Source organism: Alligator mississippiensis, chromosome 13, assembly GCF_030867095.1.
Source record: "Alligator mississippiensis isolate rAllMis1 chromosome 13, rAllMis1, whole genome shotgun sequence".
Taxonomy (NCBI): Eukaryota; Metazoa; Chordata; order Crocodylia; family Alligatoridae; genus Alligator; species Alligator mississippiensis.
The window spans coordinates 54,251,320-54,518,837 of NC_081836.1; the positions used below are offsets into that span (position 1 = coordinate 54,251,320).

The 267,518-nt window shown below is 51.3% G+C and overlaps 7 protein-coding genes across 22 annotated transcripts; 3 read left to right on the top strand and 4 right to left on the bottom strand.

Annotated features, from left to right (window-relative positions):
* Positions 1-345: 345 nt before the first annotated feature.
* MPRIP (myosin phosphatase Rho interacting protein) lies at positions 346-133,136 on the top strand. Of its 7 annotated transcripts, none has more exons than XM_059716800.1 (25): positions 347-584; positions 17,360-17,437; positions 21,008-21,073; positions 64,154-64,305; positions 70,346-70,430; positions 79,748-79,958; positions 83,275-83,434; positions 92,298-92,439; positions 93,032-93,142; positions 96,515-96,571; positions 98,993-99,061; positions 99,557-99,646; positions 100,135-100,244; positions 104,166-104,757; positions 106,207-106,323; positions 109,495-113,358; positions 116,896-117,043; positions 117,729-117,846; positions 118,536-118,695; positions 118,943-119,062; positions 119,726-119,812; positions 120,541-120,703; positions 121,341-121,426; positions 122,812-122,873; positions 125,048-125,138. In XM_059716800.1, exons 1-24 carry the CDS (start codon positions 465-467, stop codon positions 122,842-122,844), a joined length of 6,939 nt encoding a protein of 2,312 aa, XP_059572783.1. In that variant the 5' UTR covers positions 347-464; the 3' UTR covers positions 122,845-122,873; positions 125,048-125,138. The 7 variants fall into 7 exon arrangements, with proteins under 7 accessions (XP_059572780.1, XP_059572783.1, XP_059572782.1 ...); XM_059716799.1 differs by having other exon boundaries at positions 122,812-122,877; positions 125,048-125,137; XM_059716797.1 differs by lacking the exon at positions 122,812-122,873 and having other exon boundaries at positions 346-584; positions 83,275-83,791; positions 125,048-133,136.
* Positions 113,356-137,776, bottom strand: PLD6 (phospholipase D family member 6). Of its 5 annotated transcripts, none has more exons than XR_009456374.1 (4): positions 137,253-137,776; positions 136,235-136,814; positions 114,764-116,204; positions 113,356-113,855 (listed from the first exon to the last, which is right to left on the bottom strand). XR_009456374.1 is itself a non-coding variant. In XM_059716805.1 (4 exons), the coding sequence occupies exons 1-4, from the start codon at positions 136,363-136,365 to the stop codon at positions 113,671-113,673; spliced, it is 630 nt and encodes a 209-aa protein (XP_059572788.1). In that variant the 5' UTR covers positions 136,366-136,571; the 3' UTR covers positions 113,356-113,670. The 5 variants fall into 5 exon arrangements, 2 of the variants coding, with proteins under 2 accessions (XP_059572788.1, XP_059572787.1); XR_009456373.1 differs by having other exon boundaries at positions 113,356-114,374; XM_059716805.1 differs by lacking the exon at positions 137,253-137,776 and having other exon boundaries at positions 114,764-114,956; positions 116,084-116,204; positions 136,235-136,571.
* A 4,033-nt stretch (positions 137,777-141,809) lies between these two features.
* On the bottom strand, positions 141,810-154,423 carry FLCN (folliculin). The gene is made up of 12 exons (XM_014604337.3): positions 154,243-154,423; positions 153,054-153,332; positions 152,211-152,357; positions 151,547-151,768; positions 150,245-150,405; positions 149,454-149,545; positions 148,527-148,717; positions 147,599-147,712; positions 146,838-146,961; positions 146,265-146,396; positions 145,049-145,154; positions 141,810-143,486 (listed from the first exon to the last, which is right to left on the bottom strand). Exons 2-12 carry the CDS (start codon positions 153,300-153,302, stop codon positions 143,285-143,287), a joined length of 1,740 nt encoding a protein of 579 aa, XP_014459823.1. The 5' UTR covers positions 153,303-153,332; positions 154,243-154,423; the 3' UTR covers positions 141,810-143,284.
* Positions 154,424-160,347: 5,924 nt separating this feature from the next.
* Positions 160,348-175,396, bottom strand: COPS3 (COP9 signalosome subunit 3). 2 transcript variants are annotated; one of them, XM_006272697.4, is made up of 12 exons: positions 175,272-175,396; positions 172,893-173,022; positions 169,799-169,911; positions 169,637-169,686; positions 168,440-168,532; positions 167,557-167,736; positions 165,164-165,304; positions 163,336-163,509; positions 162,144-162,230; positions 161,674-161,787; positions 160,937-161,017; positions 160,348-160,677 (listed from the first exon to the last, which is right to left on the bottom strand). In XM_006272697.4, the coding sequence occupies exons 1-12, from the start codon at positions 175,324-175,326 to the stop codon at positions 160,624-160,626; spliced, it is 1,272 nt and encodes a 423-aa protein (XP_006272759.1). In that variant the 5' UTR covers positions 175,327-175,396; the 3' UTR covers positions 160,348-160,623. The 2 variants fall into 2 exon arrangements, with proteins under 2 accessions (XP_006272759.1, XP_019350321.1); XM_019494776.2 differs by lacking the exons at positions 169,799-169,911; positions 172,893-173,022; positions 175,272-175,396 and having other exon boundaries at positions 168,440-168,600; positions 169,637-169,690.
* Positions 175,397-180,786: 5,390 nt separating this feature from the next.
* Positions 180,787-205,629, top strand: NT5M (5',3'-nucleotidase, mitochondrial). Of its 4 annotated transcripts, none has more exons than XR_002092579.2 (6): positions 180,787-181,547; positions 186,353-186,453; positions 187,759-187,819; positions 188,530-188,644; positions 189,467-191,401; positions 197,961-205,629. XR_002092579.2 is itself a non-coding variant. In XM_006272735.4 (5 exons), exons 1-5 carry the CDS (start codon positions 181,257-181,259, stop codon positions 189,622-189,624), a joined length of 726 nt encoding a protein of 241 aa, XP_006272797.3. In that variant the 5' UTR covers positions 180,787-181,256; the 3' UTR covers positions 189,625-196,654. The 4 variants fall into 4 exon arrangements, 1 of the variants encoding a protein (XP_006272797.3); XR_002092578.2 differs by lacking the exon at positions 197,961-205,629 and adding an exon at positions 193,232-196,654; XR_002092577.2 differs by lacking the exon at positions 197,961-205,629 and having other exon boundaries at positions 189,467-190,683; positions 190,800-196,654.
* Positions 205,630-247,487: 41,858 nt separating this feature from the next.
* Positions 247,488-252,460, top strand: MED9 (mediator complex subunit 9). The gene is made up of 2 exons (XM_059716975.1): positions 247,488-247,678; positions 251,733-252,460. The coding sequence occupies exons 1-2, from the start codon at positions 247,503-247,505 to the stop codon at positions 251,947-251,949; spliced, it is 393 nt and encodes a 130-aa protein (XP_059572958.1). The 5' UTR covers positions 247,488-247,502; the 3' UTR covers positions 251,950-252,460.
* Positions 252,461-254,737: 2,277 nt separating this feature from the next.
* On the bottom strand, positions 254,738-257,867 carry RASD1 (ras related dexamethasone induced 1). Of its 2 annotated transcripts, XM_019494802.2 has the most exons (3): positions 257,507-257,867; positions 256,029-256,621; positions 254,738-255,335 (listed from the first exon to the last, which is right to left on the bottom strand). In XM_019494802.2, the coding sequence occupies exons 1-2, from the start codon at positions 257,790-257,792 to the stop codon at positions 256,071-256,073; spliced, it is 837 nt and encodes a 278-aa protein (XP_019350347.1). In that variant the 5' UTR covers positions 257,793-257,867; the 3' UTR covers positions 254,738-255,335; positions 256,029-256,070. The 2 variants fall into 2 exon arrangements, with proteins under 2 accessions (XP_019350347.1, XP_006272761.1); XM_006272699.4 differs by lacking the exon at positions 254,738-255,335 and having other exon boundaries at positions 255,440-256,621.
* Between the last annotated feature and the right edge of the window lie 9,651 nt (positions 257,868-267,518).

Below are 267,518 nucleotides of genomic sequence, written 5' to 3' on the forward strand. Positions count from 1 at the left end.
CCCCCTAGGGCCATGCACCCTGGGCACATATCTCCCCACCCCCTCAAAGGGCACACATCTCTCCTCCACAGCCATGTCTCTATCCTGCCCCGCAAAGGGCCATGCACAAGCCTCCCCGCACAGCTCCACCAACCTTAGCGAGCCCCACTCCCCTCCTGGACACTGCCACCCTTGCTACCACTCCCCCCGCCGCTCATTGGCTAGAGGTTTCTTTTGTTAGCAGCCAAGTCGCGCTGCCATTGGCCCGGCGGGCGTGCCACTCCAACCGCCCCGTGCCCTGCCCGCCCCCGGGCCTGAGGCGCGTGCGGCGGGGGCGGGGCGAGGCCCGGCCCGGCTCGGCCCCTCCCCCCCGCCCCCCGGCCGGTCTGAGGCGGGGATGCCGCCGCCGCCGGGCGCACGGAGCCGCCGCGCTGGGGCCGCGCTGGCGGGGCGCTGAGGAGCCGCGGGAGGGGCCGGGCCGAGCCATGTCGGCCAAGGAGAACCCGTGCAGGAAGTTCCAGGCCAACATCTTCAACAAGAGCAAGTGTCAGAACTGCTTCAAACCCCGCGAGTCGCATCTGCTCAACGACGAGGACTTGAACCAGGTGAGTGTGTCGTGTCCCCCCCGGGACGCGTCCAAGATGGGGGGTCACGGCTGGGCTGGCGCTGAAATCCCTTCCCCGAATCTAGGACGTGCCTCTGCGTGCTTCGCTTCTCGTGGCGGCCCCGGGCAGGGCAGGGCAGGGGTGACCCCAAATCCCAGCCTCTCCATCCCTGACAAACCCACGCCCCGGGGGCGCACCTGGAAGTTGGACGTTGAAGCCCACTCCCCCCCCCTTTAAAAGACACCAAGATGGTCCCCGCGCTGCGGATGGGGGGAGCGGGGACGTCTCCCCTTCCCCGTGGCAGCGGTTGTGCCATCTGGGATGAGCCGTGCTGCCCCGGGACGGCGGTCGAGCGCCCCCCCGTACGAGGGAGATGCCGAATTTTTGGGAGGCTAATACGGAAAAAATGTAGCTGGGGGAAAAAAAAAAAATAGCTCTGGTGTGCGGGAAGGGGGGCGGGGAGCAAGCGGGAGAGGCTGCTTGGACAAAGGGAACAACCCCCAGTAGGTTTCCTCCTCCTCCTCCTCCTTCTTCTTTTTCTCTTTTTTTTTTTTTTTTGGTAAAGAAAATAATCATGTCCTCTGTTCCCACAGCTGGCAGGGTGACTCACGGGGGGGCTCGGTGACTCAAAGTGCCTCCTGGCTCCGCTCCGGGAAAACAGGGCCCGTTTGCAGGGTGTTTTGTTGGTTGGAGGTCGGCCTTGTGTCTCGGCTTCACCCCGGGAGGGAAAGGCTGAGGCTTTCTGCCGGGAGAGCTGGGCCGTCCCTGGCTTTGTCGGTGTCCTGCTCCCGACGCCCCCTTCCTTGTGTGAAATTCAACGTCAGTGCCAGGGGAAGGCTGCCCCGCGGCCCTGCCTCTGTGGAGGGGTGGATTTGACTTGATTTCTGTTGTAATTTCTGCATGGGGGGGGTAGGCGCGATCGGGGCGCTCCCCATAGTGTGGGGATTTGCTAGGGTCGCTTCCCCACCTCTTTTTGGAGTCGCTCTTCATAGGCTGCATGGCCGTTCTTGGCTCTTGGTTCTTGGCTCTTTGTTTCGAGCAAGGGAGAAGTAATTCTGCTTGAAAGATAAGATGGTGGTTTTGTATTGATGTCAGTGTCTTGAGGTGTACGCGCTCCTGCAAAGTATTTCATTTACTGCTGGTCGGAGTCACTTTGACCTCTTATTCTGTCCCCCAGCGCCCACGCACTGAAGAATCCCATTAAATAGAGCGGCATGGCTTGGTATAGTGGACGTTGATGTAAGGAAGTTATGTTTTCATGCATTCCAGTCATGCGTTACCCAGCTGCTAATATTACAGGGAGACTCGCCTGAGACAGGTTGCCTTTGCTCTCCGGTACGTAGCTGGGCTTCAGGTGGGATATCTGTCATTGCAAGACCTGGATATGTAGATGCCTTTTTCACAAGGTGGTTATTTTTCCATGTATTGTTGGGACATCACTGAATCCTAGACAGTAGGGCGGATGACATTGAACTGGACATCATGTCACGTCTGTGCAACAGATTGAAACCCATGCTCTAAGCATGTGGTAGAAGAGACACCTTATGCCAGGTTCATAGATACAGCTTTTGAGTTACCCAAGTCTGTTCTCTTACTACTTGCCTGGAGGGGAAGGTGTGGGTAATTGTTGTATTTTTTCCCCAGATTGCTGTATACATAACGGATTGTATCCCTTTTCCTCGCCCTCCCTACGCCATGTGTTGTCTGGGATTGTAAGCCCTTTGGGGCAGAGACTCTCTTGCTTTGCATGTGTTTGCAAATTCTTGCATCTCTTGCAAACATGCAGTAATAGTAATAGTTGCTCCCTGCTCAGGAAACTAGTAGGAAAACCCCCCTGAACACCAAGACTAATGAACTTGGATCCCTTTAATAATCATAGTACTTAGCACTTCCAACTTCAAAGCATTGCACAAACCCTAAACCTTTAATCCTCCCAGTGCTATATTTCATGAGTTGTTTTTGTGTGGGACTCAGGAGTGAGTTGTTACAACTGATGGTGGCTTTGTGTGTTTACTGTGCATGAAGAAACTCCATTCTGCCTCTCCTGGCCATGTGTGTGTACGGACCTGTATGCAGGCTTGCTACAGACCCTGCCTAATTACTTTGAAGTCATAGTGAATGAGGTTTTCGTATCTCCAGGGCTCTTTTAGGCTCCAGTCCAGCAAAGCACTTAAGCGTGCATGCAACTCTAAGCATGTGAGCAGTCCCATTGACTTCTATGACCATTTGCTCCTCCACTGAAACCCTTTAGTTAGGAATCTGTTGCAGTGCTTCGAGGCCCCCCCTGAGGTCCCCAAAGCAGGTCATGACGGAGGGGTTGTATCAAGCTATTCCTTGCTTCCCCTGGTGTGTGCTGTATCTCAGTTGGGGGTGGGAGCTAGAGGGAGCTGAGTTTTGCAAGGTTTGCTGTCTGAACTGGACTCTTGAGATGCTGATGTTCCTCTTTTTGCTGCTTTCTGCCAAGGTCTGTCTTGTGGAAGTGGAGACCACTGTCTGGGTGAAAGGGGAGCGTGGTCTGCTTCTTAAGAGGTGCTAAATGTACTTGTCTCTTCTTGGGTGGGTGTGAGGAGGAGTGCCCCCCCCCCTCCTCCTTTGGGGTCAGTGGTGCTGTATCATGTTAGCACCTGCCTAACAGGCAGGATCCAACCTTTGTGTGTTAAAGTTGGTGAGCAGTTGCTCTTGGCACAGAAGATGGCCAAGGATGTGTTATCATCAGACCATGAGAAGCTCCAGAGGGCTGTTTACATTGCTTTGCTCCAAATTTGGCTGCTGGCACAGCTTGGGCCTTGTTTGGTGGGAAAGGCACCCAGGGGCAAGTGGGCTGGGAAGTCCCTCTCCCACTCTGGGTGCAGAGGCCTTTACAGGGCAGGAAGCTGCGGCTGCCCTTGGAGCAGACAGTGTCAGGCATCTGAGGACTTGCCTGTGGGGGGGTTGTGTCGTGCTTAAAGTCACTGATGTGCTCCAGAGCTGAAAGGTTTCCTGTGAGGCTGTAATGGACTTCTTCTTCCCAGCACCTGCTCTTCATCCCTTGGTTTGGGTGAGGTCTGAGAGCAGGCCACAGATGAGTCCAAAGGAAGTGGATGGGCAGGCTTCTAGAAGGCTCTGGAGGGTGTCAGCAGACTTGTGGGGTAAAGGGGACAGGATATATTCACTCCCAGACTGCCCAGACCCATCACTGACACAGGATGGACAAGCTGCCTTGGAGATGCCAGTCTTCTCATCCCTAAACTGCCATCCGGGGCCAGAAGCAAGGCCCAGCCAGCTCAGTGTCATGTGTCTGACAGTGGTGAGCAGTCACTGCCTTACAGAAAGTGTGTAAGAAGCAGGGTATGTGCAGAGTGCTGTGCCCCAGTCACCAACCATCACATCATGGGGAGAGGGCTGCCTTGAGCTAGAGGCCGCCTCCCTGGCAGCTGGATGCAGTTGCTCTGCATGAGCCTTACCCATCCTTGCAGATTCACTTGGAGTTGGAAGCGTCATCATTTAAAATGTTCAAGGGACAGTCTCTGGTTAGATTGATCTCTGAGGTCAGAAATAAGCTTCCCTTCCCAGGACAAGTGGAAAAGAAGCCCAGGATTTCCAGTCAAAACACCTTCTTGATTCCTTAAAAAATGAAACACGATGAAACCTTCTGCTGGATCCCAGATGTTGCAGGGTCACGCGAGCAAGGACTGGTTTCTAAGCTCCCTCCTGCTCCCAGTGCCCTTGGCAGTAGAGAGAAATCTCCGTGCAGCCTCAGATGAAGCTCTCTCTCCAGTGTGCTTCGGAATTAAAAAGTTTTCCCTGGGGAAAATGAATCCTGCCCCCTGCCATTTTAAATGGACTAGAAACTCACTCGAAACTTGAGGGAGCTGAGGGAGGGATACAGTGCAAACAGGCAACATGGAAAACGGTGGGAAGTTTAAACGCATTTCTTCTGGTCAAGGGGAATCTTTGTTTTCTCGCAGTGATAAGCGGTATGGAGAAGGGATTTCTGAAGACATCTGTGTTTTGACTGACTTAGCAATGTCCCTTTTAAGATTGTGCCATGGATACCCAAAGGAATACCCAGGTTAAAAATAACGGCCTTTCTCAGCAGCCTCCTGCCCCTCAGTGCCCACCCCCCCTTCCTGCCTAGGAAGAGTAGCTTTATTTTAGTCTCTGGGTCTCTTTGGGCAGTGTTATTATCCAAAGCATTAGTCACTACATGGGCCTGTGGTCTGCCTGCCTCCCTCCAAGGAGCCCTGAGCTCATTTGGCTCCTGGAGTGGTGGGTAAAAGTACAGGTTCCTTCATACTCCGTCTTTTGCCCAGGCCACTCTTCTCTGAGCCTGCAGCTCCTTAGGTTTCAGGGGCCTTGTTTTCCTTTGCTTCATCTGCCTTGATGGCCAGCATGGGCACCTTCTTCTGGCTTTCATAGTGGTGCATGGGTAGATGAGGGTGGCACACGGTGTCTTTGAGGGGTAGTTGGTGGAGGGTGAGGGGAGGGAAGTGAGGAATCTGAAAGATCTTGAGGGGATGGCGGCAGCTCGCATCTCTGACATGATGGAGAGAGGCAGGCAGATGTAGGGAACCTGGAGTGCAGTTTTCAGAGAGGGCTGGGCACTGTTCCTGCTCCCTTTGAGTTCTTCCCTTGGTTTCTGCGGGAGCACGGTCAGGGCAGGGGGAAATATGCAGAAATCTAGCCCAGGACTGCTTGCTGATAGAGTGATGTTGAACCACACATGCAGGGCACCCATCCTCTTGAGAAGCCTCTTTGCACCAAGAAGGGCTTCAGTGAGTGCGTCTACGTAAGATGCTTAATGCACAGTAGACTAGTTCTACTGCACGTTAGGGCATCATGGGAAAAACCATGCTAATGCACAGTAGAATTAGTCTAGCGCACATTAAATGTCACAAAAAACTGTGCACACTTGCTACTGTGCACTTAGAGATACTAAATTTAATGTGCAGTAGCAAAGGCTTATCGATGCACTTGTAGATGTGCTCAGTTTTGCTTCTGTAAGCTCCATTTAAGAACCTCCTAGGCTTCACCAGCTCTGAGTTTCAGGCTCTTTGAACCCAGATTGCTTATGGTTGTCTGTGGGATCGGACTGCCTTGTGCCCTTGTTCTTCTGAGGAACTGATGGCCAAGTCCAGCCTGGCGATCTTGTAGCAAGTTTTCATGGGGCTGAGTAAACTTCCCTCCTCCCCCAACAGTACTGCCTGCAATGAAAAGAGGTGGATTGTTCAGTGCTTCCAACCCTGGAGGGTCTCAGGCACAGGCCAATGCATACAGTCAGATATCTTCACAGCTGGCCATTTGGGGTTTGCATATACATGGTGCATTTTGGTTGCTGAGGGGGAGGAGAGAGGACCTTAGCAAGCAATAGGACCTCAGCCCGCTGAGGCTGGGGTTGAAATAAGGCCTTAACTGAGACAAGTTCCCAGTCTCGTAACTCTTTAACAGTTGCTTTTGCAAGAAGCTGTTCCTGCTGCTAGGGCTAGAAGCGCTTTTCCCTGGGCCAGGGGCCTGTTTCCCTAGCTTGGCCACATCACACCCTGGAGGGCCCAGATAGGCAGGAACAAAAGCTGTTTTGTGCCCTCTTGTGTCACTGTGTGAAAATACCCAGCGAGTGGCTGCAGTGCGGCCTGGGCATTCCCCACAGCATCTGGGGTGCCTGGGGCAAGGCAACCTTCTTGCTGTCTCCGTGCTGGGGTTGGCTGTCTCCACTCCTGCCTTTGCCCCTTGTTTTCATTTATTTGGGAGAGGCAGGGGTGCAGTACGATCCAGTGTCATTTCCTTGGTTTCCCTCGGCACTGAGGGCACTCTAACCTTTCCTGAAAAGCTCCAGCCCTGGAACATAGCCCCTGCCTGCACACTCGCATTCCTTGCTTGCATCATGCTGCAAAAATCCAGCTGTAATTGCTTAATTATTAGGACCAAACAGGGGAAGATTCTCTGAAAATGTCAAACCCGCCTCTGCGAGCTGCAGCAGTGGGGAGGACTCAGAACTTGGCAGCTCCTTGGAGATGGCAACAGCCCGTCCAGCCAGGAGACGACCTTACCTGCGGCATGGGAAGGAGTTCCGGGGAAAGGATGGCATTTTCTTCCTTCTATAACTCCTTTCCTTAAAGGTGGTTTCCCTTCCCACCCTACGCAGAACGTCCCTGCAGGAGGAGCAGCTCAAACGTGTTAATGAGGTGGGGGAGGGTGCCAGAGGCATCTCTGGATGTTCAGGCATCCTGCAGACTGGAGTGAGGACAAAGTGCTTGGTTTGTTGGTGTCAGTCTGTTCTTCCCCTGTGGCTGGGCACAGGAACTCTGCTAAGGGACACAGATTTGTTCCTTGTGTGGCTGTTCTGGGGCCTGAAGTGGCTCCTGCCTTCTTGCATCAGCCTGAGGTCTTTGGAGAGCAAAGTCCTCTTTGTGTCCCAAGAACAAATGCTGTATTGGCAACAGCTGTGCAGCTTCCCTACTTCCAGCTCCAGGGCACAACCCTGACCTGTGGGGACCCTGCTAGTCGGGAAGGAGAGAGAGAGGTCAGCGTGTTTCAGCTGTCCTTGGACTTGCCTTCGAGGTCGCTGAGCTGCAGTGCCAGCCGTTTGCACACTCAGCTACCTGCCTTGTGTTTGCAAAGCAGGTGTGCTGTGAAATGGGGGGTGGAGGGGCTTTGGACATGTGCCTGGTTCTTGGAAAATCAGCCCGCTCATGTCGTTCCCAGGTTAGCTGCCCCTTTTGGGGAAGGTCAGACCTGTTAATCACCAGTGGCTATTGTCTGACCTCCAGAGAGGCAGTAGCCCCTTCTCGGGATGAGAGCTCTTGGATTCCTAGGGGAGTCCCATTGCTTGGATCACCTGGGATGAGATGGTTCAAAGCCCTCTGGTACCTTGTCCAACACAGCCTGCACCTGACCTTGTCCCAATCGCCTCATCAGACCCTCAGTGCTTCTTTGCCCTTGTTCTGCGCCAAGGAGTGAGCAGAAGGGGCCTTCCCTGGCACCTTCAGTGTCATCTACTGGTTACAGGTTGCAGTGGAAGCAGCCAAAAGCTGTTCCAGCTCTGACTGTGATCTGGGGGAGACTAGAGGAGCAAGAGGAGTTTATTCCAAATGCTGGAGCCCCTGGCAGGCACATGAAGTTGGGGGCTGGCTGGAATTGGGGAGAGGGCTTGAAGAGCAATTCAGGGAGCTTTGCAGAGGTGTTGCGTTGTGCTAGGGAGCATCTTAACTCTGCTCCCTTCTTGCTTCTGTAGTCCCCAAATCCCTCCTGCAACCAGGGCTGTCTGGGGAGGAAAATTCTTTGTTTAGCTGTAGAGAAAAAGGAAGACTTTTTGTGCTTGAGGTCACTGCTCCTCAGTCCTGCCCTACAGGAGCAGCCCCTCCTGCTGTTCCCATCCTGAGAGCACCCCACATCTATGCTTGAGCCACTCAGACTTGTTCTCTCGTTTATTTGGCTTCTCTTGTGGGACTAAGGGCCAGGGTAGGGGATTGTATTGAGGTCATATGTTTGCTGCTAAGCTGAGAATGAGCAAACTTATGGCCAAGACCTCCCTTGCAAGGGTCACTGCAAGAGAGCAGAAGAGGGGCTGGCAGGAGGGACCCCATAGCTGCGTTGCAACTGCCTTTAAAATAAGAGGTTGTGGGGTAGGATTGTGTCTAAACCAGATGGGGGCCAAGGCTTCACTTTGCTTGGCCTGTGCCTGACCCTGCAGGAGGCCGTAGTCGTCCAGGTGGGCCCAGTTCACAGAATCTGTACCACTCGGTGTTTGCGGTGGGGTCTGCACACGGGTGGAGATCAAGGCTGTGCCTGGATCTGATTAGACCTCAGGGCACAGGCTGAATGAGAGCTCTGCTTATGGCCTTGCTTTTATTAATAGCTTCCATTCTTGGTATTTCCGAGGCCGGCGGTGAGTGATGTTTAATGATCTTTTCCTGTCAGAGCTGCTCTGGCTGCTCTAGTGCCAGCGCTTCCTGGCAGAGCAGCATGTGAGGGAATGGACAGCCCCCCTCCAGATGCCTCTGCCTTGTTCCCATGCCCCTGCCTCTCCCTTCTCCAGCGCTTGATGGGAGTCTTACTAGCCCTGACTCATCCTGTTTGAGCAGCCTGAAGTCCTTCTCGCCCCTCGACTCTGACTTCTGCAAGTTCCTGAGCATTTGTGTGGATTCAAAGCCCCCCTCCCATGGGATGGGGAGTGAGGCCAAAAGGAGGCAGGTGGGGATAATGGTGCCAGCAAGGAAGTGTTTGTGTTCCTTGACTTATCCATTGCTGCTGCCTTTCCAGGGCAGGGGCTGGCAAGACGGCTGGCATCCTGAGTGGATCTGTTCTGCCTTCTCTCTGACAGGAGGGTGTGGGTTCATCCAAAAGGCAGAGGTGGCTTGTAATGAGGAGAGGACGGGCAGAAGTCATCCTACCTGTCTGGGGTGGGGCCTTGTCAGATGCGGGAGCATATGGTACTGTAGCAGAGGAGGGCACATCTTCACCTGAGGGGCCAGAGGTCAAGCAGGCTGACCTGAACGTCCTGCTCATGAGCCTAAAGCTCTCACTGCCCTTTCCAGCAGTAGGAGCAGCAGCCCTAAAGAGTGCCCTTTGGTTTCTGGGCATCAGGATGGAAGCAGGGATTGTGTTGTACCCCAGTACTCCGGTTTGTGCTCGCCACATCTCCAAATGCAGGGGTGGGGGGCATGAATTCCCTATGGCACCACCTCTCGCAGATGATCTGCCACTGCTGAAAGGCCCTGCATGGTTTCTAATATCTAGCCCCTCCAGTGGAGCGCTCCCCTTTCTGCAGGTCTCTTGGAACAGGGCCGGAGGGCAGTTTTCATCATGTGAATTGTGGGATATAGGTCTAAGTGGCACTGGAACACAGCCCTTCTCTGTTGCCGGTCACCCAGGGACATGCCACAAAGGGGGAACCGTTATGAGCCATACTTAACAGCTCTAGAAACCTAGGTCAGAGCATCTGAATCCCAAATCCAGAAAGGCCCCAAGAATGGGTGTGATTCCAGGGAGATGGGGCGCTCAAGACTTGGTTCCATCCCTGGAGTGATGCTATGAGTGAACATACCCTCTCTGGCCCTCCATTTTTCCTTTCTGTAAAAGCCCAGTAACGACTCCTAGCTTGCCAAAGTACCTGGGATGAGTAGGGGAAGAACAATAGCTGTTGCTAGCATTGAAGTGTCTGAAAAGCCCCTGGCAAACCTTCTTAGCGATAGAGGCTTGGGCATTGGGGGTTCTTGGCTGTTCCTGCGAGTGGGACTGCATGCTTGGTTCCAGCTGACACCAGACCCTTACAACACTTCTCCGTGCGCGTTTCTTTTTTTTCCTCACTCAATTGCCAAATTGTCAAAAGACCAAACTTTGAGCAAAAAAAAAAAAAAGAAAAAAAAAAATCCTGTCTGAACCCAAGACAGGCTGATTACGTCTGCGGCAGCCTAAACAGATTATCCCAATCCAGCATGTGCACAGTGCCAGGAATCTTTCCCGGCGAGTAATTCAAACTCTCCCTCCCAGCCCGGTCGGGAAGGCTGCTCCAGGGGAATTCTTCACCATGGCTGCTTCAAGCTTTTGATTTCCCCCGTGTTCCCGGCTGCTTTGGTGTTACTGTCAGTGTTAGCCCTGTTTTGGTTAGGAGGTGAATCTGGCTTTTACATACGGCCTGGGATGACGGCCTTGGCTCTTTTGCTGCTTCAAGGTTTTCTGTTCTGTGCTGGTTGCTTCCTTGTTGGTCTTTGCCTCTTAGAGCGAAGGGGCTTCCCTTAGAGGTATCTTTTCCCCCAGAGTGCCAGGCTCAAGATGGTTTGGTCAGAAGAGTTCCCAGATGACAGTGCTGGTGCAGGTCTCTCTGCTTAACAGCTTAGGTGCCCTGTGCCAGGCTGCAGTGAGCTTGGGGTAAGTGCTGCCTGAACGTGGTCCAAAGTTGGGTTGCGTAGCTCTGCGTCATGGTGGCAACAGCTCTGCTGACCAGTATCTGACTGTTCTTGGGGTCTTGTCAGTAGGTGATTCTTGGTTGCACCTGGGGTATTAATGAAGATTATAACCATAAGAAGTGGGGCTGTGTGCCCAGACCTCACAGTTGCCCCTAGAGCCTGTCAGCTCTTCACTCTATCCCTGCCTCTGGTGAGAGTTGGGTGGGGGGATGCAGCAGCTCTCCCCAGCAAGCTGCCACTTCATGGTCAGCCCATGTCTGCAGTGACTGGGAGTTGGGAGGTGCGAATGAATCTTAGCCCATTTCTTTAAGAATGGACAATTGTGTCCCAAACCCCACTGATGCCATTTGCTAAACCCCACTGCTGTCTTGGCTGTTCTGCCAGAAGCTGGTAGTGTGGACATGGCCTGTGTTGAGTCAGGGGTTGCAGAGGGAAGGTCATCATCACAGCTCCTCCTAGCATGTAGCAGCACTGGTGCAGCACTGGTGCAGCTTGTTTCTCCAGGAGGAGCAGATGTCTCCCTGAGGAGTGTCATGCAGCCACAGAGCGCCCCTGGGGTGGATGTGGCTTGAGCAGAGGCCTGGCAGTGCATGGATGTGGTTGTTGAGCTCCCTTCAGTCAAGCAAGTAGCCTCTTTGGGCCTGGGTCCTCACAGCTGCCCAGCCGGTACCTCTTGCCAACCAGCATCCAGAATACCTCATCGGAGCCATTCTTCTGCTGTTTTTACCTTGGAGGCCCAAAAGAGGTGGTTGAGGAGCCAGCCCCTCCATCCCAGGCCTCCTGCTGACACTCAGGTTCCTGAGGTTGCAGGAGCTGGGTGGTTCCTGTCCAGAGAGCCAGGGATTCCTGGGCAGTGTCAGTGCGGCAGCTTGACAGCCTTGTGTAAACGCGTCGGGGCCACTTCCTTCTCCACTTCCTCCCATTCTGCGGCCTCATGGGCTGGCCTGGAGGCAGCCTCTTCCTTTTGACACAAGACAGGCCTGAAAACAGCAGCGCTAGGCTCAGCATGGAGGGAAGACATGCACCTGCTGCCCCCGACTAGGGCTGAAGGGTCCTGGAGTGAGCAACCACTTATCAATGAACCTTGACAGAGGCATTTATAAGAAAGGGGACAGAGCTAGGCCTGTGGCTCCTATTGGTGAACTCAGCTCTTGGAGTACGTTGTGGGTGAGGGCAGAAAGACTCCCTGGCTTCTTGCATACCTGGTGATTGCCAAGAGCACGGCATTTCATCTGTTTCTCCAGGCCCTGTCATGGAAGGAGCCTGCACCTGCCCCTTAGTTGCCCCCTTCTTGAGGATGGAGGCTGAGCAAGACCAGGCTGAGTCAGTGACCTTTGTGTGCCAGGCAGGTGCTGCAGGAAATGGGGCTAGTGATTCAGATAACGTGCTGCTCTGAGTCAAAAACGCTGTCGCTCCAGTGCCACACGACCCAAGTCCTACTCACTTGTGGCCATTAAAGCGTCTGTGGCTTTTTTTTTAAGGTGGGTGAGGATGTTAGCTTTGGCCAGGCTCCAGTTGGGGTAATATCCCTTTGCTGCAGTTTCTGTTGGGTATAATTATTTTTCACTTCCCATGCTGTAATGGATGCCACCACACCCTAGGTAGCTGCATTTCAGTGTGAGGTGCAAGTTTCTTATCTGCCTGACCTGGGTGTTGCATGGTTTGCTTGATGTTTGTCAAGTGCGTTGAGATATCTGGAGGAAAGGCGCTGGAAAGCTGGTTAAATATTATTACTAGTCACACGATTCTGGGAAAGCAGCACATAGCAGCCCAGGGGACCTGCAAAATGTGCACGCCTCTTAAGTGGTCACACCGGCGTCTCTGGGAACCTGCGTGGCCTCAAATCCAGTTGGCTCGATCCTGTTACAGAAATTCAGTACTGTTCAGCTTCCGTTTGGCGCTGGTTGGCTTTATCATCCTCACCCTTGACCTGTACTTGGAGAAAACAAACTGTGTGCAGAAGTCGGTGCTGGGCTCTGGTTTACTTCCAGGGTGTTTCCATCCCCTGTAACTCACCTGTGCACGAGCCTGCTCCAGTGTAGCTAATGATACAACTTGCCGCCCCCTTCCCCCGCAGATGCACTTGCTTGGGTGTGAGAGTGGCTTGGTGTTGTTTAGCTTAGGCCTGATTTATAGCGATGCAGGCAGAGCTGTGAGTGTTTCCATGCTTGCAGCTGCTCAAGAGTGACAGACCCTCTTTCAGCTGGAAAAGCAGTGCCAGTCCCCTCACTCAAAGAAGGCTTCTGCTACCATGGGTGTGTCTAGACATGCCCATGCCTTCTGCTAGCTGCTCCCCAGAGTGCATTTCCCATCCTGGTGGCATAGCTGCTGCAATGAAGCCCCATGGCTCTGGCAGGAGCCTTGCTGTGCACATTTTCTGGCGTGTTTGCCCCTGCCAGAACTTTTGGTGGCAGAAGCAGCCTATTGTAGACAGCCTCTGTGTCTCTAGGGGCCAGCCTGCATGGGGTATGAAGCCAGGACAGCGGTGTGGGGTGTAAATCGCACACCCGGTTCCATTCGGAAGCTGCATGCAGACACTTGTTCCTCCAGCATGCAAGCCTCCGGGTTCAGTGCAAGTTCAGTCCACTCTATCAACTTGCCTTAGCTAAATCGATATAGAAGCCCTGTGTGGCAGGGGCATGTGCTTCAGGATTAGAGTGCTTTTCATATTGATTTAACTAAGACAGTAACAAGCAGAAAAGTCGTATCATAGGAAAGACTTAAATTACCTTGAAATAAGGGACTCTTCAGCTTGTAACGAGCATCAACACATAGGCTTTAAACCAGCCTGACTTGTGGTGTGACTTACAGTCAGTGCAATTGTCTCTGTTCCCTTTCCTCTGTAGACAATCCCTCACTGGCTTAAGCAAATCCAGATAAGCTTGGTTTAAACAGATTCCAGGGTTCAAGCAGTCTTTTGTGTCGGTTTAACCAAACTGGTTTGAGAGAGCATCTTAGGTTGACTTCGTGGGAGCTCCAGGGCAATCTCTTCCTGAATAGGGAAGCAGGCGTGGGGTGTGAGTTTCTGGCTGTGCCATGTTGTTGTACGTGGATATACAGTAGGGAGTTAATGCGGAGTAACTAGCAGGCTGTGCGGTCATGTCCCAGTTTACTTTGCAACAAGAATTACTGTGGGATAAAGTGTGTAGAGGTATTCTGAGCCTAGGAGCTGAGTGGGAGCAGATGGGGGGAGCTGTTAGCCAAACAAGAGATGCCTTTAGTGGTAGCTGGGGAAAGATGGAAAGCACCCAGCTGAGCAAATTAACCACAGCCTGCTTGGAAGAGAGGAGGCTTGGATTTGCCCTGAGGGGTGGGGAGCTTGGCCTGACAGCTCAGAAAAAGACCTGGCATTGATCTGCAGAGCTTCGTAGCACCTTCCAGCACAAGGATAGTTCATGGCTACTCAGAGGAGCCTCTTTTTGCCAAAACAGCCGCCTCCCTTACGACACCTCAGTCATTTAACAATGCAGGGTAGCACTGGTGCTAGTTATACTTTGCAGTCCTATAATGACATTGATGGAGGTACTCAGATCAATTTGTAGATATCAACCCACACACCACCCCTGGGAAGGTGCTTTGCCCACCACTGAAATGCAGCCACTGATGGGGTGGACCCCAGGAGCTACTTAGTAGCTTTTGGGAGTTCAGGGCAGGAAGGAAGGGAGAGAGGTCTGAGTGGTTTTAATATGGTTCTAACATGCTTTGGTTGCTTCCTTTCTATTGGTGTGATGCTGTGTTGAAAACCAGAGTAGGACTTGCTTACCAGCTCCTGCTCTCTCTTGATAAAGAGGATAGAAGAGGGGAGGGAAGGATGGTCTCCCAATGCAGGTGAATGGGCTGAAGGTTACAGCTGCCGCATGGGGGAGAGGAGGCTTTCTGATGCAGCACTTCTCACTTCCCAACATCTTGTTACTGTGCGTCTATTGTGCTTCTGTGACTCCCATCTGTGCAGTGTCTGAGCACTTTCTGTATTCCCTGCCTCCCCTTGAGGAAGGACAGGGCTACTAGCCCCACTTTGTAGATGGAGATCAGTGAGACAGGGATTTGGCTGGAGTCGCATAGGAAGTCTGTGTCAGGGCAGGAACTTAAACCCTGGCCTTTTGCCGCCCCGCAAGTGTCCAGATCTGATGCACTGCTTGAGTGCTGTGAAAGTGGCATTTAAATCTCTCAACTGCCTGTTCCTTCTTGACTTTTGTCCAAACTGATAGAGGGTTAGAAAGGCAACCTTGACAGTGGGCTGGCCAGCTTCAGTCTCTGGTTCTTGGGCTCCAGCAGCACCACGCTGCATGAGATGTTGGCCGTGACTGAAGCTGTGCCCTGCCTGCAGATGGTCCTGGACTGTAGTGATACCCAGAAGACAAGTGAGTCTGGGCTCCAGAGATCTTGCAATGGGAACATGCTGTTCTCCAGCTGAGATGCAGCCTGTCTGGGAGCAGGTGGGTCATCAGGAGATAGCACAACGAGAGAGCAGGCTTGGCAGGTGGAACTACCTCCTAATTACTCTGCTGGTAAGGAGTGGCAGTGAGAGGCGGTACAGTCAGGGGATGAGCACGCTGGGGCGTGGGAGAGGACTGGGTGGAAAGGTAAGCTGGGGTGGGGCGGGGGTGCGTGCTTGCAGCCCAGGGAGGAAGGAGACGGGGAGACCTGGCTCATCTCAGGGACAGGAGCTGTGAGACATGGTCAGACGCCGAGGGGCTCTTGGCCGTGCCGCTGTGGGGGAGGAGGGTGCAGAAATCCAGGTGAGCTGTGAAGTGCAGGTTGGGCTGCTGCTGGAGAATGGAGGGCAGGGACCTGATGGAGGTGTCTAGAAGGGGTCTGGGGTTTGCTGGGAGCCTGAACGTTTGGGGTGGGGTGGGCAGAAATTATAGTACTTGACATTTCCTTGGAGGCTTTCTGAAAGGGCTTCCCAGAGTTCAGGTTCTGCACAGGGGAGAGCAAAGTGGGGAGAAGACTGGCTGGGGTGTGGGGGTGATTTGGGTTTACACTGTGGTAGTGTTAGAGCACCTGGCATTAGGAGCTGTACAGACATGCAAGAGAAGGGTGTTCCCCAGCCCCTGGAAGGTGCTTTCTATTTGGTGGGGGAATTTTTGAACAGCAGGTTTGGAAGCTGAGGTGCTAAGGATGGTGGCAGACTTGTCAGCTGCAATTGCAGGAGTGGAGAGGAGGAATTTAGGTACCGGGTCTTGGATGCTGGCTTTTGGGGGGTGGCAGAGCCTCTGTGAGCCTGGAGAGATGGAGTCGGGAAGGATGGAGGGAGGCTGCAGGGAACAGTCCTAAATGTACCCCATAACCAAACTAAAGACCCAAACAAAACTCTTGGAGAAGGTCACCTGCTTCTCAGGCAGTGACAGGATCTTGTTTCCCTGCTCTTATTACAAGCAACACCTAATATTACCACATTGCTGAATGAGACTGGGGAATAGCTGTACCATCTTCCTCCCCTGTATGTGCAGCATAGAGCCTCCCTCTCTTGTCAGACCCTGGACACCTCGTGTGTGCTGCAGCTTTGGACATAAGGGTGATTTTCTTCTGCTGTTTGCATGGATTTTTCCCCAGGGAAATTTTTTTTTCTTTTAATGTTGCAAAACGCTACAGGAACTGGCAGCAGGCATCCTGAATAAGGGGTGGGGTGGGTGGGCTGAAACTGCTTGGGTGTCTGCTTCTATTGGCAAGGCTTCATGGTGATGGCATTGCTTTAAAACAGGCTTTAGATTATCAGCCTGCCTTCACCTCTCAAGTCTGGTGCATGCAGCTCTTGCCCCTGCCGTGTCTGTGATTTCCACTTCTTCCATACCGCATGTACACACGCTGGTTGTGGTGGGTCTGTGGTCACCAGCTGAGTGTCTAGCATGTTGTTCCTTGGAAAATGGCACGTTCAGTGGATAGGAGTTAAAATGGGGACAGAATGAGAAGGGGGCCATGTTGATAGCCCAGAGCTTTCCAAGGAGAAAATCTCAGAAATGAAGATTTGACTTTGGAAGATCTTCAGGCTGCTAAAAAAGAGTGTGTGTGCTCATGTGTGTACATGTATGCACAGTGGTGCATGTGTGTACTTGTACGTACAGTGGAATCAGAACTTCCATTGGGAGCTTGTTCCTCCTCCACCAGTGAAGACACTAGTTCAGGGAGCTGAGATCTGCTGCTGCTCATTTATTTCCAGTTGCTCTTTCTTCCTCTTTATTGCTATTGGCTGCATGGGCCATTTTCCCAGGCATTGAAGTGACAGGGAGGGCCCCTTCTGTACAGGAAGGTGCCGCTTGTCTGCATTGATGGTGGGGGGGTGGGGTGCTTTTCCATACAGTCTCCAGCCAATCCAGGAAGGCAGCCAGGCCTGAATTTCTCCCTTCTGCTTTTTATTAACAAAAGATGTGGCTCTTCAGGAGAGGTTGTTTTTCATTGAAGAGTATCTGGAATAAGAAGTTTGCTGGAGCAGTGACTTGATTTCTTACCTCTCACTTAAATTAGCTGCTGTGGAGGTCACTAGTCTCCCAGTGCAGAGGTTCATAAGGGCTACAGGCCCTGATGGGGCAGGGGGTGTCTCAGAACTGTGGTCTAGTTCCCTCATGACCTGACTTTGGCCTGCCTCCTGTCCCATGGGCCTTCCCCTTTCTCTAGAGGTCTCTCAGGGTTGCTCAGCCGGCCAGCCGCTATGGCAGGATTGAGTAAGGGTAAGCATGGCCCTCCACCTCCTCCCAGGATCTAGAGCATGAAGCTCAAAGCTGTTTCTAGCCAACCTATCAGCTGGATTAGTAGATTCTTAATGAAGCATCCAGGCCTCCCAATGTCCCATGGGCTTGCCAGAACCAGCCCTGAGCTCTCTCAGTAGGAGCTCCCTCAGCACGCCTTGGTGTGGTGACTGTCTGCCTGACTGGTCTTTCTGCTCCTTTGCAGGCGAAGCCCATCTACGGCGGATGGCTCTTGCTGGCTCCGGAAGGCACCGACTTTGACAACCCCGTGCACCGATCCCGGGTAAGGAAAGCAGCACCTTTGTCCTTGCTGTCACGGTTGCAGTTGTGATGGATGGATAAAAGGCTGCCTGGGTGGGCTGGTGTGGGGAGGAGCTGGGCTGGGTGGGGGGTGGAGGAGGATAGGCTGGAAGAGAAATGCAGGGAAGAATTCCAAGGGGTTCATTGCTCCTTTGCTGGTCCTGGCTCCTCTTTCCCTTATGCTCAGCAAACAGACTCAGTCCCACGTGTGCCCTGCTTTACTGTTGTGGGGGGGAGGCTTGATTAATATTGTGGGGATGGGGAAGGTGACATATCAGCTGATGGGCAAAACGTCCTGTAATTGTGTGCCCAGTGTGTGCATGGGGCAAATGTCAGTGGAATATCCCTTAAGGTGGACTTCTCTAGGTAGGGAGCTCCTTTAGGGAAAGGCAAAGGTATAGCTGTTCTCTAATACTCCCAGTGCAAAGACTGTGGATAGAGCTGGATTTTGCTGTCTGCACCTTGCCTGGGTGGTGGGCGAGAGAGGCCCTCCATCACAGTAGCACTGTGCAAGTAGAGTAGGGCTGCAGATGGCATCGGTGCTATCATGAGCAGCAGTTTGTTCCCAGCTCCTCTGAGCTGGAGAGACTGGCCAGATGGGCTTGGCTGACTGTAAGCTGCCAGCCAACCAGGACTCTCTGCCTAGTGCTTCAGCTTCTTTCCTTTCCCTCCCATAAAGGGTGTGTGGCTGCAGAGCTGCATCCCATGGACCACACATTGCTTTTGCCAACTCTGAATGATGTTTGCACCTGGCTTTTGAATCTGCTCTCAGCAGGAAGCCAGGCACTGTATAGGCACATGCCAGCTGGTGCATGGATAAAACAGACCTAGGGTGCCAGGGGTTAATGGCATCAGGAAGGATGTAGCCATGGTTCTAGCATAGATCAGAGCTGGGATATAATCATGGCCCCTGACTCCTAGCCCAGCTCCTGATCCCTGGACCAAGCTTGGCTCTGGCCCTGAACCACAACCTGCCCGCTTCCCCTCCGTGTGTTTCTGGGCCTGAATCTGCAGCCAGGCTGGAGCAGGGGGAAGGTGGTCTCTTGCCTGACCTGACCATGCTCCATGCTGATTTCTCCATGGAAGGAGATCTGTATTAGCAGGCAAGTGATAGAGAGAGCTGCCATGGATCTAGAAGCAAGTAGGAAGTTCCCAGCTCTTGGGGCAGCCTGCAGCACTGGTTGGCAGTTGATATTTGCCCTGCAGATCTGGATGGGCATGGTGCATGGGTGTTGTGGGCATTGAGTGAGCATGCCCTGTTTGGGTTGCTGCAGTGACGAGTAAATAAGTGTCCTGACTTAGCTGGGGTTTGGAGCCCTGGGGTAAGAGCTGGGGATACTATATGTGTGTTTTTTCTGACTGATCAAGAAAGTTGGATCCTCCTCTTGGCTGCAGCACCCATCAAATTGCAGGTGCCTTCTTGCCACATCACCAAGAGCTTCCTAGTGCCCAGGTAGATGTGGACAAATGTGATCTCATGCTCTACCCTGTCCACTGCTTTACCCTCTCTTGGTGTGGGGCTGGCTGTTGAAGCCTATACGGAAACCTGGTGTAGTGGCTTGGCAGGGTGGTATGATAGTTGAGGAGATTATTTCTGCCTGGAGTCTTGTGCACAGGAAGGGTAGCCATCCATATGGCTAGGAGTAGGGAGGGAGGTGTCCAAGCTGGCTCAAAGCTCACGACGCAGCTACATCTTGGGCATTGCTGGAATAATTTATGATGGAGGTGAGATCCAGCCTTTTGTGACCAAAGCCTTAATTTGATCCCTTCCCCCCACCAGTTTGGAAGGTTCCTGGGGGATTGGTCTGAGCCCATCTGCAGGGCTCGTCAATCTGGGCAGTGCAGTGCCTGGCAGGTAATGGGTCCCAAAGGATTTACAGTTCCCAGGTGCTGGGAGCAGCAGGTTGTGAAGATGGGGCTGTTTGGAGTGTACAAACTTCCTGCAAGCTGGGACTTTGGCAACTTGCAGATGGACTAGGGAGCTTGTACTTGTGTCTCCGTCACCCACTTGGAGCGTTCCAATGGAGCTGTTAAATAGGGCGGTGACTGCAGGGTGCCACTCACTGGGGCTGTGTGGCCATCCCATGCAATTGTGGGAGCCATCCCAGCATTGCCTAGAGACTGTTCTGGTGAGATCTGCCAGCTCTGGGCCATGGAGTGGGTGAAGGAGTGGGAAAGACCTTGCAGTCCATGGTGATTTGCACGGTCCCAGGCAGGCTGGACTTCCCTCCCATGCTGCAGGCAGAGGAGATGCCAGGATAAACCCAGGGCAGGCAGGGGCTGAAGGTCAGAACAACTGAGGCCAGTTTGGTCTCCCACAGAGCAGAGGCAGGCAGTGGGCCAGGCATCCTGGGAAGCTGTGGAGGGGCTGGTGGGGTCTTTCTGGGAGGAAAGTGAGCTCTGCTCTCTTTCTAGGCCAGGTTTTCCATTGGGGTCTGGATTTTTTGGCATGGGGGTAGGGGTGGTCAATCCCAGCCGTCCTGCCCCTCTAGCCCCTGTGCTCCTCTCCCCTTTCTCCCTGCTGCTCCTGTGAGCCGCCAGTCCTTCTGAGCCACTTCCTGTGTTATCTGAGATGCTGCAGACATAACTCAAGATTTGCCAGCAAGGGGAGGAAAGAAAAACCCAGCTTCTTTTTGGATGCCCATGTAAGGAAGTCAGGCAGTAAATCAGCTTCAGAAAACTCAGCCTGGTGTGATCCAGGATCCCCCAGCCTGGCAGGATGGCCCGGTGAGAATGGTGCTTTTCAAAGCACCCGTCCCCCGTGACGTTCATCAGCATGTGCCAGAAGGGAAGGCTGAAGGGTTATGCCTGGCGAGGGGTGCTGGGAACAGGCTCCTGCTGGGCAGATGGAGCTGGCGGGCCAAGCAGCTCTTGTGGCTTCCATGGCTGAGTGCTGCCAGTTCTAACATGGCTGTTCCCATGTGGCCTGAGGGGTGTTGACCTCGGTGGCACCCAGCCAGATTGTCTTTGCAGTCTGAGGCAGTGGCCTGGTGAGCCAGATATGCTGAAGTGTTGGGCTAGAAGAGGCTGAGTTCCGGCCTAGATGCTCTTGCAATAGGCTTCCTCCTTAGGAAACCCTAAAATGCTGAGCACATCCCAACCCAGCCCAGTGGTCTTCATGTCGAGTCCATTCTGCTGGTGCGAGAGCTTTCTCTTCTGCAGTCCCTGTCACTTAAAGTAGCTTCCTTGTTATCTCTCTGCCTTCTTGTCTTTCCCTATTCCTGGTTTCTTCTCTTCCTATTCCAGGTCTCTCTCTTTTCCTTTTCTCTCCCTTGCTTGGACTGTCTCTGGTTTTGCAAGCAGGTGAGCAGCCCTGTGAGCCAGCAACTGCATACAACTGGCAGCAAAGCCTTTTGGGTGCTGTACCTTGATGGGGAGCTATAGAGTGCAGTGTCCGAGCCAAGTTGTCCTGTGGCTGGACTTGTCGTCTGTGAAAGGATCCAGCTCTCTTCTTCTTACCTGGGAGCAGGGAGCCTTGTTTTGTTTATAATGGTTTGTTAGCCTTAGAGAGAAAGGAGCCTTGAATAACTGGCCTGTGTCTTTCCTCTTCCAGAAATGGCAGCGCCGATTCTTCATCCTCTACGAGCACGGCCTCCTGCGCTATGCACTGGACGAGATGGTAAGTAGTGCCTCCTGCTGTTTCTTTGAGGGTAGCTTGCCTGGGTCATAGGCTGGGCCCTGAGGTGGAGGGCTGCAAGGAGGGCAGTCGCAGCCCATGGCACACTGGGTAGCTGCTCTGGGAGCGGTTTGTGGTGGCTGGCATGTTGAGGTGATGAGGGCTGAGAGAAATGGTGCCAATTGCCTGTGGAGCTGGAGACGCGTTGGCAGGACCCCCTCTGACCTGGTGATGAGCGTAGGGATGGGGGAGAGGCCTTGCACCATGAAACTTACTGGCACCAGGCTTCTCAAGAGCATGGCAGACAGTCCCGGGTTGTGGGGCATGCATGGCACATTGGGCCTAATGGGCAGGGTGAGCGGGCTTCCACAGCGTATTGCTCTGTTACTTGCAGTCTCCTCTTGAGCCTTGCCCTGTTGCATGTGGTTCAGGCATTTGGCCTATCTGATGCTGGTCACAGAGGTAGGGCCTGAGGGCTTGCCAAGCATCCCAGCTTAGTTGGAGTTTGTCCTAGTCTCGTTTTCAGAGACCTCCTCCACTACCATCTCCAGGCCCCAAACTGCTGCTGTGACCCTGTGACTCCTTTGCTGTGTTGGAGGAACTCTGGTTCCAGCTGGAAGCACATGGGGTCTGTGTGGGGATACTTGGTGTGCCCCCCATGCTCCTTGGAGGCAAGGTTGAGTAGGGAGTGAACTGTGTGCCTCAGTTCGCCTCACCATCCCAATCCTCGGGGTCTTTTCTGTTCCTGGTGCCCGCAGCTTTCCTTGCTCCTGGCTGGCGCATCCCAGCTCCTGAGCGTTGGGCACTTCTGTTAGCAGTGCCCACAAAAACTAGGTCAGCTGGAACGCTTTCCTGCTTCCACAAAGAGTCGCAGCCCTGTTATCTCTGCTGTCGTTCCTAGTTGCAATTCAGACACGCTCCTCTCTCTCCGGTCTTCAGGGAGCTGGGAGGCTCGGAACAGCCCACTTGGCTGCGCCAGAGCAGCTCCTGCATGATTGGCTCAGGTTGCACATCGATCCTCGAGGGGATAACAAGCCCCTGGAGTTTTACGTCTGCCTGGACTTGGTTTAATGCTTTGCTGCTCAAAGCAAGGCAGAAGGAGGTGTGCGTGTGTGCAGATGAAGGTGTACTGGGATGTGTGTGTGCATGCCCATAGTGTGGAGAAGAGGCAGCAGATGCACACGTGTATGATGTGGGTGCTGTGTGCTCAGGTGTGGAGCTGTGCAAGTCCGTGGTATGGAGGAGTGGGTCAGCCCCGCCGAGCCTATCTCCCACATGCATCCCCATGGGCCCAGCTTGCAGCCCAACCCTGAACTGCTGTCAAAGTGGCTGACAGGTCCCAGCCCAGGTCCCAGCTGTGCAGTAGGTGAGACCAGGAAATCCCCCAGGGCTTCTGGTGGACCCATCCTTGTCATCACTCCTCTGCACAAAGTTCACTCATGCCTCCAAAGGGGACAGTCCTTGGCTACTTCCCCATTAACGCCCCACCCTGGGGTGTGCCGGGGGGTGAATAATATGCAAGAATTTGGGCCTGTATGTGAGAGCAAAGCACACGATTTCCAAAGTATCTGGTCTGTTTTGTTTTCCTTTGGGGGTTGAAGGTTGATCCAAGCCCCCTAAATAATTTGGACAGCTCAGGCAGGAGCAAGAGAGACGTATAATAAATTTGTACTCTCCCAGCAACCTAGTTCCTCACCGGGGTAATATTTCATGGGGTGATACAACAGGAAGGCAGCTCTGCTGGCTGGTGGGGAAGAGGCCAGACTCCCAGGAAAATCCCTGGCCAAGTGGGGAGGATTCTGGGAAAGCCGACAAGTCCTCCGCTGGCTTAGTGGCTTTGCAGCTTACCCCGGCTGCTTCCAAGGCCATGCGGAAACTGGCTTGTTTTCATAGGCTCTGAATTTCTGAACTCAGTGACAAGTGCGTTGGCAGTGTGGGCAGGCAGTGGGGTCTGGCCTCCGTTCTTATGGTCTCCCGATCCTCCGTGTTTCTGATGTCTTTGGGCACCTCTGAGGGAGAGCCTGTTGGGTGCTCCACTGCTGTTTGGAATAAGTCCCCCCCCTTGCCTCGTGAAGGGTGTTGGCCTCCAACATCCCCTGCCTTAGACTGTTGCCCGTTTACAAGGGTTTGCCTGGGCGCACCTGGATAAAACCCTTCCTTTGTGTTGTTGAGGGCTGAATGCAGCTCCTTAGCTTTTGTGGGAGGGCCCATGGTAGCTAGCACAGCCTGTGGGCAATCTCCTCCCATGGGTGCACTGTTTTTGTGAGCTTCAACATACCTGGCATGAGACTAAAGGGGTTCCCATCCCCTGGCCAGGGTGGTGGCTCTGTAGTTAGAGGAGAACTCCCCTTAGCTGCAGAAGCTGGTGCCAGCCTTGGACTACTTGTGCTATCCTCTGAGCAAGAAGGGTGAGGAAATGAGTGTAGAGGGTGGAGGAGCCACGAGTGGTGCCCCCAACTCCCACCCTGGGCTCTGTCCCCTGGTACACAGCCCCTTGCACCTGTAGAGGATGGCCAGGTTGAGTTCTGGTGTCTGGGCGTGGAAGGGTGTGTGGTGGCTGGCTGGAAGCAGTCATGGCTCCGGGGTGCTCTCTGCTGCAGGGGAAGTGCCGTGTGAGCTGTGAAGGGCAAAGGGCCTGATTTGCCAGGCATCTCCAGGGCCGGTGGGGCTTGAAAGGGAGAGGTGGAAAAACAAACCAGGGGAAAGCACGTGAGCCTGCAGTGTGTATATGTGTGCCTAAGGGATGGGCCAAATCCCTTGCCTAAGCCAAGGGCAGCCCTCTCTCCCCATCTGACAGCTGGGTTGATTGTTCTCCACCTCCCCTTCCAGTCAGCTTCTCTTTTGCAGGTGAGGTGCGTGCAACAGAGGAAGAGGAAAGGTGTGAGTGCCACCAGTATCTGGGCTGCAGTCCTGGCCTATGGGGGTCTTATTCCCAGCAGGAGGGTTCAATCCCCTTCTCCTGGGTGTGGGTTCCTCAGGTTTGGCACCTCCTGATTGTGCTGGTAACAGGCTGCAGAACCGGAGCCAGCTTTGGCGACAGTCAGACTTGTTGGTGAACACTCCTGTCTGCGGTCTCTCCCCCCACCCCAGGGCAATTGGTGGCTGTGTGAGAAGTCACCCCCCATAGCATTTGGGCCTCATCCTTCAGATTTTGACTTCCGAGCAAGAGCACAGCAGGTGACATCCATCTCTTGTCTGGGTGGGGGGTTGGGGGTAGTTGTGTCTTGTGGGCAGTGTGCTGGGGGAGAGACCTGGCTAGTAGGGGTGGGTGGGGATGGTGGGCTCCATAACTGTGAGTGCCATGAACTGGGGCAGGGGGTGCCAAGGAGGGGCTGTCAGTCTATCTGTGGTGAGAGGAGACCCTGGCCCTGGGTGGAAGGGGATGGGGGGATAGATGGATTGGGGGTTGGGCCTGGTTGTGTCCCATCCCTCCTCCTCATCTGAGGCTGAGCCCTCCTTGCTGCCTGGGCTGACACACCATGTAAAAATACCTTCCTGACCTTTCCCAGAGATTGATCCTGCTGCCTGCAGGCCTCTGGCTGGCATTCAGGCTGCTTTAAAGGTATCGCTGTGTTCCCAGAGGATCCTGCTGGAGGCTGCAGCACAGTGACAGCCAGGCTTGCTGGGGTCTTGCCGTGACCCTGCTGGGCACCGCAGTGGGACTGGAAAGCTTTGGGCTTCCCAGTGGCTTTGGCTTTGCCCTTCTCTTTGCTGCCCTGAGGCCCCCTCTGGGTGCTGGGAGTCCATACTATCGCAATGGGTGCCTGCCCTGAGACATTGCTGGGGCCCAAGACAATGTGGAGCAGTGCAGCGTCTTGTCTTGAGCCAGACCCTGGCCCAAGAGGAGAAAAGTCATGTCTGTCTGCCACGCTGTGGCCAACGGGGAGAGATAGGAGTGGCTGAGCCTTCTCCTGGGACCGAGTATGGGAACGTCGCCTGCTGAATGTCCTCTGTGCGAGCCTGGGGGAGTTGTGCTTGCAGAACTGGCTGTCCTGGGACTGGCCACATCAGACACTGGATCTGTTACCTCACGGGTTGAGGAACATGGGGACCCTGCCCCCCTCCCCTGCCTCGCTTCTCACTCCCATTGCTTGCCTTGTCCCTGAGCCAGGCCTCTTCTGGAGTCTGCGAGGGTTTGGCCAACCCCAGATCCCTCATTCCAGCAGTGGATTTATGCCCCTCAGAGCAGACCTGTGTTATCAGGGAGTGGGGACGTGCTGAGCTGACTGTCTGTTTCTGACGTGCTGGGAGGCCTGTTTATAGCAGGGACAGAGAATTTCTGTGTGGGTTTTCTGCAGGTCCCTCTGGGGAGGTCCCATGCATTGCAATGGAAGTTTCCACTCAGGGTCCCTTGTACTTCACAGACCTGACCCTGCCAGGATCTTTTTAAGGAAAGGTTGTTGCTACACAGACGGCATCGGAGCTTTCCGGGGATTGCGGGGATGCACTTGATCCTCTCCGCATTAAGCGCAGTGGCTTCCAGCCCCTCACGGGGAGACAGGTGGCTCCTGGTTTCTGCGGGTTCTCCCTTTACTGCCTTTTCCAGTCACTTGCTCTGTTGCATCCAGCATGTCTCATACACAGCGCAGTGTCCCTCCTTTATCACTGCTCTAGGAACACCAGTCCACCACGATCCATACAAGCTGCAGAGGAAAGACATACAGCCCAGCAGAATTGGGAATAACATCTCCCATCATAGGGCGTGTGAATCAGGACTCTGGCTTTGGCTTTTCAGGCCATTGTATTCTGTCTTTTAAGTATCAAGGAAAACCTGTGGCAGGGGCTGGAGAGCCATTCTGTAAATAATGGAAATTAATTTCCCCAGGCTTAAGGGCTTGCTGCTTGCGTGGGGAGTTGTTATTGGGAGTAGCTATTTGAGAATAGCTTCCTGTGTGGGTGCTCCTATTCAAAATAGGAGTGCCTCATTCTGACTGATGTTTAATCCACTCCCAAATTCGGAACAAGAAGCTCATATTTAAGGGTAAGAGCATCTGCACAGAGATAATTTGAGCCCTGTCTTGCACCTGAATGAACTTCCCTGGGTAGGTAAGCCTAAAGGCCTGGCTTCAGTGTAAACACATGCTGAGTGTTTTGCCAAAGTGTTTGGCTGAAACAGGGCCTAAACGAGGGCTTCCAAAATGCCCCTGGATTTATCCAGGCTCTACCAAGGTGGACAGAAATTATGGGGGAGAGCAGACTGCAAAGGGGAGGGGGATCGCAAAGCAGACCATCAGCATTATCAGCTCTCCAATACATTTACTAGTTTAATAGTTGCAGGAGCCCCTCAGTCTCCGTTGCCACCTTGGTCCTGGGATTCCCTTGATCAGGGAGTCAGATCTTGTATGACTTGGGACTTTGAACCCCGACCCTGTGTGTGTGTGTGTGTGTGTGTGGTGTGTGTGTGTGTGTGTGTGTGTGTGTGTGTGTGTGTGTGTGTGTGTGTGTGTGTGTGTGTAAGAAGGAGAATTTGCTTCCTTCCTTGGCAGGAGGGGACGTGTGTGTGTGTGTAAGAAGGAGAATTTGCTTCCTTCCTTGGCAGGAGGGGACTTGCAAGCTCCAGTTCCACAAAGAGCATCCGTCCATCTTCTCCCAGCTGCAGGGGGAAGGGAGAGAAGCTGCTGTTGTTCCTTCCCCGGCAGCAGCAGTTGGATTCCTGCAATTTTCTCCAGCGGCCAGGCCTGGCATGGGCCCAAGCAGGAAATGACAGCAGCGTGAAGGTGCTGTCTTTCATTCAGGAGGACTTGGCGCAGCTGGAGGAGCCGGGGGAGGGTTGAAATAGGGCCAGAATCTTAAAGGATCAGGAGTCCTGTACAAAGAACAACCCAAAGTTGGTGCCTCTTCCCTGCCCCCACAGCCAAGTCACTGGCCCTGGGTGCTGGGAGGGCTCCAGCTGTAGCTGGTTTCTAGCAGGGCTGCAGCTGTGCTGAGCCAGACCTGCTGGTTGTGGGGCTGAGGCAGGAGCCTTGGGGGGGGGGGGGAAACACAGGTTTTGTCCTCCCTGGTGGCTGGGTGCTGAGCAAGTGCAGGTTCTGCAGCCCTGCTCTCACAGCAAGGCCTGGGCGGATCCCGTCTCCTGGTCACGGTCAGTCACAGAAGACTCTGGGCAGGCCTTTGAGGATCTTCCAAATGTGGCTTGGTCAGTGGTCTGGTCCTTCAAACTGCCTCCCACATCCCCAGTTGCTTCATGGGGTTAGCACGCTGCCCTGCGTTAGGTCGGCCTTGTCTGTTGCTGCCTAATCCACGGTGGCTGCAGGCTGTGTTTTTGAGTCGCTGGTGGTGTCTGTAGCTCCTAGCAAGGTGCCAAGCGGGGGCTAGTCTTATCTGCTGTGCTTCTACTTGCCTGTTCAAGGCTTGGCCCCAGCTCAGGAGCTGAAGGCTGTGGATGTAGGCAACTGGTCCGCTCCTGAGCAGTGCTGGGCTGGCCCTGGAGGGGCACACGTGGAGCAGAAAATAGCATTTGTGTGGCCTGCACATTCAACCAGGGAGCAAATGCTTTCTGAGCTGCCTCCTCATGCTGTCATGGGAAGCATGAAGCCCCCTCCATCCCTCTCTGTGTGAGCATCCAGTGCTCATCCCCATTCACATCTCCCCTGTGGCCTTCTCCTTTCTCTATATTGGGCCATGTCTGGCCTCTTTGCACTCTTCTTTGTATGTGTTTATTATCCCCTGGGGCCTCTGTTAGCAGGACTGGTGCTGGCAGACTCCCATGGTAGGCAGCAGCCAGCGGGCACAGAGACCTACATGGTACCAGGGGAGCCTGTTAGCAGCTGGGCAGAGACCTCCCAAGCAGTTGCAAAAGGGTATTGAATTGCACGGAGCTGAACCTGCTAGACATTAATTTTGTGGGTCTGGCAATTTTGGCTCCTATTAAAAGCCCAGCAGGGAGAGTGGCTGGAAGGCAGGAGAAATGGAGCCGAGTTCTGGAAGATGATGGCAGAGGCATGCTCAGCTGTGGAGGAGGGAGCTCCGCTGGCTTTGCCTCTGGCCACTCTTGCTGCTTATTTTTAGTGAGTGACATTTGTTTATCCAACATTGCGACAGAGAAGCGTTTTTTTGCAGAGCATGCATCCCAGTAACCTTCATATAGGCATCCTGTAGCAAAGGTCACATCTGTTTCGGAGCTGGGGTCAGGAGCTAATGAGACATGGGCCTGTTTGGAATGGGGCAGGGGGGTTCAGTGTGTGTATGCGTGCACAGGGTGGGTTACAAGAACTAGCAGCATGCATGTTGGCTATGGTTCTGCTGCATCTCTCATGGCTCCTTTGCGAGGCTGGGCTGCTGGTCAGCCTGGGTGCTTATCCAACTGGCTGCTATCTTAGGCATCTTCTCCTTCAATCCATTTTGTAGAAACCAAAATATCATCCGACCATCATCTGCTGGCAAGGGGGCATCTTGTCTGTTTGTGTCTTGGGAAGGCTCTGAGTTTAGATGCGTCTCCAGAAGATACTTGGCACTGGAGCCTCTGACAACTGTCCACTAGGAAGCAAAACAAGTGCACATTCTCCGCCTTCCAGCAGCTGAATTTGGACAAGATGTAATTGGAGTTGGCTTCACATTCTCCTGCTAAGCCCTTCTTGGAGCAGGAAGCAGGGTGGTCTTTGCCTGAGGCTCCAGCAAGGAGTGGCATTGCAACAGGACAGTGTGTCCTTAGTCTTTGTCCTCCTGTGGACCTGGGATCAAATCCTAACTTAAGTCACGATGAGAAAATGGATGCTTAGTGGCCTTCTAGGCTCAGCCGTGACTCATCTCGGGGTTGGTTTGCAGCACCTCCTTGGGGGCAGATTGCAGAGGGCTGACCAGGTCAGCACAGAATAGTGTCTGACTGGATGGTGCGGGGGCGATTTGCAGGGTGTCTGGCCAGAGGGATGCTGCCTGTACTGCAGTCCCATCGTAGCTGCAAGCAAAAATGGCACAATGTGTCCCCCTTCCTCTCTAGAGCCGGGGAGACGGTGACGTGGCCTCATTTAAAATAGCCGTTTGGGGCTTAGTCATGTGCCGGGATGTGCTGGTTTTGTGATATGATGTGGCCACCTCTCATTGATCCAAGGCCTTGAATTCCTTCTTTCTTGCGGCTCCAGTCCCCCAGGGTCCCTCGGATGCCGGGCCAGTTATGTGTCTCACCACATTCGAACAGCAGTTAGATTGGTCCATGTTGTCTGAGGCTTGCACGAAGCTTCCTTTCACAGCTCTAAAACCCACATGACTGCCCGCTTTGTCAGGGGCTGGAAGATCCTGAGAAACGATTCCTTCTCTGGAGAAACTCCGTCTGTGTGACGAATGTCGTTCACTTGCCATGAGGCCTGTCTGGGAGCCAGATGTTTTGCCTTGTTATGTTTTATTGGGTGAGTTTTTATGATGGACTTCAATAGAGCAAGAAGCCAGCATGACGGCTGATGGAGACAGGGGAGCAGAGATGCCCAGGGGATTGCTAGTGGCCTCTCCTTAACCTAGACCCGGTTTTGTTAATTGGGGAGAAGCTTTTGAAGACAGTCCATGGGTTTTGGCATCGGACTCTGGAGCATGCAGGTGCAGGAGGAGCCAGTGGCAGCAGCCAGTTGTGCCTGGGTCCGTGCTAACATCCCAGTGGGAAGCAGAGCAGCCCTTGTTGCTTTAGAGCTGTCTGTAAGGCTCCCTGTGCTGAGGTTCTCCTCTTGCGTGCTCTGAGCGCCCTGCTCCAATTCACTTGCTCTCCATTTCTTTTTAACCACTCTGCTAGAAATGAACCTCCTACAAATTGCAAGTCTGTCCTGCTTCACAGCCTTGAGGGCTTGGCTGAGAGGGCTTTGAAAGGGCCTGCCGTTGTGGGACTGCAATGGTTTCATGGGCTGGCATCCTGGCACAGCACCAGGAGGCTTTAAAAGCTGGTCTGTCTAGTGGCCAAGGCTGTTTCTTCTTTACTCTGCAGGGCTGAGCATCATTGAACTGTCTTGTTGCTGGCTCAGAGGCCACAACTTGTCTTTCTAGGCATTGCCCATAGGCCCTGTGGCTACTGGAGTCCTATTCCCCTTTCTCAGCCTGGAATGCCAACTTGAAAGCCAAATCTGGGACCTCAAATGCAGGGGCAGCAGAACAAATAAACACACATGCAGACTTGTAGGTGAAGGTTTCAGGAATCGGCACTTGGTGTGAATACTGCCACTGGTTTTTCTCCCTGTGCTCCATCAAACAGATCTTCTGGCCTCTGCTGCTGGGAACATGAGAGATTGCCCTGGGGTAATAACAGGGCCTTGCTGCCAGCAGTGACCACCAGTTGGCTGCGCTCGGTGCTCTGAGGTTTGGAGGGAGAAGGCTGCACACAGAGGGAAGTGCTTGCCTTTGGGGTCAGTGCTGGTGACTCCCGTTTAGTCTATGGGAGACCCAAGTTACATTCCCATGACCACGGTCCAAAAGCAGAAAGGACAGAGCAGGCATTTACCTGGAAAGAAATGCCAACCCACTGTCCGCCCACTCCTTGTCCTGCTGTTCCTTCAGGATAATTCTCCTGAGCTCCAAACCAATTAGGCTCCAGCTGTACCCACTCAGCTTCTGCTCCCACTCCTCTGCATTGCCCTTATTTCTGCATAGCTGCCCTCATTGCAAACTCCACTGGGAACCCTGACCCATTCTGGGGTGCTCTGAGGAACTGGCTGTCATGGGAGGCCACGCTCCTAACTGTAACAGATTGCCAGTTGTGTATCACCTGTGGCCTGGGATTCACTGGCCTGAAATGGCACTGCTGGTTTGGGAGGGGTTTAGGAGGGCTGATGGCGCAGAAAGACTGCTGCCTGCTATCGCTGTGTAAATGGAGGCCTGTCCCATGCAGCCAGCACTTCCTGGCAGACTTGGCACAGGGGACAGGAGTGGCATGGGTGTGTGTGTGCTCCTAGCTGACATTCCTTCTGTCCTAGGAGTGATCCTCCTAGGGCAGGAGGGGAGGGCATAGGAACATACAGTGCTGCAGCCCTGCTATGCCTGGGTCTCCTGGCTTCTCAGAGCCAGCCCAGCTCCCAGCACAGCGCAAGGGAGCTGCAGAGCCCTGGACGGAGGCGCTTCCAACCCCGGCTGTAGATTGAATTGTTCTCTCAGGTGATTGGAGCAGTCCACAATGGGTGATGAATGCCCTGCTCTGCTCTCGCTGCCTCAAGATGGATCATGCATGCCTCTGGCTGGAGCTGGCATGGTGCTGGCAGGCTGTATCCAGCGATACCAGTGTTTTCTAGGTTAGCAGCTCAAGAGGCTGCTGCCCTCTTTCCTGCAGGGCAGGTATGGCTTGGGCTTTCCCACTCTGCCTTGCCATGGCAGAATAAGCATGCCACTTGGTCTCCGTGTCTCATTTCATCCTGGGCCTCTGCTGCTGCTTGCTTTTGAGGAGGATTATTTTGCAGTACCAGGGACAAGCATGTCAAACTCATATTGCAGACATTTTTATGGCTCTTCTGATTTAAAGCAGGGCCTGGCTCTTGCAAAGAATACCGCTGCTATTCAGCACTCAGCTTGAAAAATAAATTCCTGCCCAGATTCTGGGAAACTAAAACCAAAAGTCAGGTGTTTTGGGGGAGCCTGTCAGCATGCCTGCTCCCAATGCTCGGGTGAACAAGCTTGCTCAGACACGCAGAAATTCCTTGGTCCAAAGCTCTGGAATCAGCAGAGGTTGCACTGCTTCCACCTCCCGCCCCCAAGCCGCCTGCCTTCCCCGTGTCTCTCTGTAGCTGCAGGGGGTGGGAGTGGGTGGATGCACAACCGCTCGAAGTCACGTTCCCATGTAAAAGCAGCAACAATGATTTTAGCTCTTAGCGGTAGCTGGTTCATGTCATTTCCAGACTGACATGCTGGGCTGGCTGAGGTAAAGGGGCTGACACGTTCCCCATGTGGAGGATTGGAAGGGTAGAAGGCGCTGCTTATTGATTCAGGGATCCAGGAGGAAGATGCAACTCTCCTGCCAGTCCAGCATGGGAGGGTCCTGCAGAGGAAAGAATCTCTGTAGTGGCTGAAGGCTACACGAGCCAGTGAACTTCTGTCCCTCTGAGATGCTAAGTGACAGGAGCTAGGCATGTTTTGTGCCTTTCCACCAGATTAGTAGATCATTTACATGTACATCCTTTACTCCCACGGTCTTTTGTGCATGCCTTGGGTTTTTGATAGGACTATGATATAGCAGGAAATGGTTGTAGGTCCCTTTCCTTCAAGTTGAAGCCTGGGAGTTGATTTACAAAGGCAGCTGCTCCCCAGCACAGGGGGATTGTGCTTGTAAGGTCCTCCTCAGACCATGGCAGGAAGGCTATATGGTATGGGTATCGTGAGAGTTAGCCCAATAAGACCCTGGGCCTGGATGAGGTCTCCTGGGCCATCATAGCCAATCTTTTTGTGATCGCAAGCAGTCATTCTCCATGTGATTATCCCCTTCAGCTGTTCAGCCCACCACAGCTACAACATCCTGTGGAAAAAGCCCCTTGCATGCCACAGATGAAGCAGAGGAGCTGCAAGCACCTCCACTGCCTTAGCACTGCAGTAGCACGTTTTACCCTAACCAAGTCCATGTGAGGTGATCCAAAGAGGAGTGGGACCTCTGGTACAGAAGAAAGCAAAAGCCCCTGTGGAAAAGCAGTTGGTCTGGCAGCAGACTAGGCGTCCGAGAGATGTGCCAGAGGTTGCACTGCTTAGAAGAAGGCTCCGCTTAAGGGAACAGATTGTGGAAACAGCCATGTCCTGGCTGAATGCAGATAAACGAGCTGCTTTGAGAGGAGGAGCAAGGGACCAGCTCCAAACTGCTGTGCTGAAGCCCCCCCAGCTGCAGTGTTATTCGTCATGGACCATTTCACCCCAGGGACAGAGCTTCGGCCAAAGACCACTGGCACCCTCCGAGCTCTGTTGGGCTCTGCGTGCCATGAACCTCAAGGTTTATTATGCTGGTGCCATCTGCCACGCGTTGAGTAGGCCTGGTGGCATGAGGCCGGTGTGGCTCAGAGATCCTGGGGGAAGTATCCTGTGGCAGGGGCTGGCATGAGAATGGTGTCAGCTTAGGGTGGAAAGCAGAACTGGGAAGATGGACCGTGCCCAGGCTACATGAGTGACGAGCACAGCAGCGCTACACACTTGCCCTGGCTTTTGTTTTGATTGCCGCTGCCTATAATTAGGCGTCTGGAGCGCTTTCTAAACAGAGTTCTGCTGAGTGGAAATACCATCATAATCCCTGCTGGCTTGTAGAGGGAGAGGCCGCGCACGGTTCAGGGCTCGTGGCCCTGCATTGAGCTGGGGTTATGTCGTCTGCGCCCTGGGGAGTCCGACTGGTGGTTAGAGTAGGGAGCTGGGTGTTAGAGCCGCTGGGTTCCTGGCCTTGACTTGGTGACTTACCCCATGCACTTGGGCTGGTCCTGATCTCTGTGCGTGGGTTTGCTCCTCTGTCAGGTAGGGATTGTGGCCCTCTGTCACTGGGGGGTGGTGAGGTTTGGCTGTCACATGTAACACTTAGTTTGTTCATCCTGTTGGAATCATTGTGTCGCTAATGATGAACCTGATGCTGCCTCTTCCTTCCATGTGTTACATCTACTTAATTGTCCCTTTAAGCCCTGTTGCAGGGGGGCAGTGACCTGGTGGGCTGAGCAGGGGTTTTGGCATATTGGAGAACCTAGATTTTGCTCTCGGCTGTTCTCCTTGCTAGCTCGGTGAGCGCAATATAGCACTGCGCTTGCTAAAAGTGGGGCAGCACTTTCATCGTGAGACTGTCACAGAGTGGCATCTGTGACCTCTGTTTCAAAGAAGGGTCAAGGAGATCCGAGTCGTGGAGATGCATTAGCTGCCTCCATGGCACATTGTGTGGATCGGTTCATGTCTGGGGTGTGCCCTGTAGCTCTCAGCCAGCTTGAGAAGTGCCAGGTTAGGCTGGTTTTGAATGTGCTCCCACTTTAAGCCTTTTCTTGCTGCCCTTGGTCACAAGCTCCACATGTTGATCTACGCGGCATGAACAGATGCAGCTCTGCCAGGTGCTTTCTTAGAGCTGGGTCCTGCCCTAAATCCTCTGGCTTGGTAGTCTCCTTTTGCTGTCTCCCTAGCTCATTTGTGTGCATCTCAAGGGTTTCATCTAGCTCCCAGTCTTTCCTATTTCACGTTGGCAGTGACCCAAAGGAAGTCGATGGGAGCCTCTTCCTGTGTGAAGGATTCCAGCTTGGGCGGTTCGCCCTGGCAGAGTGCAGATCCAATGCTTGCAGCACAGTAGTTCTGCCTGTAAATCAGGCTCTTTGCAAGGGTGTCAGTACAAATGCAATCAAACTGATGGCTTTGCCTAAGATTGCTGATGAACTGAAACTGGGCGGTCAGCAAGGAGACTGGATTCAAAGGATTGGTGGGGAGGGGGAGCAGGGGGGTGGGGATGAGGCCAGCTCAGAGTCTGGCAGCAGTTGGAAAAGAATGGACCACTGGGATGAATGTATAAATAAAAGAACAGAGGTCGACTCAAAAGGGGGAGTTCTGGCAATGAACAGAGGGCAGGAGGGGTCACATCTGGAGCCCTGCATGCAGTTTGGGGCATGGTGTCACCGGAAAGACTTGAGGGATTGGAGAAGGTAGAGAGATGAACACAGATGGGTTTTGGTGGGGGAGCAAGACAGGGACACAGGTCTAAATACATGCTCGCAGATGCTGTGTAATTTATAGCTGCGTGTAATTAAAGAAGAAGAGAACCATTTATTTAGGAGAAAGGGGCAGATTTTGAAATGTCACTGGAGCAGAGCTGTTCTGTATTAATTCTCATTCCCTTATGTCATGGTGCCTCATCTGCATTGTTTTAAGGACCCAAGAATTTGCGTTTCCTTTTAGATCAAAGCAATTTACTTTGGTCCTGGCACAGAGTGAGAGCTCTCTGGCAGGGCTTAAAAACAAACCTTCAGCATGTTTAGCCTGTCCAGCCTAAGTATTTTTTTCCCAGGCATTTACCATTAGAACATCTCCCAGCTTCCCCCCCCCCCAGCTCTTAGCTTTTGCAGAAATAAGAAGCTTTAAAAACTGCTTGTAAAGACCTGCCACCAAATGTTGCTTTGTAAGTTGCTTTTGCCCCTGCAGTAGGTTTTCCTGCTGTATTTGCCAGATCTCAGGACTTTCAGTTTCTGTTCAGCATAAAATGCTGCTGGCTTGAACACAAGCATATTTCCCATTTAAAACAAGCTGAAGCAAAAGAACTATACTGTAATGGTTGTGAGAGAGGACAAAACATTTGTCCAGTAGTTCACTGGGCCCGCCAGGGTCCTTGAAACTGGCAGGTTTTATCTACAGCTTTAGTTCTTTTTTCATGGCTTGCAACAAAACTTCTTGCTTCCTAGACTTCTTAACTTGGATTCATCCACCAAGAGATGTGGAAAACAGTTTTCCCTTCCTACGTGTGCTGCTTTGCTACTTCGTACAAGCAAAACTTTCCTGTAAAATCTGCCTATAAGGAACTGACGTCACCTCTTCCACCCAAGTGTAAAAATAATGCATCGTGGAGGGAATGATTTGAGTGACTCTAGTACATAGAGGTGGGCAATTATTTTGGCTTGGAGGGCCATTTAGGAAGTTTTAGCTAGCTGTTGCAGGCTGGGTGCTTCTTGCCCTGCCCGCCCCCACAGCTCACCAAAACTCCTGAAGTGGCCCCCATGCTCAGTTGGGTGGCTGGGATGGGGCCACGGGCAGGTGGGGAGCAGCATCCAGGAGTAGGATGGCAGGCAGGCAGGGGCCATGGAAGAGCTGGAATCCGCTCCTAGCATGCTCCTGCCTGCGGAAGCAGCTCCTGTTGCAGGACATGCAGGGACCGGATCGTGGCTCTGCCCCCGACTTGGCCCTGTGTTGTCACTGCCCCATGATCCCAGCCCTGCCTGCCCATCCCACTCTCAAATGCTGCTCCCCACCTGCCCGTGGCCCCATCCCATCTGCCCAGCTGTGTGCTCTGCCTGTGCTGTTCCCGTCCCTGGCGGTGGGTGCTGGGTGGATGGCCTGGGGTGCCCAGGCAGCAGGGCTGGGTCTGGTGGTGGCAGCAGCAGCTGGAAGGAGCTGCTGCCGCCAGGGCTGCTGGGCAGCAAGTCTGACTGTGCTGCCCTAGCCTCACTGCATACCCAGGGGCGGTGGGACCAGCCATATGTGCGGTGGCCTGGGTGTGACTGAGGGACCCACTGCGAGCTGGACAAAATCCCTCGGTGGGCTGGATCCAGCCTGCGGACTGTATTTTGCCCACCCCTTCTCTAGTACCTTGTTTTCTGAATTAACAGATCAGCCTGAGAGTAAGAGAAGATGGAGCCCTGGGTCTGGAGAGGGCTTTGATGACCTCTGTTCTATGGACATTCATTGGCAGTTGAGAAAACAAAATGGGAATAGGATCATGAATTGAACAGGAAAAGTTACGCTATTTTAAAAACCTGTGGTAATACCTCATGCAGTGCAGTGCTCAGTTTTAGAAAGAACCTAGCAGAAGTTAGCCAGGGGACAAGAATGAGAGGGGCAGGGAAGAGCTGTCCTCTGAGAATTGATTAGAAAGCCTGCAGATGCTCAGCTGAGAGAAAGATGAGCAGGAGGTGGCATGGAAGCCAGCCCAGCAGTGTCTCCTAACACCAAAACAAGGGGAAACTAGATGGAACGGAAAGTGGTGGATTCAGAACATATCAGAGGAAGTATGTTTTTTGGTTTTTTTCCCCTATTCATGGTACATGTAGCTTGTGAGACTCATTGCCACAACATCTCACTGAAGTTGGGACTCAAAAAGAGATTGGACACCGGGTGTCTGGATAGGAAGAATGCGTATCATTCTCAGAATAACACCATTTTATAAAGATTTTTTTTTCAATGGGAATATGAAATTTCATGCTTTTGGGTACAAGTTAGTGGGGGCAGAAGGAGCATTTCCTGGGGTGATGATTTAGGTAAATCCACCTCAGTGCTTCTTGCCCTTCCTGCCAAACCATCTTTACTGGTCAGTGTTGGAGATAGGCTGCTGGAGAAGATGAGCCCTTGGGGTTCATTTTGCTGGAGTAGATGCACCATTTGGAGGCTTCCTATGTTCCACCAGGTGCTCAAAGCTTAAGTAGCCGGTTGCCATTTCAGGAAGGCAGAGCTCTGGCCTGCAAAGTGATATATGTCTGTGCACGGTTACTGAGCACCTATGTTCCAGCACCCACTGTCTCTAAGCATCTGCTTTGGTATCCTCCATCAGTAGGTGAGCATTGGAGCCAAAGCCCTGAGCTTTCTAAAGTCATGTAGATTTCCCTGGGAATTTAGCAGGCGGAGGTGAATTAACCTTGATGTCTTGGCTGAATTCCCTCTGGGGTAGTTACCTCCTCAACTTCCCTCCTTCATTGGAGAGTCCCACAGCATTGGAAGGAGGAACCCTGCAACATACCTGAGATTCTAGATAATCTATTGTGGGAGATCTCAGTGTTTAATGGAAGATTACAGGAAAAATGTGGAAGGGGGAGAAAGCAATTTATCTAACCACCTCCTAATTAATGGGGTGCTTTGACCCAGCCCAGTCATTTTCTTCCTGGAAACAATGTGCACTTTTGTTGTTTCTCTGCAGGGCAAGTTTCAAAGCCGAAATTCCAGTTGTAGTGCTGGGAGCAAGTGCAGCAGGTTGGGAGGGCCCCAGACTCATTTTCTTCCTTTTGAATATTAAGGAAACGATTGAAGCTACCTGGGTCTGTATAGGGAGGGGACAAAAACCTTTTGAGGTGGAGCTTGATTAGTTTGGGAGATATTATGCCAGGGGGTTGTCTTCAGTAGCAGGGGCCTGATCTTGGGTATTCTGGGCTAGTGGAGCTTTGTCTTTAAGGTGATAACCTGCCCCACCCTCCCCTGCACCTGTGAGCAACTGCAAAGACTCCAGAACTGGTGGGAATGGCTTTTGTCGTTCCCATGTGCTTTTTCCTTTATTCTGGTTCTTTGGTGCAAGAGAAGTCATTCACTTGGGTTTCTACAGTGCCAGGCATCTAGACCTGTGATGGTCCTTTTATTTATTTATTTGTTTAGGCTATGAATATGGCAAAATAAATGTGTAATCATGACACACCAGTTTCCAGCAGTGGTCCAGAATTGCGGTAACACAGTTGTGAGCAAAGAATTGTAGCTGGGCCAATACTGTAGCAGGTTGTTTTTCTTTCTCTTTCTTCCTAATGAGTGTGAACAGTAGAATAAAGCAAGAGAGACTCAGTTTATAAGCCAGCCCGTCTCCCCCTCCAGGGAGAACTAGTGAGGGGTCAGAAAGGGCTTCTTGAGAGTCCTAGGATGCCTATACACATGCAGTGAGGCTGCTCCGACACGCTGCAATTACTCGATTAATCAAGTCTGCTGGAGTGTGGTAATTACTGCGCTGGAGCAGACTCCAGTGTCACATGTATCAGCGTCCCTGCACTTAAAAATGGCAGTGGGGGTGCTTTAACTAAAGCTCGTTTGACGGAGCACATGTATAAACACCCTTTGTATATGCTCATGTATATCTGCTCATTTGATAGAGCACATGCATAGGTGCCCTTTGATCTCCATTTTGTTTTCATCCAGCTGGGATAGTTGGGTAGCGAAGATGCTATGTTAGATGGATTCTTTTCTAGCAGCTGGTCACTGGAGCATGTCCCAGATGTTGGCTTATGGCTGGTGGTAAAGAAAAAAATATAATGGGTCATTGGCCTAATGAGGGTTAAATTAGTCAGTTGTTCCTCCTCCTTGGCAGGCCTTCCCTCCCATGGTAGCTAGATCAGCAAAAGACTTTTAATGAAAGGACAAGGTCAGAGCAGAGGGGAGGAGATTATATTAAGGGAGAAAATTTTAAGGAGGGAGAAACAACAGTGTGACTAGAACGTACATCATGTGGCTTGTTCGGCGGTGACCTGGCTGTGCGGTGCAACGGTGGCAGGTATTTGCAGGACTCTCCTGTTATGCTGCAGACCGGCTCCGTAGATCAGGCTCCGACAGCCTTGAGGTCCAGTCGTATTGGGCAGAGGGAAAGAGAGTCTTCTCTTCCATTGAAGCCTGCGTAGAGTGGAAGGGACGGGGGAAGTGAACTCTCTGCAGAAGCAGCTGCCATTGCTGCTTTCCAAGTCTAAGCGGTCTCTAGCTACAGCTGTGCGGGGACCTCGAAACTGCCCTATGTGCCCACTTTCCCCTTTCAGAAGGAAGCGCAGCCCTTTGGCTTGGCACAGCCGTCACGTTTGTCAGCGAGGCATTGGACCTTTTATGGTGGCTCCTGTCTCTGCTGGGTAGCACAGAGGAGTGGTAGTCACGTGATATCCTGGCACTGTCAGGATGGCAATGGAGCTTGCAATGCGCAGCTGTCTCGGGCCATGAATTGAACAGAAGGGGCAGGAAGTGGGGGGAATGGGACTGAAAACTCATTTCAGTTAAAAAAAGATCCCTGCTCCCCTTTGCAGCTCCCATGCTGGCTCACTATCGCGGGCACATGAGAGCCTATGGTGGAGGATGGAGAGCCTGTTGGGTGGAAGGGGTGTTTAATCAAGTCTGCTGGAGCATTGGTATCTTGCTAGGCAAGATACCAGTCCACAGGGGGCATCAAAGAGAGGGCAGCTGGCTCCCCATGGCACTGCCTGCAGCACCCTGGGATTCGACATGGGACCCAGGGGTTGTGTTTCCTCCACCCCCAGAAAGATGGTTGCTCACAAAATCTGAGCCTCACTCCACAGAGATGCTACCCTTTTCCCCAGCAGCATACTCTTGTGCGTGTGTGTAAGAGCTGGGAAAACGGAGAAATAAATAAATACTCAATTAGGCGGGCGTCCAAGGTTCAGGATGGAGGGTAGGGGGAGGAGCAGGCCAGAGCAGTTCTGTCCAAATTTTGGAATGCCTGAGAAAACTGCGGGAGCCCAAGGCAAGCTGTGAGGTTGTGGGCTTCCCACAGACTCCACGGCCCGCACTGACCGGGAAGGCCAGAGGCCTGGGAGCTTTGCAATATTCCCACATTAAACGTTAATAACACGGAGCGAAAACGCTGGCAGCGGGGCCATGTGACAAAGGAATGGCTCCCCCCTGCACGCCTTTGTCTTCGCTCCCCAAAGCAAGGGAGGGAGCCTGGCGGCTCAAAGAAAGGAGCCCTGTGACACTAGTTTCTTTCTGAAGAGGGAGAGCAGCATTTATTGCATTAAGTACAGTACCAGGGGAAGGCAGGAGGATGGCAGCTCTCCAGGCTGAACAAACATGAGGCTTGTGTGTGTGTGTGTGTGTGTGTGTGTATTTTATTTTTTTTTAATTTTTTTTTTTCTCCTTCTGAACCTTGGAAGTTCAGTGTCTGCTTCATTCTGAGTCTTTGAGAAACGAGATCCCTTTGTGCTCAAGGCAGAGAGAGAGAGAAAGCGTGAGCCGCGTTTCTCATTTTTTGTTTCCTTTTCCAAAGGAGATAGGAATCGATAATGCTTCAGCTCTGACCTGGTCTGATCCTTCTTGCCCAGCGGCTGCTGGCCCTGGAGCAGACGTGTGCGGGGCGGGAGGGCTCTTTGTGGTGGGACTGGGGAACAGGCTGGGCTCTGGGAGGGGTCTGAAGGCTGGATTACAAACTGCCGCCCAGGTGAAGCCACCTTCCTCTGTGTGCACGTGCCCGTGGAAGAAGATTGATATTGTTTCGATCGCCTCAGTTTTTAAATCGCAGACTTTTCCTTGAGTTTGGGAATGTGTTTTTCATTTGTGCGGCTGGACGGAGTAGGCAAAGCGCGTTCTCTGTTCAACCAAGAACGTGGCTTGGGTTTAATACATTACTTATTCAGAGTCTTCAGTTCTGCATTATGGTAACCATTAGTGAATGTTATATTTCTGGTTTGCCAGGCATAAATTATTCATCAGGTTACTTTGGGGGTAGAAAGTTTCTGGCCCAGTTAGAGGGATGCTTTCACATTAAACTCTTGGTTTCTAGCAACTGGCTGTCATTCCCTGTGTTATAACTAACCTGGGGTTCGAGCCATTGGGTGTTTACTACCTTGTGCTTTGTTGACTTGAGAAACTTACAGTGAAAACGAAACCAGTGCATCTGTTTTTTCCAAGTGTCTTGGTCACTAGTATGGACATGTATTTAGGCTGCAACATAAAGTTTAAAAAAAAAATCCCCTTGATTATACTGGAAGGGTCAACATGTATTCTTTGCTCTTGGAATACCTAGTAGTTGTGTGTAAATACTGATTCATACTCTGTAAGGTTATGTTTGTGGGAACATTTTTGCTGGTCTTAATTTTGGGATTATTTTTAAATAACTGTTCAAAACCAAAATTGTAGGACAAGCTTCCAGAACTGACCGGATCCTTTCCTTTGAATGAAATTGCTAGGAACTACCAGTAAATAAAATCTCCTGTAGACTTTGTTACAAGATAAAATCCCCTCAGGTGAACCCCTCAATTACTTGACACTGGTATGAAACCTTCTCCCAGGCTTATTTCAAACCTCATTTGTCCATATCTGTGTGATACTAGAATAAAAACATTTTGCTCATTATGGAGAGGTGCGTTACTGCTGCTTAAAGCCCTCTGTGTCCTTAGATGTTGATCGATGCAGAGTGGGTAGGAGCTGGCATGAGTCTGTGCTTTTTTTACGGTCAGAAAATGGATTCATGTTTCCTCCCTGACCATATACCCTGACTGGTGACTTAGTCTCTCCCTGCTTTGGAGAGTTGAGATGCTTTGTGTAACTCCTCTCTCTCTAAAGGCAAGCAGCACTGTCAGTGAGTAAGGTGGAGCCAGGGAAAGGGGGGCTGTAAGGGACTTTGGTCTTCCTGTTCTGCCGTGTAGGTGGGGGTGTCATGGCTGTAGCAGGGCATGTGCTCTGAAGGGTTGTTGAGGATGCTCATCGTTTGCTGGCCTGCCTTCACATTGTCCTGTGTATCTCATGCCCCCGGCTCCCATTCCAGTGCACTGCCAAGCCAGGTGCGCGGCATTTGTTCCCCATAATCTCTTTGACATTCCCTCGCCTCCCTGGAGGCTACCTGAGGGGTGTCCTGACTTGTCGGGGAGGATGGGGAATGCATGCTTCTCCCTGCCTTGCAGTGTTGCCTCCTACAGAAGAAGTAATTGGCTGGATGGGAGGTGAGTGCCGGAGTCTCTGCAAGGAGGGAAAAGGCCTACGCTGCCAGTGCACATTGGCAAGTGCATCTTGACAAATTTGCTTAAAAAAACAGGTACGAGAGAAACAAAAATATTTTGGGGCCTTCCATGCCCTGCTGCACAGGGCCCTGCCTCTCTACCTGTGTCCTACCTCGTGATGTAGCATTGGTGGGATAGCTGCATCTCCATGAGGCAGGGGCAGTAGCAAAGATGGGATCCCTTCTTACTCCATAAATAGCAGCAGGTGGTTCCTTCTTTCCCAGGAGAAAACGGTCCTTCCCAGTGTGTATTAATTACGGGCTTGGGTAGGGGGGCCTAAACCCAAGGCACTCTCTTCCTTCTCCTGCCAGACATGGAGTCCAGTGTTTGGGTAGTGTCTGTGTGTCTTGAGGTTGATAGTCATTTTAGAGCAGTGAGAAAGTTTGCCCCTCTTGGTGCCATTGTTTCAGGCTCTCTGCAGACTCGGGCAGAGATTGTGTTTATCACCAGTGACTCTGGTGTCATGTTATCAAGCTCATCTTGGCCACCCTTAACAAAGTCAAAATCACGTGACTCCAGGAGCATGACTGTCCTGCAGTCCTGTGCCTTAATCTGGGCTTCCCCTGCGTGTCAGATGTACTCTTCCTTACTATGGCTGGTACTATCCGTAGCAGACACTTAACTCTGAAAGTGCATTTTGCCCATAGATCTCGTAAGTGTCTTCCGTCCAGATCTGCCCCCCATCTCCATTTATAAAAAGAAGGGGTTGTGATGGACTAGCTGGAGAGCAGTTGGCAGTGTACATGTTGCATAACCTGGCTTTTGATTAGCATAAAGCAAGTATGTATTGGTAAGATCCCATAATAAAGCAGCCGGCAGTGGTTCTCCCCCTGCCCCCTCCCCAGGTTGGGCCGTCTCTCCTGGAGCTTCCAGTAGCCTGTCGCTTCCCACATTTTCTTTTTCCTAGTGTTTGCTTGTCTCTGTGGATCAGTGCAGTGTTTGGAGGAGATTGGGGCTGGAGGAAGCGGGTGGGAGGGGAGATGGGAAGGGATGAGCAGAGAGATTGATTTCAGATGTGTCCTTAGCATCCTACTGAGGACAACAGCAGTTTACATAAGGTCCCCCCCAAGCCCTCTTGCATTGCTGCAGTTGGGAGGAAAATAAAAGCAGGTGAGGGTGTTTGGAGCAAGTGGAGTCTTGACCGTTGTACCTGTCATTTTTTTTGGTTAACCCCATTGCATCTTCTTGCCAAAAAAAAAAAAAGAAGCCAGTCATTGCAGCGCTCCAGGGTGCTAGGAAGCTGCAGAGGTATAATTAAGGTTTTAGTTCCCTCTTCCGCCCACTCGTCCTTTGAGGGGAGGGACAGCAATGATTATGGACTAAGCAGATGTTTGCAGGAAGAAGAAGCCTCACTTGTATTGCTCTGGTAATGCAACGTGCAGATGGAGGTGAGGAAGCCAATGGCTTTGCAGGCTGAGATGAACAGAGGCCTGTGCTATCACGGACACTGGAGATGGATCCGTCCGTTTGGGTCAGCCAGTCCATTCTGCCTGCTGACCCAGGATCCTCATTCGAAGCTGCCTCCAGTCAACTTGTAAGTGTCTGCTAATGGGGCTTCCTGAGGTGCTGGGGAAGTTGAAATTCATCCAAGGGCCTTCCACAAACACAGAGCTAGGATCCAAGTTACCTAGTGAGAGATTGCAAGGGCTGTCCTTAACAGTGAGGCCATGAACTCTGCTATCTGAGAGCCATCTGGGAGGGGATGTAGAATGCAGATGTTGGGAGGTCACAGGGGTAATAGCAGGAAAAAGCTGCCCCAGGGGCGAGGGGGATAGTTGCTGGTGCTCTGCTATGTTACTCTTAGCCTTTGTCTTATAGCAATAGATCATCATCAAGGCATCTGTTTTTCCCCTGGGGCCAGTTTTCTATTGCTATTGACTCCCCATCAACCAGTACTCCTTCCACAGCTCTCAACTTGTATTTTTTCCTTGCATTCCCAGCCATACATGCCTCCTATTTTCTCTCTCAGTGGCTGTATAGCCGGGGAGCAGAAAGAGTCCTACAGGTATCTCTGAGCTGATACCAGCTCCTTGGCTGCCATGGCCCCTGCCCACGCACTGGGATGGGCTCCTGGTTACAGTCTTGGGAGATGGTTCAGGCCAACTGGTAATGTCAGTGCAGAGACCAGTTCCTTGCTTCTGACTTCCCCTGTCTGCCCTGTGAGCCAGGACTGGTAGCTCCTTGTGCATGGCAGTAAAACAGAGCGCTAATTATTTCCCTTTAGTGTCTGTATTGTGTGCCTGCCTGATGATAGCCATGTGTGCCTCTTGGTTGATGGCCGATTTACTGGCTCTTGGGAACTGCCGTTTTATATGTTGATAGATTAAAAGGAAGACTTTTGGCCTAGCTAGGTGACCTGGCACTGTAATGCGGATGAGCCCAAGCTAGAAAATTCCTTATAGCCCGACCTCCTGTGTAGGTGTCCCAAGAAGAGGTGCTGCGGGCTACTTAAGAAGATTAGGAGGGTGAGAGCACTGGACCCTGGCTATGGGTTACATTCAAAGCAGTGCAAGATGAAATGATTGCAGGATCCAGGGGTTAGCTACAGAGCCTTGTCCATCCACATCTCTGGCCACCCCCTTTGCTTAGCATTGACAGACTGTGGGGCTTTCTGCCTTGTCTCATGATCTCTGTTGTCTTGTGGTTTTTCCACTTAAGCATTATGTAAACCCAGCACAAAAGCCCCAAAACAAACTTTCATTGTGGGTGCTAATCCTATTAAAAATAATCGCCTAAGACATGTCCCACCCAGCCGTGCCCCTGCAAAGAGGAGTTCTTTTCTATCCTGTGGAGCATCCAGCCTTTAATCCTGTGTGTAAGTAGGTACCAGCATCACTCCTTTCTGCTGGCTGCAATCACATGAGCCAGCTCCATCCTTTGAAATCGGCACAGCTGCTGCTCGCTGCCTTATGGTTCAGTTTCCCGTGTTAGAGAAAGAAACTGGCTTGCAGAAAACCAGGCCAAGCTTTTGCCCGGAACTCCAGCTGAACCTGTAAAATGGCACACGCAGTGTTTGGAGAAGCATTTTTCACTTTTGTGAATGCTTCTTCCTTTCCCAGCTCCAGCTGCAGGCCCTGAAACGCCCTACGAGACTGCCTGAATGCTATTCCCAGCCCAGCAGGAAGCACTGGAGATCTCATAAGGAGTGTATGGGGAATTAAATGAGATCTCCAGCCCAATTTGGCCGAATGAAGATTATCCGCTCCGACCAGCTGAGTGCACCTGAACCTGTGGTGGAGTTGTGGAGGCTTAATCCTAGATGGCTCTCTCTTTTATTTTGAAATGAAAGCAGTGCTGGAGAAGATCGCTGCACTGAGAATCCTGGATGAGAGACTTGACATCCTTCAGGCAGATAGGCTTTTTGGGGGATAGGGTTGGCCCAAACCAGCCTTATAGCCACCCTATATCACCTGCTGTGGTTTCCTTGCTCTTTGACTTGGGCACCACATGGATACGCACCTCTGCTCATGTCCATACTTGACACCTCTAGACAAGGAACTCTAAGCATTTCTAAGCCTTGTGACATACCTGTGAGGGTCAGAGAGGGGTTGACTGGCTTCAGACCAGGCAGGGAAGTGAGGGCAGAGTTAGAAACAGAACCTAAAACTTCTGCCTCTCTCGATCTGGTCTAAGCAGGAGGTAGTGCATTGTCGTACAGAGAACTGACCAGAGGCATTGACAGTGGCAAGCTGGGCAGCCCACAGCTCCCAGCTGGGTGTCCAATTCATCTCTCTGCTCCCTTTCCTCTTAGCACAGGGGGTCCAGATTTCCTGCAGACTGACGTAAACTGTCATCACTTCCTTAACTGTGCCTGGCAGATCATGATAGAATAGGATACTGTCTTGGCACAGCGTCTGCATGTTGCATCAAAATGCCGTTGTGCTGACATTCACCATCACACTGCAAAACCTCTGGAGGCAGGGAGCTATTCTGCATTCCTATGAACATCCCTGCAAGTGTAGTCTGCGTGCTCCCTTGCGAGTCCTCCAGGGATATCTCCACAACCACCAGGGTGTCTACAAACCCATGTCTACTTTCCTTGCCTCTGGGGTGCAGTGAGCTCGCACATGTGTCCTCCATGAGGATTGAATCTGCAAACATGGGCTGCCTCAGAAAGTGGGAAGGGCCATTATTCTGAGACAGTAGGGCTGATCTGTAGGGCCAGGTTGCATGGTCTAATTAGCACTGAGTGATGAAGAGCTAGTGAGAGTCCATAAGAGGGACAGTCGTGCTGGCATACTCCCAAAGCATGCAGGTAGTTGAGTTTTGGGTCATAAGTGTCACACCCCATACCCGTGGGCTGACAGATGCTGTCACCTTGCTTTATGAAGATGTGAGGCCAGCCTTTGGGCTTGTCTGTATAGGGAAAGCTTAAGGTGAAGCCGCCAGAGGTGTGAATCCCCATTTAGGAGTAATGTGACTGCCTCTGGGGGTAGCTAATTCCTCTGACCCTTTGGTTGATTTGCCTTAGCTTTCCTGAGTGTCCCTGGGCAGGTGTGGCCTGACTGAATCTAGAGCTGGGGTTACTGCTCTCTTTAGGTCTTTAAGTCTTTTGCCCCTTCCTGTGTGAAATGCAGCTCTTCTGTTACACCTGTTGGCACGTTCAGTTCCTTCCCACACTGTTCTCCGCTAATAATGCTCCCAGGTAAATGTGGGGTAGAGCAAAACAGGTGGAAGGAGACCACAATATTAGCCTCAAGGCCCTTTCTGTGCTGCACCTAAAACTGTGTGCGCCTTAAATGGTTCATGCTAACTGTTCAATCATGGCTTGGCTGGCTGGCCAAGGAGGGAGCCAAGCCATGTGTATACCCACTAATATACTGTTCCTGCGTTTTTGGTTTCAGAAGGATTTGGCCCTGTCCAGGCCAGTCGGTCAAAGGGAGTTATCGTGAGTTGGCTTCAAGCTGCAGTGTTGAGCTGTTCAGTAGAAGCTGGTCAAGACATTTTTTTCCCTGTTCATTTTTTACCCAAATGAAAAGAAAACAAAAGACCTTTTTCTTTCCCCTGCAACACTTGTTTTGGGAATTTTTTGTTCTTTCTTTTCAGGGAAAACTTTTCAGTGAAGAATGCTAGTGTTCATGGGATCTGACCAAACCTAGCACACGTTTTTCTTTTTTCTTTTCAGTGAGAAATGAGTCTGTTTCAGTAATGCATCTTTTCTTTTTCTTTCAAGCTGAACTTTTGTTTCTTAATCTTTTTTTTTGTGGAAAATACTGACCTTTTTCCAGCTGGCTCTGTTAGTGGACGGTTGTGCTTCCTGGACCAGCGTAAGTTGAGGTGTTTATACTGTACACGGCAGAGGTCGGGGCCCTTAGCTGGTGGCTTTGAACAGCTGCGACTCCCTTGGTTGCATTGTTAGCAGCATGGTGACTAGTGCAAGCTTTGGGAGTGTGTGCTTGCTACTCTCTCCCCTCAAAGCTGTGTCTAAAGGGAAGCTTTCAAGATGGAAAGCTCTGGATCAACGGAGGTCTTTCCATCCTTCCCTGCTGGGGCTCTGATGAACGGGAGAGAGGCTCATGTACAGAGCAGCTCTGCTTGGTTTAATTCCAGCTCTTGGTCATGGGGCTGCTTGGCCAGGATATGATCCGTGCACAACACTTCATCAGGAAAGAGGAACACAGAGGCTTACGCCACCTCTAGCCTTGCTGTCTGCTTCAGCTTCTTCTCTGCTGCTCTGACTTCTGACTGACCCTGGCTCCTAGTCCACCATCATTTGGGCTCCTCATTTTAAGCAGCTTTGGCCTGTGGTACCAAGCCTGCAGGGAGCCAGTGCTGGATGAAAGAAACCTGCTGACCAGGGAGAGCTCTGTACCAAACCTCTGGGCAGGAGTTTCCTATTGCTGGAAGTCTGTCTCTGTCCTGTTGTCCTAATGCAAGGGAGACAGTAGAAGTGAGACTGCTAGCCTGGCTCTCTCAGCTGTGGTACCCTCCATCCATGGGACTGTATTCATGGTCCCATGGCAACATAACTGGTTTGTATCCTCACACTGTGCCTCCCTGATGTAACCTTGTCTTTGACTGTGAGGTTCATGGAGTCTCATGACTGAGTCATGGCTCTGGGACAGCTGGAGTATGTAACCTCCCTGCAGCTCTGGAGACATCCAACAAGAGTGGCATGTTCCCATGCTGTGCTGTTCAAGTGACTCCACGCAGCATGCGTCTTCTCCTGTTCCACCCTGAAGCCAGCGGCCTGCCCGGCTCAATCCAGACACTGTGCTCGTGTTGGCAGTGCTAATGCTGCTGGGAATGGCTGGTCCTGAAATGCCCACAACTTCGAGAGCAGTGGTTCTCAACCTTTTTTGTATCGGGACCCATTTGTGAACATTGATGGTTAGTCTTGATCCAGTGCCCCTCACTCCTGACCTGCTGCCACCCATCCCCAGTGTGTGAGGCAGGGGGTGTGTGGGACATGGAGGGCCCCAAGCAGCCCCTTGCAGGCTGGGACCCTGCCCACCTGCAAGGGAAAAGATATGGTTTCCCGTGTTTTTCTCTTTTAAAGGAGAATCCATTTTTCAAATTTGATCCTTTTTTTAACATTTGTTCGCAACCCTTTCATACATTCCTGCGGCCCACTTTTGGGTAGTGACCCATGGGTTGAGAAACACTGCTCTAGAGGACCAACATCATGTCCAGGGCAGCACTCAGCTTTGATGCCAAGAGCAGCCTGAAAGCCCAGATTCCCCACAGTGCCTTTCTCCCTTTTTCCTGGGTTTTTGAGACAATCTTGGAGGGAGGGAGCTTTGCTTCTGTGTAGATTTTTATTCCATAAGCCTTTGCATGGGGTTTAAACACTCTCATCAAAGTGTCTTCTGCACCTTCCCTTAGCTGCCCTAAGCATTCTGAGCCAGGTAATTCCAGGGGACAGGCTTCTTGGTCTGGATTTGGTTAATGAAGCCAAGTGTGTGGTACAGCTTGACCTGTGAGGAGAGGTGACAGTGCTTTCAATCCTTTCAGTAAGTATAGGGTGGCTTGCTTGCAAGGAGCTGGTCTTCTAGAGCAGCATTGGCCAAAGAGTGTGCTCCGAAGGGATGTGTCCATTGAGTCTTCTCACAGCAGCTACAACGGTACATCCCTGGCAGGACCTAAAAATACCCTCCTGGCTTAGATTTTTGGTCCATCTAAACTGGCTGCCTTCTGTGAGAGGTCCCCAGTCCTTGCCTGGTTCAGAGGAAGGTGAGAACCCACTATGGGTCGTCTAGTTTCTTGTCCAGTGTAAGGGGTGAACCGCACAGGACAGCGGTGCAAAGACCAGGGCATCGGATGATCTGGAGCCCTGAGTATTTGGACTGGTGTGAATGGGGGTAGGAGATGAGTCCTTCGTGGAACGGGCTGTTGGATAGGAGATCAGGTGGGTGGGTGACCTGGCAGCCGACAGCCAGGAAGCAGAGAGAGAGAGAGGGCCAGTGCCAGCTCTGGGAAAATAGCATCCCCAGTAACCTGCGTCCTTCCCACAACATACGACGTAAAGCACTGTGATCTTTTGCCTCTAGGAACTTTAATTACATTTAATAAGCATTATCCACAGGGGAGCAGCCATAGACAACAAAGCAAAGCGACTGACTTGCTCAGAGCTATGTTATTTCTTATGGAGCTGGGACTAGAATCCAGGTCTTCCAGCTATTCACCCAAGCCCGTCTCTAGGAAGCAGGCAGGAGCTGGTCACCCTGTACTTGTGGGTTGATCTGTTGTGTCCTTGGCTGATGCTGGCAATGGAGTGGGAAGCGGGTAGGAGGAAGGTCGCTCCACACACATGTCTTGGTGTTCAGAATTTGTGGAGGCCTCAGGAATGATTTTGTTGCTTGGCATGTTCAGATTGACGTGCCAGGGCCCTGCAGCCTTTCGGGTGGTGGTGCTGGAGTCCAGGAATGCTATGCTCGTTGCCCTTCCCAGACTCAAATTATGGGTGTTGATCAAGGGCCGAGTAGTTGAAATTCTCCTCTCTTGCCCAGCTGCCTCCCTGGCACTTGTGGGACAAACACGCCATGCAGCATGGGCTAATGTAGCTCCCTGACATGTCCAGCTGTGCTTAGGTGTGTCAGGAGAGTGTCTTTCCCTACCCCTTCCCCATTCCACATCTTTTTGAGTGACTTTGTTTTAAGATTCCCAGCCAACGACTTGTGTGGAAAGAGGGAAAATTGCAGTGTGCTGGTGGATGAGGGGAGAAGTGTGCGCACATCTGATCTTGGCCTCCGGTTGGAGTCCAAGTGCCACCGTTTCAAGACAGCTCCTGGGTTTCTCAGTGGGGAGGTCAGAGGCCTGGACGGATCCAGCTTCCCAGTAGGGTGGGCTTGGGGGGGCTGTTGCTGGGCCCTGCCAGTCTGGCACACGAGGTTGCTCTTGACCAGGAAGAGTTCAGCCTGTCTCGGGCTGTGTCAACATGGCGGTGGCAGAGTACCACCATCTTTGAGTATAATGGAAACCCAGGTCTCAAATATGGCATAAGTGGCTCCCCTTAGGGTGTCCTCAACACTTTATTTCCACCATTAACACGTGTAGAGCAAGGGCAGCCAGGGCTTATTTCCTCTAGCGTGATTTACCACGGTATAGACATGTCCTCTTTCTGCAATGAGTGCCTCTGGTGACCTAGGCTCCATGTGAGAGAGGGGCCTTGGTGCTGCTTCATTACCTCTGTGGTGTGCCCATTGCTTAGGTGGGTTTTGCAGGCAAGTTCAGTTTCTGGCAGGCCTCCGTGAATGGATGGATAGCCTTTCGCAGTGAGGGGGCGGCTCGCTGTTCACAAAGGACTCACACAGTTCTGTCTTTGAGCACGTTCCCTGAACAGAGCCTGGAAACTCGCTTACATGGCTGGAAGCCCAGAGACTTCTCCCACCTCATGTCTCAGTTTACCGCCGCTGCTGGTAAAAACCAGAAGAGCAGCCTCCCTGACTAATTCGCTTGAGGGAGCTGTGTTGGAGATGGGATTCATCCCACATCCAGGTCGAGAAGAATCTCCCCTGCACCAGACTCTTGCAGCAGCTGGATTTCCAGTGCCAAGATCACTCCTGACATTCTCGGGATGCTCCACAGACAAATGGCAGATGTAGATGGGTGGCCATCCTGATGCTACGAGCAGCACCATCGGGGGATCTTTGCCCTTGTTCTACATAGCTGCATCACAGTGGTCTCGTTTCCTTCCAGCCAGCACTGAGTAGGGTGAAGCAGGTCTCCGTGTGGATGTTCCCATTTCCCATGAGCTCCCTGGGTCTTTCATGTCTTGTTCCCTCCCCACCCAGGGGTAAGTAGCCCTGAGTCAGCCTGGGGCTGCTGTGGCTTTGACTTACTAGCCCAGGGGCTGCAGTGCTGGCTCCAGCTTGCTGCAACAACTCTTTCGGTTTCGCTTATGCTTTGAGATAGATAGGCCTGGGGATCCCTGGATTTAGGCCTAGAACTGGCAGCAAGTTCCGGGTGCCAAAATCCCTGGGGATCTCTGGGGTAGGAAGTGTTGCATTGGGTGTTTCCACGATCTCTGTATGTCCCTGGTAAGATCCAGCAGGAAGGCTGCCTGTGCGCAGTGATTCAGCTTGTCTCTTGCTCTGCGGGTGATAGGAGCAGACAGGGCCAATTTGGAACCAGGCAGTTTTGAGTTCAAGTATCAGAAGCCAAATGAGCCTGACCCAAAAGACGACTAAAGTTTCTTCCCTGAATGGCCGGCAAAACTGAGATCCTTGGCCAAGCCCCTGTCTCTCTCTGTGTGCACAGTAATGGAGCGTGAGCTCAATGGGCTTTTGATATCTTCCTCATTGCCATGGCAACCCCCTTGCATGCCGCGGATATTTTCTTCCTTTTTGACTGGGGCTGGTGGGCCTCGATCTGCTGTGCTCCTGAGGACGCCGGCCTGGCAGCTGAGCACAGATGGGGATGCCTGGCTCTTCTTTCCCTCGGCCGCTCCAGGGAGGGGAAAATTTTTTGCATTTTGAATATTTAGTTATAATCATCATGTCTCAGTCCTGACCGACCTGGGGCTGCAGCATGTTCGGTTCGCGTTGGGACAGGTTGCTTGCCAGCTCCCTTGGCACAACACTGCCAGCCAGAGTCTGCTTTTGGCGGTCCTGTGCTTTTGATTTAAGTGTGGGTTCTCTGCTAGGTGGGAGGCATGGGCCGAGCTGTAGCAGTGGTCAGCGTGGGACACCCGGCTCTGCCATGAACCCTTTGTTTGATCTCGGGCACATTACCCTAGCTCTGCGTTTCTCTTTCTTTAGACTGCAGGCAATTTGGGGCATAGAGAGAGAGAGAGAGAGAGAGAGTGTGTGCGCATAAAATAACTAGAACCGTGTCCTGATTTATTTTATTTTTTTTTAGCTGGGGCCTGGCACCACGTCAGCTATAGACTAGACTGAGATGGGCGTGGCCCGCTCTGCTCAGGCCCTAAGCTCAGATGGAAACCGCAGTGACTACCAACTGTGGGGCGTTGCCAAGCTGTGTCCCCCTCTTTCTCCCCGTTTTCTGCAGGAGACCTCATTTGGGTTGCTTCAAAGATGTCCCATTTCCTGTTCCTGGGAGGACAGTAAGGCAGAGCCTTGCGTGGAGGGTTTCCTTAGTTTCTCCCCGGTTGTAGCAGCCATTTTGAAGAGAACAACCTTGTAAAAGTGAGGCAGGGTGTGGGCGGTGGGTTGTGTGTGCTTGTGGCAGCTGTGCCTTGCACCGTCCAGCAGAGAAACTGTTATCCAGCAAGCAGCAGCACTCAAGTCCAAGTCCGGACCTTGCTTTGAGGTGGATAACAGCTGAATGCTGTGTGCACGATGTGAGAATCTCCATATAAGGCCAGGATTGCTCCAGATCCAGCTCCTTCAAACAGCCCCCAGCTGAGCCCTCGCTGAGGAACGCTTCCACCCCCAGCTGGGCTCTGCAGGGAGCTGAGCTGGGTCAGTTTGGGGACCTGGCTGATCCCGCAGCCTGGGCTGGTCTCCAGGGGTGGATCCTGCATTCAGAGCTGGGAAGAGCCAGGGAGGATGGGGGTGCAGGGTTCCTTTGTGCCCTCCCCCCAAAAACCCCTTTGGATGGAGTTCTGTACCCATTTCATAGATGGGGACCTGAGGTGCCAAGTCTGGGTCTTGTCCAAGGTGGCTGTGTCGTCATGAGACTTGCAAAGGGAGCCCAGGAACACCTGGCTCCTGGGGCGATGCTCAGGCTACCCCAATCCTCCTGCCAGGGCTAGTCTTGCTGGCAAGGCCCCTACCCTGTGTTTAGACTCCCTGTCTCGGGGAGTAAACACGGGTTCTTCTTCAAGGCAACCCCTGGCTGAACTCACTACCCCCAAGTTTTAGACTTCTCTTCCCCCTACCTCACAAAATGCTATACAGAAAGATATTCCTTTTCCTCCTGGAGGGAGGAAGCCTGGAAGTAGTGTGACGCTTGCTTTATCTCCCGGCTCAGGCCTGAGGAAAGCTGCTTCAGGGGCCTAGTGGGCAGAGACCAGAACCCACATGGACAGGGTTTGCCCCCATTTTCCAGGGGTCCCCCATTCTCCGTCTTAACCAAGAGCAGGAACTTCTCACCAGCCCCACACATGAAGGCTACACAGGGCATGGGTCGGGACCCCAGGCCTGGGGGGCAAGGTGGAATGGGACTGGTTATTGCTGGAAGCACAAAGCTCCTTGCTGACGACTGAATTGCAAAGGGAGTCGTGTCAAATGTGCTGTATGGATGACCAAGGGAGAGGAAAGCTAGTGCTGCAGGAGGGGCAGTAACTATGGATATGGCAGACCTGCGTTCCAGTCCTTGCCACAGATGTCCTGTGTGACCACGGGCGAGATTCGCAGTCTCAGCTCCCTGGGGATAATAGCATTGCCCTGCCTGCCAGGGATGCCGTGAGGATGAGTACGTCAGACCAGAGCAAGTTTAGGGGCAAACATGGTGGGGAGAGAGGCTCTAGGGTAACTTAGTGCAAATTGCCTGGCAGGAAGGGCCTCTGCCTGGGGCCCCTGTGAGTCTAATGCCAGCTTTTCATGAGAGGCTGAGAGAGATGCTTGGGCACCACAGGGCGTGGGGCACTCTAGAGCTGCTGGAAAGATGCAGGACAGATGGATTTGAATCCTGGGAGCTCCCACTATGGGCTGCTGGGGGATGGGAGACAAGGGCTTGAGAGGAGGCTGCAGAAGGGAGAAGGTGAGGACAGGAGAGCCAGATTTCAGAAGCCAGATCACTTGACTGTGGCTGGGGTGGGCAGCTGGACCATGCTGCAAATGGGGAGCAGGAGCTGAGGCAGGGGAGGGAGGGTGAGAGCCTGGTTTCCTTTCCCCTTTGATGACTCAGTGGGTGATTGCTACAGTCCCTGCTTTTGCGGAGCCAGCTAAGGTCACTTTCAAGAGCCTTTGTCTAATTTAATAAATCCAGGCTGCTAAGCCTGTTAGATGATCTATAAGAATGTAATGAAATCTGCCCAATAGAGAGCACCCGTTCCAGGGCAGTCGTATTGATAGCATTGTGTCTAGTGGCAGGAAGCACAAAATGCTCATTAAGCCGTGCCATTGTCCCAGCGCTAGTCACATGGTGCCACGGAGGGTTTCACTGCAAGGGCAACGCAGAGTCCCTTGAGGCTTCTCTCCAGCACAGCCGGGGAGCACAGAGACCAAGGCCTCGGGGCCAAGGGGCTTACAGCTCTGATGCAGAGAGGGGCCCAGCCTGGTTGCAGAAGAGCCCTGGAGGGGGCGTTGGTGCTGGTTAATTCCTTCCCCCGAAGTTTTCTTATTTGGGTCCTCGTTCATTCACCAGCTCCCCGTAAATGTTTTTGCTGGACTCCAGCTTGTTTCAGTGCTCTTTAGTATCTGGGACAGAGTCAGAAACCCTCAGACTGGGGTGGTTTCCAAAGAGGAGTTGTGCCAGAGCCTGTATCCTGGAGCAATGGTGGTGCCATCAGGTTGGCGTGAGAGTTCAGTGGGTAATAAACCTTGGTCTTTCGTAGCAGGGCGTTTGGATGCTGGTGCCAAGGCAAGCCTCCTGGCGTGGGAGAGGAAGAAATGAATCTTTGTGGTTCTTAGCAGAAAAGTAAAAAAAAAATTTTGTTTGCTTTTTTTCCCTCCCCCATCACACTTGCACACACACTTACACCCCTCTTTCCCCCCATCTGCATTTGTTAGATAATTGTCCTTTGCATTTCAAAGATAGTAATAGGCCATCTTTGTGTAGATCAGCTGCTAGGATGGCAGTCGTTGCCAGCTCAAAGGAAGGACATGGTGGTTGGTTAGACAAAAACATTGGCGAGTTCAGCGTTGTGCTCTTGCTGTTGCTAACACAGTTGGGACTGGGCTGGTGCAGGCAACGGTGGGAAAATAGGCAAAGGTCCAGCTTGGACAGGACTTGGGGAGCCTGTAATTGCTGTAGACAAGTATCTTAAGCTTCCAGCCTTCTTGAAAAGTTCATAACCCCGCGCTGCTTCCTCTTCTTAGAAACGCATGGAAATCAGGGTCAGCCCCAGATGAACCCTGTTTATTTATAGGACCAAGCTTCTGCATCCTAAAGATGAGCTTGTCTGTGCAGGATCTGGTACTCTGAATGCGGACTTAGCACCACTGCTTCTGTTCATGTCTGGCTCTCCCTTTAGTACGCTGCTAGCTGGTCATGGTTTCTCTTAAACCCAGGATGTATTCAGAGGGTTTGCTTCCTGGTCTCCTAATCAACCGGCCTCCCCAGAACACATCTTACCACCTTGTTCACTCTCAGCATGGGAGGGAAACAGCGTAAGGGGCATTTGCTGGAAACCAGCCCAGTGGCCGTGAGTAATTCAAAGGCCCCTAATTGAAGTAGTTGGTGGATCTCAGTTCAGTTCCCATGGGACAGGTGCCCATATCAAAACAGCTCCCAGAATAGGCACTAATGAATACCCTTGGCAGGGAGGCCAAGGACCAGATGGGGTCAGAAAGACTGAACCAGCTCTCAGAAGTGCTTGTTCCAGGTCAGGATTGTCTGGCATTGGGCAGACATCTGGCTTCATCTTCTGGAGCCTTCTGCTGGCACAAAAATTTTGGGAACCCCAGTGCTTTCAAGCTTTGAGCTTTGGAGAACTGTTACCGGACCACCTTCCTGGTCCTGCCTCGGTGTTCAGCCTTCTTCTTGGGAGACGATGGATACCAAGCAGGGCCAAATAGGAAGGTGATCTCAGTCCAGCAGACCCTTTCCCATGGTGTTAATGGGGATGTCCTGTGTGCATGGGTTGGCAATGGCAGCTTTGGTGTTCCAGCCTGGGCACATGGCTCTGCTCCATGTGGTTTCTCAGGGAACCAGACAGCTGCACTGGTTTGACTGGAAGCCCTGAAACTTCAGGACAGTAACAAAAGGAGAGGCCAGCCTGGCTGTGGGTGAAATTCAGGAGCATCTCATGCAGGGTCAGTGCCTTGTCCTGAGTTCCTCCTTCTGGAGTGAGGCTTCGAGGGGCTGTGAAGGGTCAGAAGCACCTCCCTGGACTTGTTTCTGGAGAGGCTGTTCTCTGTGATGGCTGAGGTGGGGAGGATCTCTGAGAACAGACCTGCTAGCAATGCCTGGAGCAGCCGAAATACAAAAGGGGCAGATGGTTCTCATCCTTCAGGTCCTTGTCCTAAGCCATGAAGGGTACTTCATCAGAGTGATGAAGACTCCTTGGCTGATCACCCTCAAGGACCCCATAGCCCATCAGAAGGGTTCCTGCTGTGAGGGGTGGATTGTGCTACCATGCAGTGCATCCAACGTCACGTGAGGTCTAGAAACAGTGCTCCCAAGCTGATGGTGGCTTTGACCTGGGTCTAAACATTGGTTGCTTTATACAGTCCTTCGTAAGGTTTAGCTCTGTGTGCCTATCAAGGCCTTGATTCTGCCCCCATTGGCTTCAGGAATGCCATGTTGGGCCTGAGTAACCCTGTAAGTCTTTCAGGGCCTAGATGATGGATTAGGCTACGGTAGAAGGGGCCGACTCCTTCATGCTCCATCTGGCTTGCAGAGAATCCTATGAGCTTATGCTTCCTGTACGGTAGGGCCAGGAGACTGCTGACGGCTGCCTCCCGTCTCCAAGCACGTTGGGTTGGTGCGTGTGGGTAGATAGTGGAGCTGCTTTGTTTAGTTTCCTGAAGAACGCAGAACTGGGGACACTTTATTCCTTTCCTGTTGGCTCTGATGTTTCCATCTCGCCCTGTGCCGTCAAAGATGGAACCCCATCAGGAAATGATTCATAGCTTGCACAAGGCAGGAGGGAGGTGGAGGGGGAGAGACAAACATCTTCTGCGTGTCCTTCTCCGCGGAAGGTCTTTGTGTCTCATCCAAGTTCGCTTGGAAGGCGGGTTGAGTTTATAAAAGTGGAAAGTACAGCACAGCGTGTCTTGCATCTCCGTACTCCTGGGGGTGGGGAAGAGTGTGTAAGCTTTTGTGTTGGAGCCATCCTGCACGCCGTGGGCGCGCATGTATATAAATATGGATCTGTCGGACCCGAAGGGAACGCTAATGCAATTCCTCCCTGGCTGCTCTTCCTCTGGTGATAATGAACAGCATGGAGGTCTGCCGTTGCTCATGCTACGAGCGGGGGCTGCCGCACCCTCTCTCAGCTCTGGCCTGCTGTATACAGAGCAATAGGCAGTGTTTTGTGTTTGCTGTTTTCCCGGTATGGGGATGCCCTTTGGTGCACACATGGCTTTGCTCACTGCCTCTGTGTACTTACCCCTACCATGTCCTGGAGTCCTCCCCTCCCACCTCCTCCGGCTTCCCCGTTGAAAATGCACGTGCGTAATCTAAGGATGCCGACGCTCCATGTGTAGGCTCCCAGTGATGTCAGTGGGGGAGCTGCAGGCATCTAGCAGGGACACAAGGCCTGAAACCTTCAAGGCAAGGGCTGTCATTTCCCTTTCATTGCTCCCTCTCGTTGGGGAATGGGGAAGATCGTCCCATTGTAGGACATGAGAGCCCAGAGCACCAGCCTTCATCCTGGCCTGCTAATCGTAGGCCTGACTCAAATCCAGAGGCCTTCATTGACTTCCATGGACGTGGGGTGAGGCCCCAAAATGAGCATCCACATGTGGTCCTTAGTATAAGGGGTCTGCTGTCCGAAGGGGTGATCGACATGCCTGCCTCGTGGTTGCTCTAAAGCACCTCCCGTTTTAATTTTCTCTAGAGGAGAGGCAGGAACATAAATGCAGCTTCAGAACCAGTTGGGAGAACTGGCTTTATAATTCAGTGGGTCTGCTGCTGGGAGTGGGGCCAGGCTACACCCCTGTAGTTCATGGGATTTTGGGGCTGTCTGCTGATCCTGGGGACCAGTTGATGCAAAGCCCTGTCTGGTTGTTAGTGGATTGATACCTGCAGCACTGCAAAGCCTCAGAAATTAAATGCATCGCATCATGACCAGCCAAGCCTGCAGTGCGCTGGGGGGCATCTCGCCATCTCAGGGGCTTTCCAATGCTGCTGTTGCATCACAGCTTCTTCTAAAGCAACCTGGGACCTGGAAAAGAAGACAGGCCAGCTCCTTGCAGGGCCACCATGTGAGAGCCTCTCTTAAAGTTGCTCTTTTTGTACCCTGCAGTACAATCACTACCCATCCTTTATAGGTAGCCAGTTATTGTCTTCAGATGTTGGGGAATTTGGGTTGCAAAGGCACTGAACCAGAAAAACCGCCAGTTCACCAGGGCACTGCTTTCCCCTCCTGCTCAAAGTTTTCTCTCTAGTTCTTCTGTTGTGGGGTGTTTTTATATTTCTTTCCTGGCCTCTGAGTGGGTGCTTGTCCATCCTGTGGTGTTGGCACTTACCTAGCTAGCCTCCAAGTGACTGCTCCGACTCCACAGATAGAAATAAATACATGGGACAACTTTAAATAATTCCTGGGCTGGGCTCCTGCCTGCCCAGTTCTATCTCTTCCTGGGAAAAGGCGCAACTGTGTGGGGAGGACGATGAGCTGTCCGGAGAGGCCAAGGAGCGCACATCTGTGGAGCTTCTAATAAGCAGTTGCATGACTGGTGTCCGCTGTGCCAGTGGTTTTTCTCTTTCCTGTCTCCTGTCTTGCAGGCAGCTGTGCGATGAGGCGGCTGGTCTGTCCACTGCAGGGCACAGGCATCTTTCAGGATCGGTGACTGACTCAGGGGTGTCTGCTCCTTCCACTTAGCCCTGCTGGCAAGGCTGCTATTTTGAAGAGCTCTTTGCTCCAGGGAGGCTTCTGATTCCTGTTCCCTCCCTGAGTGGGCATCCCACAGGCGAGGCGTATACCTTGACTACACCCTGTTACAGGAAGTCTGTTGCCTGGCCAGGTCCTCCCCTGCCTTGTCTTGGCTGGGCCCTGTGTTCCTCATCTCATGGGCTTGTTTACTGGGTCCCAGTTGATTGCGTGATGCTGCAGCCCAGGCAGGGTGGTGGCACCCTGGCTCAGGCCTGGCCTGTTTCCCTCTGCTCCCACTCCTTTGCTTGTCTGCTCCAAGCATCCTCTGTTTGAGGGGCGGCTAGAGCAGGTGTGGGGGCTGCTTGGCTACGTTGGCACTAGCAGAGGAGGTGGAGAGTCAGCACCGAAAACTCTTGCTAGCGAATCCACCGAGCAAACCAGGTCTGTGCTCTCTGCTCTGGCCTTGTCCATAATAAAGAGTTGGTAACGATGCATAACTGTAGCATAGACAGGGTGCCAGAGTCTCTAGTCAGAAATCTTGTGGTAGAGGCAATGTCTTTAATTAGATGAACTAGATAATTGCAAATAAAAAAATGATTTGCAAGCTTTTGGGCTCATGCACCCTTCCTTAGGCAAAGGAAAAATACAATGATTGTAACATTTCTCCCAGGTAGAAATTAAACTTCATATTGCACAGGAGAACTGGAGGTTGGTATAAGTTCTCCTGGGTAGAAAAGTTCATTTTATGCAAACCAGGCTTGGATAAAAGTTGAATCGGTCTATTTAGCTCACAGGTGTCTGATGGCAAGCAGGTGTCTCTAGTCTGCTGCTGAATTGAACAGGATGCGCTTTCACCAGTGCAAGGTTGGGGGAGGGAGGAAATCCTTTCATGCACCCTGCTGTCTGTGCTGTTGCTGAGATCGGATACCACCAGGGATGATGGAAGATGTGGGTACCGCCTTTGCCCTGCTGAAGCACTGAGCGCTTGCTCTAGTCAGCTTGGGTATTTGTGCAACACAATTGGCAAATATTGTGAACTCCTCCAAGGGGATGAGATGGGAGGACCAGGGATAGGGTTTGCGAGGAGCTGCCTTGCCCTGCCCTAACTTCTTCGGGGGAGTGTTCCAAGTCCACACCTGAAACCCCTGCCAGGAAGTTTTAGGATACAGATAGCAAAAGAATGAGTGAGTCAGTGGCCAGGGGTGCCCTTTGTGTTGGTAAATAACTAAATTCCTCATGGATAAGTCTCCTTCTGTCCTGCAGGTTGGCCGGGCTCTTATCCCTGGCAGAGGAATGGTCAGGGCGGGGAGTAGACTCGAACCCACACAACAATCCAGTGCAACCTCCTGGTTCTGGAAATGCTCGTTCCTCCGAAGCCAAGCAAGGAGAAGAGGTTTCTGGAACTCCAGTGGGAGCTGGAGGAGGCTTTTCCCTAGGATTTTTATAGCTACCAGAAAACAGGAGTTTAACTTTATTGTTGTGTAAGACAGAGAAAAGCCCTCTTCTGAATAGACTCCTCACGGCATGGAGTGAAAACCTCAGGCTGCATTTCCAGAAACAAGTGACATTGGTCCGTGTCTTAACCAGATCTCAAAACGCTATGTAGACAAAGGCTGTGGTTATCAAAGGAGCCTCAGGGTGCTTAGGTGTCTGCTTTTTGGAAGAGGGACCTGATTTCAGAGAGCGGACAGTCCACCTCTAGATGCCAGGCCTCTTTCAGGTGCCCAGGTGGGCACCTCGGTGTTGACACACCCCAGATCACTGGTTGTCTGATCTTGGCTGAAGTCTGGTCCACGTGGTCTTTTTCTCCTCTTCTCTGGCAGTTTTGCTTGTTAGATTATAAGTGGGCCAAGGACCATTTTAATCTGTACAGTGCAACACTGTACCTGATTAGTCCCCAAGCACTACGGTAATTAACACAATTAAGTCTCAGCATTGCTGTGCGGCAGGGAAAATATTTTCTGTGTGGCACAGATGGGCAAACTGATGCAGAGCAGAGCTAAGTGATTTGCCCAGGATCTTAGTCAGTAGCAGAGTCGGAGCCAGCTCTGGGACTCCTGCTTCCCAGTGCCATGTGCATACTACTGGACTGTGCTGCCTTTCTTTTTCTTCCTGTTACATAAAAAGGATCGGCTGCTTCTGAAGGTATTTTGCTGGCACCCGAGCTGGTTTCCATGGCAAAGCACTCTGCAGCACTTGCCAAAAATAATCCTCCTTGCTGGCCTCGCCATCTGCAGGGGGAAGGCAGGAGTGCCAGGAGGAGGAAGTGCCAGTGGGGCGGCTTTTGGATGCTTTCTCCATGCCCTCTCTTCCACTTCAGAGCACTTGAAGCTTGTCGGTCCCTTCCGCTCGCCACTTCGTGGCTGTGGTTGTGGTCTGAAGTGGTGTCTGAGGGGAGCAGGCGAAGCCTGAGCCTAAAAGCAGAGGTCCTGAGAGCAGCCCAGCGGTGGAGCACTCGCTCCTTGGTGCCCCAGACTCTGTGTGCGGAGGTGGGGAGGGTCCGGGGTGTAGGCAGCTGTAAGCGGGCTGAGCCAAGGCTGGTAAGCTTCCAGCCTGTGCTATTTGGGGAGTCAAGGAAGTCAGGCTTTAAAGGGCTCTGTGTGGGAGGCTGCTGCCAGCTGAGGCAGCTGGTGGTGGTGATGGGAGAGGGGAGCTGCGGGGGGGCCGCGTTGGAGGAGACGCTCTAATCGGATGAGAAGGGAGGGCTGCTCCAGATGGACCTGTCAGCTCCAGTCAGTGCTAACACCTCTTCCCCAGCCGCTGCCTGCCTCGTTCCCTCTTCTGACTCCATGCAGACTCCCTTGGCTCTTCATCTCCGTCCTGCACCTCCTCTTCCTGCTGTCCCTTCTTGGACCCTCTCTGACTTGTGCCAGGAGACCTGAGCCCCACTTGTGACAGGCCCATCACCCCCTTCCTTGTTGCCTCAGTTTTGTGGCCATTCCCCATCAGGGAGATACTGCAAGGGCTCTGGGCAGTGCTGGCATCTCTACCTGTCCTGCAGCTGAAGTGTGGGGGCGGCGTGGGTCCATTGCACCCTCCCCGTATGTTTTCAGATGTCCCCTCATGGGCCTGTTGGGGCAAAACCAAGCCTCCTCCAGGCATTTGAAGATGACAGACCTCTGCTCCTGTTAGCAGAAAGGAGACCTCTCCAGGTAGAGACAGTTACCACCATGCTCTGTTTGTGATCTGGAAGGGAGCACGTGGGAACACAGCCGTGGCTGTAAAGGCAAAGCAGGAGTGTCTGCCCTCCAGGGCAGGGAACAGCGAGCTAATCCCTTGCTTCTCCCTGCTCTGGGTCTGACGGGCTGGGGAATCCTGCCAGTTGCCTCTGGAAAGGTTCTGGCTTTTGTCTGCTGCCTGGATCTGGGGAAGTGGGGCAAGCTGCTTTGGATGACGTGTAAGAGCAGAGAGCCCGTCTTGCAAGTGAAGGGACGATCGGATGGGGTGGAATTAGGAGCCCACCAGGGGAATTAAAGGCATCAAAGCCTCAGCCTGTGTTTGCACAGGGATCGGTGCTCCGTGCCGGCTATGCAGGCTCCCCCAGGCAGGGATGCCTTGGGAATCGCGCCTTGCCAGTTGTAGACGCTGCCACAAACCAAAGATAAACAGCAGCGTTCCAGCAGGGCTGGAGCAGAGCGAGCTGGCTGCCTGAGTCTGCGGGAAGGCACCGCTGCTTTCCCAGGCCTCTGATAAGGAGGCTCTCGTCTTCGTAGCATGCAGCTCTGGGGCGGCCCTGTGGTTGGTGTTTCCTGCCCTGGTGTCTTAGTGCTGCTCATGAGCAAGTGCAGAGCCACTGTGGACGCAACTCCTCGAGTGGTCTTGGCTACTGGGACCCGCGTTACCCCTGCCATGGAAACTTGTCCCATGTCTGGGGGTGCTAAGGGTGGTGACAATTGTAGGTCTTAAGGCCGGACAGGGCCGAGGTGTTAACTGTGTTAATGAATCGTGTAGAAGCTTTGTACCCAGGCCTGGTGGTTTCTGGGTGCTTTGGCATCTGCCTGCTCCTCTGGAGAGAGTGCCAAGTGGCCACCTGCTAAACATGAGGGTCTTGAGCTGATGCACCCAAAACGCATAGGCCCTTTTGAAAGCTGGAGCCTCGGACTCCAGCTGCACTTTGTTCCAGCTGAGGGAGAAGGTGAGAGTGCAGGGGTGGCGCTGCTGATGCTGCACTGTAAGCATTAGGACCCAGGTCTCTCAACGCTGGGTCTTGCAAAATAAACCAGACCAGAACCTGGTCCTCTTCCCTCAGAGATCTTGCTCAGAGCTCCTAGTGCTGAGCATGGTGACTGTAGCCCTCAGACCGCGCTCCAGCACGTCTAGTCTGTGCTGGGCTGGGAACGCCTGCTCGTGGCAGCTACCTGTCCCCAGCATTGTCATAGGCAGTGTCTAGTGGGGCAGCTCGAGAGGGTCATGCTAGAAGACCTGGAAGAGGCAGAGGGGAGTACCATCAAACCCCAAACCAGCTGCAGGAGGTTTTTGGGTGGGGGGAGGCTGTGACAGGCCAGCTTGGGCCTTGCGGAAGGGTAATACTTAGAACAAGGTGGAACAGCAAATAGAAGTTTGACTATCTGAGAGCTGGTATTGTATCCAAGCACAGAAGTGCTGGTGGGCTCTGGCAAGGCCCCCACAAACCCTGTGAGGGTGCAGAACTTGCCCTGGACACGCAGGGGAAGTGCTGTCTCTGGTGGGAGTTGGGATAGAAAGGGGTCAGATCTGTGAATTGCCATGACTCAAAAGCTTCCAAGGGGACAGCTTGACTGATGCTTTGCATGGCTGAAGAGTAACAGGATGGGATGGCTGGAGCCAGCCCCAAGAGGGAAGTGGCAGAACTGTGACTGGGGTGGTCGGCTGGGCTCCCTGGGGACCTTGTGAGTAGACAGGTTTGTTGAGAGCAGGGTTTTGTGCCACCAGCTGTGGTGCCTGGCTTCGTGCTCAGCTTCTCTGCTCCCCTTAACACATCTCTCCTCTCTCTTCCAGCCCACAACCCTCCCCCAGGGCACCATCAACATGAACCAGTGCACAGATGTCGTGGATGGGGAGAGCAGGACAGGGCAGAAGTTCTCTCTGTGCATCCTGACCCCCGAGAAGGAACACTTCATCCGAGCTGAGAACAAAGAGATCATCAGCGGGTAAGCGGTGGGCCTGGGGGGAGGCCAGGCCCACCTTTCTTTAGTGTGCGCTTTGGAACCGGGGCCCTGAACAAGCCAAATTCAGTGTTGAGTCTCAAAGTCGCGGGCTCAGATTGCTTGCTGCACATCTGGGCTGGCGTGCTCACTGGGGGAGAAGTTGGAGGGATTCAACTGGTGCTTAAGGTATGTTGGCAGTTGCTTGCTAAAGGATGATGGCACAGGTTGCTCTCAAGTCCCTCTTACCAGGAAACCTTTATCTCCTGCCACTTTTCGTCCATTCCCCTTTGGCAGAGGCAGGTTTTCCTCTTCTCCTCCTCTCCCTTCCTCAGACCCCCACGACCCTCGCATGCTCACAGCAGAGCAGAGGGCAGCGTGGCTCCCTGTAGCCGACTGACTTCCTGGCTTCAGGGACAGGATCGATATTCAGACCCTAAGGTTATGCCTGCAGTGTCTCCCCAGTGCTGTGGGGCCACCCCTCACAAGCATGCCCTGACCCCCACCATCTCGTGTGTACCAAACCCAGAGTGATGAAGCCGCTCTGGCTGTTCTTGACAGGTGTGCGTCCCACATGCTTGGGACTGGGGTTGGCCTGTGCCTGTGGGAGCAGGCGGGCAGGACTCGCTTGGAAACCGTAGAATGAGCACAGGGGACTCAGCATAGACACACATCCTGACGGTCACTAGTTACTATTGAAAATCTTGGCCTTTGCACCAGTTCCTATTGTCTGCTGTTGATGCCTATCTCGTGCATTGACGTAAAACCACAAGGGTGTTTGTGAAGAGGAGAAACTCCAATTGCCCTGTGCAATGTCCCTTAGTGCTTTAGAAATGGATGGGTTTGGAGTGGGAGGGAGACTGAACTGATCCAGGAAAACATGGGGGCCAGCAGAGCAGTCCTCAAGAGGGCTTGGTGGTCTTGGAAGGGGATGGGTTAGAAGGGGATTGATAATAAGGAGGCGTGTTATTGTGTGGCCACGATTATACCATGGGATCCTGAGCAGTGACCTAGTCGGCTCGTGCTCCTCACAAGTGAGTCATAATTGTGGGTTCCAGCACCTAGGTGCATTTCATTTTCTGAGCACTTTGCCAGGATCCTTCAGCATCTATTTAAGGCGTGCCCTGGCTTTCCTCAGCCCTCCTTGTGCTGCTTAATTATCGCATGGTTTTTCTCTCCTGGTACCAGGCCAGGAATGAGGGAGGATGCCTCCTGCCCTGCCCCTGTTCAAACACTTGAGTCTCTCCTTGGCATTCCCATCCTGGTCTGTTCGGCTTTCTGGAATGGGGTTTGTCTAGAATGTTTTCATGGTACCATGCGTAATGGTTGTGAGCCCTGCCATGTGCCATGGCTTCCCACGGAGCCTCCTGCTACTGTGTTAATGGCCCCCTATATGGATAGCTGTGTTTCTCCTTGCCTGCATGTCTAACATGGCAGCTTGTGCATTGCTTGCTGTTTGCATGGCTGCAACAGTGAAACTAGCTTGGTTGGTTTCACTTGTTTCTAGCTGGGTCTTCCTTGCCCACCAGCTCCGAGCTCAAGGGCCTGATGTTTGTGGGATACATTTAAAGGTATGATGGCCCCTTGAATCAGGTTTTGGTCTGAAAACATCATGAGGAGCTACCTAAAGAAAGTCACTGCAGTGGGAAGGTTTGGCAAACAGGCTTGCTCTCTCACTGCCTCGGCATTGTGCATTTGACAGCCTTTGCCACTGCCCTTGCTGGTGTTCGCCTGTCACAAGTGGGTCAGTTCTTGGTTGCTTCTTTGTGGTATCGCAGTCCATTGAGCTGCTTCCCAGGCTCCGCACGGAGATCTGACTTCTGCCAGAGTCCTGGCTGCTAGGACGTAGACCCAGCAAGCTGCTTTTAGTGCTAGGCCACTGACTACCTGCCATTTAGGAGTGAGCTGTAATTACTGAGTGACTGGAGACCTGGTGATCCAGGGGAACTAATTGATCCTCTGATTTCAGGGGGAATTCTCTTCTTTAAATCAACTCTGAGATCTTGGGCCTGATCCTGTTGGCCAAGCAAGGCTTCCCTCCAGTGCCCCAGGCCTGGTCTCCAGAGAGCTGTCACCTGGCCCGTGCTTCTTGAAGGCATTTGCTCCCTGTGTTTTTGGTTCTTGTTGTTGCAGCTGGGGCAAACCTCTGCCTGTGTTTGCTGGGAAGGAGAGTGGAAAGGGTTTGGTGGATCATTTTTTTGTCCCCTCCCTCCCTGAGCTCCCAGCAGAGCCGCTAACCTCAGAGGAAAATAAAAATGATGGAGCTTGCTCGTTCCCAGGCCTGCTGCTGGGACTGTTGCCTAGCTACACCCAAGGTTAGGCTGCTCAGGGGAGAGAAATCCCGTGTGTGCGTTTTCTTCCATCCTCAGGTGCTGGAGGCTGAACCAGAATCATTTCCCTGCCTCCCTGCTGTCCCCTGGTGGGCGAGGAGCAAAGGGAGCCTCGGGTTTACCTGGTGGAGCAGCAAAGGCAAGGAAGAAAGGACACCTAGTCTGCATGGCGAGGGGCACGGAAGAACCGTGGCAAAGTACTCCTCGCCCCACAGATCCCAGCCCCCAGGGCCGTCCCCTCCTGCAGTTCTCTCCCCGAGGCAGAGGTCCCATCCTCCCCTTGCATTCCTCCTGCTCGGGTGCTCTCTGTTGCCACTAAGGCCCCTCACCCCAGCTGCCGGGTGACAGCATCCCCACCCCACGTCTTCTGCTGGTGCCCTTGGCTCAGGCTGAGAGCTCCCATGGGTAGGGCCCTGCCTGGCTGGGTTCACCCACCCAAGCAGTCTGTTAATGGAGCAAATGGATCCAGTTGGTTTCTTGTTGGTCCTGGGGGAAATCCTGACATTTCAAACCAGGTTTTCATTGAGAACTGGAACAGAAGGTCAAATAATAAAGGCCACTGCCCACCTAACTCCTCCCTCCACCCCCCCAAAAAAAAAAAAAAAAAAAAGAAGGTGTTTTCAAGCTGGAGATGCTGGAACAACAGATTCTGATGCTTTGCATCTAAGCCATTGGGTGTTTCAAATCCCGTGGTGTTTTCAGAGTCTCTGGATTCGACAGCTGTCATTGCGACAGCATCTTCCCACGGAGGCTTTCAGAATGGTGCTTCCTGGCAGGGTGGCTTTCGATGTGAAAAACGATTCACCCAGCCCTGCCTAATAACCAGAAGAGGGTGAAGAGCCTCCCTTTCATATCCCTCCTCCACGCCCCATGGAAGTGTCTCTGCACTTGTTGGGTTCTGCCTGGGCTGGATGGTAGGATCAGCCTTCCAAGGACATTGTACTTTGGCCTTTTACATGCTTACAACTATTTCCCTATCTCTGTGGGTGTGCATCTTGCCACCAGCTGCCAGGGCTGGATTACTGATCAGACCTGGAATCTCTAGTTTATCTTGCGCTGTCTTGGTCTGTTGGACTGTAGCCTCCCTCACGTGCCAGAGTTGTCCTGACCCCTCCCAAAGCAGGAAGCTGAGGAGCCAAGCGCTGGGCCACAGCTGCTTGCTTTGCCTCTCTGGTGTGCCACCGTCATGAGGGTTCCCACCAGCTGCAGAGCCAGGATGCTGTGGAGGAGCCTGCCTGGAGCCCCCTCCCTGTCCCTGTGTAAGATGAGAGCAGATCAGGGAGCCAGGTCTGAACAGGTGGTTGGGGTAGCAGGTAGCAAAAATGATCCCAGCTGTGGTGCCATCTCTTCTCTGGTGCAGTCCCGGAGAGGCTGGGTGGGGAGGGGACAGGAAAGGGCCTGTATGTGCAGTGATTTCCCTCTCCCTCCTTTTCCAGCCTTGGTGCCAGGCCTTGCCCCAGTGCGCTCCGGTCTTCGTTGCCCAACCCACCTGTTCCCAGTTGGAGGAAGCAGCGGGCAGGGTTCTGCTCTAGGGACCAAATGGTGCCTTGGGCTGGGATTACAGTAGGATGGGGCATTGCTTTGATTTTTAACCCACGTCAGGGCTTGTTTCCTGAGGTTGCTCTCTGGGCACAGGATGGGGGATTGTCATTTGGGGAGACTTGGGGGGTCTCTGCATGAGGCAGTACTGATGAGGCACTTGGGGAAAGCTGGCGGTCTTCCTTAGATGGGGTGGTCAGCAGCCTGGTCCGCACTTAGGCAGCTATAACCTCCCCATACTTGCCACCAGGTGCCAATGTTGCCATGGCTAGAAGCCCCTGGGCTTTAGGTGCAGCTGCAGGAGCAAGTGTTGCCCCCGTCGCATACCTGCAGCAGGCTTGTTTCCCCATTTTGTCTTTTTTTTGTGCCCTTGACATTTCCCCCGTGAATCCTACAGGAGTTGCTTTGGGAGCCGAATGGAGTAAGGGAGCAAGCAGTTACCTCCAGGGACTGCTCAGATCTGTTCTACCAGCCTGGCTCCAGTTTCTGGGTCTTTAGCACGTGCTGGCTCTGCAGCAGCTCCTGCTTTTCCCTCTCTGCTGACACATGACTTCCCAGTCTGTAGCTGATTGACAGCATTACAGGCTCTCTCAGCGGGTCCTGCTCCTCTGACCCAGCCTTTCCCAAAACGTACAGCTGTTCCCTCGTCTCCTCCTGTGCTTGGCTTTTCTGCTCTGTCATGCCCTGGAACATTGCAAAATGGCCCTGTTTCTCCTTCCTCTTTCTTCCCCTGCACTGTGTGTCTTGGCTGGCTCCAAATCCCAGCTCAGCCTGCCATTCCCAAACCCTGCTCTGTTTGCTTCTGGGAATGCTGAGAGAGACGCACGCTGAATAGCAAGGTGGGGCTGATTTATTGCGCCTTGGCCCAGCATCTTGCTTCGAAGTGCGGCATTTGCTTCTGACTGTGAACATTAATCATCCCAAAAAGTCACATTTGGTTCCAAGCCAGGGTAGTTTCATTTGCAATTGCAGTGCGACATCAAGACTTCTCCCCCCTCAGTTGGATTTGTTTTATGCTCATTGCATGCTTCTGGCATTTATTGCCTAACCATAACCCGGCTGATGTGGTCCTCCCAAACTGTTACAACACCCGCTCTCAAGAAAAAAAAAAGATATAGTGAACTGAAGCATGGAACATTTGAATCAGCCATTGTCATCCTGATTGAGCCTGAGTTAATTGAAATGTAAGGGCTGCTTATCAGGACATGGCAAGAGCCTGTAGAGAAATCCACAAAGCAAGTGATGCATGGCAAGTGCTGGGCTTTTTAAGAGCGTTTCCTTTCTCTCTCTCTCTCGTGGGTTGCTTTAGAGTAAAATATACAGGGAGCATGGAGTTAACGTTGGCATCTTGGGAAGTAGCATGCAGCTGGTTCTCTCTAGGCAGGTGTATTCCAGGAGGATCCAGCGTAAGATTTCTCTGATGTGCCTCAGTATCTTCTCCTCTTTCCTTGCACACTCCCTGCATCGTTCCAAGTCCTTGTCTCTCCCTGGAGCAGAGCCTGTGCCAAACTGTGCCTGTGGTTTTTGCAGTGAGGCCAAAGCTTCACTTAAAAAATGAGGACAAGACTCAGCAAACTTCATCCTGCCAATGATCTCAACACTGGTTGCTCTCGGAGTCGGCCCGGCTGGCGAGGTTCAGGGCCCGGTAGCTCAGAACTAGAAGCCGGGGGTGGCAAACCGGGTTCTGGAATCCTTTTCTGCTGCACCTCCGTGGTTTCTGAGTCAGTTTGTTCAGTACTGTTCTGTTCCTTTCTGCGGCTACCCCCTCTCCTCCAAGAGTTGTTCTTCCTCTTCAGGCCTGTGGTTCCTGGCGACTGGGAAGATGAAGAATTTCTGGGTAGCATTTTGCTGTGCTGGCCCTAACCAGCTCTGCGAGGTTGAGATTCTCTTTGTGCCAAGTTCCAGCTCGGAGGGAATTTTTATGGCCAAGTTATAAACCCCTGAAAATAGGGGTTAGTAATGGAAATGCTGACGCCACCCAAACTCCTAACAGCACGAGTTGTCTTGCTGGAAGGCAGCCGAGAAGTTTCTTGTAGCGCTACGTGGGTTCCAGGGAGGTGGCTGAATAGTGTCCACCTGGCTATCATGGTCAGACTTGCCAGTCAGACAGAAATGCATTATGTGCTTAATTCTTGTTGCTGCCTACCCTCACCACAGCTCCTTCTGTTTGTTTGCAGGTGGCTGGAAATGCTGATTGTCTATCCAAGGACAAACAAGCAGAATCAGAAGAAGAAGAGGAAGGTAGAGCCCCCAACTCCTCAGGTAACCCCAGGTGGTGATCCCCAGTAATTCACTGTGACCTGGAGATCTCTTCAGTGACAGGAGCCCAGTAGGACTCAGCCTAAGAGAGGGGATGATCTGTCTCGCCGCACTGGCTGCTCTCTGCAAAGCAGGTTCAGGAAGATCCTCCTTGTTAGCCAAGTTGATGTGAAAACTGGGCTTGTGGCTGGAGTGCAGCTCTTCAGCATGCAGGGGGTTAACATGGTGATGTCAGGGTAGCTAGGATGGTGTGAATTAATTTCCAGATGTCACTTCCCAAGGTCATGTTCTGCTTCTCCACCTGCTTTGAAGATGAATGGTCTTTATTAGCACTCATTAGCGTCACCCTAAATCTCTCTGGTAGCAGCCAGTGCTGCAGCAGCTGCATTTAAAACCCCTGGCTGCCCCCTACCCAGCTGGTATGGGAGATCTGGCTGAGGTCCTTTCTGGGGAGGGCAAGCTTCATTTGTCCCCAACCCCCTTATACCTTCAGGTGTGGTCCTTCCTGTGCAAGCTGTGCATGCTGCTGGGTTTGGTTGTGGTGGGTTTGTGCATCTAGGAAGGGTTTTACAGCTAAGAACAAAGTTGGATTTAGGTGTGTAACAGTGTGCATGTGTGTATGTACTGGGAAGCTTGCCTCTTCCCCAGCTGCTGTCTCCCATCCCCAGCACAAATGGCATCAAATCCAGAACACATGCTCAACAGCTGATTTGTAAAGCCTCAGACAGTTTCCTCCTGGGCCTGGGGGTGTGTGGGCATGGCGTGGAGGGAGGCTGGGAAGATGAGGAAGAGATCCCAGCCGTTCACAGGCCTCTCGGGCAGAAACAGCCCAGGAAGGAATTCCTCAGGGCTCCAGTTACCCTGAATGAGATGACCCCCGAGATAATGAGAATTAAAGGAAAATAATAAAGGCCTGGGCTGAGCTGGGAGCTTTGGGGGCTGGAGCTGAGCTCTCCAGGGACCCAGCGACGGCTTTGCACTCGCTTTGACTATAAATGGTAAAAGCTGGGGCCGGCTGTGACTCACTCCTTCCTGCTAGTCTCCAACGTGGACGGAGTGGGGGAGAATCCCACAGATCTGGAATCTGACCCCATGGCTGGGATAATCTCTGCCTGGATCTGAGAATGGCCTTGTCCCTGGCTTGCCTTGACCTATGCGAGTATGTCCTGCCACTGGCCTGGCTGAGTGGGACCGGCTGCGGGAGCTCACCCAGCAGATCCGCATGCCTACCCAGGGGCTTCTGAGAGCTGGGCAGGGGGTAGGTTGGAAAATAGGCCCAGTCCCTTTCCCCTTTCTGGGGTACGGTCGTCCTTCAGGTCCTCCTACATAAAGGCTGTAGGATGTCCACACGGAGAGGGCCAGGGCTGGCTCTCTAGTGGGAAAGAGCAAAGCTTTTGACTCCCACCATGAGGTGTACAGGGTGGGAGAAAAGATGGGGAAGAAGCTTGCTCTTTTCTTTATATTAACTCTGGCCTGGACTCCCCCTCGGCTTCCATCCCCCTAGAGTAGTGGTTTTCAACCTTTTTTGGATTCAAGGCACCCCCCATTGGACTCGCTGCACCCCTCCATAATGTCTGTGAATTGAATGGCACCCCATTTAAAAATGAATGTACATATTACAATATTTACCTATCGCCCCAGGGGCTGGGCTTTAGGGCTGGGGGTCGTCTAGGCAGGGACAAGACTGAGCCTGGCTTATCTGCTTGTCTCCTTATGTCTTGGGGTACTCTTCAAAGGATCTGGCAGCACCCTGGTTGAGAGTTGCTGCCCAAGGTGCTCTCACTCATGACACTAGGTCTTCTTGGCTCCCCCTTAGAGCATGGAGACAGCTTGGACTTGGCCAAGGGAAGCCCCTTGAGAAAACTTGGCATTGCTGTGACACCTGCGCTGCTGTGGGAGCTTTTTGCTCCATCACAGGGGCCAGCTGAGCTCAGAATCCCCCTTGCCATGACCCCAGCTCCTCTGTGCAGGGACTTAGCGTGTCAGAGCAGGAGCTGCAGCCTGGGAGCTCCCCGCACACGTGCACGGGGAGGAGTGGAAACGTTACACGGCGATAAACACAGCCCCTGAAGCTTTGAGGGGGGAAGGGGAGAATGCAGCCAGAAAAACATCGTTTTGGGTTACGTTTCATTGCCATGGCAACCTCTTGGAAACCTTACAGGATCCTAGCTCCTGAGCACCAAATAAGGTAAGCGGCTGTGAGGAGACAGCACGCTGCCCGGCAGAGGCGGCGTGGTGACACCCGCTCCTGGAGCGCTGTGCCAGGCTGCCCAGGTGTCAGAGAGGACAGGCTGGGTGCCAAGCAGGGAGTGCCCCTTCCCCACTGTGTGGTCCAAGGTACAAACTCAGGGCTTCCAAGGGGGTAAAAGAGACGAGGCTAATGCTACCCTTGTCCTTGTCTGTGTGGCAGAGAGTGGGCAGCAGGGTCAGGGTGCAGCGCTGGGCTGTGCTCCCTGATGGGGCTAGGTCCGTGCTTTGGAGGATGCTGTGGCTGGCTCTGTGCTTTGCCGAGAGCTTGTGGCAGACACACACATGCTTTCTATTTGTGTCCCAGCCTCTGCTCCCTGGCTGCTCTCCGATCCTCCTCCCTGGCTCCCTCACCCCTGGAAACTCATGGCTCTCACCATTGCTTTTTGCTTGCTGGTCTCTTCCTCTTGGCCCTGGTTTTGCAGCTAGTGCTGCGTCATGGCTTCATGTCTTTCCAGCACCTTTGATCCCATCCATCCACTCCCCAGGGGTCTCTGTGACCCAAGAGCAACCTTCTGGTCTTGCTGTTATCCTCAGCCCCTTCTCCTTTGGGGCTCCCGTCTACAACCCTCCTCCCTTCCCCCACCTCTATCACTGCTCTCAGCCCCTGCCTCCCTCTCTTGAGGGTGGCAAGACTGGGCTGGGGTATTTCTGACCACTGCTGTGCTGCTGCCTAGTGTGATATGGGGTTTGTACCCGAAAGCTCGCAAAGAAGAATTTTTCCAACTATTTTAGTTGGTCTAATAAAGGATATCAGATTTACCTAAAGAATCTCATCTGCATATGGTAATACCTGCTTCCATCCTGCCCTGTCACATAAGGGGAGCACTGGGTGTGTGTGGATGGGCTAATTGAGGGGCATGAGGGGTTAGTTTGCTTGTGCTCAGGTCCTGATATGGATTAGGCTGGCCCCTGGCAGTGGCTTGTTGACATGTTGGGTTTAATGAGGGACGGTACCAGAGCGCCCACGAGTGCTGCAGAGACTAGGGACTCGGGTGTCTGGGGGTCAGTTCTTGCCACAGCCTTTCTGGGTGATCCTGGGCAAGTTACCTGCATGATGGATAAAGTCATCAATGGGGCCACTTCAGTGAGTTAGATTGGGCCTGTCTGGCAGAGCTGGTCATACAGCAGCATCTCTGTTTGCTCATGTGCTGGGGTGAAGGGGGCACATGTGTAGGGTGAGGCAAGTGGTGGTTCCACCCCCGTCTCTTAGAAACCGCTGAGCCGAAGCCATGGCACCTGCCTTGCCTGTTGAACCAAGTTCAGTAGCAGAACGCAGATGCCAGCGCCCAGATTCTTTCCTTTTTTTTTTTTTCTCCCTAAAGCAATGCTGGCCGGCAGTGGGACAGCCAGGTCTTTCAGAGCGGCTAGGCCCTGTGTGTGGCCCTGTCTCGCTGCTGCTGTTTTCCGCCCCACCAGCCTTGCTACAATTGCCAGGGAAAAAGCTGGTGTGCTGCCAAAAGATAAAAGGGCCGGCTAGGTGGAAGGAGGGTGGTGGCTTGTTTTTTAGCTTCCAAGAGAGTTTTAGGAGTGGAAAGGACGGGGGGAGCAAAGCTGTGCAGTAGAGAAATTCAGACAGCAGCAGAGGCCTGCCTGGAGTGACCGGGTGGCTCTGGCTTGGGTGGCTTAGGTGGGGCAGAGGGGCTGAGCCTTCCCCATGGAGCAGCTGACCCAGGGGAGGGCGGTGTGTTTGACTGGAACTGTATAATGGTAGATTGGGGCATGTGGGTGGCATTGGGGCCAGAGCACGGAGGGGCCTGCCTGAGAGGTGAGGCATCTAGGAACAGGGTTTGGGGGAGGGAAGGGGAGAGGTGGGGTGCCCTTTTTAAACTAAGCTTCCTTGGTCCTCATGGTCCATCAGAAGATGATGCTCCAAAAGGCTGTGCGTTTTCCCACGGGGAATATAGGGAGTGCAGGAATTGGCAGATTGGGTTAGACCTCAGGTCTCTGTAGCCCACTGGCCTCACCAGATGTTTCCGGGGGCCGGTGTGAAAGCCCCAGGCTGCAGGAGGAGAGCAGCGATGTGTACCCATGAGCTGACCCTGCACGCGGCCTCTCTGACTTATTCCATGAAGAAGCAGCACAGGCCCAAATTTCAGCCAGGTGCCTCCTCTGAGATTATTGTTATTTTTAAGCTATGTAGTTGTGCCTCCTGGCAAGCTGCCTTCATTGCCTCTGTGCTGGGCCCCACCAGCCCTGGAAGTGTTGGGGTCCCCATAAAATGTAAAACACACGGAGCCATTTGCTCTACACTTGATCACTAGACCATCCAAGAGAAAGCTCAAAGGCAGGAAACGGAGCACTTTCACTCCCCACCCGCCTCTGCACAATCAGGAGCTGGCCAGGAGGGCAGGAAACGCCACGCGTATCTGTCTGTGCAGAGATTTCGTTTCCTGCAGAAAGGCTCCGGCATGATAGTGCTAGACACGAGCACAGGCCTTTTATCTTTACCGTCACACTCTCCCCATTGCCTCTTCCTGCTTCCCCTGTCACCTGCCCAACTTGTGTCAAGGGAGCCGAAACTACAAAAGAGCCGCGGCTTCCCATCCTTCCTGTCTCTCTTCCCCCGCCCCAAAGTCGGCTGGAAATGAACTGATCCCAACCTCATGCTCCAGCCACGCAGCACCAGAGTGGTCGGTGGCTCTGGACGCCGTGCCAGAAGTCTGTCACCATGGACTTAATGCAGCTCATCAAAGGAGGGAGGGGACTAAGCGTAACCAGAAGAAGAATTTTAAAAAAGGGAAGGGAAAGAAAACTCTTTGAAATGGCTTCTGTTGCACTTGGCTGCTTTTCAGGCCTCTTTTCTGTAAGGAAAAGAGCCTTTAAAAGTAAATATGCCCCTAATCCGACACGGTGTCATTTGTGAAGGAGCTCAGGGAGGATCGGACAGCTGCAAGCGCTTGCATGTTATCTGCACACATTTCTAGGTGGCTTCTTTTCTTCTCCTCCCCAGAAGAGTCTGGGACCCTGGGTCAAGCCATGGGGCTGCGGAGCTGCGTGTTAGCCTTCCCATATCGCCCTCCCACTCCCCGGCTAGTGTTGGGACTAGACTGTGCAGCAGGAAGTTCCTACACTAGTGGCGTAGATCCCTGCTGGGAAATTCTGCGGTTTCCTTTTTTAATTTCTCATCAATTCATCTTTATTCTTAAAAATGTTACATCATTTCTCTGTCTGTCACCTCAGAAAGAAATCATTATTGCAGGGGTCACTGAAGGGCACTGTTTCAGTACTTTTTCTCAGCTTGCGAACAGATTTTTAGCTTAGGGAAGAAGTGGGCAGTTTTTTAATGAGTCTTTTTGGTGGGGCCTGTTTTTTGGCCTTGATCTCCCACTGGAGTCAGCTGCTAGCGCAGTGTTTCTCTGTAGAAACCAGGACAATAATATTTCGCCAAGATCCTTGAAAGAAGGGATTGGCCTCCATGCTGTTTGTTACCACCTCTGTTCCAAGACATGTGCAGCTTGGACGTAGACTACACCTAGACACCACGTTGCTGATTTTTGGCTCCAGCAGAAAGCTGACCCTGCGGCGTCCTGACATCTGCTCCCACTTGGTAGAGAGGCAGCTAATATTTGAATGACAAAAGAGAGGGAAAGGAGCCATTTGGACTGTCTTGCTTACACGGTGCTGCTTGGCACACTTCCATGCCTTCTGTGTGTATTTTTACATACACAAGTATGTAGATAGTCTAGATTTTCAAAGAGGACAAGTAACTTTGGGTTTCCATTTGGGGACATCTTAAAAAAAATCCGATCTTCAGGAGATCTTGAGCATTCACTTTCCCAGTGATGTTCTTCTTCAAAGTGTTTCATGGTAGATGTCCAAATTGGGAGGGCGTTGCTGGTCAGCTCTTGAGAGTTTAAGGGGTGTGTGTGTGTGTGTGTGTGTGTGTGTGTGTGTGTAAAGGGGGGAAGCGGAAGTCACCAGATGCTCTGACTTTGAGACTGTTAGAGTATCTAAGGGCTTGATCCTCCACATCCTTCTGGGGCTAGTTCTTAAAACCCTGAAGTGTCCCATGAACTCCAGTGGGTTCGGTCCCAGCAGTGAGTGTGTGCCCGGTGGGAGGCATGTTTACATGATGATTGCCATAGTCATTTAAATCTGCCTTGCTTTCTCTGCAGCGTGTTGAACAGTGGAGAGGCTGGGAGGGGTTCACAATTTGCAGAGAATATTTCATGTCGGCTTTGTCATTCATTGCTTGGTTGTTCTTTGTACTCGGTGGCTTTCAGGGAAATTCTGTTAATGCAGAAACACGACACGAGAAGAAAAATTTGTAGTTAATAGACCACAGCTTTTTACCAGTTGTGACAGTCTCAGTCCCTTTGCACATGCGAATCGGCTAACCTGTACTTCCTTTGTCCCAAATGAAATCAACAGGCTCAGCTTCCTGTAGCAAGGTTCACCTGCAAAATAGCAGTTCTGGCTGCCTTGCAACAGCAGTCAATTAAAGATGCATTCAAAATAACTGTTTTTTCTTTAAAATATTTATAGCTCAGTAAATCTGTCTTTGAAAATCAAGGTCCTCTCGCGTAGTAAGGCTCTATGGTGCATTGTTGTTGTTGTTTCTATAGGGCTTGGAAAGCAGTTCAATCAAAGAACTGATGCTCCTGTTGAAATACAGGGGAATGAATTTTCTCTCTCATGCAGTGTTTTCTAGCTTTATTTTTTCAGCTTATCCTCCAAATGTTCAGAGTGAAGAGACTGTGTTTATCTGCTGGCAGGTGAAAGCAAAAGAGAGAGGCCTGAGGCCATGCAGGGTTGTTAAAGACAGCAGCAATGTGAAAGACAGGCTGTCGGAGGTGGCAGTCCTGCAATGAGAGCGTGCACGTGGATGGGGAAGATTGGTATATTAGGTTCATGGTGTATCCCCTGCCAGGAGCGCGTTGGAGAGGTAGCAACGTTGGCTTCAAACCTGAGGGGTGTGAGGGCGAGAGCAGACTCCTGTTATGGCAGTGTTAGATCTGCACTGTCCAATGCTGGCCAGAGATGGGAAGCTGAGGAAAGGATTGCGGGAGATGAGAGAAAGAGGAGCAGAAATCTTCAAAGGCAAAAAAGAAAGAGAATTTTTGGATCCCTCCTGCAAATGGAGGGAGACCGTGCAGGTCTAGGATGTCCTGCAGATACCTGCTCGTCTGCAGCTGAGACATCTGCTGATTGAACTGTTGACAGCCCGTGTGTGCTGAAGTCAGCAGCTAACCTCACCCGTAGCAATGGTGCTTGCGTGGGGCAGTGGGAAGGGTGGGTGCCCAGTTCAGCCTTTCCCCAAGTGCTGCCAGCTTCGTCTTTTCGTCTTGTTATAACAACTCTCTTTGTCCAAGTTGGGGAGCCTTGTAGCAGGAGCCAGTGGGGGTGAGCTAGGCTTGTTTCTACCTGGGCGAATGGGTCACCCCACAAGGCAAACCTTGCTGAAATACAACCCTTCATGTTCCAGGAGACCCAGAGTGCTTTCTCGGAGAAGTTTCATTTTAGCAAGACGTTGTCCTATACAGTGTCTTGGCTCACGGGCAGCCTCCGTGTCCCCTGTTGACTGGGCGGGTGAGGGCTGCCCAGCTCAACAGGCGCCCCTCTGACACATGAGAGCTCCCACCCTTCACCACGCGTCTCAAGCTCCAGGGCCTGGTGGGGCGTCAGAGCCTGCCTGCTGTGGCCGGGGCTGCCATTTCTCTCAGGTGGTGACACAGTCTTGTGAAACTCTGCTTTGAAGAGTCTTGGTCAGGACAGAAGAACGTGCAGCCTTATGCGACGGCCAAATTCAGGCCGCCTCAGTGATCCTGGTGGATCTTGGTGATTGTCGTCTCAGCTGATCCTTCTAGCGTTAGGAGGATGAGAGAGGGCGTTCCACGGAAGGGGATAGGGATTGATGTGCAGCCTTCTTGGAAATGAGGATGCCTCCCAGTAAATGTTGAGGGAAGGGAGTCAAAGTACGGGGCCCACATGCTAGGAAATACCTGTGATGAGAGATTCACAAAGGGGATTTGGGGGTGCATGCTCTAGTTGACCACCTTTTCCCTTCTACCTTCCACCCCCAGGATCTTGCTTGCATTTCTAGGGTTCATTGTGTTAGCTGGGATCCCCTGGGAAGAAGAGGAAGGAGAAGCCCTGGGGAGCGGGGTGGTCCTCTTATGTTTGTAGTTATAAGTCTCCTGTTGGTCTGTAGGGGAGAGGCCGGGATGCTTCATCGGGACAGTCCCGATAACACTGATCTTTCCATGAGTTCTGATGTAGGTCAACGTTTAAAGGAATCTACTGGGTCTCAGTCACTTTTTGAGGAAACCAGTCTCCCTAAATGCCCTTTTGACACCGTCTCTGTGTAACCACCCCACTACACTCATTGCTGTGATTTCGGAGCACGTCACACACCACAGACTTAGAAACCCCTGTCCGGGGGTGGGGGCAGGGCCGGCAGCCTGCGGTGTGGGTCAGGACGGGGTGCAGCAGCCGGGCAGAGGGGGAAGCTCCCCCAGAACGACTGCGAGCACAGGCTGCAAATGGACAAAAAAAGCAGCGAAGCGTTTCCGTTGTGCAGCCTCCTGTCTGCGGAGCTGGGAGGGGCTGTTCCGAATTGAAAAAAACCCAGCCCCAAGTCGTGGCTCCGTCCGTCTGTGCCTCAATCTTCTCAGGGCTCTGAGGTTTCCTTCGTTTGCGAGCTGAGCTTGCCTCTGCGCTGATCGTCCCTCCAGCTGGGCGAATGGGGACGTGCGTGCTCTGTCTTCACATCCCTCCCTCGTGGGAGAAGGCTACCAGGCAGTTCCTTTCCTGTTGCAAGAATGGCCCTAATCCCTGCCCTAAGGAAGCCCTGAATTAGCCTGTGTCCCTGGCAGCTGAGCTGGTACCTGCCACTATTCAAAGCCTATAAATAAGTTAGTTCAGGGGAGGAACATACTGATCCATTCCAAGTGCCCTGAAACACCGCTGGGCCTCGGAGCTGTGTGGGGGATGGACGTCAGGGAGGGCAAACCTGCTTCGTGTGCCGCCACGCAAGGACCTGCCTACAGGCAAGCAGTGTTGGTGGGTGCGTGGCTCTTGTTGGGACACGGCATGTGCCCTAATCCTCAGTGTTTTTTGGTTCTTTTTAGGAGCCGGGTCCTGCCAAGATGGCCGTGACCAGCAGCAACATCCCCAGTGCTGAGAAGGTCCCTGCCACCAAGTCCACACTGTGGCAGGAGGAGATGAGGGGCAAAGACCAAGCAGATGGGAGCAGTAGCCTCAGCCCGGTCCAGAGCCCTGTGCAGAACCAGGCCGCACCTGCCAGCTCCCTGAAGGAACCTGTGCTAGAAAGCAAAGAAGGTGAGGCTAAGAGGGACAGGTGCCAGTGCTGTTCTGGCCATGTTTCTGCCTGGCTTTGGGGGTGCTTTCCACTTCACCCTGAAGCTGTGTTGTCTCGTGACTAGAACGGGGCCTAGAAAAATGGCTCCCTTCCCTTCTCTTCACTCATGTTCAGAAATACTGCGATTTTAGCAGTATTTAGGTCTCTTGAGCCCCAGTTCTGCTCCCTGAGCGGTCTCCAGTGCTTGCATTGGTCTGCTCAAAGGTTCCTGTGCCTCACCTTACCCTTCCCGGAGATGGATCCCTTGCTGGGCTGCTGTGAAGCTCAGCATTTGCAAACAGCTTAGCTGTCCTCTGAGGGAAGGTGCTTTCGGTACGATTGTTATTAATAGCACAGCCACCCCAAGGACCTTATTTATTCACATACCGCATTTGCTTTTTTCTTCAAAAATCAGCAAGTGAAAACTGGGGCACATCTTGCATGAGGAAAGTTTAACCCTATTTGGTTAAAAGGGAAAGTGTATTTTTCCCCTTTATCCTGCCTTCCTGAAACAAGGTGCTTGCATGCTATAAGTACGGTATTTCTGTCACTGGAAGGTTTCTTTACACCTGTTCTCTTCTATTATCAATTTATTAATTACCTTACCTGGCCAGAGGGGTGGCTGAATTGGACCTTGCTCCATTGCTTGGCTTGAATTTTCACCTTCTCCAAAGCAATGCATGCAAGTAGCAATGGTTTCTTGGGGTTTTAAATTTTTTTTTAATGATTTTTTTTTTTTTTTTTTAAATGAGCCATCCCCCTGCTGGGTTGGATACCTGACTACCTGCTCACACCTGAGAACCTGGGACTGAAATGGAGAAGCAGGAAAGTATCTGCCTTGGTGGTGTTGAGAGAGGCCCAGGTGTAGATGAGCGCTCAGGGCTGCAAGAAGGGACCTGAGTGAAGCACATAAGACCTCTTTGTCCACAGTTGTGAAATGGGCACAGGTTCCCTTCTCTGGGGACATTTTTTATCCTCTGTGGTGCGAATGGCACAGCCTCATGCCAACTGACAGTGATGTGGGAGAGGCAATATTCTTCTCCCAGCTGGCATGGAGAGGGTAGGCCTGGAAACAACAGGATGAAATGATGAGAAGGGAAAACCCTGGGTAAGGGACTGGAAACTGTTGTAGGCAAGAGCCTTGCCCTGGCAGGGAGATGGACAGGATGACCTCACTAGGCTTTTTTCTTCCTTCAGAATTGGATCAGGGAGAGAAGGAGAATTTTTTCCTCTTTGTAATTCAAAGCATTGCCAGCCCCCTCCCAGCTGGCCCCTGGAGGGTACCGCTAGGCACAGGCCTGCCCTGGGCTGTGTCCTTCATATTGCCAAGCCCTGGAGCTCCGCTTCCTTATCCTGTCCCTATAACAGGGCAGCTGTTTACATTTTGTCTCCTCCGACTAGCGCGTGGAAGGCGCCCGCATCTGCTGCATTGTTTGAAATGAAACAATAGGGGCTGGGGCTTTCTTCCTGCTCCACGTTTCTGTGTTCCCCTTGGACAAGTCACAGGGGAGGGCTGAAAAGCCGGGTCTGTTTCCTTTGTCTCCATGATCTAAGTGGTGATCTAAAAGGATTGCTTTCCTCCTCTCTCCCTTGGGATTAGCTAATGGAATAGGACTGCTCCCTTTGCGCCCTCGCTCTGAATTAGCAGGAGCTTTGTTTCGGATGAATCGATTGGGTTTTGGCTTGGGTGTTTTAGGACGTGGCCACAGGATTGAAGTGGGTGTAGGCGTCTGCGTGCGTTTGTGAGGCAGCTTGCCTGATGGCGCATTGTGTTGGGTTTCCTTGCTCTCAGCCGCCTCAATTTTTTTTCCATGAAGCAAATGTATGTATGTATGTATGTATGTATGTAATAATAATAGTAGTATGGGAATGAAAAATGTGTCTTAAACACTGCTCCCACTCTGCACCTGCATGCACACGTGCACACACGACACACTGAGTTGTGCTTGCTGGTGTTTGAGATTGAAGAAGATAAAACAATGAAGCATCCAGCTGATGAACTTCAGATCTGGATGGGAAGGTCACGGCTGGGTGGAGAGCACTTGCATTGTCCACCTGCATTTCACCATCCCCCTCCCCATCGTCCCCATGGCAGGTCTGCCCGGAATAAAACCCAGTTTTTCTGTGTCCTAAACTTCCACATGGAGAATCTCTTACAGGTCACTCATTTGGGGAGCTAGACCAAGGTCATGTTCAGGGATTCAGGAAGCTAGAGTCCCTGCCTCCCTGAAATCACTCCCACGTGTGCAGGGCATGGTGCCAGTGCAAATACAAAATGGGCATCGCTCCATGTGACTTGGTTGGCCGAAGCGGCAGGGAAATGTCAGTCTGAAGGGTTCCCTGTCCCTAGCCCCCTTGGCTGTGCTGGCATGTTGGTTGGAGGTCACTGTCAGGCTCCAGTAAAATCATGCAGACACAAGTTGTCCACCTCACTTAAGGGGAAGGGACCTGCGCTGGAATTACAGCAGGGCCATGATCCCCTCCCCAACCTTCCAGTGTTCCTGAGGGGGAGCTAGTAGTGGGTCTAAGCTTCCTGTAGCTATTAATGCATCTTCCAATCTCCTGACCCCCCTCACTTTGCTGGAATAAGACCCTGTGAAAATGGATTGCACTTGAGATTAGTGCATGCACTGGTGTGAGCTGGCTGGGCATCGGGTCTTCCTTCTAACATCCTCAGGCCCAGCCTGACTCTTGCATGTCTTCAGGAAACCCCCTCCCATCTTCTGTTGCTGTGTCTTTTCTGCACAGGCTGGAGCATGGTGCTGTGGACACCAGGGAACAAGAGAAGACTCTCTGGGTCCTTTTGCAGCCTGGCTGCTCCTGAGCAGATCCTGGGTGCTCGTTGGGCTGTGGTAGCATCCTGCTAACTGTTTTCCTGCCCGTTGGGGAAGTTTCTCAGGCTGTCCCTCCCTACTTGAGTCTTGATGTCTGTTGCAGTTTCGTGGCATCCCGAGCGGCAAGGCTCTTCAAGGCCTGAGCAGTGATGTGCTGGAGTGTGGTGGATCTCGGGCCACCTCCTATCAGATCTCGCCTTCATAGAAAAACCTCTGGCATGGGCTGGGACAAGAGCCGAGGCTCACAGAAACCCAGCTCCCAGCTTCCCTCCAGTCAGGTGGGGTCTCTAGCCAGTATCGTGCCTGGTTTGCTGTGCTGCTGTTAGTCCCTGTCCTGTCCCACTCTGTGCAAACAAGGCAGGTTCTATGTTATAACTGCCTTTTACACAAATAAAGAGGAGCAGAAATGGGGTTTGGACCACATGGAGTGACCTCCTCTCCATCCCCTTCTCTGCCTTCTCAGACGAGAGCTCCATGAACGGCGACCGACTGGACTGTGGCCGGAAGGCGCGTGTGGAGAGCGGTTACTTCTCCTTGGAGAAGACTAAGCAAGACTCAAAGTTGGAAGAACAGCAGCTGCTGCCTCCGCCATCCCCTCCCAGCCCCAGCACCCCAAACAACAGGTACAGTTATCCCAAATCGCCTTCCCAGGAGCACGCCCGCCCCTTTCCTTCCCCAGGTACCCGATCAGGCAGCCGAATGGTTAACAGCTACTCCCTGAACTCCCTGGACTCGAAGAGCACTTGCCTCATGCACAAGGACGTCAGCAGCCGAGACGGGGGACAGGGAGCAGACAAGTCGGGGCGCTCCCTTTCTTTTAAAGCCAGCCGGCAGTACGCCACCCTGGCCGACGTCCCCAAGGCCGTTCGGATCAGTAACCGTGAGGCCTTCCAGGTGGAGAGAAAACGGCTGGAACGGAGGACTCGGGCCCGCAGCCCCGGCAGGGAGGAGGTGGCCCGGCTCTTTGGCAATGAGCGGAGGTAAGGCACCAGGCGCTGACCTACTTTTAACTTTTGCTTGACCAGGATCCAGTCCGTGAGTGACTGCTGGAACTGATGTCAGTGTTGTTCCCCCGTGGGCAACAAGGCCAAAACCTGCATAGGTGTGGCCTGGAGCCCTGGTCCATCGCTGCAGGCAGCCTGCGAGTGAATGGGAATTCAGAGAAGAGCCCTGCCACCCTGGGTAGCAGGGCAAGGTCGCCCGGGCCTCACGGCTCTCCTGGGTCACCCAACCTCAGTCGGAGGCTTTATTGAGGGCACTCCCAGCTGCTTGAAGCAGGGACTCAGGGTTGTGGGGCCAGGGCAGAGGCGCCTCTTAAATTTGTAGCCAAGTCGTCTTTCTGGGCCTGCCACTTTCCAGTTTCCCTTCGCTCTGTGCTTTCCTGCAGGGGAGGTTGCTCCTACTGCAGCTTGGAGGTGGGCTGGTGCGGGGGGAGGGGGGGGGGGGGGGGGTTGCTGGGACACTGGTCTATGCCAGTCAGTTAATGGATTCCCCATTGGTGCCAACACAGAAGTGTTCACACCTGGCAGACCCCAGGTCTGGGCAGTCTGTCCTGGGGGTGGCGACTGCTGCAGACCAAGGGGATAAACAAGCTGCCACAGGATGTTGTATAGTCGTATTGCCAGTGCCGCCTCCTGCCTCCGCCCTGGACCAGTGTGCGGTGGCAGCTGGCAGCATTAATTAGGCTATTTTGCTAAATGGTGTTGGGGGTTGCATGTGTTACACAACAGTTTAATGAGCTGAGAGGTTTCAAAATGTCACGTCATTAATCGTGGAGAGAGGAGCACGCTGTAGAGGCAGCCAGGAGCGACACACAGAACAGCGCGGCGGGGGAGGCTTGCCTTGGGGGTGTGAGAGAGAGCGCTAATAGCATGCTCCCATCTTTTCCTGGGGGCAGGAGGATAGCTGTAGCCAGCCCTGGAAGAGCTCTGTTTGTGTGCTGAGGACCATAAAGTAACCCCAGAAACCCAGGCATTGGGCTAAGTCCATTTAGCACCCCCTTACATGCCCATGGGTGTGGGGGCTCCAGCACCATGTCAGCCAGTGCTCACAGGTTGCTTTCCTTCACCCTGGGAGGACTCTTCCAGCCAGCTCTCCTGCCTCCCACAACACAAGCACGGCTTGCAAAGCCCAGCTGCAGCTATTTCATGAGTGACTCGGCCTCGCACTAGTGCTTATTCTGCTTGGCTTAGCTCTGCAGGAACCGTGTACGCCTCTAACCTGTGCTCTGGAGGGCAGCGTAGTAGTTTGGGGCAAGGGAGCGGAGGGAGGATAGACTTGTGCAGCAGTTCCTTGGCCCTCTCCTCTGCCCCGAGCTTGCAGCCCTTCCCTTTGTCGGGTGAGAAGAATGCCATGTTCGTCTCCGGCCGCCCCTTTCCTAACACTTTGGCTGGAGAAAGGGTTGTAATTCCTGCTTCATAAACTGCGCCTGTAACCTCTTGGCTAGAAGCTGGCCTGCTGAGGCTCAAAGGTGTCCTGGCAGCCAATCTCTCCCGAGGTAGAGGCTCATGTTTTCTTCTAGAGCTGAACCACTGGAGTGCCAGCCCCAGGTTGTGATTACACAGCCGAAGACTAGCTTCCAGACCCCGCATATTGGTGGGGGGGAGGAAGTTTGCTTCTGAACAGGCTCCTTGGTGCTCTGGGTGCTCATGCCGGGGTGCACGGGTCGGCGTGGGGGGAGATGAACGGAGCAGGGGAAGGAAGAGCTGGCTAGAAAGTGACTCCTGGTGAGTGAGGCTGCATGCAGATCACTGGTGCCAGGATGATGGAGGATTTCTGAGCTACTGCCAGACATTGTCCTTTTAATTCCCCACCCCCCATTCCCACATGGCAGGTGCTTTCCCATTTCCCCTGGCCCCTTTGTTTCCCAGGCTCCCGAAGCTATCAGACCGCCACAGGAGATGGGATTTTATTGAATCTGCCTCGGTGAAAACTCCCCTCTGTTATGTCTAGCCAGCTTATTGCCTTTATCTACAATGATTTGGCTCTGCCTAGGGAGTGGGGGCAGATGAATGCTTTCTGTGCTTGGCTGCTAATGGTCTCTTAAAAATATATATATGTATCCTTTAATAAACTCCCTGGGATCCCATCAGCATAGTGTGAGCACGGAGGGGGGCTTTTGGGTTGATTTCTGAGGTTGCAGCAAAGAGGCTTGAATGGAAATGAGCCCTTTGCAGTGTTGCTCCCTGTACCACAGGGGCTGCTACCTGTCGTTGCTTTGCCATGAGCACAGGCAGTGAGCGTTGTCCCTCGCTCACCAGGGTCTCTGACTGCCCACCCCTCCAGCCTCTGTACAGCTCCATTTCCCTTTCCTTCCTGCAGTCAGGGCTGCAAAAGGGGTAGGAAGGGAACAGTCAGAGCCGACTGGTATAAGTGCTGGAAACAATGCCCCCCCATCTCCGCTTGGCCTGAGATTTTAAATGGATGCTCCCCCCAGACAGCTGAGCCCCAAACCTGTTGGCTCTAAACAGTTTCACAGGCCCTCCTGTGCTTTGCCAGGAGAGTAGGTGGCACGTTCACCGAGGGTTGGGGTAGATGAAGGCCGTGGCGTGTTGAGTGCTCTTTTCCACCAGCATGCGTGAAACTGGGCATGTGCAAAACATGTTCAGTCTAAACAAAGAGCATTGGTGCTCAGGGGCAGGGACCAGATCTTTAAAAAGGATCCTCCAAACTAGTGACTCAGCAGGAGGGTAGCACCACTTAATGTGGACCACTGTCCATCTGTGATGATGCCCCAGCACTGCGGGAGAACTGGAGGCAGTCCTTTCCCCCCAGCAAAACTCCAGGGCTAGTGACCCTCTGGGGTGCTTTTGCAGGCTGTGGGGAGGGAAGAGCCACTTGGTCATCTGGAGGAAGGTCCCTTCTGGCTGTGGGAGGGCGTGTGGGGAGCAAGAGCGTGGAAAGCGGTGGGGATGGGAGGGCCTGGGTCTGAAGGGGTCAGGTACAGGGAAGAGGAGTTGAGCTTGGCCCTCTTTGTCGGACAGTACAGTGGGTTATCAGCCAAGGCGTGTGGGCTGCAGTGGTTGGGATTCACTCCTTTACCCCTGGACCTGTGAACTGGGCCAGGTGGGGAGGAGGTGGGCGGTGCGGTCAGAGAAGTGCTTGCCAGGGGGACCTCCATGTTCTGAACACTCAGGTGGATTTGGGATTGCAAGAGGGCCGGTGCAGCACAGTGCCAGAGAATTAACATTTCCCACCTCTTGGCTTGGCTTGGCTCGGCTTAGCTTCTCCCTTTAATTTGAGTAACTTAGTTTTACATGTGATCTCTCTTTCCCCACTCCTCCTTCTGGTTGAATCCCTGCTGGGGGTTGAGCAGACCCATGCTTTTCCTCCAGGTCACAGGTGCCAGCCTCTCCTCTGGGCTTCAGACCATTCCTTTTTTTTAATGATCTTCCCGGTAATCCACTAACGAACCTGCTTCTGTTTTATCCATGGGGAGCTCATATGAAGTCTTTGGACCCACACGTATACCCTTCTAACCCAGCGAAGCTGTACTAAGATGCATCTCTTTGTCAGTCTTTGCAGCCTTTGCAGTCACCTGCTCCAGACTGGTCAGTACTATTGGCCTCTCCGCTCCTCTTTCTAGCAGTCCCTGCTCAACCACGGCATGAGCATGGGTCTTCCTGTCTAAAGAGAACTATGTACTGACTTACAGTAGCTGTAGCTGAGCTAACTGCATCTATTGTCTCCCTTCCTCGTAATCCCCATTTTTCAGGCCTCTTTTCCCCTTTAAAAAAAAAAAAAAAAAGATCTTATGGGTAGTTCTAGTTAATGATCAGGATTTGTGTTCTAAGAGGCTATCATTCATTAGTTAGGCCCAAATATTAGCCAGTGACACCTTCTAAAAATACCTATATCCTCCAGATAGATGGATAGATCTATAAAAGATAGAGGGCAAAGATTTAAGCGAGCCCACTGTTTCTGGGAGAGAAATAATAGAAGGAAATGATGATCTGCTATCTCCCATCATCCGTGTTGGAGCCCCCCCTGCTGGTCTGTGGCCAGGAGCTGGGTAACTAGTGCTGGGTCTGCCTCGGCGGGAAGTCCCGCGTACGGTGCTGGGGAACAAAGGGACGAGGAAGTTGATATAAGGCCTTCAAGCTTGTTCCTTTGATGCTAGAGAACATCATGGCATTAGGATGAGGTCTGCAAGCCTCATTTGTCCTCCCAGGTGCCAGCCTGGGTCTGAGTTGGGTGTATGGTGGGGTTGGCTCTCTTTTCCCCCCGCTGAGGTTGGAGGCATACGGCAGCACTTCCGCCTGGAGGTGGAATCGCTCACATCTCCATATTGCAGCGGAGTTCTCCAGCTCACGGGATGGAGCCCATTGGAAACGGTTAAACAGCTGGGTGTCATGGGCTCTAGGACAGACCTGGCTGTCCCAGAAGATCTTCCCTGGGAGTGACTGGTTGGAATTGAGGGAGATGCCCTGCAATATGGTGCTGGCCAGCTCTTCATGTGTTGCTTCCTGGGAGAGCTCACACCATCCTCTGGGTACAGAGCTGGTATGACGGCTTCTGCTAGGATGCTCCTCCTCAGCCCAGCACTGTGCCCAGCTCTGCTCAGCTGGGAGAAGGGAGCTGGGCTCGCCACGAGATCAACCCTTCCTTCAGTAGCTTCCCTTTGAGCTGAGCAGCCTCTGACCACCACACAATGCTGTATGCCCCACGGACCCATCCAGCAACATCCCTGTTCTGCCACAGGACAGTAGGCTGGTGGCTGCAGAGCCTGCAGGCCTGGCAGTGGCAGCTCTCACTCCTTTTTAAGACCCACCATAAGGCGCCCAGCTTGTGACCATGTATGACCTCCCTTCCAGCCCACGCTGGGTCTGAACATCCGTGGAGCTCACCCATGCCCCTGCTCGGGGTTTGTAACCCCCTAGATTGAGAACCGCTGCCTAAGGGGTTTCTGCATCTCCAGGCCCCAGCTTCCTGCTGCCCAGCAGCTCCCCCAAAGCCCTTGCACCATTTCCTGAGAGTGGAGGCCCCTCCACAAGTGCTGTGTGCAGGCCTCAACCCTCCACTTGTGGCCTCCTCATTGACACCCTTTCCAGAGCCCCTCAGGCCCTGTGAAGCCAGCTGGAGAGAGGGAAGGACTCATGGCCACAGAACCTCCTTCTCCCATTTCCTTATTTATTTCAGCCCCTTCCCTTCCAGTTTCCTCTCCTCCTTGCTCATGCTGGCAAGGGGCAGTGAAACCGCCAAGGGATTACAGCTGGTTCCGGATGGTAGTAGCCGGCTGCCTTCCCCCTGAATGGGGCCTGGCTGAATATGCAGGAATTAGGCCAGCGGTACCAGATGTAGGAAAAAAAAATGTAAATGCCACCTAGTGAGAGAGGCTGTGGGGTGGAGGTAGCTGGACTCTGAAGTAAGCACAAACCCAGACTTTGATCCTTACCCCACTGTCCTGTGAAGCCGGTGCCATGGCTGTTCTGGGAGCTACAGGTTTCACACGGCGTTGTGTCCTCTCAGTGCGTGGCCATGCACCTGCTCTGTTGCTCACCTGGGATGTGCAGCCCACAGCCCTCCGGGGCATTCCCAGGCGGTTTGCTCTGTGGACACACGACGGTTTCTTCTCGCTTCCAAGACGGGCGCCTTTTAAAAGAGCTGCCTCTTGCTGAGTCCTGGAATCCAACCTCCTCTGTAAGGACTCGGGCTCTGCTCCAGAAGCACAAGGAGAGAGGGGTACTGAAATGCTTCTCCCAGCTTCAGTAAGCCACAGTGGTACCTGAAGCTGCTGGCTGCCTCTGACTTGGAGTCTCAGACGTGGATCCCCTGTCTACTGCCTTCCCTTGGCAGAAAGGGTGCCTGCTCCTTCCTTCCTTTCATTTTTTTTTTCCTTTGGATCTGTCCTGTTCTGTTAATTCTGTGTATCCCTGAGGTAACTTTTTCCTTCCCTATTTCTTGATCCTCTTTCAGTTCTTCTTGCTGCTAAATGTTAACCGAAAACCCCGCTCTTCCAATCAAAGGAAATTTGTTCTAATGATAGCTCTTGTTGTCAGTCTGTGTAGCACCCCCGCATCACGCCTCTTTACCTTAATAACTGAATTCTGTGGCTTGTGTTTAGCGGCCTGGAAAAGACTAACAGCTTGCATGGAAGATGATTTCCTTAGCGCTAGCTTTGTAGCCAGGCAAGCACTAAGATGGCCCCGCAGCTTTTGAAATGCTCCCCGCTTTCTACTTTGTAGTGTAATTTTGTCTACATGCAGCCAATGTTTATAGGGGCCCGTTCACTCCTGGGAACCCATGGGCAGTTGCCACCAGGGCTGTTGGGAGCTGCTCATGTGGGCATGGGATGGAAGGAGAAAGAAGCCCCCAAACAGGGTCTGTGCCCCCAGTAGCAGCACCTCTCCTATAGTGTTTAGCTGGCAGGACACCATTCTCACCTATAATTCAAATGATGATATTAACCCCTGGGGCTGTGATTTGGTTACAGTGATTTTTATTTTCCTGTTCGATGATGAATCCTTGGAATGACTTTTGATTTCATTTATTTCGTATGTAGATAGATTATATCGAATTTCCTTTTCTGTTCGTTCATTTTCCAGCCTTGTTTTCTTCCAGGTCTTGTTGCTCTCCACCTTCTCCTGCTGTGTCGCTGTGTGACGTGTCCACCTTTACCTCGCCTGCTTCGCTACCATCTCATCTCAGTCTCGAGCCGTAGAACACCTCGATGGCACGGCCCCTTTCATGAGAAATCAACCTGCTTTCAATTTTTTTGATTTTAGTTTTTGTTTTTAATTTTCTTCAGCCCTTCATCTGATAGGGCAGAGACAATGTTAATTCATGGGCCTCTGTTTCCTTGCTTAAACCAAGATGGGACCAATGACAAGGGGCACTGTTGGGTTAAATTGAGCATCCAGATTAATTCTTCTTACTGGTATTACTGTGCTTTTTGGCTCAGAGCCTGTGAGCTGCAGTATATGGACATGCTGCCCTGGACCTGTGCATATTCCAGCTGTGCCTGAGCACAGATATCCATCCACATACTGCAGCTCACAGGTTTGAGGCCTTAGATGGTTAAAGTGGAAGATGCTGTAAAAAGTTGATTCTAAAAATTAAACTTTCCCCACTGCTTCTGTCTGATAGTCTCTTTGTCAGCAAACACTGAGCTAGTGAACTCCTGGTCCTGTTTGATTTTAATTTCTCGTTTTTAGGGCCTAGCTCTGAGCTGTGGTGTTTGCATTGCAAACAGAGCAGGGGAACATTTACTCTCAGAACATCCCTCAGCTTTTATGAAATGTGGTGAAAACTCTGTTTTAAGCTATGTTTGAGGCCTCGTCTACCTGACAGTGTCCCTTTGAGAGATGAGTTGAAAATAACTGTTGATAATTGAATGATTTGTTTCTCCTGAAGTGGCTTCTGATGGATGACGATTTTTTTATTATGCATGTGTTAGTGATGAACCTGAGCCATAATGCACAGATTCCTGTGCTCCTAAGCATTGTGATTTGGGCTGGGTCAGGCTTTTTGATGAAGCCCTGTGCTTCCAGTAGGTTTGGGTTTAAGTGAAGTTCAAAATCAGATTCTAGATTTTGCAGCTCATCCGCTTTGTGATGAGTGGATTTTTATGGGTTCATAGGCTCTGATAAAAGCCCAAGGGCCTCTCTGGTGCAAAGAATCAGTCTCTGAAATGTCACACTTCCTGGCTTTGGTACAGGCTCACCAGCCTTTCTTGATGCCCTGGTGTTTTTGCAAAATGAGCTTTGGTGTGCAGGTTGTCAGTGGACTTACTGCTTAGCCTTGCAGGCAGGGGCTGGTTCTACTGCAGTAGAATAACCTCTTTCTAAACTGGGCATGCAGGATAGTTTAAATGAAGAGGAAAGCCCTGTATTGGAACAGCAAGTGTGCTACTGCAGTAGCCACTCCTGTTGCTTATAGATATGAACAGGAACACCTGGTGATCAAGGTCTTTCCCCTGTTGAGACCTGTATACACACTTAGCCTTCATGACCAGGGGGAGGTGGTCATGGGGACCTGCTGGATTGGCCCGTGTGGGCATAGGGAGGGGTGAAGAGGAAGGGCGAAATGAGCCTATGACCAATATTTAAATTAGCCCTTTCTGGGAGGGAGAACATTCTTGCAGCTCTGAAGCTACTGTCAGTGTTGACACCTCCGATGTCCACCTGGCTCCTTGGGGCTAAGTGTGTGCAAGGGAGGGGCTGGCTTTCTTGTAACATGGACCTAGCAAAGTTTGCAGGTGTTTCCATCTCCTGGCTCAAAGCTGAGCACTCGGGAGTTGCCTGCTACAGCTTCAGAGCCTACAAGTAAAGTCCTGCGTGGCAGGTGGAAGTTGGTTCATTGCCCTGAGTCTTCTGCACCACATGGGATGCTCGGGGAGCTTGTACGAAGGGGCAGGGTGTGTGGCCAGGTGCAGAGCTGGGAGAGAGCCCTCGCTGCAGGGAATCATGCGGTTCTGAAGTGACTCCGCGCGGTTGCTGCCCTTGCATTTAAACGTGCTCTGGTTTCCTTTCTCTCTCTGTCTTCCAGGCGATCCCAGGTCATTGAGAAATTCGAGGCATTAGATATAGAGAATTCCGAGCACATGGAAACTAATGTGTTGCCAGGCTCTGCCCTCTCCAGTGAGACGCGCCAAGGCAGGAGTGAGAAGAGGGTTTTCCCCAGGAAGCGGGTAAGGCTCTCAGCTTCTCTCAGGCGTAAGGGTGCGCTCAGGAGGTGGGCCAGTGGCTTGGATCTAGCAGGCTAAGATTGGCCTGGTTGATGTTCCTACTTGGGACCTGTGTGCAAGGAGCACGGTCTGGAGGGCATGGGAAAGGGATGCGTGGCTAAAGCAGGCCATAAGCTTGAGGGCGGGAAATCTCATCAGGAATCCAGGCAGGTTTGCTGCCTGCTTCCCAGTCTCCTGCCCACTGTGGAATCAGAGCAGAAGATAAATCACGTTTTTGTCTCTGCCTCCCAGAAAAGAGAGGGAGGCATCAGGTCTAGCAGGGGAGCCGAGGCGCATTCAACTAAAAGAAACGGGCAGTGTTGAAAACCCTGTAGCACGAAGTGTCAGTAGATGTGTTGGAGCCAATCTAGTGCTCTGACACGATCCAAGAGAGCCGTGTACTTGTAGAAGCTCAAAGGCAACCCAAGGTGCCACCTCACCAGCTTTAATTTTTGAGGCTAAAAAATGCATCATGGCTGCACAATTCTTGCAGTGCTAGGAGACTAGACTTGTTCCTCTGGACTGTCATGATGATCTGAACTCCTTCTCTTTGCAGGACTCCGAAACAGCAGCAGTAGGCTCCATCCCAGAGGTCTCTGCTTCCCCTTTGTCTCCACATCGTAGAGCAAAATCACTGGATAGAAGGTCCACGGAGTCCTCCATGACGGTAAGCCTGGCGGGTTTCTTAGCGTCGTACCTGGATGTGGTGACAGAAGTGCTGCTTTAGGTGTGAATGGAAACAAAGCTTTTAGTCTCAGCATTAGGCTTGTGAGACACCCCCCGGTCCCTTGCCATCATCAAGGAGGATGCAAAGCCACATTCAGATCTGATGTAAAAAGCTGCGATTCCAGTGACTTGAACCTGATCTGAACTTGGCCTTGAGTGTCATAAAGACATAAAGTTTTATCTCATCCACGCCACTGCTGAAGCCTGAGGAGGGATTTGTCTTCCTTAAAGCACTGACCAGATGCAGCAGCCTCTTGGGAAACCAGTGCCTGAGGTCCCTATTTGGCATGTGATTTCCCCCCTGCATAAAAGCCACCTCCTGAGAGCTGTGGTTGGCTGTTGTGGTGTCATGGAGAGGTTCATTTCCATGCATGTCCCATTCCCCCTGCTGTACTCCAGATCGGTGCTGCCCCTGACAGCCCACTCAGTTTGCCACTCGCAGGCTGTCAGAGGCTGCCTCAGACTTTTCCCCCCGCGTGTCTCCCTTCCCCCTTAGTTTGCAGCTCCTTCTGTCAAAGTGACTGAAATTCAGTCTTTATTGCACTCACTGGTTTGTTTCTCCCCATCTCTGTAACCTTGTGATCCCAAGAGTTTCCTGAGGACTGGGTTAGCTCTCTCAGACTGGAACATTTATCAGGCAAGTCTGTCTTCTCAGACTCAGGGGGAGGTGCGAGCTCATCCCCTTTGCCTCTGTCCTCAGGCTTTCCTGGTGTGTGCAGCTCGTTCCGTCTGACGGCTGTGTGTGGGTTTGAATTGCACAGGCCTCTCAGGCCTGTGTCCACCTGTCCCTTCTGTCTGCAGCCCTCCGCTAATGCTGGTTGTGGGTCACAGTGTCTGTAGCTCCAGTGTCGGTTCCCCTTGAGTTGCAGCTCTGGTGCTTTGCCAGAGCCACATGCACACTGTGCTCAGCTGCACACGCGGCATGCGGGGATGCTGGGTGTACTGTCAGCATCCCAAGTGAACTGTTCACAGTAGTTGAACAGCTCTGCTGGCTTTGCTCATCCCACACCAGTTCTTCAGTGTTTTAGTCAACTCCTGTGGTTCTACTGCCAGCGTCTTTTCTCTGTGGTAGCTTTCCAGGCTGCCTCTTCAACAAGGACCGTCTGATAAGATCAGGGTGGGTGTCTCCCACGCAGCTGTCCTGCATGCAGGCTGGGGGGCGTGCAGGTATTGCTGAATCTTTCTCGGGTCCTCCTAGGATCCTGCAATGTGTTTGATAGTGGCCGTACTGAGCTGAGGTGGGGTCATTGCCTAACAGGAGCACTGGTGCTGGGAACCAGCTGGACTTAATGGATTTGTGTAGGCAGGCTTCCTTTCCTCTGCTCTCCACTTTGCAGTTGCCACTAGATCTGGGCTGGGTTGTGGAAACCTGGCTTCTCTCTTCCCCTCTTCCTCCTCCACTCCTAGCTGCTCCTCTGACCTGTTCCTGCTGGGAGTTTTCCAAGCCCAAACTCTTGGCACCCATCACTTTCATAGCAACAAGTTGCAGTGTCCTAAACCCAGGACTGTAACTCGCTGCATGCCAGTGCACTGAACAGGGGGACAAGGGATCTGGCTTATCGCTCTATGGAGAAGTCCTCTTTTCTTACAGTGAAACACTTGTTGCTATGATCTGCCATGAAACTCTTCTCTGAGGAAATCTGACCAGGGCTCCATATGGGGTGGTGAGATACTGGGATTCCCTCTACTCGAGCCCTTGGGGTATTTCCAGGCCTTGTAAATCAGAGCCCAGCCTTATTTTGAGTCCTGTGGCACCACGTGACTGCCAGCTGCCAGCCATGCCCGGGCGAGTTTATAAATAGAGCCAGAGAAGCAGGGAGCAAGTGCTAGGAGGGTGTGTGGATGGCAGACTCATGAAGGGCCACAAGGAGAAGGTAGGCCTGGACTTCCTTCCCGCTGTTTGCGATGGCAGGCCTCAGGGTTCGGTGCTTAGGAGCTGTTGGGTGAGGGGGGGTGTCTGGCTTTTGAAGAGAAACCCCCCTCCCCTGACACCAGTGAAGGGTTGAACATTTTAGAGAGTTTTGCCTGGATTCTGTCCGGATGAGGCAAAAGCTGGTGTGCAGCTCCTGGAATCGAGCAGTTACATGGTGTCCCATCAGATGTGCCAAGGCCCTGCCCCTGTGAGGCATGGCCTGGGCAGCAGCTGGCAGCAGCTTGGCAGGAAACAGCAGAGAAACCTGGCAAGATATTCTGGAGGAATAGAGCAGACCTCACATTGTCACTGCTCCCCTTCTCCCACTGCCCCCTCCAAGAGCAGGGATGCAGTGTGTGGTGTCTGGCCAGCCTGAAGCCAGTGCCATGGGAAAGGGTGGGGGTGGAAGTTTCTTGAGAAGGTTCCTGCTGTTGAGCAAACTCTACTGTGCTGGATTCCAGCATAGCCTTGTCCCGTTGCCCTCGATCTTGGACCAGCCAGACTAAAACCAGAAGAGTTTTGGCTGCTTAAGAAACTTGCATGGGATTGGGTAGCTTGGGCCCATTAGCCAAAACCTGGCTGGACCCCCAAGAGCTGGTCAGTGTCAGAAAGGATCTGGAGCCTTGCAACACTAGCCTCCACCAAGAGGCAGCACATCTCCTGTCTGCTTTCCAGAGAGGACGGATTTCCATCTTGCTGATCTGGGCCAGTTTTCTTGGTGTATCTCTGCTCCCAGTTGTGCGCCCCCTGCACTTTCCCAGCTGCTCTTTTTATTTGTTTTGTGTTGGGTGCCTCCAAGAAAGCAAATGGGGCTTGCAGACCTGTCCTGTTCACACCCCAGGCAAGGCCACAGCTCTGCGTTGCTGTATTCCCAGAGAGCTGGGGATACAGAATATCTCCTCCCACCAGCAACCATGGGAAGTTCAGTCCTTTCTGAAGGGGACCATGCAAGGAGTGATAGCAGGGCAGACCGTGCAGCCTGCCTCCTAGGTCAGGTATGGCCTGGGCCATGATGGCTTTGTCTGGAGGAGCTGTCTTCTTCATTAGATGTCAGGGATGTAAAGGCTGGCCATCCTGCTAATACTGGGTGCTGCGGCTGCTCCCTCCAAGGGAACTATGTTGGTCCTGGCACCATGTTGAGACACGGAAAGGCGAATGCTGGTGCAGACACAGCCTGAGCAAAGCATGCTGTGGGGTCTCTTTTCTTTTCCAAGAGCTGAAGTTTAGCCTCTGCCTTCTGCTCTGGTGGCCCCGAATCCCCTTGTTTTGGCTTTCCCTATGGCTGGGTTATATTTCATGAGATCATTGCTGTGGTATTTCTCCTTGGGGGAGCTAGAAGCTGGCATGTCATCTCAACCCTTGGAGAGTCTTAAAGCTTCTGTCTTTTCCCTCTCCTTGCAGCCTGACCTGCTGAACTTCAAGAAGGGATGGCTGACGAAGCAGTATGAGGACGGGCAGGTAAGTCCAGCAGGCACTGGCTTCTTTGGTTGCCCTGTTGACCAACTGACCACCGTCCCACCTCCACATCTGTACGGGTTGGCAGGAGGATTTGGCCTCCCCATCATGACTGGAAGCATTCACCTGCCCACATGTTGTGACAACACCCAAAACTCAAGTACAAGGCCTAGGGTCATGGGCTGGCAGGAGAGGTTACTTGTTAAACATTAACAGGAGAGGCTTCCTCCACCTGCCTAACTGGGGGTGCACAGCATAGCAACCTCAGCCTGCAGGGCTTTCTTTGTAAGCCTTTCCTGAGGGCAGCTGCGGGGGGGGGTGGTGAGAGAGTGATGGTTTTAGGTCTCTTCTGCTCTGCATGGCGTGCTCAGCACTTCTGCCTTCCAGCACAGCAGGTTGGCATTAGCCCTGTTCTGCACAGAGATGTCCTGGCAGAGCAGCATGCAAGGAGAAGCAGTGTGCAAGAGCTGAGCACAGGCTTGGTAACCCCAGCTGTATGAGCTATGTACAAGTCAGATCTGCCCTGGGGCAGGACTGGCTGGTGCTGTGCTCTGGGGTGGGGGAGGCAAGGTCAGGGGCCTGCCTCTGGGGTTTAGCTTGGACTGTAAGCACTGGGTTTCTCATTCTCTGTTAGTCTCCTCTCCCTTACGGCCACTGCCTGTTCAGCCTCAGCATCCAAGTGCAGAGGAGCCTCTCCAGGCCTCAGGGAAGCAACTGGGCAGAGAAAGAAATGGAATAAAAATGTTCTCATCAGGCACTAATGGGAGCACCAGCTACCTATTTGCTCCAGCCACTCCATGAGGGGATGCAGGGAAGTGCTCTGTCATGGGAACCCTCAAGGCTGGCAGTTGCAGCTGACCTGGGAACTGGGAATGAGCTTCTGGTGCTATTTATAGTGGTGCCCTCCTAGATTTTCCTGCCTCGCAGCCCCCCCGCCCCAGCCTGTGCAGAGGAGGGAGAGGGCTGACTCAGCAGCGTGGGGGCACAGGATCTGGCACCTGGAGCATCAGGGGGGTGTTCGTCAACCCTCCCTTCAGAGCACGACAGCCAGCAGGAGGACGACTGAAAACAGTATCTTGCCTGTTGTCTGTTTGTTCTGTGCATCTGATCTGCGATCTCACTGTCTCCTCTCTGAGCTTTGCTCTTTTGTCGCTCCAGAAACCCCCCAGTACTAACATCTGGGATCGTAATGAAGCTGGGTTTTCAGTGACCTACAGATTTGAGGCCCAGGTTGCAAGTTTGGCAGGATTCAGTTTTAATTAGAAGATATCTCTTGTAATCTCTCTCTCTCTCTCTCTCCTTGCATCCAAACACAGAAAAAAAAATCATCCAAATGAGAGACAAAATTGAACAATTCCCTTGTTAATTTGGCTCTCACGGGGCGGAGGGGGAGACCACACTATGGTCTGTCAGATCTCCCTGGCAGTTAGTCCAGGAATCGATGTTTGTGAAACGCTGATTTTTAGCTGCAAGGTCCTGAAGGACAGGCCCACCTGGGGGTTCGTGACAAGGCATTTCACCAGTCTGTGTCCCTCTGTCATCTCCTGCCATGTGCTTAGATCACAAGCTCTTTGGGCAGAGGCACGTTTTAGTTCTGTGCTCAGACATCACCTAGCGCAGTGTGCTTCTGGCCTGCGACCAGGGCTGTGAGACTCTGTGGTGATGCAGATAGTAACGGTGTGATACTTCCAGCTGAACAAAGCGAAGGGAAATAACTGGAAATAATGAGAATTTAGGCTTCTCATCCAGTATAATAGAACCACTTACGGGGCAGGGTCCATGTACCTGGGTTATGTTAGCTGCATAGAGCATGCCAGGCCTAGCTGCATGCACACACCAGCACTAAATGGGTGCAGAAACACAGGGTATGTCTGCGCTGCAGGGCTGGCCCTTCTAATGGACGTTCTGGGCAGTTGCCCCAAGCAGCAGAACTAAAAGATGGTTTTAGAGCCAATCAGCAGCTTGTGTTTGCTTGGTAGCTGTGGGGGCCGGTGAATGATGCCTGTCAAAGGCCAGAAGCAATGAAGAGCGAGTCCTTCCAGGGCTAAGAATGCAGCCATTAAAGTCATCCCCTTGCCCTGACAGTGCGCTGCGATTGCACCCACATGCTCACACTGGGTGTCTCTGGAGCTGTTATGGGCCAGCGTTCAGTTGGCTAAACAGATGTTGCCACCCAGAGGTGGGCTGGGCTCCCACAGATGAAGCCCTGTACTGGGCCCATCCTGACTTCCCCTTCTCTCTTGCTCCTGCCAGCGATGGGCTCTCAGCTACTGCCCAGTGTTGGCCTTGGCTTTGCCACCTTCTGAGCTGTGTCATGCAGGGGGAGGGAACTGCCCTCCGTTTGGTCCTTACCCAGTGATACCTGTTGCCCCAGGCAGGGGTAGAGAGCAGCATGGTAAAGAGCCTGCCTTGTTTGTTTCCTAGTGGAAGAAACACTGGTTTGTGCTGACGGATCAGAGCCTGAGGTACTACAGGGACTCAAAGGCAGAAGAGGTAGGTGTCTCTCTCCTCGGAGTCTAACCCTGTTCGTTCGGGGTCCGAGGAGTCACAGGTGTTTTGTGTGGGCCCTTCACCCAGCATTCCTCTGCACGAGCATGCGTGCATCCCAGTGTCCAGGATCCTCGCTGGCTGCCTTGCAAGAGAGCTAGAATGTCTGGGAGCACACCCAGATTGATGGTGCGCCTTGCTTCCAGCAGTGGGAGAAGCTCTGGCCAGGCCCATCCTTAACCTCTGAGCCCTCAAAGATTTGGGGAGATACAGATGGGGCTGAGAGCGCATCCGATGTCTCTTTAGGTTTGTGCCTCTCTGGGGTCTTCAGCTTTGTCTCACCAAAGCAATACTGAGGTTCAGGCAGACCTCAAGAGGAAAACTCAACAGCTTCTTGTTAAGACGCTGCTTTAGGAAGAGAGCCCAGTGCCCTGCCACATGCATGTGCCATGGTTTTGGTTTGCAATAATCCTTCAACCTTTCCCTCTCCTGTTTCCCCAGGCAGCTGATTTGGATGGAGAAATAGACTTGTCTACGTGCTATGATGTCACTGAATACCCAGTTCAACGCAACTATGGCTTCCAGATCCACGTAAGGACAATTCAAAGAGGGGAACTGGTGGAAGCAGGGGGTGGAGCGGGTGTGGCAGGTACTTTCTGATCAGAACAAACTAGGGAGCCCATCTCCAGCAGCTCCCAGTGCTGGATGGATGATAAGAAGGTGGAACCACTCTTGTATATCTCATGGTGGAGGCTTGCCCACAGCGACCACCCCTCTCTAGGTGGGGACCAGCTAATGCTTCATCAGCAGCTGGTGGTAAGATCTGGGAGGAAGTGAAAGGGATGTCTGAGAGCTCATTCTCTGAGCCCACCAAAGATCGTCTCGATGACAGACACTGATATACGTCAAGCAGTTCTATTTTGGGTCTCAACCGTGGTTTCCATCCTGAGCCTCCTAAAGGGGGCCCTGGGCAGCTAAGCCCTGTAGGCACAGTGTGTGGAAATGGGCTGTTGCAGCCTGGGTGGAAGGAGGGAGAGTGGCTGCTTGCTATGTTGACCTGCCCCCTCCTCTTCCCGTAGACTAAAGAGGGGGAGTTCACCCTCTCCGCAATGACATCTGGGATTCGACGGAACTGGATCCAGACAATCATGAAGCACGTTCGCCCCACCACTGCTCCCGATGTAACCAGGTAAAGGACTAGGAACAGCTGCACCCAGGGAGGGATTTCCCGCTCACCTCTCATAACCACCCCTGTAGCTTTCTGGCTTGCTGTACAGAAATAACCCTGCCCACACCTCTTCCTGACTGCTCCTTGTTGGTTCTTCTCACCCTCTCCTGCTTCCCTCTCTCTCTGGGCTCCGGTTGGACACACTGTGTGGGGAACGAGCTTGTATCAATGGTTACTCTTGGCTGCGTGTGGAAAATCCAAGTGGGTGGCTTAAAACATGGCCTATCACTTTCCCATGTGGAAATGTTGCATGTTCCTATGATAACGCTCCTTTGGCTTCTGGGCCTGGGCTTCACTCTAGGGGCAGTTCAGCACAACCAGCCTGTTGCCTCCAGGAGGCAAATACCTGCATTTAAATTGGAAGCTGCTTTAATTCATATTGTAGACCATGCCCAGTGAGAAGCCCTAGGCCTCTGACCTGCCAGACAGCAGCGATTGCGTCTTCCCTTCACACCTTAGGTTGCGGAGCCTTCTCCAGCCTCGCTTGCCAAGAGAAGGCACCCAGAAATCTCACTGTACCTGTTGAGAGCCTGCAGCTCTGAGCAAAGCCCTTGACCTTCTTACAGCCAAATGCCATCACACATCACCGCTGCAGCAAGCCGTGCACATCCTGATGCCCAGTTCCTGACCATCTGTTGTGCAGCGAGTTGGACTCACCCACACGATTAATGCCCTCTTCTGTCCATGCTCCAATGGCAGCAAATAAAGGCTCTGCCTCATTCTCATGGCACCGCTAGAAGGGTTCTGTCCCCCCCCAGTGCTGTCTAACCGGAGGTGTTCACATCATCTATCTCTCCCCTACCTGCGCCGCTCAAACACACTAGCCCTCGGACGGAGCTGTGTGGTGGATCTCTCACGGGTCTCAGGGAATCGTCCTCTCTCCTCACTCCTGCGTATGTTTGATTTCCATGCATTCCCAGGAAAAACTTCTCTTTGAAACTATCGGTGCTGAAGCCCAGGTTGGAAAACTGTGTTCTCTCCTGTATTAACGTTTTGTGGTTTGTATATCTTGTGATTCACTGCATGCCCCCCTTTTCTGCACTTCAAATGGAAAGTCCCGCAGTTTTCATTTCCTCTTTTAAAACTGAAAAAGCAAGAAAGAAGGGAAGAAGCAACCTGGTCTTGACACTTGATTTCCCCAGATTGGTATCTTCCGATGCGAATAGATAGCGGCAATTAGGCCCAAGCGTATCAGACAGGCAGTCAAATCCTTAACGAGTTACATAAATTTCTCTTTTATTAAGTTGGCCAAAAGAATTCTCAGTGCATGGCAGAATGTTTTCAGCTTCATGAGGATCTGATTAGCTTTGCGAGTAAGAAGTATTTTACCACGGGGCTGAACGTGAACCCCTTCCACTCAACTGTAAATTGAAACCATCAGATAGGAATGCTGGGCCCTGTGCGCTGGATGCAGTGATGCCTTTTGCCCTGGTGCATATGTGGCATGTAGCAAGGGGCTCAGTGTATCATATGTACCTTGCTGTACGTTGCTACCATGCACAGGCTCTCAAATGGGTTCTAGAAAGTGGGGATTACTCAAGAAAAATTAATGGCAACCTCTTGGCCTCACATGGCTCTTCCCCCCTTTACAAGCCAATGCAGTCTGATCCACTTGGTTTGATTTGAAATTCCACTTGTCCCACTTTACCCATAACCCGGTCCCTTGGGAAACTGCTGGCAGACATGACTGCAGTACATTTTGGGTCATTCTGCTGTGCCGGAGCATGGTGGCATTGATCCTCTCTGGGCTGGATTTGGGGGCAGCACCCCAGACTCTTCTCTCCTAATTCTCTTTTCCGTTGTAAGGCCCCTCTCACTTAAAACGTGACTTTATCCAGTAACAAGCTGTAGCTGGAGTGCCTGGTTGTCAAGAGCACTTTTGTATCATCCTGGATCTCCTTAGGGTTAAGGCCCAAGGGGGTGAAACCAACTCTGAACTGGAGCTGGGCAGCTTTGTCATATTGGATGGGGTTTGTTTTGAGGCTGCACATGGCAGAGCTGAAGAGCGAATCCTCTCCGGGCTGGCTGCAGAGACAAACTTGCCATGGCTCGTGTTTGAAAGCTCAGCCTAGCTGAGCTGGATGACTGACTGTGGAAGGAAGTGCATCGGAAGATACTAGGGTTGGAACCATGCAGTACCATTCCCTCGCGTTGTTCTTTTCTTTTCAAGATGCACACGTGACTATGTTTTGGGGGCTGACAAGGGGTTGGGGAGATTCACTTCTATTGTAAATGCTCTGGGGGACCCCACTCCTGTTTGGCCCTCTCCCAGTGGTGGTGGTCTTCGTGCATGGAGCTCCATTGTTAGGTACCGTGTTAGCCCCGATTTGGCTGCACTGCAAACCAGATAGAACGGCTTTGTGGCTCCGTTCGTTCTGTCTCCATGGAAAGCCAGGGAGCCTGACGCTCAGTGCTGTGCTGGTAGCACAACTGGGGGGCGGGGGGTGCGCTTGCCTTCTACAGGGCAGCTCTAGGGCAGAGGCAGGAAGGGGACAATTATTGCAGAGCTGCGGTTCTTGGGATTCTGGTAACAGCCAGGCCTGAGCAAATGCCTGCTGCTCGCTTCAGGACAGGAGTCTTCTGTGGGAAGCTAATTCCATGGAGCTGGCTCAGGGCACTTTCATTAGTTAGTTCTTATTTTTCTTTTTGTTTAAATCCAACCTGCATGCGCCCAGGCCAGCATGTCCACAGTTGTTTAATTTAATACGTGATTCTAGATAATCCATAGAGGTTTGCAGATGCATCTCCTTTCCCTACTAACACTTACCCTTTCCTGCTTGGCAAGGACGCACCTTCCCTCACTTTGACCCCAGGCTCAGCACCAGAGGGTCATGGCTTCCTTTAGGCTGCCCAAGCACCTGATATCCTTGGTGTCACTTGTGGCCATGTGCACAAGAACTGTTGCTCCTCGCAGCATCTGCAGCGGCACATCGGAGAGTGCGGCCTCCCTTGCGGAGGCTAACAAGTCGCAGAGCCCTGCTGTACAGAGAAGCAAACCTTTGCCAAGCTCGGAGAACAGCGCTTAGCTTATTAGCCAACACCTCTCAGGGCCATTGCATGCTTCCCTGTGTCTCCTCCCACCACTGCTAAATGGCAGCCTGCTCCTCTTCCTTTGGGAGCTGTACCCGGGCACCTGTGAAACCATGGTCACCTTGGGAGTGACCAATAGCAGCAGCAAGAAAAATGTGCGACCATGGCTTCATTGAGTGAGCTAGGAGGAAGGAGCAGGTTGGTCAGAAAGTCTGGGCCTTGGAGGGACAGAAGGTACTGGTTGGCATGGTGGGAATGTGGCCTTCAAATCCAGCCTGTCAGTGACGATAGCTGGTGCCTGATACTTGGCCTTAGCCCAGTTCTGGATGGACAGGTGCCCACATCCAACCAGCTGGCACTGCTGCTGCCTTCCTTGTGGCTGGTATCTGCATAGGAGCCCAAGGCCCCCAAGTGAGCAAGGCAGAGAGGAACCCCTAGAGCTCCTTTGTTGCAGGTCTGCTTGGGTTGGGAATGGTGAGCCCACTGAGCCACAGCTGTGGCACAGTGGCCTGGGAGCACCCTGGGAAACTTCACTGCTGGCTGTGCTGTGCCTGCTCTATGCATCAATTATAAGGCTTCACTCCCTGCCGGCGTCAGCCTGGCTCCTTTTGCCAGCGCTGACTTCACATGTGGAGCTGCTGGGAGAAGGGAGGAGAGAATTCCAGATACGGGTCACGAGAGGCTTCCGTGGCAATGGGAGGGATGCACATGACCGCACGTGGTGTTCAGGCAGGCTTAGTCTCCCATTTGCTTGCCTGCCGCAGTGGCTGTTTGAGGCGTGAGTGGGCAGTGGTTCATGCCACAGCACAGCTCTGAGTGGTGACGTCTTCCCTCCTTTGTCTTTCCTCGTAGCTCCTTGCCAGAAGAGAAAAGCAAAACCAGCTCTTCCTTTGAGACCTGCCCGAAACCAAGCGAGAAGCAGGACTTGGACCAAGCAGAGATGGACCCTGAGCAAAAGCGGAGCCGGGCTCGGGAGCGCAGGCGGGAGGGGCGCTCCAAGACCTTTGACTGGGCCGAGTTCCGCCCCATCCAGCAAGCCCTGGCGCAGGAGAGAGCCAGCACGGCGGAGTCTGCCAAGGGCGGCACCCCCACCTTCCCCAGGGAACCCAGCGTGTTGGACACGGACGCTGGGGAGCTGGAGAGGGAGCGCGCGCGGCGGCGGGAGGAGAGGCGCAAGCGTTTCGAGATGACTGATGCTGTTGATGGGACGGGTTCGGAGGATGCGCTGCGGATGGAGGTGGACAGGGTCCCGGGCTTGCCCGTCACTACCGACGTCAAGCCGCAGAACGTTCACGTGGAGATCGAGCAGCGGTGGCACCAGGTGGAGACGACCCCCCTGCGCGAGGAGAAGCAGATCCCCATCATGCCCCTGCACCTGACGCACTCGGAGGATAGGGAGGACAGGCTCTCCAATCACCACCTAACCACGCTGCTAGAGAAGGAGGTAATGGGGGAGCCTGAGCCGTGACCTGCCTTAGCCTGTGCTGCAAGAGGTTTGCAACTGGGAAATGAGCAGTGGGATAGCTCAGGCCGGAGGCTGCATTTCAGTCCTATGTCAGGAGCAGAGGTGGTAAGTGGATGCTGTAGGGCCTGAGTGAAGAGATGCAGAACCCAGATCCATGTCCCTGGCATTCCCCTTTCCCTCTCATTTTGGTTGCGATCGCAGCTGTCACCACTCCCATCTGGATGGTTATTATGGTGGGCAGAGACAACTGTAGCTGGGTGCAGGGCCCAGGGCAAATCAGCCTGTGCAGGGCCTGAATGCAGCAGCAGGGATGGGGGAGGGTGGCGAGTGGCTGGATGCAAAGTCAGCCCAGCTCCATAGGGCCCCCCAGAATTCAGGGCCTGGGGCAGGAATGGGGACGCTTTGTCCTCCTTTTCCAACCAATCCATCCTGTAGTGATAGGGGCTGTGGATTTTGCTGTTCAGTAACAAGTCTCCCGTGGGGAGAACTGGGCAGCATTTGAACCCTGCTCTCCAGAGGGAAAAAGTAAGGATGTGACTACTCTGCCATTCAGCTTTGCATTCCAGCCCCATCCTTGAATGTGATTCTGCATGGGCGAATATGAACACACAATGCCTCAGCTAACCTAAACGCCTCTGGAGCATACAAAGATGGGTGCATTTATCTAGACCAGTGGTTCACCTTTTTAGACTTGAGACACTCCTGGATAGACTCAGCACACCTCTCGGAAAATACCGGCTCTTATTTCTCACTTTTGTTTGCCTACAGAAAAACAACAGTAGGTTTTTTCTGTTGCAGAGAACTTTAGAGAGTCCACAACTGTGGATTCCTAGTTGAAATCTCTGGGTTTATCTTGTGAATCGTGTTTGCAAACCCAACTGCTACTATTTTGTGGCACCCCAGAGCACCCTTGAAAAGATCTCCAGGCACCCCAGGCAGCCTGGTGGAGGATCACTGATCTAGACCCTCCTTGCGGGGCCAACATTGAACAGTCTTATGTTTCAGGAATGCCACAAATTAGCTTCTTCTTAAGCCCTTAGGAGAGGCGGATGGGAAGCACAATTTGCTTGGAATAGACCCCGGTCAGGAACAGCAGGGGTTGTGGGCTGCAGAGCAGCCATGGGCCTGGGTTTAGAGTAGCCAGGTGAGTTGCAAATCAGAGATCCATTGAGGGCAGAAATCTGCACAGCATTGGCTGGGCCATGCCAGGTTCCAGCAAGGGGAGTTCATCCTCCACTTCAGCAAGCCTTAAAAATGAACCCAATTGACAATGTTTTTGTTGCTAGGAGGGGTTTTGGCAAAACAGCTAAGGCACAAATTATAGAGGGAGGAGAGGCAGCCATGAGAGAGCTCAGCCTACTCCACACACAGCAGCTGTGTACATCTTCCCTAGTCAATGCTTTTTGGTTCTTTGTTCTTTCCCAACAGCTGGAACAGAGCCAGAAGGAGGCACTGGACCTGCTCGAGCAGAACCGGCTCCTGCAGGACCAGCTGAAGGTAGCTCTGGGCCGGGAGCAGAGTGCCAGAGAAGGCTACGTGTTGCAGGTAGGAGGGCGGGGAAGGAGAGAGACATCTCCTTCATCTTTCGCTGCACCTGAAAATAAACCTGTTGGGCTTCAGTCCAGGGCACTCATGAACACATCTGGGCCAGAGTGGAAATGTGCAAAACTGACCACATGCCAAGACTTGGGTCTTTCTTACATGTCACTGTTCTCCTCTGCATCCATGAGGTCAGGTCTTCAGCTGTTCTTTTATGGTCCCAATGGTCTGAGATCGAGTGGAGGGACCCTTTTCCCTTTAGCGCTCATATCTATGTTGAGTCTTGGGATAAATTCACCAGCCATATTCTGCTGAGGAGAAAGGAGCCGTAGCAGACATGGCCTTGGCAGAGCTGTCAGTAATGTTTGTCCCAGCACATGTGCAATCTTACACATGCATGCACATCTCTCATCTGTTCTGTACAGCCAGAGCCGGGACCAGTGGTTTGGCTACGTGGCCTTTCTTCCAGAGCGCTGTTCTTTGGCCACATGATGGACCTCTGAGTTGCTCTGTTTGGAATCCTGTTTTGGATTGGTTAAAGACGAAAGGGGAGCAGCTACTGAAAAGCTGTTCCCTTCCCCCAGGTGCCCAGATACAGCCAACAACAGCATCCTCAGAGGAGGAAAGTCTGTGGGGCTGCTTCAGGCTGGCCCGGCAAAAATGCTTTGTGCATGGCGTAGAGCTCACTCTTCCTTGGTTGCATCAACTCTGGGTCAAGGCAGCCATGTAGCTGTACTTGGCACTACCATGTTGGGGAGCTCTGGATTTGACACCCCAGCCTGTGTTCTCCCCTTGGCCTGGCTGAGCTGGGGCGGAGGTATACCTAGCCCAGGGAAGCACTATGTGTTTCCTTGCTATTACCCTTGGGAGAAGGGGGAGACTTGCATTGCAGTAGGGCCCAGAGACCCCAGGTGGTAGGCACAGTGCTCTGAAGCCATGACCTTCACACTCTTGGACATCAGGGGAGAGAGAAGCTACCAAAAGGAGAGTAGAGATCCTTCCAGGAGGAAACCTACATGTATCTAGTGAACAAGCCCGCTGTGCTGCAGGGAAGTCCCTGCCACCTTCCCCCACTGATTTCCCAATAGCCAACTCAGGAGTCGATTTAACCCTGTTAAACTGAAAGAACAGCAAGACCAAGAGAACGTCCAAGGTTGGTGAGGGACCACCCGTGGGAAGGGGCAAAAACCTGCCCAGGCCTGTTGTCTGTTAACAATCTCCCTAGTGCCGCTTGGATTGGTGACTTCATGATGTGCAGCTGTAGCTTCCTGTTCCTAAATCATGCATTTGATCTTCTGTTGTGGTGGCAGCTCATGTTGGCCGTAGGCCCCAGGCAGAATCCCACATTTCCGCACCAAGAGGCCAGCTACTGTTTCCCTGGAGCAAAGACATCCTACCTCCCTTGGCTTGGAGCCTGGAAGATAGTCGGCTAGCACAAAATCAGCTACCCAGACCTGCTTCAAGCAGACTTCGGATGTCCAAGTCAGCCCTAATGCCTTTGGTGTTAGGACTGAAAGCAAAATCCCTAAGTAGCTTGTGCGTTCGTATAGTTAACATTTGCTCAAACTGTCATCCAAAAATCAAGTTGGATTTTGTTTTGGAGGGTTCAGAAATGTTCTGCTCCCTCCCCTTAGACACCCGCAATAGCAGCTTTGCATTTCCCAGTGTCAGTGGGAAGCAGAGGAGTCAGAATTCCCCATGAGCCTTGAGTATTCCTAACCCCTGGCAAGCAGGTAATGCCTGAAATTGGAAACGGTCCTGTTTTCATAAGTCTGCATCAACTTTAGAGCATTTGATCTGAATGAATCTCTGCATCTTCTGAGGTCTTGCCCAGCCCTGGCCCCTGCCGCAGCCCCTTTCCTTCTGTAGATGCATGTTGATGTTGGGCATTAAAGCTCTGATTTGCGACAGCCCCAAAGATTCTGCGCATTTCTTAAAAATGCTGAAAAGGATGAACAGTAACCGGGACTGACGCATGCACCTTGCACTGAAGCCCTTTCTGGTCTCTTACAAACTCTCCTCCGTCTCTTGCTGTCCAGTTTAATCACGAGCGGTACATCTCAAACCTTTTGTCTGCTAACAGGTGGCGAAGTGCTAGACCTCACGCTTTCTCTTTCCAGGACCCCTGTAGTGTCTTCTCGCTCTGGTGGTGGAGGGTGGGAGCGGGCACTGTACTAACCTGTCCGGGGGGATACTCTTGCATGTTAAGCATGGGATCGATCTTACCGTAACTGAGTGTCACATCTGTGGGCTTTCCCTACCAGCAGACAGAGTACAGCAAGGCAGGCCAAACACCTAGGCTTAACGCTGTGCTCCTCTTGCCTCTTCCTGTTTGTGTATTTTTTTCAAGGTATTTAATTTCTGTTGCCTTTTGCATGACTCTCTGTGAGCTCTCTCTCTGCATGTGACACTGCTTTGGTTTGACTCTCACAAAGGTTTGTTTGTTTTATTTTACATTCTCATCATGCCTTTTTTCCCCTTCACTTGCCTCTTGTTTTATTTTTTACAGGTAGCGATTTTAGATCCTTCCCACTTTTAAGCTTTAGCCATCCTATCTTTTTCAAAAGATGAGCCGCTAAAGAAGTCTGTTTAGCCATTGCAGAAATGACATCACTACGGCAGCCATCTCATCTTCCTGTGGCCTGGCAGGAAGTGATGTCATTCACTTTCAACCTCACTTCCTGTTGTTGCTCTTGTTCTATAAAACCTTGTTATCTGGAACTGTGCACTTTTTGTTTCACCACAAAACAAACAAACGCACCAAATTGAGCAGCTCTTCTGTCCGCCCGTTCCCATCCCTTCCCTCCCTCCTTTTGTCCTCACTCTTTCTGATCGCTCTTGTTCTTCTGTCCCCGTTTTACTTGTTTCTTTTCCATTGCTTTGGTTTTGTTCAATTTTTCTTGTAGAGTTTGTTATATTAGAGCTGATTTGATGCTACTGTCCATGTTTTCTGTTAATCAGAAGCAGCTGTCGCCCCATTTCAAAAAGTTGGTTTATTTAAAAAAAAAAAAAAAAAAAATTACATACCAAGAACAAAAACCATCTAAAATTGGAGCATGTGGGTAACAGCCAAAACAACCCAAGGAGCATTTCCATGGCCTGACTGGCCAGAGGTGTGACACTCAGAACTGGGAGCCAAGAGTGTTACTAACCTAGTATTTAATCAATTTTTTTAAGACCGAGGTGGCCGCCTCGCCATCGGGTGCCTGGCAGAGGCTCCATAAAGTCAATCAAGATCTCCAAAGCGAGCTGGAAGCCCAGTGCCAGCGTCAAGAGCTAATCAATCAGCAGATTCAGTCCTTGAAACGTAGCTATGGCGAAGCAAAGGATGTGATTCGGCACCATGAAGCTGAGATTCAGAGCCTGCAGGCCAGACTCGGCAATGCCGCAGCGGAGTTGTCCATCAAAGAGCAAACTCTGGCCAAGCTGAAAAGTGACTTGAAGATGGAGAAGGAGAAAGCCAAAGAGCAGCTGGAGGAGTGGCAGCACAGTGAGACCACTCTGAGCTCCCAGTTAAAAGTCAGCGAGCAAAAGTTAAAGGCGGCAGAGGCGCTGCTGCTAGAAAAGACGCAGGAACTGAGGGACCTCGAAGTGCAGCAGGCACTGCAAAGGGACCACCAGAAAGAAGTGCAGAGGCTCCAAGATAGGATTGCAGACCTGAGCATGCAGCTGAGCGCTAGTGAACGGGCCCGCATCCTAATGGAGGAGAAGCTGCAGAAGAATTATGAGGCTTTGCTGGAAAGCTGCGAGAAGGAAAAGCAGGTTTTAATACAGAGTTTGAAGGAGGTGGAGGACAAGGCCAACGAGTATGAGAATCAGCTGCAAAACAATGAGCAGCAAATGGAGATTCTTCAGAAAGAGAAGCTGAATGCAAAATGTGAAGGCAGCGAGATCGTGCACCAGCTTGAGGAGCAGCTGGAGATGAAGGAGGCCAGCATCCAGAAACTGGCTGAGCATATTGAGGAGCTGGAAAGGGAGAGAGATCAGATAAAATGTAGGTTCCAAGAGCTCATGAATCAAGTTGCTGAGTCTGATAATGAGGTTGCCAAGCTGCAGGCAAAGTTGAAAATGGAAGAGACCAACTATCAGAACCTGGAGCACTCGTATGAGGAAGTATCAGATCAATTCCAGAGCATGCAAGAAGTGTTAAAAGAAAAGGAGGAAGAGCTGAGACATGTGAAGGAAATGCACTTGAGAATTGTTGAGAAGAAAGACCAAGACCTCAATGAGGCTCTGGTGAAAATGGCTGCTTTGGGTAGCAGTTTGGAGGAAACTGAAGTGAAGCTACAGGCCAAAGAAGACGCTTTACAGAAGTTAGCTAATGCAGGCTCAGGACCGTGTGCTGAAGATGCAGAAGACTTCTGCACTAATCTTGAGGCTGATGAAAATCCTAATCCAGAACTGGGACAGCATCTCCAAACTCGCGATGAACTTCCAGGTTTGCATTACACCCCAAAAGATGATGATGAAGGTACTGAGACCAGCCAAAGGCAGGCTGCTGAACTCACCGTGTCAAGTATGGAAGAACCGGTGTCTCCATCCAAGTCTCTAGAGCTTCAAGACAGAGATATCGTTCAGAAAATCTTAGCAAAGCCTGAGACAGGATTTGTAGGTGCCAAAAGGCAAAGAATCCGTTTCTCGAACATCCAGTGCCAAAAATATATCCACGCAGATGGGTCAGAGAAGAACTGGACTAGTAGCACATCTTCAGACACGAGCCAGGACCGGTCATTGTCTGAAGAAAGCATGTCATCAGAACTGCCTCTTGGTTACCCGTCCTCAGGAGCCAGTGACTCGGAGACTTATCTTTCAATCATCCATTCCTTGGAAACAAAACTTTACATTACGGAAGAAAAGCTCAAAGATGTGACCTTGAAACTGGAAAGTCAGCAAGGTCACAACCAAGAGACCCTGATAGCCCTTCACCATCAGTGGGCCAGCACAGAGTCTCAGCTGAGGGAGCAGCTCCAAACGAGCCTGTCCCAAGTCAGTGCTCTGGTTTCGCAGTTGGAAACTGAGAGGCAGGAAAAGTTCAAGATGGTAGAAAATCATGTTAGTGAGCTGGGGGATTTCCAAATGAAAAACGGCCAAGCACTGACCTGCTTGGAGAAATGCCGAGAGCAGCTAAGAGCTTTGCCTAATTCTGACAAGGAAAAAGAAAGCAATTTGTTTCTTATGACTCTGTCCAGCATGGAAACCACCTTAGCAAATGCAGTCCAAGTCTTGCAGGGAGCGCCCGTCTCACCTGATCATCAGCCGAGGGACAGCCGTCTAGCTGAAACGGCACAAGTAGAAGGAAGTTTGTTCGATGAAGAGAAACAAGTTTCCCAGCAGCGTCAAGCTGAGATGTTTGATAGAGACCACTTGAGGTTGCTTTCTGAGAGAGTAGCATTCGAAGCCTCCCTGATCAACCAAATAGCAGACTCTCTGAAAAATGCAAGCTCTGAGATTTCCCAGATTCTCCAGGAGATTCACGGGACAGCTGAGGTGGCGTTATTAGAGCCAGCAAATGTTTCTCACACAGCTATTGCATTGGCCAACCTCTTATCAAAGAAGCTGTTACTGGAAGGTGAATTCTGGAGCCAGGTAGAAGAACTGAGAAAGCACTTAGGCACCAAAGACAAGGAGGTAGAAGGCAAAATGGAAACGGTTAGTTTTAGTTTTCCACAATGCCTTGTCCACACGATAGCAGACGCCTCATTGATCAGGGCAGAACTTGGTTTTGTTGCGCAGAAAGTGAGAGAGTCTTTTCATCAGAGGCTAAAAACAATTGAAGAAGACCTCCATAATACCAAAACCGCTCTCCAGCAGCATAAATGCATGTTGGAAGAAATCATCAAAGCATACAGGACCCCTGAATTTGACAGGGTTATGCATCAAATTTCTGAAGCGCTCGAGATCCAAAAAGACGTTTCAGACCAGACCCAGGTCTGTTGGGGTGGGAGTCATCCAGAAGTGGTGCTGCATCAGGACCCAGTCAAGATGGAGGAGGGCCAGAGTTTGACAGAGCAGAGTAGTGAAACTCTTGTTGCTATTCAAGAAGATCTTGCCCTACAGCTGAAAGATAAAGCAAATATTCTTAAGGAAATATCTGTTGCCTTACTATCCCTGTCCCCTGAGGAAGCCATACAGGACTGTCAGAAGCTCCTGAAGGTTTCTCAGAGCATGGGAGATCTTGAACGATACTCATCTTTGTTAGTTCAGGACGCAGTTATCCAGGCTCAGGTGTGTTATGGGGCTTGCAGAGTTAGACTGGAGTATGAAAGGCAGCTGAAGTTTTACAAAGAGTCCTTGCAAAACATGGACACTCTGTGTCAGGAGCGTGGACAGGCTGTTGCTGTCCTTCGGGAGGAATATGAAGACTTGCTTCGAAAACAGCGGAGCGAATATGGCGAGATGATAACCATCCTTGAAAGGGAGAACGCAGACCTTCAGGCAAAAGTGTCTCAGCTGGAGAACCAGCGGAGGTTGTTGGAGGAAGAAGAACACAAACGCAGCAAAAGCATCAGCGAGTTAAAAAGCAGGTATGAGGAGGAGATACGAAATGTGATAGAGCAGTTGAACAGGACTGAGGACACTCTAAAGGCAGAGAGGGCGGAGGGCCTGAACCAACTCGATGCCGTTGTCCGGGACAAGCAGGACATGGAGAGGTACCACCTTGAGCAAATGCAGACACTGGAGGACAGGTTCCAGGCCAAGGTGAAGGAACTGCAAGTCATCCACAGCGAGGAGCTGCAGACCCTGCAGGAGCATTACAGCCAGAACTTGCAGCGCTTGCAAGGAACGCTCGATGACTACCAGCGCCAGCACCCGGAGGCCGTGCCCTCCCAGGGGCCTGGGACTGCGCGGACAGCAGAGCAGCCTAGTGGAGGCATGCAGCTCTCCGAAAGCGAGCTAAACTCCATGCATGGGCTGAGGGAGCGCATCCAGGAGCTGGAGGCCCAGATGGATGCCATGCGAGACGAGCTGGAGAACAAGCACCTAGAGGGGAGCACGGCCACGCTGAGGGAGAAGTATCAGAAAGACTTTGAGAACCTGAAGGTTTTGCATATGTTTAATTTTATGCTTTTCTTTCCTGCCAGTACCTTATTCCGGTGTCTTGGGAGGGTCATACTTGTACAAGCTGAAAGAGCACATCCCCCATGAGAACTAAGGCAGTCAAGAGGGAGAAACCAGTTAAAATGACCTAGGTTTCTTCCTGCTTCTGTGCTGTGGGGTATTCTAAATGCATTGCTCAGGTCTTCCAGCCCCTTGCAACTGGGGTTTTAAAAGGCTTTGTCTCAGTATGGGAAAAATTCATGATTGGGAATGGTTTCTGTGGTGGGCGCTGGGTCCTTAGCGGGAGGGGGAATTTCAACCTGCTTTAATAATATTGTTGTGCTGTCCTCCAGCCTCCACAGTCGTGAACATTGTACTGTTTCTCCTCCTCCTGCCTGAGATGTAGATTTTGTGTGTGACTCTCCGTACAAAGTTTCCTTCCAGAGCTGTCTTTCCCAGTCTGATCAAACCTTCAGTCGATCTCTGCTGTCTTCCGAGTTCTAACAGGAAATGCAAATAAATGTCCTCAGAACCCATCGTTATGGAGGAAAGGCTGGGGGGGGGGCACAGAAATCTTGCTGCCAAAAAGATGTCCAAGTTTTATGGGGGGCGGGGAGTACCAATCTCTGCTCTGAAGCTGCTAACAGGGGAATCCAGTGTTGCTGTGTCTTCCAGCAATTTTATTTTGCATGACAAACAGTGCACAGTTGTTACAACTAACCAAAAAGTCTGTAAGAGGAACAATGGCAACAAAAGGCATTTCTGCACAACGCTTCGTTGTTCAAGGCTGACAAGAGACATCGCACCCTTTTCAAATTACGTCTTTGAAAACATTAGTTTATTTTTAAAACTCCAGACCACTTCCAACTGGATCTGGTGCTGCAGCAGGGCAATACAGCATTGCTAGCAGCCCTTGAGCAGATGGCTGGGTTCAGTGAGAGGAGGATGTGCCAGGTCAGCTGACTCAGGCTTCACACAAGGACCTGGGATTTACGCAGAAGCAAGTCTGGTTGATGGCTCTGTAAGGAGCAATAGTACCTTAGAGTTGGGCAGTGCTGGGCAAGCCTGCTCCAGCAGCAGGATAGTATACAGTTTGGGCTGTGTGAAGGTAAGGAAAGAGTAGGTGGTGTTCCAGTACTAGCTAAACAGCCTAGAAAGATGGGCACCTCCCTCAAGTTCCTTGTCCCCCTCGAGAAGCAAACCCGGCATTCAGCACCTGGGTGCTGGACAGAGAGGTGAGGAAATGGCCTTCCTGTCCTTCGATTCCTGGATGCTGCCGTGTCGGCAGTAAACGGAGAATGCTCCGAGCCACAGGGACCTGGGCAGGGAAAAGCCCTCGCTGAGCTCTTACCCAGGTCTCCCCCATAGTTGTCAGTCATGCCAACAGTAAATAATACTCTTGTCTCACCAGCAAAAAAGGCTTTGCTGTCCGTGTCCAGGGCTACGGGCCAGGCTCCAAGCAGGGTCTGAGAGTCCTTTGTGCAGAGGTGTGGTCTTGCTTCATAAGCAATTCCCTTTCTTCGGTAACTCACAATGGCCTTTTGGTTGTTTCCAGACACTAACACCCACAAGACTGTTCTGCCCTTGGCTGTTTCAAACTGCTGGAAAACCTTCAGTCTGTCAGATAAAGAAAAGAGTAGAAGCCCCCTCCCCCTGCACCCCCTCCAGCAGCCCTGGGCTGATGCGGTATTGCAGATTGGGTGTATCATGCTCTGGAAGAGCATAGGAATTGAGGGGACAGGAACTAAAATCCATATTTAATTGTCGTTAAGTAGGAAGCTTACCAGGCGCTTTCCTCAAACTCTCCGGTATGCGTACTAAAATACTAGTTTCCCTTCTGTGCTATGGAGAACTTTACTGCCTTGCTAATAACAGGTATAGGTGTGGCTGCACTCTGGCTTCTCAGATTTACAGCAATGCATTTATAATACGTTCAATACTGTACCTCCCAACTAAAACGAGTAGAGAGCCTTTACCAATTTCCTCCTTGACACGATACCTGCAGAGACCTAGCCTAGGAAGCCTGCTTTATTCAGTCATGGGTTCAAGTCCCGCACTGGGTTGTTGGCTTGTACCCAAGGGCTGATATTTCAAGCAAAGACTGGTAGTGTATGCCAGTGATTGCCAACCTTTTTAGACTGCGGACAGGCAAACTGCAGACCAGCATACTGCAGACTGGAAGTGACCGGCAGACTGGCAGCCAACCCTTTTTTAAACTCAGTATAAAAAAGGGTTGACTGCTGGTCCGCAGTATGCCACTTCTGGTCTGGCAGCCAACCCTTTGCGGCCTGGGGGTTGGGAACCTCTGGTGTATGGTACTGTTACTGGAGGCATTACGCTTGGATTCTCGACCCCTTTAAAGAGGGCAAGATTAAAGCCTTCCTAGTCAAGGGAACTGAATTACACGAGGATAAGTGTGAGTGGATCTGACCCAGCAGCTTGGTTTGGAGTTGCCAGAAAGGTTGTGAAATCAGGATCGTTTGGCCAATGCAAGCCTGTGCATTAGTGTATAAGAGCCCCAAGTACAGGCAGGTGTCAGATGTGGCTCTCTCAAGGTACCCAGGGTTCATTGTGCCCCAGTTCTTACATGCTCTTCACCGTGCTCCCTGAAGTGCTTTCATGCATCTAGATCACATGGCCTCCTGTCCTGTTTCCTAGTGCCTGGGCCCACCAAACCAGGCTTTCTCTTTGGAGAACTGAAGTCGCAATTTATAGTGGCTTTGCTCACCTGCCTCGTTTCTGAAGTTTGCTTTCCAAGTAGGGATCCAGGAGGGAGCAGGTTGGCACTGCTCATTGGCTCCCATGATGAAAGGGAAGTCTTTGAGCCAGCGTAGATCCCCAAAAGTGCCCTGAGGATGGAAACAGGAGTGCTGAGTTACAAGCTGGATCCTGCTTCTGGCAGGTCACAGGGAACGTGACTGAGCATGACACCCCAAAAGACAAAGCCAAGCAGGTGCCAGTGCAGTGCCTGACTCAGCTGTGCCAGGGGGAGCTTGTAAGCTCTGTCGGTAGCAGGAACGCTGCTGACTTCTGCCCAAGCCCCCCAGCCAAATGCAGGAGAGGGGCCTGGGGGACGCCAGCCTGAGGCCTTTGATGGCCAAGCACAGACAGGATCTGCAGTGGTAGCAGTGACGCTGCTGTCCATCCCAAGGACCGAGCGGTGCCCCGTTTGAATGCACCAGTGGTAATACTGGTGAGCCAGTGGGTGGTGCTCTTCCCTCCCACCCCTTCAACGCAGGGAACAGATGATGGGGATTTGCAGGGACTGAGAGTCCTAGATCAGGCTGGGGGAGAGGGTGCAGGGCTGTTTGGTCACTCTTAGTCTGAAATGAGAGAGGGAAAGGACCTGCTGGATCAGGCAGTCACTGCAGTCAGGTGAGGGCAGGACCAGTCCCTTCCATCCATGGTCTATCTGACTGTCTGTCTGCCCGTTGGCTGATCTCCATCGCAACATCCTTCCAAGTGCTGAGCATGCATCTGCCCTCAATCTGCAGCTGCAGCCCCAAAGGCAAACATGTGCTCCTTCCCTTCCTGCTGCAGGCAACATGTGAGCGAGGGTTTGCAGCCATGGAGGAAACGCATCAGAAGAAGATCGAGGATCTGCAGAGGCAGCATCAGCGGGAGCTGGAGAAACTGCGGGAGGAGAAGGACCGCCTGCTGGCAGAAGAAACGGCTGCCACCATCTCGGGTAAGGGGCCGGCAGGTTTGTCGCTCAGGGGACCCCGAGTCATGGAAATGACAGTCCTCCCTGCCTTGTGGAGAGGGTGGAGGGGGGAGTAGCTGCTCCAGGGAGCAGTGGCAGGACAGGCAGGTGGTAGCCTCATCTGTATCAGTTGCAAGGAGCCAGTGGGAGAGTGGAGGATGACGTGAGGGTGGAGGGGCATGCTCTCGAAGGGGAGGATCCCCTGGCTAGGCCTGGGTGAGAGGGGAAAGGGGCGAGGGGCCTAGGCTATTTGTGTCAGAGTGGGGGGAGCTGTCTCCCATCTCCTCCCCAGGTCTGATGTGCCTCTGCTTGGCTGCAGTGATTGGGTTTCTGCCCTGCTGAAGCCAGGCATTAGTCATTCCTGTGGGTGATTTATTGCTAGTTCCACAATGACTTCAGTTGTTGGTGCCACTGGGATGTTAAAACGCCCGAGCCCAGGGTCTGTGTGTGTGGAGCCTCATAATCAGGAAATCACATGCGAAGCAGACACTTGTTGGACTTCATTAAAAAAGCAGGATTTGCAGAAGCCCTTTTCTGCTTGACAGCTGATGCCAGATAATGAAATGATTGTGAGGCAGTGAGATTACTCACTGAGGTGAGCTGCGTTTGGATGGAGCCCTGAACGTGTCACCTCCTCACGGGGCGCTAATCCTCTTTCCATCCTGCACAGCCATCGAAGCCATGAAGAATGCCCACCGGGAGGAGCTGGAGCGGGAGCTGGAGAAGTCCCAGCGCTCCCAGATCAGCAGTGTCAATGCGGATATCGAGGCCCTGCGGAGGCAGTACCTGTAGGTTTCTCCCTCTCCTTCCCTGAGCTATGAGAGCTGGTGTATTTTCAGTCCTGTTGGTTGCACAGTCCCAGGCCAGAGGAGGGTGACATGGAAGCTTCTCTCCTTAAATCTGAGCATCAGCCCCAGACTCCAGACGCTTGTCTGTAGAGCATCCAGCAGCTATTACTAATACGAGAAGCAAAATACAGTTATCTGGTGCTGGTTTGTGCACAGCTCTGGCTTTATTGTTAAGCCAGATGTATTCAGACAAGAGAAAAGCACTCTCCTTTAGTAGGGCCCAAACCCACTCTCGCATGGCTGATAGGAGTTAGTGAGCAAGCAGCCCAACCAACTACGGTGCCTGTGTATAATGCACAAACAGGCAAATAAACCCTTTCCCTGCATGTGCAGAACAGGTGCAATAGATTTCAGCCCCACAAGTCATTTTAAGTGATCAGTGAAGCACCCGGCAGTGTTTCTCCAGTGGAGGTGTCAGCTGTGAGGCAGTTGGAAATCCTCTCTGAATTTCGGGAGAGAGGGCGGTTCCTTGGTCACCTGAACTTAAGATTTTCCAAAACCCGAGAGCATTTCCCTCTTCTGTGAGGCTGGAGTTTTGCAGCCTGGGTCTGCGGGGGTAGGGGGGCCACCTGGATCAGCTTTGGAGAGCAGGCCCAGCTGATGCGTCTCTGGACTTTGTCCCTCTGCAGGGAGGAGCTGCAGTCAGTCCAGCGGGAACTGGAGGTCCTTTCAGAGCAGTACTCCCAGAAGTGCTTGGAGAATGCACACCTGGCCCAGGCCCTGGAGGCTGAGAGGCAGGCCCTCCGCCAGTGCCAGCGAGAGAACCAGGAGCTCAATGCGCACAATCAGGTGAGGCATCAACCCCCCGCCCTGCTTGAGAGCTCCTCACGCCTGGTCAGTTAGCTTGGAGAATCAGCGCTGCTGGGCGTGGGAGGCCGAGTGCCCAATGGGATGGTGCTGTGCAAGGCAAACTGGGCTAATGAATGGACCTATTGGCATGCTTAGGGAGCCTCTGAAAATGTGGCTGAGAGATCTCAACCTTTGAAGGGTTTGCCTGTTCCCCACTGCTCACATGGTGGTTCTCTTGTTTTCCCAGGAGCTGAATAACCGCCTGGCTGCTGAGATCACGCAGTTACGGACGCTGCTGACTGGGGAGGGCGGGGGAGAGGCTGCTGGCTCACCTCTCACGCAGGGCAAGGATGCCTATGAGTTGGAGGTAAATGCTCTGTCCCAAGTAGCAGCTGCTTGGTGCAGCTGAGGCGGCAGTTGCAGAGAGCGGGCTGGGGCTTGGGTGGCCAAAGAGGTCACTGATGGTCACTGGTGCAGGGATCACCCTGTAGGCCCTGCCCTCCAGCTGGTCCTCACTTTGAAACAGCCGTCGGTGGGACGGGAAGAGGTTGGGGTGGCCGGGAGCACAGTCGGGCCGTACACATGGTGGCCCAAGAGCGAGGCAGAGCCAGGACCCTCCTCAGTTCTGCAGTTCCTGTTCTGGTCTTAGCCAAGTCTTTTGACTGCTTCGTTCTCCTCTATTTCTGATGCATAATATGGGAATTGTGCTCAGGGCACAGTGGGGCTGCGAGATCCTGGTGGAAGTACAGCACACGGGTTGATCCAACCACCAGTGGGTGCACCGCGTTATCCTCACCAGCCTCAGGTTCCCCAGGGGACCTTTTTCCCAGACCCGGCTGCTATCCACAGATTGCCCAGGGATGGGGCCCGTCTGAGAGTATTGGCATGAAGCACGTTCTGAACTGAGCCCTGTGGTCCCCGCTCAGTTGATACCCAGGTGTGCTCAGCGCACCCTGTGTGATGTTTTGGCTGGTGGTGGGAGCCCTTCTGTTCCTGGGTGGAAATGCCTGTTCCTTTTCTTTCCCTGCAGGTCCTGTTGCGAGTCAAGGAATCAGAAATCCAGTACCTGAAGCAGGAGATCAGCTCCCTTAAGGATGAGTTGCAGACAGCTCTGCGGGTAATGCTGGGGGCTGGAGCTGTCACTGTCGCTGTCCATGTTCTGCCAGCCCTCTACAGCGGTGGATGGCTTTCAGCAGTTGTGGCTTACTTATTTAGGAGTCATGTCATCATTTAAATATTTTCCTCCCTTAATTGAATCAAATGCTTTGGGGGGAAGGGGAGAGGGGTGGAGATGGTCATTTTAATGCCGTAAAGATGCCTCCTGGCAGCATCAGATCTCAGGGATTTGTCTTGGACCCTGTAACAGTAGATCTTAAACTGAGCAAAACCACCTCATTCTAAACATGTAACTGGGCCGGGCTGGTTATGGTGCACTGGCCAAGGCTGGTTCTCATAGCTGTAGTAGATCCGTGCCATTTTCAGGTTAAAACCAAAACCTGCAAACAATAGTATCTGCAGCAGGCCTGTTTGTATGCGCTGCTTTCTCCTGGATGGAACTGGAACTGTTCAACTCTGTGTCCTAGATAGCTGGTAGCCAAAGGAGAGCCCCCTTGACCGCATGTGGCGGTAGCTGTGATTTCAGATCAGTGGTCTGAGTTCTCCCCCAGCTCTCACCAGCAGCTCCTTGTGGTTTGGGGTGCAGCCTAGTGAGAATCAAGAAAGGCCAAATGTCCAGGGCTTTGTTCCAGCTTGCTGCTTTCCCTTGTCCTTTAGTCAGCATGTCAGCTGGCTGGCTCCATTTGTCTGCCTTGCTCTGCAGTGACCCTGCTGGGTTTCCTTTGCCAGGAAAAGAAATACGCCAGTGACAAACACAAGGATATCTACACAGAGCTGAGCATCGTGAAGGCCAAGGCAGACTGCGACATCAGCCGGTTGAAAGAGCAGCTAAAGGCGGCCACGGAAGCGCTGGGCGAGAAATCCCCCGAGAACACATCCGTGTCGGGCTACGGTCAGTCCTCTCTTCTGTTGCCCTGTCCTGACAGACTGTGTGTGGGGATGAGGGGGCTGGGAGGGCCAAGCTACAGGTTTGGCGTCCACCCAAGATCCATTTGAGTTGCTGGCACGGCAGCACGGGTGACTATGGCTTGGTGTGTGCAGAAGGGAGGGCTCAGGAGGTTGGTGATGGGAGCAGGAACAGCCAGCCGTCTCCAGTTGCCTAGACTGCAGCATAGGCTGGTCGTGATTGAGAAGTGCCTGTGACGGGCCTCTGCGCTGTGATGCGTTGCTCCCTAGTCTCCCCGCGTCAGGCCCAGGGGCTTTTGCTCCTAGTAGCGGCAGCTCTTCCTTCCAGCCTGGGCAGAGGAGGCTGCCCCTTGTATCTTTGGAACCGTTTTCTGAGTCATGCTTGGCATGTTCCTTTGCATTAGGGAGGCTGTTTCCTTGTGCAGCAGTTGGAGGGAGTGGCCATGCTGGCCCCCTGCACCCCTGTGCCAGGGTGGCTCTGCAGGGCAGCAGTGTCATGCCCAGCAGGAGTAAGCACTTCTACTGGGTTGGTTTGCCTCTCTGCCAGCAGCTCTGTCCCCAGCCTCCCTGTGATGGGCTCCAGACTTGGCAGCACTTGACTCTGCTCCTTCTGCTCCCTGCAGACATCATGAAATCCAAAAGTAACCCCGATTTCCTGAAGAAAGACAGATCCAGTGTTAGCCGGCAATTAAGGAATATCAGGTCAAAGGTGAGTGTGCGTCTCCCCTGTGATGCCTGTGCCCCACATTGCTCTCTAGCACGGGTGTGTGGAAGCCTGCTCCAAGAAATAAAAAAAAAAGAAATTAAAAAAACCAAGAATGACTGGTAGGGGGCGAGGAGGAGGGTGTAGGTCAGAACTCCAGTCCCAGTAAGGGACAGGGTGGGAGCTCAGTGCTGCTGTGCATTTGCATCAGCCCACAGCATTCATGGGAACAAGTCCAGTGCCTGCTGAGCAAGCCCTTGCCATCATAATGGCCACGCTGCTCCATGTGCAGGTAGGCAGTTGGTGCGGTGGCAGGCTGTTTCCCATGCTCCTTGTGAGATCCTGCAGGGCTGGGTCCATTGCCTCTGGCTGAGCCTGCAGCCTGCTGAGTCTAGCTACAAACCTGCCTTGGCAGCTCCTACAGCTGCAATTTGAAGAGCCAGGGGTGTGCCGTGTTTTTCTGGCCTGTGGGACTTGCTCCCCATCGTAATGCCAAGGTGGGGGGTGTAACTGGTGTGAGTCCATGTACATACCAGAAAGTGCTTGTCCCGATAGACAGCAACGTGGTGTCAACTCCTGCAGCACCTTCAGTCTGTTAGGACCCAGGTGTCCTGGTCCTAAGGAAACTTTTTGATTTACCTGGGCAGGTTGGGGCTGCCAGCCCAATGGCTTTCAGTGCTTCAGCCTGGCCATTCTGGGCCTCAAGTTTTGTCCCAAATCCTGGTAATGCAGCCCCCGGCCCCCATGTGTGGCCTCTACTCTGTCAGAATTTCACCTTGCTGAGCATTTCCATCATCTCCATGGGGCTGCAGGCACCGCATTTGAGTGGGAAGGACACAGGAACTTCAATGTTTGGCATCTCGTTCTGATGGTGTAAGTGGTCGGGACAGTGCCAGACACAGCAGGAAGCCAGTCGTGGGCTTCTCGCTCTGTCCTGTCCCGACGCTGCAGGACCTGACGCTCATCGTCCAAGCTGTACAAAGCTGACGCAGCCAACTGCTGTGCCTAGGCTGCACCAATCAAATACATGGGTGTCCCCACCACGTGCATTCGATGTCTGCAGCTCGGGGGGCAGCCCCTTCTTGTGGGCATGCAGGGAGCCCCTGGGCATCTCTTAACGGTGCAGTAGATGTGCTGGTGCACAGCATTGGTCTGTTGGTTTCCCTTCTCCACTGCCCCTTGATTTGCTGCTTTTGTCATCCCCTCCGTGTCTGTGTCTGTTTGTCTGGAGCACGTATCTGGGCAAAGGAGACTCCGACCTGAAGACGCCATGGCCTGTGCGGATGGGCAGAGGCAGGGAGGGCTGGGAGGGGCCGAGGCCAGGCTCGGAACGCAAACGCCGCTGGGACTGACATGCTGCTTGTTTTCTGTTTTGCTCTCTCCTCCCACAGTCCGTTATTGAGCAGGTCTCATGGGAAAACTGAAAGGAACCAGAGTCCAGGTTCCCTGTCACGTAGGTAAACCAACCCGTCCCCACCACGCAGCGCCGCTCCCTGCGGGGGCCGCCCACACGTGCATGCCCCGCTCACGCCTCCCATAGCCAGCGAGACCCCCTCCTCCTCTTGATTCTGAGATTTGATTCTCCCGGGAGGGCGGGGGAGCCTGGATTGCTGTAAAATACAAATCGCCCCGTTTGGCTCTTCCCTGAGGGGATCTGTGGCTGTCTCGCCCTCCCACTCTCTCTCTCCCACCCTCACCGACACGGCTGTCTGGCAGAAAGGAGGATTTGGACAGCTCTCGGGCATTCTCCCTGGCTAGGTGTGTCGGGGGCGTGGGACTCTGAGTGTGCATGCTGAATGACTATGCATGCCTCTGACTAAACTCACAGCAGCCTGCAGGCTTGCAGGAAGAAGGGAGCCCTAGGTTTGTCATGGTCGGGTCGTGGCATGGGTGAAATGATGCCCTCTCCCCCCACATTGCATCCTAGATGTTGTTTTGAGGACTCCAAGCTCATTCAGCAGAAGAAAGCAGCTCATGACAAAGGAGATGGTTCCAGTGACGCATTTGCCATCGTGTGGCAAAGATGCTGAGATTGGGACGCAGCTGGCAGGGGAGGAGGTAGTGATAAAAGGAGAGACGGTCTGAGAGACTGAGGGGATTTGCCAGCTTGGTGTTAATTGGACTGGAGGGGTCTTTATTTCCTTGCCATCATTTCACTCCAGGCTCTTGGGATAAGAGACTGTTGCCTTATTTCAGCAGCCCCTTCCCAAGTGAGGGGTTTGCTTGTTGCTGTTGGCAGCGGAGTCTCGTGCACCGTGCACTTTGAGAATTCAGAGGTGCAGGCTGGCTGAACAGGCCCTGCCTCTGGCCTACTTAGATGCTTGTGCCAGAGAGACGCTCGCTCCTGAACTCCAAGTTTCTTTTCTGTCTACTGGAAAGAAAGAGAACTGGAGTGGAACAGTAGTCGCCTTTCTCTTCCCATTTACAATGGGCTGCTGATTCTCACAGCTCAAGCAGTGAACCCAGACGGGTTAGTTTTTGGGTCCTGCTTTTCATCCACTTGCCAAAAATTGTTCTGTGTTCCTGACCACATCGGGGGAGCTTCAGAAAAACCATGACCATTGCAGTCCCAACGATCCTTTTTGTGGGGAGCTCGGAACCTGCCTGCCCCAGCAACCAGTCGTTAAACAGATCTTAGCTTTAGGCCTATGCTGCTGCGATTGCTCCTGTTAATTTTCTGGTGCTGCCCAGTGGGGAGCTGCAGGGAAATGGGAACATTGCCAGGAGCTGCATGATCGGGACAGTGCAGAAAGCCCCGTCTCTCAGAGCTGCTGCGTGTTGATTGTAACTGAGCATTCAGATCCCAAAATGGCTGAGTAAATTGGTCATGGCAGTTGACCACCTAAGACAGCAATACTTTTGCAGTCGCTTCTGTCCTGTTCCGCCATGCTTGGGAAGGCTTTCAGTGCCAAGCTCCCAAACACCAGTACTGGGGGCTTGAAGGGTAGAAGTTGCCATCTCACCAGTTGAGTCTTTTGCCTCTAGAGATACGGGTTTCAAGTCTGAAGTGGGTCATAAGTTTGGTCCCGCTAGAACGTGGAGCACAGTTCATGAGATTCCCACCAGCTGCGGAAGGCGTAGGTTGGGGTCACAGCGCAGGGTGGGGACTGCAACGCAGCGGTCAGCTGCTGTTTCAGGGCTGCTTGGGCAAAGCATACAGTGGAGATGGGGCTTTAGCCACTTAGTGTGGATTCCCCAGCAGTCAGGGGAGGCCAGCATGTGTCTCCGCTCCAGAGCTGTTTCTCTCGGCAGAGCCCAGCAGGACTGCTTGGACTCCTTGTACAAGCCAGGGGCTTTGTTGAAGCTGGGCCCACACTCTGCAAGCTGCAGGGATTGCTTTACGAGCCAGGCTCCCCGAGCTCGCCGTCCTGCGTGCCTCATTCATTTGCGGCGATTGTCACCCGGGGAACTTCCAATCTCACTCTCTCTAGGTTTGATTCACCAATAATAACATCCCATCATAGCGTGTTCTCTCTGGCATGCTCCACTAATCTCTCCATGGAGGAGGCCGTCCCTTCCTCCTGTTTCCTTTGCCTCAGCATCCGCACCATCCCTGTGTTTGCCAGACACCATATTGCTTGGCCTTACTGCCGGGTCTTTGACGCTGTCCCTCTCTTGTCTCCCCAGAGTCTGAAGGAAGGCTTGACGGTGCAAGAACGCCTGAAGCTTTTTGAATCCAGGGACTTGAAGAAAGACTAGCTCTTTTTTTTTCCCCTCCCTCCCCTTCCCTGTTCAGCCCGAACACCCGCACCTGGCAGCTCACGGCCATGCAGCACGAGCACTGTTTTGTTTCTTGTTCCTTTTGACCATCGTCGCTGCTGTTGGTCTAGACACTCCTGATCCGACTGGGCGTGGGTCTTCTCTGCCCCCAAGGGCTCTGTGCCTCCTCCTCCTGCTTCATGAGATGCTTCAGAGACTACGAGGGAGGAGGGGATGGACCTTGGTCCCCTGCTGCTCTTTGCAGGAGAATCCTTCCTTCGTTGAACAACCATTATTACACTAAGTGTCAGTATTAAGGCTGGGCGCCTGTCGATAAGCTAACTGTCGTACCGACTGCGGTGGGATAGGCGCAGGGCCTGGGCGGCGCAGCCCTGAACTCGCTGCACTGCTGTTGCTTGATCCTGGGCTCTGTGCATGCCAGGATCCTGACCGTGGAACTTGCCTCTTGCACTTCTGGGGAAAAGCCCACGGCAAAAGCAGCAGGAAGAGCAGGTCGGTTTGAGTTGTAAGCAGCCCTTGCGATCGGGTTTGGGCCTGGGTCACAGCACTGATGGCCACTAGCCCAGCAGAGCAGAGGGAGGGGTGTTGGTCGGGCTTTGTGCCCAGGTTCAGACAGTTACAGACAGAACGCCCAACATTCATCTGAAACACAGGCTTCAACGCAACGTGGCCCAAAGGCCTGCCGCCCTCCATGATCCTCCCTCTCATCCCCGGTGCTGTCTGAGCAATGTGCTACAGGATTCAGCAGTCCAAAACCAGCCTAGCAGTAGCTGTCTAGCCTCTACCTACTGCCCCTTCTTCCCATCACCCCTCAAAAGTACTAGGGCCCTTCCTCCAGTCTCTGGAGGATGGATGGATGGATGCTGACCACAAAGCAGAACCAGCTCCGGCTGTGGAAATGCTCTGTTCAGTCCAAATGCTGCCTTCTTTCACTTGGCCCCAGAATCCTGCTCCTCCTGCCTACAAACGGCTGTAGTTGTGATGCCACTTTGGGGCCACATTTTGGAATGAGTCACAAAATCCTGCATGCTCCCAACCGCAGCAGTATCGTGGCTCCTGCCTACTCCTGATGGAGGCTGGCTTAAAACAAATGCAAGCCTGTTAAGCAACAAAGCAGGTGGGAGGGCAGGAGATTGGAAACAGCTGAGGAGATGGAGGGAACCCAGTAGCACAGGTGCAGCCCTGACCTGTGGGGCTCGGCAGCAAAGCAGCTGTTTTGCCAAGACCCCCTTGCTCCGCCTGCCCAGGACAGACACTAGCTCAGTCACTGCACTGCCAATGACATTCCACGTGCTGCCCCCCCAGCTCCTTGGTTTCAGGCCTGATTTGACTCGGCATAAGGACCTGTCCAGTGCAGGCCAGGAACCGCATTTAAATGCTGGTGCAGCACTGGGTTTCAACCCCGATTTGGCCATCTCGCAGTTTCAGTTGCATCGTACTGTGCGTCTAAGAATCTGCACCCTCCTCTAGGGACTGAAGCTGCTGCCTAGCTTTGAAACTGCAGCATTTGGCTGGAACTCTGTTTTCACGGGCTGTGCTGATTTCTGGCCTAAGGCTGGTGCTAGAGCTGGTTAAAGCTCTGCTTTCCCAGGGAGGGGAGTTGCTTTTGTGCTGCTAGGCCACGATTGGTGTTTCCCTCCACCCCCCCCTTTTGAAGCCACTAGCCAGCCTTGCATCTCTGCTCCATGGTGGGAAATGGGTTCTGTTGTCTCCCTCCCTGCCTTGGACCCAGACTGGGCTGCTGTGCTTGTCTGTGCATCTATGTAGGATAGGCAAGGGAGGGCTGAAATCCCCATCTCTCCCTGCCCCCCACTCCTGGGGTGCCATGCTGTGCCTAGGCATGTTGGAGGCAGAGGGATGTGGCGAGATGCTGCAGCGAAGGGATAAGAAGTGGGGAGACCATGCCACACTGGACTCTCATGACCCTTCCCCCTTCTTACCCCCCTGTCCTGTAACAGACTTTTGTGTGTTCTCCACACAGCCGTAGGACCTGACCCAGCCCTTTCTGCTCCCAGAGACTCTGGGGTCAGGCCAGCTGCCCAACCACCTTCCCGGACTAATAGCCAAGAGTCTAAGAGCTGCTCCTTACGTGCTCACGACCCTGCATGGACCAGCCCCAGTGGCATGCAGCCTTGCCCCTTGTCTGTACTCCTCTCCTGCAGTGGAGAAGCACAACTTGCTGCCTGTATTGGGTTCAGCAGGGACCCAGAGCTCTTCAGCTCTGGCGCTGAGCCATGCATGCCCACGCTGAGGTGTACCCGTTCTTTAGTACTTGCTGGCCCTAGAACAGACTAGGAGCTTTCCTTACCACTTCTTGCCAGTGTTTGGGGAAGAGGGACCTCAGGATGGGCTGGTCCCTTTGGATGTTCCCACCCTGTGTGCCCACCATGCTGTGGCGAGGGTGCACCTGGCGGGGCCGGTGGTGCCGTCCGTGCTGTGACAGGCCGGAGCTGAGGCTAGCTACTGCCAGGGAGCTGGGTGGTTCACCTGCTGTGTCCATTTACTGTATAAGCCCTTGCGCATGCAGCACAGCCGTTCAGCTGACGTGTACAATAGCCAGCTTGCTCTTTCCCTGACCTTTCTATTTGAGCAGCCACCAGAAGAGGAAGTCCTTTTGTTCCTAGGCTCCGTCCCTACCAGTCGGGGTTTGGCGGATGTCTGCTCTGCTCCGTTAGCTTTCCAGCCCTGAATTCTCCTCAGAGGATTGAGCCTGTGGGATCCAGGCTGGGGTCCTTCAGTGTTGTAACTTCTTCCCCACAAGGGTGCACTCGAATGGATGAACTCGATACCTCCGAGCAGTGCACTCACCCTGAAGGGTGGCGGGAAGCATTGCTTGCTTTTATGCCAGCTGAGTTGGCTGTAGTGGAGAAACCACATGTCAACCACTCCTCCCGTTACGGGCTCTTCTCTGCCCTGGGCTGTTGCAGTGACTGCTTTGCTCAGTGAATTTGTTCAGAATCTGCTAACTCTTGAGTGCAAAATAAAGGTGCGTTATGTCCCCCTTTTACAGCTGCACTGCCAATAGCTGGAGGCCACAGGGTGAGGGTGAGGAGGTGGCGGCTATAAACAGGCAGGGCTTGCTGCTGTGTGGTACACTTTCACTGAGCCTCAGGTGGATCCTAACAGGGATGATTTTTGGAGGTGAGGGAAACTGAAGTCACCCTTCCTCTGCTGTACGCTTCATCCCAGGGACTCTTCCTGAGGCTCAGGCCCTCAGCTTTGCCCAGGTATTCTGATTAATGAGTCACTGGCATCTGTTTGCTTCACTTGGGTTTCTGTTAGATCCTGCTTTTATAATGCTAGAGGAGCTTGGTAACTAGCAGAGCTGCAGAGCCGTGCAGCCTGTCGTGGATGATGTTGCCTGGCACGACGAGGTGGCGAGCTGGCTTGGAGGAAGAGTTTGCAGTGTGCTGACTGGCGGTGGGATGGGCTTCTGGACCATGCAGACTGGGTCAGGTGCTCCAGCGGAGGCAACAAGGGAAAACTGAAGTTGATATGGGGACGCTTCCCATCTTTGGACCCAGCAGGTGTAAAAGTGGGCGAGGACAGGGAGAAAGGCAATGCAGGCTAGTGGAAGCACTCAGGTGGTGGATGCTCAGTGCGAGGCAGGCAGGGAGAGAAGCGGAAGCAGCAACGAGCAAGCCGGGTAGCAAGAGGAAAGGTACTGGAGCAACGGCGGGTCCAGGGCAAGCTCAGAAAGCTTTCTGCTCATGCTGTCCCATAATAACCCTGTGGCATGCAGCTGGGTTGGGGGGGGGGGGGGGTCGGGGGTCGTTGGGCTTGTTTAGATGCAGGGTCCCAAAACTGCTTAAGGGAAGAGGGTATTTGATTTGATGGTTTCCTTAGCCCATTAGTCTTTCCCACGTGAATGCACTCCAAGCAAAAGGCCATGTGCATGGAAGTTTTGAATAGGTTGCTTGAGGGAACGTGCGGTTCTTTGTAAACCCAGGACCCTGCAGACGATGGGTAAAGCCCCAGCAGTAACTCTGGCTTAAACTAGCTGGCATTTGCCCCTTAACCTCCCAGTGTCTTACTTCCTACTTTATGGCAACCTTCAATCATCCTGTAACCTTGTCTTATTGGGTCAGCTGTAAAAGGATTTGCTCCAAGGTCTGCCAAGACTACCAGATCAGCAGAATCTGAACTTGTTGGATCTGTCAGCAAAGGTTTTATTACTGGGAATCTTTAACTAATACATATTGGCTCACTTTTCTGGACTTTATTCTGCCTTGTAAACCTAGCTAGATGTGCTGTCCCAGAGAGAGGAAACCACAGACAGGAGACACCGGCTGGAGACAGAAAAAAAGTGTGTTGCAAACAAGAGAAAGCTAATTTAGAGGGAAATCCACCAGGCAACACATGGAGGAGTGGGTGGGATCACCCTCTGAGGAATATTCTTAAACTTCTAGGAATGTCTAACAAGCCAAATAGATGCTTTTCTTGCTGAACTTTGCTGTGTTAAAGTATTTAACACCTGAACAGAGGTCTCTTAAAGTGCAGTTGTGGTGTTCTTATATACTGTCCCTTTTAAGAGCAGTGCGTGTTGAAGCTCGGCCATCTCCAGAAGGGGATTTGGCCCTTTTAAAAATGTCTTTATGCTCTGCGTGGGCCAAGCCCTCTGCTGTCGGGTGGCACGGGGAGCTGCACCATCCCACCCGGCTGCGGCTGCAGCGCTCCTGGCTAGGAGCTGACAGAATCTGCACGGCAAAAACCACTGTTCCTATGGTTAGTTCAAGGAGGACGATGTGGTGGGGCTCGAACACGTATCCTTCCTCCCTCCCTCCGAAACGCTGTCACAAACCTTGCTTTCCTCCCTGTCTTTGGTTTTGATGTGACAGCTACTTGACCCTTTCTCAAGCGTTAGACAGCGTCTTTTCCTGCGCTCCCAAAGGGCCTCCAGGTGCAGTAAACACAGGTCCTAAAACCGTCCCGTAGAGGTACAGGTCAAAAACATGGTTTAAAGGGAAAAACAACCTTGCAGAAGTCTTGGCTGTGTGCAAGGCTCTGCGGTAAAGCCCAGTTCTTCCTGCTGCTTCAGGCTTCAGCCTTTCTCCAGAATGAGAGCAAGCAGGGCTCCTCTAAGACCGACTGGGGAGAGGGCAGGAAGAACAGCAAGCAAAATCCCCGATTTGCCCCAAGATTTCCAAATTCTACTTGCATTTTTCCAGAAGAGCATCTTACAAGTGACTTCTCTGGCTGTGGCCAAGGCATCCTCCCTAGGCAATGGGGTGAGTCAGTCTCGTAGCTATATTGCTTGAATTGCTCTTAAAGGGCACAGTATATACATTGTGTGAATATATATCTATATATATTGCAAGCCGCTGCATTTTACACAATCCTCCACTATGAAAAGTACTGAAATGTGAGGTCTAGTAAAAATCAAGTTCAAAGTAAACTGTAGAAACATAGGCTCTTTCTGACTGCTTCCAAAGTTTTGTCTTTTGTGGAGAGTTTTTCCTGCCACTTTCCTTTTTGGAAATAATTAGATTCACGTCCTTTTTAACTGTGACTTCTTCCCCTCTGTCCACATAAGAAAGGAAAGAGAAATTTGACAGACTTGCTTCAGAAACAGAACTTTGTGCCGATGCGCAGAGCAAAAACAAACAAAACAAAGTTATTTTTCCACAATAGAAGTTGACTGGAACACACCACAGTCCTGAGCGTTGTGAAACACATCACTTTTGTAGCAGCTGTATACTTGATTGGGATTCCACTAGACCTTTGCATTTTTGTGGTTCGTATGCAGTACTTTCTTCATTGTGAATACTTAAGCACATGCACGCTCAGTGTAGCTTGCCTTTCCTTTGTAATTTTTCCATTTTTTAAAAAAAAGCTTTGTTATTCCTCTCTTTAAAATAATTTAAAACCTGTATAGTATTCAAAGCACGCAATGTAAATATTTATTACTCAGAAGTTAGTGGAGGGTTCTTTTTCTGTGACTAAGTTGTGTTTTTGTTTTTTAAATCTTGTTCTAATCCAGATGTCCAGTTTGAGGTTGCAAGAGGAGATCCGCGTGTAATATGTTGACCCCCCCTGTGCCCCCGATAGAATGTTTGGTTTTTGATGACTGTTATAAATATCTTTTAAAACGTCTCTGCTGACCTACACTTTCAGTTTTGAAGACACCTGTCCAAAGAACGTGTACAGTGTTTTGAGAACTGTAACCTTACAGCACTATAAATTGTTTTTTCCATTCAGAGAATTCAGTAATCTTGTGTTCAACAGTGGCATTAACATCCTGTGAGCGTGCAAAACTGCTAGCTATAGAAGTAGTAACTACTTTGTGCCTAGAGCATACGCAAGGATCCTTGCACGGTAACATAGGACTGTTGCAGCGAGTGAATGAAGGAGCTTAGGGCTCAGTCTGTGATTGTGTAACTCGTGCAGCAGCAGTGAAGCTACTCTGTAAGGCCGTATGGAATTAAGGGAACTACAGACCGATCTGTCTCCTAGCTGTGCAGTTACGTATTGTACAACAGCATGGAATTTACTGTAACTTCCGATATGTAAGGAACTGTCTTAAAATATAACTTTCAGTACAATGTAGTTACTACTGAGTTGCACTTACGATGCGATCCCCTATCACTGTATTACGAAGCCTTTTCTAGGAACGGATGCAAAAATAGTTGAAAGACTGGGGAAGGACACTCGATAGTAACATGGGCTGAAACCAACCAACCTTTGTCAGCTCGCCCTAGTGCTTTATCCCGTCTCAGCCTGCACTTTATTAGACTACTAGAGGAGACTGAGGGTGTGGGTGTCCACTAGCCGAAGCCTGACTAGTGAATTGAGTTGGTACTGTCAGAACTAACCCAGCTGGCCACTGACCAGTAATAGTTTACTGCAATCACAAGCAATTATTTCCTCACTTCTCCCATCTTCCTCACGCCATAATTGTGTGTTCGATGGGACAGGAACACTGACTTTTTGTTCTATCTATAGAGAGCAAAATGTGTTGTAAAATACTAAAGACTTTGGTATGTAGGAAATAGATAAGGATTCTTAGGCTCTGACCCACATTCACCCTCTTGGGACCTGGAGTTCTGGGGTGACTTGAGATTACGAGAACTAATTTTTCTGAACTGATAGGGGTTTTTGGGGATAACAGGGAGTGGGAGAGGGAAATGTGGTTTTGGGTGATACCTGCGTAGCGGTCACAATAGACACAAGTCCAGACGATGTTTGATCTTCCTCACCCTCACACTGCCAACGCAGTTGGGACTGAAGCTCTGCTTTGGCTCTTGCGCACACCTTTGGTCAGCTGCCCAGCCACAACTGGAAGAGCCTGAAAAGTGCACCCTCCATGACCAACTGACTTGCAAGAGCTTCAGCCCTGGGGCAGATGGAAAGAAATCCCAAGGAGCTGTGCCTTATGGTGATACCCCGGAGTCCACTACAAGGTGACTACGTTTCTGCAGTGGGACAAGACGAAGGCAGCCGCCACCTGATCTGCTCCTTGGCTGAGTGGCAGTAATGACAGCAGATAAAGCCCTGAGGAGCATGTTGCTGGTGAATGCTTTTGAGGGTGGCGTACAAATCGGAGTAGATCTGGTGTGGTGAGGAGGGAAGTGGCCACGCATTCTAAAAACCCAACCACCGGTGCTGCAGATCTGAATGGTGCAAGGTAGGGTGAGGGGGCGGGGGGAGGGCTGGGGACTGCACCTGTCTGAGGAGTCACGTGTTAGACTTGATCCATGTCCTCTTGCAAAGGGGAATGTGTGTTTGTTTGAGGCTTCTGTTTTACTGAGTATGAGCAGGAACTTCTCCCTTTCCTCCCCCCCTCTGGTTTTATTTCAGTGCTTTTTTAAAGCCACTGTTCCCAATCAACTGTTCACTGTAATAGAAGTGTCACTTTTATCACAATATTTATTCCTTACAAATCCTGTGTGACATGCTAGGTTCCCATGGATGTAGCTGATCATTTTTATTTTGTAAATATAATTACCTAACTTTACATAAACTATATCGTAATAAACTATTTTTGCACCACCCTTTGCATGCTGCGTAGCGAGGTGTTTGTTTGAACAAGGATGTCTCTATGGAAGGGAAAGCACAGACAGGAGGATTTGAGCTTCTGAGTTAGCCAAATGCAACATCAATCTTGCTGCGTAATGGGTTTTCCATCCTTAATACACCCGTCACATTTCTTAAAACAATGAGCACTGTATTATCTGTTAACAATACACTGACTCGAATGCTCCTGGATGGTGGGCTGCTGGAAAATGAGCTTCCTCTTTACTTGACGCACACAAGCTGTGGACAACTCCAGCCCAACCACTGCTACTTTACCCTTGCAGGTTTACCTCAGTGGGTGTTTTAATCTTTTTGCCTTTCCCACAGGAGTCTCTGTTCCTCAATGAAGCATAAGTAGCATATAGAAATGGTGTGATCTGCACTCCAGTAAACCCACCAGCCTTCTTTCTGCATGACCCCTCAAAGAATTAACTAGGGCATGTGAAATCTTTCAGCTCTGCCATCCCCCAAGAGCAAGGAGTTGGAGACTATTTGGTTCCTTCACTGAAATGTGTGTTTCATACTGATGCACAATTAGGGCTTTCTCAGTCTTTCTGTAGATGTAGATCCTTCTAGCACTTCATGCTGAATAGAAAGCATGTATTTTCTGAGGTTTAAGCAGCCAAGATGCCTACATAGGTAAATCATTCACAGTTTAGATCCTGGTTTAAAGCTCTTTAACCCTCACCTTTCCTCTCCCACAATGCAGTGTGTCCAGAACAGACAACTGCATTTCACATCATGCTCCCTCTGCTGACCGTGCTGTATCACAGCAGCAGATGAAGTGAACTTGGGTTTGCAAAAGCTTGTGCTCTACATATACAAATGCATCTTTTATAAAATAGTTAACTAAGATATCTACCCTGCCTTATATTGATTAAGCTCTGTTCCAAAAACTCTGCTTTCTGGTAGGTACTGACATAACAGTGAAAGCTTTTGAGCAAACTATGGTGAAACACTTAACTGTTATAAATAAAGAGAAGCACCCTTAAGTTCAGCTTTGCTATAAAACAGAACAGAAAAGCAAGTCGGAAGAGCAGTTAACACAACAAAAACCCTTTACTTTTACAACCAGCATCAAATCAAATCAAATCAAATCCCCCTGTCATCTCAGACACAGGCAGGTACCAGGGCATTTAGATTCACTGCTTTATAAATGTTACCTTTCACTTTTACAATCAACTCTGTACAATAGTGTTGTGGCAGATGGGGAAGCCTTTACTTTCAGGTTACTATTTCAACTGTACAGGTAGATGCAAATACACTGCGTGAGCTCCTATATTACTTATTTGTTTTCACACCACAAGAGTTCAGGCCAGAAATGAGTAATAGATCATTATTCAAGGGAGCAGCACAGTGGGGGTGGACCCCTGGATATCCAGGGATCAAAAAAACCTGCATTAAAAAAAAGTGGAATAGCACATGTAGGGGCAGCGTGTGCCACTCAAAACCTGAGCTATGCTGCAGCTGCTGCTTCAGCTGCAGGAGGCCCCCAGGCCTCAACGTCAGGCTGCTGGGGTCAGCCCAGTGCTGGCCCCAGCCTCCTCTACCCCACCCAGGGTGACCAGCCACACGCCAGAGCGTGCGTGGCACGTGCATTTCCCAGGGACAACTAGCAGTAGCACATTTCCACACTTGCCTGGACGTGGCCATTACAGATATTTCTTAGGTTTGTCTAATGAGAAATACAGTTGGTTTGCAACAAGTCTAGAACTGTGCAACATGGAATTTTCATTTTCAAAAAATCCAGAAGCTATTGTGACAGGTAACACCTGCATTCCATTCAGGTGATGACCTCACAAGGGGGTAAATTAACTTAAATGCTCAGTCCCAGCCAAAAAAAAAAAAGACCCATTGCTCCTAGCACCTAACATGAATCTGGGGGAGAAGGGTAGGTTCACGGAGAGGCTGGCAATCCCTCCTGGAATTTAAAGTGGGAAAGGCAGTAGCCCTGCATCCAGAAACCAGTCAGGCTGTTGATCTGGAAAGGCTACACTTGTCTCTCTGCATATGCATCCTGTCCCCTATGCACACTGGGATTTCCTTCTATAGCTCAGCTCTCCAAGAGGCAGGGATCCAGCCACAGTCAGCCTTGTTCTCAAGATCATGCTTTTAAGGAGCCCTGCTGATCTGGGGGATCCTGTATCACTTTGGAGGCTACCCTGCACTAGTTGTTTTTTATGCAGACTGGCAAGTACCCTCTCCTGCTCTCCAGGGAACTGCCTGAGACTGCTACTCCTAAACTAATGAAAAAGCAAATCTTGACAGCAGTCATATCACAGGCAAAAATACTTATAAAGAATGCGTTTTCCCTAAGCTTTCTCTGGCCCATTTTAAACATTAAATGTCTAGAGCATTTACCACTAACAATGTACTACAGTCATTCTCTCCACATCACGGCTGTCCAATTTCTGGGCAGCTGGGGGTAACATGAAGCGCAGGCTGTACACCCAAGGGCCGCATCCCCTGCCCCATGCAGGCAACCCAGTATGCCCTCCATCCTGCTCAGCCCAGGCAGCCAGGCTCCTCCCAGCTGCAGGCGCAGCATCCCGTTCCCCTCCTGGCCACATGCTGCTCACCTGCAGTGTGTGAAGCCCTAGCCTGCCCTTTGTTGCACACAACACAAGCAGTCCAGTCCCCTCCTGTGCTGCACATGCAGTACAGGCAGCCCCTCACTCCTCACCCCCATGTAGCTTGGGCTCCCTGCTCCTTCCCCCTATACTGCTGTGCCAGGAAGCAGAAGCCAGAGGAGGAAGGGGGAGCCCAAAGAACCCAGTTGCACCTGGCAAGGGGTGGGGCAAACCCTGAAGGCCACATGCCAACCTCTGGGGGGCTGCACATGGCCCACAGGCCACCAGCTGAACCCTGCTCTACATGAACTATAGCTTTGCCCACAACCCTCTATATTCTCCCGGTAGGACTCAGAAAGAAGACGTGTTTTTATGCTGCCAGTTTGAGACTCCCTATGCCTGCCCCCACAGCAATGGCCTGTACAAGGAATGGTACCTGCAGTGCCACAAGGAGATAAACTGCTGTTGCACTGCTGAAACACTCAGGATTGTTTAAACAGTCCAGACGTACCTTGCTTTTCCTGTCCCGCTCCAGTACATGTCAGTGAATGAGCCACTACCTTGAACTCCACCACCAGAGTTGCAACAGACCCTTGCTGTTGTTAACACTCGCAAAATAGTGTATCCAGGATGTTGGGTCATACACTTTCATTTAGCTCACAACGAACTTGACTCTGAATCCTTCACTCTTGCAGAGAAGTTGAACTATATTGCAGCCCAATGGATGCGAATGTCTGGAAGCTCATAATGGGCTGGTCTTTGTAGCTATAAACTAAATACAGATGAGCTTGCTGCAAAGATCCCACTTGCCAAGGCTTCCTCCAGCTCCAAGGAACAGCTTGATTATTTCTATTTCTTTCCTTTGGGGAAAAACGTGTAATTGGCTGGATTGTACTCTTCCCAGATCCTTTCGAACTCTGCCAGGAAAGGCTTCACATATTCTGCGTCCTCCACGATCAGCACATTCTCCCGGTTGCTCTGAATGGCTTGAGTGGTCCAGTTGAGGGAGCCGGTGATGAGCATCTTCTGGTCCACAATAGCAAATTTGTGATGCATGTAGCCACTCTCCTGGTCGTGGCGCACCTGAATCCCTGCAAACCCGGAAGAAATGTTTTGAGGCTTCCTCAAGGGCACAACCAAAACCCATGGTGTTTTCCTAACTTGTGAACGAGCGGCTGCGCGCCCGAGTACTCATTCACTTCAAGGACCCGTTAGCATTTGATGTCCTTCCTCCCCCGACCGCCACACAGAACGGAAAATGCCACCTGCGCCACGAGTCCCCGAGGCCTGCTACATCGCCCCAATAGCTGGCTTCTCTGTTATCGGGCTGGAGCCACGACCCAGCTTGTTCGGGAAAGAGCCCGTCCCGAGTAACACGCAAAAACGTGGCTCTTCCGCAGACCAGCGTCAGAGCACTACCCTCGTCCTGGCTGCCTTCGCCTCCCTTCCAGACCCTGCCGCCTCCACCTCCAGGATCCCTCCCAACGCCCTTGCTCCCAGCCATCCCACAGGACCCCCCCCCCGCGCACCGGCCAGGCGCAGGCGGCCGATCTGGGAGCCGTTGACCGCCATGTAGTCGGCGTCGGTGACGACGCGCACGCGGACGCCGCGGCGGTGCAGCAGGTGCACGGCGCGGGCGAGCTGCGGGCTGGAGAAGGCGAAGACGCAGAGCTCGAGGGAGCGGCGCGCGGCCAGCAGGCGGCGGAGCAGGCGGCTCAGGGCGCTGTCGCCGTGCGGCAGGGCGCAGGCGCAGGGGCACGGCCCGGGGCCGGGCTCCGCCAGCAGCGCCTCGGTGCACGTCACCCGCGACGGGAAGAACAGCACCTCGCGCACGGGCCGCCGCCGCCACCGCCCGCCGGCCGCCCGCGCCAGCGCCTCCAGGGCCAGCGCCAGCGCCAGCCCCAGCGCCGCGCCGCCCGCCCAGCGACACCAGGCCGCGGGACCCGGCCGCATGGCGCCGCCTCGCCCGCCGCCAACCGTCTCGACGCCGCGTGCTTCTGCGCAGGCGCGAGGGGCGGGGCCAGGCCGCACGCGCTCGCTGTCAACGGTCTCGACGCCGCGCGCCTCGCTTCTGCGCACGCGCTGGGTGCCCAAGTGCTCGACGCCGCGCGCTTCTGCGCATGTGTGCCAACCCCCCTCCCTCTCGGTCTTCCTCACCTCCCTTGCGCATGTGCGAGCCTTCTCCCCTTTGGTTCATGGTCTTCTGCGCATGTGCTCCCCGCTCCACCGCACGTGGTTCACGGGTTTCTGCGCAGGTATCAGCTCCACCCCACGGGGTAGCCTCGCGGTTTGTGCGCATGCGCGAGGCGCGCCTCGGGGCCTATAAAAGGCGGTGTTAGGTAAGCGCGCTGTTAGAGTGCGGGTTAGCCGTGGTGCGGTATTACTGCGGGAGGGTCTCTAGGTGGCCCCAGTGGTTGCAGCAGCCTCGGGCCGGACTTGACTCGGGTCTGTGCTTGCTGCAGGAAAGCAAGCTCCTGTATCAGCCTGTGCAAGCGTCCAGCGTCCCGTGCAAAGAAACTCCCTGGCTCCGTGCAGTGCTGGGTGGATCCTGCCAAGATGTTTGCTCCACAGGGTTACCAACCCTCCAGGATTGCCCTGGGGCCTTCAGGACTCGGATATAAATCTACAGGAGACTGCTGAGGGTCACCCAGGAGATAAAGGATAGGACATTCATTAAAATGAGTATCAAATGTTGAATCCAATTTGTACAGTCATCCAGTGGGTTTTTAAAATATAATAGTAACGCGCAGTTGCCTTCCTGATGTGAAGTCGATGCTCGGTAATCCATAACTGATATATGCAAGCGCGTGAGCCCGTTGGCATTCTGGAAATCTCCTGGAATAGATTCAAACAGATGGTAACCCGACCGCTCCACCCAAAGAAAAGGTGGAAATCTGCTCTGCCTCAGTTAACCAGTTACACTGCGCTCTGTTGGGGCCCGGGTTTCTAGAGCAAGCATGGAAATAAAGCGCTGTTGTTGTGAATGCAGCACAGGCAACATATTGGGAGGGGGACTACCGGTGCCTTTCGCTGCCTCGGTAGAAACATTTGCCCTGCACGTACTCTTTGTGCGTGTCATCGTTCAGCCATGCAAAAGGAAATCAGGTTGGGCTGAAGAAAGCTGTCCTACTTCAAAATCTTGGCCCTGCTAGAGAACATGGCTAGAGGGGGAAGGAATGGCAAAAAACATCTGCTGATGCTGCAGACCTTCCCTGTCAGTGAGTCAGTGCAAGCTAAGAATCGTGTGCATGTTCCAGAGGCAGCTGATGGTGAGATCTGTACTCGTGGCTGTGCTCCTAGAGCTGCAGGGCTCTGTCCACCTGACTAATTCAGGGATCTCTTTCTTTAAATGCATCCCTCTTGACAGAGGAATACACCCACTTGTTTTCACAGCTGCTTCATGCATGGATATTGGCTTCTCCTCCCTCTTTACTCCTGGTGTGTTAAAGCTGTGCTCTAATTATAAATGAGCCCCGGCTGTGTGCTGCTTGATGTTTGCTCATCTGAATGCATTCAATAATGAAACGCCTGATGATGAAAGGGTGTCTGTACAAGACTGGTCAATGAGTGGTTTCACCACCTTTCCATTGGAGCTTACAGAATTTTCTTCACAAATGAAGTTCTTGTCTTTTTAAGATGCCATCTCCAACAATGTTGTGCCTTTTGATAAGCAACTGGGCCAGTAGTTCAATTTTAGTCTCAGGGGCAAGGGAAGAGCGAGATCAGCCAGTCAGGAAAATGCTGCTTGTAGATCTTGCATCTCTTTATACCAAACAGCGCTGTGTGCACCCAAGAAACTTCCAGGAACAAAGTACACTGGGTTACAAACACTCCGATTTGTGCTTTCATTTGTAATTGCTCCTTGAGATCCTGAAATGTTTCCTGGAAGATAATTTTGTTCCTGTTGTATAGTTTCAATGTGTAGGAATGGCCATGAGTGGCAGGTTAGATGCACTAGATCGTAACTGTAGGGGTACTTACAGGTTTGATCTTTTGAAGAGCACTCAAAAATGTTAGAGTTAAAATAAATCCCCTCTCTCCTTAAGCCAGTATTTTGGCCCTGAAGAGCAGCATCCTTTTAAGTGTATAAAGAGCAGTTTGCTGTTACATAGTGGTTTAATTCAGAGCTATGTTTTCCTGACTAAGAAGTATGATTACAGAGGGGAAAACATTAAAGGACATCCTAGAATTTCAGTCCTCTGGGCACAACAGCTTCTGTAGTCACAGGAACACTTCTCTGGGCTTGACAGGCTGGAAAAGTTTGTAAATAAGTCTTATTTTCATAGAGAATGAGTCAATCACCCTAATTCTGAGAGCACCTAGAAGATACTGGAAATGGTTTCATTGCTCTAGGTTTTTCTCTCTCCTAATTACTCATCACTTTTTGACCTGCCCTCCACTGTTAGAGCCCTATTCCCAAGGTCTTTCCAAATTACTTACCATTGGCTGGGAAGTGGGGTGTTTATGCTACATGCGGGTTATTTCCCCTTCCATCAGGATAGCATATGTCAGGCTTCCATGCAGTCAAAAAACATTTATAGTTTCTGCTTGATTGAGAGACTTGAAACTAAACAAGCTGGTTAGTTTGTGAAACAGCATAAAGCCTTAGTTTGTTACTAAGCTCCCTGGTATGGGGTTTGTGATGGCTGTGAAGTGTCTGTAGTTAGAATCATAGAAAATGAGGGTTGGAAGGGACCTCCACAGGTCACGTCTAGTCCAGCCCCCATTGTCTCATCCCAGCCAAGGCTTTGTCTACCCTGGCCTTAAAAATCTCCAGGGATGGAGAGTCCACAATCTTTCTGGGGCGCCTATTCCAGTGCTTTACTACCCTCATGAGAGAGTTTTCCCAATATCCAGCCTAAATTTCCCTTGCTGCAACTGGAGACTGTTGTTCCTTGTTCTGTCATCTGCCCCCACTGAGACCAGCCCAGCTCCAGCCTCTTTGTAACCCCCTGCAGGGAGTTGGAGCCTGCTGTTCAGTCCCCTCTATCTTCTCTGCTGCAGACTAAATAAACCCAGTTCCCTCACCCTTTCCTCACAAGTCGTGTGCCCCAGCCCCCTATTTTTGTTGCCTTCTGCTGGTCTCTATTTGTCCACATCCTGTCTGCAGTGGCAGGGCCAGAACTAGACACAGGACTCCAGAAGTGGCCTCACCAGTGCCAAATAGAGGGGACGAATCACTTCCCTCGCCCTGCTGGCAACGCTCCTACTAATGCAGCCCAATATGCCATTAGCCTTCTTGGCAGCAAGGGTACACTGACTCATACTCAGCTTATTGTAACCCCAGGTCCTTTTCTGCAGAGCTGCTGCTTAGCGAGACAGCCCCCAACCGGTGCCTGGGATTGTTCCATCCTAAATGAAGGACTTTGCACTTGTCCTCATTGAACCTCATGAGATTTCTTTTGGTCAGTCCTCCCAACTGGTCTAGGTCAGGGATAGGCAACCTTTGGCATGGGTGCCAGAGTATAGCACTCAAAGGCATTTTACTCGGTATGCGTGCCTTGGGCTGGAGATGCACTGCAACAAGTATTGGGCCCCTTGTGGATCCCCTACCATCTGTGCCTGGCACACCAACATTTTACAAGTTGAGGTCCCGGGTGTTTTTGAGCCCTGGTCTAGGTCTTTCTGAATCCTAGCCTTACATTCCAGCATATCTACTACCCTCCACCGCCATCTTGGTGTCATCTGCAAACTTGCTGAGGGTGCACGCAATCCCATCTTCAAGGTCATTGATTAAGACATTGAACAAAACCAGCCCCAGGACCAAACCCAGGGGCATGCCACTTAATACCAGCTGCCAACTAGGCACAGAACCATTGATTACTACTTTCTGAGCCCAATGATCCAGCTACTTTTCTATCTACCTTACAGTCTGTTCAACCAACCAGTACTTCCTTAGTTTGTGACTAAAACCACCTGAAAATAACCCGCTGCTTGCTTATGTGAAACCATGAGAAGAAAGTAACATAAAGAAGTCCTTTTGGACTCGGTAGCTGAAACCCTGGCCAACAGCACAGCAGGGGTCTGAACAGTTCAATTGTTCTGTCCAGGCAGTGCTAAAAGTGAGACAAACCAGACTTTCTCCATTTTACAAAAATAGCTCGTATCAAGGTTTAATGCTTTGTCTTTTTTACAGAAGTTAGGAGCAAAAAGCTCCCTGTGTATCTTATCTGCAGCTTCTTTTCATTTAAGTTTTACCATTCCCTTTGTGCTCATCTTGTTAAAAATACAAACACAGCAGGTCAGTGCAGTCAAGTCCTCCCATGCCATCTTAAAAATTTCTAGTCATAGCAATACAAAATAAAATGATTTCCCCATTTAGAAACGGTCATTCCTTATAACAGTGTTTCCCAACCTTTTCTGTCCCACAGCACTTACCTGGCTTTTTCGGTTCCACAGCGCACCGGCCAAATGGGGGGGCAGGGAGGGTAATCGGCTGGGGCGCAGTGGCGGCATTAGCAGCACTGGCTGTAGCCTTGCCCCCCATGATTCTGCGGCACACCTGGATGCATCTGACAGCACACCAGTGCGCCACGGCACACCGGTTGGGAAACGCTGCCTTATAACAAGGACCGTACTAAGATCCAAGGTTAGTATCTCAAAATGTATGAGTAATACTCTTCTTTGTGCTGGTTGGAGAACTGTTACTGTTTCTTATTGTTTGCGGTTCTGATCCCAAGTGAAGATCTCTGGAAGCAAATCTGAAGCGTCGTTCTGAAGTTAGGATATAAAGTAAGTTGGAACATCTGCAATCAAACAGAACACTCTAAATACTGTCTGCTGTAGCATGTGTCAAATCAAGTATGCCAAATCCCTTCAGAAAGTAATACAGCTGCACTTACTACCTCTGCCTAAGATGTAGTGTTCAAAGTCAAATGCCTGTCTAGGTTTGTTTTTTGCTTCCTCACACCTTAATCTAAAGATGTTATGCTGGTTTGAGAGAGGTCAGATAAAATACTCTGTATATGGAGTTCTAGCTATCAAGCTGCTTTTTTATGGCAACACCCAGGGCTACTTCTAATAAAATCCAGTTTCAGGAGTCCTGTCATCCCATGGAATCTGATGTTGGTACTGGGGGGACTGACCAGCTTATTCTGTTCTTTGCTAACTCCTGGACTTAGGTCTCCTGATAAAGCTAGGCTGACAGTGGAGTTTGAGAATGGAATCTACTGTTTAACTCCCATGCAGAGTTAAAGCTGCTTATTCATAGCAGACTGTTCTGGAGCTGCTCGCTCCTGATCTGGAACGTGACTTTGCATCATGAAATGCTGTGGTTTGTGATGAAGTGAGAAATGGGGCTTACACGAAGTCCTACAAAACCAGTATCTCTTATAAATAGTCCTAGTAAAACATCTTGATTACATTACTTGCAAGCAGTCCCAGTTGCATGCACTCAAGTCCAGTCTTGCAGACATGCAGAGGATAAACTGTCTGTGTTAGTCTGAGGCAATAAGAAATTTGGTAACGTTTTACAATCCACTGGCTGCACATGGTGGAGACTCAGTTCCATGGACTACCTCCAAGGATTTGAAAGCAGCCATTGAGTCTGGGTGATCCTAGTTTAGTTCCGAGATTCTGAAGAAGTTGGGCTGCGGACTGTTGACATCAAGTGCGACTTGTACGTCTTGCTCAGGCCAGTCATCCAGAATTTCAGAAGCTTGACGTTGTCCTCCTCAGCAGCTCCCAGAATGCTCAGCAGTTTTTGGGTGTCCTCCTTGGGCCGGCTGTCCACTTTGGTGAACTTGAAGAGGACCTTCACTTTACTACAGAAACAAGAAACCTGTCAGTTGAGTTGCAACAGTGACAACTTAGTGCAAGCACGATTTGAGATACAGGAACAGGCAGCACTGCAGGTTCCCCTGGGGTGCCCAATTCCCTGTTGTGTGCAACAAAATACTAATAAAGGACACACTCTAAATAATTTGCTCTTGTGCTTTATGTCTATTTTTCTCCTAACCCCAGCCAGATCTTAGTACTAGGTATGGCCAGCACTGATGATAGGCTCCAGAAGGCATTCTTTCCCTCCTTTTGCTACATATGTCAGGGCTGGGTTCCTCCCAAGCAGGAGTATTGCATATTGGCAGCAGCCAGGGCTGTGAACTTTGACTGGAGTATGCCGAGGCTCCTGCTAGGGATAAACAAACCTGTGGCTATAGGGTCTTGCTTTTCCACACAGGATTGAACCAAATCACCACATCTGGGGTCAAGAAGGAGTTTTACCCTATGGTCAAGCTGCCCTGGACTGTAGAGACAGTTGGTTTGGAGCACTGTACCAAAGGGTTGTTTGTACAGGTTTAAGAACAGGTTAGATAAACACTAGACTCAGATGGTTTCAGGGGTGGGCAAAATATGGCCTGGGGGCTGGATCTGGCACGCAGGGCCCCTAAAAAATTAGAAAATTAATATTTATTTGCTCCTAGCTGCCTATCAAAGATGACAGGAGCCTGGGGCAGTAGGACCCAAAGGAAGCTAGTGGCAGGACCCAGCAGCAAGGTCTGCCCAGCCTTTCCCCCCCAACCAGAAATCCCTGCCTAGCAGAGGCTTCTAGCCTGGGACCATGGGGCTGTTCCTGCTTCCCTGCGCCAGAAAGGGAAATGCGGCAAGAGTTTGCCAAAACTCAGTAAGCAGCCCTCCACCCGAAGTAACTGCCTGCCCCTGGTTTAGATCCTGCCTTGAACACGAGGGTTACGGCTTGATGACCTCCTGAGGTCCACCCCAGCCCTACTTTTTCTATGATTCTATAAATAGTTCATTGTTCTAAATTTTCCATGTTAGTCTTCCTTCATGTTCCTATGTCATGCATGTTCGTCTCCATTCTAGCCGTCAGATAATAATGCTAAAACAGCAACAGTCTGTGAGTGAATTCACTTACTAGGGCTAACCACTTATTATTTTGTGATATAGTAGCTCAAGATGGCACTAGGATGTTTGGCCCGCTTACCTGAGGTAGAATACATTGTGCCTTAATAACCCAATGTACACTGGCAAATTGCTCTGAAAATACAAATACACCTAATCCTCCTTATTTGTGAGACAGATAAAGACTGTCAATGGAAAAATGGAGGTGCAAAGGTTAAGACTTGCCCAATTCTACAAAGGGGTTAGTGTTTGGCCTCCTTGTGCTCTCTGGAGCACATGTGCATGCTGCTCCCTGGAGGAAAAACCTAAAGCCAAAATTCAACTGGTTAAATCCATTATCTGTGAAGGGAAGAATATCCAGCTTGGTTAGCCCAAGACTGGAGGTCAAGACTGTTTCAGGCCAGTTCCTTCAAGACTTTTGAAATGCCTGAAGCCTTTTCGCTGAAAGCAAAAATCTGCCTCTTACTTCATCCACTCCTCTTTCAGGCAGACGAGGCACTGGTCTACAACATCGACAGAGAGGTTCTGGTTGGTCAGAGCTGCTTCAATCTTGTTCAAAATGGTGGGGCCAACTGTAGGAACAGAGAAGAGAAAAAGGACACTAGAGCTACCCATAGCCACCTTCAGTGCATTCATCAGCAGTAAAGAGGCGGTGTCTGTATTTGTTTAGAAGTTCAATAGGCAAGACACATGGGTACAGACTATTGTGCACAGATCACATTTCTTTTCCCATTAATCCTAATTCAAAGGTAGTCATTTGTACTCGCTTTTCACCATTACTCTAATCTCGTGCACGGCAGTAGCTGTAGTCTCCGTCTGCACTGAACAGTAACAGCAACAGTAGAGTTTTCAGACGGCTAGTGAAGCCCTTGGCTGGCCCCTTAACTTTCACTGAAGGAAAACGATGTTGAGGGATGTTCTTGTAAGACGTGCTTGGCTGCAGGATCCTACAACCATACTTGATGAGCAGTGGTAGCTTCTGAACTACACAAAGACCCTCTTGTGCAGTACTGTTAACATTCTGGCTAGTCTCTTATCCCTGCCTACATCAAGACATGGTGAGTGGAGATGAAGGTCAGCCATCTGTTCCCTCTTAAGAGTCAGTGAACACAGTTCATCTATATAAAGCTTGCTCTCAAGAGTTATGGGAGTATAAGAGGGTAAAAAATTTACCAGGTAGAACTTAAACTTACCCCATGCTGTTCATAGCTGCAGGTCAGTGTTACATATGGGGCTGGATCATTTTATGATCGTTATCTGTCTGGTTAGACTAGACTCAATTTGCGCAAGATAAGGAGAATGACATATTTCATGGCACAGTGTTCACCACAGGGTCAGGGAAGTGTCTCCTTACACAGGCTCCTTCATGACTAGTCAGATTTGTTAACAGAGATTTACCTCTTGTCTGAAGAGTATCAAGATCTGCTGATCTAGCAGAGCAAATCCTCTACAACTGAAAGCAGGTCGGTGAAATGACTCATAACTAATAAATACCAAGCTTTGTATTTAAGAACAGTGCCAAACTGACCTTACCTTCTCTATAAATTTCCTAAAAAGCCAGAAATCAGGAGTAAACCCTTACTGCCAGACTCTAAGGGAAAATGTGATAACAGCTGAAGACTGAGACTTTACTTTGATCCCAGTGGCAAATGGCGCCATAACCCTGTTTCCAAAGCACCCACCTCGATCTGCTGCAACAGGACTCCCACTGGTGACCACAAACTCATACTTGCTGAGGGACTGCTCATCGTCAAACAGAACAGGGTAGAGGCTGGACCGGGTGGCAGTGCGAACTTCCACAAGGACAGCAAATTCTAGAGGGATGAAAATAGGCAATAAGCCATACACCACATGTGTGTGCTTTGCTTCCATGGGGCAACTTTTCCAAAGCTGAGGGAGATTTCAATGAACTTGTTTCTAGAGGAAGTATTAGAACAAACTAAGGTGACTGAAAATGAGAAAGTCTAAGAGAAGTTGATAAATCGACCCTTCCTTTCCCCAAGGCCCGTGATTCCCTAAACAGAAGGAGGGCGAATTTAGTTAAATGCCCATCCTGGCTCAATAGTGAACTGAAGGCAATGATTAGGAATAAAATTTTTAAAAGACCTAAGAGAACATGCCATGTCCTTCAGCAACAGGCTAGAAAAGACTTATGGGAAACCAGCAGAAAGGGGCACTAGTTTTGGCTGAGCAAGTGTTGCTGGACTGATTTGTTCCCTATAATATGGACAGTGGTGAGCAGAACCAGTTCTTACCAGATGAGAGTATGTGTGGTGGGATTTGCACATGTGGGCCAAGCCCCAGGAAGTTACACCGATACGCCTCCTCATACTGGTCACTGTACAGGATAATCCGAATGCAGCCCACAGGCAACATGGTCTGCAGAAGGAAGAAAACACACTGAGAGATGCAGAAGAGCTAAGCAGTTGTGGATATAATTTCAGGTCCAAGTTTTTCCCATATTTCCCATGCTTGCTGGGCTGGGAGTACTATCAATCAAGAATCAGCCAATTCTGGGGGACAGAAATAGCTCAGCTAGGCTGCCTGTGGTCAGTGCACACTAGACTATAGAAGAGGGAACAAATCTCCAACCCTTCTTGGTTGTGGCCAAGCTTGCTGCAATGCAAAGCCCTGAGTGAAAGTGATCCTGGAAACTCCTGGCTTGACAGAACTGGTGTCTGAAACCATCCTCCCCTTTCACTAGTTCTACCTGGTGATACTTGCTCCACTATTCCAAAAAAGCCTGATTATTTGAAAAAGCTCTGCCCTCTTCCTGATGGTTTGTTATGATGTAGCAAAACACCGATTATTTTAGTCCCCACATAAGTTAGACTCATTTGTTTGTTAATGTAATAGTACTACAGCAAAACAGAATCGCGTGTTTTAAACAATGCAAAAGAAGTCGGAGCACATTCCTCCCTAGATTGTATTCCAAAGCTAGGCTGCTTCAAGGGTCTGAACTATTAAAGAAATATGCAGGAAGTCACAGCAGGCAGATAAAGAAACAAGTTCATACCCGCAGCACGTCAAAGGCAGACTGGACGAGATCGGCATCTCGTGCTTTCCAGATGACCTGGTTCCCCATAAGAACATGCCAAGCCAGCATGCGGAATGCAGATGCCCCGAGGACCTGAAACAAATCAAACCAAACCTTATTTGGATATTTGACTACTTTATTTCACAATTTTAGCCCATTCAAGGCATATTGATTGTCATGCTGCCAATCAAATAATAAAAATCCACTAGCTTTTCTACTCTTTAAACTGTGTCCGTCATCACCAGTTTAAGTTTTTAGTGCTGATGAGATGCCAGATGAAAGAACGTTCCCCAAACAAGGACAACACAAGCAGCAGTAAATGCTTCCTTGCCAGTCTGCTATGACCCAATTCAAATTTTAACACAAGAGAGATTAGGTCAGTTTCAAGATTTATTCACTGAATCCTTGGCTTGCTTCTAAAACTAAAAAAATTCAGAGGTTCCTCGGTAGAGAGTTTTGCTCTTTTAGTCAGGGTCAGACTGATCACTGTGTTTGGGATCAAGAAGGAATTTTACCTTATGGTCATACTGAATGGACCGTAGGTCTTTTTGCTTTCCTCTGCAGTCTCTTCTTCCTTGAATTCCTCGAGTATATTTTAATGACTACTCCCTGTTCTCGCAGTGGCAGCTCACTAGCAGCGTCTTTATTCCCCTACTCTACCTATGGCAAGTTAGGGTGCTTTTCGTTTCTTTGGACATTGTGTCTGGCAGTTGTACAAGTAGGTTGCAAAGTTTTTTAAAAAATAGGTTAGATAATTACTTGTCTGGGACGATTTAGATAGGAATGACCATGCCATGAGCAAGATGAGATGACCACCTTAAGTCCCTTCCAGGCCTACTTTTCTCTGATTCTATGAATTCTTATGTCAGTGAGCACCTTGCTAAAGGCTCTGGTTCTCTTTTCCTACCTGTCTCATGTGCCTGAGGGATCGGAAGACTGACAGCCTTCTAGGAGTGTTCCAGTTGCTGCAATCTGACATCAAAGACATGTCAGTGGAGCACTTGGATAGCTCCCGCCCTTCTACCCCATCTGGCTGAGTAGAGGACTTCTCCTCTTCTCCCTCTGAGCCATCCCAGCCTTCTGACTCTTCTTTCAGATCTGTAACAAAAGACATTTGTCATGAAAGCCACTTTCCCCACTCCCCGCTTTCCTCCAAACTCAGCAAATACTAAGATCTCAGCTTCTGTACGTTTTCTAGTATCATTTTACACTTAACATACTATGGCCCTTTTTTTAGCTGTGGTTGCAAATATGTAGATCTTTTCATGACAATAGTATTTGTAATTATTATGCAAGTTAAAGTGATAAATGTAATCACATTCTGTGCTACAGTCCTGTAAGATAACCACCAAAGGGTCAGGAAGTAAATTTTCACCCTACAGAAAGAGCACTACACAACTAAATGTGTTTTGGGGCTTTCTGTATCCTTCCTTTGACAGTTCCTGCTACTGCCTTGGAGACTACCTGGACCAATCACTCAATTTGCTGTGGGAAAAATCAGTGTTATATTTCTAGAAAGTGTGTGAAAGAGCAGGACAGGGGACAGCCTCATCTCTTACAAACAGTAAGCTCTTCTGGCCGGTCAGACGTGCTGCAGACCCAAACCAGCAGATCAGTAATCATAATGATATGCTCATATGTGAATAACAAATGTGCACAGGAACACCTGAGCTTCTACATTCCAACCAGATTCTTTCCACGTGGGAAGAAGCTGGTCACTGGACAGGCTATGCCACACCATCACACAGGCAAGAAGTGGGATGAAATGAGCTAGCGTTTTGCTATCCAAAGCATTGGGAAATGTTCTTCCTTCCCCAATAGCTTGATGACTTGCCTGCAAGTTTTTCCATCTGAACTAGGGTGTCCTCTGTTGGTGCTCCCTCCAGAAGCTTCTCTGTTAGGCGGCTGCCACAAGCTTTCAAAAGCCTGGAGAGAAGGAAAGGAAATTGGTGTTCATGGTATCTTCCTGTCAGCCAGAATCAGGCCATTTAAATATCAGTCTCATTTCATATAACATATCAAAGTATCTCACAACACACTGGATTACCCAAAGTCACTGGAAAGAGGTTGGCAGGTTGTACTAACTTTCAGCAACATATTTTATATCCACCCCAATGTCATGACACTCTCCACAGCATCCTTCTAGGGGAGTCTGGCATGTGAGTTTGGAATTGGTGAAGCACGCTGTGAAATCTCAATAAGCAGTATCCATTTGGCATGATATGTATATCCCATGATACATATCACCTGCTATTAGGGCAGGCCAGTGTTAGTCTGCTAAGTACAACAGTTATTAACTGAGCAGGTTGAGGAGCAAATCTTCCCTTCTTCCATCTTTATTTTGTGCCTTGTACAGCCCCTTCCTCTAAACTGAAAAGGCTGGAAGATACAGCCTTTCTTTATAGCCTGTTAGTGCTGCCCCGAACCTGCCAGAAGAACTGCTGTAGTATAACTGGAAAAGCTTTGTTTTTACAGGACTAAGCAAGCTGTTGCTTCAGCATGCACAGTACTTTCCAGTTCAGGGATGACAGACAGAGCCCCACAGCACTACTGGAATACCCACAAACTTGATGCCTTCACCCCATCCACAAACAGACCATGATTTAAGAAGACAGAGGACATTACCAAGCAAAGGAGGTATGCAGGCAGGCCCACAGGTTCTCATCATTGGTCAGTGATGTTAGGGAACGGGCTGCATTGCCATTGCGCTGGTGCAGGAAGGGAGTGAAAGCTGTATTCATCCGCTGGGCACGCTGCGGGCACCCGTACTGCTCAGCTTCAAACACCTGGGTTAAGAAACAGCGAGGGTAAAATAGATGCAAAAGGCAGCAAGTCAGACACAATAAGATGCTTTATTCCATGCCTACAAGGTGAACACAAGATTTTCCTCACTGCAAAGCTACAGAATCCACAAACTGAAAAATTTTCCCCTGGGATGCAGAGCTGGATAAAAAGACATTACTACAGAGAGGGCTTGGACTGAGAATATGGAGTAACCCATGCTGGCACATCTCTCAAGTTGCTACCTGCTATCCTGTTTTCCAAAATCTCAGTTGTTTTGTTTTTGAAACAAAATTCATCCCTAGCTGTTCAGATTGTGAAGAAAAGCTAAAAAAGTGTGAACAGCAAGCAATGGCTGCAGAAATATCTACATGTCTGCAGTGAACGGGGGCAAAATTTTCTAAAGCACCTTTGTCTTCCTGGCTTTTAATGGGGTTTAGGAGCTTTTGAAAGGCTGGACTTGACAGCCTAAGTTTCCAGTATCTTTTAAAAGTTTATCCAGAAATAAAACAGTTCTGAGGTGCTATTTCAGATACCGAATCTCACCAGCCAATGGTAGTGACCTTTAAAAGTTATTTCATTTCTCACATAAGGAAGATCAGCAGATCCATACAATGCACAACAGGAGATGGCTCATGTTGGTGCCACAAATGGGCAGACACCAGCACCCTTCTTCTCACATCTTCCTGATGTGAGAAGAACAAGCCCAAGAATCTCAAGAAAGCTCACAGACGTAGTCAACCACCACCAAAGCCCAAGGAGCGCAGGGGGATTTCAGAATTGCACAGTCAAGTTCTGAACATCAGCAGACTACAGTGACCCACAAGTCATCCAGGGCTGAGCCTGTAGTACAGCCACTTCCGTCCTCCTCCACATCTATACAACCTCTGCTTATAGGCAATGAAAGAGGACATGGGAAAGGTCTGCGTGCTCTTCTGAGGGATATAAGGCTATGTTCAGAAGAATACTGTGCAGGGGTCTGTCCCTCTGTACGTCTGAGTCCCATGGGCACCACCTAAACTCCTCCTGCAACTCCAACTGTACATCCTGCATTTTGCTTCCTCTTCCAAATCAATGCATATGTATCTATTCTGCCCACCCCTCTTGCACTCACTGCTATTAGAATTCTCTCCAGAGCAGATTCACCTTGAGTGCTTTGCCCTGAAGCTCATCAATGATGCCTCGGATTTTTCCCAGCAGAAAAGGCCAGGAGTTGATGAGGTAGATCCGATCCATCATTATTGTAATGATGCTGTACCAGCGCTGAAAGCCACGAGCCAGGCTGTCTTTGATGAAGAACGTGTGGCTGAACACAAAGCCATGCTGTTCATCGCCAAAGAAGATGGGACCTTCACGTCCTGGGCAGACCTGGAAGGGAGAGACTGGTTTAAACACATCATTTAACTGAAACAGCATCATGTCCCCCCCAACCCTCTCTCTCAAAGCTTGATAAGTTTGAAGAGCATAAGGTGAAGACACAAACACTCAAGTTAACGGAGGTTCTCCCACATACAGACGAAATGAGGAAAGTTAAAGATCCATTCAGAAGAGTTCAGAAATACTTAAAGCAAATTAACTTAATCACTAACAGCCTTTTTGTGTCTCATGAACAGGCGCAAACTAACACTTTCTTCTTTTCCAGATCAATTAAAAAAAGAATTCCTGCCAATAACTGGCTCAAAGTGGTTTTGCTTTCCCTTCTACCCCCGTCCCCATCTGTTACAAGGGTGAGAGCAGCAGTGTAGTGCCTTACGCTAAAAGGCACAGAAGTCCCTGAACAGATTTTCTTTCTGTTTCCCACATCACTTACCTCGCAACTCAGGCTGCGAACACAGGCCTGGCGCACAATGCTGAAGAGCTGTGGATGGTTTGGGTGCTGGTGGCTGACATATTTGATTGAGGTCTCTTTGTCGTGGCTGACATATCCAGGGTGTCCTGCTGCAAGGGAGCGGCAACCCTGAACACAAAAAACCACCAAGTTAGGACACAACCATCTACCTAACGTAACCAGGTACTTCTGTTACTGCAGTACCTGAACTCTTCTCTCCACCTTTTCTGCCTCACTACATCCCCTTTGCTTATCCTTATTTGATAGATGGGAACCAAGAGAGTCAGGGGCTAAGGGATTTGCCCATAACCAGAAAGAAAGTCTGTGACAGTCTCCCAACTAGTATCCTGCCATTTGAAACATCCTTCCTACAGTGCTCTTTTCACTCATGCACAGAGCCACGTATTTTATGTTGCGTATGCAACTTCAAATTCACCTAATGATGGAAGTAGCTGCGACTCCAGTGACTTAACATCTGTCAGTGATACCCGAGAGAAACCAACACCTAGCAACAAGTCCTCACGAAAGGTATCAAGAAGACTTAAGCAGAAGAGCACGTGCACAGAAACATCAGTGCTGCTAACTACACTTCCACCGCTACTTTACCTGGGTGTAGGACTTACTTTCTGCTCTACATCTCTATGAAGGCACTGGCAAACAACTGTGATACTTTAACTAGAAACTGGCTTCTTTCCAATGGAGGTGAAATAGTTGTTACCCATTACAGTTTAAAAGGGTGTGGGAACTATTTGTTTTCCTCTTCAATTGTAATGCCTTTTATCTAAGCCAAGGACACACTGTGTACAGACACGGGCACACATTTACCTCACACATGTCTGACTTCTTTGGCCCAGGACTGCTGGAGTCAGCACTGGCACCCTCCGCCGGGCTGTGCGACCGGATCCTACTGCTCATCTGAATGCCACCTTCCTCCTCCTCGGCCTGCTCGCTCTGCCCAGGACTGTCTCCATTCCCCGCGCCTTGAGGAAGGGGCGAATGCAAAACTTCTGTGCAAAACAGGGTGCGAGGGCCGTGGAGCTCGCAGAAATGACAAAGGGCAACGATAGCATTCATTGCGATAGCTTGGCTTGCCCGTCAGGCCTCCTGCAAATGAGGAAGGAAACAGCGATGTCAGCATAAGGAACAGAGTGAAACACCCTGCGCCCTGTTTGCCACTAGCCCCGTTCTTCCCCCAGCGGGAAGCCTGGAGACCGGCTCGGCTCCTGTCTCCTGAGGCCGTGCACAGCTACAAGGCCACAAATCATACTTCTGGCCGTGCTATGTGTCTCCGCACTAAGTGGATCCGTCAGTTTAGTGCAGGGCACGGGGCTGACCCAGCCCGTGCGACTCCCCAGCCACCCTGCAGCACACCTGATTAAATCAGCTTAATTGCCCATTTGGCACCTGGCTTCTCCCCAGGACAGGGGGGCACCTGCCTCCCCCAGCTGGGACCCGCTGTGGGAGCGCTTGTGGCCGAGCCGGGACCTGACCTCCCCCCAAGGAGCACTGGCCTGGCCAGCCCCACAGCGGGGTCTGGTGACCCCCAGCACCAGCACGTCTGTCCCCACAGAGCGAGCACCCAAGTCCCCCGCTGTGACCGCATTGAATCCCCCCCCCGTGGGGGCAGCAGCCCCTGCCCCTCGCTGGGCCCTCCCGTACCCCAGGGCCCAATGCGGGGTCCCTGCCCCCCCCCAGCAGGCCTATGGGCAGACCCCCCATCACAGGGGTCACCCCCCAACATGGATGCCCCCCCAAACAACCCCCCAGCAGTGACGTGACTCCCCCTGCACTGGTGTGACCCCCATGTGAGGGGTCCCCGTGCAGTGAGGTAACCTCATGTGAGGAGTCCTGCCCCCCCCGCAGTGACGTAACCCCCCTGTGGGGGTCCTGCCCCCCCCGCAATGATGCAGCCCCCCGTGTGGGGGATCCTGACCGCCCGCAGTGACGTGCCCCCCCCGTGCCCCGCCCCCAGCAGGGACCAGGCTCCCCGCGCCCCGGGGTCGCGACCACTCACCCGGCGCCTCCTGGTCCCCCCGCCCGGCCGGTCCCGTGGCTCAGTCCGCCTGACACAGCCTGGCAGGGCGGCCCATACCACCTGACGGGGGGGGGGAAGTGCCCGGCTGCCCAAGCCGTGCGGCTCGCGCCCGTTGAGGAGCGCGGCGGGCAGCGAGGAGGCGATACGAACACAACGGCCGCCCCGTCCCCCACCGTCACCTTCTCCGCTCGTCTTGCCAACCCACCATACCCCCCCCGTCTGTTTGTATGGTACAACCCGAGGCTATCCCACTCCACAGGCTGAGGACGGAACCATTTCTTCGCGGGGGGTTGGGAGCGTTGGCGTGGCAAGGCCGCCTGCGGCGGGTCGCACGCGAGGGTGCAGCGGCGGAGCCCATTGACGATAGTAGGGAGAGGGGTGGGAACAACTGTCCTGCTCTGCCTGATAAGGTGCAACCGCCCCCCCCCCCCCAAGCCCCGCGGTGACAGGAGAGATGGTGCGGCCCGTCAGGCTCAGTCATGTGACATATACAAGGCTGGGGGCGTGGCCTGCCGAGCTGGGTGGAGCCACGTGCAGCAGAGACCCCAGCAGTCGGGAGCGGGAGATAGTGCATTTACTGGAATGCAAGACGAGGTCGTCCCCCCCCCCCCCTTTTATATTCACATACAAGGAAACCTCATGCAGTGCAGCCTAGCATTGCCTTTCCTCTTGCCTGTGGGCAGCAAACCAAAACTTGATCACCACCCCAAGTGGGGTCACAACCCCAGCAGACAGGGTCTTGGGGTGCAGGGGAAAAGTTCAGGACACAGCCTCTACCCTGAGGAACTGGCTAGGAGCAACCACCTTAAGCTGCAGCAGGGGCACATTGAGGTTGGAGATGAGAAGAAACATTTGAGCTAGGAAGGTGGCCAAGGCCTGGACGGGGCGGAGAGGAAGTGTAGAGTCTCCGTCCTCAGAAGTTTCCAAGAGCAGGTTGGACAGGTGCTTGGGTAGGATGGTTTAGCCAGGGATGATCCTGTGTTGGCGAGGTGCTGGACTAGATGTGACCTGCTCCAGCCTGCCTTCCCTATGGTTCTACAAGATCTGCACCTTATGGACTAACTAAGACAGAAGGAAAGCACAAGCTTCTGTGAACACGAGGTCGGTGCTCAAGCGAGGTAATCTCTGAAATAAAGATGCAGAGAAGTAGACACATTAAAAAGAGCTCCCTGTACCTTTTCCTTTAGTCTTGGCATCTCTCTCTGCACGTGCGCTTTCTGTCCTAAAGGACAAATGTCCAAAATCCTTCCCCCACACATCCCCTCTTAAATACCAGGCACGCTGATTTTTTTTTTCTTGCTCAAGATACCAGCATGCAGGGTGGTCCAAGGGTAATTGGTGCCCCTAGGTGAACTGTGCACCCACCATTTCCAGTACAGCGGTGGGGTGGGTGTGCTGGCCACGAGAGAGGGGCACTAGCAGCACCGGGGGCAGAGGTGATGCAAGGTAGAGCTGTAGCCAGACAGGGCTGTTATTTAGAATGATGTTCCCATTATTTTGTTCTGCATATAATTTTGGTGCCCCCCCCCCCAATTTGGCGCCCTAGACAACTGCCTAATTCACCTAATGGTTGGACTGGCCCTGCCAGCGCGTCTTGTCTGTCTTTAGCACTAAGCAGAGATCAGAAAAATCCCATCCTTGCTTGTGCATGGACTACAGCCCTCCTCATTACTTGAACTTTTAATCTTACAGCACACAAATCTCTATCAGCACAAAACTTGATCAGCATGAAGAAACACTGAACAGGCCAGCTCTCCTCCCTTCCTCCACAGCTCAATTTGTAATTGTGCTTCCCACAGCAAGTTTACTTGTTGCAGAATATTTAGTGTTTTATCACCTTGATTTAGACCTATAACCTAACCTCCAGCAGTAATAGTAATGGAGGTAGATTCACCAAAAGCTTGTTTAGAGGGGAAACAAAAAAATAATCCCTATATTGGACATCTAAACAGAGCAATGGTCTATCAACGGCTGTTGGTGAAGTCTGATCCATATTGTTTCAAGCCAATAGCTTGTTAAATCCCTGCTAAATAAAACATGGCTAGACTTCACAATTCACAGTGGCTGTCCTGAAACATGATATTTAAAGATGTGCTTTGACACAGGAAGCTGTGCCAAGAACTACACTCCCATTAAAAAAATACACTGCATGTTCAAGTATTGGGACCACCACAGTACAGATTCACAAGACTTTTCTCTGACACAAGCACACAGTATTTCTTCTTGTACTAGAGGTAATTGCTAGACCCTATCAGAACTGAGATTTCTGTATTGTCCCATCTCTATTTCCAAAGTAGGTCTAAGAACCCTCCAAAAACAGATATACTTGTACAAATCAACCAGCCAAACAGCACTTTCCTTTTCTGCTAGAGATGCCTCGTGAGCTTCAAAGCTTAACCAGTATCTGTTGAAGTGCTTGGTGGCAAAGTGCAAAACATTACCACATGCACCAGCCTGAAAAGTCTCATTCCAACCCCTGAGAATTACAATTCCTTGATAGAGTAAAAATGACTTAATAAGGGGGGGGGGGGGAAGGAGAGGGTTACTTTACAAAAAAATCCCCATAAAGTAGTAATAAAACCAGTCTGGAAAATCTAGCATCTCCTTCTTCCAGGCCAGCCAGAGTGTATTTAAAACAAACTAAGAAGAGTTAACTTGTTTGTGATCTTTATTTTTCCAACAGTACATTTAAACAACTTCTCAGGACTAACCTCCTCAGCCAATTTTGCCATGCAGGGAGAAAAAAAAAATAGAGTCATTTCCTAAATTGTACAGTTAACCTAGGACAACACACAGAACGGGTCACAATCGCCGTGTCGTGAAGGGAGAGGAATGGCGAGAGGAGCAATTTTAGTCAGGCAGCAGCACCTGGAGCAATGCAACAATATTGTGTGCGCGAAGCTCAGTAAAGGAATTGCTCAGTGGCACTCCTCTGTGGCAGGAGCATTACAAAAATTGTTCACAGAACAGTGGGGAGCCATTTAATTTGTTCAGCATTACACTCCCTGTTAAACATCTGAACTGAAGCCCCACCCCGTGGCCAACTACCATCATTGCAAGGCAGGCCACATCTTTTTTTCCTCCAAGTTAAAATGCAGTTAACAACTAGATGCAAAGTGTAGGTTAGGGAGTGGGCAGTTTAACTGCTTAGAGAACGGGGAAGAGGGGAAAAAATGCTCAGCATTAACAAGTGTAAACTGATCTGATCCACCTCTTCTGTCTCGTCTCGGGCTAAAAACAGACTTGCCCCTTCTCTAGAAAAAAGCCTTTTGTAATGGGATCCTAGTCCCACACACCCATTGTCCCACTTCAAGTACCCGTGAAGTACCAAGATAAGATGTGCTAATGCTGTTTCCCAGGACAATCGCAGCCCATTCATTCCAAGGACAAGCTAAAGGGATGTGCCAGTCAGGTCAGAACTACCTCAAACACAATGTCTGTTTTTAGCCTTGCAGTAAATGACTGATCCGTGGTAAATTAAATGCTCTTTCATTTAGGGTAAACTGCCCCAGTTCAACTTTAGCCTAGTGCAGGATGAACAGAAAGCTAGAGCAGTCAGACTGAATCACAGTCAAGTCTCTGCTTCCTCCTCAGAACACTTATTGCTCACCTATCCACACCCTTATTTGAGAGTGTGCACGTATCTAATATTTTGCGAGCACCTTGAGGACGTGCAAGACCTGAAGATGCGGCCACAGGATTTTGTGTATGTTAAAATAAGACAAGTCTTCTATCCAGTGTTCTTAAGCAGTGTGTCTTTTCTTACCACAGGGAAGCATTCACACTAAATCCAAAATACTGAAGCATCCTCAAAGCTTCTCAGTTCCCCATCAGGATGTGAATGGTCCTGCACCTTCTAAAAGCAATTCAGATGAAAACAATGCAAAGACTCAGTTTGCAACAATTTCCAAGACCTTAATGATATCAGAACTGAAACACTGCTTGTCTTACCCCAGTGCATCTTGGTGCCTTACGGTTCATGTCAAACCGAACACTTGGAGGTGGCATTATCATTTTCAAAGCTGTTTTACCCCAGCTATGAATGTGAGAGGAAGAGGTGTGGCCAAATTCTCAACTGGCTTTGAAATGTTTAAAACTCACATTTCTAACACAGAAATAAAAAAATATTGTGCTATGAAGAACTATGCAACTTGAAATATTACATAATACTTGTACAACATTCGTTTATAATATGGGGCTTACTTTATGCAACTCTGAAGGTGTGATACCGCTACCTTTTATCAACTGCATATAATAAACGCTAGTTTGCTTCTTGCGGTATTATAGTCTGCTGGAGTTATTTGAGACAAGCCCACAGAACAATAACAGGACCTGCTTACAGTATAGTTCAGCTGCCACTTACAAGATCAAAATAAACTTTCTACCGTTAGAACTTCAACAAAATACTTTGGGTACATTTACTTCCCACTTAAATGATTCCTCTTTGATTGAGGGAACATTTTGACATATTTGTATAAGTAGCAGTTTGTGGTTAGACATTTTCTATATTCCTTGGGTGGTTACTGTACCTAATTTCACAGGCTTTCACAACAACTCCTCACTCAAGCCTGCAGTGCCATCAATCTTACACTTGACACATTTCCATGGCGCCAGGGTAGAAAACTGGATAGCACATTCAGCATTTAATCCTGCAGTGGTTTTAATAAGGCATTTAAAAACATATCACCAATCTCTTTGCTCATTACTTGTAATGAGTACTGGGGAAGACAAGGATTTGCTTTGAGATTAGGTGCGAATTTCCTTCAATTTGGGAGTCATTATGATAGGAACTGTGAGTGCTGAATTAATCACCACAAACCTATGCTTTTTAAAAATCCATCATCAGTTAAATCGCTATTTTATAACCAATTGTAAAAACTCTATCTAGGAACAGCTTGAGGATTATTTTTCTTCTAGTAGAGAAGGCATGCCACTGCCACAAGGGCTCTGCTAGACTTCAGAAGAGGAGCCCTCTGAAGAACAATTCCAAATATCAGTGTTGGAAGCACAAACCTTATTAGCTCTCTCCCCTACCCCTGCTCCATGTACCTGTACATTTCATGTGGTACAGCTCAGCTTCCAGCTAGGAACAAAAGTGAAGAGACCGGGTTTTCAGAAGTACCCAACAGTTCTCATTAGGGTACTTACGCAGGGGCTGTTGTGTATTAAGCAATTCTGAAAGTCTAACACAATGACAGAGTTATTTATGTCTGACAAGGAGAACTTCAGTGACAGGAACCATTTCAAATGTGTTTTGTTAACAGAGAAAAGTTTTAGATACATGAACACTACATAAATGACAGAAAGCCCAGTGGTTTAAAAGGGTAAATTGTTTCAGTAATTCAGTGGCAAATTTCTACTATTTCAGTAAGTCCTTGACTTCAAACCACACAATACTCTTCCAGCATTTCACCTGCCTTCAAACAAACCTGCTTTTATAATAGAACTTTATAACCACCTCCACAGTGAGGTAAGCCCAGAGCAGATGTATGGCACAGCTTGTATCTGAATTCATTTTGAATACCAGGATGTGGTAGAAACTCCTTTATGCCAGGTTTTGGGGGTGTTGAGCACAATAATTCTATTCAGTGCAAACTGGAGTTTGGACTCAGCTTCCCACAGCATCTAGGTCTTTAAGCCACCCTTTTGCTTTGGCCTAGAAGTTGCAAGAATATTCAATGATCCATCTGTTTCATGCCAGCAATTGAAAAAACCAATAAATAGTCGTCAGTACAAGGGAGCCCAAGGGTTTTCACAGCAGGACCAACTACCACCACTAAGCCTGATCCCCCACCAGAAATGAACTCATCCTGATGTTCTCAATCTTTTAGAAAGAAGGAGACGGCTTATATTTAAGTAACCTAATAGGCAGCTGCCAGTTACATTCTGCCCAGGTAATCTAAATACAAAGTCTAAATCAGACTGTATTTTATAGAGCAAACCGAGTTAAAAATGCTTTCAAATAATGTATCAGTAATTGTCTTGTAGCCTAGGCAATCCAACGTTTGCTTATATTCTTCCCTGAATTTTTTGCAGAAAAAGGAAAAAGAGGACTGCTACAGAAACACAGCAACGTTCAAACCATTTAAAACAAAAGGTAGATTATTTAATGCATTAACGATGTTAATCTGAAGATAAATAAATCCACAACAGACTTTAAGTTTCTTTGAGATTTCCTTTTTCTTTGCAGAGAATATTTTTGGAATCATACAGTACTGAGAAGGTGGTGTTTTATTTTCTTAATGTCCAGGTCAAAATCTCAGTTCTCTCTGCTCTGTTCATAGGACTTTTAAATGCCCAATCCAGAAGGTGGTTCTCTTTAGCTTTTACTTTAAAAGCAGAGTAGTAGCATTGTTAGTTTCAAGAATAACTGGATGGTTTGCTTCCTGAATCATCTTCTTGAGAGCCCATACTCTGTAAGGGAATAAGAGAAGTTATTTTTTTAATTCCAAAGATTTGCTTTTCTCCCAACAAGAGCTCTAAAGCTGAAATCACACAAAATAAAAAGCACACGTGGAAAGCCTGCACTTTCTCTTTTTACACAGTTGCATACTACCCACATTACACATTTGACTTGGTACTTACAACATAATACATTATAGCACATATATTCAACATAATTCATGCTTACAGCACCACATGCCTAAACACTCAGAGATCTAAAGGTAGTTACCTTCTGCACAAACTGAGGGTTCACAGTGATCTCTTGATCCATGGCTTTCAGTCGTTCATCAAGTTCTATACATTTCAGCATCTAAAAATCATGTTGAAAACAGCAAGTCAACTAGCTGTCCTGTTGGTGCATAACACACCTGCCTTAAGTAGCATCTACACTTTTAGCCTTTCCCCACAAAGGAATTTATGGTCCCAATTAATGGAAAAAGTAACACTGTGTTTATTCGGCTCACTGATTTTTGTTCGTTCCTTTTATTTTGTCCTATGTCTTTTCTCTAGCAATCACTTCAATGGCCATTGTCCTATGTTAGCCCTGGGAGAAGTGAACAGGTCAACCTGTAGTTCAATTGTTCTATGAGTTAATGAAAAGGAAGGATTTTGTAGTCAGCCTACCAAATGAACATTTTTCTTTACAAATCTGGAGTCAACCCTGTAGTTTAAGATCAATATGGGGGTGCGGGAATTGGACTGCTGACACACCTCTAGTTATACCTACTGTACAACAGGGGACTCAACACCAAAGATAAATATTTGTCATACAAACATATGTTCTAATTCCAAAGTAATTACTAAATTACCAGAGTAATTGTGGAAGCACATCAGTAAGTGCCTGACTTACACTAAATCAAGAACCAAATATACCCCAAGATGTCTGCTTATAACTTCACTACTAGATTTTGAAGACAATATATTCCGTGATAATTTAATAGCAAGAATGCATTAAACATTATTTACCTCCTGATCAATGTTATGAAGCATAGCTGGATTGTTATACTTTTCAGGATTATCGTGGAAACAGACCATACCATCTTTCTGATTAATACTTGCAAAGATTTCACCATCTTCTATCTGGAAGAGGAAAAACCATTTTATGTGAAAAAGGCAGAGTAAGTACTAATCACCAGTCTGGGTGGCTTGTGAAGATGGTTCAAATGCTGATTCTTCAAGCTCTGGTTCTTCTTTCCCCAACAGCCTTTTCCAAACAGAGAAGTATTGTAACATTCTGGTACAGGAAACACACTACTTACTCTGCTTAGATGAAAGCATTTTACAGACACTTTGGGAAGAAAGCAACCTGAGATTAGGGTACGCTTCCGGTAGTCAAACACTGACCAACTGCATTAAGTTTTTAAGATTCTAGTTAAAGATCTTGATCTGGTTTGCTTTTGTAATACAGAACATTTCCATTTCTTAATGACTCTTACCATGTGAAGGACGTATTTTTCTGCTTCCTGGGCCCCTGAGAGCTGCACTCGACTTGCCATATCTTGTAATGACAATGTTAAAAACGTCTGAAATTTAAAAAACATATCAAAATGTTATACTGCAATACCACTGATTGCTTTTCGTGCAGGTTTTTTATGCAGCATTTTTTAACTAAAAGTTGGTGGGACCGTGGTAGGTAGACCAAAGTACCATGCAAAGACCTGCAAGTCATTTCTTCTTCCATGGCTAATGTTGTTTTATACAACTGAGAGCCTATATACAAGTGCGTACCAGCACTTCTGGGGTCCCTTCCTTTCTAAAGGAAGACTTAGCAATATCTAACTTCCCTTCTCCCTGTGAATGAGGAGTTCCTGCCTCTTTAATACAGCCATTTCAAGACAATTATTAATCGTTTTAATTTTGGGAGTTATCTTCCAAAACAAATGCTGTGACATGCCTGAAGATCAGAACATCTGAGTTCAGATTTTTGACCCAAGTATCTTGTCTCATCACCTCTAGGAATCCATTTGATCTTTTTAGTTGATTACATGTGTAACTGTTTCTTCCTCTCCAAAATTCCTTTAGCACTGGATAGTCCCAGACTTAACTGTGTGTCTGTCCTCTCCTGCTTTGCCTCCTGTATGTAGGGAAGCTGTGAAGTTCAGTTTTTGACAGCAGATAGGAAACCTGAAGGTACTGTGTAGTGACATCTATGGCCACAGACCTATGTTCTATGGTCAAAGTTCTTATCTAATATAAATTAGTCCAATCCACTGACTTTCACAGTAGTATGCTAGTTAACACCATAGTCTGGAAGGCAAGCATTTGTTTGTTTTTTTATATGCTATGCAGTTCAGAAGCAGGCATCTACCTGTTTTTGTACCCAGACCCCTTTCGTATGCAGACTATCCCTATCCCCCCCCCCCCACCAATACATTTAACTATTTTTTTTTTAAAGCACAAAGGTAATGTATTGCTCTAGTTCTTCATGAGTACATTTTTGCTTCAGCAGCATTGTGTAGATGATTTTTATAATGCTGAACTTTTTAAAAAACTAATCAGTGCACACATAAACAAACTACTATGAACTGGATCCATTTCACACAGATACAAGATGATATTTTTAGTTTAACTGTTTCAGCAGGGATAAACCCCACATTTCTAAAGACCAGCAGGAGGCCTGCACCTTACCTTAGTTAACCTCTGAATATTCTTTTTATAAAGAGATGACAAGCACTGCTTAACCAGCCCCATATTGTTATCTCTGGTGAATGTTTCACTATGCTTGTTCACAAGATTTCGGAGCTCCGAGGGTTTATTGGTTGAATAAACTTGTGCTAATTCATGGTAGGCATTGCTAAGGGGCTGCAATTAGAAAAGAACACAACGTTTAATGCACACAGATTTCAGTCTTCTGTCTCGTGACCATATTTAATAGCTTCCACACTGGAAGCTATTTAAGCCACACTCGCTGTTCCCCAGGTAATTCACACACCAGACATTCACCATAGATTTAAATTTAAATCAAGACACAGTACAAGTGAAACTACTCTTTATGAAGGACCTCAGTTACATATTGATATTGATCAGGTTCATGTTTCAGATTTCTCTGTAAGCAATTTTCTGTAAGACCAGAACACATCACTACAGCATTTGAGGACTCTTCAATTTACAACTATGCAGAAGTGCCAGTAAAAATAATTCCTTATGAAGCTGGAGGCACAGTATATATGCTATTTCACTTGAGCTTCTTCCAGGATACCAAAAAAAGCACTAAGCGGTTTTCTAGTCAGAAGCATAGCCAGCTATTTGATGGCAAAAAGGTATGCTAACAAGCAGATTATTACATTGTACTTTCATAGTGCAACCCATGGGTTGTCTGTCAATAAAAGCCAAACAAAAACTTTAATTCAACAGCAGTTGAGGTTATATTTGTGTACAGGTAATACAAGGGGAAGTCTATCAAGCAGGTTTTTTGTTTTTTGAATTAGCACTGTGGGGGAAAGAGGTGGACAGAGCCACCTGCAGGACAGTACTGTAAAAAGGGTGCACGTTATCCAAGAGGCAGGTTATAAACACAAAAAGTACGGTAACTCAAATCCCATGCCAACAAGGACTGCCACAACATAGGGCCTACATGCATACATACAAAAACCTCACCCAACGACACAGCAGACTTCCAAAGTCACCTTCCTCTGACACAAATACAGCTCACTAACACCACAATAGCATGAATTCTTAAGCTGCAGATAGTTTATGTTGGAGCTGACACTGTCTGGCTCAGAATTTAAAAGCACTTAAATGGAGTTGAGCAGCTGCTACAGTTTCCTCTGTTTTGGCAATATGCGTTAATTAGTTGTGGCACAGCATAGATTCTGAGTGGTAGTAGGAAAAATACCTAGCTCTTGTACTGCACTTTGAGATCTACAGTTTTCACACTTTTACATAGGTGGTCAGGGTATTTTTACCCCAGTTTATAAAGAAACGAATGGAGGGAAAAATAGCATGCCCAGCACCTCAGTGGCTGACTTGGGTTCATCCTGAGTGCAAGATATGTCCCCTAATTACTCTGAATTTCTTGAGCGAGATCATCAATAGTGCACTTTAAGAGTCAAGGAGAAGCTATGAAGTCGCATGATCTAGCCAAAGGGAAAGTTTGGCAAATTTACGCACTGCTGAAAGATCTCATGTTTACAGTTGTGAAATTATATATATAAATATATATTTATTTTTTTTTTTGCCAAAAAGCCCATTCGTTTGTTAAGATGTATGAGCTGTACTGCAACATGAGCAATGCACCTGCTAGTTTGGAATGTGCACAAGTGAGACAATATGAAGCCACTACCTGTCCAAGTCTTCTGTAACTTATAAAGAAGCCAGAATGCTTGTTCCTAACATTTCCAACAATCCAGAACAGTAACCAACTCCATTAGAGAACCAAGAAGAAAAACGCCACTGTGTCGGCAAGAACCATGTAGGAATTTATAACTCAAATTATTTGACTGAGTTCAAGACTTACCTTAATGAATCTACCCACTATCTGGGATGTGTACTTCGGCAGCTGTTGAACTTTGCCAAGTAGTATCAAAGAAACTAGAATATACTTTTTATACGATTCCAACATAATATGACTGACTGCCATGGCCGGAGTAGTTATTGCCTGAGCAAGAGAAAAGGGATGGGAGTAGAAAATGACTGTCAGTGAGAGTTAAAAATAAGTATACTACTGAATTAGTAAATTCCTAGATTAAAAAAAGGTCTATATGCAAAGAGAATAAGATGAAACATAAAATGAACCATTAAGTTAATATCAAAAGAAAAAGTTAAGAAAAAGTTAAGTTTTTGTGAATGTCACCCAGTACATCCGAGAAAGACACCTTCTACCAGTCGGCCAAATGTAAAACTACATAGTACTGTCTACAGTGGGTACATCTACACATGCGCATTAATGTGCAATACCCTATTTTACTGAATATTAGAGCGTCACAGCGAAAACTGTGCTAATATGCTAAAGCGCAGTAAAATTAGGCTACTGTGTATTAAGTGTCACTAAAAAGTGTGAGCTTTTGTTACTGTGCATTAAGACAGACTAATGCGCATTTAGTTAGTACCTCACGATAAAGGTACTAAATTTAATGCGTAGTAGCAAAAGCGTATTAACAAACATGTAGACACACACACACACTGGGTACATCTACACGAGATGCTAAACAAGTAGACTAATTCTACTGCATATTAGTGTGGCAGGCAAAAACCATGCTAAATGTGCAGCAGAATTAGTCTACTGACTAATTCTGCTGCACATCAGCATCACAAAAAAAAGCATGCGCTGGCACTACTGCACAGTAGCGCTGATTACAGTGCATTAAATTAGTACCTGTTATTACAAGTACTAAACTTTGTGCACCATAATTATGGTGGATTAACGAACATGTAGGTGCGCCCAGTGATACTTAAAATGATGCCAGAAGAATCAAAGCAAAGCTTCCTTGCTTAATACTGCAGAGCATTAAATACTGATCAAGAGTTGTCCTAGAAACTTCTGGGAGCCTTTAATGCAATTAATCATAAGATGGGTTACTGGAAGTGGTTATACAGGTCCTGTGGAAGCTGGGATCACACACACACACACACACACACACACACACACACACACACACACACACACACACACACACACACACACACACACCTCTCCCCCTGACAAGCCCAGCTGTGTGGTATGCAGCGCTGCAAACACATCTGCAGCACCACATACTACATAGCCAGATGTTCTCCGCACTGCAAGGGTGCACTGCCTGTACATGCGCTGCTCCATTTTTTTTCCTGTGGGTTTTTTTGGCCCCCAGAGGTAAAAAAAACCCAGAGGAAAAAAACCAAAAAACGGAGCACCACATGCATGGGCAGCGTATGCTGCTGCTGAAAAAGAGAGCCAAGCCGTCTAGAGCCGTGCTGCGGCTGCCACCCAGGCTGTGCCCAGCAGGATCTCTGCTGCTGCAGCCCTGGGAGGCCCCCAGATAAAGGTGCCAGGGCCAGCACAGTGCTGGCCCCAGGCCCCGCTACTGTCTCCAGCATAATTTGCCACGCGCCAAAGCACATGTGGCACGGACGCTCCCTGAGGACAAGTAGCTGTGGCGCAAGGTACACCAAATGTACCTTGGGAAACCAAATGTCCAAGCTCGTCTGGACGCACGCACACACACATACACACTTCATAAAGTTGTTAGATCATTCACACGTGTAGAAACAACATTAGTTAAGTCTGAGAATGCCAAGATTGCTGAGCACAGTTAGTTTAAGTCCATTCTGTGCTGGCTAACCTTATTTTACTGAAAGGCCAGGGAAAAACTTGCTTTCTGCAAGTTTGTGCAAAAGTTTCACATTTTAAAAATAAGGGGAAAAGATGATTCTGAAAGTACAAGTTATGGAGAATACCAAAGATCAGTTGTGGTATCAGAGGCTGTTGTACTAGTTGGACCACTACACTACACTAATTTTTCTTGATATTAAAAAAAATATATATTGGACATAAAAATCACATGCTTATGAAACCCAGCTTAAGGAAAAAACAACTAGCATCCAGAATAACATTTAAAAGGCCAATGAGACCCATAAATAAACATTTGATATCCATGCTCAATCATATGAATGTATAGAGATAACACAAAATATTGCACATAAGTTCATATCTGACAACCAATCCAACTAAATCTTTCTAGATAACCATGTGATGCAAATACGCGAAGTTAATAGCAATAGCTATGTGAACAGCTATTGTCTTTAGTTTCAGGAGAAAGTTTAAAAGATGTTACGCATTACACATTATACCAACTTTATTGGCATGCAGTTCTACCAGTTTAAACAAACCACATTTTAAGTCTTGCCACAGACTTCTGGGTGAGAGAAATGTACCTGTTCATAGAAGTAGAGTGCTCTTTCAAAGTTCTTTAGCCCAGTGTATATCATCCCACCATAGTAGTAGTAACATAAAAAGTGCTTCGCATCATATGCCCCATTCTCTTTACAAATATCCATCATGTCCACATCTAAATACGGGAGGGCAGGTTTAAAGCATTTTGCTAACAAACAGAGCTACAAGAAAATAAACCAGGGTTACATGAATTAGCCACTTCTATGCAAGTTTTAAAGAGGTCAAAACCAAATTCAGTTCATTACCATTTATTTAAACTTAATGTGTTTATCTGCAAAATTATGAAGAACTTCCCTAAAACTATCCAGCAAACACTTCAGCTCCTGTAGTGTTTCACAGCGGCTCGTCATGAACACTGTCACGTTACTCGACTCCAATCTATGAAGTTCCCTGAAATGCTAAGCCACACAAGCTAGCCTGCTGGCAGCACAAAATACTTTCTCTTACTTATGGAGCTATGTGCCCCAGGAGCTAGAAGCACTGCAGAAGTAGCAAATTCAGCCCACAGAAGCTGGAACAGATAGACCATCACTGCTGAGGAAACTATTCTGGAGGACAGAGATAGTAAGAGGCCCTGGGAGGAGCTACATATAGCTCTCCCTCAACTAGAGAGAAAACCAGAATAATCCAGGACTCTCAGAAGTCATAAAAAGAACAGCAAAACAAAGGATCTAAGAGGATGAGCTTAAAATTCTATTAAACTCATTTCAAATATTAATTATTCTAACAGATCACAATGATTACTAGTGTTGTAAAACCCTACTCTATTACCCAAAGTATAAAGTACTAATTCACTCAGTCCACAATGGGGCTGGACCAGTTAAAAATGTTTAGCCTTGGAATAAGTCTAATATTCCTTCTTACCTGGCAGAGATCTGCATGTATTGAGGTCAGCTGGTTTGTGTTCATCTGCATCTTGTCTATGGCTTGTCTGAGAATGCTAATTCCTCGCAGGGGCTGTCAGAAATTACATCTCTTTCAGATAATTTCTCATAGATGGCAGCACATTGGATCTTATGTTGGCACTTACAAATGAAAAATAACACTAATTGATAGGTTCCATTAAGTAACAATTAACCTGAGGTTCCCCTTCCTGCAGGATACTGCAGTCCCTTAAGATATCAAATAAATCTGGTCTTTTTCTTCAACTTGCTTCTCCTGATGGACTAACATTTCTCTGCTGCAAAAAGGCTGTTCTAGTGAGAAGGGGTTTGGGTTGTAGCCATGTTGGTCTAAGGACATAGGCAGACAAGGTTCCTTGGGTAAATTTGATATCTTTTATTAGACCAACCCAAATGGTTGGAGAATAGTTATTAAGCAAACTTTTGGGTTCAAAAACCCTTCGTCAGGCTAAGGAAGCCTCAGCAGTTGGTGTGTGCTCTTCCTGGATGGAATGAACGCGTTGTACTGTCACACTATCAGATACTAACATTCTCTAGTAGTCTCTGAAAGACTTGACCCTGAAACCATCAAAAAATCGGCACTGGTCACACTGAAATTAAAAGCAAGATTCCCATTTGCCACATTTGGAGCATGTACTTTGGCAGCATTTTCAGAACATGGAAATTAGCACAAGTGCCTGGAAAGCTCCGATTCCTTAACATTAACAAATATTATTCTCAAAGATGTATTCTTTTAAACCAGTTTCTTGATTTATTTTTTTAAACTTACTCAGGAATCTTATAAAAGACTGCTGTGGTAATAACACCAAAGCCAATGACTCACTGCCTGATTCCATTTATTTTGGTACAATCTCTTATACATCTGTGATTGATGATCTCTAGACCAAAAAAAAGAACACATACAACTGTTATGTGTATGTTTCATATGATGATACACCAGATCTCATAAGAACTATAAATATATATTTTTCTTTTAGGATGTCTCTGGAACAGCCTTTTTACAATCTTGGAAGATAATCTAAAACTAGACAAGTAAGAATCTGCAGGGAAATATTCTTAAAATGGAATTAACAAGTCAAATTCTTCACAAGAGAATCAGCGTCTCCTTGGAGCCCCCGGATGACTGCTAATTTATTATTACTAGATAGTATTTGCTTACCTGTTTTCTTTCCACAAGGGCATTTGTTAACTGGTGGCAAAGGCCAGCAACTAGATATAACAAGAAAAACAGTAAAAGAAAAAAACAAACAAAAAATCATAAACATACACACATCAACTTTAGATGATATATAACTGCAAGACAAATTGAAGTTGAACTTACAAGTGTCTGTTGCATATCTAATGTGCTCCCCATTACAAGTGCTGATAAAAAGCTGAACCTGTGAGAATAACGTTTCGAAGTCAGGGATGCTGGGCATAGAAAACTTCACAAACCTGAAACCGGACAAAAAGTCATTTAAAATGTAAAATGAAACCAAAGGCCTCCCTCTGAAATTACTTCTTGATCTCTGCCTTAGCATGCAAACCTCTGTGCATCTGTGGAACTGCCTGCAGACCCAGGGCCAAAGCATGCATTACAGATTCTTTTCTTAGCATATCAAGGTTTTATGAACAAAACACTAGGAAACCTGCAAGTGTGTAATTTTAGTTAAACAGTGTAAAAGCATCTTAAACATGAAAGATTATAACTAAAAACTAAACTATGGTGATACTTGAGAATGGGGTCAAAAATCCATACCCCCTATCCTGGGTTGCATAAAAGTTCTCTGTTTAGAACAAGTCACAGCAGGTGCAGTATAATACCCTGATAACTGAATACCTTTAAAGAAGATGGACCATAAAACTGCACCATCAAGTGGAAGGCTCATCACATTACAGAAACACGTAGCATAGACTTGCGGTTGGGGGGGAATGGGGAGAGAGGGTTGGCAGCACTCTCTTGTGGACAGACTGCATTTTGGCTGTTTAAAATACACATTTCTTCTGAGAGCAGAGAAGAGTATGGAGAGTACACTCTGCTGAGAGTACACTGGTCCTACAGAAGTTCTTCCAAATGACCTTGGAAACAACAAAACATGCTACTGATGCTAGGAATCTCTATCTCCTTCCCTATTTGCCTCCTCACTCTTACATATACCTGCAATTGTTTCTCCACATTTAAATTACTTGCATCTCTGCTCCTCACTCCCTGCAGATTACTACCTCTAAACCAGGGCTGTCCAACTGGTAGCCCACAGGCTGCACCTGGCTGGCAAAGGGTTTAAAGTGTGGTCCTCAGGCTGCCCCCACCGCTCTAGCTGCTGCACAGTGGTAGCCAGGATCTCTGGAGCAGGACAGCACAGTGAGAGGTCTGGTGAACTCCTTACCACAGTGCCAGCAGGGGTGCTTGGGCAGCTCTCAAGGCAGCAGTAAGTGGGGGAGTGGGGGAAAATCACCCATGCAGTGGCTGCAAGACAGGGGCAGCAGACTTGTATGGTGGGAGTGTGAGGTTCGACCTAGAAACTACTATGCAAAGCCTAAGCAAAAGTGAATGTTATGTGACGAATGCCCATCTGCAATGATAAGGAGCAGACAGTCTTAGATAGAGGAAGCTTGAAAACAAAAACAGAATCAGAGGTACTGGGACAAAGAGCTCATTAAAATACTAAAAATCACACCCCTAGGTGGGGAAGATATATGCTAATGAAACATATATGTATGTTAATGAGATACATAGCTAAAACACAGGTATAGAGACATGCTCAGTAAAGAACTTGCGTCACTCCTTTATAACCAATTAGCAAACAAGGATGCTTATGAAGATTCAAACCCTTGTATATAAGGGGCTTAGTATTGCATATCTGCTGTGCTTGTTCAGTGAGATTATTCCGCTTGCACCTTTTATTGCTAGCAATAAATCTTTTTTATACTTTCACCCCTGGTATCTTTATTGGCCTTTGCATACCGGGCACGAACCCAGACTTGAGCTGGGGCCTAACAGGAGGAGAGGAAGATGGCTCACTCTGCTCATGCAGCAGCAGTGGGGGGTGAGGAGAGGATCTCATGGCAGCAGGGGACTACACAGAGCAGGGGCTTCAGGAAGCCAGTGAGGCCCATGGGGCATGCAGCCTACAACCCATGCAGTGCAGCACACAGCCCCTGGTCACTCTGAAGTTGGACAGCCCTGCTCTGGACCACTGCCCACAACAGTACTGCTTTGACTAGTTCTCAGGCAATCCTCAACCATACCTTCAGCACACCTCTCACTCTCTCTCACATATTCCTGTTTCACGGCCTCCTCAAATGCCAACATTCCAGCAAGTCCTCACCCTGTAGATCCCCAAGCACAAACCCTCCTTTCCTTTGCTGTCCCTTTATTTTAAGATGCGCTTCAAAACTGATTGTATTGTTAAACCTCTCCACTGACTTGCTGCAGCTGCCAAGCAAACTGGTTACTCGCCTTCCTTGTCCCTTCCCAAAGCCCAGTCAGTGCTTGGTTCTCCCTAGAACAACCTTTTTCATATCTATTCCATTGACTCCACTTCAGACATCTCTTATGGGCAGCTGGTTTCCCTCTTATTTAATTTACTAACAAACTGCTTTATCTTACACCCACAGGATACCTTCACCATTGGTGATTTGACACAGGTGGTCTGTTTTGTTTTTGTTTTTTAATTACATAACATCTTTTTGGGATCCAGCTTGTGGAAGACAGTATACAAAGTGAAGTACCATACACATACGAGCTGTACTATTCTCTGTTTCAAAGGGAAGCACCAAGGAACAGCAGTTAATTTATTTTAACAAATCAATTTCTAATGCATCTCAATTTATTATTTTAAAAGTGTAACAATAGTGCAAATTGTAGAGACCTCTGTTCAGTAACTCATCAATGCTCCCAAAAATTTATTTAGCTGAACTGGTTATCTCAATCTGCGGAATGCCAGCCTATCCTTTCCCCTGCAGGAGACAAGAGCTGTCCAAACCTGCAAAAGCAGCCAATGCCACACTGTGAATAAAGGGACATCCTGCTTCACAGTGCGAGTCCAGCTTGTCAATAACTCATTTATCAAACATTAAAACAAACATGACATTTTTGTTGAACCACTGGCAAAAGCATTAGTCTATCCAGACTGCCTAAATGTAACAAGAAACAGATGTTTGCTCAAAGCCAAGAAAAACTTAATTTGCGTTGTAAGTCATGGTATTTTAGCCATTTTGGAACTGAAATTAGAAAAAGCTGAAACACATGAACATCCTAATATTTTCACAAAAGATGCGCCACAGGAAAGAATTTAAGCAACATTACAAGAACCGCACAATGAAAATGCAAGTGTCCAAAAGCAACACCTTTGGTAGCATGTCAGCATGCACTGCCTGAAGTTCTCAATGTTAAAACTAAATTAAGCCTATAAAGAAAGAAAAGTATCACTTACAAGACAGCAAGAACCCCTAAAGAATGTTCCTGCACATCCAGGGCACCAAGCACTGTATCCAGGTGGGAGAGATTTTTTGCTAGCAGTTCCCCGCTTTTATTGATCAGTTCACAAAGCTGGGTCATTTGCCCTAAAACATGAAATATTGCAGTCAATTTTCAATTACAACACCAAGCAAAGCACACTGAAAGGTCATGCGTTCCCTTATTTAACATCTCCTTGCTTTGCCTTTAAGCAAAAAAAATAAATAAATAAATAAGAGAGTCAACTAAGTTGTCTTCTAGCAGCAACCAAAATTTGAGACCAATTGAGGGGACCCCACAATAGCTTATCATTCAACACCCCTCCCAACCCCCCCCATCTGACTTATTGGCTGCAAAAAAGCCTTCAAAACCAAATAACAGAACATAAACCAATGCAGAGTCGGTTTCCCTAGTCTGCAGAGAGAATTACCAGCGTCTCAGGAGCTACTCTGTTTTTGATGAGCTGCAACAAAATGAAATTTAAAAGGCTCTGGCCAGTTTCTCTGCTATTTAAATCTTTTCTTTTCCCTACCAGCACCTAAGAAAATGGGAGAATCTACACACGAAAGTCCAAGGGCAGCTTCTTCCTCCTTGGGCATCCGAGCAATTCTTACAGGTTTGCCCATCGCACTTCTTACGTGCTGTATTCCAGCTAATGTTTTTAGAAAACAAATTCCAAGTAACACTTTAGGATAAAAATATATTTTCCTAATCTGTTTTCCCCCCAAGTTTACTTGCATATCTGACAATACTGCATATAGTCGCTTGTGATTTAGTCTTTGTGAGTTTTTGACAAGGCATGTGGAAAAGAAACATCTTAGACCTAGCATGCTTTCTCGATTTCTGAAGACGGGCAGGACTAAAAGGCGGATGCTATATTCGTAAAGTGCCTTGAATTCAGTTTTCAAAGGTACTGGGGTCTTCAATGGATGGCATCTGATGCAGCCACTGTTTCAGCTGTCAACGCTTCCAGATTAGATGTAAACAAAACAGTTTCGCATCACCGCCCAGTACCTTTGGGAGTAGGAGTCTATTCATGAATGGAAACACATGACTGCTCTTCTCAAATTCTCTCTGACCTTTTCCTCAGAGTCAAAATAAAACACCAACAAGGTTTAACAGTGAAAGGTTAACTTTCAAAGACGAGTGTGGTCCAAATAAAGGCCTGGACATCAAGAACCGATTCTAGCGTCAACTGTGCCAAGCAGCACGGCTCCGGGACTCTTGCCTCGCGCCCGCAGCCAGCTGACAAGAGCTGTTGAGCGGACTAATGTAAAACATGATGAGGTTCAATAACGGTACGCGTGTCGTGAACACGTGTTTTTCGATCCTTTTTCCTGCTGGCAGTTAAAAGTCAAAACGTTGCCGTCATCCACAAGCTTCACCGACAACCTTTCGTGTGAACAAAATCCTAAATAAAGGGCACTGCAGAAAACTCCCTTATATGCAAGGAGCTACAACGTGCAGCAATAGAAAACAAAACAAAACAAAACTCCAGCCCAATGCAAAAACAAGAGTCAGAGGCAAAAATTAAAAATTAAGAGAAAGCCTGTCTGACACGACTATGTTACGCGAGCTAATATGAAAAGGCAGCTATCTATTTCCACTCGTTAAACAGTGAATCGAAGAGACAGGGAAGCTCAGAAACCGGCACCGACTGTGCCCGGGAGCGCTAGGCCCACACAGGGAGGGGAAAAAAAAAAAGACTTAAAGACACCACTGAGAAAAATGACAATATTTCATAGATTTCCAGGGTCGGAAAGGGCCTGGTCCGAGCCCCTGCTCCACATTTTAATATTAAAATCTTTTTTTTCCTCTCACACTAGAGAAGTCCAGTTTGAAGCGACAAAACCTCCCATCGACAACCGCCTTTTTGTATCTTACGGCCGCCACCGAGCTCGCTTCCACCCAGGACAACTTGTACCACCTTTTCTCCCACGCCTGACGGGCAGTTTGCAATTGAAGACTGTTTTGGGCAGAAATCTCATTGGTCCCCTACAAGGTATCGCCTGGACCACGACCCCAGGCGCGGCCACGGGGCTGCTCTTCCCCGCGTGCTATTCTCCGGGGAAATTTCATTTTTTTTAAATAGAAACACCGCTGCCACAGTGCACAGCCTGCTCCCGACAGCCGCCATAAAACGGGTGATCGGGGCTACGAGGCCGGAGCCTGCTGCCCCGCAGCCGAGGGGGTATGTGGGAGAAGGGGCAGGCGGGGAGCCGGCCGGGGCCCAGCGCTGCGCTGACAGGCCCAGGGGTGGGGGGCTTCCGCCCCGTCTTCCCGCGCGCGCTGGCGGGCGGCCCCGCGGGAGACCGGGCCGAGGGAGCCGCCACGCCCCCACCCGCCCGCCGGTCACCTTGGGCCGAGAGCTGCCGGACGCTGTTAACGAACTGCTCCAGGGCAGACGCCATCTTGGCGGCTCGGGCGCGCGGCCGGGGCGGCCGGGGGAAGCGGGAAGGAGGCTCCGCGCGCGACGCGCCCCTTGCCAGCCAATCCCCCGCCGCCTCGGGCGCCGCGAGACCCGCGGCCGCGCGCGTCACTTCCGCCGCGTCGCCTCGCGAGAGCTGCACGGCCTCCTCCTGTCGCCGTTACCAGGGCGACCCCCGCCAGCCGGAAGTCGCCGGCTCTTGTAAACAGCCCCGCCCCCTCCCCGCCCTCGAGGCCATTTTACTTGGCAGAGTGGTGACTCAGCAGCTTGTGGTGTCGTCATCGCCGCCCTCACGTCACTGTGTCGTCACTGTCATGTTGCAAACATGGCCCCCAGCCCACCCACAGGGCAGCGCTGGCTGTCAGGAATGACAGGGCCCCTCTCCCTATTCAGACGCCTGTCCACGGGTCCTCGCATCTGTCATCGTGCTGACATCATGCCTACCTCATGCCACAACAACAGGCCTCAGTCACGGTTCTGACATCACACTTGCCCTCCAGGAATGAAACATGGATCCCCAGAGACAAACGGCTGAGAGTCACCCGGGAGATAAATGACCGGGCGTTCGTTAACACAAATAGTAAATGCCGATGTCCTTGGAAGACGTACAAAAAACTAGGACTCTGGGTTCCAAAATGAGAACTTTTATTAGATCAACTGGGAAATCGTGAGAAAACTGTCCTTTTCTGCAAGCTTTCGGGACCAAAGTCCCTTCGCGAGGCTCTGGGGAAAGTCCCCATCGGTAGGGAATAAGCTTCATTTTTGCACAGAGGGAGCTGAAGATGGAAGGCTGTCCCGCTGGGTCCACGAAAGCGCCAGCTATGTCCTCAGACCAACACGGCTACGACCAAAAACCCAGATCCAATCTATACAGTAGGCCAGTGGGTTTGTTAAATGTAATAGTAATGTGCCTGTGCCTTCCTGGCGTCAAGTCTACACACCAAAATCCATCGTGGATACGTACAAGCACGCGGGCACGTCTGCGTTGTGTGTCGCCGACATGTCGGCCTTCCCGAAATCTCCCGGAATAGATTCAAACTATTTGGCAACCCTACACGCACATCGCTCCATCGTCGTCCCGTCTCTTTCCATCATTTTCTGGCAGCTTTTCAAGAAACAAGCAATCAGGTGGTCACCTAGATTTGGGCCCATTGAGTACATTGGACAATACTTAGCATAGTTATGCGAGTTCCTGATTGAAATGACTGTTATAAACGCAATGACGAATTAATTATGTATCTATCATTCTTGAAAGCAAAAGGGATACCTACTTATCTGTCGACACTTTTGCCTCGCACTGATAAAAATCAGGTTTCTGCAGTGCTTGATTGTAATATGGTCGTACAATGCAAATAGCCGAGGGCTGCACATACTATACCACCTTTACCACAGCTTTTGGTGCAGAGAAATTCAACGTGTTTTCCAATGCTGCGATTACTTCACAAACAGAAGATGTATCTGGAATAAAAGTGGTGTTTACATCTACCATTTGAGATATAAATACCAATAAAAGCAATATTTACATCTACTATTTGAGATATAAATACCAATAAAAGCAATATTTACATCTACCATTTACATCTACCACTCATAGTAAAGTCAGCTCAAGTTATCTCTACCTGAGTTACTCCTTTCAAGGTGGCTGAGTTCAAGTGAGCGGATAGTTGTCAGCTAGCACACGTGTGCAGCACTGTTGACAGGATTCGGCACGCTTTGGCCCCCGACCATAGCATGAATACTTCAGTCGGTATAAATGGGAGCTCAGATTCCACCCTGTAGAGGAGAGCGGTACCATGTGAACCAGCATGAAGTTGCGAAGCACAGTATTCAGGAGTTGCCAAGTATAAGGCGTTCGTGCGAACAGAAGCAGTGTATTCTGATATACCACAAACATGAACAGGGTCTTTCTGCCCTGCAGTGTGAAAGCCATACACGGGCTATCATTGTTTTATCAGAAATGTCAGACGTGGGATGAAATATTGAGTCAGAGGAGAATATAGTCTTGAAACTATTAAACATCTTCCCTCCCAACCTTCTGTTATATTCAGCCTGACCTAGTGATTAGAACAACCTGGACTTTTGTTCCCTTTCTGTATTGCTGACTCACTCTGTGACCATGGGAGAGGCATTATACTTTCCTGTACCCCAGTGGTTCTTTTTGTAAAAGAAAAATAATAATAATAATAATGTTGTCCTTTGAAAAGAACGGTAGCGTCCAAAGATGAAAGTATGGAAGTGAACTATGGAAGTGCAAAGTATCAGTATGGCCAGCAATTGATATATCTCACCCCACTTGCCAATGTTAGCAGCTGCCTAATCTTTGTCACTCATGCATCTTTAACAGCTTAATCCTTCCAACTGTCATCTTTCGGTATTCATTTTTTATTATGGACCACAATACACACACTCTTCATGGTTGATTGTTACTGTGTCTGTCAGCAACGCAGCCTTACACATTTGTTTCCTCTCTGAATAGACTAACCTAAAACATCCCAAATGCAGGGGGGCTGGACCCGATGATCTTGTAAGGTCCCTCCAGCCCCTAACATCTATGAATCTATGAACCCACCTTCTGCATATGTACAGACCGCAGCTAGCTAAAAGAAAAAAACCTCTCTTCAGAACTCATTGTATGAGAATTTGCTCTGGGAAACAAAATGAAAGGGAGCAGGTTTTTATTATAACTATGAAATTCCTTCCCTTTCTACCTAGGTATCTTATTTAAAATCTTTCCATGGTAAAATTATATTTTAATTTCCATAAAGCCCTGTAGCCCAGAGGATCTAAAAATAAGGTACATTGTTATACATATATAAAAGTATAAGTAAGAACCATGTATATTCCATGAAGTTTGCTAGAATATACTGAAAAATCTCTTTACACACACACAGGTTTGCAGATGAGAGCCGTGTTTCATGACAGGTTTCTCTTCTCAGGTCTGTGAAAACACTAAAGGAACATGGTCCTTCCACAAAGAATTAGGCATTCTGTATCCAAAGAGTAAACTCTCAACTTGAGTCTCAAGACCAAATTAAAATCAGCATTAGTGTCTATTGATGACTGTGTCTGGACTCCCCATATTTCTGTGTCCACTTACACCATTGTTACGAAACTTAGTTCTCATTTATGGGCTAAGAGCTGATAAATCCGTTAAAGGGTGTAATGTTGTAATGTAAAGCCCCAGTGCTTCACGTGTCTTTCTGAGGTCCAGGAAACTGTGGTTGCTTCATTAAAACCACTGATATCCTTTCTGTGGAACAGATAGTGTTTGAAGACTCCAGCAGGTTACATTAGCCAGGATGAGCACAGTCCTGCCTATTAGCCCCCTCGCATACTTTAAGTCTCCCAGTCGTTCTGACAAATGAGGACCCATGTGAGGAGCAATCCTGCTTCATACTGGTCAGCATCAGAAGGTAACTGCAACTCCTGTTTCCTTTTTTTTTTTTTTTTAAAGAACATTTCTGTGATAGTTTAGCACTGATGAAAAGTGCTACCCTGACAGTCCTGAGCTCAGGAAAACCTCTGCCCACAGAAAATACAACAGAAGTATCCATGCTGGAAGCCTTCCCGCCGGATGCAATGCCTACCATCCATATGCTCAGCCACGACTTGTATGAATTCTGGGTTCATAAATTGTTGTGTCCTGTTAATACTTAGCTTCTTTGCTGTCACTAACGGTGACAATTAGGGCCAGCTCCGGTGTTTGTACATATTAATTATATGGACACTTATCTTCTGAGACCTGGAATGAGAGCCATCCAACATGTATCATTGACAATGGCTTTTGCTGACCTGACCAGCTTCAAACCAGCATATTAAAAAGGGTCTAAGGCTCATCACTAGTTCATCCTGACACTTAAGTTCCACCTGTATCCTTCATGCTGGCTGAAAGCCATGGAAAGCCATGGAAAGCTTTTTCAGGTTTGGCAGTTTTTGCTAAAAGTCCTTTTTTAAGCCATACGCTCTGTCAGACAACAGCTTCACTCATATTAGCCTGGAGCATTAGAAATTTATGCAGTTTAAGTCTCTGCACCCCAACCCCATGTTCTAGCAATAATCACAAAGTGGGTGTTGTCCTGGCCTGCAAGTGAAATCATCTATCTACTCTCCAAATCAAAGTATATACTTTACAACTCAGTTTGCATTCAACACATTTTATATGACAAAAATGCTTTATTTTTTACTGTATCCCAAAGCCATCTGGTGGGTGGATCAGAAGTCAGAAGTATATCACAATATTATTATGAATTTGGATTACTTTTGATTAATGATTATTAGAACAAGGATTAATGAGAAGATTTGGAGAGAATCCCTTACACAAACAAGTTCATGTCAACTGGATCCTGCGTGTGCCTCAGACAGGCCAGAAGAGTTTTTAGAGCGTGTGAAGCAACTTGGTGTTTGTGAGCAGAGCTGGGACCATATCGTGTGAAATACTGAAGAGTAAGATTTGGTCTTTACACATCACCATCTCCAGACTTTGGGGATGCTCAGGCGGGGAATCAAACTGTCGCTAGCCCTGTTTACTATGGCAGATCTACCAAGATCCCCGGTTCAGTGAGTGTCATTTGTCACAGTGTAGGGGTAAAGACAGATACATACAGTATACTGCGAGGACTGGACAGTAGAGATTTAATGATCTGAATACCGATTATCTTCCCAACTATTTAATCCAAACAGGATGCAGAACAAGCTGCCATCCTGCATAGCGTGGGATCACGGTGACTGAAAGGAAGAGAATGTTTCTGGTGACTGAGAGCAAGACTGAAATAATCACCACCCTGGAAAAGGTTGCATATCAGTTATGTATTATAAACATAGCTGTTTGCTTAATATGTACATATTAAAAATATAAACATTATACATGTTTCATGAGCCAAACACTGATTTGACGCTTCCCAAATAGTCTGGATAATCAAGGCTCTCCTGCAGTGGTTCTGAATTTGTATAGGATGGTTTGGATAGGGACGGTCCTGCCTTAGGCAGGGGGTTGGACTGGATGACCCCTTCTCTCTCCCTCTTTTTCAACTCAAGTCACCCCTTGATAGACTTATGCCTGAAAATGTCAGCCCTTCGTTTTTTGCTGCTTGGTTTTGTTTTGTTTCTACAGAAACACAGCGTGATGCTCCGCTTGCAAAGACCCCAGGAAGCCCAAATCAGGTCGGAAGGCATGTAACACTGCAACTTCCTACTTGCAACCTGTCTGGCCACGAGTGTTTGCACCCCGCCCAGGGCTACTGCTGGGTGACAGGCTCTCAGCCGCCGGCCCCTGGCTGAGGATCGCTGCTCTCCCGCACCGACAAGCCCATCCGATGCCCACGCGCCTGCCGGTGCGGGCCAGCCGGGTGCATTTGGGGGCTGCGCGGCAAGGGGAAGCCGGGGACTGGACAAGGGCAGGGGGCGGAGGCAGGACCGGATCGTGCCGCGGGAAGGCGGCGCTTGCTGCAGCCCGCCCGGCCGGGCCGTGGGAAGAGGAACTGCGGGCCGAGCACTGCCGGGTTGGGCTGCCCGCCGGGAGGGCACCGCGTCATTGCACCCCCGCCTGCTTTGCACCTCCATTGCACCCCCGCCTGCTTCGCACACCCATTGCACCCCCGCCTGCTTTGCACCTCCATTGCACCCCCGCCTGCTTCGCACACCCATTGCACCCTCGCCTGCTTTGCACCTCCATTGCACCCCCGCCTGCTTTGCACACCCATTGCACCCCCGCCTGCTTTGCACACCCATTGCACCCTCGCCTGCTTTGCACCTCCATTGCATCCCCCCCTGCTTTGCACACCCATTGCACCCCCGCCTGCTTTGCACCCCCATTACACCTCCCCGACCAGGATCCTAAACCCACTGCATCTCTAACCCTGGGGATGCCTCCCTCACTGCCCAGGATGCAGCTTGCCCAGCCCTGGCCCTGATGCCATGTCCACCATGGTTCTGCTCAGCAGCTTCTTGCACCTGCAGGGCAGGCGCTGCGGGCCCTTTGCAGCCCTGGGGCTGGGCAGGGCCCCCCACCGCAGGCTCCGGGCGTGCGGGGCTGGCTGCAGGCCCCTGCGGGTGCTGGTGGACATGGACGGGGTGCTCGCCGACTTCGAAGGAGGATTCCTAAAGAAGTTCAGGGCCAGGTACCCAGACACCCCCTACATTACCCTGGAGGACCGCAGGGGCTTCTGGGTGTCGGAACAGTATGGGCGCCTGAGACCTGAGCTGAGTGTGAGTTCATGGCTTCTTGCCCCCCGCCGCTATCGTCCTCCCGGTGTTCCTGACGCCTAGACTGTAAGCTCTGTCGGGCAGGGACTGAGGTTCGCCGTTTGTCTGTACAGCGCCTGGCACCGTGTTTGGGGTTCGTATGATACTGGGGCGGGAGAGGGAGATGTTGGGACGCCGTTTTCTATGTTACTTTTTCCTCCAGGACCCAAGCAAGACCTCTGTGCCGGTCCATCCTGTACCTACGGTTTGGATCTGTTAAAGCAATTGGTTGTAAGAATCCACTAGCGTTTGAGCCAAGTTTTCCTGCAGTGGAGAGCAATGCTGTCTAGTTTAACGCAGGGAAAAACACAGGGGCTGCCTTCATCACTAGATGCACTGTTTTACTCCTCAGCAACAAGAGCAGGGACATAAAGCTTCAGCCAGGTTGAAAGCTGGCCAAAGTGATCCGTGTTTCAAAATGGAGCTATTTGAAACATAAACATCGTGAGAGCTCTGAAACGTTAATTTTGGCTGCCTTGATCATTGGACACACAAAGCCATTATAGTGCCTGAAAAGGCAGCGGGACAGAGAGTGTGTGTGCGCGGTGGGGGGAGAGGGGGGGGAATCATAATTACTGGGCACATCTCCACGTTTTTTAATGCACCTTAGATACTGTGTATTTAGTTTAGTACTTGTTTAATAAAGTACTAACTAAATGCGCAGTAACTAGAGTTACTGTCCAGTAGCACCAGCACATGGTTATTTTGTGATGCTTACCGCACGTTAGCCTAATAACACTGTACAGTAGACTATTAGCATGGTTTTTAACCACCAGACTACTCTGCAGTGTTATTAGGGTAATGAGCAGTAAGCATCTCGTGTAGACAAGCCCACTGTGTTTTAAGCTGTGACTGTTTTGTGTGTCTGTGCTATCCCACAATAAGTGGAAGCTAAACCACAGTAGGTTGGCATCTGTTTCATGGTGTAAGCTGTGCTGGGTTAAAAATTTCACTTACTACGGAATAGGAATGAACACATGAAAAGGTTAGGAAGGATTGGCTGAGAGAGCTGTAATGAGTGGTAAGTCCCCTCTTCTGAAAGCAGCATCATTTTGTCTGTTTGCATCCTTTCTCCTTTAAACCTAAAGCTAGAAACACTACTTGTATTGTTTATGTGGCCTCATATCTGCAGAAACTTGGTTCCTGCCCAAACTGTTAATGGTCTTATTTTAAGTTTACAGTCATATTCCCAGAGAAAGCTTGACCTGGGCCAAAGCTGTTTAAAACAAAGTAAAATACTCCTGTCTCTGATGGCACACATGATTGCAGAGCAGGGGACCAATGTAGACCCTAGGTGGTCTTTGCTCAGTGAAACCCATGCTGAATGCAAAGGGCTGAAGGAACAAGGAGAGGGTTTGTGTTGTCTTTATAGCTGAAAAGCCACCCTGGAACTGGTGAGAAAATAGAAGAAAGCCACCTCTGTTATGACAAGGCTGATCCTAAGAGTATGGCAAGGGTGATGTGTATATATTGCAAAATAATGCATGATTTCTCCTATATCTCAAAACAGTGAAGCCCTGTCTCACATTCCCGAGAACCTAGGCTTTCAGGGTCTGGATAGTATTGGATTACTGTGTACCGATCACATTAACACGTCATCCCTGTGAAACCCCCAAACTCTTGGGGTGAAAGTCCAACTTTGCCCACATCAATGGCAAACCTCCTTCTGACCTCACTAGAGCCAAGATTTCACCCCTAGTTTCAGATTGCATCCAGCCAACAGGGCAGAAGAGTCTCACTCTGTGCAATTTGGCGGAAACAGCTTTCCTTTGTGGCACCTCTTTTCCAGATAGTCTTGACCCTGAAAGAGTTTCAACCTTGTCTGTCCAGGAAGGGATGGACTCTCCAGTGTCTTGAGACTTAAACCTCTCTTGGTCAAAGCACTAGGTCTTGTATGTTGGATACAACCTGCCTGGGCATTGGTGATCCGGCAGGGCTTTTTCCCCAATCAGGGCTCATATTCAGTCCCCTCCAACCCAGCCGCAAGACCTCTTTTGACTTCATTAGGAGCAGAATTCAACGTTAAGCCTCCAGGACAGAAAAGTACTTAAGCATGTGCAGAAAGTTAAGTACCTGCTTAAATGCTTCATTGGATCAGGGCCTCTCTCCTCAAATGCCTGCTGCAGAAACATGTTTTATTCCTTATTTTTATTTTAAATTTCCCACTGGTACAATCCAGCGTAATTTAAGCTGCAATGTTTTGGATTGTACTTCAGCCATCTGGTACCGTGACTGCTCTTCTCACATACAAAGAATTCTCTGCAGCTCCTAAGTGTTTGCGCTGCAGCACATTTTATTTTCTTAACCTGTGTTAAGATGTAGGAGAAGGCTTTTTTTTTTCCAAACCATGAATGCTGCATGCATGTATTCCTGCCCCTGCAGCTAAAGGGAGTGGTGAGATTTGCTTTGCACTGCTTGCTCCCTTTGAACTGGGTGTGTGCGGTCCTTTCCCATTCCAGGTGTTTATCTGTAAGACGATGGACTTGGCTTTGCCATTCTTCTGTACTGAGTGACGAATGCACAGGGCAGTAGGAGGAACAGGGCTGGGTGCAGAGCAGGCTCTCCTGGACAGCTACACCCCTCTCACCCGCATGTCAGGAGGCAGGAGTGGCCCACATGAGCATCAGGCAAAACCTTGGTTCTGGAGCCCCCAGTGTAGCTGCTTCAAGGTATGCTGTAGGGCACTGCTTGCTGAGAGCAAGGGAGAGCTGGGAGGCAGAACATGCCTCTTAGAGTCTGACTCTGCCTTCTGGATGGCTCCAGGGACACTGGATCATTGCTTGGGGTTTGTGGCAGAGCCACGACTGAGCCCTGAAGCAGGATTCAGCCTTCTCTTGCTCCTTCCATGTTTAGCCCATTATGGAAAAGTCCAGTATCTTGCCTTTGTTCCCTTTCACCATAGGGTCTAGGTGAAAGCAAAACAGCTCAGTAACAATCTGGATACACTCATCCATGAGGATGAAGGCAGGGGTATGGCTCAAGTAAACTGTAGTATTCTTCACACCCCATAAGGGGCCAAAGGGAGCAGAGGGAGAGCAGTGGATCAGGTAGCTCCTACACAAGCCTTGATTATGAGAGCTTAACGCTACCATTGTCCCTCCAGCCGAGGGGAGAAGGAGAGGATGTCGAGATCAGCACAGATCCTTCAGGGCATAGCTGCCTTCCCAGTCCGCCAAGGCTGCTACTACATCATTAGAAAGGGTTGTGACATGGTGACACAATCACTCCCTCTGTCTGCAGCTCAGCTTGCTGCCATTGCAACCATCTCAGCCCCTCTCAACAGCTAAGCTTGGATCGCTGTGCGCAGGCCATCCTGACTGCTCGATGTTGGGCTTGGTTTGTGTGTTCCCAGCCAGGTGCCTGAATCCTGTTCAGCATAGAGCCAAATGGCTCTGGAACAGGTGTGATTCTGGGGCTTGGGGCGGCACATCGCAAACATCCTCTGAGTTTACCAACTCCAGTGAGTAGGGACGACGAGGAGACCTCCAGAGAAAGTAAGCCCCAACAAAGGGCAAGCCAGAAGTGTTGCAATAGAAGCTTCCCCCTTTTATGAGCATAAAGGCACCAAAGGCTGCTTTCCTGGGCAGCTAGGGGCTGCAAGCAATTCAAGGCAGTGCAAGGAATTGCAGGTGCACTAGACACGCAAGTTGCCCATTACAGGCAGCACATGAACTCTGTTCTTCCTTGTCCCAGGGTCTTGGTTCTGTGTGATCTCTGTATGTTGCCTTCCTTAGTCCTCTCTTCATACCAAGCAGTTTTCCCCAGTGGTGTTAGCCCTGCTGATCAAGATGTCTAATATTTCACATCCCTCCTCTGTGAGACACTGCTCCACTGTGTGCCAGTAGCCTGATAGACCTTGCTCAGGGCCCCCGGTGGTTGGAAAGTCGATGCTCCTCTTGCAACCTCATCCTACAGGGGGAATTTTGGATGCTACTGGACATTCTCTCATAGGGATTGGACACGTCACACGTTTATACCAGTGTAATCAGTCTTTATGACAGCATAAACAAGGAGTGGACAGATGAGGGACAACCCTATGCTGCTTCAACATACTTGAATCTGGTGTGGCATCATCCTGGGAAAAATCAGGTGTAAAACTATACCAGTATAAGTTCCTTTGCTGCATGTGTCAGCAGCTCTCCCAGAATAGCCTTTTTACAGGCAAATAAACTGTTGCTTGCTCCACCAAACAGCCAATTGCTGTAATAGCATCTACTGTGAGCTGCTACCCTAGTAGAACTGGTTGTCTGCCCACTCTGGACACTGATATAATTGACACTGGTGTATAAAACCAATATACATTATGTGGGTGTTAATGCATCTTGTGTCTTAGAGACCAAGAGAGACTCAGGTTATGAAGCTCAGCTGCTGCTGCTGACTTTTACTGGATGGGGGGAAACTGAGCCCTGGCCTAGCCCCTCTATTCTTTATCTTGTGATAGCCCTTAGAAACCTCAACTTGGAGCAGGGCTTCCCTGAGCTCGGCGCTGTACAGACACTGGACAAAAATTAAGTCACTGCCCCAAAGAACTTACACATGAAATGTAAGGAAGATTTAATGCAAAAGACAACAGAGGGGAGCCCAAGAAAACAATGAAGCAATACATGTCATGCTTGTCACTGCTTACCATGGAAGGCACTGATTTGGGCCTACCCTACCCAGCCTCTGCAATACTTAAATCAAATGAGGGGTTTTTGTGAGGCAAAAAAAAGGAGGGACAAAATGTCAGGAGGCACCATCCAGTAACCAGCTTATGTTCCCTTTTGCAGGAGAAAGCAATAAGCATATGGGAGTCAAAGAATTTCTTCATCGAGCTGGATCCGCTCCCAGGCGCTGTGGAAGCTGTGAAGCAGATGGCCAATATGGAGAAGTAGGTACACAGCTGCACGGTGGGGAGGGGGTGCTGGTTGCAGCAGTGGGAGCAGCTCCTGGAGTCCTGGCTGATTGATCCTGAGGGCTTGTCTGCACTGCTTCCATGCTGGGCTGGTCCTTGGGAACAAGGCAATGGCATGCCTGTCAGCCTGCCTCATTTCTGGGAGTTGGTAGTAATGTGCGGTGCCCGCTTCATGGTGGCATTCTTGGACAGGGCTCAGGGGCACAGTAGACACAGCCCGAGATGAACATACCAGGATCTCCATGCGGAGTGTGCTCCAATCTGGTTAATCCTGGTTGACAACTCCCTTTGTTCCTCCAGTTGTGGGGTTTTGTTCGTAGGCCAAGGCTGTGCTGCTTTGAGCTGTTGGGAGAGTACCTTTCAGGAGCCAAACACACACAACTCAGGGCAGAGTATTGAGTGCACACACACATACAACTCAAGGCAGAGCGTTGTGTGCACACACATACAACTCGGCAGAGTGTTGAGTGCACACACACATACAACTCAGGGCAGAGTATTGAGTGCACACACATACAACTCAGGGCAGAGTATTGAGTGCACACACACATACAACTCGGCAGAGTATCGAGTGCACACACATACAACTCAGGGCAGAGTATTGAGTGCACACACACATACAACTCAAGGCAGAGCGTTGTGTGCACACACATACAACTCGGCAGAGTGTTGAGTGCACACACACATACAACTCAGGGCAGAGTATTGAGTGCACACACATACAACTCAGGGCAGAGTATTGAGTGCACACACACATACAACTCGGCAGAGTATCGAGTGCACACACATACAACTCAGGGCAGAGTATTGAGTGCACACACACATACAACTCAGGGCAGAGGGTTGAGTGCACACACACACAACTCAGGGCAGAGCGTTGTGTGCACACACCTACAACTCGGCAGAGTATTGAGTGCACACACACATACAAATCAGGGCAGAGTGTTGAGTGCACACACAACTCAGGGCAGAGTATTGAGTGCACACACAACACAACTCAGGGCACAGTGTTGAGTGCACACACACATACAACTCAGGGCAGAGTGTTGAGTGCACACACACATACAACTCAGGGCAGAGTATTGAGTACACACACACAACTCAGGGCACAGTGTTGAGTGCACACACACATACACACACACACACTACTCAGGGCAGAGTGTTGAGCACACGCTAGGCTGCTGGACAGCTTGGCAGCCATGGTGCTATGGATCAGTACAGCTGGGGTTACACAGTTCATTTTGCCACTCAATCATGTTCTCCCTCTGTGTTTTTTGGCAGCACTGATGTGTTCATCTGTACAAGTCCAATCAAGATGTACCGTTATTGCCCTTACGAGAAGGTAACCAATGAGCTCTGGGATAAGGTGGGGAGGGTAAGCTCAGAGGAGGGGGTAGGTAGAGCAGGAAGGTGGTGACTGGCATGCAAAATCTCCTGCTATGTAACAGCCGGCAGGGAACCTGCAGCTGGAACAGGGGTTGTAGGAGAGAGAATTTTGGAGGGTGACATTAGTAAGCTTTTGGGAAGCTCTGTGTGCTCAGAGCAGTGTGCAGTAGCACTGAGCACCCTGCAACATGTATCCAGGATGCCCTGGGGAGCATGCCCAACCCACTCGCTCCTGCACAAGCACCAAATCCTGCATGAGGCAGTGGAGCTGCCTTAGTGAGGCACTGCATATGCAATGATACACCCTTCGGAGAGAGCACAGAAGGGAGCTGAGCCTGAGCTCTGGACTCGTGCAACAAGATTCCAGGTGTCCTTGCATTTGGACTCAAATGTGTGTGTAAAATACCAGCCCTCACTGAAGCATAAAACAGGTAATAGATTGCTGCAAGCAGGAGTGAGATAAAATCTAAAGAAAACATGCAAGGTTTATACAAAAGGACACGTGAGCAGGGTTAAATACATATGGCTTCAAGGAGGGTGATGTATTGTGGCTGCCCTCCAATGCTGATCCTTGTTGCCAGGGGACAAGGGCTGTGCAGGCTGCAGTGGGAAGCTCCCAGTCCACCCTGGGCTGCTGCTCTGACCACTTTGCCCTTTCATTTCCAGTATGCATGGGTGGAGAAGCATTTTGGCCAAGAATTTCTGGAGCAGATTGTTCTCACCCGTGATAAAACCGTGGTCTCTGCTGACCTCCTCATAGATGACAGACCGGATATAACAGGTAAGGGAGATTCCATCCGATTATGATCACTGTGGGCTGTGTCTAGGGGCAGGCAGGGGGTTCTCCTTGTTTCTCCTGGTTGAGACTGAATGTGTCAGGGACCTCAGGGCAATGTGCTGCCAGCTTGATAATGATGCTATTTGGGGCTGATATTATTGAGCAAGAGCTACTGAAACCTCCTGGCATCAAGTGCCAGTTAGAACTGGAGACTGGGATTGGAATTTCCCAGCATCTGGGAAGAGGTTGGTTTAACCCGAGGTAAAGAGGGTCTGGTGGGGACACTTACATCCTTGCTGGTCCTCTCGCAAGCCAGGGTGAGTAGGATCAGCCTAGTGAATGGAGCACTGAGCTGGGATTCAGGAGGTCGGGGTGCAGTGCTTGGCCTCTTCGTATGAGTTCTTTTATCATGCTCATCTGCACAGTATCTGAGCACCTTGTTATAGAGGCATTGGGACTAATGCTGCTTGTGACCTTGCTCACTCAGCCCCTACTCCCATGTGTGGGCTCAGACATGTCATTTAATCTCCCCATAACCTCCATTTTCCCCTAGCTGTGAATGGATGTAGTCCTTCCCTCCACATGCAGGTGGAGTAGGGTTAGGGATAAACACCTCTGGTAACTGCGAGTCATGCATGTCTGTGTGGAGGGCTGCAACAGTAATCAGAGAGGCAGGGTGTGTTCAGCCACTGCTAATGAAATCCTAGACCCATGAAACTCCAGTTCCAGCTTAAAGACCCTGTGCAGGGCACTGAACCTCCTAGCTAAGTCACGGTGGAGCCTGGAGACCCTTGTCTGAGTTACTCTGCTCTTCCCATCTTTCAGGTGCCGAGCCGAACCCCAGCTGGGAGCACATCCTCTTCACAGCTTGTCACAACAAGCACCTGCGGCTGAAACCCCCCAGCAGGAGGCTTCACTCGTGGACTGACGACTGGCGGGCAGTCCTGGACAGCAAACGGGCAGCGTGCAACCAGTTAATTTAAAGCAAGAGCGGCCTGTGATTGTACATCATCAGGCTGCCCTTGGTTCCACCCAAGGCACTCTGTGGCATCCAGCTGGAAGCTGAAAACCACACAGATACACCAGCCCCCGCTGAAGCAGTCCATGAGAAGAGGTGCCCTGCCTCAACGCTGTGGGAGGGGATGGTTGCTGCCACCTGGGTCCCTGTGAATAGGACCGAACAACAATTGGATTTGATAAGCTAAAAGCCACTGAGCCACGTGCAGCTGTTGTGGAAGGGGAAGGCCCTTGGAGGGACACTGAGCCCCTGTTTTTTGGTTATTGGGTGTGCACCTCACACCTGCTTCTGTGATATCTGTGGTGTCTGCTGTGAGGTCCACTGTGTGGCTGACTGAGGCACCCACTGCTCAGCCTGTGACCTGGAGTCCCACGGACTTGCTTAGCTGTGCCAATGAGCTGAAATCCCCTCTGCCTACACTGCTGCTGGGGCCTGGGCCAGCAGCCAGCTCGGTCTAGCACTTACCCCAGGCCTGTCCTCCAGAATGCGAGGGAACAGGTTTTCCCTCTTTCACCTCCCCACGAGACTGGCTTTTCACTCCTTGGCTTGCCTGCTGTCACCCCTCCAAGGAGACCATCCCCAAGCAGCATATGGAGTGGATGGTTTCTCTTCAGAGCTGTGAACGGGCGACTGGGGCTGCCTCCCAGGACCCTTGTTATTAAAGAAGGTCCTTAGGGTTTGGGTGGTGACTCCCTGCCAGCCAAGACTCTGCCTAGCCCACCGATAGATGCCAAGGGAACGCCCTCCTCAGAGGGTTACTGTGCAGCCTTGCCAGCTCTCTGCCCTCCTAGAGGGGTAGAAACATCTGGAAACATGCAGCACAGAAGACTGACAATGGCAGACATCCAGGAAGGATCAGCCTTCAAAGCTGGCAGGCTGTACGTAGACCCCATGTTCTGGCTCAGCTGTGATCTGTGCGGCATCTGACAGCTACATCCACGTCAGGGCCAGGGACCCATATGATCAGACTGGAGGGAGACTGGCCTAGCAGTGATAGGCCCAGGATGACGGCTCTGGAGGAAAGGTATAAACAGTGACAGCTTCAGGATCTGGGGGACGGGGTGACCCTGAAACTTCAATCCATCTTACTGCATTGCATGGAAGTAGCCTGACCTCAGCATGACCTGTTTTCCTGCACAGCCCGTCCTTATTGCACATGACAGTTATGCCCAGCCTTCAATTGCCCTGCAGTCTGGGTTGGTGAAAAACCAAGCTCCTACGACAGGCGGTGATATGACTCCAGGCACTGGGGACCTGCTGCAACCACTGCTGCTCCAGAGGCCTAAAACTGGTTTGGACATGACCCCAGAAGCACCCTCGTAACAAAGGGGTCTACAGACAACCTGTACATTTGCCAATGGCCACCCTGGGGCTGAGGAAAGCAATCAGAGCTCCGTCCTTGGTCAAGATTACGCACATCCTCATTCATGCTAGGGGGGGAAGCTAATCTATCCCAAGATTGATTTCCTCAGGAGACAGAGGTTCCCCAAGCCCTTCACTAGCTTGAAGTCACCTATGGGCTACTGCTTCCCTTTCCTCCTGTGAATTTTGAGGCTCTTCTTCCCACTCAGTGCCTGACAAGACACTGGCAGTTCTCGCAGTGTGCTCCATTACTGGGAAACACCAGGACAGCTGTTAACTCCAGATGGCAGCCCCTTGAGACGGCCCGGCCCATTTTATAATGATTGGCGTATCTCTTGCAGATGTTCTGCACAGAAGGGTTCATCATAGCCCACAGGCCAGTAAGTGTCTCTGTCAGCCTATTAAGCCTTCCATTACCAAAGCATGGTGTGTGTGTGTGCATTAAACTGCATGGTCCAAAGCATCTCCCCTGTTTTTGCCCCATACCCGAAGAGATCTCATGGGAAAACTCAGGCTTCAGCCCCTTGCTATCTGAAAGGTTGATCACGGATTAAGAAGAGGGTCAGAGATATGGGGCACTTGCCTGCCAGTGGCACAAACTGTACGGTGGCTGAAGGTTCATGCTTTCCAGCCTGGGGCAAGGATGCAATTAATGCTCTGACTCTCACATGCTTTAACATTGGCACCATTGAGTCTGGGTATTTTGGCAGCTGCCAGGAGGAAAGGGAGTTGGACGAGGGAGGAAGGCATAACAAATCCTCTGTCAATGGCGCAGGGAAAGAGCTATGTCTTCCTTGTTTGATAAAGTCTGGATGCAAAGTTTGGCTTGTAGGGATGGGCAAGATAATTGAACAGACAGGTGGGCCAGGTAGGCATGGATGAGTGACAGTAGTGGAGTCATGACAGCCTGAGCACAGGGTAGTGAGCAAGCTTTCAAAAAATGTTTTGTAGGAGAGAATAATTAAAGGCATGGAGGGAGGTGGAAAATGGGATCAAGCACAACATCTACAATACAGGTAGATTGTGCCATGTTAACCTGATAGTTAGCTCTGATATCCGCATTTGTGGACAAAAGTAGATGTAATCTGTCTGGACCTCAGGAAAGCATTTGCTATAGTGCCTCTTGGGAAATGGGGAATTAAGTCGGTAAAGATGGAGTTTAATAGATTTGTAAAGAGGGCAGAGAACTGGTCAAGGGGAGACCTCAGTGGGCAGTGAAGAAAGGGGAAGTGTTAGGCTGGAGGGAGGTTATTAGTGGAGATCATCAAGGATTGGTCTCACGACCAACATTGTTTAATACTGTCATTAATGACCTTGGCAGAGAAAAGTAGATGTGTGCAAATGGAATTTGCTGATGATAGAAAGATTGCTCTATCCTAGGGGAAGAATGGGATGACCTTGAAGACAGTAGTAATAGAAATGGAATGAAATTCAGTTGCACAAAATGCAAGGTCTAGAGTCCAGACTCCCATGACTTTGTGATTTACTGCAGCATACCCCAAATGCTCTCACAGCCCCCTGGCACCAGCCCTGATCCCTGGGGCAGGGTGGAGTCCCAGACCTACCCAGAACGCACTGGTTCAAGCCCTTGTACAAAACGGTGGATGCTAAGAGACCAGCATAGTTGGCCCCAAGGTTGGATGGCCTGGTACCAGGTTAGCGGCAGCTGTCAGAGGCACAGGTCAGAGGCTGGTTCCACTGGACAGGGGTGTCTGTCTGCAGCATAGGTGAGCATACAAAACTTCAGCTAGCTTTTGAATCCAGGAGCAGACTGGAAAGAGCATTTAAATTCACACATTATAGAGGAGACCTGGTGCTGTCAACAGTGTAATTCATGGTCCGGCGGCTTGTAATTATGTTAGTTAAATGAGGAGGATCCCATGTCGAGAGCAGTGAATTAGGCTGAATTACAGCTCCTGTGCAGAATTCCTAATGGCCAGTCAGGGTCAATTAATCCCCCTGTCATCAAAGACTCCGGTGCAAGTTGCCAGGGCCCAGCTTCTTGGAAGGTTGGGCCTCAGGGGGCTGAAGCAGGCTGTCACAATCAGTGTCACTCTTGGGCTACAGCATCTTTCAAGGGAGCAGGGCCTGCAAAACTCAGACCTCATTCCTACTACCCTCCACCCGAAGCAGTCCATGATATTTCCTTTCCTTCCACAATGAAAACAGCAATAGGAAGGCCCTGAATGCACTATGTTCCTCTTCCTCAGACCCAGGCAAATACAAGGAACCCACTTCCAACAAAGCCAGTGAATAAACCCCGTCCCCAGAGAGCTGCAGAAGACCGGATTTGTGCTGGTGCAGTCTTGTATTCCCCCAAAGGCACCGGCCAGCAGAACAACCTCACGTCACCGCAAGAAGGTCAGGTGGGTTTACTGCCTGGCTGACAGCGGGACCTAGATGAATGCAAGAAAACTCAGCATGAAACGTGCAGAAACCCTCCTCATGGATAACTCGCAACCTGTTGCCAGGCAGTAACACTGCAGACCAGACCAGCTGGAGATTGAGAAGACCTGTTCGAACATCCATGGCTGGGCCCCGCAAGGAAGTTACAGCCCCTACCTCAGCAGGGAAGAGCTTAGATATCCCACAGCTGGAGCCCTACGTCTCAACCCCAGGTCTGTTTGATCGCTGCCCTGTGGCTCCCTGCTGGAGACGAGCACCAAGCAGAGAGTTGCTGAGCAGATTCTGTTTGGGAGAGGAGCTTAAATGATTTCCTTTGATGTCATTTTGCTCTGCAGTGGTTCTTCTGTTCTGCACTCCGAGCACAGATTTCTATTCCCAAGGCACATGGGCACTGCCTCCCAAAAGGGGCCACAGTCTCTCTGGCTTTTAGCATATTGCACTTGGTCTTGCCCCTATAAAAATCATGGCTTCGCTTGGGTAATGAGCAGAAGCTGTGGGTTCCCCAGTGCTGCCAGCATAAGGACAGCTGTGAACAGAGCCAGGTGCTTGCAAACCCTTGTTCCTTGGCCGCGGTCCCACTTTTGAGTTTCTGTCTCTCCTTAACACAGGACACCACTTCAGAGGACAACAGCTGTGAACAGCCAGTCAAAGCCTGCAGCCACTCTGCAAGCCAACAAGCGGGTTCAATGATAACCACGCAGCTGGTGAGACCTCCAGAAGTGGGAGGTTGCACTGAACAAAATGGTACTTCATAACCTGTGCCTTCCCTCAGTGAATAACTGGGAAAGCTCCCCCGGGTCACATCCAAGGATGCACAGATGGTCCCTGGGAGCCATGAGAGCTCTCATGGGGTCCATGATTACCTGAGAGGCATGTGCTTCAGGTGGGAAGGGCTTTTTAATTGTAAGCCACTGTGCTTGTGGGGAACTGACTGACACAGGAGCCATGTGGGATGCACTGAGATGGAGCCAAGTGTCACTTTGCCTTAAAGGCCTGTAAGACCATGGAGCTAAAAGACATTGCATCAAAACTGCCAAACAAGGTGCACGGTGCTGGATCAGGCTGAGCAGCTGATCTGAAGAGCCAGCCTGCAAGCAAGGCAGGTGGCACCCATGGACTGCAGCCTCAGACTCCATTCCCGCTGGCTTGGCATGACATTTTGTCAGGGCACTGCTTAAACGTTGCTGTGTTCTCCCTCCCATTCTCTGCCAAGCCCCTCAGAGTCGGGGAGGACAGAACTAATGAGAAGTTCCAGCTATCGCATCTGCTTCCTCCATACCTTCTGTCCTCCCCCGGAGATTGGGCTGGACATTGCGAGGGACTTGGCTCTCTCACTGGCTGGCAATATTTTTCCCCTCCTTGTAAGGGCATACCATCGGTCGTCAAATCAGCGAAGCTCATTCAAGCAGGTTCTCTTTCACGGTGTCTGCCCTCGAAAATTGAGCAAGGTTTCCGTGCTGTCTTACTTAACACGCACAACTAACTGCCTATAAGCTGAACTGTGTGGGTCGGATTCGCAGCTGGCGTGAGCCATCCTTTTTCCAGTGACTTCAGGGAATCTCAACCAGTTTAGGTTTGCTCAGGATCTGGCCCTTCAAATCCCCAAATTGCTTTGCTGCTCCACTGAGATGCATAGAAGCTTCTTTTTTCTTATTTTTAAATGTCATCTGCCTCCCCTCTCCTCCCCCCGGTATAAAAAACTGCAGATCCGCACAGCAGCATTGCAATAAGGCTCTTTTCTTTTTTTCATCTGGATAATGTGAAATGGGGTTTGGGTTGTGCAATTTAATATCCATGGCTCTGTACTCAGTGTCATGAAGGGGAGATTTTTACCCCTGTGGCTCAGGATTAGCTGGGAGATGAGTGTTGTAGCACCCCCTACACGTCACTCTCCCTATGAAGAGACATAGAGCTGGGAGGCCTCTGTGATTTTCTGTTCAGCCTCTTGCAAATATTGCTCTCAGTAAATAAAGCAGCAAAATCCCTCTAGATCATCACCAGGTAGAAAACCAATAGGCAGGCAGGGAAAGATGGATCATATACCAGGGAGGTCTTATGGGTACTGTCTCCTGATGATACGTGGAGCTGGGAGTTAGGACTGTCTGGGGTTTCGTGTCATGCCCAGCGCCAGGCGAGCTGTCCGAGTATCTCCGCCATACACTTGCTGTGTGCCATCAAGCAAGTCATTTCTCTCTTCTGTGCCACAGATTCCTCCATATAATTGGGACAATACCACTTACCTCACAGGGCCGTTGTGAGGGTTAGACACACAGTGTCAAGCACCTTGAGCCTCAGGTGGGCTGTATTCTGCAATTTCCTCTTATTAGAGCAGCACCTCTGTGATAGACATAGGAATCAGGCTGGGACAGGAAGAAAAGCAGAAGCAAGGGGAGTGCTCCCTCAGGTCTTCCTGCTCGGTGTTCCCCATGTTGGGAAAAGTTGGGTTTCACTCCATGTGGATGGGCTCCCCATCATCGAAGCCACGAGCATCCTGGGCACTTCACAGCCTCCCCACTGGCTGTCTCAGCAGTGACAACCTTTGCCCTGGCAGTTGGTAGCCAGGATTACAGTGGTAACTCGAAGGAAGCACACAGTGCCACGGCTGAAATATATTCGCCCCGGGGCTCACCATGCAGCACTAAATTCACTTTAATGAGAGAATGACGTTTTATTTTTTTCTACTCCTAATAGAATATGACAAGTTCTGGCCCAGCTCTGTAGTTTAAGCTGGAGAAGCTTGTCCCTGGCTAGTATAGGGGCTCAGTTATAACCAACCAGCATGAGCCCAAGGGCTTGATTCTCCTCTCACTTGTGTCAGGAGTGTCCCCTGACCTCAGAGGAGCTGCCCCAGGACAAAGTAGCGGACGGGAGAACCGAGCCCCAGGACCCTGCTTTTCCTGATGTACATCACTGTAGCCGGTGGAGTGAGGCTGTATTAGGCGAGTTCCTGAAATCAAACACCGCTAGCCTAGCAGCTTGACTCTATGGCAGGGCCTGCGTGCCAGAGAGCTGTACCGGTGCCTTGTCCTGGGGATGTATGCTCCACAGGGCTCACAAGGTTAACCAAAGAGCTTTGTTGGGTTTGTTTCTTGAGCTGGGGCATGTGACTGGTGCATATTGTTGAAGATGGATGTCTGGAAAGAGCTTGTCTTTGTCTGTGAATGGATGCATGTCTTTGTCGATGTGCCGCAGAACAACGCACACAATAAACGTTTATACATCACTGACTCAGGCGTGTCTATCAACCCAGTGGATTTAAGGGACCGCTTGGGATGGAAAGGTCTGAATAAAGCCTTGTCTGCACTACAGTACTGAGCACGTCCCCAGCCAGTGGTAGCAGACCCCTCCAGGCAGCCAGCAGAGTCTCTCCACCCCTGACACATGGCGTACGACTTCTGCCATCACCCAGCAGCTGGCAGAAGGCATGGGAGACACCCCCAGGGCTGGGGCTCTTTGGGTGCTACAGGGATACAAATGATAAAATAACAAGAGCTGGAAATCTGCTTGGCAGCTGCCTGGGATGAGGGGACTTAGCCAGGACAATTGCCCTGGTGTCAGCAGAAGGGCACTGCTATGCCTGGGGAATACCTTGCTCCCCTACTCGCTCCTATGTGCTCCTGCTGCTGCTTTGATGCGGTGAGGACTCTAGAAGGATTTGCTTGATCTCCTTTCCTGGGTCCCTTGTCTGAGAGCTGATCCTCCCAGGCCCTGCTCCTTGAACCATGACTTACTCCTGTGTCAAGTGCATGCAAAGGGCTAGTGGCAGTTTCTACCTACTGAGCACTGGTGGAAGTCACCACACCAGGAGAAGTGAAGTCTGGCATCCAAAAAATGTCACACATCTTCCCCCAGGAGGTGGCACTGTGACACCAAGCTGAATATTGGGTAGCCCACAAGTAGTGCTGTTATCCAGACTCCATTGAATTGCCAGTGCTAACCAGGCAGGGACTTCAGGGGCATTCACAGCAGCCCCTTTTCTCAGGATTTCCCAGGTTTTAATGCAGGCTGTTCCTTAGAGCAAGCATTTTGCCTGTAGACTGCAACTACGATGTTTTTCACCAGGTCGGGATCAGGGGATCCACTCGGCACCTCCCTAAGGCTCAGAAATGTGGATTCCACCTGTTTTACCACTGAAGACAGGTGACAGGATTCTGGTCCTCCCCAGAGCCAGAGGCTGTCGGATGGGAAGCAGCACCGCTATGAAACAGCTGAAGGCAAGGCATGCCAAAGGATGCTTCCCCTGCTGAAAGTGGAAGAAGATACAGTTGTCCATGGTGTTGTGTGAGACGGGCATCCATATAACCCACACCCCAAAACTCTCTGGACACATTAAACAGGATCTTCACGTCACCAACACCACATGTGCCCTTTCCACATGCTGATTCATGCGTCTATCCAGCAGCTTGGAAAGCCCACCAGGATTATAGCATGCCATGCTATCATATGTAGAACATGCTTGCTACATGCTTACTCATTAATAGCTTTTTGGTATTGCCTTTGGATGAAACAGCTCTTTGTCTCTTTCTTTGCAAGGCAGGAAATGCCAGGGTGCGCAAAGGAGACAGGGGAGACAGAAATGAGACACAGCCGGAGGAGGAGGGAACGTGCGTGAAGACAATATAATCACACAGAGCAATGAGCAGCTGTGATGTAACAGCTGCCCTCCATGCAGCGCATCCCCTGCTTGGTGACAGATTCCTGGATCCAGAGCAACATGCCCACGGCCGCTGGGAACAATGCCCCGTGGCACTGAGTTCTCAAGAAGGGAAGCGAAAAGGGCACGGTGAGTCACTGCAAAATAAGCAAGGATGAAAGCCAGCTGTGAAGTTCTGACCATCCTTGGGCATATATCCCAGGGGCACTGGCTGACTCAGACGTAACCTCTTCCCCATGCCCCGAGGAGGGGGATTAGCATGGTCCACCCTGTTACCGAGGAATATCATTGTCTGAATCCTCAACCGTCCATGAAGTGCAAGGTCACCATGAATTGTTCTCCGTGACATCCCCTCGGTCAGATCTCTGCAACGAGAGGCTGTGCTCTCACCTCATTGTCCTGAGTCAAATGTGACCATGGAGAGGGCCTGACCTTCACATGGGGCCATCCAGAAGGTCTCTGCCATTCATGTAAACTGGTGTGCAAGCCATTGGAAGGGCAGCTTCATCACCTGATGCCATTCAAATGTCCACGAGGGGGAGCTGCGTGACCACAGGTAACAGCATGGAGGCTGCTTTGGTCCCAGAAGATGCCTGTGACACTCTCCAAGGGATGGGGAAGCACTTTCTGCCAACACTCCCTATGTCCTCAGAGGGGAGCTCCCAGCACATGGCTCATAAGATCCCTCTGGGAACAAGGGGTGGGGCTGGGCAAAGGACACCCCCTTTTCTACATCCAGCTTTGGATGGGGAAGGGGTCTAGGCAATCACAACCCCTCCCCCCATGCCCACCCTGTAGATGCTCAGCAACCACCAAACTATGGATGGAGACCCCAATACTCTAGCCACAGTGATAAGGCATTTCCAAGGCTCCCAGCAATAGACACTGCTGGTCCCAGCATCCCTCCCATCCTGCAAGATCATAAGTGCAATAGTTGTAACTGGCAGTGCTTTGACCCTCTGTTACCCCTTCCCCAGGGATCTTGGAGCACTTTGCATTCCCTAACAAGCCTAATCTGAAAGCAGGATGAGCCAGAAGTTACAGCAACACGATGCTATGTTCCCTATGGATCCCAGAACCAGCCTGACAAGCACTGCTGGGACAACAGCCTGGCTTGAGAATGCCTCCCAAGCCCTGTGCACTCAGGTGACTATTGCTCCCTCTGTGACACCTCTCCTAGTCTCCCCCAGGAGGGGCTAAGAAGGACCCCAGCTTTAGCTCTATTGCTCTAGCTCCATGATTCTCCATCAGGGTGCTGCAGCAATCCTAGGTGCTGTGAGATCATTTCATGGGTGCTGTGGTACAGTGGGGTGTGCAAACACCTACACGTGATTCACAAGATAACCCAGAGATACTAAATAGGAATCGATGGTATCAAAAATGTTCTGACCTGGGGTCTTTCTGAGCTCTTTGCAACAGAAGAATTGCTCTGTTATTTCTCCATAGTCAAAAAAGAAGGGAACGCTAAGAGCCGGCATTTTCTAAGAGGTGCCTTGAGCCTAAAACGGTTGAGACCACTCCTCTAGACACTTTAGTCCAGTGGGACCCCACCACCTCTGTCCATGGGCTGTTTATGACAGTCAGTCCATGCAGTCTGCACTCTGAGGGCAAAAGCTTTGATATTATAGTCACCATGGTAGCCAGGTGCTTCTGTTATCGATACTAATACATACAGGACGGTGCCCACGTTGCTTGCCAAGGGAGGTGTAAACACTAAGGCTCAGTCAGCTGTAACTGTTGATACCAACCCCTGGTTGCTGACCCACTCGGAGATCCCCAGAAACAGCCCAAAACAAAAACACCGAGCCAGCCAGTCTGCCAAGAATTAATGAGCCGTGCATTCAGCTCAAAGGCCGCTGGGCTCATGCTTTGGCATTGCACCAAGGAAGGCAGGCTTGAAAGGTGGTGAAGGCCACTGAGGACACCAGGGCAATGAGTTCAGCAGAGTGAAAAGCGTAAACACCAGCTCCAGGTGGGATGGAGATAGGTTTGGACCTGAGAAGAGAGGAAGTGAGAGGCTGGTGCCAAAGACAAACAGAGGCCAAAGCTGGTTTTCACAGAGACCAGTAGAAGGCCTTCCATGGGTGCCAGCAGGCACTGGGTGCTGCCTCTGGAGGAGATGCATGGGCAAGGGGTTGCTTCCCAAGTTTCGCACTGAATAGGTTACTGGAAGAACTTTGGAGAGTATGTTGGTGCCGATCCCCGTTATAAGCAGGTGCTTGATGGTTGACTGGTTGGTTGCATAAAAGCCTCAAGGCAAGCTATGATTTTGATTTGGGCAAGTGCTTTCCAAACACCTCCTCCCTGTCTCTGCTCTGAAGCACCTGCAGCTAGAGAAGGCAAGAGCACGCAGGAGGGGAAGGATTGATGGTCAAGGGAGCGATGTATTCTACTCCCCCCCTAAAATCAACCTGCAAATGACCCTGAGACCCAGACATGGCCTGGCATTTCCATGACTCCCAGCAACAGCTGCTACTGGTCCCAGCATCCCTCCCAGCCAACAAGATCGGCCCGCTAGCTTTTCCTTGTCCACAGCATTACAGACCTGGGTCTTGAGAAGGGCCTTGAACGAGGAGAGGGTGTTGGGGGTCAGTTCCCAAAGGGCTTTCTATGTGGAAGGGGCCATGTGGGAGATGGTATAAAGGCAGTTGTGAGAGGGGCTGGCCAATGTGAGAGGTGCTGGGGTTGCTGATGGAGCAGAGGTGGGATCCAGCCAGGAGCAGACTTCAGAGGAGCCATGCAAGCCGGACCATCTGGTTAAGCTTCAGACAGTGGAAGAGAAAGAGCTGTAAGAGGGCCAGGGTCAGAGTGATGTACGGCTGCATCCTCAACAACTAGGAGGAAGGAGAGGTATGAAAACCTGGGGGCTTGAGGGAGATTTTTAATAGCATGCAGAAAAGAGGGGTGTCTTAGAGCTATGTCACATCAAGATTGATGATTCCTCCTAATCCTGACTGTCTTTAAGGTGTCTCTTGGGGCCCAGGCCTGACTAACACTTGCTGTTAGGGTCGGGCGAGGAAGGAGGTTGTGGGCCTGGCTGATAGGAAAGGGTGGCCAGCACAGCCATGCGCCCCCAGCTGCCGGGGGCATGCACCGTTCATGGGTGGTGCAATGCAACAGGCAAGAGAGGAGGTGAGGGGCCAAAAAGCAGGGAAGGAGGTCAGGAGATGGCTCTTAGTCAAATGAAGTCAGAGCTGACAGCCAGTCGCTGGGGACAGGCAGAGATGTGGGGCAGGTTGGAGAGAGACCAGCCAGGGTGGAAAGACAGGCTTTTGAATCACCGATGCACAGAGAGGGCAGCTGCAATCGTGTCCGGGGCAGAAACTACCAGAGGGAGATGAAGCCACTGAACGCCTGTCACCAGGCAGCTGACGCCTTCAGCAATCAGCAGGGCAGCCCGAATTTAGACGAGTCCTAGTAGCACCCCCAGGCCTCTCAGCCCCCCCGCTGCAGGAGGGTGGCCCTGGAACGCCTGCCTGCCCCAGGAGCCCATGCATCAGCCTCGGGGACCAGCCCGCAGGTGGGCTGCTACAGCAGAGTGCCCGTGCGAGGGTGTTGCTGCTGGGACAGGCATGTGTGTGAAGAGGTGCGGACACTGAACCAGTTGCACCAGTCTCTTCATGTGGCTGCTCCCAGCTCCCTCATTTTCAGCTGGTCTTGTAGCCCTCAGGCCAAGATGAAGAATCATTACCACAGGGTCCTTCTGCTCAGATCAAATACGTCGTATCAGGTGAACCCCCTGCCTCACACAGGATGGATCCATTGGCCCATCTTGAAATCACTGTGCTATGACCCTACGTCTGGCCTACGTAAAATCCCACTATGGTTTTAGTGGGACGCAGGATTTTCACTCTGCACCCAGCTGTTGCGTGGCAGTGATGCAAGCTGGCTGTTCGTCGGGAGTGGGGGGTAATTTGGAGGGCGCCAGTGAAGCCTGACAAGGGTTTTGAGATCATGAGGTGCAGGTGCTTGTCATACAGATGACAAAAGTTATTAATATCCCAAATGCCTTTCCCTGGGAAAGAAACTTGGATATTCCTGGGGGGATAGTGGAGGGAAGGCAGACAGAGTCTGATCCACTTAACAAGCTTCTTGGTAATTTTCCCTGGAGGAATGAATTCGTCCTGTCGGCAGAAAAAAGCACTTCCTAAACACTCACCCTTCGTATTTTTAGTGGATTCCAGGATTTCTCTCAGCCAGGATGTGAACTCCTAGGATATTCCTCTGTGTCTACTTCCATGAGTTCTCTGCTGGACTTTCTTCAGGCTTTTATGCCATGCCCATCACTGTAATATCTGACTACCGAGCTGGCAGTATCCCGGGTTTGCTTCTGGGCAGTAACTCAATAGCCAGCTATGAATGCATCCTTGGCCATGACCCATTGTCTCTGCCTCCCCTCTCAGTGGCTCTAAGATCAGGGACAGAAGTTCAATAAACAGATTTAACCTAAATCAGTTGAGTCTGATACTACCTCCATCCAGGTGTATCTTAAGCCAGTTTCAGCCATTTTGAAAGCAGTTTATAGGCACCGAACGTCTGATTTGAACTGGTTTCCGATCACTTATGCTGGTTTATGTGTAAAGTCTGTGCCTAGCCTAAGAGACACAGGTAAGCATGGGGGATTCATAACGAGCCCAGAGTATCATTGCCATGCACAAGTCTGCTGCAAAAGACTGTTTTTTGAGTGGAATGGAGCGGAGACGGTCACGTCCAATTTACCGCTTATACTCTGATGCACGCTACTCTCCTGGGAGGCAGAGTTGGGGAGATGAGGAGTTTGGGTCATTTCTGGAAGCTCCCTAGCCTCCGCCTCTGCTGGACCAGCACAACGCACTGGCTTCCCTCAACAAGTTTAATGAGATTCATTCTGTGTACATAGTTCCTAAATAGTTTAGCCCCAGGGGAAGAACGTGACTTTCCAGCCCTGAATATAGTACGGAGGAAAGGCTTAGTCATGATTTGCACTGGTCTACTTTTACAGTCTCCTCCAGATTTCTGCACCCATGGATTCTGCCTTAGGTCCGTAGTGACACGCTAGTGATTATGTCTGTGAAGAGCCCCTGCCCCTGCCCTATTTGTCTTCTACATATCAATGCCCATCAGTAGACCAGACGCTGGCCAAACAAGGGCTGCAGCTTTCTGGCCTGAAAGCCCATCTACTCCTGCTGGTCATCCCCCACCTGCAGCCCCCTGGTCCCACCCTTGTCCAGGCACAAACTCCCTCCTCCCTTCCTGTTTCACCAGAAGAATCCCACCGCTCCCAAGGGAGCCTGTTTTCAGGAGAACACCAAGATCAATGTCCGGCAGTTTGGAAGCAGATGAAGGAAGCCAAATATATTTGAGTTTGACTGATTTATGACACTGTTTTCTGAGACATTGGGGGTTAACAATCCAGAAGATGCTCTATCCTGTTGACAGGGAGGATGTTCCCCAGGAAGCATGTAAGCACCAGCTGGTGGGCTGAGTGCCTCTTTGGAAAACCAGACCACATGTATCTCAAACTGAGTTCACTGAAACAGCTTTATCCCAAGCCAGCAGCTATTTGGGGTCATAACTCCTTCCTGCCTGCTTCAAAGTTTCTGCAGGAACTTCTGGACAACCGGCTTTGGGGCCTGGGCTGCACCTAGCTGCTCTCTGCCTGACCCTGCTGACCCAGATGGGTCGTGTATCTGCCAGATCGCCTGCTGACCGGTCGAGATGCCTGGTGAATAAAGATTACCGCAATGTCTATTACTGAGAAACCAAGCGAGTGGACGCGGTCTGCCCCCAAACCACTTCAACTCCCTGCAAAAACACTCCACTGCCCTGCTGAAGTGCAAAGCAAACTCCAAGGACCTCAGGCCCTTCCAGTTAATCATTGCAGCCTCCAGCCTACTGGCAGCACCACAGTGACAGAGGTTGGGTCCTGGACATTACCGCCAGCAGTATCCTGGGTCATCCTGCTGCCTGATGGTATTTGGAAGGAATAAGCCATGGGACAGCCCCCTTGATGGTTCCTTGTAGACTCTCAACCTAAAGGACCAATGCAGCCTTGGAGCAAGAAACTCAACTCCCATTAACTTCAAAGGCATTGTGCCCTCTTACTCCAGTGCAGTCAATGGCAATGTCTCATTGACTCAGGGCAATGTCTCAGGGCAATGTCACTCGGTTCAGCTCATCACACACGAGTCTCCAGGAGTCTGATAGTGCCTGTTGGAGTCCCTGGCTCCCCTGCCCCGCTGGAATCACCCATCCAATCATCCATGCTGGCAGGTGGAGAACTGCATTGCTAGAAGAGCCAACTGCTGTTCTTGGGTGCTGTTTATGCAGGTAATGTAAATACTGGGTAGCTCAGGACCATCTTGGCCACTCTATACACCTGGCGTGACATGGGTCACCAAGGGTACCAGTCCACTGAATATGCAGGTTGTCGCTGCCAATGCAGGGCAGTGATTACCAGACAGTGCATGGGGTGCCAGTCTGTTGGGCATGACTGACAGCACAAGGTGGTTCTCAGATGCCAAAAGGACCAGGTCCGACTACCAAAGCAGGGGACTCTACAAGGGCTAGTTGCACTGGGTATAGGTACCTGCATGGCAGGTGGCACACAGCTGACACTCTCCAAAACCCTTTGCGTAGCCAGCCACCTGAATCACACCAGGCACAGCGCAATGCTGCGCTCCTTGTCTCTTTACAAGTGACGTGTGTCTGGGAGCTGCAGTCATCTCTTCTGCCTTTGAGTCAGAACGTGGCCTGTTATTAGAGAGTAGAGCTGTTATGAGATAAAATAAACCCAGTGGAAAGGCATAGCTGCTGTATTACTCATCCATTTAAAGCGTAGAAAGCAAACACTTCCAAGGAAGACCAATCATCTTTCCCAGCAGTTTTGCTGGCTCTGCTGGGGCAGAAATCCTAATGTAATAACAACGTCTTGACTATAAACAGCTCTGATCACTGGAGGACCTCAAAGCACTTTGCTCGTACTCACGCATGAAACCCACTGTAGAAGTTGGCTTGGGCAAACTCGATCAGATCCCTTGTCATCAGGGCAGGTACCCATGGGATCACTAACCCATTTCCTACGGGACCCAGGAGCTCTGCTGGTGGTCTGCCCTTCCAAGCACCGAGCCAGCCTGGCTGTGTTTAGCTCAGGAGCTGCTCAGGGTATTGCCCAGCTGCTGGTCTTAACCAGCATCATGTTCTTCTGTCTCACACAAATCTCCTCTTTGCTGTACTGCAGCACCAAGCGGTGTTGGAACCGTCCTGCACTGACTAGCCCTGGACTATGTGAGACCTCTTGCATCTCTGGGTTCTTGTGGATCAAACCCTAGGGTCCCGTTTGCTTTTACTCGGGAGCCAAGCCAAGCTGTCCCCAGGATCTGCCCTTGATTCTGGGCTTGTTGGCTCTAGGAAGGAGTCTGTGCCTTTCTCTATAGATTTTGGAAACTCCCCTTGGGGTCAGTCTCTATCCCAGCCCACTCCTGTTTGGGTGCCATTGATGTATCTTCCGTTCCACGATATGGCATCATGTCCAGGTGCCCTGTAATAAAGAGAGTGCCTCATGGATTTCAGCCTGGGTGAAAGCCCCTGCATCTCACTGGGGGATTACCCAGGGCTCCTTGGGCATTGCTGCAACAGAAAGCTCAGTGTGTGTGTATGCGTGTAGGAGAGAGTACGCTGTTTGTGCATAGATGCTGTCTCTTCAGTTCCTGCCCAAACCAGACTGGATTATCCCACAATGGCTCATTAACAGAAGGCTGCCTAGCATATTCAGCTCATTTCCTTCCCTGGCTTCAATACCAGATGAGGGCTGGTATTGAGACCCTGCCTTCAGTCTCTCTCTTTCCTGCCAATGCAATACGCATAATCTTCCGAGAAAGATCGGGCAGCAGCTGGCTGCTGCAACTACCAGGGGGATTGCAGAGCCCAAATAGTGTATAAAGGGCAGCAGGCATGGTCTAAAGCCTGACTCATGCCATGGTAATGGAAGCAAGGACGTTCAGACACGAAGAGGTGAGGAATGAAAAGCCCCACAAATCCCTGGAAGCTTTTCAAAGCTGGCTAGACTGCACTGCGCCATACTTTTAGTGCCATTTCTAAGCTCTCAGCACCGTAGCAGGTCCCTGCTGCCCCCTTTCCACGTGCCCCTTGTCTCCTGCAAGTACCCCATGACGCCAGCTGCCTGGACCCAGCCCCGTGGCACAATCTCCAGGTGCTGCATCCATTTCCTAGTCCCACTTGCTATCGAGACATGATAATGACACAGCTTCCACATACACGGCCTCCAGAGAGGCTTTCTCCCGTGTCCATTGCCATTGCATCTGCAGCAATGAAGGTCCCGGTGATTCTCACTGCACTGCTGCAGAGGACTGAGTGACGGCTGCTTTTGCACTGGAATGAGGCCCATCTGGCCTGTGACCTCTAAATATTTTAGTAAAGAAGCAGGAGGCAGGAAAGGGCAGGGATTTATTATTGTCACCACAGGACTACAGGAAGCGGCTTGTGTTTTTATTTACAAATAGTGGCAGGTGGCAGGGCTGGGCCGGCTGCTATCGGGGCCTGTGAAAACAGAGGCAGGGCCAGCATCAAGGCCAAACACTGCATGCTCTGTTTGTTCGGCTGCCCCTCTCTTTCCCCAGCCCCTGCCCCAGCCCCAGCCCTCTCGAATCTTTGTGCTACAACATCCCATCCTTCCTGCCAAGGACACAGCAGCATCTTGCTGTTGTAGCCGCGGGTCTGATTGCAGCATTTTTAGTCTCACGAGCATGGCGGACCACAGCAGCAGAGACCTGGGGACTTTGGCAATCTGAATACATCCCCGGGCTGCTGCGTCGTTGTAGCTCTTGTTGCTGTGCTGGTTAGATTACCTGGGACGGGTATGCTGTCCCGTGCTGGAATCCCACCTCCTGGCTGCAGGGTAGGCACGATCCAAGGAGACAGGCTGACTTGCCTTAAAAGCAGTTCGTATGAAGGTGGACTGGGACGTGGTTTTAGCTTGTCCCCTAGCAGGAACGCACAGCTGTGCAGCCCCCTCCCTCCAAAACCAGCTCAGGATTGCTGAGGCCCATGCTATTGCAAAAGCTCCCCACTAGCAGAGTCCCTGGCATCCCTTTGAGCCCTGTACCCCGAATTTGACTGGGGTAAAAAAGACAGAGCTGCCTTGTGGGAGTAGTGGGGGGACAATAAGCACGGTGGGATGCTGTTGGGCTGCCAGCTCCCTATCATGGCCTGGTGGAGTGGACAGATGTAACGTGAAGTGTATTACTCTAAAGCACATCAGAGTTACCCCGGTTCATCCATGGGTATTTTTTGCTAGGGGAAGGGCTGAAACTTGTGATAGCGCTGCCTGTTGTTTGTCCGCGCACTTTATTGTGCCTCTAAGCTTCTTGCCCTGCAACTAACAGCGGCCTTTACCCATCCCTGAAGATGGCTTCTTTGGGAGCCCCTCCGTGCTGCCCCTCGAGGGAGGCTGCTGTAGAGGACGAGGCAGGTATTTTTTTCCCCTCCTTGCTTTCCTCTCTGAAATGCCAGGGACTAGACAGCAGCTGGAGAGGCTGAGTGCCCTGCTTGATGGGCCATTGATTTGACTAGGGTTTGCCAAGGCAATGTTCCCATCGGCTAAATGAGGAGAAAGCTAATTGGCATCACGAGTAGGTACATGCACGAGGACTTTGGCATGGTGGCTCGGTGCCAACCGCTCAGCCTCTCACCGGGATGTGGGGGGCCATGCTCTGCTCTCAGCCACGACTATCCCCAGAGTGAGGTGAACTCATCCTATGGAGGCTCCTCCTGCTCTCCTTCTTGGGGTGCAGGGCCCTGTTCCCTGCCATACTGTAGGATCCCTCAGTAACAGGAGGGTGGCAGAAGTGCCAGATAGGAAGTGTTAACTGCATTTTGGGTGCTCACAACCCCTCAGTCCACCTCAGACACAATCTCCCCTTCCTGAAAACCCATTCCCCTGCCTCCAGTCATTTGCCACTGACCTCAGTAAGCTCAGGACCAGGTCCTGACACCTGGGCAACCCCACAGACTCCCCAGACTCTTCAATAGGATCAAGACCTGGACCAGTTATACAATAGCAGACCCTCCTTTTAGCTCTCCCAGCAATGTGGCCCAGTGGGGTTTCATCCCAAGACACTCTTCCCCTCAGGCTCCATCCATCGGTGCTGCTGGTAGAGATTCCAAGATTTCTTATGGAATAAAGACATGGGGAATAAACAGGAGGAGGCGATGGGGCCTGGCAGATGCTCTCAGCATAGATAACAAGCTTCACAACCAGTATTTACCATCAGAAGAGAAATCTAGAGAGTGACTGGACTGTGCTGGGGAAGAGTTGAAAGTCATCCATCTCTGGATTGGAGGCAGCACATGGGAAAAGAGGTTCATCTCAAAGGCAGCTTGCTGGAGAGTGGGGGTGAAGAGCTGTGGGGCAAGGGGGGGAGCCACAGGGCATCTTTCTCTTAAGAACAAGCTGCTCACCCCACAGGGAAATGTTGGGCTCAGTGGGGAGCTAGAGGGGACCAGGACTGATAAGAGGAAGGAATGTCGATGACAACCTCCTCGCCCCAGAGCACAGCCTGTATCAGGCCGTTGGCCTCTCAAGGCTGCTCACAATGATCCAGCACCTGATGGCTTGTGTCAGCACCAAGGGCTCAGAAGTCTTCCCTGGAAGTCCTGCCTCCTGGAACAGAGACTGAGCAACGCTTGCACCTGCCGGCACCCAGGAGGCCATGACCCTCTGCCCGGAACGGCCTCCTGGTGAGAGAGCGAGGAAGCTCAGTGATGGAGAGGATGAGGTCTGGTGTCTCATCCCTGCCAGCTCTCTTCCAGCCCCTGGCGGGGTTGTTCTTTGCACTGTGATGGCTGCTCAGGTCATTTAGATGGATGGGGCCACCCGTGGGTGTCACAGCAAATGACCTCCTCTGTACCCAAGTGATCCTGGCTGTGGTCCAGTCTGCTGCCTACCCCTGCAACTCAAAGGGATAATTCCCTACCTCATTCAAACAGCACCACCCTGCACCTGCAGGAACCCTCTCGGTGGCCTGGCCAGTGTGCGAGGGGCATGCTCCCAACAACCTGGCTTCTACAGAGCCCTTTCATGGGTCAGTGTGGTCCTAGGCTTACGGAGGTGGGGCCCTGCAGATGTGTCCAGCACTGCACGGGTTAAGCACACCTCACCTGTGCTAATCTCCCATGGGGTGAACAGGCAATATAGTTAGTAGCTGTCTCTGAATGGTTTGAGATGGGGCCATGTTGGTGAGTCCCCTGAAGGAGGAGAACTAGAGAGCAGCAGCTCCTGAGAGATGAGGAGAGCCAGCTGCTTGCACAGCTGGATAATTAATGGCCCCAGGTGGGAGTGGAGGCCCTGGTATCTAGGGCAGGGAAGATCTGGAGGGGAGGAGAGCAGGAGCCAGGCCGTGTGTGGGAGGGTCTGGCACATGTGGGGCTCCCTCTCCTGTCAACCCACAGGTGTCCCTAAGATCGGGGTACCTTGTGGGCAAATACCAATGCCATGTGCCTACTTCAGCAGAGCCCAGGAAGCTCCTGCCTGGCTGATATGTCCTGGGAGAGGCCCCTATAGAGCTCAGACCCACCAACAAAGCAGATGTCCTTCAGAGGGTCTGGAGTCCTGACCAACCCCCCCCACACACCTCCAACACACATGCACAACCAGGAGACCCAGGGTGAAATCCTGGTTCCCGGTGAAGCCACAGGGAAGGTTGCAGGTTTCCTCTTTCCGTGGCAGCAGGGAGGCTGAGTGGTGCTGTCAGGTGTGGAGCAGATGGCATGCATGCAGCTCAGCCCCAGGCAGGGAGAACAATAAGCCCGGCAATCTCTGCAGGCCATACAGCTCCTGGGAAAGGTACACGCTGATAAGGCGGCCTTTGCTAACGCTGTGTCCTGAACGCTGATTGATAACCCCAATTAGGGCTCTCAGGCAGAGCAAACCTGTTCAGCTCACACAGCCCCAGGAGACAAGCAGTCCCTGCAAGCCAGGGCCACAGTGAGAAAGAGCCAGAGTCCATCAAGGGAGAAAGCTTGCAGCCAGGGAAGGCAACCGCCAGCTTTGCCCGGGGAGGGGAACAATGCTGGGAAGAGGAGTTAGCTGGTCAGCAGGTTCTGGCAAAATGTCCCAGGGCTGATGGCAGGTCTTGGGTCCGCAGCACCAAGTCTACCCTGCTCTCCCTGCCACTCGCCACTCCAGGCCCCTTGCATGGCAGGGCATGATGCAAGGCACCGACAGCCCTATTCCTGTCGTCTGCGAGGGCCCATCCTCACTCCCTCTGCCTTCTGTGACCGTCTCCCTGTTATCTCGGCTGGAACGGGAGCAGGTCTTCAGTGAAGGGGGCAACTGCAGCCGCATCGGACCTTTCAGAGCTGCCCAAGCCCTTCACAGCCAGCCCTGGTGTCATCGCATCTCCCGTGCAGGGGGCAAGTGCTGTCACCTCCATTTACATAGTGGGGGGTTTGGGCACAGAGCAGGGGCTCCTCCCAGCTCACACCATGAGTTGGCGGGAGAGCCAGGCACGGGATCCAGGAGTCCTGGCCCTGCATCACCCTGCTCTGATCACTGGAGCGCAGAGGGCTCAGCTCTCTGCAGGTGCTCGAGGTGGCACCCTGCCTGCCCACCCCAGGGCTGGAGTTGGCTCAGCCTTCAGGGCACACCTGGCGGATGAGAACATCAAAACAGAGCGTTGGCTGCAGGTTTGGTGGGAAAACAGGCCCGTTCTGGTGCAAACAGAAACTGGCTTTTTTGCTTGGCAAAGAACCAGGACAAAGGCAATGACCCCAAAAAGATCCAGTGTTGTTCTGCAATGGTGAAAAGATCCATTTTATCTCAGGATCCCCTTGAAGCCATTGGTATTCTTCCTACAAGCCCTGTGCAGCATGCTTCTCTACCTTCTCCTTCCAGATACCTGATATGCATGGCAGGACGATGCAGAGGGAGATTTTTCACCCAATAAACCCAATTTTGTCTTGGATTTCTCCCCTGCCCATACCCTTCAGGACTTGACATCCCCAGCACAGGCAGGAGGCTCCTGAATAAAGGACCGGGTCTCTAAACTAAGGAGAGGGATGTTGATCAAAGGGGTGGTAGGTGTCACTGTCGGAGACACAGGTGTGCTGAAGTGGACAGGGAGATGAGTGTGCAGACACGTGAAATAAGGACACAGTTGCCCATCGGCTTCCCTACAGGGCAAGGGGCAAGCACTCAGATCCCGGGCAGACACCCCCCTTGAAAAATAAGCATGCAAGAAGGTTATCGTGTGCCATGTGTCTCCCCTAGTCCAGGTCACCATCCAGCTAATCCTCTGCTCCATGCAAACGGCCCCACACCACCTACTAGCCAGGTCCCATAATAGCACAGACTTCTGGGGAGAACCGAGTGTGTGTGTCCACTCCCTGCTACCGAGTAATTTGCTGTGAAGTCAAATCAGGGGTGAATTGCCCCATGATAATCATGCTGTGCATCAGTGCCTGGGGCTAGCTGAGAGTGCCTGTCTGGTCATGAGCTGTATTACTGTGGAGATCACTGTTCACAGCCACGCCACATAGCACAGGGCTGTAGGTGCGGTTCTTGCCCTGAAGAGATGATAAACCCCTTGACCAACAAACCCAAGCTACGGACGTTGCCCCTTGCCATCCCTCACTTTGTAGCATGCCAGTTCCATGGAGGAGTCTCGGCTCGTCATGGCTGGAAGCTCAGATCATTTCCTTTAGTGTCCAAAAGAACTGTTCACAGCCATTTATCCCACTCACCTTACTTGGTTTCCTTTGGGTACATTGGTAAGAGGTGCAGCAAGTGGGGGTGAGCGAGGAATAAGCATCCTCTGGCAATGATATGATCCATACGAAGGATCTCACCTTCTTCTTGGGCTTGGAATCTCTTCTGCAACAACTTGGGTCTTCCCTCAGCTTTCACAAGCTGCCGAATACATAACGCAGATATATGCCTTTTTTGGGTTCCGTACACAGTTCCCTGGGATTTCCCCCACGCTGCCTCCTCCACCCATTGCATCACTTTCTCAAGGTCCAAGTGCTCCTTCCAGGTGGCATTAGAGACAGCCCTGTCCTAGCACAGGCAGCTACGCATCTCACATTCTCAGGGGGAAGTAATGACGACAGGAGCCAATTACTTCGGATTTCCTGCATCCGACTACGGACTTTGTCTCTGACAGATCCTGGGAAACCACCTGGTGCTGAGTCCTGTGCTGGGGCGGGTGCTTTCTTCTGCAGCTCCCTTGGACCCTGGTGCAAATTCCATAGCTTCTTCATGCCAGAAATTATACTGCACCCAGGTGAAACTGAGGCACAGCAAGTCCAGACAGTGAAGCAGCGAAAGAGCCGAATAGAGAGCCCAGGAGCCCTGTTCCCCAGGCCCCCTGCTCATCACCATTAGAGCGCTATGCATTGATTTAAGCATCTACCAATATAAAAAGCCATGCTTCCCACCCGCAGTTTGAGTAAGACACAACAGCGCTGGCACTGTTATGTGACTGGCTTAACTCTTGTTGTGTGACTCTGTGCCACCCAGGCCTATGTGCTCTGCCAAATATAACCCACTGCCGGGAAACGGGCTTACATTTAAACCAACCCCCCCGGCACCTTGTTGCTCCTAAATTGTCCCCCTTGAATTGCTCACAACATGCGCTGCCTGTTTCTGGCTGCAAGTATTGGGTCGGGTCCTTTCAAACCTCCTTGTCACCTTCCAATTAAGTGGCGAAAAGTGACCTGAGCTCAGTATTTCTTGCAGCATAAATCAATGCAGAAGTGGGAAATGTCAGATCCTGATTTGCCGAGTGACTTCAGGGTGGCGGAGAGGCCTGTACTTGCCATTTAATGATCTGAGGCCTCTAAGGTGACAAGGTGCCTTTGCCAGCCGGCGCTGGAACTAGGTCAACTGGTGCTCCATCAGGGAGGAGGAAGATGGACAACAGCAGGCTGTGGATGTTAGGCTTAATTGGGCTCCCTTAGTGTCTCGGGGACTGAAAGTAGGACAGGAGGTAGAAGGAAGGCTCCTTGAGAGCAGCACTTATCCAAACCGACACAGTCCATTTAGCCGGAGTGGGTCTTTGTGGGAGAGACCCATCTCCTGGTGCACTGGTGGGCACGCACTGTCTATTTACGGTGCCGACGGCCTCCTTGACAGACAAATTCCAAAGTCTTTGACGTATTTAGCCCCTGTGATGTACGGCAGTGCTATTCCCCCCCAGTATTATAGACAGGATGCTACCATTAATTCCAATGGGAGTTAGGTGCCTAGAGCCTAAGTGACAGCCAAGGTCGCACAGTCTGTGGCAAAGTAGGGAAATGAGCCGAGATCCAGACAGCTGCCTTGGACTCTCCCCCCCGCGCCAGCTGATGGTGTCGTTGCAGCAGCTGCTCCCTGCCTGGCTAAGCACAATGCATTGCCCATTATTTTTTATGACCTTCTCTCCCAAACCCCTTGTTTATCTCAGCCACCTGTTCTGTCCTGTCTTAGAGATGGGAAGCGCTTGGAGCAGAGAATATAATTCACTGAATGCCCATACAGGACCCAGAGTCATGGGGCTCAGTCCTGTCCCGGCTCCCAGGGGCTACTGCAATGTGGCTGTCAAGTGATAACAGCTAACAAAAGAGCCATTTTTAGCTCAGAGTGTCCTACACGCATGAATTTTCCCAGGGTAAAACCCCAGTGGAAGACGATGCACTCCAGCTTACCATAAGTGTTTCGTGAATGCGAGGGCTTCGGGCTGACCTTGCCTACTTCGTCTTGTGGTAAAGCTAATGAGTCTTTGCTTTTACCTCTGGATAGTGCACATCTGTCTCCCCGAGGTAAAAAATACCATTTTTAACAGTGAAACAAGGCCCAACCCTCTATACTGGGCTGGACTGGCTGGACACGAACGGCTTATGCTGGCTGAGGATTTGCCCTCACTGGAGGGTCCCTAGCTCAAAACATAGACCCTGTAATCTCTACTCTTCTGCTTCAATAGGATGGAAATGGTTTGAATGCTTACAACTAGGGTCGGTCACAGCAAACACACACAAACTCATGGATGGCAAAACAGGTTTAGATGCACCGAGGCAGGTCTAGATGCAAAACAGGTCTCGGTGCATCCAGAGAGGTCTAGATGCACTGAGGCAGCCACCATCCTCCATGGCACAGGGCAGGATTTGCCTCACCACAGATCTGCAGTCTCTGAAATGTAATGCCTTGAGGTACATCTACATGTGCACTTTGATGCACATTAGCTTATTTTAATGCACATAAAAGCGTCATTAAAAACATGCCTTTTAGTTAATGCGCTTGCTCATTAAGCATCACTTAAAAACTGTGCTCTTTAGCTAATGCACATTTTCCTAGTACCTCACAGTGGAGGTACTAGATTTAATGTGCATTAACTAAAGCACATAAATGCATGTGTAGATGCGCCCTGGGTGTCTTGCCTGTCCCTGAGGGTTTCTGGAAGGCCTCAGCTGGGCCAGAGAAAGGCCTGTTGCGGGAGGAGAGGAGAAGTCAGAGGCACTAGTGTTTGTGCAGGCAAGGGAAAGGTGGAGGCTGCAAGTAGCTCTGTGAACTGAGGATGGACATGCTTTCCCAGAAATATAGCAGCTCAGTGGAAAGACCTGATTCCCCAGTTTGATGATGACATTCATCAAGGCACCTCTATGCAGTCATGGGACAAACCCTGGTCATACCAGCACTCATATCAACGCATGCCTGACCCTACACATGGTCCAGGAAGCAAAGATCCTGAGACTCCAGATGGCAGTGCATGCTTCTGCTTATCAGATTATTCAGTACGTCCCTTAGGCAGATAACTAAAGTGTATAGAGGGAGCTTTTCAAAAGTGCCCAAGGCATTTAGAAATGCAGTTCCCAAAGGTCCCTTATAGGCTCTTGCAAATCCCTGCCTAATTCCATGGTTTTTTTACTAGAAACACCCCTGACCACCCAAGCCTATCCGTGGGTCTGACTAGACCCAGACTCAGCTACTTTCCACACAGTAAAGTGTCTGCTTTTAATTGGCCCAGCCTGTCAGGATGAGTGCCTGCCTTGCTGCCAGAGCACAGCACCTGTTTCTTGGCATGCAGCTTCCATCGTTTCCCTGACACCCCAGTGAACATCAGCAATGCTACGCAGCCTAACCGGAGTCAGTCTGGACCAGCTCAATCCTGCTAGGACTTTGTTGCTTCATCACAACTGGTTTATTCTTGTTTCTTTTTCTATTCTTGTTTTTTCGAGGTGGCGGTGGAAGGGATGACAAAACAGCCTTGGGGTGAAGTTACCTTGTTAATTAACAAGACTGAGAACTCTGCAGATATTGTAATGGGGAAGAGAAAATCACTAAGGCCGAGCAAAAACCAGAAAGGGTTGGATTTAATTACCGTGCCAATTAACCCAGATTGGTGCACTCCTCCTGGGTGAATAGCTGCTGTGATGCAATCACTGATCCTGATTGAAAAAGAATTCAAATCAGAGGATTAATAAAGAAATGTGCGTTAAAGAGAAGCTGGTATAGAGAACAGCTTGAGAAACTCATTTGCCCCTACCACAAGTTTTAATGGTCCTGCACAAGTTAAGAAGTAGGGTGGAAGTGCTGGACTTTAGGAAGGCTAACTTCGGTGTGCTCAGGAGTGTAGTCAATGATGCACTGCAGGATAGGAGTACTGGCGAGATGGGAGCCCAGGAAGGGTGGTCGTTCACAAAGGAAGCAATCCTTTGGGTGCAGAGGGAGACTATCCCAGTACGAGGGAAAAGGGGGAAAGGAGCCAAAAAACTTCCTTGGCTAAACAGGGAAATCCAGGGGAGCCTAAGGGCAAAGAAAAAGGCATATAGGCAGTGGAAGCAGGGGATGCTACCAAGAAGGAGTATGCCTACTTGGTCTGCACTTGCAGGGAGGCAGTTAGAAAGGCCAAAGCAACTATAGAGCGGAGGCTGGCAGCACAAATTAAAGACTACAAAAAGTCTTTTTTTAGGTATGTAGGGAGTAAAAGGAAGGTGCAGGGCAGAATAGGACCCCTACTGAACAAGGAGGAGCAATTAGTGACAGAGAGGGGGGACAAGGCTGAGCTATTCAATGAGTTTTTTGCTTCGGTGTTCCTGAACAGGGCTGAAGATAAGTCTCCTAATGGGTTCTTAGATGGGCATCAGAGGGACGCCAGCCCACCAGCTGTCAATGCTGACTTGGTGCAGAGTCCCTTGGATGGACTGGATGTGTTCAAGTTGGCAGGCCTGGGCGAGTTGCATCCGAGGGTACTGAAGGCATTGGTGGTGTCATAGCAGGTGTTTGAGCGCTCATGGCACTCAGGTCAGGTCCCCGAGGACTGGAAAAGGGCCAATGTGGTCCCTATTTTCAGGAAGGGGAGGAAGGAGGATTCGATTAATTATAGGCCAGTCAGTCTCACCTCCATCTTTGGAAAGGTCTTTGAAAAAATTATGAAGGATCATATTTGTGGGAGTCCAGTGGGAAAAATAATGCAGCAGGGAAACCAGCATGGATTCGTAGCAGGTAGATGATGCCTGACCAATCTGGCTTTGTTTTATGACAGGGTCACAAAATGTTTAGACACAGGAGTAGAGGTGGGTGTTGTTTTCTTGGACTTTAGCAAGGCCTTCGATACGGTATCTCATCCTGTTCTCATAAATAAATTAGTCTGTGAGTTAGATGATTACACAGTCCGGCGGGTGGCAAATTGGCTTAGTGGTCCCACCCAGAGAGTGGTAGTAGACGGGTTGGTATTGACCTAGAAGGATGTGGGCAGTGGGGTCCTGCAGGGCTTGGTCCTTGGACCTGCGCTCTTCAATGTCTTCATCAGTGACTTGGATGTGGGTGTGAAGTGTCCTCTGTCCAAGTTTGTGGATGATACTAAATTGTGGGGTGAAGTGCACACCCTGGAGGGTAGGGAACATTGCAGGCAGACCTAGACAGGTTAGAAAAGTGGGCAGTATGCAATAGGATGCAGCACAACAAGGACAAGTGCAGAGAGCCGCACCTAGGGCGCAAAAATATCCAGCACACCTCCTGGCTGGGAAGTGACCCTTCTCAGCAGCACAGCAGCGGAAAGGGATCTCGGAGTCATAGTGGATCCAAGGTGAACATGAGTCAGCAGTGTGATGAAATCACCAGCAAAGCTAACCGCACTTTACCGTGCATCAGCAGATGCATGACAAATAGTACCAAGGAGGTGATACCTCCCCTCTGTGCGGCACTGGTCAGACCGCAGTCGGAGTACCGTGTCCAGTTGTGGGCACCACACTTCAAGAAGGATGTTAATGGACTCAAGAGGGTCCAGAGAAGGGCCACTCGTATGGTTAGCGGCTTATAGGACAAGCCCTATGAGGAGAGACTGAGGGACCTGGACCTCCTCAGCCTCCACAAGACAAGGCTGAGAGGTGATCTTGTGGCTGCCTACAAATTCATCAGGGGTACGCAGCAAGGGATCAGAGATGCGCTGTTCACCAGGGTGCCTCTGGGGTAACAAGGAACAATGGTCACAAACTGACAGAGAGCAGATTTAGGCTGGATATCAGAAAAAACTTCTTCACAGTAAGGGTGGCCAGAGTCTGGACTGGGCTCCAAGGGAGGTGGTGCTCTCCCCTACCCTGGGGGTCTTGAAGAGAAGGCTGGATAGGCATCTGGCTGGGGTCATCTGACCCCAGCACTCGTTCCTGCCCAGGCAGGGGGTCGGACTCGATGATCTGTTGAGGTCCCTTCTGACCCTAGCATCTATGAATCTATGAATGTAACAATGCTACGTGCTCCTGAGCACATATATTTCCAACTTATCTATTTATATATACACCGCTCCAGGGCACTCTCGTAGCACCTGTTTCCCTGGAACGCCATGCAGTCATCAGTTGTCTCAACCGCCCCATGCTGGAAAACCATGTCCAGTGCCTGGTTGGCTTCTTGCTTTGCACCCTGGCTGGGTTTGGAAGGGGCACAGAGCTAGCACGTGGAGTACCCGACTGGAAGATTGCAACCCAGGATTTAGCGCTCACCTCTCGGATCAGAAGCTGCAGCCAGGAGAATCAGTTCTCGCTCCCGTGGGCATGGCACAGGGGAAGGAAAGCTGAAAACAAGGGTATTTTCAGGATGTCAGCATATAAGCACAAAGGACATTCCTGTGGCCTCCATGGCTATATGACTGCTATGATCCTGCATCTCTGTTTCTAGGGATTTTCACCTACAATGAAAACTGCCATTTTGGGGGGGATAGGAGGGAGGCACCCATAACCCTATGGGGAGGGAGTGGGAGAGGTTCCTCTCTCTGGGCCTGATCTGCAGAGGATAAGAGATTATTTTGGCCCCAGCTTTTAGCTGAAGCGGTGGCAGCTCATGCCTGTCGCTCTGGAGGCTGCTGATTTGGTTCTTGGTGTGCCATGTCAGATAAAACAGCCACGACCTTCCACATATACACACACGGAGCTCCCTTGTGGACACTTCCCTTTTGTTCTAGTTTCACTGTGAATCGAAGTCCTTCATATTGAATACCCGTGGAAAACCACGATAACCACAACACAGCTTTATTGGGGGATCTGAAATGGGTTCCTGCATTGTATCACGTATCACCTCTTGGTAGGTACATATTTGAGGACGAACCCATCTGGAGTGGGCCCAAGGACTGGGTGGCCTAAGGACACTGTCCAAGGCTCTCAGCAATGCATACAGGCAGGTGCTCAGTTTTCAACACCTGCTCAAATCCTTCTCTGCTCAGCAAACAGGCTCGATAGGGCTGTGTTGAATCAGGGACAAACTGTCCTGTCTCATGGGGAAATAAATCTTCAGTATAGAGCTGTCCAAAGTCTTCACGAACTGTGGACTCAAACACAGCCCTGCTCTGTCCCCACACTTTCTGAGTCCTCTGTTCAAGTAATCTTCTCAAAATTTCTATTGCTGGATACACTTCTAGCTGGACTGAACCAAAAAGCCTAAGGGCACTTGTACACGTTATCGGCTTTTTCTAGCTCAAGATATTCTCTAAATATATCGGGAGTAGAAAACAACCTGGAACTGTCATGGAAGTCTGTCTGATAGCTTCACGGGGCTTTTTCATCTTCAGGCTTTATGATTCTTTATTAATTGGGAGATTCTGCTGTGTGCTTCGAAAAAGGGATACCGGTTTCGATACTGAATGGATACTGGTGATACAGCTCTGCCATCTTCCACAGCAGGCAATCATTTAGGAGGACTGTTGGGTTTTTTTGAAGCCAGCTTATTTGGATAATTTAGCTTGAGTGAATCATTTGCAGATAAGAAAAGAATTTGTTACTTAAATCTGTTTGATAAACAGTATACTTCAGTTCTTTAGCCCGTGGGTTATTCAGAAACCTGTCACATGCTATGTTGCTGTTCCTTGAAAGTATAACTACGTTGCCATGCAAAGGTGTGTTTTGCTTCTGGGGATATATCCAAGCTTGGCTGAAACTAGTTAGTTCTGGTATTGATAACAGCCCAGCTGCAGGCGGCAAAAACCACTTGGGACCCGTGGCTAATACTTGGTCAGTTAAGTTGAACCGAGCTCCCGAGTACGGCAGTTGTATGGCTAGCAGAACCTGTCTAGTTACACACACGCATGCACACCCACACCCACACCCACACACACCTACCCCACTTTGGATTGCAGTGCAGACATGCCTTTACTGATCGAACCCTTAGAAATGAATCATTCCCATTTCACTGAAAGCGAGTTTTGCTTCATTGGTGAAATTGTCCTCCATTATACCTGTCTGGAAAATGGAGTTCATGTCCCGTAAAACATGTCAAGTTTGGAGAATTTCTTTTCCAGCCTTTAAAAAAGTCAAGCTAGGAGCAAAAGCTTTTATTCGAAAAGGGATATAGTCCTGAGGGCACCCTTCAGAATAGTCCAGCTTCATGGTTTTCTTAAGTAACGTCTTACCCAGTAACTCGCTTGTTCTAGGACAATGCACTATGTTGCAATGTAATTAGTTTACCCTGCCATAAAAAAAAAATAAAAAAATTCTGAGAATGAAAATGAGGAAAGAAACCCAAACAGACCTGACATCCTGTACTATCACAAACCATAAACACTCCCAATACGATGTGTCTTTATTGAAGCCACAAATGCTCTAACAGCACCGTGTGTCTTTATTTACATTCCAGACAACACCGCGGGTCTGTACAGGGTTCAATGCTGAGCGCATCCCTGTGCTGCTGCGATGCAGACCTGAACTGAAGCACCTCTGAGCATCTATATTCTGACCAGGCGCTCGTCTGCATCATTAACTAACCAGCTTGTTCACCCATCACAAGATCAAAGAGATTTAAGGGGCCGGTGGGCTCCTCGATAATTTCATTAAATGCTGGAACGGTCTCAGGACCATTTTACAGAAGCACAAGGATTAAATTAGGGAAGATTTAAGCAGATGGTCAGTTCTGCTCCTCTCCCAAGTTGCCAGAACAGGAACCATCGGGCTGAACGTTCTACCAGCACTAATTAATGTGTGTAAAGCACTCTGATCTGTGAACTGCTGGATCAGTGCTAAGTGCCATCATCATTATTATTATTATTACCAAGCTATTTATGTCTGTTCCGGTGCTTTCAGATGCAGCTCCCAAAGGGGCTCTTCTCTCCTCTGTCCAGCTGCATTTGGGATAGTAAGAGGACAAAAATAAATCTTTACAGGGCTGGAATTGCGCACGTCACCTCAATGTTATTGGGTTGCGTGGGCAAAATGGGCTTGGGGATAAAGTACTGGAGTAAGCCTGTACTAGATGCCTGGCTCTGCCACTTCCTGTGACCTTGGGAGAGTTGATTTGCCTCCTTGTGCCTCAGTTTCCTCCTTTGTAAAATAGAGAAAATAGTATTTCCCTCCCCTCCTGGCACTCTGTTCCTTACCATGTCCATGGAGCAGGGGGGAGCAGGGGTTGTTACTTAGCTCTTCCATATCTGTGCATGGCAAAGGAAGGTATCGTGGGCCACATTTCACCTGAGGGTAAATCGAGGCACATAGGAGGGTTGGCTGACTCAACTCCAGAAGCAAGGACAGGGAGAGAGCCTAAATCACCGGAGCCACCCCCTGCCCCCGACCCACTGACCTCACTACTGGTCCATGCAGTTACCACGAATAAGGGCAGAACAAAAACCACCTGGAAGCCCAGAATCACCCTGAGCTGTAGTCCAGTTCCTCCCTTAAATACAGAGTGTAAACAGCACTAAATAATGGCATTAAAAAAATAACACCTCCTTCTCTTGGAACAAATAAAAAAAGAAATGCTCAGTGCTTCCTTGGCTAGGGTAACATGTTGGACACTGGATTTTGCAGCAAAGATGAACACGAAATATTAGAGACTGATTAGATCCCAACATGTTCCCTTACCCCAATCACTGTTGTCAAGACACTGACTTAAAATCCTTTGACCCATTAACCCCCCAGTTATAATCGGTGGGACGTTTATAAATATCTCCAGCTGACCCACTTTTCTGCACCCACCTGGCATTTATGGCCCACTCGTGGCTGATTTTAGAAACAGGCAAGCCAGAATAAGAAACTGGAGCAAGACCCTGGAGGGCATGGCAGAAATAAGTGGTGCAGGGAGCCAGATGGCAAATCTGTTAAAGAGACAACGGGCAACACCTCGCTGGTGAAAATCTGGAACAACAGCACTGCTTTTGGCGAGGTAACTCTGGATTTCGGCTGATGTAGCTGAGGTCAGACTTTGGTCCATGCTCCTCCAGACTCCAAGTGTCGTTCTTATTAAAGCATCGGGAGTGTCACATGTATCAGCGTCCCTGCCCTGAAAAACAGCGGTAGGGAGGCGTTAACGAAACCTGGTCGAACAAGCTTTAGTTAAAGCACCCTGTTGCTGTTTTTCATTGCAGGGGTGCTGATACACATGACACCGGAGTCTGCTGGAGCGTAGCAATTACCACGCTCAGTTAATCGAGTCTACGTTATCTGTAATTACGGTGTGTCGGAGCAGCCTCGCTGCACATCTGTAAGTGCCCAGAGGTTTCAAACAGGAATCAAGAGTGTCGGAAACGGTCTGCCCTTGAGTCCTTTGCAACAGAAGAATTGCTCTTCTTATTTTTCCACAGTCAAAGCGTGAGAGAAAGCTAAGAGCTGGGATTTTATGGGGGGGTGAGTCTAATGAGGGATGCCTTGAATCTAGCAAGGGGTGCCTTGAGTCTAAAAAGGATGAGAACCACTTCTTCGCAGGGAGGATTTGGTCCAGACAAAACGGAAGCCTCCATAACTGTGAATTCATGCAGGCTATTGATGTCTTCTGCCCAGTTTGAATTATCCCTGACTTTTGCCCAGAGATTAAATCTGATGGTGATTCTCCACTGAGTCACACAAGCAGACTAATCACAAGAACCCAGTGTTCCCTAAACAGATCTTGAGCTTTCCTGATACAGGCTATAAGGCACTCTGTGTCTGACATCTGAGCCCCATGGCGGGTGATGGACTGTCCTTTGAACATTAATATTTTGAACAGATCTCTCAGTTTAGGAACAAGAACGCACAAGAGGGTCTGGGGGTCTAAAGCAGGGCCACGGGAGTCAGGACTCCTGGGTTCTTTCCCCATTCCTGTGTGTCGGGGGGTGGCCTTAGACAAGCCGGTTTCCTTGTTGTTCCTATATGCAGGTGCCTTGGGAAGACAAAATCATTATGCCTGAGCTCTTTATCTTAGATTGCAGGATGAAATTAGTTATACAAATACAGGCTATTATCAGACATAAAGGTGGAAGGCTATTTCCCAGCATGGATTACGATGGGTTCAGCACTAATCAATATGAAGTGCTGTTTCCAGGTCCAGGAACATGAGGTCAGGATGCGTGGGCCTCTGGATTGTCTGAGAACAAATACAAGGGGTCATGTTCCAACCTACTTGTTTGCATTGTCTCGGGAAAGGCTGGGGCTCCTCTGTGGGTGCCCTGCTGTGCCTTTCTTCCTCCGTAGCACAGGGGAGGGGATGCTTGCAGATCAGGCTGGGGTGATCTAGGAGCAAGGGGAGATAGTTCCCTGGCCTGCTGCTCCCCTCCTGCACATGGTTGTATATGTGGGACCAATGTGGGCACAAAATGGGTTGGGGGGAATTTGGCGTCTGCTGAGTTTAACCCCCTCCTAAGAAGGCCAGGAGGCTGATCAGGGTGAGCTACCCTGGAAAGGCCAGCAGCAACCCAGGGTGAGCTTCCTCTCTGCCCTGCAGACCCTGACCCCAGCCTAGGTGGGTAATACCTGGCTGGGATGTGAGCAGCATGGACTCTCCAGGACAAACAGCCAAAGAAAGCCTTGACTATTGAACAAGGAAGCCCTGTTCAATGTCTTCAACGACCTGGAAGATGGGATGGAGCACACCCTCAAACAGTTTGCAAATGATGCCAGGCTGGGGGAACTAGTAGATATATTGGAGGGTAGGGCTAGGATTCAGAGACACCGCAACAAATTGGAGGATTTGACCAAAAGAAATCTCATGAAGTTCAATAAGGACAAGTGCAAAGTCCTGCACTTAAGATGGAGCAACCCCATGCACTGGCATAGTCCAGGGACAGACTGGCTAAGCAGCAGCTTTGCAGAAAAGGACCTGGCGGTGACAGTGGACAATAAGCTGAATAGGATCCAGCAGCGTGCCCTTGTTGCCAAGAAAGCCAACGGCATCCTGGGCTGCATTGGTAGGAGCACTGTCAGCAGATCAAGGAAAGTGATTCTTCCTCTCTATTTGGCACTGGTGAGGCCACATCTGGAGTCCTGTGTCCAGTTTTGGACCCCCCACTACAGAAGGGATGTGGGCAAATTGGAGAGAGTCCAGTGGAGGGCAACAAAAATGGTTCAGGGGCTGGATGACAGGACTTGTGAGGAGAGGCTGAGGGAACTGGGCTGATTTAGTCTGGAGAAGAGAAGACTGAGGGGGGATTTGATAGCAGCCTTCAGCTACCTGAAAGGGGATTCAAAAGAGGCTGGTGCTGGGCTGTTCTCAGTGGGGGCAGATGGCAGGACAAGGAGCAATGGGCTCCAGTTGCAGCAGGGAAAGTTGAGGTTGGATATTAGGAAAAACTTTCTCACGAGAAGGGTAGTAAAGCACTGGAATGGGTTACCCAGAGAGGTGCAGAGTCTCCATGCTTGGAGGTTTTTAAGACCTGGCTAGACAAAGCCTTGGCTGGGATGATCTAGTTGGGGCTGGTCCTGCTTTGAGCAGGGGGTTGGACTAGATGTGACCTCCCGAGGTCCCTTCAACCTGAATTTCTATGATTCTATGAAGCCGCGGTGAGGCAGAACAAGGGTGCAAGGACCAGCAGACTGGCAGATCCCCCAGATCAGTGCAGATCAAAGGGCAGGCTCAGGGGTTTAGAGGAGTGAACTCTTGCCCCTTAATAGAGAACAGAAAAACCCAGAGAACCCGGTCCACTCTGGCACTGCCAGTTGGCCTGGACCAGACCCAGCCTGCTAGGAACCCATTGCGTCAGAAGTTGCTCTTGCTCCTGATGCACTTTAGTTAAAAAATAAACTGTGGGGTTAAATGTCCCGCTAGTTACCAAGAAGAGCCCTGTGCAGGGCAGGGAGCAAGCCCGGCTGGGGGCAGACAGAGCCAAGAGGGGCTGACTCAAAGCTAATCTCTAGAGAGCAATGGCTGGGGATGAGGGAGCTTTATAAGACCAAATCCAGATCATTCCCGTCAGCAAAGGCTCAGTGCAGCATTGGGGCCTCCCTCTCCCCCAGAGGGTGGAGAAGTTTATAGGGCTCCCAAAGAAAGGCTGGGATCACTGAATTCCTATTGCCACCCACCCCTGTTGTGAACTGGACGGCACCCCATGCCTTCCTTTCAGCCTGTGCAAGCCTCACCCAGGCCTCTGCACAGAACGGGCCAGAGATGCGAGGCCAGACCCTGCAACGTGTAACACTGACCCTACCAGCATCCCTGTGGCAGCCACGTGCCCAGCCTAACCTGACCGCTGCCCCACTTGGCGCTGCCATGTGCATACAGGCAGCTTAATACTCTTCATCGTGCCCAGGCCATTTGCTTGCCTCTAACTCTTTCCCATCTCTCTGCGATCACAGGTGCGGGGGGGAGCTAACACAGGCCTCCCCCCTACTGATGCAAGTCAGGAGTCACTGCAGGGAAGTTGGCGGAGGGCCTGGGATGTGGGAAAAAAGAGAACCAGGACCTGATGTGCTGCCAGATTGCAAAGCTTCAACAGCAGGACAAGCCCATCCAGCCCTGCGCCAGCCCAGCACCTCTCGTGGCACAAGCAATTTTCAGTGGCCCTGGGTAGCAGTGCTCTAAGCTCTCCTCAGCTTTCAGGACATTCAGGCCTTGGCCCCAGGACATCATGGAGGGGTATTTATATCATGGAGAAGTTGTCATGATCCTCTGATCCAGGCTGGTCCGGAGGCAGTCCATGCATCGCCTCTGCACATAGGCGTTAGCCCATGCAGTGCCTGGAAGGGAAGGGACGGGGGCAAAGCCCCCGTGATCCACTTGTCTTGCTGCCTCCATTAGGAAGTGAGGGCTGGTGTCCAGGTCTTGGGTGGGTGCATTAATGGAGAGCCAGGACTTCTAGGGAGTTTCCTTATTGCTTAAGCTATTCCTGCATAATATAAAAGTACCTGTGAACTGCCTCACCCTGCAGGGAGTGACCCTCAACTATCCTAGCCCAGGGTGCAACCTGCCTGTGAAGGGGAAAGCCCAGCTGGCAGGGACAGACAAGGCCCTGAGTAGCCCTCTCATCTTGCCAAGCTGCCCTGATACGGGGCTGTCCCAGAGGGGCTTTGCTTGCAAGGGGTCTTTGTACTGAGGGCCAAATCCTTCCCTCAAAGCCAGGATGGAGGAGCAGGGCAGGAGGGCGCAGCTGATTCAGAGAGAGGGCTGTGTTTTGCAACCCTCCCTGCACTTCTCCACCACTTCTCTTTGCCTCTGTATCACCTTTCTTTGCCTCAGTTTCCCCCTGTGCCTTGCAGATACGAACCCTGCCTTTTGCCCCCAACTTTCTGCCTGTCTGACCTGTTTTGATCCTGTTTGATCTTCCATCACAGCTTAGTCTAGAGACCACTGTTAGATCAGTGCTTCAGTAGCATCAGCAGCATTTCACAGCAGCCCGGCTCCCTGAGACATTCAGCATCACCTTGTTGGCACCCAGAGCCCCCACGTACTGCAGCACTAAGCCCGGCTCTTCAAACAGTGGCACTGAGGACAGACACGACCCCTGCCTCCCCTCGCCTCCATGGGCCTCTGGGATGCTCCTTGCCCCCGACTACAAACTGACACCCCAGGTGCGCTATCACCAACCGATCCCTGGTCTGGACCGGATCTGCAACTCCCTGGATTTGTGGTTTTAGCTGTTCTGCAAACAGTTTGTTCTTTTAATTCTTTGCAGAGAAAGTACAGAAAGGGCCTGAGGCAGAATCAATGGATTAAGAAACAAAGCCAATGGCAGCACAGAGGTCCCATTGCCAGGGAAGGGAGGAGAAAAAGACAGCAAAGCCTGGTGAGGAGCACGCAGGGCTGGGGTTTCGAGGCCAGCAAGGCTGGGGACTACTGGAAAAAGGTCCCCTGGGTGGAATAATGCCTCCTGCTTCAGCTGCTCTGCTTTCAGCCGGCGTCTCATCGCTGTGCATCCGGTACTTCCCTGCCTACCGCAGGCTCTGCAATCACTGGCATTGGGACATGTGGGATGTTTTGTCTATTTTCAGGGCTGCAAAATGCCATGCTGATAAGGAGGAAGCTGGCGTGAATGGGAATCTCATATCTCTGATGGAGAAAAGGCCAAGGGAGGAGGAGAGGTTCTTCTCTATCCCCTCCCTCCCACTTTCAGCTCTGACTGTGAAATGGGGAATGGGGATGGGGGAGCGGGGGCAGTTGTGACCGAGGCCCTGGCTGAGATCTCAGCTTGCCATCAGCCCTCCTGCCTGACTTTGGGTATCACCTCTCTTTGCCTCAGCTTCCCCTTGTGCCACGGAGATACAAACCTTTCCTCCCCCTGCTTTCTGCCTGTCTGGCCTGTTTTGATCCTAAACTCCGTGGAGCAGGGACTCTTGTCTCACTGCATCTACGTACAATGCCCAGCGGGGCCCTGATCCCAGAGACTCCTGGTAATGACACACATCATCAAACCGTCCTACTCTCCATGCGTTCCTCCCTGGTAAAGCACCTGGGGCAGATCTATTTGGCCCCTGTAGCCCATCTCCTGACCCTGCCAGACAAGCCCTCTGAGCCAGCCCTTGCAAACAGCTGGATCCAGTCACGGGGGGGGGGAAGAAAACCCCACAGCCATACTGGTGGACTATTTTTGCATCCCTAGGAAAGGCGTACCTATCTGCTGCACACTGAACCTTCAGGTCTGCCTTGCCAGGCCTCAGGTCTGCCTCTGAACTCCCCCCAGTTGGTAGATGAGGTGCCCAATCTAAATGCAATACTGCACCATCTCCCTGCCCTGTGATATGATGCTTCTGTCTTTCCATCTCAAACTACATCAGCCTTTATAGCCGGCCAAACCAGGATGCAAACACGCCTCTGATTTGCTCCTCACCTGGGCTCCTCTCTCAGCTCATTATCTTTAACAAGGTCCTTCCTCCTATTTAACATCTGGGTTTTAGGGGATCTCCCTGCAGCTGCCTTGTTCCAAGCAGAGTCCATTTAGTTACTGTCTGCTTTTATTCATGATCTCTTCAGATGGCTAGGGATCATTCTCAGTCCGGTCTTCAGCAGAGCTCTGCTGATTGTCACTGGGAACAGTTGGCATTACCAGGCTGGATGCTGTCTTGTGTTATTTTCCTGTATTTCCATGGACTCCCTCGCCTGGCTGCCTGGCTGCCATTGCAAACACAGGATGGTGCCTGGTGCCTCTTGTGCCTCCTAAGGAACAAAGCTCCATCCCCTCCACCGCAGCCCCGAGCTGCAGATTTAACCAGTGGGAGGAATCAGGGCGAGGTGGCTGATTTCCTAGAGCGTGCAGGGAGGGCTGTTTCTGAATGCATTTCCCAGGGACAGCGGCCCATCGGCAGAGCTGAACGTGCATCGGGCAAACCTCCTGCATCGGGAGCAGGTTGGCTGTACCGCTGCTCAGCCCAGGGGCAGTACGTTTGGTGTTGCTATAATTTCACTGCATGTCTCACCAGATCTGGTGGCTTTTAGTAGAGCATCAGCTGCCTGGGTCATGGGACTTTGCAGAACATCGCTTCCCCTCTCCCCGCCCAGACATGAAGCACAGCAGCCCCGAAAGGCTCCAAATGTACAACACGGAGATTGTTATTTAAGGATCTCATGATCAAAACCAGTCTCCTAAGGGTCCAAGCGGCATATGGGCAGCTCGCTGGAGAGGCAGCCGCTCCCAGGCAGGCCCCAAGTCAGCAGGGGCTGTATAAGTCTGTCTCTGTCTAGGGCTTCATACTCCACAAACATCTGAGGAAGCCCAGGCCCAGGGAGCAGAGAATTGCCTGTGTTCAGGGTGCTGTAGCTATCGCCCCAGGGACCCAGCCCAATGCAGAACAGGCTGGAGCAAAAGCACGGCTCACCGAGCATTTACAAGCCCTGCAGGCCCCTTCTGTGCTCCCCCCAACTCTGCGAGGCCACCGAGCTGGTATCTTTTTCTATCCCTGCTGCCAGCAATGCTAGAGAGAGGGCGGCAGACAGTCGGCCGGATCCTGCACTCAGCTTCAACCACGTTATATCAGCTGCTAAGTGCCTGACTGCCTCAGAGGTGCGGACGGTGTGGTATGCATCCAGCTGCCAGCCGCTCCCTGCCGTTGGCAGCGGGTGCAGTGATTCATAAGCGCTGGGTCACAGTAGATCTGCCTTTGGTGGAGGGATGAGCTTCATCTTGAGTCTTGCTCCCCTGTTTGCTTGATGCCCTCCTCACTAGGGGCATTTCTCTTTGTATGACAGGCCTGAGCTGCACCTCCGAACCTTGGTAGGCTAATCGGACAGAGGGAGGGTTTTCTGCCCTCTCCGCCTAATGCCCCTCCAAGCAGTCCAACATGGGCAGCCCTAGGTCTTGCCATGGAGCAGAAAGAGGCTCGAGTTTCAGGAAGGATCTGGGTTGGCTTTTCCAAAGACAAAGGGTAAGGCCGACTGCAGACCTCAGCATGGAACAGGGGACACTCGGTATAGTCGGCAACACAGCCCGCCTGTGACATCAGTCAATGCTGATGGAAAATGCTCCATGTTCAGTGTTTTGCCACACCGGGGGCCTCGTGACATTTAAACCCATTGCTTGACTCCCAGGCATGGTTTAAGGCTATGAGTGACCTGATCCCACCTAAAGGCTCTGTTTCTCAACTCACTGGGGCATTTTCCAATGTGTGTGTGGCATGGATGTAGCAGGGTAGCAAAAATCTGTGGCCCTCTTCAAGAGCTGGGATCCACCATGTGATTTCATTGCTGAGTCTTATGATTTGGGGTGTTTTTAAAGCACCAGTTTCTGGAGTCAGGGGATCCCACAAGAATCTCTGCTTCCCTTGGAAACATCACAGTAAGCTTCTAGCCCTGGCAGTTGCAAAGAAAAACCTTACACATGCAAAGGACACACACGTGACAAGCTGCAGAACCAGGCAACAGAAAAGACGATGTATTATTAAAAAAAAAAAAATCTCTTGATTTTCAGCAGCTGGGCTCTCAATTTTGTCATGCGTGATGCTGGCAAGACACAGATTACCCAATCTGCTTGGGTCATTGCATTGGCCTCCCCCCTCCAGTACGAGGGATTTATCAATGAACCAGATTACAGGTTCTCTGAATGCAACCTGGGGTGGGGGAATAAACCAAGGCCACGCAGGAAGTGGACATATGCAAGCAGCTAGTGTTTGGTTATCAGCAAACCTCAGAGCTGGGTGTTTACCCAGAAGTGTTAAACAAAAGAGAAACCACCCTTGGCCTTACTGAAATGCTGGTTTCGTTGAGCAGGGACTTGGCAGGGCTCATGCTATTTCTCATCAGCCGCAGGCTCTGCAAACAGGAACAGTAGATCTTCCCTGTATTAGCAAAGCCGGGAAATTGATAAGGAGTCAGGCTGGGAAAGTGAAGGCCACATGATAGGGGCCTGCTGGCTTATCCTCCCCAGGAGACATAGCCAGAGGAACATGGAGCAGCGAGGCATCTGACTCCTATTGATCATGAATGGGGTTTAATGTCCGAATTGCTGCTCCCACCTGATGAGTGTGCACAGGGAGTTATCAGCATGTGAATGTGCACGAGAGAGTAGTGACACCAGAACCAAACCTGGGCGCATGCCCTCTGCTGCTGCCCCCCGCGTCTGCTTTGCCTGCTCTCGGAGTCATGTGAAATCTCGTGTTTCCCTTTCAAAGTCTTTCTAGCCCTCAGTCACAGAGCCCGGCGTGGGAACGTGTCCCTGCCTGCACCCGAAAGGGCAGAGACCCGCCAGCAAACGACGAAAGACACTCCTCTGTGTTTCAGGATTCAAAAATCTCCCAATTTTGAAGCCGCTCGTGATTTTGGGCAGGGCGGCTGGAGGTTAGGTGGTGATTGTGGAGTGCTTCAGGTTGGCCGTACTGAGGCGTTCACTTGGCTTGTCATTGGAAGCTGCTCCTATGCCTCTGTCTCGAGGACTCTCACAGCTGCACCACAGCTCCCTGCTCTCTCCCCATCTCCTCCCCCTGCACCCCCCTCCCCGACCTGCAGCATCTGCCAGCTCAGCCTGCAGCCACCTCCCTCTCTGGCAGCCCCCGGACCCTCGCACAGCTCTACGGTCACTCTGAGCTGCAGCCCCCCTGCATTCCCAGTCCTGCCAGCCCCACACACCGCCCTGCCAGCACCCCTACTTCTGTTTCAGTCTTGGTTTCCTCTTCCTCAGAGCCCCAGATATGTAGCAGTGTTGCTCTTAGGGGCTGCCCAATACATTCACTCCTGCTGGTGGCCTAATGGCTTTGACCCAAAACCCCCCAGGGCAACAAGCTGGTCTATCGTGTCCCTGCCTCTCCTCGAGCTCCTACCGACTCCTAGCCTAGCATGCTGGGATGTGGGGGGCTACGGTGACTGCTCTATGTGGACTCGCACCATGTTCTCTCTCTAATCACAGCAACGACTGTGCATGCAACAAGCTCCTTTCAGCCTCTTGTTTCATACTCTCTTGAGTAAAGCTGCTTCTGGAGGCAGGAGCTGAAGCTCCTCTGAAATGTACCCCGCTTGCTGGACCCCGAAATCCCATCACTTGAGAAGAGGAAAGCAAAGACATAGTAAGTGAAGAGCAAACCCTGATCAATCATTGACCCTGCTGGGCCCAGGAGTTGTCCTCGGAGGCATCCCAAGGTCCCTGGATGAACAAGGAAAGGTCTTCATGCTCTCAAGGTGGGAGCAATATCCACTGGTCCCATTCTTTGGAGGGTTGCTTTGTGGTTCACTGCTCTGCCCGCAGAGAAGTGTCACGGTTTGAGCCAGCAAACTCCCTCACCTCTCGGTAGTGTGGTAAACCAACAACTGCTTTCAGGGAATCATAAGAGAGTCGGGCTGGCAGGGTCCTGCCGGACGTCACATCTAGGCCAGGCCCCTGCTACAGGCAGGATCAGCCCCATCGAAACCCTCCCAACCAAGAATTTGTCTGACTAAGCAATCCCGCTTCTTCCTGCCGTTGCTCAGATGTCGCTGGAACATGGCTGGACCACAGCTAAACTTCCCTGTTTAAAAGAAGATGCAAATGAAATCCCCTCCTCACTTGAGAGGAGATGTTGCAGTTCATAAGAGAATCATGAAAACCAGCTAAATTAGACACCAGCTCTGACCCCACCTCCAGGGTTTCTGGTGTTTGCTCCCTGGAACGGGGTCCACATGAGGACTCTGGAGCCCACACTTAGATTTTAAGAGTGAGAGATGCCTCCCGAGTGCGAATGGTGCCGGGGCAGGAGAGGCCACCACCCCGTGGACAGCCTTGCAAGGAAGTCCAGTTCTGCTTTGGCCGCTGAGCTCAAAGCAGAAGTGCGCCCCGTTCCCAGAGCTTGCCAGAAGCCATCATGCCACAGCACACTCCGACTGCTTGGGTGGCTAAAAGTCTAGTGGTCCGAACGCGTTTTTCATACAGGAGGGGAAAATACCCCACTGGGATGGCAAAAACCTGTGCTGCAAAACAGCTCTCGCTGCAACAAGCCAGCACGTTCTCCTCCACCTCCCAGCTGCAGCCGAGGGGCAGGGACCACGCCGTTCCCAAGGGCAGAGACGGACGGGGTGGCACGCGCAGCACCTCCAGGCAGGCAGCTGCCTCCCTCCCCTCCGGCAGGCCAGGCCTGGCATTAAGCACCTGCCATTTCCTGCCTCCACATACTCTATCGGAGAACAATTAACAGCCCCATTTCCTCCTTGCTGCAATTTCGCAGCAGTTAGGGTTCAATTAGAGCTGCCAAGTAGAGGCGGAGAGAATGAGAACGAGAAAAAGGCAAGCAAACACCCCCAAGCCCACCCAAGAAGGGAGTGGAGGCGGGTGAGCAGCGGGCAGGAGAAACACCTTGCAGGGGTTGTTTGCTGCAGGCATCCTCCTTTGCTGCTAAGGTCCAGGGCTGGGACTTGCCGGTTGTACACCACAGCCTTTGCTCTGTTAGGACTGCCCAGATCATCTCCAACCCCCAGTCACTAGCCCCAGGGCCACCTCCCCTCTCCACCACAATGGCATGTTGTCCTGGTGGGACCTAGAGAAGCTGCTTGCACAGGGAAGACATTCAGGGACAGTCTATTGAATGGATTTGCTGGTGCTGATAGCAGCCGCAGGCAAAGACCAGCCCTTTGCACCCAGCCCTCCCGCAGCTACGTGATGTCCCCATCCCCATCCCCTGAGTACAGAGATGCAGGGACACAGCAGACCTCTATTGCCCAGCTCCTGCAGGGCAGAGGGCAGTGGGGAGTGCTCAGAGAGGCTGAATTTCTGCTCTAGGCAGATGCGAGTCATTTGCTGGAGACAGGAGTGTTGCTAGTGGATGCTGCCTTTCCATCCCGGGCATCCCATAAGGGGCCTCTCTGCACCCTCGTGCATATGCGTAGAAGGGCCAAGGCAGACTGCGCTCTCCGAGGAGGAGGCCGAGGGCACAGCTGTGTTTTGGCAAGAGTGATTGGACCTCTGGCCAGTCCTGCGATGAGAACTCACCAAGCCTCATGTGGCAAAAAAGCCCCTCTCACCTCCCTTCCACTTACTCCCTACCCGACTGCAGGGAGAGGCAGAGCAGAATCGGGCCCTCCGCTTCTAGAGAGCTTCTTCTGAGGGAGACATTTGGAGCATGGAGGGAGGTAAGGTCCACCCTGCAACCTCAGCCCAGCTAGCGTGGCTCACCTGGCTGCCTCTGCCCCAGCCAAGGGATCAGGACTCTCGGGAAATGTCTTGGCCCTTGCATTGCTTCGTCGCAAAGGGCCCTGTGTTATCACAGCCAGCCACCTCTAGCTCGGAGTGCTCCGAGTCCCTGCAGAAGCTCCTGGGTCCCCACCAGCTGCACAAGCGCTGACATTCAGGTTGACCTTTCGAATCACAAGGGATGTTCTGTCCTCCGGAGAGCGTACAGCCCTGCTGCAGGGTGGGCGGCTTACACGGCACATATGGTGTTTGCAAACATGGACCTGGCACGGGTCTGTGCGTATGTGTGTGTGGGGGCGAGAGGGGGAATCAGAAGGGAAAGCTGCAGTGTCATCACATTGTCTTCCTTAAGCAAATGCCAAAGCAAACACGGGAAAATGAAAGGAGGGCAAGAAATTTAGAGGAAAACAAGGCCTGTTTGACTTGGTTACAAAAAAGTCCCCCTAACTGTTTTATAGCCAGGATGGGTCTATGATGATGACTCGAATCCCTGCTCTGCGGTCCCTGAGCTGTCTCCTGACGACATCTCACAGTGATCACAGGTGAGCTGGCTGCACACGTCCTCTTCAGCTGGGTTTGCATCATCAGCTCCCAGTGGTTGTACGAAAGCTGCCGGCCCCGCTGAAAGCATGGGGTTTGCAGGGCACGGCAGGACCCTCCTGTTGTCTGCCCTGTTCCGCCCGCAGCTGCCTGCCGCTGATCTGTATGCGAACTGTGCTCTGACCTCAGGCTGCAAGGGACCTTCTCATCCAACCGCTGCTGAGGCAGGATCATCCCTATCCAACCATCCTATACAATGTGTAATCAAAACTCATCATAAAACTACCGTCAACCCTGACGCTACACAAGACGTCACACCTGGACCTGCCACAGGTAAAGCAGGGGGACCGCAGCAGCCAAGTTCCTGCTTCTATAGAAAGTTGTTCACACATTCAAGAGGTCCCAGGTAGAGGGTCACAACCCCACTACAGAGGAAGGCAAAACCGTCTGTACCAGTCTGACCATGGGGTAAAAATCCTTCCTGACCCCAAACATAGTGACGGCTCTAACCCTGAGCAGAGGGGAGGGGAACATGTGGGGAGAGGAGGACGCGGATGCACGGGCTGGGTGCCCAAACCAACTATCCCAATGCAGGGCAGGCTTCAAGTGAAAGGTGCTCATTTACCCTAGCAGGGTACATGCATCCTTCTTGCTTGTGTGCGAGAGCACTGGCATCCTGCTCACACACTCACATGTTAGCTGCAGAGGCCGCCGGGGACTGTATTGCAGCGCAGCAGCTTGAAGACAGCCACGTTGCAACCCCAGGTGAATGGGGCGGCTGAAACAAGGCACATTGGGCTTCCCAGCTGAGAAAGCACATCACGGTCTTTGCTCTGGGCCGGAGTAGGAGTGAGCGGGGATGCAGGCTGGGATTGGGTGCCCTGGCAGAGCTGGGGGGCCTGGGCTGGAACAGCAGCAGGCTGGTGGGTTGAGGCTAAGACCTGCGTGCAGGGAGCTGTGGGTCGAGACAGAGGGGTACATGGGAAGCCCAGGATTGGAGCAGCGGTGGGGTGGCAGGGAAGGACAAGCTGTATCCACAGAGCTGCCTGGGAGCGCCCAGCCCTGAGATGACAGGCGGCTGGGGGGCAGGACTGTGGCCCATGGACTGGGGGTCAACCAGTGGCTCTGCAGAGACCTCGTGTAGGACTCCCATGGGTGCTGAGCAACCCTCAGCGCCAGCCCCAGCTGCGGATCCTGTACCGTCCCCATTCAGCCCAGGTCCACGTGTTTCCCCTCCCCTGGCTAATTACCGCCTGCTTTGAGAGAACATCAAGAACCGTAATTAGGCAGCAACACACCCAACTCAGACGCTAAGCACCCTGCCAGCTGCTGGGGACACTTTCTTCTCTCCCGTCCCTTCTAAAACAGCCTTTTGGCAGCCGCTGAGGGCTTTCAGTACAAAGAGTCCACCCCTAGTCCCCCACCCTCCTCTGCCACATCTCCCTCTGCAGGGATCAGCTGGGGAGAAGAAGAGGGTACCTGAGGCAGGGATGTTTAAATCCCTGGAGGGCAGGAGTGACTGGTGCTGAAAGAACATGAGTTAATCACTGCTAAACGGAAGGAAACAAGCATCCTTCCCTTCAGCGCTGGTGCACACAGGAGCTTTCTCTGGCTGGAGCCAAATGCTCTGTGCGGGGCAGGGATGGTATCATGTCCCCAGGCCCTATGTATTCAATCAGGCAAGGACCCTGTGAGGCAGTGAGCAAGCAGAAGAGATGGTCTTTTCTTCTGATACAAGCCTCCTGCTTGGAGATGAGTGTTGCCCCCTCCACCAAGGGGTAGCAGGTGCCTGGGGCCTTGCAGCAAAGCTTCCCAGAGGACAAGTCAGTGACGGAGAGGCTGGGCACGCTGGGAAGGTAACCTGTTCTTTATAAGCTGGCCCAGCTCCGGCACTGGACGGTCAAACAGCCCGCAGGAAATCCCATCTACCAGCCAAACCCACTGCCTGTTTCACAAGCAGCAGCATGGCTCCAATACAGCCGCTTCTCGGCCTTTTGGCTCAGATCAAGGGGAGATGGAAGGTAGCCTTTTGGCTAGGAGTCAACAAGACTAGATAATGCAGTTGAGGGTGGAGGCCTGCCCGTTGTCCTGTGAGAGAGCCAATGGGAGGATCTCGGCTACACAATTTATGGTGATGGGGGATTGCTCCTCTAGCTTGCTCCTATGGCTTTTTGGGTACAGGCAAGCAAAACTAGGGGGCATCTGAATCCCAAGGTCTCCAGGCTTGGGGCTTGCATGTAGGATGCCGGCTATGGATTTGGGAGTATCTGAAGCCCCACGCTGGAAAGTTTGGGAGGGAAGAGACTTGCCGGTGGTAGTGCCACATTCATACATTCATAGATTCATAGATGCTAGCGTCGGAAGGGATCTCAACAGATCATCGAGTCCGATCCCCTGCCCTGGGCAGGAAAGAGTGCTGGGGTCGGATGACCCCGGCCAGATGCCTATCCAGCCTTTTCTTAAAGACCCCCAAGGTAGGGGAGAGCACCACCTCCCTTGGAAACCCATTCCAAATTTTGGCCACCCTTACCATGAAGAATATACTCGAACAAGTGAGCTCTTCTCAGTCAAGAGAATGGGAATTGATTTGGCTGATTTGGCCTGAGACACAGAATTATAAGAAAACAAATGATACAGCCCCAGGCAGTGAGTTCTCTTGCTTGCTCCCCCAAGCTGCCCCCACACCAGCACCCTGCATAACCCTGCATCATCCCTTGTCTTCCCCAGCGTGCTAAGGAAAAGCCCATGGAAGGCTGCATCTTAGAGCACCTCACCCAGTGATGCCTGCTGTAACAGCAGACCACGGCTCCGACGAGCCCCGTGTTCTCCTTTCACTGAATCAAAGGTCAAAACACAAGAGCCAAATTGCAGCTGCCTCCCTACTCTCATTACCCCGCATGCTGGGGCCATGGGGACCCTGCCCCTGCTCCTCTTCTCTCCTCTTCTGTCCTACCTGGCCTGGCCTGGCCTGTAAGCACTGACCACCTGTGCCAGTCACCAGGCAAGGGGTTGCCTGCCCAGTTCCACCCAGCATCCGTCCTGGCACAGCTGACACTGGGCCAGGAAGCTGGCATCAAACAGGCCTTGCCCTGACTCAGGCAAATTCAGGACCAGCAACAGGCAGCAAAGGGAGCTGCCGTCCCTGTGTGGTGAGGACAGGCCCTGGGATCTGGAGCCTCTCCACCTGTTTGCCTTTACAGGATGGAAAGGCCTTGCCCAAAGGCAACGAGGCATGAGTGCCAGAACGGGGTGGATGCAGGGTGACCCTTACACCCCTTACACATACCTGCAGCCTCCTGATTTGCAGGGCTAGAAGAAAACAAATTTGAGAGACCAAAGGAAGCCAAGGTTGCAGCTGGGCTCAGCCATGCAGAGCTGGCCCTCTCTGGAGCAGCAGACGTGGAGTCCTTTAACCCAATGGTTCTCAACCTTTTCGGCTCAAGATCCGCTTGGCAAATGCCAGCTCTCAGCTGTCACTTGTTTTTCGACTAGGACAAATAATAGAGCAATTCTTCTGTTGCAAAGAACTCAGCCCATAACAGGTCAGAATGTTTTCAGCGCTGTGGATTCCTCTATGAAATCTCTGGGTTTATCTCGTGAATCATGTTTGCACACCTCACGGTGATAATATTGATACCCGAGCTGGGAATTACTGCTTTCAGCAAAGAGGGGAGCCCTGCAGCTCCTTAGCAAGGAAGTCCTGCTGATTTACAGTGCAATGACCAGCCTTCCTAGCAGGCCCTGGGCACAGAAGAGGGAGCAGAGAAACAATGGGCAGAAATCCCCGTGCTCACAGGTGGTAACTGAGCTGGAGGACGGGAACAGTTCCTTCTAGCCAGGTCATCTCAAATGCTCCCTCTGTCCTGTGTTTGCCTGGGTCACTGCCAGTTAGGATCATTTTGGTACGAACTCCTGAGTGGTGTTGTCTCCTTTCTAGAGAGGCAGCATGTTCCTGGGTCTTGCAGGGCTGTTTTATGCCTGGGGAATAAATCAGCATCACTGAGACCGGGTTTATTCCTTGCATATTTACGCAGTACAGCCCAGTCTAGGAACAGAGGTGATTGCAAATGGCACTGAGGAAACTGCTTTGCCAGAAGTCTCAACCCAGAATTTCTGGGAGACTTTCTGAGCAAGACTGGCTCCCAGGAAGCAATCCTGAATTGATCCAAATTAGAGGGCTTGAGAGAGACAGCCAGCCCCTGCTGCTTGCAACAGCTCCCTCCAAAAACAATCCATCACCAAACTGGCAACGATGCAGCATTTCTTCAAAAGATGCACTTCTGCCAAGGAGAAGATCTAGTAGGGGCACAAGCATGAGGACCACCTGGCGACTCTCCCTATAACAGTAGCAATCCAGTGGTTAGGACCCTATGCAAAGGTCTTGCTGTCGAGGGACTCTGCCCCTTATGCTGTGTATGTCTCCTTCCATCAGTACTTCAGCCCTGCCCAACTCAAGCCTGTAGCAGCCAGGGCTGGAGGGAGCATGCAGCTTTCAAATGAGGCTGTAAGAAGCAATGCCCTTTGCATGGGAGGATGCCCAGGCCACTGGAGGCAACCGGCCAGTGATCCTGGGGGGCAGCTTGAGACACCTGATGGATTGAAAACAACAGTATTGACATCTATGACCCCCCCTCCTTATGTGACTTGAAGCTGGGTGTCCAAATGAGATGGGTTGCATCCTGGCGTCTCCTACAGGGTCTTTGGAGGGGCTCTTTATCAGTGCCAAAGGCTGAGGTGCTGTGCAGGGGCCCTAGCACTGGAATGCCAGCACATGCTGCTGATCAACACTGCTCTGGTGGGTTGAGGTCCAACAGGTACAAAGCAGGTCACTGACCCCATGCCACCCATGCCCAGGATCTCAGAGCCCTGGTGGGCAGTTTCAGCGGGTACCTGAGGTCTTTGGAGGCTGCTTTTGGGCATGCTCCATGGTGCAGTGTTTAGGGAAGGGAGCACAAGGCAACAACAACTACTTGCGAACAAGCTGTCACTAGAACAGCTCCAATATCAGCCTCCATGTTGTGGCAAAGGCATTGCCCAGGGCACTTCTGCCTGGTCTGTCTTTGGAGAGGAAGCATCCAAGAAGCATCAGAGAAAACCAGTGCATCTCTGCAGCTAACAGCTCCCCCCCAAAACAGAACCGACCTGGGACAGCGATCCAAACCACAGCGGAGGAAATTGCGGCTGGAGATGAGGAAGAACTTCTGACTAGGAGGGTGGCCAAGCATTGGAACAGGCTGCCCAGGGGAGTCGGGGACTTTGCATCCCTGGAAACATTCAAGACCAGGTTGGACAGACACTTGGCTGGGATGGTGTTGTCAGGGATGCTCCTGCCTTGAGCAGGGGGCTGGACTAGACTGATCTCAGGAGGTCCCTTCCAGCCTGATTTCCCTGCGATCCTATGATCCCTACCCATCCTGCCACGGGGAGCTGTGCGGATGGAGTGAGGCCCATGTCAGTGCCAGCAGCTACCGGGGACGGTCACCGCTCTACCGGGGACGGTCACCGCTCTACCGGGGATGGCCACCTCTCTACTGGGAATGGTCACTGCTCTACCGGGGATGGTCACCGCTCTACTGGGGATGGTCACCACTCTACTGGGGATGGTCACCTCTCTACTGGGAATGGTCACTGCTCTACTGGGGATGGTCACCTCTCTACTGGGAATGGTCACTGCTCTACCGGGGACGATCACCTCTCTACCGCAGATGGTCACCTCTCTACCAGGGATGGTCACCTCTCTACTGGGAATGGTCACCGATCTACCGGGGACGGTCACCTCTCTACCGGGGATGGTCACCACACAGAAGCCACCTACTGTCACGCGTGGCTCCCAGTGCCCCTAATTTACACCCCCGGAGAATTTGGCTCATCTCTTCACACCTTGCTTGAAGGAGCTGCTTTTCCCCCACAATGTCAGTCTAACCCGTAGGAGCTCAGATTGAAGCCAGGAATAGAAAAGCTTCCTTTGTGCTCAGTAACTTTTTCATCTATGCTTACTTTGTTAATGACAGGCGCTGGCTTTCTGCAGACAGCTGCAGTCCACCCCCTCAAATAGCAACCACAGGCTGGCAATGAGCATGCAAAACACTCATTATCCAGCAGGAACAATCAGCCTCATGCCAATTACCTTTGCTGTTCCTGAGAGATACTGGAACAGTCCAGCCATGAGCCAGCTTCCCGATATAAATCCTCTGAAAGTGTCACTTGGACTTGCTCGGAGTTATTAGTGGGATAATATATGGCGTGCCATTCCGGCATTGTGCTCTTATTTAATGCCTGATGTCTGGGGGTTTTGTGTGTGTGCGTGTGCAAAAGTGCCCATACGGGAGTGAGTGTGTTTGTGGGTGGACGATGTGCATCTATGAGTCTGTGACTGTGTGAAAGGCAGAGACAAAGAGAGAAAAAGAGGAGAGAGCCTATTTTAATTTATGAGCAGCCAAGTTGAAAGACTGGCTCTCTGTGATTGCAGCTCCGGGCACCATGCGGAGAAGGACGGCGCGGGTCAAACCCTGCTTTGTCTAACACGCCAGGCTCGCTTCTTACTATTGTCTTCCCAGCCTGTCTTTACCACGGAGCTCAGATGTGTAGGCTGAGTTGGACTCGGCCCTCTGGAACAGCTGGGGGGATGCAGGGAATTCGAGGGGATTTGCAATCACCTGAAAGCATTGGGGGGGATGCATGAGATGTATTGTCCATAGCCCTGAGACCCAGCTTGGCTCGTGGCTGCCTTCCCAGAGTGCTTCCCACTCTTCCACAATTGATTTCAGGCAGTCACAGCGGTGCGCCTGGGGTTGTTCTTCCTGTAAGACCTGGGGAACTTCCCTGGCAAGTTTTGCTGTCAGGTCTGCCATGAAACTCCCCTGGAGGTTATTTATTGGCAGCTAATTATTAAACCCTTTGCAAGCAGAACTCAGTGACACAGCTTGGCAAAGACGAACGGGCATGTGATGGTCACTCTGTCCCGCTGCAGGCCAGCTTGGGGAAGCGATCTCTGCCATGTGCGGGTGGCACCAGGTGTGCTGTGGCTGCAGCTAATGCTCACTTGCCGGTGGAGGGGAACGGTGCCACTGTTCGCCTCCATCTTTAGTCACAGCAGTTTCACCCTCTTGCGTGCGCACAGCCCGCAGGCTTTGTTATCCACATGCAAGCTGCATGGACGCTTCACAGAGGGCTTTCACACACGTGAACCCAGCCCGGGGCCCTGCTGGTCCTAAGCCCCAGGCTCGCGGTTAGAGTTGTGAACGGGATCTGAGGTCAGGAAGGACAGAGGTGTTACCTGACATGGGCAGATTCGTGGCACCTTCTCCAGGGCTCTCTCTGGTTTGAATGCCGGGTGGTGACACATGCCTCTGCCCATGTCCTCAAAACCTGCCATCCCAGCAGACAAAACTCACTCTCCAAAGAGGCCTGATTCAAGCTTGCAGCACTTCCCAAACGGGTGTCTGTCCTCGGCTGGGCCACGACAAGAGAAGCCACGGCTATAACCGGCTGCCTGCCCTGCTCCTGGAGAGTGGAGATGTCAAGGCTTTGTCCCGGTTCAATGGACTGGAGAGAGTGAATGGGGAAGCGCTTGCAGACATACAGGCATGTGCACCCCCACGTGTCCTGAGCCACTGGAGCAAAATAAGAACCAGATCAAGAAGGATGTGACCCACCCCAGCAGCCCCGCAGCTTGGAGACAGAGGAGCATGTCTTGGTCCGATGCTGCAATCTGGTGTGGAAGCAGAAGGAACTCGCCCAGCTTCTGTGTGCATGGTGGCAAGAAGTCATTTTACATCTACCTTTCCAGGTTCCTTGGTCACATTGATTAGGTCCAGGTCCTGCCAGCACACCAATGTGTTAAATCAGAGGTTACTGGGCTTGGACTACCCTATGTCTTTGCAACTATGGGTCTTCTGGGAGGTCAGATGGACCCTCTGAAGACTTGTGCATGTGCACCCGGCAGAGAACTCCAACCTGACAGCTGGGGCCTGGAAACACCAAGAAAACCCAGGAGCAGCATCACCCTGGGGTGCAGAACTTGGCAGCAGCTGAGGGAGCAGGACTGAGGGCTCCCTGCTGTGAAAGGCCAGGCAGCAGCTCATCCTGGAGCTATAAATTGCTCTTGTGCTGATGAGCAGAAAGGACTGCACCAGCGACACTTGCTCCAGCACTCTAAGAGCTTCCAGAACAAAAGTGGATCCTCTTGTGCCCTCATCTCCAGGACTGAGATGGGTCCTGCTGACCTCCTGCTCCCACTGGGGAAACTGAGGCAGAGGCGGTAAGCACTCAAAGTTGCAGGAGTCTCAGCTGACAGCTCCTGGCTCTGAAGTCTCTATTGTAGCTTCCCTGAACTCCCCCTTCCAAGTCACCGGCAGCCAGCATTTGCCTTGGACAACACATTGAAAACATTTCCAATGCCCACGTAATACAGGGCAGGTAGTGACCTAGTTATCCCAGCATGTGGGGCGATTGCTGCAATGGAGCCTCTGCTTATCAGCAGCAACTGGCATTGTCAGGCATCATGCGACCTTGGGCTGCAGCAGTAGCCTTGACACCTTCTTCCCTGGCAGCAGGTAGTGACCAACAGATTGGCCTTCACTGCCAACCCTGGCGGTCAGTGCCATTGCCTGTGAGCACACGTGACCAGCCAGAGATGCTTCGAGCCTGTCCAAATGTTCCTCTCCTTGCCCAGCTGTTGTGCCATCTGCTCCCCTGCCCTTCAAGCTCTAGGTTGCCTGCACTCTCACTCTACAGAGGAATCCACAACCTGCAACCTTATCATAGCACTTCAACCCAGACACCCTCCCCACCTGCAAGATCCCACCCAACCAAGGCAAATCAGATGCCCAAGAGGCATTAAAGAGGGAAGGGCCTTGGATGCTGGAGATTATCACAAAGGCTGTTTGCTTAGTGGAAGGACAAACAGCAGGGCTGAATGTCAGGCAGGGACCCTCAGATGATGGGACAAGTCCATGCCTGGTGAAACTCTGTGCACCTGGGAGGTGCATCCCCAAAGGAGGAATTTGGCCTGTTGGGTTGAGATGAGTTGGTTGTCCAGTCTAAGGTCAGCTGGGAGGAGCAGGGGCAGGTGTGGTCTCCAGGGTCCCCAGCTGCAGAGTCTGCTGGCTCTTTGCATCTAGCCTCAGATGGCCGAGCTGGGCATAGTTACTGGTTCCCTGGGGACCTCTATGGACCTCTCCTGTGCCCACTGCAGAAGCCCCCTCTCTTCTTTATCTTTCCCTACAGAAACCCAGGTTGGAAGGAACCTGCAGGGCCAACTCCCTGTGAAGATGCAAGGGATTTCCTAACCTTGTTCTGTTCCTAACCCCAACAGACAGGTGCCAACCTAGTATCCTCTTAAGAGCCTCCAGTGAAGGAGATGCCAAAGCGTCCCCAGGCAGCTTGTCCCATTGTCTGGCTGATCTTGCAGTCAGGAGGTTTGTCCTCAGATCTGATCTCATTTAAAGCACTGCCCCGGGGCCTGGCCTCTGCAGCTGTGGGGCACTGTGGAGCAACCTGCACTACTTTGCTCTCACACCCGTGGCAGCCCGTGGTTGTTTCTCAGTGTGCATTACAAAGTCGTCTGGGTCACACCACCTCCTCCCTGCATGGCTCAGCCATCCCTGTCCCGCTGCCTCCTTGGAGAAAAACCTGCTATGCAGTTCCCAGCACACCTGTGGGCTGCACAGTCCTTAACATGCATGCTCCAGGGGTCCCTGAATGCGACATGTGTCCTCCATGCCACAGCATGGGTGTCTTGGATGACTGGCTCTGTACTCACCCATGGGCAGAAATTGCTTGTGTGCCTAGCATGCTCTGAGTCCCCAGCATAGCACCTATGGCACACGTGGCAGAAGGGATTTGCATTGAAGTACAAGAGTTCGTGGATGCTCGTGTAACATGTTCTCATTGGAAGGATTTCAATTTGACAAGGAGAGCTGCTGTAGTGTTTTGGAAGGCTCTGGCTGGCCGGCCCCTGCTGTTTTCATGCCTGTTAAACATTAAACCAAAGTTATTTCTTTATGATCCTGGCTATGAAAGACCTCTGAAAGAGCGCGGAGCTTCTCGTGTTCTCCTGAGACCAAACCCTGGGGGGCTGGGGATACTCTACTCCCCCCTCCCCCATGCATTCTTGCAGCCGGCCATCCAAAAGCAGCTCTCTGAAGGACTGAGCTTCCAGGTCTATAAAGTGAGTTGTCAGCCTGGTTTATCACTGTGAACTGGGAAGTACCGGGTACATGAACCCGCTGAATTCTTGGGAAATGACTTCAGTGATGGATTACTCAGTTCCCTTTGACAACCTGGTCTCTGGACCCATTTCCCTCTCCTGGTTTAGAAGCTCTCTTTCTAGTCTGATCCAGGTGCCATGTAGACATACAAGGGGGAAAACATCACAGACTTGCAAAATGAAGAAGCATGAGATAGGAAGGGTCCAACTCCCGCAGGGGACTGTAAGACTTTAAAAGCTCTGTGAACTTTTACTTCTTTATTATCCCTGCCTTTTCATGGCTGCCCCTTAGGGAAACTGGGGACAGAAATACCAAAATACCATCAGGATAGTGGGTAAGACGGGTATTTCTAGTCCCATCAGAAGCTGGGGATATCAGAAACCACATGAAAATGCCTGCTGTAGGGGCATTACGAACTGTGAGTAACAGTCTCCAGAAACCCAAGCCTGTTCCATTCAAAGTCAGCAAGAGTTTTATCATGGACTTAAATGGAAGCAGGATCAGCCCCAGAATCCAGAAAAACGTCTGGAAGACGAACGCTGAGTAAATGAATGCCATATCTGCATTTTTTTAGGCTTAGGCCAGCACCACAGATGAATGATCTCTAAACATAGCCCAATAAGATAACAAACAGGATGATTCTGGGGCAGCGAGACAAGATAAAGTTCAACATGATGATGGGCATATAATAAAAGTCATCATGGCATTGATGTGGGCAGCCAAAGCAAGCCAGCGAGGGTAGGCAACGAAAGTGGGGCAAGCCACAAAAGGAATTGACTGATGATGAATTAAAAGACTAATGGCAAATCCAAAGACAAAGCAAGCTCTGAAACTAGGTCTCATTTGGAGGCGAGGGGGAGCAATTTATAATGGCACGACAGAAAGAGAAGTCATATTAATAATGTAAAAGGAAATAAAAGGGGTAATCATGGAGGAGGCTAAAGATAAGGATTATTTGGTCAGCTGGTCTTGGGGAAAATAGGTTAACTAACCCTTTGGCAGAGAAATTAGTTTGTTTGATGGTTATAAGATGTGAAGGATCAGGCAGCTTTGAGACATTTTAAAGTCTCGGGACTTGGAGGATGGCAAACAAAGTTATATGGAGAAAAACCGTGGCATCGTCAACTGCATGTCAATGCCATTAGCACAACCAGGGTGCAGTGACCTTCTGCAATCCACCCCGCTGCAATCTCTTGCCTGGGCTGAAGGCAGGGTAGAAATACATCTTAGGACTAACTAAATTTGAGACGCATGAGCTGCTATGAGCTGTTATAACTTTGCTAGCCAAGCCCTTTGCTAGTATTGTTGCTAGCTCCCGTTTTTTTTGTTGATGAACCAAAAGCATCTGCAAAGCTCTGGGCGGAGGGATGCAGGAGCCCACATGCCAAGTTTAGTCCCCAAACTGTCTTGTGCTTAGGCAGGTTGTGTGAGCTGCTGACCTGCTGTCCGACCCGGAGCTGGAGAGACCACTGAAGGCAGCTAAAATAGCAGTTTAGCCCCTATGGTCCTTTCAACCTCCCATCGAACTGGCTGCTCAGTGAAGCCTAGCCCTGGAGATGCTTTGTGGTCCATGTCCCATATCCGATCTTTCCCCTGAGACATCCAGCCCCACCGTTCATGGCACATTGTAGCCAGACAAAACTTCTGCCAGCTGATGGTTCATCCAGGAAGGGGCCCAGAGGGCACAAGTCAACCGCAGTAGGGACAGGAGTGAATGTCAAGGCCTTACAGAGGTCTGAGCTGAGACCTATGGAGTAGCTGGTGTTACCCCCCTGTAGGGAAGTCAGTGGGACTCAAGACCAAGACCAGCCAGTGAGACCAAACGGCTGCATCTCTCTGAGCTCGGCACAGGGAGACCCCACAGCACGGAGACCTCCACGTCTGCACAGGGTTTCTGAGATGAGTCCTAAAGGAGAAAGCGCAGAGGGTAATTCAAACTGCACAAATAGATCAAAAGCCCTGTGCTCCTTAATTAAATTGGGGGGTTGTGTATGTGCACATCATCAAATGCTCCATTGATTGTCTGACTATGCGTTTATCAAAACTGAGCTATCAACTTTCTTAATATAGCTTCTTTGCCATTAGCTACAGGGCTCAGGAAAACAAGCACTAGATTCAAAGCACTGCAGTACCCAGGACAACACGCCCAGATGCCACCCTCTGAAATTCAGCGTGGCCCTTTGAAATACCCCGAAATGAGGTCACCAAACTACTTCTCAAATGCAAGGAAACAGATATAGCCATCGTTTGTTTTCCAGCCAGCATCAAAAGTCCCTTAGTTTAGCCGCTTGATTTAAAAAATGCAAAGGAGCACTGGGATTGTGTTGGTGAAAGGAGCCTAGCATGGCCAAACTCTTGCTGGATGAGTGCCTAAACACCTGAGAACATCCGGGTCTCGAGGCCGCCCCGCCCCGTCCCATCCCATCCCGCAAAGCCCTTAAGCCACCTCGGTGGACTCAAGGTGCCTCTTGGAAAATGCCAGCTCTCAGCTTTCACTTGGTTTTTTGTCTCTGGAAAAATAACAGAGCAATTCTTCTGTTGCAAAGAACTCAGACTATTTCTGGCACTTGGGATTCCTATTTGAAATGTCTGGGTTTATCTTGTGAACCACTTGCAGGTTGTCGATGCCTCTCCCACCCAAAGTTTAAAACCATCTCCCTGGCTGTGGCAGTCTGGGCTGCGGGAGTCGCTCGACTTCAGGCTCGCTCTCATCTACCAGATCCCTGCTAAACTCTTCATTTGACCCTCTCTTCTTTGGATGATTTTGATGTCCAGCCAATCAAGGCAGCCTTTGTTCTGCAATCCTGCAGCTTGTTAGCTGTTCCTGGGCAGGGAGCTCCTATTTCACAGCTGTGCCCATCGTTTTAAACCCATTCCAGTGAAGTGACATGTTTTTGCTTGACTCTTGAACTGAACAGCACAGCCCTGGGGCCCTAGAAAAATGAGTAAAGCTTCTGTGGACGTTGCGCAACCCCCCTGCAAGGATGGCGCACCCCCAGTTGAGAGCCAGAGAGCTGCTCTGGCGGAGCACTGGGCTCACACGAGCTCAGGGGTCCGACAAAGCCCCGCTCCCTGCCCAGACATGGATGGGCACTGCTGGGGTGCAGCCCCCATTCCCAGGCCCAGGCCCCCGCTCCCGCAGCAGCTTGGCTGGGCGCCTCCTGCAGAGCTGCCCGCGCGGCTGCACCGAGCCCGGGGGGAGGGGGGGGCTCTGCAATGCAGTGCGCTGCACGGCGCCCCCGCGATGCAAAGATGCGTGCACTGCACGGCTGCGCCAAGCCCTGGGGGCTCTGCAGGGCGAGGACGCATTTGCAGCAAGGCGCGCCGAGGCCCTGCAGTGCAGTGTAGTGCAGTGCCGTGCCGCGCAGAGCTGCGCCCGCCCCCGGCTGACGCGCAATAGCGGGGCCGGCGCACACACGTGCATTGGCGGCGCCGCGCGGGGCGGGGAGGGGGGGCCGCCATGGCGAGCGGGGCGGCCGCGCGGCCCGCGGAGGAGCCCCCGGCCCCGGCGCCGCCGCCCGCCGAGCCCCCGCCTGAGCAGAAGCCCGCGCTGCCGCTCCCGGCCCCGGCGCCGCCGCCGCCCCCGGGCCGCGAGGAGTTCTCCTTCCTGCCGCTCGTGCACGGCGTCATCAAGTGGTAATCGCCCTCCCGCCGGGCACGGGGGGGGGCTCCCCCGCCAGATGTGCACCCCTCCCGCTCTGCATTGGGGCACCCGGGCCAGCTGTGCACCCCTCCCGCTGTGCACCAGGGCACCCTTCCAGCTGTGCACCCCTCCCGCTGTGCACCCCTCCCGCTGTGCACCCCTCCCGCTGTGCACCAGGGCACCCTTCCAGCTGTGCACCCCTCCCGCTGTGCACCCCTCCCGCTGTGCACCAGGGCACCCTTCCAGCTGTGCACCCCTCCCGCTGTGCACCCCTCCCGCTGTGCACCAGGGCATCCTTCCAGCTGTGCACCCCTCCCGCTGTGCACCAGGGCACCCTTCCAGCTGTGCACCCCTCCCGCTGTGCACCCCTCCCGCTGTGCACCAGGGCACCCTTCCAGCTGTGCACCCCTCCCGCTGTGCACCAGGGCACCCTTCCAGCTGTGCACCCCTCCCGCTGTGCACCCCTCCCGCTGTGCACCAGGGCACCCTTCCAGCTGTGCACCCCTCCCGCTGTGCACCCCTCCCGCTGTGCACCAGGGCACCCTTCCAGCTGTGCACCCCTCCCGCTGTGCACCAGGGCACCCTTCCAGCTGTGCACCCCTCCCGCTGTGCACCCCTCCCACTGTGCACCAGGGCACCCTTCCAGCTGTGCACCCCTCCCGCTGTGCACCAGGGCACCCTTCCAGCTGTGCACCCTTCCAGCTGTGCACCCCTTCCGCTGTGCACTGGGGCTCCAGTCCTCATCCCTCCCCTAGAGTGACCCCGGGGATCACCCCAGTGCCCCTTTCCAGCAGGATGTGTTCGGGGCGGGCAGGGGGCACCGTGCCACCCCAGGTCACAGCCCTGGCTCGGCTGGGCACCTCCCTCCGGTGAAGAGACAGCTCGGCCCCCCTTGATATCCCAGCCTTCGTGGCCTGGAGAGCGGGCTGGCCTCTGTGGCCGTCCAGTGGGGTGGCCTGCTACGACCTCCAGTCCTCCAGGGCCAGCACTGGCTCCCAGTAGCTTTCCAGGCACGATTCAAGATGCTGGTTTGGACCAACACAGCCTGGGCCCGACGTAGCAAAGGGGCCGCGGTCTCCCTTGCACCCCAGCGTGGTCTCCGAGGTCAGCCAAGAGCAACCTCCTGGCACCGTGGGGGCTGAGCTCTGCATCTCCTCCCCTCCGGGCCTGCCCAAGCCCGAGCCCGAGCCGGGGCATCTGGTGGAAATGATGCGGGACCATTTTTAATGGGGCAGCTGTTAGCAGGAAAGGGTTGAATCTTGGGGCAAATACAGCTTATTCTGTTACTTGTCTGAATGTTTTCATAAGCTGCCTTGTCTGTTGGTGTAAGCCCTCCTGAGCCGTTCCCTGCGATGGTGGTATATAAATGAAGTGGTTCCAAGGGATCCCTTCACCCTCCAAGGTGCAGAGAGATCACTAGTGATCTCCTTAATATCCCTGCCTGGAGATCACTCAGGATTTCCCTTGCTCTCCCTCCTGGCCTACCCTCCCTTGCACGGGGACCTGGAGGACTTGGCTGCCCGCAGAGGCGATCTGATCCAGTCCATCCGCGTGTCCCGATGGCTCCAGGCTCCAGGGTCTGTGCCCCAAGCCTCAGCTCACAGCTTGGCTGGTACACGGCCCGTGAAGCCGTATCTGGAGGCTCCCTGGCTGACCTGTGTTCGTCGAGGGGGGCCGTCCAGGCCATTCTCCGTGGCTCTGTGAAGGGGCCATTGTCCCATCTCACAGGTGACGTAGAACAAGGAAATTGCAGGGCCGAATGGGAGGTGGACTCATTCCTGGAAAGGTGAGCGAGGTATATTCCTGATGCATTCATTTCCCCAGGTCTTTTTGCCCCATTAGCCAGAAGAGATGGCTAATGGGGCAAACCTTGATCTCATCGGGTCCCGGTCCAGATTTTCAGGGAAAGCATGTGGCAAGCTGGCAGATCCCCCACCTGACTCATGCCGAGAAACAGGCCTGGTTTCATCACAATTGGGTGCTTAGGTCAGGCCTGTTCTCTGGCTGAACCAGGCCTGATCACTGCACCCGTTGTCCTCGGCCGCGTTCCTTTGCATTTACGTTGCCTGCAATTGTTCCAGTGGAGAGCAGGCTCCAGAAAGCACAGACAGTCCCAGCTCAGGAATGCGTCCCTGGGGCCCGGGCTGGTACAGACGGACGAGGACGGGGTCATGGCTGGGGTCGGGCTCCCTTCTCTCGGACTCCAGAGCGGTGTATAGATGCAGGCTTTGGCCCCGAGGGTCCTTGTTACTCTTGGATGGTGGCTGGCCCTGGCATCCTCCTTGCAGTGCAGCCTGTGGGTGTTCACGCCTGGCTGGGCAGCCCTGGCACAGAAGTTGTGCATGTAGACACAGAGCAGGGAGTACCGAGGGCAGCATTGCCAGCTCTCGAACGCAGCCCCACTCAGGTGCTTTACACCGGTGTCAGCGGGGACCTGTGTACTCCCCATGCAATACATCATGGGCCTGATCTTCCCTTACGTGATCGCTTCTTCCCACCCTTCCTGCAGCACAAAGGAGCCCTAATATGGCCAGGTAGGGGGCTGGTGTGTAAAAGAGTCGCGCCCTCTTGGTTTCGTGCTGACGGGCAGCTTGGCCTCAGACACGTCGCACAGGTAGAGAGTCCCAGCCCCAAAGACTTTACAGTCTGAAGGCAGCACAGGGCAGAGCCTTACTTGCTCGCAGTCTGGACATTGTGGGACAAGGGTGCTCCAGGCTGGCTCTCGCAGAGCAGGGGACGCTGTTTGCCATCACGTGGCAAAGGACCGGAGACGGGCATGGGAGAAGGAATCAAATTAAGGGTCATCTTTGCCCTCCCTGCCCAGTTGGGAGCCATTTGGAGCCAGTCATGCTTTTGCAATGAGCCCGTTTGTCTGCTGGCAGCCGGGCTGAGACCCAGCAGCCTCATGACACCTCGGCAATCCAACAGCAGCCACTGCTGATGGGAAGTAAGTAGTGAGCTGATCTGCTGTTGCCAGGATAGCTCTTGGATAGTACTTCTAAGGCAGGAGTACCCATTTGCTCCCTCTGACTCAGCTGCAACAAAGAAACCAGCACCATCAGGGCCAAAATTTCACCCCAGGCTGCGTCATTGTCCCCTGAGTCCTCACCACCCCTGTGATGCTGAGTGGACTTTATTTTTAGAGCTTACTAGTGAATGGGTCCTGGCTTTCAAAGGCCCTTAAAATCCTTGCCGCACCTATTTAGCAACGGCTTTGTGTGGCTGTTGCTCCAATCCAGGTGAGACTTTTATTGGCACGAACAATGCCAGAGCAGACGCTAATGAGCAGTCGGCGCCGAGGCGGCTGCGGCGCGAAGCGGAGCAGGTGGAGGGGCTGCGCGTTTGGAGCAGGGCAGCGTCTCTTTCTGGGCCAAGCCCCTCCGGGGAAAGGGAGGGAGTCGTTTGTCAAGCCTTGCGTTTTTTTCTAGTGCTCTTTTTATGTTGAGTTCAAGGAGGGTATTTTTAGCCTGATGGCAGCATGTGGCCAATTGCCTCTCAGCTCCTGGTGATGCTCTTGCACTACGTTATCTGTATTTGGTGCAAACACCCCCCTCCTCCCCCACCCCAGGGGAGGTCGGAGCCCTGTGTTAGGTGCTGTGTGCCCACTAAATAGAGGTGAGGGGCAAAGGGCGCTAGCAGAGCTAGGCTGGCCTAGTTCCTCTACCTTGGGCCCTCTCAGTAGTTTTATCCCAGCTGGACAAAATGCACCAAAAGGAGTGAGCTGTGGGCATGGATCATAGGTGTCAGCCTGGAGGAGACCTCGTGTGATTAATCTTCGGAGTGCGTGTGCACATGCGTGTGTAACAAAACCCAGTCCAAGAGCAGGTCATTGCCTCCAGGAGTCCTTCACTTCATCCGCATTGTCCCAAACAAACAAAAATGTAATCGTTCACCGTGCCCATTTGATTGCTGTGGATGTGCCCCTCTTCCCAGGCTGCCTGGAGGGGTTGGACCCCACGACCAGGGGGCTTTAGTGGAGGGGGGTGTAGCCCCATGGGTCTCTGAGGTGAGACGTGAGCCGCGGTTCTCTCCTTCTCTCCCCCGCAGCATGGACAAGGACAGCCAGGATGTCCATCAGGTGCTGAACGAGCTGAAGACCAAATTCCAGGAGATGAGGAAGATGATCAGCACCATGCCCGGCATCGGCGTGAGCCCTGAGCAGCAGCAGCAGCAACTGCACAACCTGCGGGAGCAGGTCCGGACCAAGAACGAGCTGCTGCAGAAATACAAGAGCCTCTGTATGTTCGAGATCCCCAAGGAATAGAAGGGAAGCAACAGCTTCCCTGAGCCGGGACCTTCTCCCTGCTTCCCTGCTCTCCTGCCTCGTCGCTACCAAGTGGCGGCTGTTTGGGGACAGGGAGTCTGGAGAACATGCTGTACTGTAGCACGGTGGCAGCCATGGGTTTGCTTTGATCTGCCCTGGGACTGTGTGTATTGATACCCATCCCTGTTGTCTTTTTCCCCACTAATGCAGGCAGACAGAAAGCCTTGCGCTCCCCCCGCCCCTCTCGCTGCAGGAGTGAATGAGCTGGGGGTTATCTTTTCTGTGTCGAACAGCTTCCCCCGGGCACAGGGCGTGCGTGCTGCCACTTTGCTCAGCTCCGCCTCTGCCGAAGCAGTCGAATGCTGAGCGGAGCATCACGAGCCCCCGGCACCTGGGACAAGATCATTCCTCATGTGCGGATGCAGTGGGGGCCTCTTGGGAGAGAGGGGCTACTTCTGTAGAGAATGTTTTGTCCCCATACGGATCCCAGTAAAGATTCCTACGCTCTGAATGGCTTTTGCCTGGTTACTGAGTGGGCGAGGGCAAAATGTGGGCATGACTTTGAAAGGCTGGGAAAGCTGTCCAGTCCGGCACATCTTCGTGGTGCTTTTCTGAGCGGGAGGGCAGAGGTACCCGATTCAGGCTGGATCCAGCCTATGGAGCCACTTCATCCAGCCTGTGCAGCTCCTGGGGGGTTGGAATTTGAGGTGGCGCAAAGGGGGATGGACCCTCCTGCCGAACTCCCAGCTATGGAGCCTGGATGTGTGTGAGCAGTGGTGGGATGGGGAGCTGAGCAGCATCGCAGGGCAGTTGCTTTGTGCCGGACTGGAGTCTGCTCCCTGCTCCTGCTGTCAGCCCAGAGCAGGCTGCAAGGGAGCGCGCTGCGGGGCCAAGAGCAGAGTCCAACCCAGCTCTGAGGCGAGGGCTTCCCGGTGTCCTTGGATGGAGATGGGTTCCCAGATCACTCCCCTGGGTCTCTGGCTGCTCTCGGGACTCTTGCTCCCTGCTGTGTTAAATCAGCTCAGAGGCAAGGCACTTTGAGTAAGGTGGGAAGGGGAGGGGGGCCTGCCATTCAGCACTACAGCCAGGCCAAATTCATCCCTAGGACGATATCCACCCAGCGGAGTTGGCTGTAGGAGAGTGCAGCTGTTTGGTGCAACAGCCACTCTGGAGTGGGACTTTTTTGAAGTCCCTTCAGCTGGTGAGGAAGGGCTTGAAGGATCAGTGCTTGGGTCCCAAGTGTGGAAACAGCCATGGGAGCGCCCCCCCCAACCTGAGCTTTGCTCTGCACTACCAAAGTGTCACTCGGGTCAGCACAGCTGCTTGTGCCTGCTGGAGAAGAGCCAGGCCTGGACCACCACAGGGCAGGGACCAGTTTGCACAGCACCTGTCTACCTCCCTCATCCTGGGCTTCTCACTGTGCTCAGTGGCAAACTGCCCCATATCAACCCTGTGTACTAAAGCAGGAGGGAAGTGGCTTGAGAGTGAAACCTCCAGGAAGGGCAGAGACCGGGGGCATGTGCAAAAGGGGTTTGGGTCATCAATGCAGAGACACCACACGGATCAGTCCTATGCCCTCGGTTCCCTCCTATTATGTGGCCCAGTCTGGGTGGGTCTAATCCTGAGTACCTTGGCTTCAGTGCAGTGACACCAGGGGCGAGAATCCATCCTGGAGGGTGTCCATGAATGTTACAGAGGGCAGAATACAGCCCTTTGCATGAGCTGGGGGCTGAGCATTGCATTGCATGAAGGCAAAAATAGAGCTTGGGGAGCTGAGCTGAGCTGTGGCTCCGAGTTTCCTATCGGTCACCGCACACCGCTTTCTTGAGAAATGGAGCTAAAGGCCCTTTGCTGGTGTGACGAGGTGCAGGGCATTGGTTCTGATGGATGAATAAAAGCACTACAGCGTTTTGTACTCGCACGGTTCCCAGCGAGGGGTGTAGCATGCTGGCTGGGCCCCAGTCCAGGCGGTGGGTTTGATTTTCAAGGAACACCAAACTGCAGGGAAACGGGGAGCAGCTCGGTGAAGACAGGCCAGGATCTTTCTCTGGGAACAGCAGCGAGAGCAGGGACATGGTGCTGGGCTACTTCAAATAACCCTTAGTCTAGAAACCATTCTGCAGCCTGCGTATAATAAAATGGCCATTGCTTGGGGAAGCCGGCAAGGTGGAGAAACCTCTCTCGTCTCAGTGAAACACAGCGCTAGAACAGGCAAGGCAAAGGGAAGACTGGCAATGACGGGCAGGATATTTCTGCCAACTCTCCCAAGATCAATACATTCCTCATCTGTTTCTCATGAATGAAACTCGCTCTATTTTTCACTAGGCATTCCAGCGATGCCCCGGCACTGACTGACGGGATGGAAAAAGCAAATATAATACCAAAGACGTTTTGCCCTGGGGGGATTGCAACGCAAAGTGACTCCATCGACTTGGCATCTAGTTGGTGTCCAAATGAAAAACGGGTTATTTCACACGATGCCTCAATTTCCCAATTATTATTGTGGCCTCAAAAGCAAACTTCTTTTTATTTTCAAGTGATGCGTCTGCTCCCCGTTGCTGGAGGGGGAGGGAGGGGAACTAACTAAACATACAGCCTGGTTTCTAGGGAATTGAGACCAGCGGCCACTCCTGGGTGCAACGTCTCTGAAACCTGGCGTCAAATCCAGAGTCAACAATATATAAAAAAAGAATGAGTTTCCTCCCCTCCCTTTTCCCATTCGCTTCCAGGAATCTCAAGCCGTACCTGTAAGGCTAATCAGTAAAAAAACCAGTCTCTCTGACACAAATGAAATGATTGGAAGTAGTTTCCTTTTTTTATTCCACGCTGCAAAGCAGGGGGAGGGAATTGCATGCCTGATCTGAACAGGAGATTTTTAGTGCAAAGCTAGTCACCGTTCAGCTGCGTATGCAAGGGAGACAAACCAGGATGATAGGGGAGTCATCGACTTAGTCGTGAAAATGGGTCGTTTCTGTCATTTTGCCCCCAACCAGCGGGTTATTTGTGACCACGGACATAGAATCCTTAATGTCAGTTTTCTGACTGCCCGACAGAGGTCACTCTGCCTGGTTCAGTGCCAGAGCAAAAAGTTTCAGCCGCTGTTCGGTTGAGCCGGGCTGTTCACCTGTCCCCGTCATGCTTCGGCTGTCTCGGCGGAGATCTCTTCGGCTACTTTCGACAACAGGCATCTTTGTCCTGGGGCAGAAGCGTGTTCTGATAGGGGCGGGCATCTTAAAGTCGCTTATGCTTTGGATCACTTGGTCAGCACGGGATTTTTTCATACCCCCCCATAGGGGAAAGCAGTGGGCTTCCAGGATGTTAAGAAACGCAAGTGAGGAAGCAGAGACAGAGGCAGGGCAGAATTTCAGTTTAAAAAGCTTTTTATTCTGTAGAAAAAATAAAACACTGAGTGTCACTCACTGTAAAAACACTTGGATAAGATTTTGTTCATGTCCAGGACAAACAGATACCATACATAAAGTGCTATATCTTTTATATATAAAAAACAAATGCTTTTTTTTTTTCCTTTTTTTTTTTTTTTTTGCAAATCAGACAAGACAAATGTAAACAAAAGTCCATTTGTGACCCCCTGCCCCCGCCACCCTGCCCTCTGCTCGGGTGAGAGCGGACAGCGGGGGGACCTGCCAGATGTCTGCAGGAACGCAGGGGTGGATTCTGCACACAGAAATGCACACAGCCACACAGCACAGTCCCTGGGAAGTGTTCCACGTAGGCTGGATTTTCAAGTCCTTTCCACCCCCTTCTCCCCAGGTCTCTTCCTTAGAGCGAAGGCAAGGCATTGCCCGGTGCCGGGCAACTCAGGAAGATGCGCTGGAGACGGCGTCTTTCCATTTCCCAGCCCATCACATCACGCTGCTCTCCATAATCCTCCTCAGCCTCTCCCCCGTTGCGGAAGAGGCTCCAGCAGCAGCCCCCCCAACCCCACTGAAATAAAAAAATGTGGGAGGGAGCAGATGAAAATCGTCCCTTAGGGGAAGGAGACAGAGGTTCCCTGCCCCACCCTGGGGCAGATGCCACTTTGCCTCCCAGTTTATTATGAAACAAAGCTATTCACCCACCCCCCATTTCTTGGATCTGGGGGGAAGCCGGGAAAAGGGCTCCTAGCTGATGACACAGCGATCCTTGTCCTTGGCCTGTGCACCCCCGATGGCCTTCTCCCGGATGTACATGAGGTCGCTGTGCACGCTGGGCCGGCGGGCAAAGGGGGCCACGATGCCGTAGGCTTCCCCGTCGCTGCCCCCTGCCCCTTCTTTTAGCAGCTTTTTGCCCTTGAGAGTCTTCTTGTGTAGCATGTCGCAGTACTGCACCGAGACCTTGCGGTGCAGGTCAGGGCTCATCTCGCTGGGCAGCTTGGCCATGGCAAAGAGGGCCTGGAACATCTGGTCCAGGCTGCTGTTCTTCTTGGCCGAGATCTCGAAGTAAGCACATTTCTTGGGGTCTTCGCCCACCAGCTGCTCGATCTCGCGGGGCTCCACCTCCCGGTAGAAGTCGCGGTCCCCCTTGTTGCCACAGATGACCAGGGGCACGTCCACATTCTCCTTGGTCTTGTTCTTCAGGCACGACTTGGTCTCCAGGATCTGCTGCTTCAGGCGCTGCACCTCCTCGAAGGAGTCCCGGTTGTCCAGGCTGAACACCAGGATGAACACGTCTCCTGTGGGACAGAGGGGGCAAAAGAGGATGGAGCGTTAGACTTATGCAGGGAGGGAGGGTAGCACTGTCACCCAGTCCCAATGCCCACCTGCCTGGCACTTTGGCTCCTAGGATTTTGCTCCTCATATTGCAAACTAGATCCTGATCCTGATCCTGATCCTTCTGGCTGGTTCTAGAGTAAAGGAGCCCCTGCGGGCTTGGCTGCTGCCTGCTGAGCACTGCAAAGCCTGCACACGTGCATGCCCACCTGCCTCCCTTGGCTTTGGGCTCCTGTGCCAACCCCCCCACCCAGCTCTGCATGCCCGATCTGGTGCATCAGCACATGCACAAAGCTGCACCCCTTAGACCTGCCACTTTCCTGGAGTCTCTTGCAAGCCAGCTCAGGGCTGCAAGTTTCTTGCAAAGCCAGTGAGGAGCTGGCAAACAAACTCGGGGCCGTGACTTCCCCTCTGGATCCTTTGTGCGCCGGAGTTTGCCAGAGACCTCAGGGCTATACCTTCTTCCCCTCCCGGTCCCTTGCAAACCCAGCGAGGAGTTTGCAGGTGACCTCAGGACTGCGACTTCCCACCCCAGTCTCTTGCAAGCGAAGCCAGGAGTTTGCCAGAGACCTCATCAGGGCTGCGATTCCCCTTCTGGATCCCTTGCAAACCGGGCAGGAGTTTACAAGTGACCTGAGGGCTGTGATTTCCCCTCTGGGTCCCTTGCAAACTAAGCCAGGAGTTTACAGGTGACCTCAGGCTGCGGCTTCCTGCTTGGGTCCCGTGCAAGCCGAGCTAGGAGTCTGTCAGGGCTGCGATTCCCGCTCTGGGTCCCCTTGCAAAGCGGGCGAGCAGTCTCGCAGGGGCCCGAGGGCTCTGATCCCCTCCGCAGAGGGCTGAGGCCGTACCTGTGAGGATGGAGAGGCGGCGCATGGCCGGGAAGGGGTGGTTGCCCGACGTGTCCAGGATGTCGAGCTGGTAGACCTCGCCGCGGATGCTGTAGAACTTGCGGTGGAAGTCCTCGATGGTGGGCGTGTACTGCTCCTCGAAGCGGCCCGTCAGGAAGCGGGACACGATGGCCGTCTTGCCCACCTTGGACGAGCCCAGCACCACCATGCGGTAGCAGTTCTTGGCCGGGATGTTCAGCTCGGGCTCTCCGGGGCACAGCTTCTTGATCATGGTGGCCAGGCGCATGGAGGGGCCGGGGCTGGGCTGGGCCGGGCCGGGTTGGGCTGCGAGGAGCGGAGCGACAGGAGCGGACTGGGCTGCGGAGCGCCGCGCCCGGCTTATATGGAGCCGGCAGCGCCGCCCCCAGCGCCGTCACGGCGGGGCCGGGCCGCGTCCTGCGCGGGGGGAGCGCGGCTGCTGCCGGGGCCGCTCCCGCCCCGCTCCCGCCCCGCGCCCCTCGCACCTGCCCCGGCTGAACCGCCCGCCCCGCCGCCCGGGCAGCCTTTCCCGGGGGCGCCCCGGCGGGCAAACCCGCGCCGCTGGGCACAATGCGAACCAGCGGAGCCCAGAGCCTCCCGGCGGCCCCGGCCCCGGCCCCGGCCCCGCCGCGCGTGGGGCTGCTCCCCACGGCCGCCCCGGGCAGGCGACAAACCAAGGGCGAGCTCTGGCTTGGAGATAGATATATATATATAAGGAAGAGTTTCTGTAGAAAAGAAAGAGTTTCTATATATATATATATATATATATATATATATATATAGACACTCTTTTCTACAGAAACTCTTCCATATATATATATAAAAGATAGTGTATATAGTGTGTAAAAGATAGTGTATATATAAAAGACTGTGTTTTTACAGTGAGCATATATAGAGAGAGAAAGAGAGAGCGAGAAAGACTCTTTCTTTTATATAGAAACTTTTCCTTTATATAATATATATATATAAGACAGAGCTAGCCCTGGGTTTGTCCCGTGCCCGCAGGGTGGCCGTGGAGTTTAAATATATATATAAACTTTTTATTTTATATAGAAACTCTTCCATAGAGAGAGAGAGAAAGTTTCATGCGTCTTGATTTCTTCGTGTTTGCGATATGGTACACACTAGCTACACACACACACACACACACACAAAGAGCTACGTTTTTCATATCCCTGATAGATAGATAGATAGATAGATAGATGAGGAACATCTGTCTATGGATGGAACAGGATCTTTCCTCGCGGACGTGCGGGCGCCGCTGGACGCACAGACGCGGGGTCGCTGCGGAAGATGAAGCGCTGTCTGATCCCGGGCCGGGCCGGGCCGGGGTCTCGGGGGTCCGGGGGACGCTCGTGTCTCGGTCCCAGGGGCCGGGGGCACGAGCCGCCCGCTGTCTCGGGTCTGCCCCGTCCCGGTGGGGTGAGCCCCCCGGGGGGAAATCAAAACGACCGACAGACGTAGAAACGAGAGAACCGAGATTTTTTTCCCCCCAGCCCCGCAGCGCCCCCAAATCAGGCGAGGTGGCAGCACTGCAATGCGGGGGTCGCGCTGGGGAGCCGCGGGGCACCGGCGACCTCATTCCCAAGCAAACCCAATGGCTGGATCCCAGTATGCGAGGACTGGATCCCAGTATGCGAGGACTGGATCCCAGTGCAAGCAGGCAGCCCCGGGCGGGAGCGGCGAGCCCGGGTCTGTCCACTAGGGGGCAGCAAAGGGCGCGGCTGGGCCGGCGCCGGGCAGGGGTGCGGGGCCCGCGGCGCAGCGGCCGCGTCCCCCCGCGCAGGTGACTGTGGCTCCTGCTGATACTTCCCTGGGGCAGCTGGTCCCCCGAGGTATATAAGAGGCACATCAGGGCCTGGGGGTGCATCTGTTGGCCAAGGCAGCCGGGGCAAGACGAGGAATAAGAGTCACAAACTGCTAGAAGATGGCTTTAGCAAAAACTTCTTTAGGGTTGGGGTGTCCCGGCTCTGGAGCAGACTCCCCTGCAGAGGCGGTGCAAGCGCCTGCTCTGGAAATCTTCAAACAACCTTGCTGGGGTCATCTGGTCCCCCAGTCCTTCCTGCCCAAGCGCGGGGGGCTGGACCGGATGATCCTGTGAGGTCCGTCCCAGCCCCTAATACCTATGAATCTATAAAGTCATGTAAGAGCCCCCAAGACACTTGCCAGAGAGCCAGCAGCTCCCTTCGCTGCCACGTGCTGCATCTGGAGCCCAGGTGCTGTCCCTGGCAGCGAGGAGCGGACAAGCTGCACGCCAGAGCCCTGGGCTAGGCACAGCTGGGGAAGTGAATGGGATCTCCAGGCCGGGGGCGGCGAGTGTCCTGCCTGACACACAGCTACATCGCACTTGCAGGGCTCAGGAAGCCGGACTGAGTCAGATCCTCGTGCAAAGGGGCAATGGGGCAGCAGCCGTCCTGCGGAGGAGGCCTGTTGTTTAATGCAGGCAAGTCTCACTGTTACAAGTCATGCTGCTTATGGCAGGTAGCTTAGGTGCCAGCACCATCCAGACACCCAGTCCCAGGCCCCCGGAGCTTGCAGTCGGCACAAGATGGGCACACGGTAGAGGAGTGGGATCGAACATGCTTGCACACAGACCTGGCTGGATCAGGCCGCAGTGAGGAATCATTGCCTTTGTGGAACTGGAGCATCATGCGAATCATGTCAGCGTGGTGGGGGCCGTGAACACCCTGATGGAGAAGGTCTCGCTTCGGGGTCATCGCTTTGAATTGGGGGATGCCCCTTTCTTGGACCAAAGAGACGGAGGCACAAGCCGTGCTGATGTCTAAGTACTCTCCCATTCAGGATGGAGATGAGAGGGGGTAATCAAAATCCCACGTGGTTTTCAGTCTAGGTCAGATCCCAGATGGCAATCCTTTCCTTTCAGAGGTGACCCCAAATCATAGAAATCTCACCCAAACCACTGGGAGACTGACTCTGTTGGGATGGTGGGAGTTTCATAAGCAAGTGGGGAACATTGAGGACATCAGCCCTCTCAGCTACCCCTACCCTGGCTTCCAACTCACACATCCATCTCGTCACCCACAGGCCCATCTGAACACCAGCCATCATCGCCATTATGAAATGCGGCCACCTCTGGGGTGGAACACAGCAACTGTCTAAACAGCACACGGCACCATATGCCAGTGAAGCTGCAAAAGGGATTTTAGGCAGAGAGACTTTCATTCTCCAAATGGCAACACTTTGCATCTTTACTGATCTATGAATAAAAGTGACAAGAGGTTTATTAGTGGATTATAAAGCACCAGAGTACCAAGCCCCAAAATAACGCAGCCCATTTCACTGAGGCTGTTAACAGAGAACAGCGAAGGAGACAGGCAAATCGAACGTCTCAATCAGAGTTTATTGTTGCCCTCAATCAGAGTTTGATATCAGCAGGCAGGTGTAAAAATAGCCTGTTCAGAGCTTCGTTGCAGGTTAGCTCATTTCAGTAAATGGAAAACCCATTTGCTTCCTCCGAGCAGCTGGTCGGTGACAGGAGACGCTGTGTGCCGCGCACCAGGGACACACGCTGAATCAGCAAAACCCCCGCAGAGAAACCTCCCTGCCCGGCTTGGAAGGTGCTGGTTGGAACTGGACTGATCTCGAGCTTTCTGTTTGGGTGCAAGTCGGAGGCAGGGAGGAGTTGTGGCTGGCAGAGGTGCCCCGCTCGGTGATCATCGGGCAGAAATGCCTTCTTTATTCACATACACTCACTTTTCCCTCTGAAAAGTAGCAATCAAAAATGGGGGTGGGGGTGGAGTATGTCTTTAATGACTGAACTGATTCCAAACAGTTTGGTTAAAAAAAGTTTTCCTTCTTCAAAGAAGGCACCTGTCTTATCTGGGGGCACGTGGCCCGTGAATAAATCCAATAGCTGAGGGTGCTTCGGTGGTTTCTTCTGACCAAGCCTTGTCAGGACCATTCGGGGGCATGGGGCTCTTCAAGGTGGAGCCCCCCATTCCTAGTCACTCCCTGCCCTCATCAGAGAAGTGCCAAGTGTGTTGGGTTTTGGAGGGCCATGTGGTTTTCAGGTCTCTGTTTTCCCATCTTGGGCTGATTGTACCCCATGGTGGTGGATTTTGGGTCAACACTCATAGAAAGTCTCGGGGTATATGTGGTGAGCGGGGCATGGCAATGAGAATGAACTCCATCCCAGTCCAGGGGAGTAAAAGGCCATGTCACATCCCTTCTGCTTGTGGATATAACCCATCACAGATTCAGTCCTAGGTCTGCAGGTCAGGTGGGAGCGCTCGGATCAACCGGTCTGACCTCTCCCATCGCATAAACCAAAGAATCTGATCCAGTGATTTCTACATCAGTCTCACAACCTGTGACTGAAGGAGGGGGTCAATTGTTAAGCCCCCCAGCCCTGATTTAAGGACTTTGCATGATGGAAGCACGGTTTCACTACAGAGTTGTTCTGGTGGTTAATAATTCTCGCTGTTGTTAAAAATGGGCACCTTCTTTCTAGTCCAAGGTGCTTAATGGTTGAGGCATCACAGCTACTGCATTTGCCCAAATGGCAACCAGCCTTATACCCAGTCAACAGCATTGTGCCTCTGAGTCCGGTGGCAGTAGGGTCGTGCCTTGATTCATTCATGCCAGTGCTTTTGGATACCTTGAGCATGAGACACACAAGTAAGACTGTGTATTTGAAATCAAATGCAGCATTTCCATTACCATGAAAACAGTCACTCGATGATGGTTTATAAGTCTACTGAGGTAAGTACTTTCCGCGAAAGCTCACAAATATCCCGGTTACAGAACATGCAGCTCCCAGGAGCCTAACTTGGATGAACTGTGCAAATGAAAAATTAGTTCAAAATACAGCTCACAGCAATAGCAATCCCTGCAAAAATACAGAAGCAAGATGTACCAGAAACCATTCACAGATGCATATGTTACGCATTTGATCCCAAAAATAGGAAATCTTGGGGAATAATGAGAAAAGAATGATCCTAGTAGAGCATGGTTTGGATTTCCTGCACTTTTCATGTTGCTGTGGTAGCGGAAAGACGTCACGACTGGTGGTAGCTAAATTCTCTGGCTAGATTTAAGTTCTCTGGATAGGAACATTGCCAAAGCAATGAGCAAATTGGTGATCTGCACCCGCTGCAAAATTGCTCGCTCTTTCATGTGCGTTCTGGGCTGTGTGCCGTGTTCAGAGATGCGGCAGGTGTCAGGCAGGATGGACAAGAAGGCAACGTCTATCAGCTGGTAATGCAAAGCTGGGAAAGGCACTTGTGTCTGCCATCGACTGCTTCCATTGTGTCTGATCCAAGTGGGAGTGAAAAGCAGAAAGTCCCCTGCAAGAGACCCTCTAAACCGTACAGATCAAATCCTGTGGGACTGAGCACCTGCTGCTTTGACTGAAGTCACTGGAAGCTGCAAGATCTCAGCTGGGAAGGGAGCCCGGGAGTGCTGGCTGCTGCCCTAGCCCTGGCAAACTCGAATGTAGGGGCAAGCAGTCAAGCAGGTCACCAAGAGCAGCTGTGGAGTCTCCATCACTAGAAGTTTTGAAGTGCAAAATCATGGTCCCGCTATCTGGTTAAGGACATCATCATCATCATCATTATCATCATCTTCGTATTCTTTCCACAGTAGCAGTAACACACCATCAAAGTAGATATCACGAGGGCCCTGGAAAATTATCTATTTTATTCCTTGGTCCTCAGCCATAACTCCTTCCTTCCTAAAAATAATAGTGATAATAATTAGGGGAAGTCTAACGAAGCTGGATCCTGCTGCTGTTGCCCTTGCAGGACTTCCCTCTCATGTCCACATGTGAAGCCAAAATTCTGCCTTCTCTTACGTACAGTTCCTAGCAGCTTCAGAGCCGCCCAGACATAGATGAAGACAGGACTTGGCATGAAGTCAGCACTGCATGACCGGCACGTTTCTAGGAGAGGGGTTAACACAGAAAAGGAGAGGAGCTGGTTGGGAAAGAGAAGGTTTAGCTGGAGTTCAGCAGCTCAGTCCAGTAGGGAAAAGCATCTGATTAACTCAAGCTGCAGGTCCAGGGCTCCTATTAATTCCGTACATTATTAGTTTGTCTCATTTTATTAAATCCTCTTTGAAACTTTGCAGCTGAGGCACATAATTTGCAGCACATCATCCTTCCCGGGTGTGCTGCAATACAGAGCCCTCATATTCTCTCAGCAGAGATTGTTTTTGTGTGTGGTCGTTTCCCTTGCAATGGTTTCGTGTGTCTTGATTTCTTCATGTTTGGGACATGGTACAAACTAGCTTTAAAACCCAAGATCTTTCTGGCTCCCCAGCTGTCTAGAGCCATCAAGGGTAGGACATCAACAACCCTCTTGGAAACATCATAGGATCATAGGAAAGTAGGGCTGGAAGGGACCTCAGGAGGTCATCTGGTTCAATCATCAAAGCAGGGCATCATCCATATCCAGGGCATCATCCAGACCCTGTTAATGTTGGTAAAAATCTTTCAGTTGGTTGTGAACTGCATCTATACTGGGACTTGGTCTCTGGGCCTTCTGCCTATATTCTCAAGATATTGCCTTTTTTTCTCCTTGGGATTTATTGTGCACCAGGTTCCAGGGCCGTTGGAAATAAGAGCAGAGGCTGAAGTTGGTTTTCCACTTTGGTCTGTATGGAGCCTTCGAGACAAGACGTCTCAGCATCACTGCTCCATGCCTACGTGAAGAGTGCTGCAAACACCTGCAAGTCCCAGCGCTTTGTGAGCTCTGAGAGATGAGACTCTTGGCTTCCATTACGAAATATTTCTAGCTCTTGCGGTTGGAGAGAAAAGCTTAAAAACATGACCCCAGCTCAGCGCAAAGCCTCAAAAGCCAGCACATAGATAAAATGACCCGAGGTTTATTTATTATCTTTGGGTCTTGTGATCTGAGGGGGTTGACTCGCTATTGTGGACCGGTTGGTGCTGGCTGTGCGGTGGAGTGGAGTGACTCCAAGTGCAGCCCTTCTAACCCAAAGGAGGCTTCAGTGCCCAACAAGCAGGGGCAGGTGCTGGGAGGTAACTGCAATGGCAAGGCTTTGGGTCAGCATCCAAGCCCTGCTGGGTGTCTCCCCTCAGGTCAGCCTGAAGGTCGTTGGTGGGACAGCGCGCAACGCTGACATCTGCATCGGGAGATGACGCCCTTCCGACGTGGCCCAAGCTGTCTGGGTAGCAATGGGCCATCCGCCGAGCAGGAGCATTTCAAACTGGCAGCTCCAGCCTGAGAGGCACTTCTTGCTTCTCATCTGAACGGGCTGTGCATTGCCTCCTGGCTTGCCTGGACCTGCTAGGATGCTGGTGCTGAAGTGAACAGCAGTACTGATGTATTCAATGCATCTATATGACATGATTGCCTGTGATAGGGGACTGGATGCAACCTATGTTCCCATGAAGCACTACAAACTTAGTTCACATCCCAACATGTCTAACTTAACCCCCCCGTCTTTCTCAAGGCTGATAAATTGAGTTCCAGGCCATGTGTGGGTCTCCAGGAGAGGCCTTAGGAACCAAGGCCCTGTCCACAATGCAGGAAATGGAGTAGGGGGATGAGGACAATTTCCACCATCCAGCTGCTGCGCTGCGTACCTGCGGGCTGCATTTCAGCAATGACAGAGGCACCTTTTGCAAAGGGCATTGGGATGAGCGGCACTCAAGTCTCGCTATTTCACATTAATATTATGGTAGCACCAACAAGTCAATGAGAGTTGGGCCCTACAAACACACAGTAAGGGAACAGCTTGTTCATTGAGCCACTTGATAGCTAGAAATGCAGGCTGGACAGTGGAACGGGGCCGTGGCCAGGCTTTGAGACCCTCTGCCTGGAAGTGTGGAGAGCTGCCATCCCTCCTCTCTGCCGATCCCAGCGAGCAGCGAAGGGTTGAGGTGGATGGGAGGGGTCCGCTTGGCACTGACAACACGCAACCCAGAGCAAACACTAAACCAAATTCAAAGCAAGATCGTTATCGTTAACAAACACATTAAAAACGCATCAAAGGACCTGAACTGCTGTATCTACACACGGGAGCACAGGCAAGTCACGTGTGCGCCAATCAATAGCTCCGTGCTTTTAATTTCCTTAACGAGGCAAGTAAACACACGGTTATTAACCGAGCCCATACTTACACGTTGAGGTTCGCAGTGTCTGGACAACAGCAGCCCCACGAAGAAAATTGCTCAGTGATGTTGTTAAATGCTGGTGGCATCGGCTGCTGGGCCTGGCTGGGAAACACGGCAAGATCTCCCACCCCAGGGCTGGGTGACGTGATGCAGGAGTTGGGAGGAGGGTGGGAATGAAGGGAGAGGAGGCCGAGAGGGACTCTCGAATTGAGGGCGGTTTAAAAGCATGGGCCTCTACCATCATTATCGGTCCTCCAGAAAAGGGTGGCAAGAAGAGAGAGATGCTCAGATCATGAGCTATGGTATATGGGCAAGGAGGTGTGAGGGTCTCCATGTAAGATGCCAGATCTTTCCCTGTTGGCCCAGTCATCCTTCTAGCTGCAAAGGGACAGCTGCCTGCGTAGATCACTACTATCCCCGTCACCCCCTGCCTACCGAAGCTTTGCCCGGAGAAGAAACATGACCCAGGTGCACTTTGAGCAAAGACTTTCCATCCGGTCAAGCTGGATACGTGCAGAGTGGCTTGCCATCCTTGGCTTGCTGGCTCTGGTCCACAGAGAAGGCTGGGACCTGGAGGGGACTCCAGTGAGCACAGTGGGGCCCAGGAGCCGGTTGTGGTGGCACATCTTGGTGGGGAAGACTCTCACGTGCCATGTGCTGGCATTAAAGCTGGAAGCAAAAATGACCTGGTTGTATAGCAAATAGATACCAGAAGCAACAGAACTTGGTTTGGTTTGTGCAAAACTCATCTAGCTGCCAGGGCCTTTCTATCTTCTTGGTTACCAGTGATGCACTGGGTGAAACCAGTCCGTCTGCTCATCACCCGCATTGGCGGCTAGGACACTGGCGATACAGGACAGGTTGTTTAGAAACAGCGTTCTCTATTGTGCTGCCGTGATTAGAAGAATGGCTTGGTGTTCGTCTGCCGGCAGGGACGGGAGCATTAACATGTACCGGAGTTGTACCCAGCAAGGCAGCTGAGCACCGACACCTGTTTGCTTTGAAAGAACGGCAGCCTACCTGGGATTAGGGGGGAAATGTCACCTGTAACCAGAGACAGCTGAACAAAGTGGAGGCCTCAAATATAGGGCATGGGGAACAGGGAGCCAGCTCACCCCAGCTGCCAAGTCAGTGCAGGATTCAAGTGGGTTCACGTGGAAATTTCAGCTGCTACCGGCAGACCATCTCAGAGACGGGGGCCATCAGAGGGGAGCGGAGCCTATCAGGGCACCGCACCTCGATGAAGGGAAGGGGGTGCATGGCCCGGGCTCTCCGGAGAATATAGTACAGGAGAGCTGGAAGGATTAGAGGGCAGGAGGCACGTCACTGGTCTGCCTCATTGCGTTCGCATCCGACACTTGCTTGGAAATCGCTTGGATCCAAGATTTAGACGCAGGTTATAGCTGGGGGTCACACTCTGAAGGTGCCAGGGCTTGGGGGTCAAGGTCAGGGTTAAGTTAGAGCCATGGATTGAGGTGAGGGGCCAGGGGGCTTCAGTCCTAGCCAAGGGAGGAACTTCGTTCGAGATGGTAGGGTTGAGACTGGATCAGGGTGAGGGCTTGGGGTTCAATATGATGGGCGAGGGGGTTTCAGGGTCAGACATTGGGTCAAAGTCATCATTTGGATTTGATGCATGAAGGTCTCTTGGCTTCTGGGGGTTTTCAGCCCCCCAAACCCTACAGATCAGAACCAGAACGCGGACACCGTGGCAGAGAAACGTCACCGTAGGACTGATGTCTGACCTGCGAGCCCATCTTCAAACTGCTTCCCCCACCGGTCAGAAGGGTCCAGACTAGAGGTGCTGGTCTCGGCCCCTCTCTGCTGTACGTTGGCTGCTCATTTCCACCTACACCATTCTAGCTTGTTGGCTCATCCCTGGGCTCTTCTAACCTGGTG

Bases quoted from the DNA above. Each gene is read 5' to 3' on its own strand.
- MPRIP (XM_059716797.1), top strand. From the start codon at position 465: ATGTCGGCCAAGGAGAACCCGTGCAGGAAGTTCCAGGCCAACATCTTC. The intron at 99,647-100,134 runs GTAAGGACAATT...CTCTTCCCGTAG, and splicing joins ACTATGGCTTCCAGATCCAC to ACTAAAGAGGGGGAGTTCAC. The intron at 119,813-120,540 runs GTAATGCTGGGG...TTCCTTTGCCAG, and splicing joins AGTTGCAGACAGCTCTGCGG to GAAAAGAAATACGCCAGTGA.
- PLD6 (XM_059716804.1), bottom strand. From the start codon at position 137,676: ATGCGGCCGGGTCCCGCGGCCTGGTGTCGCTGGGCGGGCGGCGCGGCG. The intron at 136,815-137,252 runs GTGCGCGGGGGG...CCGGGTTTGCAG, and splicing joins CGGCCGCCTGCGCCTGGCCG to GGATTCAGGTGCGCCACGAC.
- FLCN (XM_014604337.3), bottom strand. From the start codon at position 153,302: ATGAATGCTATCGTTGCCCTTTGTCATTTCTGCGAGCTCCACGGCCCT. The intron at 152,358-153,053 runs GTAAATGTGTGC...TTTTGTGTTCAG, and splicing joins AGAAGTCAGACATGTGTGAG to GGTTGCCGCTCCCTTGCAGC. The intron at 147,713-148,526 runs GTAGGAAAAGAG...GATTTGTTTCAG, and splicing joins CCCTCAGGCACATGAGACAG to GTCCTCGGGGCATCTGCATT.
- COPS3 (XM_006272697.4), bottom strand. From the start codon at position 175,326: ATGGCGTCTGCCCTGGAGCAGTTCGTTAACAGCGTCCGGCAGCTCTCG. The intron at 163,510-165,163 runs GTAAGTCTTGAA...TTCTAATTGCAG, and splicing joins TAGTGGGTAGATTCATTAAG to CCCCTTAGCAATGCCTACCA. The intron at 160,678-160,936 runs GTAACTACCTTT...ATTCCCTTACAG, and splicing joins ACCCTCAGTTTGTGCAGAAG to AGTATGGGCTCTCAAGAAGA.
- NT5M (XM_006272735.4), top strand. From the start codon at position 181,257: ATGTCCACCATGGTTCTGCTCAGCAGCTTCTTGCACCTGCAGGGCAGG. The intron at 186,454-187,758 runs GTAGGTACACAG...GTTTTTTGGCAG, and splicing joins CAGATGGCCAATATGGAGAA to CACTGATGTGTTCATCTGTA. The intron at 188,645-189,466 runs GTAAGGGAGATT...CCCATCTTTCAG, and splicing joins TGACAGACCGGATATAACAG to GTGCCGAGCCGAACCCCAGC.
- MED9 (XM_059716975.1), top strand. From the start codon at position 247,503: ATGGCGAGCGGGGCGGCCGCGCGGCCCGCGGAGGAGCCCCCGGCCCCG. The intron at 247,679-251,732 runs GTAATCGCCCTC...TCTCCCCCGCAG, and splicing joins GTGCACGGCGTCATCAAGTG to CATGGACAAGGACAGCCAGG.
- RASD1 (XM_019494802.2), bottom strand. From the start codon at position 257,792: ATGCGCCTGGCCACCATGATCAAGAAGCTGTGCCCCGGAGAGCCCGAG. The intron at 256,622-257,506 runs GTACGGCCTCAG...TCTGTCCCACAG, and splicing joins CCGCCTCTCCATCCTCACAG to GAGACGTGTTCATCCTGGTG.